Genomic DNA, 288,358 nt, shown 5'->3' with positions numbered 1-288,358 from the left:
AGTTGGACGACCTTCGCGACAAACTCGAGGATTTAGAAAACCGCAGCAGGCGTAATAATCTCCGCCTTGTGGGAATACCAGAAGGCAGCGACTCTGGAGACCTGACAGAGTTTGTTGGCAGGCTGTGACAATCGGTTCTCGGCTGGGAAAACACCGTGAGGCTACCGGAGATTGAACGGGCCCATCGAGCCCCCGCACTGCGGCCAAGCCCCGGGGAGAGACCGCGCACAATCCTGGTCCGGTTCCTGAGGTCGGGGGACAGGGAGCTGGTTCTGCGAGCGGCACGGAGTAAAGGAGAGCTGCGGTGGGAAGGCAAGCGGATCAGGATTCTTCCTGATTTTGCGAGAGCCACTCAGGCGAAACGGGAGCAATTTAGGGAGGCAAGAAGATCCTTCACACTCGAAATGTAAAGTTTGCGTTGCTGTTCCCCGTCACCCTGCGGATCGAGTGCAGCGGGGGCCACAAGAGCTTTAAAGAACCCAAACCAGGGGGGCCACAAGAGCTTTAAAGACCCCAAACCAGCGATGGGCTTCATTGACAAAAATTACTTGGTTAATAGCGCCGGCCGTTCCAGCCAGAGTTTCACATGATAATAATTGCTAAATTTGACTGGTTGTGGACGGTTCCAAAGTATAATGCTGGTGGAGGTGATGGGTGAGTCACTCAATCGACGGATCACGGTCCGACAGGTGTGCTGTGTTGTTCATATTAGGCACAGAGTTCAGGTTAATGTGTCTTGTTTTTGTAGTTGGGGGGAGTGGGGGGGGGGGGGTTAGAGGGGGAGACCAATGTTACAGTTTTGAAATAGGATAGGAAATATGGCTTTGTGTGTGTGTACCTGGTTCTTTTCTTTTGTAATCTGTCTATATGTCATCTAGAATAAATAACGTGCATTTCACCCCCTGGAATGTGAAGGGACTCGGGCATTTAAATAAGCGGAAGAAAATGATGTCGGTACTGAAGTCCAAACAGGCTGATATAGTATTTATGCAGGAAAAACATTTATCCGGGTCAGAGTCAGATAAATTATGCAGAGATTGGGTTGGTCATGTGTATAGTAGTGGGGGCTCGGGTCAGAGTAGGGGAGTTATAGTTCTAATTAATAAAAAAACTGCAGTTTAAATGTATTAAGGTATTTAAGGATACAGAAGGTAGGGTAATTATAATTTTGGCGGAAATACAGTCTCAACTGGTTACATTAGTTCATATTTATGCTCCAAATGGGGATGAGCCAGATTTCTTTGGAGAGCTGGAGGCTAAAATTCAACAAATGGGAAATTATCATATTGTAATTGGAGGAGATTTTAACTTAGTGATGCTTAGTGAGGTGTAGGAGCAAGAAAGCTGCACAGACAGTGCAAAGTATGTGTGAGAATTTGGGATTAATTGATGTGTGGAGAACTTTAAATCCAACCAACAGAGATTACACCTTCTTCTCTGCTCCTCATGAGACCTTCTCTCGTATAGATTTCTATCTGATTTCCAAATCTCGTTTGAAGTCGGTCATTACATGCTCAGTTGGGAGTATCTTGATATCGGATCATGCCCCAGTGGTGCTCGAGTTGCTTCCTGTTATTGAGAAGATTCGAAGGCCAAGATGGAGGTTCAATTCTTCTTTACTGCAAGAAGTTGAATTCAGGGAGGCGTTGAGGGGTCATATTAACTATTACATTGCTGTAAATGTTCCCACTGCGCCCCCTGCTGGAGGAGCTTGGGAGGCTCTCAAGGCCGTGGTAAGAGGGTTTGTCATACAATATGCGTCACACAAGAAAAAGAAAAATATTATAAAGCAGACGGAACTTGAGAGCAAAATTAAGAAATTGGAAACTGATTTGAAAAGGTGCTTCAATACTAATGGTCTCAGAGAATTAACTAAACTAAAATATGAATATAACTGTATCCTGTCTCAGAAAGTAGAGTTTTCTCTTTTTAGGATGAGACAAAAATACTTTGAATCTGGGGACAAAATGGGGAAATTGTTAGCTCACGGCTAAAAACAGAGGGAACTATCCTCACTGATCCCTGCAATCCAAGACCTAGGAGGAGACCTCCTCACTAAATCTATTGATCTCAATAATACGTTTAAAGATTTCTATAGGGAGCCGAATACGTCGGACTGTAGTAATGAGGATGAGAATATGAAAAATTCTTTTGAGAAATTAGACCTACCAAAATTATCAGAAGAACAAAAGAAAGATCTTGATTCAGCAGTAACCCAGGAGGAAATTGTGAGGGTTATTAAAGGCTTACCAAAGGATAAAGCTCCAGGCCCTGATGGGTATACGGCAGAATTTTTTAAATGTTATGTGACTGAGTTGACTCCTCTATTATATGATATGTACATGGAATCATTTGAGAGAGGGGAACTACCTCAAACGCTATCTCAAGCTCTGATTACACTTATTGTGAAAAAAGACAAAGACCCAAATGAGTGCAGAAATGATCGGCCGATTTCTCTGATATCTCTGGACGCCAAGATATTGTCAAAAATTTTAGCCAATCGATTAGACAAAGTTATCACCTCTCTAATACATAGAGACCAGGTGGGGTTCATTAATAAACGAAACTCATCAGACAACATAAGAAGGTTTATTGATGTGATGTGGGCAGTTTCAGACTTGGACTCTCCAATGGCTGCTATTTCGCTTGATGCTGAAAAAGCTTTTGATCGGGTCGAGTGGGGGTATTTGTTTACATTACTGGAAATTTTGGGATTTGGCAGGATATTTATCAGGTGGATACAATTATTATACTATCAACCAGAGGCCGCAGTTCAAACAAATGGATATATTTCTCCTTACTTTAGACTGAGCAGGGGAACCCACCAAGGCTCACCACTCAGCCCGGGTTTGTTTTGCTTAGTATTAGAACCACGAGCAGCAGCGATCCGACAGGAGGAGAACTTTTGCGGAATTGACATCGAGGGATCTATTCATAAATTGATGTTATACGCGGACGATATTTTGCTGTTTGTATCGGATCCTCGGGTATCTATTCCTTCAGTGCTTAATAGAATTAACTCATTCTCCAAATTTTCAGGGTATAAAGTTAACTGGGCAAAATCAGAGGCCCTGCCACTGACAAAGTTTTGTCCCACAGCATTGTTTCAGGAGGGTAATTTCTCCTGGCCTAGGCGGGGTTTACAATATCTTGGCATTCTGTTTCCTCCTCATCTGGATGATCTTATTAAAGTGAACTTTGACCCACTGATGCAAAAAATCTCTGTCGATGTGAAACGTTGGTCATCATTGTCCTTGTCTCTCTGGGGTAAGGTTAATGCACTTAAAATGAATTCAATTCCAAAACTCAACTATCTGCTACATTCTCTCCCCCTACAGATCCTCTAAGTTATTTAAAAAAATTTGATATTATTTGTAAAGATTTTCTCTGGAATGTTAAGCGCCCACGAATGCATCTTGGGAAACTTCAACAGCCTGTAGAAAGAGGGCGCCTGGGACTCCCAAGACTACTCTTTTATTACTATGCATACAGCTTGAGACACCTTGCACAATGGGCATTGCCTCCAGAAAGGGCCCCACCATGGCACTCCATAGAGCAATCTGCAGCAGCACCTAAGCACTAATAAACTGTCTGTCAAGCAAAATTAGGAAGGGTGACAAATTCCACCCTATTATATCACATCTTCAGGAGATGTGGAAAAAAATCCTAAAGATTGTAGATGTTGACCCTTATTTAAATTGCACATCGAGTATTTGGCTGAATCCAAACGTTTGTATTAATAAAGTTTCCTTCTTATGGACCGAATGGTTGGATAAAGGGATTGGCACTATGGGGGACCTGTACAGTGGGAATATAATTAAATCATTCGAGGATCTATCACAACAATATGGGCTGGGCAGGAACCACATGTGGAAGTACTTTCAGATTCGTCATGCTTTGAAAGGAGTGTTTAGTTCACAGTATCAGGCCCCACAGACTGCAGATCCAGTAAAGGCAATTTTTAAGATATTTGTTGGGGGGGGGGGCTTCAAAATATTACAAGTTGTTGTTCAGCCTCGGTGAGAATAAAAACACGGCCTCTCTGAAATGGGTATGGGAAAAAGATTTAGGGATTTCTTTTGATGACCAGGAGTGGGCAAGAATATGTGCCAATGGTGGTACTTTATCCAGAGACCTAAGAGTGAGACTAATGCAGTTTAAAATATTACACCGCTTTTATTGGACACCAAGTAGATCATTCAGAATGGGGTTGCTAGATTCAACATTATGTTGGGAATGTAAACACTGTGATGGTACTTTAATACATGTGCTGTGGTCTTGTCCACAAATTCAGCTGTTCTGGATGAGAATACATAATTTTATACAAAATGTATCAGGTGTACACTTGGATTTCTGTTCATCATTGTATGTTCTTGGACACTCAAAGGTTTTGCTGAACTTGCTTAATGCACTGAAGGACTGGACACAGACTGTGATCATGATTGGAAAACAAATTCTGCTCAGACACTGGAAATCCCCAGGAACTCCCCCATTTGATGAATGGACTGAGGGGGTTGAAGAGTTTTTTTACAAGCATTGATGTGTATATATAATTGTGTTTTGTTTGTGGAAAAATAATAAAAAAATTTTAATCAAAGAAAAAAAAAAAAGAAAACACCAAGATCTAATGTTCTCCGTGGAAACGAGGCTCTTAAAGCTGCAGAGCAGCAAATATGACGGGATGGAGGCGACATTGGTGAAAAATATAATACAAGGGAAGGAGATAGTAACTCGCTGTCTCCAGTTATTAATCTGGGGTTACTAGTTATTATCCAATTCCCACGTGTTATTATTATTTCTCTATGTCCACTCTGGGGCTCCATAGAGGAGGAACTCTTCATTCCAGTATCGACTGTATCAAAGTTCAGTCCTCCACCCTGTCCTTCCTTTGTTCAACTGGTATCATGAACGCCATGGTGAGAGTTAACCTCTGTTAATAAGTCAGTGGAGGTTAACTTTAACGTCAAGGTAACACCTAGTTAAAGTTAACCTTGTTTTGAACAACAAGATAACAGTGCTGTTAAAGTTACCGGTCGGTTAAATGTATTTAAACGATAACTGAGTTAGGACTGGTTGAGAGCTGCTATGAGCAGCCACACCTGAAGGGGGCAGTGAAGCCACACCTGAAGGGGGCAGTGAAGCCATGCCAGCCAATCAGAATCCTGGAGAAACACAACGTCACGAATTGTGACATAAATCTCTGCCTCCACCTCTTTAGAAGCAAATGGAGAAACAGAGTTTTTTTTTTAATCTCACTGTGGGCGGAGTTTCCAGGAAACATCGTTTGTGGAGCTCAAAGTAGTTTTATGTGTCAAAGTAAGAAACGCAGAGAAATATTACAGTTTTTTAAATACCCGCGTACCAGGGTGGAAACATGGCCTGAAGCAGTGCAGGAACCCCACCCCCTTGCTCCACCCTCTGCTCTTTATCCACTGCTCCACCCACTGCTCTACCCACTGCTCTCAATCCACTGCTCCACCCACTGCTCTTTATCCACTGCTCCACCCACTGCTCTACCCACTGCTCTCAATCCACTGCTCCACCTACTGCTCCACCTACTGCTCTTTATCCACTGCTGCACCCACTGCTCTCAATCCACTGCTCCACCTACTGCTCTACTCATTGCTCTCTATCCACTGCTCTACTCATTGCTCTCTATCCACTGCTCTACCCACTGCTCTCTATCTACTGCTCTACCCACTGCTCTCTATCCACTGCTGCACCCACTGCTCCACTTACTGTTCTATCCACTGCTCCACTCACTGCCCTACCCACTGCTCTACCCCTTGCTCTACCCACTGCTCCATCGCGCCGCCTGTTCCGGGTGTTTCCTCGGGTTCTAACGTGTCCAGGTGTTTGCAGATGAGCGACCGGGACAGCAGCAGCTCCTCCTCGCAGACGGAGGGTGAGCTGGACGAGGAGCTGGAAGGACAGTCGGGGGAGGAGGAGCAAGGGCGTAGCCACGGCGCTCCCCTCAGCCTGTCCAGCTTCTCCTCCTCGCTGCGTGCCGTCATCCGCATCAAGCAGAAGTACCAGGCCATGAAGAAGCGGCGCCAGGAGCTGGCCTTGGTTCTGGGGGGGGCGGGCTCCCTGGTGGGGGCGGGCTCCCTGGTGGGGGCCCCCATGCGCACCAGCCCCAAGATCTTCACCTTTGACAGGCTCGGCACCAACGACCCCCTGGCCCTGTCGTCCTTCGCACCCCAGAAGAAGAAGAAGAGGAGGAGGAAGAGGGTGCTGTTCCCCAACAGAGGGCGGTGCAGGAGGCCGCCGAGGCAGGAACGCAGCCGGGCGCAGTCCTGCCTCTACCTGCTGCTCGCCATCGTCTTCCTCCAGGTAAACCTTCATCCTGGTAAACCTTTGATTAACTAATGGAATGAGAATAAAAAAGCACCAATGAAAAGACAAAACAACTGTAGAAAGTGACCCCGATGAGATAAAAATGACAGCAAAGATATAAAAACATGAGTTATACAAAAATGTATGTCATTTATTTATTCTCCACAATTTCCCATATACAACAAATGATTTTGAGATGTGGAAGGAATTTGCAAAAGTCACTATTTTTAGTTATGTGCCTGGTCATGTGACGTATATTAAAAAGCGACTTATACATCAAAATATCTGGTCGAGTGGTCATCTGTGACCACTAGATGTCACTGTATGACAGCAGAAAGCTGCTGCAGTGCCACAGAAAAACCTTTACCTTCGCCAATGAAGTTGGCGGAGAAATTTATGAATTTGTCAAAGTGAATTTATTCATTATTGGTTTGTATGTATGCATTTTACAAAGGTTTTGCAAAAACTACTCACCCGAGTTGCTTGAAATCTTCAGGGATGATTTGTCATCATCCAAGGATCAATCCAGTAGATTTTGAGACGTTAACGGCAAACTGTTTCTGAATAAATCCCCCAAAACTGAAAACATGTCCCATTCAAAGTGGATGAGAGAGGCACCTCATGGAGATCAGCGTCTGTTGCCATGGAGACGCTCCCCGATCAGTGTTTCACAGTGATGTAGCTACCTGACAGGCTAGTTAGCATCAATATGAGCTAACGGCTATCATGCTAGCGATGCTAGCTTGGTTCTGCAAACAAATGTGGGGTTGGTGAAAGTCTGCGCTCTACCGAGTGTAGCTCTAGTTTCTGAATTTGACTGACTGAGCAAGTAAAATGTCCCCAAGAAGAAAAATCTACAAACAGAATTTAAAGTAAAATTGTTCAAATTTTCAGCAGGAATATGGTTCCAGAAGAAGTCAAGAGCTTGCAGTTCTAGTTCTAGTAGAGTTGAGGACTCAAAATTCTGCTTTTTTTTTTTTTTAAATCGTAAATTAAATAAAAACTCCTTGTTTCGATTATTGATCTATTTAACTGAGTTTTTATTTTCATCATCTTTCATTCATTCATTCATTTTCTTTCACTTATCCGTTTCCGGGCCGCGGGGGTGGCAGTCTGAGCACTGTCACCCAGATCCCAATGCACCATTATCTTTTTTAGTTTTTATTTGTATTATCTTTACTGAGAACCTGTCTGTGTTTTTCCCGCCAACAGGTGTACAACGCCATCGAGAACCTGGACGACCACGTTCTGCGATACGACCTGGAGGGGCTGGAGCGAACGCTGCGGCGGGAGGTGTTCGGCCAGCAGGGGGCGGTGGAGGGCCTGCTGTCCCAGTTGAGGGACTACCTGTCCACCTACATCCACAACAAGCCGCTGGTGGTGTCGCTGCACGGGCCCAGCGGCGTGGGGAAGAGCCACCTTGGCCGCCTCCTGGCCGGACACTTCCGCTCGGTGGTGGGCGACAAGCTGGTGCTGCAGTACTACGTCTTGCACCACTGCCCCCTGGAGGCCGACGCCCCACGTTGCGCCCAGGACCTCTCTGCCCTCGTCTCAGCGATGGCGGAGCGAGCCGAGGAGGAGGAGAAGATCCCGCTCTTCGTCTTCGACGAGGCCGAGCACATGCACGCCGAGATCCTGGACGCGCTGCAGCAGCTGGTCGTCTCCCGCCGCTCCAACGAGCACCTGAACGCCGTCTACCTGTTTCTCAGCAACCTGGGCCACGCCCACATCACCAAGCACATGCTGTACAACTCCTCCAGCATCTCCATGACAGTGTCCGGCCACCACGGCGGCCTGGTCAAGGAGTTGACGCCGCTGCTGCGCGGCACGCTGGAGGAGCTGCACCCGCTGTGGAGGGAGGCGGCCATCTTGCCCCTGGGCCTCCTGGAGAAAGGTCACGTGATGGAGTGCTTCCTGGACGAGATGACCCGGGAGGGCTTCTACCCGGACCACGCCAACATCGAGCGCCTGGCGGCGGAGATCGAGTACTACCCCGCGGTGGGGGGCCACCAGTACTCCCAGACGGGCTGCAAGCAGGTGGTGGCAAAGGTCAACCTGCTGTGAAACGTTTCCTCCAAGTCAGCGAGGAAACGACGAGCGCCTGGGAGTCAAGTGGAAACACTGAAGTTGGATGGGATGAAGCTGGCGTGGTGCGTTCACTGACACCCGCTGGTGAGGAAACCTTGAAACCTGTGAAGAGCCTGGAGTCATTAAAGGCTCAGTTCACTCAAATCGACCCCCGGCGTCATGAATGAAGATCTCCTGAGGCTCGACGACCCAGATTTTATTCGTCGAAGTTTAAATCTGCAACATCCCTCAGACTTTTCCAAAAGTTTCAGATTAAAACTAAGTATAATATAAAAGTACATTGTATAAACACAAAGTACAAAAAAGCCCAACACCAAAATCAACAAGGTCACGAAACAGATCGTCTTGTGGGAGAAATGAAGCTGGTGTCAATTTGGCGCAGGAGAAAGAGAACTGTTATTTAGAACAAACACAATATCATCTATGTAAGTGTTTCTATTCGTCACAAATTATATTGTTGCATGTTTACCTGACATGGTGCAGCCCGGCTAACATCTTTCGTACTGCTAATGCTAACATGCTAATGTAGCCTCACTAGCAATAACGCGGTTAGCTCCCAGAGCGACCAAGAGAAACGTGATTTCCGGGTGACGCCTTCTCCAGCAGAGTGAACGTTTCCTGCAGCGTCGTCGGCACACAGGGAGAACCGACTGAGTGGAGCGCCACCATGAGGAACTGACAGATTCACTTCCTGCTCTTCTCTGCATTACAAAACCACAGCATCAACTCGTGACCCTGGATTGGAAACTACAAGGTTTTCACCATTTCTCTAGATCTTCGCCATGTAAGCCGGGCGGTAAAGTGATCGTCCGTCGCCGGAGGAACCCGAGACGCTCCGATCTGAGTGAACTGGACCTGCGATCCCTCCGAGGTTCAAACTACGTCCGGCAGCTCGACCACACGTGAACGCTAACACGGAAAACAGCGTGAAGGACGCCAAGACTGGTCAGAACAGAAGAAGACATGACCAATAAAAGAAAAACAGACATGTAACAGTTACTAACACTCGCATAAGACGTCTCCTCTCCTTTGATGAGAGTATTTATTACAGGGAGTCACTTCCTGTTATGGAGATTTCATTGATTACAGAGTAAAATTGCTGAACCTGCTAACCTCCCGCGTTCAGATTTCCCTTCACGTATTCTTCATATGAACGTTAACGTGAAATAAAATCTGGAAATTAAAGGTTTAAAATGCGACGAGTCTTCTTGAAGTTAGAAATTCAAATATGAAGCTTCACTGTTCATATCAGCATTAAGTCTCATTAGAAATTATAGAGCATCTTCCTCCTCTAGCGCCCAGATTATAGAGCATATTCCTCCAACACCCACATTATAGAGCATCCTCCTCCAACAGCCACATTATAGAGCAGCATCTCCCTCTAAAATAAGAGCATAGAGCATCTTCCTCTAAAATCAGACCATAGAGCATCTCCCTCTAAAATCAGATCATAGAGCATCTTCCTCCTCTAACATCCAGATCATAGAGGATCTTCCTCCTCTAAAATCAGACCATAGGGCATCTTCCTCTAACATCAGAGTATAGAGCATCTTCCTCCTCTAACATCCGGATGATAGAGCATCGTCCTCCTCTAACATCCAGATTATAGAGCGTCTTCCTCCTCTAACATCCAGATTATAGAGCATCTTCCCCCTCTAACATCCAGATTATAGAGCGTCTTCCTCCAGTAAATTATGTAATTTAAGATTTCCAAACACCATATTCGATCACACAATTTTAAAAGAAAAAAAAAAAAGCACTTTTAAGACAATATCTAAATTTGCTTTGTGTGTGTTTTTTTTATTTTTTATAATAACTTAAATAGTTTACATTGGAAAAAAATGAGGTACTGTGTCTACATGAAGAAGAAAAATAAACAATCCAAAAAAAAAAACAGGCTTTGTAAGCTTGACAATACAGAAAGGAAAGTAAAAGTAACAGCGAAGCAGAAACGGGGGATTGGACCAGCAGCCGCGTCGTCACAGATTTACTAACAGATGTGAGGAGAGAGAGAACAGACGTCCTTGTTTCCACGGTGACGGGCGGGCAGATGAAAACCACGTCGTAGAAATGCAAACTAACTACGTGAGCGACCGGAGGATTCCACTACGTGGGTTTCACCTGTCGGGACGAGACGCGGTGGAGGACCTGGGAGCGTCTGCGCTCTGGAGGACCTGGGAGCGTCTGCGCTCTGGAGGACCTGGGAGCGTCTGCGCTCTGGAGGACCTGGGAGCGTCTGCGCTCTGGAGGACCTGGGAGCGTCTGCGCTCTGGAGGACCAGGGAAAAGTGAGCTTATTAATCCTTCATGTCTTCAGTTTGGATCTTTCAGTCCGCCGGCTGCAGCAACTCAAACACAAAGTCTTCAAACGAGACCAAAATAATAAAAAACAGACACGCCGCACCTTTTTTTGACCAAGCAAATGACTCCGGACAGCCAGAACATTATGACCGGGAGGTAAAGTTTTCACAGCACAAGGAATCTGTTCTGGTGAAAAACAAGAAAAACAGACCTGATTGTTTTCCTCTAAAGATTCTTGAAGCTTTTTCACTGTGGCTGATCTAGTGAGGAATCCCTTTAAAATTAAGGTCAGAAAATATTTAAAACCTACAGTTAGAGATTAGTTTTCAAAAAGACAGTTCCAAGCAGGAATGAACTAAAGCCAGTTTGATCTGAGAAGCGTCATAAATAGAGCAATACAAAGATCGGAAACATGTTTAAAAACCAGTTCAATTGTCCTACAGCAGTACGAACTCGTTCCAAACTGGTCTGAATTCCTCCAGAACAGCCGGAACAGATGTCGACAGACTGAAATGTGTCGATAAGACAGTTGGATTAGTTTCACAATTATTTCAGTTGAAAGTTTAAACGCCACTCTGAAATGATCTGCTGCTGAAAACGTATCGGCAATAACAAGGCCTCCCTGGTCATAATGTTCTGGCTGATCGGTGTCACCTCAAGCTCTGCATCCACGTCTTCATTCTCACATGCGTCTTGAGGGACAAACCGAGGCGAGCGACGCTCTACGGCCGCTCTACGGCCGCTACAGGGACGAGACCTACGAGGGAAATAAGTAAGTGCGACTCCGATTATTAAAAACGGGACAATTCACCACGACTTTGCACCGAAGCGCCGTCGGCTTAAAGGTTCGAGCCTCCTCGCGTTTTCACCGTCGGGAATGCTTGCATGATTGCAGGGGTGGGGCTTGTGAGGAAGGGGAGGGGCTACATGAGGGTGGTGGTGACGGGGGAGGGGACTCTTCCCGGGTTGGGTTCCTCTTCACGCCTCCAGCTCGAAGCCCATCCCCACTTTGTGTCCGCCGGCGTTGAAGTTCTTCCCATCGATGAGGGCGGACAGAGTGACCTTGATGCCTGTGGGGGACCAGCACCACGTCAACAAACAACAACAACAACAGACGACAACGACAAACCAGAGGCCTGTACTAGGAACCTGATCAACATACCAGGATCTCTCTGTTTCCTGGTTGACTGATCCTGATTAATTCATGGGACAATAGAAACGGACTCAATTTCACTTTATTCTAGCAGAAAGGTTCCAGGCTGAACTTCCTCGCTGAGTTTCCTCCGTGTGAGTGTGTTTCGTGTTGGAATATTAATTCATCAGGGCACGAGAAGTAATACGACGCTGGATTCTCACTTATCTAGGTAACTTCAGGATTAACTCTGGTTTTCTCTTATCTAGGTAACTTCAAGATTAACTCTGGTTTTGTCTTATCCAGGTAACTTCAGGTTTAACTCTGGTTTTGTCTTATCCAGGTAACTTCAGGAACAACTCTGGTTTTCTGTACTACGACTCTCGCTCCCTTCTCACCAGGATAAATCACCTGGTAACTGGTGCTGAAAGTCTAACGTGCTCCAGAGCAGGATATGTTCTGGATAAGAGGTCAGAGCTCCGCCTCCTGACCAATCAGATCTCTTGGAAAATTCCCCGCCCATTCTTAAATGATGGTGATTGGTGGACGGGTTCAGCACTGAGCAGCAGCGGAGAGGAGATGATAAATTAATTCAGAACAATCTTTTTGACATAATAAAATAAATCCTGGTCTCTGAGGCTCTGAAGGAGGTTCTTGTTCTTGACTTGTTCCAGGTCTGTTAATCTGGAATAATGAGGTGAATGATCACACCTGACAGAACTGCAGAACCATGAATTTATGGAACCAGAACTACTCCTGTCGTCATGGTGATGAATTAATATTCCAACACAAAACACAAGAGAAACCCAGCCTCAGAACAAGTGATGGAGAATCTAAAGTAAAAGAAGATCAGTGAGGAAGTTCAGCCTGGAACCTTTCTGCTGGAATAAAGAGAAACTGAGTGATCACACTGCTGTTCCTTTATATCACTGATGAATTAATCTGCTCTAATCTCACCAAGTCAGCATTAACAAGTCAGGAAGGTTCTGGCTTTGGCTGCAGCAGCAGTGTTGCTTTGAGCTGCTGGATGTGTTTGAATTCTTCATAATCTCAAGAGATTAACTGCTCCTTCAGTAATCTGTAAACTGCTCTGTAGAGTTTCTCCCTGTGTGATTGGTCAGACGCTGCTAACTCCGCCCCTTTCATGTGAACGTGCACACCTGGTCTGGGTTGAACTAGTGAGTTGATAACCTGCAGGATCATTTCACCAGGAAGCAGAGATGTTGATCAGGGGGTGTAGTACAGGCCTCTGGTTTGTTTTTGCGGGGGCTACAGGAAGTGTGTGTTTACCTGGCCGGAGACTCTGGGTGTAGCCGACTCCAATCAGACTGGCGTTGTTCACTTTGGCCTGAAGGACAGAAATAAGAAGTCAAGTGTCTGATGGGGGCGGGGCTCGGTGGAGGGTTGATGGGGCGGGGCTCGGTGGAGGGTTGATGGGGCGGGGCTCGGTGGAGGGTTGATGGGGCGGGGCTCGGTGGAGGCGGGGCTCGGTGGAGGGTTGATGGGGCGGGGCTCAGTGGAGGTTTGATGGGGTGGGGCTCAGTGGAGGGTGGATGGGGTGGCGCTCAGTGGAGGGTGGATGGGGTGGGGCTCAGTGGAGGGTGGATGGGGTGGGGCTCGGTGGAGGTTTGATGGGGCGGGGCTCGGTGGAGGTTTGATGGGGCGGGGCTCAGTGGAGGGTGGATGCGGTGGGGGCGGGACTCACAGACAGAGAGGCGTCCTTGTCCAGCTTGTACTTGGCGGCGATGCCGAAGCGAGTGTTGTTGCTGCCGGCGGTCCACGCCAGAGTGACCGCTGTCTCCAGCTCATCGTTCACCTTCTGGTAGATCGAGCCGCCGAACTCAGTGCCGTCGTTACTGAGAAAGATATGAAAACATTTAATTCAGTTATTGACCCCCCCCACACTAACAGAAGGTCCCGGACGCCATGTTGGGGTAGAAGTGACTCACACGTTGGTGTGCAGCTGGAAGTCGCCCGCCTTGTACCCCAGGGCGAAGTTGTTCTGGGTCAGCTTGGACTTCGCCGTGTCGAAGGCCATCTGGTAGCCGGCCAGCCAGCCCTCGTAGCCCAGCACGGCGGCGGCGTGGATGATCGGACCCTCAAAGTCCACGTCGCAGCCCAGGTTCACAAAGTCCCGCTTGTAGCCGGTCTTCAGCTTCCCGCTCTTCTTACTGAGGGAAATACAAACAGAACCGGGAGGCTGAAGATCCACTGGGACCTTTTCATTTCTTACGGCAACAAACAATTTAACACTTCAAAACTTTTTTATTAAAACAGTATAAAACATTTAACATTTCCTCTCGTTATAACTGTTTCTGAATAAATCCACAAAATGAACAAATGTCCCAAACAAAGAGGATGAGAGCGGTACCTCATGGAGGAGATCAGTGTCTGTTGCCATGGAGACGCTCCCCGCTCAGTGTTTCACAGTGACACTAGCCTGACAGGCTAGTTAGCATCCATATGAGCTAACAGCTACCCTATTAGCGGTGCTAACGCCGTTCTTCAAACAAATGTGGCGTCGGTGAAGGTCTGCGCTCTACCGAGTGTAGCTCTAGTTTTAAACTTGTTTGGCGGGTAAATTAAAGGAAGACGTCTCACCCCGTGTTCGGTACAAACGACGTATCCAAGGCGACCTTCAGCCCCTGAGTCAGCTGCAGGGGAAGTCAGAGTGTTAGTCCACAGAGACTGGTTACCAGGAGGAGCGTGGTGGTGGTGGTGGGCGGGGCAGACCTGGTCCTCCACGGTGACCTCGGTAGCCAGCGTGTTGTCCGTGTTCCACTTCTGGTTGACGCTCAGGCCCAGCTCCTTCATCTTGTACTTGGTCTCCAGGCTACCCGAGGCCTTGCCCGTGTCCGTGTTGCTGGATCCGGACGTGTTGAACTCCTGGAGACGCCGCGGGACAGAAAACCGGTGAGGACTGGAAGCAAACACAGCCATCCTCCAGAACATTATGACCACCACACAGTCCCAGCACTACTCGGCTCCACCCAGCTTCGCTTGTTCTCCAGGACAATATGGTGCCGCCTCGGCGTGGGCGGAGCCGTCAGAGCTTTTCCTGATGGTGTGTGATCAGGTTTTAAAAACGGCGGGTTTTCCTAAATTATATACCTGCAGAGCTGAGAAACCTGCTATTGAGCGGCAGGAATGGAATAGAGTAGAACTCAGAACCTCAGAACTATGTATAACGGCCTCTTGATGACTGGCTGCTCTCAACTCATGATGACAGATTGTGGACTGGAGATAAAATTAATTTTACTAAATCAAGTTTTATCAATCTATTTTTCGTTTTGTTGGGAGTCGTAGCTCAAAAGTATTGTTCTAGTAGTAATGTTTTCAAAGCTCAGTTGATAGTCGTCGTCTCCCAGTTGGAAGGTTGCAGGTTCGATTCCCATCTCCACATGCCGAAAGTGTCTTTGAGCAAGACAATGAACCCCAACAGAGAACCGTAAGAGCCAAAACCCCCGAGGCGAGTCGGGCCGAGGAGGAGCTGGTGGAAAAGCCCTGGAAAACTGTGCCGGAGCCACTTTTCATAAAGTCGCATTTACAGCGTTTCCAAGCCCCGTCGTCACGTATCAGAGCCCCGAGACGCAACGGACCTTTTAGGTCTTTACTTGAAAACGTCGTGTGAACAGGCGCCTCTCGGTTTGGTTCTTCTTCTTTTCTCCTCTTGAAAGCAAGAGTAAAATAAAGAGCAAAAAATTCAAAAAATGACTCCAAATATACAAGAAATGAGAAGAAACATTGAGGAAAAGGACAGTTGGGCGCCGCCCACAGGGCCAGACGGGGGATTTGAACCTGATTAGTCTGAAAATCGACCAAAACCAGCAAGAAGGATCAAATTCAACCAGTTACTTCAATAGAAGTAAAAAAAAAAAAAATCTAAGAAAAAGCATCCAGAAACATTGGATTACGTCCAAAACCATTTCAAAACTCGTCTATATTTAACCAAGAATTGTCCAAACAAGTCGTAAGTACATTAAAAACGAATATTAATTTAAATTAAAAAGGGTCTTTATCGAGTCCATGAAGCTCTGAATGTGGATAAAACCTGTCAAAGTGAAACATCTCCAACAAACATCCAGAAATAAGCGTAAAATATGTTGAAAAAAAAAATCCCAAAAAAGTCAAAAAAGCAAAGCAAATAAAAGACAACGCACGGTGTGTAATAACACCGACGTCACAGCAACAAGCAAAAGCTTCAAACATCGACTCGGCTGTCAGTGGTCCTAATGTTCTGGCTGATGGTGGCAGTTAGTAGCTCATGCAAAAACAATATTACATATATACACAGATATATAAAATAAGTGACGGGTAAACCAAGCGAGTGATCATGAAAAGACAAAAAGATGAAACGGTGATGAAGCAAAGAAAGATGAAAAGGCATCGAGCAGCGAAGGACGAACGACAGAAACGACGGGATGGAGAGACGACTGGCGGGCCGGCGCGACGCGGCGCCGTTCTTACCATCTACGTTAGAGAGCAAGTGAGCGTCCGAGGAGGTGGTAGCGTGGCGTTCGGAGGCGGGGTTAGGGCGGAAATGGAGAGAGAGAGAGAGAGAGAGAGAGAGAGAGAGAGGGGCTGAGAAACCGCTGATGAGGCAGAAAGTTGGGTTGAAGCCAAAACAACTTTCAAAAAGTCAGAGCAGGAAGTTCGGGAGGAAAACGCAAAGTGGGACGAGATGGACTAGAAAGAAAACAGCTACCGTATTTCACAGACTAGAAATCAGCTTTTTGTTTTTGGAAGAGGTTTTTCTGTGGTCGCACAGTGACCTCTACTGGTCCAACATGGTATTACCGGTTTATTTTTATATGCAATTTGTGTCTAAATACAAGCTACATAAGCAGCAAGAAATTTTTTTAAAAGGTGCAGCTTATAGTCCAGAAAATATGGTACAGCGGCAGCCCTTTCCAGTAACCTTGAATTGCTGTATTTTCTGGACTATAAGTCGCTCCACTTAAAAAAAATGGTCATACAGAAGACTAATTTATTTCTCCCTGCTACGTTAATAATCCAGGTCCATCAGCTGCGTTTCCAGAACCTTCTGTGAATTTGTTCCTCAGTTCTGGCCATCACGCTTTTAGCCCACGATTAGCCTTCATTTCCTTCATCTTGTATGCAATAAAACATCTTGACGTAAAATTCATCTCTTAATATAAGTTGCACGAGAAAATAAAACAAAAAAGAAAAAGAAAGGGGTACAACTTAGTCCATATAATATGGTAGTTGAGTAGTCCTATGCATTATTCAGCAACCTTGAACTACCATATTTTCCAGACTATAAGTCCAATCTGTTAAAATAAAAGGACACTTTTATTTGTCCATGCCGATCAGCGTTCTTCGTTTTCTCCACCATGAAAAGTTTCTCACAGTCTGAGCTCTTTTGTTTCCTGATTCATATTTTAGCATTTATACACATGATCAGTCAAATAACTACACAGACTGCAGCTTATAGCCCAGAAAATACGGTAGTTGAGTAACGTCTGGGCTATGAGTCACACATAAATTACACAAACATGAAAATATCAAAAACGATTGCTGTCCTACACAAAGTAAAGGATCTATTGGATAACAAAGCTCTGTCCATGTTGTCTCACTGTCTGTCTGGTCCTCATCGGACCTGCTGTGTTGAAGATTGGGGAAAAGCGTGTAGGACAAACATCCAGTCAGTCTTCATATCGCAGAAAAGAATAATAAGCAGAAAAGAATCCAGACATCCTCCAAACCCATTATTCTTCCAGGGACATTGTCGATCACAGCATTTTGTATATTATGTATAAAGCGCATCAAAAAATCTAACCTGTAAATCTCCAGGTCAGATTTGCAGAAAGAGTCAGTCAGTTTAACTTAAAAGAAAAAAATAACTTTATGGAACCAAAAGTTCAGGACAAAATGAAAGGAGCCGTGTCACATTGTGGAACGATCTGAGCATTTAAAATAACGTAAAGCAAATATAAGATTTAAACATCTAATTAAAACAAGTATATTATTAAAATACAGTGAACTTCTCTAAAGTACCACGATGTCTTGGGGTTTTGTTTTTGTGTTGTCGTTGACGTCGACCCTTCTGCTCGTCTGGTTTGTTCTTTAGTCTTGTTTAATTTTGTTTCTTATGAAAGATAAATCTGACGTGAATGAGTGGCGGCGCCTCCTCCTCAAGCGTCACAGACATTTTCTTGTTTGTTGTCGTTTTCTCATGATGTTGTGAAGCGATTATCGGTACAACGGGGCAGATTATATAAGATGATTCTTCCTTCTGCTCCTTTTCATTCAGGAGTTTGTAAACTTTGGTGTTAAAATTTAATGAATGGAATAAATAAAAATGTGTAACGAAGAGTAGAAAAACATAAAAAACACATTTATTCTCCATGTCCAGGTGTAACTGCCCCGCTGACAGTCGAGCAGCTGCTGTTCCAGAACCTTCTGTGAATCGGTTCCCTTTAGTCCAGAAAATACGGTAAATTAAAAGACATAAAACTTCTCCTCACCACTCCGCTCTGCGATTTGGTTTTCAGGTCCAGCTTCACCACGCCGAAGCCTGTCAGAGACGAGACAGTACAAACGTTGCATCATCAAAGTATTGGCGGCACGAAGCTCGTTAACCCGGAAGAATCCATAAACTAGCCGCGTCGTTTAAGCCACCGGGTTGAACGCGTGTGAAAAAAGTAGGGGCTTATATTCCAGACATTACGGTGATACAAATGTTGAAAATATAGATTGATGGTTCAATGTTGCTTCGAAATGTTAGATTAAAACATTTGATCACATTTTTTCACACGTACACAGTGAAACCCACACAGTGAGAATCGTTTGCCCCCCCAGGGGGTAAAAAAATAACTCACCGTATCCTTTACTGAATATATCCTTGGCGGACTTGCCGAGGTCGGTGTACGACGGAGGGACGGCCATCCTGCTGGGAAACAAAGATAATTACATCATTTATAATCTCAGTGATTAATCCAGACGACAGTCGCACCGAGTCAAAACAAATCATTTAAATTTTGAAGCTTTTTCTAGATGAAGTTTTTATGAAATATTCAAAGTTTCCCCACACGAAGACGCCTGACTCACACTCAAACAAGAAACTGTGGAAGAAAGACGAACACATAAAAAATTAAGTCGCATAGAAATAAATGACATAAAAAATAATTGATAGTAAAATAAGAAATATTTTCACACAAGAAAACTTTATTTATCCCAGACGGTCGATTGAAAAGCAGCAAAGTGCTGAAATGGTGAAAAATCAACTATAAATGTCAGTAAAAAAAAGACGTTTCTATCATTATTTAATAAAGTTTCTGGTTTTGTAAATTAGATCCTTTGTGGCCTGCAAACACACTTTGTCACCAATATGCAGGAATGGTGAGAAAATCTGCTTTAAATGTCAGAAAATAAGTCGTTTCTCTCATTATGGGGTCAATTTGTAGCTTTTAAACAACCTAATTATGTCTCTCTGGTGCATGTATACACACTTTATGACCACAAAATGGGCTGGAATGGGAAGAAATTAACTAGAAATCTCGTAATGTTTTTTACTTTTCTATGATTAAGTGATGAAATCTCTGGTTTTACTCAATGCAGGAGTAAATGAAGCCCCTCAGAGACTCGCCTCAACACTTTCTGGTTACAGGAGGAGAACAAACTGTTCCTGAGAGGCTGCAGGAGGCCAACAGCCACATGGGGCAGTTAACAAGGTAGGGCAATTAACAAGGTGGGGCAAAAAAAAAATACATGCAACTGTGAAATGCTGCAGAAACAGGCTTGTGTGCTGGATGGGAGCAGCTGGTGTGTCGACACAAAGGAGGGTGTGTGTGTGTGTGTGTGTGTGTGTTGGGGGTTGGGGGTTGAGCTGCACTAACTAGCTGCAGCAGGATAACGGAGACTAGTCCAGAGCTGGTTCACACACACACACACTCCCCCACATGCAGCTCATACTGTCCCCCCCCCCCCCTGTGTGCAGCTCTGGCCCGGTTCCTGCCCCCGGACCCTCCGCGGAGCCTCTCAGCGGGATTAGAGTGTACATCGCCCGGCAGGGCATCATTACATAACCCGTTAGCCGGACGGAGCTAACCTTGGAGCGGCTGCGGGGATGAGAACCGCGAGACTCTGCGGTGGGGTTTCACCGGTTTGTCCCGCAAGGGTGGAAGCTTCTTACCTACGCAGCGGAGGAGCTTGTGGCTGGAAGGGGAAGCGTGCGGAGCCCGGAGACTGAGGCGGAGGCGGAGAGTCCCTGAAGCGGCGCTGCGGAGGAGTGACAGGCGGCTAGCGTTAGCTTAGCAATCACTGTCTCTGACGGGGACACAATGAAGGAGACCGACCACGACGCATGCGCGGTGGCAGCCGGGCGGCGAACAAAGAGTCGTCCAGAGCAAGATGATGCCCCCCCCCCCAACTCCCAGCGAATAAAGAGTCACGGCACCCACCCACCCTGCCAACAAAGAGTCAGATCAAGATATCCCCCCACCCAACCACCACCCTGCCAGTGGGCTGCAGACCACCAGCATCACGTACCAGGAGAATACTTGACATAAATGTGAAATGACTGTATAATTTGCTCCGTTTCCAGTCAAAGCGATTTGAAAAGGTTTGTGTTTCTTGTGAATCAGAGCATCGGTGTCACGTAAACAGACCTGAAAAAGCTACGGAAGTTTTCCGGTGTCACTTGATATTGTAAACGAGTCTTTAGAGTTCAAGAAAAGTAGATATTTAATGTTTAGGTTCCCTGAGTTTAATTCCATTTAGACAAATGTAAGATGTTGCTGCTGCAGGACTCACTGATCACAAAATGTAGTTTGACTGAATCATTAAAACTTGATATATTTCAATAAATTGAGACGTTCAGACCCCAAACAATTTTATTTTTATGATAATGATGCAGTCTGACTTCTACTTAAATATGTTCAGAAATACAATCAGAGACATTCTATTATAAAACTACTGAAATGAGTATAGATCAGAGTTAAAACCAAGTTTGTTATGTCAAATACAAAACTAATCTACCGAATGCAAATGACTGTTTGGTGTATTTGGACCAAATGGAGAGAAAACAAACACATTTTACGTCAATAAAATCTTGGAACAGAAAAGCTACGAAGAGTTTTGTGAATTTTACTGAACGATGGGAAACTTTTTAAACGAGTGCAGAACTGCAAAATATTTTTAATTAAAAAAACCAAAACAAAACACTTTATTCAAAGAATTTCAAATTTTAACTCCAAACGTGGACTTTTTCTTTGGGCGTTTTATTGACATTTGACTTTTCTTTGCCCTCAAAATGAGACAAAAGAAAAACAAACAGAATGAGAAGAAAGTGAAATGAAGTATTGAACTGTAACGTGGCGACGCCGTGGCGTCTCGTCCAGCTCGACTCTGATTGGAGGAAAGTGACAAGGTGACGCAGAGCTTTGAAGAACGGCTCAGATTTACTGTTTCCTGTTGAAATAAATACAATCACAGAGCAGAAAGAGAGTCTGGGGGGGTGACGGGTGTGTGTGTGTGTGTGTGTGTGTGTGTGTGTGTGTGTGTGTGTGTGTGTGTGTGTGTGTGTGTGTGTGTGTGTGTGTGTGTGTGTGTGTGTGTGTGTGTGTGTGTGTGCAGGAGGAGTCTGTTCCTCAGTCTTTATCAACCCCCCCCTCCTCTCCTCTACTTCCTCTTCCTGCCGCGGCCCCGCCGGCCCCTGGCGGCGGAGGGGCTCGCCCCCCCCGGGGCCCCCTCGGGGGGTCCGGCTGGGATGTTGATGTGTCCCTCCTGGATCTCGCTGCGGGCCTCGGGGGGCAGGTGCTGGATCTGCTGCTGCGTCTCCAGGTAGAACATGACGTCCCGCAGCTGCTCCTGCAGCTCGCCGATCGCCGAGTCCTTGTGCTCCGCTGCAGGGAGACAACAAAGCCTTGTTCCACAAAGTTTGGAAAAAGCTAACTTTACAGTCGCTGTGATCACGGTTGTCATGGAAACCTAACCGTCAAAACAAAGTTTAATGTCTCACTTTATTTCCTGTGAAGGATCAATAAAGTTCTGCTCTATAAATATTATGTTTCTGGACTCCAGGACTTCATTTAGAAAACGTAGAAAAAGATTCCGTGAACAAAAGATTATTATTATTATCCTTTAATTTTTTGGTGAACTTGTGATTGTTCCTGAGAGTCTGAAGGTCGAGACAAAGAAGAAAGAAAGGAAAAGAAAGAGAACGAGGAGAGAAAAGAGGCAAAGAGAAAGAAAAAATATCAGAGGATGAAAGAAGATTTGATCTGCAGAAAATATACAAACAAAGTCATGAAATAACCCTAAATTTTAGAAAACCGAAGAAAAAGAAATAGAAAAAGAAGAACAGGAGGAGGAGGAGGAGGAAGAAGAGGAAGAGGAAGTGGAGGAATTATCTTATTAGATATTATATTAGACATTACAGTGGACATTTCTTTGTGGTCTTGATCTTTAAACAAATCTTCTGATCAGTGACGGCTTATTTGGAAAAGAATTATAATGTAGGATGATAAATATATAACAATTAGTGCTGTCAATCGATTAAAAAAATTAACTAATTAATTGCACAATTTTCCGTAATTAATCGCATCGCTTGTAATGGATACTTATTCAGGGAAAACCACCGAATCAACGTCGACTCAACACACACTATATTACACTATATTTTAATTCAAAGACTATTTTTATAAAAGGTTCTTTTAGCTTTGCATGAAACTGTTTCTCTCTAAGATCAGCAAAACAATAAAAACATAAATTAATCAATTAATTAATTAACATCTAACATCACTTTGGGTTTTGTTAGAGTGCAGGTCCACCACTATCAGAATATTAATATTTCTAGAAACAAAGTTGTAAAGTTATTACATGAACAAAGTGGCAATAATATACTGTAACACACACACACACACACACACACACACACACACACACACACACACACACACACACACACACACACACACACACACACACACACACACACACACACACACACACACACACACACACACACACACACACACACACACACACACAGTATACAGGAGAGCCAGAGAGAAAGAGGAGAAATTCATATTTTACCAGTCTTTCCTCCAGCTTTAACAGTTTGGAGGCTCCTGGTCAGCCAACATGGCAACCTGCTGTTTTGCTGCAGAATTACTTCTGTGGTCGTTAAATTCAGCTTTTCAAAGTAAAACTGATGACCTTCGCTTTCTCAATCAGCCTTCGGGGAACTTTTAAAGTGAAACTTTCTGCTTTAATATTATTCCACTCGGTATTGTTCTGCTCTGTAGTCACAGGGCTGCATCCAGAGACGCTGCTCATGCTGCTGCTCAAAAAATTAATAAAATAAAAACTGAAGTAAACAAAATTAGGTAATTTTTTTTTAACGGATTAAATATTTCAATTCAATGCGTTATTTTTGACAGCACTAATTAAAACATTTCCTTGTGATGCACGTGAATAACAAGATCTTCGGTGATGTTACAGGAGTGAAACCATGTGATGAGCTCAGAGTGGCTGCTCGCCACTGAAGGAGTCGCCGCCTCACCGCTCTCTTTGCGTTTGTGCTGCTCGTCGCTCAGCTGAGCCTGCAGCTGGCTCTGATTGGCTCGGAGGCAACGGTTCATCTCCTGCTCCTCCTTCAGCTCCTGACTGAGCTTCACCACCCGGGAGCTCAGCTGAGTGCACCTGGACACACACACACACACACACACACACACACACACACACACACACACACACACACACACACACACACACACACACACACACACACACACACACACACACACACACACACACACACACACACACACACACACACACACACACACACACAAAGTTCCTCAAAAAAACCCTAAGAAGAACAATCAACTCTGCAGACTGTCGCCACCTTAAACATTTCAGGTTCACGTCTTCACTGACCTCACTTCAAATCATTTCTCAGTTCTATTGCTATAGGTTTAGACGGCTGTCACCCTGAACCATTTCTTAGTTCAGCTCCTGCAGGTTTAGACTGTGGTTACAAACTAGTGTCTCAGTCCAAGGGCTCCAGGTTTAGTTTTGTATTTCTACTGCTATAGGTTTAGACAGCTGTCACTCCTTTCTATTTTTCTAGTTCTATTGCTATAGGTTTGGACAGCTGTCACTCCAATCTATTTTTCTAGTTCTACTGCTATAGGTTTGGACAGCTGTTACTCCAATCTATTTTTCTAGTTCTACTGCTATAGGTTTGGACAGCTGTCACTCCAATCTAGTTCTATTTTCACATTTCTACTGCTATAGGTTTAGACAGCAGTCACTCCAATCTATTCTTCTAGTTCTACTGCTATAGGTTTGGACAGCTGTCCTTCCAATCTATTTTTCTAGTTCTACTGCCATAGGTTTGGACAGCTGTCACTCCAATCCATATTTCTAGTTCCACTGCTATAGGTTTAGACAGCTGTCACTTCAATCTAGTTCTATTTTCACATTTCTACTGCTGTAGGTTGTTATCAACTGGTTTTGATATTTAGGATCTTTCTCGACGTGAAGCTGAATTCTGGGACGGACAGCAGAACCTTTTCTAAAGCTTGATTTCCAGGAAGCACCAGGTGAGGTCGACCTACTTCTTGTCCATGCTCTGCTTGTCTTTGCTGATTTCTCCCAGGCGCCGTTCCAGGTTGTCGCAGCGCTCCAGCGTCTCCTTGAACTTGGCCTTCATGTTGTTTATCTGAAGCATGAAGAGCGGAGAGTTTCAGACCGTCGGTGTGTACACACACACACACACACACACACACACACACACACACACACACACACACACACACACACACACACACACACACACACACACACACACACACACACACACACACACACACAACACAACACAACACAACACAACACAACACACACACACACACGGCTCGTCAGTACCTCCTCAGCCGTCTCCTTCTCCAGATGGACGATCTTGTTCTCCCAGTAGATCCTCTGAGACTCCAGCTGGCTGGTCAGCAGGTACGAGTACTGAACAAACAGAGACTCAGTGGTTATAACAACAACAACAACAACAACAGCGCAACACAACAGACCAACACTCACCTCCAGCTGCAGAGAGTCAATCTTCTCGGCGTGGCACGTGTCTCCTTCACACTCGTACTGCACCATCTTGCCGTCCGTCTTACTGGCCACCAGGCGGTGGACGTAGTTATCTACCAGAGCAGGACGAGCACAGGGGAGTCGGCGGAGAGGATGGGAACCAGGAACTTTTATAAAGTCTCAGATTGACGCAAACAGACTCTAGGAAACATACAAACTCTCCACAACTGGTGAGGCCCACATTGTCTAATCAAAACTCTCCATTTTCAGGTCTCCCTGGAACACTTCTTAGTTCTACCGCTTTAGGTTTAGATCTTCTTCGATGGCCTGAGCTTCTCTCGTACATTCACTGGTCATCATTAGACACCCCCCAAACATATAACATATAGATAAATGACCCAAAAACTGTGAACTCATATCTTTTGTCGAACATTAGGATTAGATGTTTGTTAGCTTTAGGCCCCGCCCACACGAGCCACAACCATCTTCCCTCTCCCCTGCGTTCTCCGAAAGAAACCCCCCCAAAAAACTCCTTCCATACGTCACTATGAACACGACTCAACACGACGCCTACAGGCATGTAGTACATATGCCTGGCCTGTGGGGGCGCTGTGACTCACCAAATACACAAAAAACGCAGAAGAAATGGAGCATTATGGGTAATTTGTTTTCCCGAGCCCATACAGCTCTGTGTCGATGCATGCCTGATAAAGTGGGCGGAGCCAGAACACATCCGGGTATTCCATGTGTACTCTGTGAGAAATGGCCTAAGAATTGGAACAGTACTGATGACGTTTCACGGGTACACGAGAGCACAAGTATGCACAAGTATGGGTATTGGAGAACGGCCATTATTCAACCCGCTAGTATCAGGAGCTCCTGCAGCGCCACCTGGAGCAGGTAGTCCGCCACTATTGTGGTTATTCGGGGACATTGCAGACCCCATTTTTAGGCTCCTAAAACTCCGGCCCGTGGATGATGGGCCAGAAATGATGCGTTTACGTGAAAACGGCGTTCTGGTGTGAACGGCCCTCAGTGTGAAAGACGACTTCCTCTACATCTGGAGCCCGTGACCCCGACAAGTCCAGTCCTGAATAATCCCGGGCCTCCTCACTCCTCCGTGAGCCGGCGGCGCGGCCGTACCTCCAGCGTAGTCCCAGACCCGGTGGTTGGTGAGCTGCATGGCGTACGTGTGCTGCGTCTCCTCGAAGTGCTTGTAGGCGTGGCGGCTGACGTAGCGGCCGCAGCCGATGTGCCCGCAGATCAGACAGATCCACAGGTTCTGCAGGAGGACCAGGAGCAAACAAACACCTTACGGGAGATTTCTAGAGAAACGAAGAAGAAGAAGAAGAAGAAGAAAGGGAGGCCGCGGCGGTTACCTCCTGCACGCCGCACTCGAAGCATTTGTTCTCTTCCACCGGCTCCGGGGTTTGACAGTAACGACACACGGGGCAGCTGGAAAAACACAATGAGGGCCTGTCACAAAGCATGTGCAGTGGGAGGAAAACAACAACAACAACAACAACAACAACACGAGAGCTGAAGCCTGCAGAAACAGCAGGACTCACAGCTACCCCAGCTTACCCGTTTAAAAAGTTCAAAACAACATTACAGGTGTGACAGGATGAACCGCAGGAGTAACGATGCCAACATGAACACAAACTGCAGCGGCGGGACGGGAGCAAAAAGGTTCAGAACACCGGCAGCTGGGAGGAAGTTAGAAGTGGATTTAAGTCGGAGTTAATTAACTTTAGTTCTGAAAATGTTAATTAAAAAACATTTTAGTTTCACCCTCATTTATGCTTTTTTTTTCAGAAATGTTGCTACAGAATTGCAATGCATGCTGGGTAAAGGCCCCTGCATCCTCCCTTTGTGAAGCCATAAGAACAAGAAGGAAATTCGGCAGCGACGTCAGCCAGCTGGACTGTTCATGCTCCGATAAGAAGCTGTCGAACGGGCAGGCAACACCCCATCACCACAAGCCACGCCCCCTCTCAACAGGCCACGCCCCCTCCAGCGCTTTCAGAAACACATTTCTCTGAACTGTTTCAGTAATAAAAGAGAGTTTTTGTCCGAGCCGTGACAGCTTTCTGTGATGCGTTTAGGTGCATCATGTAAACCTGCACTCCGACATTTTAACGAGCTGCGGGACTCGTACAGTAGCGATGTAACAAGCTAAATATGATTAAAATATAACTGGTAGTCATTAGCGAACTGGAACACACATGAGCAGCACACGGCAGAGCAGAAGTTTCAGCAGAGCAGCTCCTACATAGTTCGGCCAGGACGGTTGGTACAGCCCAAACTAATTTCTCCAGTCAGAGGGAGCTGGAAGGAGGAAATGACATCATTTTGTTCAGCAGGACCTGAACTGCCAAACTTTCTTCTTGTTCTTATGGAGGATGAATCGGCCTTAATGGCCCCCACCTCCTCCTCCAACAAGTCTGATTGTTTAAGAAACTCAAAAACAAGCATTTTACAACATTATTTAGATTTCATGTCTGAAGAATTGTGTAAAAACGACAGACTGAGCTTCTTCCCCTTTTCAAGAAAACGTCGACTTTCAATGTGACGTCTATAAGAGCCTCTAATCGATGTGTTTTTATGAATAGAAAGAAGAGTGAGCAGATCAATGACAGCTCAACAGACAAGAAAACCAAAAAGCAGCATTTATAGGATTTAAATTCTTTAAATCAGGTCAAGAGACAAATTTTGTCTGATAATGTTTGATAAATGTGGAAAATGTAAAAAAATTAAAAATAAAGTTTATTATTCTGTGAAATAAAGTGATCTTTCAGGCTCAGTTCAAAAGACGTTTTCAAGTTTAAAAAGAAAACTTAAGCAGAGTTTTGGGCGTCCGTTTCCATGACAACGCGGTCAGAGTGACACTGCATCTCCATGGAAACGGAAAAAACCCAACTATTCTGATCAATAAGCCAAAAAGATACCAATCAATACGATCAAAAGCTAAGAAACAAACAAAAATGACCAAATCAATTATATAATATAAACTAGAGCTACACTCGGTAGAGCGCAGGCCTTCACCAACGCCACATGTTTGTGGGACTGAGTTAGCGTCACTAGCATGTTAGTCGTTAGCTCATATGGATGCTAACTAGCCTGTCAGGTAGCTACATCACTGGGAAACACTGAGCGTCTCCATGGCAACAGACGCTGATCTCCTTTGATCTCCTCCATGAGGTTCCTCTCATCCTCTCGGTATGGGACGTTTTTAACAGTTCTTTAGGATTTATTCAGAAACTGTTTGTCGTTAACGTCCTAAAATCTGACGGATTGATCCTTGGGGATGATAAATCATCCCCAAAGATTTCATGGAATTCTGGTGAGACGTTTTGTGAGAAAAGTTGGTAAAATACATACAAACCAATAAATAAATACACACAGATAAAAACATAACCTTCCACCAACGAAGTTAATAAGTGTAAAAGAGTCAAACTGGCTAAAAGTATAATAAAATACATCAAAGTGTCTAAAAAGAGTGAAATTACTGAGAGGCGTCAAACAGCTCAGTTAAAATCTAGCAGAAGAAAACAAAAAAAAACTATGATAAAAATCTACTTTTTTCATATGTGAATTAAAACATAAATGCAACAGAACATCTGATTTTTGTCTTTATTCTAAAACTACATCTGCAGTTTAACCAACCTGAAAAACAAAACTGAAAAATGTGGTGGTGTTCAGTGTGCTGAGAAGAGTGTAATGGCTGCAGTGGCCCACAGGTGGCGTCCCTCTGAGTGGGAGAGTAAGACAGCAGAGCGACTCACGAGGCGTCCTCCCAGCGCTGCAGACACTGGCTGTGGAAGCTGTGGTTGCACAGCGTGGTGAGGATCCCGTTCACCGACTCGTCCATCCGCTCCAGACACACCGTGCACTTGGGAAGCTCCGTCAGCTCCATCACCGGCAGGCTGGCGCCCTGCGGGGGGACAGGAAGTGATGTCAGGACGGAGCAGGGAGCCCCCCCGGCGCCCCCGCCTCCTCCTCCGTTACCTCCTCGGACCTGATGACCTCGGCTCGCTCCACGTACACCAGCTGACAAACCGCCTCCTCGATGGAGTTGAACTGACGGCCGTTACACGTCGTGTAGAAACTGTCGGCGTCGGCCTGGAAACCAAACAACACTTCAGTCACACCAGAATGACTGGAACCAGAATGATTGGAACCAGAATGATTGGAACCAGAATGATTGGAACCAGAATGACTGGAACCAGAATGACTGGAACCAGAATGACTGGAACCAGAAACCAAACCAGTCCAACTCTGCAGATAATTCTTTTTTTTTTTTTTTTTTAAGTAAAAATTCTATTGTTTGTTTTCATAGTTCAGAATTCAGTTTGATTAAAATTAAGTTAAACAAAAAAATATTAAATATAAATAAACAAATAAGAACATATTTTAGAAAATAAAACGTGCCAAATCATGAAAACAAGTCAATTTTATAAAAAACATTTAATTAACTGAAGGTCAATAAAAATAGGATTTAAATAATAAAAGAAATATTAATAACAACATTAACAGTAAAATTCTTAACGGTAAAAAATATTGTTTGTATTATCAATAATAAACATTTACATTTTCCTGTTTCATAAAGTTTAGAATCTAGTAAATGTAATAGTATTTTAATTTCTCAAAACAAGACTAAAATATCTTTATAATTTATTACAAACAAAAAATAAAACTAATAAATAAATATATATTATGAAATATGATTAAAAGAAAAAATTCTAAATGTAGTAAACAGTGAGAATAAAATCTAAAATATTAAAAAAGAAAATAGAATAAATAAAATATAGCTTTTTAAAATGAGCTAACTGAATAAATATACATTAAGGAATGTTAAGATAACAATAACTAAATTATGAAGAAATTAAACAAAATTAAATTAAAATACAAGATAAAAAACAAGTCGTAATAAAAACATTTTTTAAAACAAAAATAAAATGGATTTGAGAATTAAAGTGCATCTTGATTAAAACGCTTGAATTTCAGATCAAACTAATTTTCAACCTTCTAACTACTAAAGAAAAGATGGACGCCAGACGGTGGAACGTCCTCCGGTTCTGCGGAGACCGACCTGCGAGCAGAACTTGATCAGAACCATGTACTGGTTGGGGGTGGAGTCTCTGATGATCTTCATGTGCTCCATCACGTCGTTGAACGGCGCCATGAGCTTCATCAGGTCGTGGCTGGTCATGGTGGACGGCACGGTGAGGATGCACACCATGGCGCTGCGACGCACGTCTTCCGTCAGGGACGTCATTTTGCTGCCGAGACACGAGGAGTCTCAGTCAGGACGCCGTCTCAGTCAGGACGCCGTCTCACGGCGGCTCAGGAGGAAAACGCTTCGGCTTCGGGAGCTTTTACGTTCACACGACGGAGGTTCAAAAACCGTGGTTGTTTCCGTGGAAACATCAGAAACACTGAAGACGATGTAATTAGCATGTTGGACCAGTAGAGACTTTTAAAATATGTAGAATATAAAGCGCAAAAAAAGATAAAGACAAGAATAACTGCCAATAACACCACCCACCCCCCCCCCCCCCCACCCCCCCACCCCACCCCCACCCACTTCGTCTTGTAGAGGTGCATGATGCCGTGGACGATCTCCACAGATGGATTCCCGCTGAAGAAGGAGATCTGATCAGGCAGTTGTTTGGACGGAGAGTCTGGTGCGGTGCCCGGAGCGCCTCCTTCGTCCTGAGTGGGAGCCGCCGCCTCCTGGGGAGGAGCCTCGGCTCCGGCGCCGGTCTGCTGGAGCTCCTCGCTCGGCTCCTCTCCTCCGCCTTTATCTGCAGGAGACAGTCGGCGGCTTGAAGCTGGAACTGTGACAGACGGACTGAACCACCGCGAATGAAACGTTCCATGAGGTGTGGACACCCGCTCCCCCGCGGAGCCCCTTACCCGGGCCGGGCTCGAACGTCTCGATCACCATGTCGCCCATGGTTCTGCTGCCGATGTGCTGGTGCAGCACGGCCGCCCGGTCCAGCTCAGACTTCCCGCTCAGTGCGTGTCGGGCCAAACCCAGAGCTCTGTCCTGCAGCTCCTCCTCCGACATGCCTTCAACTACACACACACACACACACACACACACACACACACACACACACACACACACACACACACACACACACACACACACACACACACACACACACACACACACACACACACACACACACACACACACACACACACACACACACACACACACACACACACACACACACACACACACACACAACTTACAATCTAAATAGAAGATTTTTACATTTTCTTAAAGGAACGTTTCTGTCTGAAATGGATTTTAACAAATGATGTGTTTGTATTTAGCATGTGGGTTATTATTATTAAATATATATACATATATTACTTAGAAGTAGTTATATCACCATATAATTATAATACACAAACCAACAAACATAAAATTCAAGCAAACCTTGACGCTGACGAAGTTAATAAGCTATTTTATTTACACACATGTTTACATGTTTGTTATTTCTTGTTTTTACTGGATATAAGGCACTTTAAAGTGTCTTGTGTACAAATTATGGCTTTTGAATGACATTAACCCTATTTTGTATAAAAGTTGACTTAGTGTAATTATTTGTTAATATCAGAATTCTTTCAGCAGAATAAATTTTCAATTAGTAAACTTCTGACTTTTTAATATAGTTCTCATTCAACATTCACGTTTTATTTCTCTCTCTCAGATTTTGGATGTTTCTAACAAAGAATTCTTAACATTCTGAATTTAAAGTATTTTAAAGAATTTTAACTCTCTTTCACAAAATTCTGAAAATGTTTGTAGAATTCTGACTCTACGTCTCTGTTGCACAGATTTCTGACTTCAAACATCTTTTAATCACGTCTTATTAACATTTCATAGCCTATATTTAATATTACTTTATTATTATTTGTTATAATAATCTTGTTTGGGTTGTTGCATCATTAATATTAATATTAATATCATGAAAATCTTTAGATATTAACGCATTTCTGTTGATTACACTTTTTAATCACAGTTCATACTCTTATTTTCACTGGTAATCTGTCGGATTGTAGATTATTATCAGATTAATTATCAAACAAAAGGAGTCTGTTTACTTGTTAGCATTTAGCCGCCTGGCTAACTTTTGACTTGTAATTATATATTAAAAAAAAAAGCTTACCGGCGGAGTATTGAAAACCCAGAGGAGAAGGAGACTGGTCGGCTAATTCCAGACGGATAACGACCAGCGACACACTCATGTGTTTTCTAAGAAAATTACACTTTTTAAAGAGAGAAAAAAACCAAAACAATCACCTGACAGCTAACTGAGCTAACGCGGCTAACAAGCACGCCGGGCTAAAAGAGCGACAGTCTGCAGCGGAACATCACAGACTTCTGTGTACAAATACGCGACAGAAATATCAACATATTAGCGTTTCTTTTTTGTTTTGCTGCTCGAAAAGCTGCTATCAGAGAGCGCAGAGCGGCTAGCATCAGGGGCCAGCCGTGTCGTCACAGCTCTGGGGTTCTTCGTCTGGCAATATGGAGGAGCGTCATTCCACCACGAGATGCTCTGCCGCCACCGTCAGGACAGAAGGGGAACTACAGGGACTACACGCTTTGGGTGAGTTCAAACCCACATGTCAAAGAAATATATAATATAGTAAAATATACCATAAAGAAAAAAGTGCACTTTGTTCAGCTGTAGAAGCAAATCCGAGGCAATTGTTCAGAATGAAAACAATATACCAAAACTGGAACTACACACTTAAATAACCTTCCTCAAAATTTGTGCTGTTATTATTAGTTGATTTTTTTTTTTTTAATTTATGGAGATTGCTTAGTTGTTCAGGGGTGTTTTTCCAAAATGCACAAATGAATAATTGAAAAAAAAAATTAAGTGTTTACTCTTTATTTAAAAAAAAAAAAGCTTTGATAATCCAGTGTTTCTGTTTTCCATTTTCTAACAAAAAGATTTAGCTCAGAATGCAGATTATCTTCTGTTAATCTGAAACAAGGAGGAAGAAGAGGAGCAACAGGAGGAGGAGGAAGAAGAGGAGACAGCTGTAGCCATCGGGAGGAGTAATGTCGGAGTGACTAAAACACAAACTTGATATTATTCTGCTGCTTTGAGAACACAAATCTCACAAAAAAAAAAATAAAAAATTATAATAATCTGCTGCCTCAGTTTTTATCTATAACCAGGTCCAAAGTCAGGAGTGACTGAGGGGCTTTGACACGTGACGGTAAAAACAGAATCTGATTCTAAGTTTTCACTTAAAATGAGCAACAACAAAAAAAGAAGCTACTTAATTCAACAGCTTAAAAAAAATCAGCTTTAAATTAAAAACAGCTGAAACATTTCTTAAATTCAAGAAAAAAAAACAAGCTTTAACAAAAAATTTTGTTTTACAAAAAAGCAGAGAAACAGTATTCAATTCTTCATTTAATACAGCTGTAGAATAAAAAAATAAAAAAAGGCTTCAGGACAAAAGAAATGCGGCGAAATAGAAATGTTTTAAATTGAGCTAAAAAAGAATCTATGAAACTAACTTTTAAAAAATAATTTTTTTTACTCCTTCCAAATTAAAAGAATCCTGGTTCGATCCCTGTGCTGTTTAGTGTGAATGAGTGTGTGGTGCTCATCTGTCCAGGTGGAAGACACACACACACACACACACACACACACACACACACACACACACACACACACACACACACACACACACACACACACACACACACACACACACACACACACACACACACACACACACACACACACACACACACACACACACACACACACACACACACACACACACACACACACACACACACACACACACGTCCTGTTCGCAGCTTGTGCTTTGTGTAAAAATACACGTCCGCCAAAATGTGCACAACTCTTCAAACTTGGAGTTCCTTTGCAAGATTGTGTTTGATATTTTTGCATGTCAAAGTGTCGTACGAGGACGCAAACGGTGCACCACGGTGCACAAAATGATTAATTCGTATCAATCTGCATGATTCTTTACACATTTTTACATTTCTCAGATTAACAGTGTTTCCAGAAAAAAACGCATCGTTTTTGTGTTTTCGTTTCAGAAAAGTCTTGCGTTTACACGGAAACGCTGAAAACAAGGTATTGATCATGCCAGGCCACAAACTGAGCATGTGCAGAAGAACCGTTTCTAACAGCCGAGGTGTCCATCTGTAGGAGCAGCGTTTCAGAGAGCTTGTCTTTTTGCCCGTTTCCACGGAGAAGTTTCTTCTTCTGTGATTCTGAGCACCGTTGTCGTGTGAACAGACCCTTAAAATGCGAAGAACAGGGTGTGAACAGGGTCTTGGTCCTGGAACAGTCAGCAGCACCATGGATTTTTCTCCTTCAGTAGTTTTGTGTCGTCACATTAGGCTCACACTCAGACCTGCTGAACATTTTTCCTTCTTTCACACCAGATTGCACTTTGTCTTTGTCACAATATGTTGTAAAAACCGAGTGAGCCACCAGATGGCGCCGAGTTCTCGTGGTGCGCGTCACTATTCCGATATACACCTCAGCTTTGAATCACTGCTGACACCTTGTGTAGAAATGATGCGTTACTTCACAACCGTTTACTAGTGAAAAAGGAAAACTTGTGTTGTTGTAGGTTTGTTTACACGCAAACGGTGCTCAGATACAGTCGTGGCCAAAAGTTGTGAGAATGACACCAATATTACATTTTCACACAGTCTGCCGCTTCGTCTGCTGATCAGCTCAACTGCAATTAACTGCAAAGTCCCTCTTTGATACCTCCGTTAACACCGTGTGGGTGTTGATCAATCCGTCATGACTTAGAATAACCGACTGGACACTTTGAAAGGAGGACGGTGTGTGACATCATTGTTCCTCTTCTGTTAACCGTGGTTACCTGTAAGAAAACCTGTGCAGTCATCACTGCACTGCACCAAAGGGCCTAACGGGGACGTTTATAGCCGCCAGTAAAATTGCACCTCAGTCAACCATCTATCAGATTATCAAGGACTTCAGGAGGTTCAGTTGCTGCCAAACAGGCTCCAGGGCGCCCAAGAAAGTCCAGCAAGCGCCAGGACCGTCTCCTAAAGTTGCTTCAGCTGCGGGATCGGGCCTCCACCAGTGCAGTTTGCTCAGGAATGGCAGCAGGGAGGTGTGAGGGCATCTGCAGGCAGAGTGAGGGTAAGACCTTTGGAGGAAGGCCTGGTGCCAAGAAGGGCAGCAAAGAAGCCACTTCTCTCCAGAAAACGATCAGGGACAGACTGATATTCTGCAAGAGGGACAGGGATTGGACAGCTGAGGACTGGGGTGAAGTCCTTCTCTCCGATGAATCCCCTTTCCGATTGTTTGGGGCGTCAGGAAAAAAGCTTGTTTGGAGCAGACGAGGTGAGCGCCACCATCACTCCGGTCTCACGTCAACAGTAATCGATCCTGAGACCTTTCATGTGTGGGGTTGCTTCTCAGTCGAGGGAGTGGGCTCTCTCACAATCTGGCCTAAAAACACAGCCATGACTCAGGAATGGTACCAGAACCTCCTCCCAGAGCAACTTCTCCCAACCCTCCAAGAGCAGTCTGGTGATGAACAATGTCTTCTCCAGCATGATGGAGGACCATGCCATAAAGCAACAGTGAGAACTAAACGTCTCGGGGAACAAAGCATGAAGAGTTTTGGGTCCATGGCCAGGAAATTAATCCCATTGAGAACGTGTGGTCAATCCTCAAGAGGCGGACAAACAAAAACCCACAAATTCTGACAAACTCCAACCAGTGATTATATAAGAACAGTCAGGAGTTGGTCCAGAAGGTGATTGACAGCCTGCCAGGGACAATTGCAGAGGTCTTGAAAAAGAAGGGTCAACTTACTGACTTTTTGCATGAACTCAATGTAATTGTCAATAAAAGCTTTGGATACTTGTGAAATGCTTGTAATTATATTTCAGTATACCTTAGAAACGTCTGACAAAAACACCTAAAACCCCTGAAGCAGCAGAACCTGTGAAAATGTAGTATTTGTGTCATTCTCAAAACTTTTGAACACGACTGGACACTCAGAACAGAACTTTATGAAAACGGTCCATCGCTGTGGGAACGAGGTGAAAAACACTTTACTGACATGCTACTGCGCCATGGCTGTAATATCAAGTTCTGCACATGCTCAGTAGAGACCATCAGAACCAGGGTCACCTCCGTGGTGTCATGACTCCCAGTCCATAGTCTCCTGGACGTGGTAGTTTTATTTTGACAGTCAGCTTAATAACAATCCAACTTGGTAGTCTTATTTTGACAGTCAGCATAATAACACTCCTACTTGGTGGTCTGTCCACTAGAATGTCCTCCCAGTGTTTGTGTTTAGAGCTCATTGTTCTCTGCTGTGTGTGTGTGCGTGTGTGTGTGTGTGTACGTGTGGTTTCAGGACAAAAACCAACAGCACCAACTAGTGGTCCGGCATGCTAACTACACAAGCCGATTCTGCTGAAGTTTCCTGAATGTTGACGCGTTGTTGTGAAACACAAAAATGAATTTTCTCTTGAAACATCGTCAGTTTTTTCCTGGTTTCCATGAAACGGAGACCGAGCATTTTCAAGAAGTCGTTTCCATTGAGAAGTGTTTTTTTTTTTTAAAGTTTCTCCCATTTCTACAGAGTTGGGAGTATTTTTGAAAAGTTCCACCTGAAGAGCCATTTTGAAAAACTTGCGTTCTCAGTGGCTCCGTTGTCGTGCGAACAAGACGCCCAAAACGCTGCAGAACTTTTACATTTTGACTGATTGCATCGTTCTCGTGTGGCTTCATTACAAACAACCACCAACTGCACCCACTAGTGGCCCAACATGACAACTACACTGTCAGCAATTCTGCCGTCTCCATGGAAACCGACATCGTTTTCAAAATGCTGCCTCGTCAACATGAAACTTTTCTGAAATGACAAACGATGCGTTTTCACTGGAAACGTGTGAACGTTAAACTCCACACTGGATCGTTAACTTGAACCTTTTCCATGTTTAGCGTGAATATAAACACTATATATATATATATATATATATATAGTGTTAATATAAATATATAAACAGGTTAAAACTTGAAAATAAGTGAATTATGTTGCGTCCATATTTATCCATTTATCTCGCGAGCTAACCGAGTAGGACTAGTGTAGTTCACTTTGAACCACCAGGTGGCGCTGTCCTCCGTGACCTTAGCTAATGTGAACAAGCAGCGACTGTCGCCGCTGCGAGGCGTAAGAGTTTCTTGTGAGGAAGAACTTTGCACGACGCTGCGGTGGTGTTGAGAGATTTTATGTGGCCTCATGTTACCTGCTGAGGTTCAATCATATTTTACACAACGTCACAATCAGGGTGGCGGCGGCGGCGGCGGCGGCAGCGGCCTCCAGTTCGTTGTTTCCTCCGGTTAAAACTCGCCAGCTCAGTTTGATACGAAATCGGTCCTTAAAAATTTTCAGCTTTTTTCCCCCCGACGCTCCGTTTGTTCCACTTCAACACACGACACACAAAACCAAAAAGGGAAAAAAACAAAGTGAACAGGAAGCAGTGACACGGTGGGAGTGGCGGGAAGCGTCGGCTCCTCCTTTAAAGTGAAAACGGCTGAAAAGCAGCAGCAGCAGCAGGTTCCCCTCCTCGGCCGTCGGACTTCCTCCAGAGAAACAACAGAAAAACAGCACGTAGTGGTCGAGCGCGGCGGGAATCTGCTCGTTGCTATTTACAATCGTTTATTAACATCAGCTCGTCTAAAACTGCTAATTCACCTCCCACTAGTTTGATCTGGATATATTGATAATTTCTTTTTGAAAGGGGGCGTGGTCTTCTTCCTGCCTGTGAGGAAATTGTGTAGAATGAGAGGAGGAGGAACTGCGGGGGGGAGGGGGGGTTGCTGATGGGTGTGGAGAGGGAGGGGGAGGGGTTATTAGTCATCTTAATGCAGGGTGGGGGTGGGGGTTCAGATTTTAAGGGTTTTTATAGTTTCGGCTCGTTTCTTCAGGAGGTCGGCGGCCTCCTGCAGTGAGCGCAGGTAGCTGCTCTGCACCTTGTCCATGGCGCTGCGCACGAACGACGCCTCCTCCTGGAACAACAAACAAACAAACAAACAAACAAACAAACAAACAAACAGGGCAGAGGTTAGAAGGATTAAAAAAACCTCTTTTAAACTCGTTTCCATGAACCGGGCCAAAGAAATAATCTGGAGTAGCTTCTTCTGATGGATGCAGAGGAAGAGGAGGAAGAGGAAGAGGAGCATCCACACCGACCTGTGTGTGTCCCTCCAGCGTCAGAGCAGCCAGCTTCAGCGCCGTCACCATCGTCTCCTGCAGCTTGATGAGCTCCAACGCCTCCGACAGCAGATCCTGCAAACCGGCCGTCAACTCCTGGAAGCCACAGACCACCACCGGCTGAGGAAGAGGAGGGGGGGAGGGGGAACGACGATCAGGAAAACGTTCTTTGTTTGGTTTTCTCGTCTGTCCCTCCAGAAACCTTCTGAATTCTGCATCATGGAAAATCTAAATCAAGTAAATTTTCAGTCGAAAGATTTACAGTTGTGCTCCTAAGTTTCCATACCCCGGGAGAATCTATGATTTCTTGGCCGTTCTTCAGAGAATATGAATGAAAACACAAAAGCCTTTCTTCCACTCATGGTTGATGGTTGGGTGAAGCTATTTATTGGCGAACAACTGTGTTTATTCTTTTTAAATCAAAATACCAAATGACCCTGATCAAAAGTTTACATACCCCAGTGACTTTGACCTGGTAACAAGCACAAAAGTGGACACAAACAGGTTAGAATGGGTAATCCAGGTTCCCATCCTGACCTGTGACCTGTTTGTTTGTAATTAGTGTGTGTGTATAAAAGGTCAGTGAGTTTCTGGGTTTCTGACAGAACATTCATCTTTCATCCAGTGCTGCACAGACGTTTCTGGATTCTGAGTCATGGGGAAAGCAAAATAATTGTCAAAGGATCTGCGAGAAAAAGGTAATGGAACTGCATAAAACAGGACAGGGGTATAAAAAGACATCCAAGGAATTGAGAATGCCAATCAGTGTGTTCAAACGCTGATGAAGAAGTAGAAAATGAGTTGAAACCAAACCATGGTCAGGTACACCAGCAAAGATTTCAGCCACGACTGCCAGGAAAGTTGTTCGAGATGCAAAGTAAAATCTACAAATAACTTCAGCTGAAATCCAGGACTCTCTGGAACATCGTGGTGTGGCTGTTTCAAGATACACAATAAGGAGGCAGTTAAAGAAAAATGGGCTGGATGGTCGACTCGCCAGAAGAAAGCCATTTCGGCAATGTCACAAAGTATCCCGCTTCCATTACGCCAAACAGCACAGAGACCAGCCTCAACACTTCTGGAACAAAGTCCTTTGGAGTGATGAGACCAAAACTGAACTTTTTGGCCACAACCATAAACATTACATTTGGAGAGGAGAGTCAACAAGGCCTATGATGGAAGGAACACCATTCCTACTGTGGAACACGGATGTGCATCACTGATGTTTTGGGATCTGTGAGCTACAGGGGCACATGGAACTAGGCCAAAATTTATGGCAAGATCATTGCAGCATGTAATCAGAAAATACTGGAGGAAACTTTGCACTCATCTGCCTGGAAGCTGCACATGGGACGTTTATGGACATTCCATAATGACAATGATCCAAAACACGAGGCCAAGACCTGTCATTGGCTACAGCAGAACCAAGGGAAGGTTCTGGAGTGGCCGTCTCAATCTCCTGACCTCAGCATCATTGAGCCACTCTGGGGAGATCTCAAACATGCAGTTCATGCAAGACAGTCCAAGAACTTACAAGAACTGGAGGCTTTTTGCCAAGAAGAATGGGCAGCTTTGCCATCAGAGAAACTAAAGAACCTTATCCACAACGACCACTAAAGACTTGAAGCTGTCATTGATGTTAAAGGGGGCAATACATGGTATTAACAACTGGGGTATGTAAACTTTTGATCCGGGTCATTTGGGTACTTTCTTTTGTCATTTTGATTTAAAAAGAGTAAACACAGTTGTTTGCCAATAAATAGCTTCACCCAACCAGCAACCATGAGTGGAAGAAAGGTTTTGTGTTTTCATTCATATTCTCTGAAGAACGGCCAAGAAATCATAGATTCTCTCCCAGGGTATATAAACTTATGAGCACAACTGTAAGTGTCAGATTTCCTGGAGCAGAAGATGAAAATCATCTGGGGATGAATTTATCACGCCGACCCAGCAGTGATCCTAAACTTCTATCTCTACACCTCAGAGCTTGAGGATCAGTTTAAAAGGAGTCGGACGGTACCAGAGCCGTGTTGGCGTCCTTTTTCTTCTTCTTCTTCTTCTGTAGACTCGTCTTCAGCGGCCGAAGGATCTTGGCACAGTAGCTAACCACGAACGACACTATGCAGACCGTCTGGGGGGGAACAACATGCCACACAGCGTCAGCCAATCGGAGCACAGCCCCAGCAGGAAACAGGAAGTGGAGCCGCTGCCGCCTCTCTCTTACCTCCACGAAGAAGACAAGGTTTTCTAATAACGACGGATGCGTTTTCAACTTGATTCCGGTCATTTCCAAGAAATCCCCTTTGCATTTATTCAGGATTTCTGGAAGGAAAAGTTCACAGGTGAAGGTTACAGGTAAAGCCTACAGGTAAGGTTACAGGTAAAGCCTACAGGTAAGGTTACAGGTAAAGCCTACAGGTGAAGGTTAAAGGTAAAGCCTACAGGTGAAGGTTAAAGGTAAAGCCTACAGGTAAGGTTACAGGTAAAGCCTACAGGTAAGGTTACAGGTAAAGCCTACAGGTAAGGTTACAGGTAGAGGTTCACCTGCCTGGTCTGGACCCACACTCACCTTGAAGCTGAACTACTAAAGACTTGAAGGTGTTGCAGATCTGGGTCTGCAGCTCCGACGACTCGTCTGGGGAGAGAAAACCACCAAGGTGAGTGACAGTTTGGACGGCGTGTGGGCGGAGCTGTGCACCGATTGGTCGGTTCCTCACCCAGTCCGGCCGCCTCCAGCTCCTGCAGGTGAACCGACAGGTGCAGCGCCGCTGCCTGGCACTGACAGCAGCCGCTGGCCAGAGCTGCAGACAGGCGGGTGGAGGGCGGGCCCAGCAGGGGGAACTGCCAGCAGAACAGGAGAACACAGGGTCAACGCCAATCGTCCCTCTGGCCCCTACCTGTACGCGTCCCTCTGCCCCCTACCTGTACGCGTCCCTCTGCCCCCTACCTGTACGCGTCCCTCTGCCCCTCACCTGTACGCGTCCCTCTGCCTCCTACCTGTACGCGTCCCTCTGCCTCCTACCTGTACGAGTCCCTCTACCCCCTACCTGTACGCGTCCCTCTGCCTCCTACCTGTACGAGTCCCTCTACCCCTTACCTGTACGCGTCCCTCTACCCCTTACCTGTATGCGTCCCTCTGCCTCCTACCTGTACGAGTCCCTCTACCCCCTACCTGTATGCGTCCCTCTGCCTCCTACCTGTACGCCTCCCTCTGCCTCCTACTTGTACGCCTCCCTCTGCCTCCTTCCTGTACGCCTCCCTCTGCCTCCTTCCTGTACGCGTCCCTCTGCCTCCTACCTGTACGCGTCTGCCTCCTACCTGTACGCGTCCCTCTGCCTCCTACCTGTACATGTTTGTCCGCTGTCTGCGCAGCCGTCTGCAGAGTCTGGCTGAGCTGCGTCAGCAGGCTGCAGAGCAGTGAGCTCTTCTCCAACACTCCGTTCTCGTTGCCGATCTCAGAGTTCTGCTGCGACTGCGAGTGCCCGAGTGCAGACAGGCAGGCCAGGAGGCGCAGAGTCAGCGAGCGGATCCTGAGCCACACCGACTCCTCCTCCAGGGACTGGCGCCGCTGCTCCTCCGTCAGCTGTCTGCACCAACAACACAAAGCTCAACCCAGGACCACACTCAAGCAACTTTGAACCTGGAGTTTATCACCGTTTTATCAACCCTCTCCTCACAAACTCCGCTGTCTGTTGGCCACTCACTTTATCAACAGGAATATCCAGCAGACTCAAAAACTCTTTTACATCAGCAGACATTTGTCTGCTCCATCATTTTAAATAGGTCAGTGTGTGTATGGCATGAACATTTTTCTTTCCAAATCCATGTGATACAAGCTGCCCATCAGAAACACCGTACTTTAAAGGTTATACGGGCGACCTGTCTAAATGATCATTTAAAAAAAATAAAGGTGCAACATATAGTCCATAAATTACGGTAGCTCTTTGTATTGGTGGCCCGGAATTACCCTATTTTTCAGACTATAAGTCACATAATATAACTTGCACTCTTCATGGAGATATTTTTCTTACACAATCAAATACAGTCATAATGGAGGGTTTTCTGTGGTAAAGTGGCGATTAAAAAAAAAGAAAAAAAAAAAAAAGGGGGGGCTCATATTGTGGATTAATGGCCAGTTAAGTTCACCTGGCCTGTTTACCTGTCTTTGGGGTCCCAGCTTGTGAACACCGTCAGGTCTCTGTTGTCCCTCATGTTGTCCCAAGGGATGTCGTCCTCCTCTGCAGACAGAGACATGGCCTTCACACTTTCCTCCAGACTCAAAACGCTGAAAAACACCAAAACACACATAACCAATCAAACACAAGGAGCTGGGGGTTACAGGAGGAGGCGAGGTCTGGGATCTTTTTCTCACATATCTGCCTCCAGAAACAGGTCCAGCAGCATCCTCTCCGTGCGGACTTGAGCGAAATGCAGCGACTGATTCAACCTGTTCCTCAGAGCAATGAACTCAGGGATTTTCTCAAAGGCGCCGTACTTGTAGGCCTGGATGATGTATTCTGAGGTCTGGAGGAGGAGGAGGAGGAGGTTAGAGGGGATTGTAGGAGCCGGCCTGGTTTCCTTCACAGTCAAAGCTAACTTACATCTTTCTGGTTGGAGTGGAAAAACCTGAGGGAGAAGTTACAGGACTGAGAGGCTGCAGCGAACTGACCCAGAGACTCAGCGTAGCGGGTCAGCAGGAACCTGAAAAACACAAAAGTTACTTTTCCAACGAGCATCTTCCTGCCCCTTTACTGGCATTTCAATTAGATCTAGGATGTATGTTTATAAATGTGTGAATTAGAGTTTTTTTTGTAAATCTATTTTCATAAAATTATAACTAATTACTTTTAATTACTATTATCAAAATGTTTATATGTAGATTTATATATGTATGTGGAGTGTATGTATTTGCACTAGTGCTGTCAAAAATAAGATTAATTGAATTGAAATGTTTAATTCGTTAAAAAAGGTTTTTATGTAATTAACATAGTTTTGTTTACTTCCGTTTTTTCCCCCCTTTCCCTCCCTTACCAGAGCAGCAGCATGAGCAGCGTCTCTGGATGCAGCCCTGTGACTACAGAGCAGAACAATACCGAGTGGAATAATATTAAAGCAGAAAGTTTCACTTTAAAAGTTCCCCGAAGGCTGATTGAGAAAGCGAAGGTCATTAGTTTTACTTTGAAAAGCTGAATTTAACGACCACAGAAGTAATTCTGCAGCAAAACAACAGGTTGCCATGTTGGCTGACCAGGAGCCTCCAAACTGTTAAAAGCTGGAGGAAAGACTGGTAAAATATGAATTTCTCCTCTTTCTCTCTGGCTCTCTGTGTGTGTGTGTGTGTGTGTGTGTGTGTGTGTGTGTGTGTGTGTGTGTGTGTGTGTGTGTGTGTGTGTGTGTGTGTGTGTGTGTGTGTGTGTGTGTGTGTGTGTGTTACAGTATATTATTGCCACTTTGTTCATGTAATAACTTTACAACTTTGTTTCTAGAAATATTAATATTCGGATAGTGGTGGACCTGCACTCTAACAAAACCCAAAGTGATGTTAGATGTTAATTAATTAATTGATTAATTGATGTTTTTATTGTTTTGCTGATCTTAGAGAGAAACAGTTTCATGCAAAGCTAAAAGAACCTTTTATAAAAATAGTCTTTGAATTAAAATGTAGTCTAATATAGTGTGTGTTGAGTCGACGTTGATTCGGTGGTTTTCTCTGAATAAGTATCCATTACAAGCGATGCGATTAATTACAGAAAATTGTACAATTAATTAATGACGGCGCTAATTTACGATAAGTTTGAAATATTACATTTGTGAAATTTATTAATAAACAAAACCTTGGAGGAGGAAATTACATTAAAGTCACCAAATACATTCATAACAGTGAAAAAAACCAAACATCTTCATTTCCCTTTGGCAGGACATAAATTGCAAAAATACAAAAAACATTTCAGTTTTTAAAAGTAATTATAACTTTTTCAGCAAAATAACTAACACTTTTTGGTGAAATTGAAAAATGTCCAATATTTATGAAGCTCCTTTGAAAGTGATGCAAATCATTAATTTAATTTTGTTCTCTAGTTGCAGATTCACCCGAAGGCAAAAAATCTTTTTAGGTTTCTGAGAGTAGATTTTAATAGTAATTAAAATATGAAAGAAATCAAACTTTAATTTGACAAACAGCGATGTTTGCTTCACATAAGATAGAAACACTGTTCGAATGAATAATATAATAGAAATAGACATTATTCCTCCCAAAAAAATGATTAAAAGAGAAGGTGAGTGTGACGATGATGAAGGTGTGTGTGTGTGAACCGACCCGATGGTGTCGTGCTGCACATGCTTGGCGTCCAGGCTGGAGTAGAGGTCGACCACCGGCTCGAAGGCTCCCAGCTGACAGTAGAGGAGCAGCAGCAGCAGCTTGAACTGGGCGTTGGAGGGACTGTGGGACAAACCCTCCAGCAGTAGGCCAAGACTCTGCCAGGCCATGTCCTCGTCCCCTAAACACACACATACACATTAACCCGACACTCTTCTGTGTGCAGTTCGACCCGTTTCTGGATTAAAACCAGAACGCAGATCTACAGTTGAGCTAAAATTTTTTCCCCTCAGGATGATGAAGCTGTGACCTGCCCTCCTCCACCTCCAACTCGCATGTACAAGTAGTACTACTAGTAGTAAACAACATTTTAATCAATTTAATAATAATAATAATAACAATTTTGTATCACGACCCTCCAGTTCAGAATTATTCTCAGTGGGGAAACGAAAATAGAAAAAAACAAAACAAATTAAAGCTGCAAGCATCGTTGGACGGGACCTCGCCCCCTGGCCCGTCGGGGTCGGCCCAATCGCGGCCTCTGGCCCCTTTAAATGTTCTTCACCTGAAAGTTACACAGGTTCCTCCCCAGGTGTCCCTGACCTGGAATCTGGTCTTATCTCACATGCTAATATGCTAAGCTAACTAGCATAGCATTAGCATTAAAAAGCATGCCATCTCCTGCTCCTGCTCCTCCTCCTCCTCTTCCTCCTGATCCCCCCCCTCATCCCGCTCCTCCCCTCCTCCTCCTCCCAGCCTTTCTGCTCGGTCCCTAAAAAACCCTGGGTTTTCACTTGAAACCCGATGAAGTAAATGGTGCCAGAATCTAAAATAGATTATCTAGAGATTAGAAACATTTAAATGTTCACAGGTTTTCTAGAGATATCTGGATCAGACTTTCCTGATGAGTTGCATAAAAACGGGAGAAAACAGTGAAACTCACCGGTTTCCTTCCACAGGTCGATATAGACGTGAGCTGCCATCAGACAGTACATATCTGAGAACTGCAGCTCCGTCTTCAGAGCGTTTGTACCTGAGAAACACACCACAAGTCAGAAACGACTAGAGAAGTTCGGAAAATAAAAACAATAATACCGTAATCTCTGGACTATCAGCAACATTCTGTGAACCCTGCAGCTTAAACGACGACGCAGCTAATTTATGGATTTTTAGGGGTTAACAGCTTCATGCTGCATTCAGGTGCATCACGTAACTCCGACCTTTCTTTTTATATTTGTTGGGTAGCTTATGTTCAGGTTCGCTCATGTTAGAATGATATATTTTATTTCTTTTCTTTAAAAAAATTCTCCAAGTGCTACAAGCAGCAACAAAAACACCTACAATTACAAATTTAATAATAAAGAGTCTGTAAAGAGAGTTAACTTTTCCAAAGGACAAGTATGAGTACTAACTTTGAGCTCCTTGATACCACAGAGTACCAATACGAGTACTTATTAAATGCCTAATTAATACTGCCTTGGCTGTGTGTTGTCGCCACACACCTCGACCTTTAACTTGTGATCTCTGACTTCTGACCCAACGCCACCGTTTCACCTGGAAACGGCGCCGCACTGCTGGACGTAAACAAACTCACCAAACTTGAGTCCGTGGCGGTAGTGCGCCTTGAGCTCCGCGATGAGCTGCAGCTTGCCGTCCGGGTGCAGCGCGTGATGCAGCCCGAGCGCCCGGCGCAGCTGACACACACACAGGTGTCTCTGCAGGGCATTGGTGTCATCGGGGAAATGCAGCCCGTCGTCCGCCGGCTCGCCCAGAGGAACGGCTTCGCTCAGGCGGTTGATGAACTGCAGGGAGAGGAGGCGCATCACGTCACGCGGCGCCGCCTCACGCCGCCGGGGGCGCACTGCAGACACTCACCTGGACGTGCTGGTCGGGAGGGAGTAGGTGGAGATACAGCTTCAGGTCGGTGATACAGCACGGCTTGTCCCCGAACTGGCCAAAGATCTGGACCATGAGCTCCAGAGGATCTCCTGGTGAGAGAACAACACAGTCACACACACACTACAGACACACACACACTACAGACACACACACACTACAGACACACACACACACACTACACACACTACACACACTACACACACAGGCAGGAGGAGGGAGTTTTACCCAGCTGGCTCTCTTCAGGGAGGCCTCGTTCTCTCAGGCGGTGCATCAGATCCAGACGAGCCAGGTACGGTCCTCTGAGCAAGCGAGACTCTTTACAGTCTTCTACTTTGATTCTGTCCTCCACAAACCTCACCACCTCGGCCACGGTGTGATGGACCAAGCCCTCCGGACAGCTGCACACACACACACAAGCTTTAACGTACTGCAGGTCACATAATGTCGAAAGAAAAGAACATCAACCCAAAAACCACAACAACGATTCAGCCCTTCATTAATGTTTGTTCTGAAAGCGTGATGATCACAGCGACCGTTAACTCCTATTGACAGTGTTCAGTAGAAAGTCATCATGAAAAACGAGGCTGCACGTCGCAAGGGGAATGCAACGCTGCAATTTGTCAAGGCAACGTGACGCTAGACAAAAATGTAACGTCACACTCGTCATGACGCTGTACACATGGTCACGGAAATGTGACGCCACCCTTCGCTGTCAGAAAGGTGGAGCCGCAGAACGGTGAGTCAGCACATTGTCACAGACACAGGACGACAAAATAATGGAAAGCTGAGCAGGTTGTGGCGGAAACAAAAAGTCGCGCATGTTGTGGCAAAATCTGGACGTCGTCACGGAAACGGGACGCTCCACACGTTGTCATTATCGGTAGTCATGGCAACACATCTACTCAATGTCCCATTTGAATCATAACTCGGCCTTTGAATTGATGGGAGCTGCTGGAAGCCGTAATCCAACAACAAATCACATTTTGTTCACTGTTTTCGTTCTGCGTAGAAAGTTCCCGTCCACTCACTGTTCACCGTCTTCCGGCGGACTCCACGACTGATCGATGAGGTGGAAGAGGGAGTCGAAGTAGGCGGGGTAGAACTGCCAATCATCAGGGCTGCAAACCAAAGAAGAGCAGGTAACAGGTATGTTATTAACAGAGTGGGTCGGTGTCCTGGCCAATCTGAACTCTTCACTCACTTCTTGAGCAGCAGCTTGTGAGCGAGGGCGTTGCACTCGGGCCAGCGCTGCAGCCGCCGGTAAAGCATCATGCACTTGTTTTCTCTGCTCTGCAGCTCGCTGGTCAGTTTCTCTGTGGAAACAACAAGATGCTTTAACGTCTCCGTTATTCTCAGAGTCTCGGAGATCCTGCTCTGGGTTTCGATCTCCTCAACAAATTCTCTTCTAATCAGAGTCAAACTGACAGAATCAGGACGAGTTATAATGCGTTTTAGTTTAAATACTGAACTGGTAATGATTTGTACACTCAAAGCTTCAAATCGAAGGTGGAAGAAAAGGTGAATATGCAGGTGTATTCTTCAGTTTAGTTGTTTTTGTAAAGCTATATGACTAACTTATATCCATGAGCAATGATGTGAAGAGGAGTAAAGAAAGAATAAAACTACTGAAATGTCACAGAAAAAAGTCTAAGAAACAAAAAAATGGCTAAAAAGAATGATAAAACTGGAAACATACCAGAAATAAAAGGTAAACATGACCCAACCCACTGAGCAACAGTGGCTCAGATGATGACGTCTTTAAGACAGAACCCCAGACACTTAATAAACCCTCAGGAACCCATTGGACTGATGACAGAACGTCCCATGAAAGAGAGAGGAGGGGCGTGAGGGTTGGCGAGAGGCGTGGGCGTGAGTGAGGGGCGCGGGCGGTTAGGGTGAGTGAGGGGCGCGGGCGGTTACGGTGAGTGAGGGGCGCGGGCGGTTAGGGTGAGTGAGGGGCACGGGTGGTTAGGGTGAGTGAGGGGCACGGGTGGTTAGGGTGAGTGAGGGGCGTGGGCGGTTAGGGTGAGTGAGGGGCACGGGTGGTTAGGATGAGTGAGGGGCGCGGGCGGTTAGGGTTCGTGAGCGTTGGGGTTCGTGAGGGGCGTGGGCGTTGGGGTTCGTGAGCGTTGGGGTTCGTGAGGGGCGTGGGGGTTAGGGTTCGTGAGCGTTGGGGTTCGTGAGGGGAGTGGGCGTTGGGGTTCGTGAGCGTTGGGGTTCGTGAGGGGCGTGGGCGTTGGGGTTCGTGAGGGGCGTGGGCGTTGGGGTTCGCGAGCGTTGGGGTTCGTGAGGGGAGTGGGCGGGGCGTGGGGGTTCATGAGGGGCGTAGTTACCTCCCAGAGGACCCCTGATGACGTCCAGAGCCTCCACACACTTTCCCAAACGCTCCAGGATCATAAAGTACAGCTGCACCTGCAGTCACACCAACAACACAAACAACAAACTCCTGTGAGTACGGACACAAACTGCCACCTCAGGTTTTCAGAAACGCTGCTCCTGGTTACTGCAGCTGTCGTAACCCGTAGTTCTGCACATGCTCAGTAGAGCCAATCAGAACAAAGTTTCCTCCATGGTGTCATGACTCCCAGTTCATATTCTCCTGGACTTGGTACTTTTATTTTGACAGTCGGCGTAATAACAATCCAACTTGGTAGTTTTAGTGTGACAGTGGTCTGTCCAATAGAATGTTCTCCCAGCGTTAATGTTTGCAGCTCATTGTTCTCTGCTGCGTGTGTGTGCGTGTGTGGTTTCATTAATAAAACTAACAACAGCACCAACTAGTGGGTCAATATGAAAATGACATCATATTGAGTGTCTCTGCCATTTCTATGTAAACGTGAAACGGAAACACAAATGATGCATTTTAATGGGAAACATTGTCGGAGCGCCTTAAAATATGTTTCCCCCGTTCCCATGGAGACGGACCGTTTTCCTGTTCCACAGTTTTCATAAAGTTGCTTCTCTGTTTCCATGGAGACCCAGTTGGAGAGTCTTCTATCATTTGTACTTTTCCTCCGTTTACACGGAGAGCGAGCCGGAGTGTTTTCAAAAAGTAGCACTTTCAGTGCCTCAGAGAACCATTCAACGGAAGGTTTCACTTCAAAATAAAAGGGATGTTTTATTTTCAGTTTGCTTCAACACAGACGATTTTTCATTTACGTTTTGTACGGAGACGCATGAAATGATCCAATTGAAATTTGAACGTTTCACAGCTGAAGATTAATCAAACTTTAATTTAATTTCACCCTCCAGGTCAGAATACATGATCATGATGACTGTTTTAAGGAGTGCAGTGACGTTTGGAAGAACTCAGGAAGTCCTCACCTCTGCCTCGGCCTCGATCTTCTCCTCCTTCACCATCTTCTCCACCATTCGCTCGGCCAGCGGCAGGAACATGGTCTGGGCCAGCTTCTCGTCCTGAGCAGAGATCGCCTGCAGCACAAACAAAACGTTATCCTGGCGGCTCGTCAGCGGAGCGGCGCTAACCGACGGGAGTGACGGGGCGTACCTGCATCACCAGGCTCATGACGGACCAGAAGTAGTAGGGGTTCTTGGGGACGATCTTGTACAGGGCCATGCCCGCCTGCGGAGGAGAGATCCTGGAGGTTACTGGAGAACAAAGCGGCGCCTGGTCGAGCTGAACGGCCGGCGTGACGCTGCCTCACCTGCTGCATCTTCTTGTACTCGCCCACGCGGGCGTACGCCATGAAGAGGTGCGAGTGGTACTCCTCACTCAGCGGGACCTTCTTCACCGCCGCCTCGTACAGCTTCGTCACCAGCTCCGCTGTGCAGGAAACCACACATTTAAAAATAAATGGCGCACACAAACAGGCTGGATTAAGGTCGGAGATCCACGTAGATATTTCCCCCCCCGAACTCAAACACTCGTTACTTTTCTTCTTGGTTTAGAGAAAACATCAACGGCTTTTCTCTGGATTCACCGAGTAATTTGGTTTTCATTTTCCTTGGATCAGCTCACTCTCCAGCTGTTCACCTCCTCCTCCAGCTGTTCACCTCCTCCTCCAGCTGTTCACCTCCTCCTCCTGGTCTGGTCGGTCCAGAAACCTTCAGTATTCTAAGTTTCTCGCTCCTCCTTGATTTTCCTCATTTGAACATTGGATCATAGGAGCTACATTCAGAATCTGCTGTGTCTGTGTGAGCTGGACTGGCTCCGCCCACACATGCCCATCTTGGGAAGAGGAGGAAGTACTTCCTCTCGTGGTGCCATGTGCCAGAGCAGAGCTGCTTAATTGTGGGAGGAGTCAAAGGGAGGGCCTACCTTGATTGGGATTGGCTGAACCCCCAATGACACTATATAGGGTTTGATTTCTGATTGGCTGGTTGGAGCAACACACTTTTTAAAACCTGAAACAAGCCAGGGAGAGAGAGGACAGACTGTCTTCACTTCTGGGACGTCAGTCCAAGTATGGGGACGATTAGTTCTGCTGGAGAACCTTTAGGAAGTGGATTTAGCAGGAAATGAGCTTTTATAACAACATTTGGATGAACCAAGTTCTGTCTAGTACAACCTCCAGCAGCACCTCCAGCATATTTTCCATTTCATGCATTTGTTATTTTAATTCCTTTTCTTGTCTTCATTTTTTCAATAACTCTGGGTATAATATATATTGTTTTATTATTCTGGATCCCTTCCCCACCTTCATGGGCTTTATGTTCATCTGATCTTTTTCTAGTCTCTGCAAGTCCAGGAGTGTGGTTTTAAAGTGTAAAGGGAGGGCAGTTCAGTTCATGGTGTGTTCCAATATATATGTGTATATATATAAAAAAAAAGGAAACGTCAGTGACTGTACATAATCCTTGTCCCATTTCTGTCAAAAAGAATATAAGAAGACATATTCAAGTGTGGACCACTGATATCTGGAGTAAAAAAAACCCAAAAAGATTAAAAGTTTTTATCTGCTTTTCTCCTCTTCATCCCTCCAGAAACACTAAAATCACCTTGTGGAAAAGTTACATATAAATTAGGGATGCACTGATACGTTTTTTCCAAAATGCGTAGTGTATGAGTATTTGCATTTGAGTACTCACCGATACCGAGTACTTAGGGCAATACACACATTTTTTTTCCCACAGATTTTATTTGAAAAACATTCCTACATTGTGATGTACTGACCTTCAAAATGAGTTATTTTAGGGTACTGCCACATTTACAGTAAGAAAACATTTCAAAAAAACTGTGTGTGTGTGTGTGTGTGTGTGTGTGTGTGTGTGTGTGTGTGTGTGTGTGTGTGTGTGTGTGTGTGTGTGTGTGTGTGTGTGTGTGTGTTGCACTCACGGCGGTGCATCTCTCTGTACAGGATGGTGAGCGCCTGCAGTGAGTTGTCGTCGGTGGGCTCCAGAGTGGCCACTTCCTGTGCCAGAGTGAAGGCCTCATCCTGCTTCCCGGTCCTCTGCAGGCCGATGGCCTTCAGCACCTGAACCAGGTGAGCCCCCCGCCCCCCCACCAGAACTACTCAGTTACACAGGAACCGATCCAACATCAGAAACCTCACGTCTTCTCACACGACCAGCTCCTCTGTCGTCAAGCTTTCACAATTTAAATATTCATTTTATTTATTTATTACGCTCTATTCTCCAGGATGAAAACGGATAAAACAGCCAGAAGAGCTAAAGCGGCTGAAAAAAAAAAAAAAGGATAAAGTAGCTAAAATAATATAATAATAATATAATAAAACAAAAATTATTAGAACTGCTCGTGTAGATTTTTCTGTCAGGAAATTTTTTTCAAAGAAAGGTGGAAAGAAAAATAAAGGAAAAAACTTTAAATAAGGAAAACTAAAAAGAATAAATAGTAAAAGAAAAAAGAAAAATGTGGGCGAATCATGAGGCTTTGCAATATGTCTCAAAATAAATGAAGAGATTTTTCTCCATTCATGCTCTGAATTCATGTTGAATATGAAGGAAGTGCGTCAGTGAGCGGAGAGCGACTCCTTGGGATGGTGAAACGAGAGAATCGCCCTGGAGACCTTCAGCTCCTCCTCCTCTTCCTCCTCTTCCTCCTCCTCACTCACCTTGGCACAGTGCAGGTCTTTGTGCTTCTTCAGCAGTTTGTCCGCCTGCTGGATGGCCATCTTGTTGTTGCCATTATCCAGATAATCTGAGAACAAAGACACAAATGGCAACTTTAATCCGAGATCCTCCGGCATCGGCGGTCCACACCGGTGGGAATCAAGTTTCACGGCAGCGACGCGCTGAGATCTTCAGCCGTCCCACGTGAAAAATGACGACCGTGGCAAAAAATCTTTGGTTTTAGTTGCACTGCGAGACCGGTTGTCACGGTGACCAAAGACAACCTGCTATGAAATGCTGCGGTGACCTGCGTCAGTCAACCAACTGATAGAACAGCAGGAATAGATGCTTTGAGGCTACGATGGAAATAAAAATACAAAACAAACAAAGGAATTTCTTCTGACCTGAAGCCTCAATAGTATAATATTATAATAGTATAGTAAAGGAAGCAAGTTGATTTTTTTTTATTGCCAATTTTGAGGAAAATTCTTTTCTACTTTGCATAAAATACAAGCAATATATGTAAGTTTTTTAATTTAATAGGAATCAAATCGGTTGTCATTATGAGATCTGTCTTATCGTTTCTATTGTATATTTATTATCGCGCTTTAAGCAAAACTATGTTTTATCCGATTACTCAATTAACTGATGGAATATTTCATAGAATACTGCATTACCAAAATATTTGATAGCTGCAGCTGTAGTGGGATGTAAACAAAAAGCTATAGGGGGTTTTTCTTCAAACTAGAGCTGCGACAACGAGTCACTAAACTCCATAAAATGTGATTATTAAAAGCGTTGGCGATGAATTTCATTATGGATTCACTGTGTCACGTGATTTAAGCGTCTCTGGCCATGTGGCGGAGCCGTTTACTCCACCTTCAGAGCTTCATCAGCGTTGGCCAACTGAAATAAAGTTTAAAAACAGAACCTCAGCCTGCAGAGCCAGTGGAACGGAGCGAGGCGGAGGCGGTACCGTAGAACCTGTGAGGACCTGGTAAGAGCGACCCCCTGTACCGGACACGTCTCTTTTGCCTGTTAACGCACCTTAATGAGGACAACCTGCCTGACGAGGACAACGGACAGGTTGTCCTCGTCAATTTCAAGCCGAGCGACACTGAAACGACCAAACTACTCGGGGCTGGACCGGATTATCGGAGTATTCAGATGTTGTGGTGTCAGGAGGTTAGTTTGAGATCTGAATCATCGTCGCTTCCTCGCAGCACAGAGCCGCTCTGTGGAGCCGCTCTACGTCAGTTTGACTTTCCCTTAACAGCAGAGGACATAAGGCCCGAGGGCCAAAACCCACTAAGAGGCTCCAGTCTGGTCCCACCAAGCAAGGAGGTTATAGAGGATTTATAAGTTTTATTTTGATATTTCATTGTATTTTGCACCAGAATGTTTCATGAAAATTTACTTTAAGATTGTCGTCATTTTCAGTACTAACCGTTTGATCTTGTAAAAATACAGATAATTTCATTACATCCACTGTGACAACAACAAAGAAAAGCTTGACGTGTAAATTTAAAGGTTATTATAGTAATATTTTACCAGTCTGGTCCACTCAGGATGAAACTGGACTGTATGTGCTCCCTCAAGTTTATTAATTCTGATTTAATAATTATTTTCTATACATCTCATATATGTGTGTGTGTATGTATATATTGTATACATCTTTGTATTGGCTCAGTTATGTGCTTTTAAATAACCAGAACACATTTGGTGTTTGGATCGTTCAATATTAACTGGTCTTACAATTTGAGATGTTTCTTTATTCTTTTTTTATCCGATTTATCGGGAAAATAAGTGACCGATTAATCGATTATCAAACTAATCGTTAGTTGCAGTAGGGTTATTCGGTATACCGGTACTGTATTGATATCGCGGTACTGACGCCTTTAAAACTTTTAAACTACACTGGGCCCAGCCGGTACCGGTACCGTTCAGCGTCACGGTTGTAATCTGCACCGAGGAGTCGTCGGTCTCTCTGTGGGGGGGCGTCGGCCGGCTGCTGCTCTTTCTGACTTTCCTTCACTCAGGATCTTGTAGACGTGGGAGCGTGGCGAATGACCGGGGATCCCTCCAGGAGAGCCATCGTGGAGGGTGGGCGCAAGATATTGACAGCTCTTTACGTGATCATGGGGGGTGGGGTTACAGGATGTTTTGGATAATCTAAACTGTGGAAAACAGCGCTCCGGTTTCCTTTTTTTATTTCTATTTTAATTTTTTTTGCGCTCCGGTTTTCGAGAGCTGTGAAAAAAAAAATGGCCGAGACGGGGTGGGGGCTCCCGCGCTCCGACCCGAGATCCGCAACTGAATAAGCTCTTCATACTCGACCTTATTTACCAACAAACATTCCTGGACACAACTTCAAAATAAAAGTCAAAACAACGCATTTTCAAAACAATCTTCTCCCAACCGAGCTTGTACTTTGAAAAGAATACCGGATGTGCCTGCGTCAATGACATGGCGTTTGCTTCCATGTGAGAGTGTGAGAGTGAGCATGGGTAACTGACTCAAACGACCTGTGGAAACTCTGTAAAAAGAAATAGAGTGCATCACTAACAGAGCAGCAAAGAGCAAGAGTCTGAAAGAGAGGAATAAAAGAGAGAGAGAGAGGGAAGGGAAACAATGGCTGCTGCTACATCCACATCTCTTTTTATTTGGAAAAGTATTGAAATACATGTTGGTGTCGGTATCGGTACCAAAATGTTGGTATCGTGACAACACTAGTTTGCAGCCCTACTCCAAACACAGGACTGCCACATCGAGGGCCCTGTTCACGCTACGCTAGTTTCTATTCCGTGGAATCTTACGTTTTACTCTGACATTTTATTGTTGCGCAATCACATCGACGAGCTGCGATTCATATAATCCATCAATGAAAACGTACAAAAACAGCTAGAGACAAAAACAACCAGATGCCCATCACACACACACACACACACACACACACACACACACACACACACACACACACACACACACACACACACACACACACACACACACACACACACACACACACACACACACACACACACACACACACACACACACACACACACACACACACACACACACACACACACACACACACACACACACACACACACACACACACACACACACACACACACACACACACACGAGCTTTTAATTATTCTGATTTAACTTCACATCAACAACTCTTCAGAAAAATAATCTAGAAACATTTCAGTTATTTAGTTAAAAGCGGATTTTACTCACAATTAGGGTTGAAAAATTCCGGGAATTATCAAAGTTGGAAACTTTCCATGGGAATAAACGGGAATTTATGGGAATAATACAGAAATTTATAAGATTGCAGGTTGGCCCTCAACAGGGAACCTAAATATAGTTGGTGAAAATATATTGTAGCATAATCATGTTTAAACAACCAGATTTAATGCAAGTACACTCCTCCATCACATGCACACAGCACTGCTTACTGCAGGGCTACTGAGGCCACGCCCCCTGCATGCACTAGTGAGGCCACGCCCCCTGCATGCACTATTGAGGCCACGCCCCCTGCATTCACTGTGCACTTCTCCATCCCATGCACAGATGATTGATTAAACCCTGGAGGCCACACTCTGAGCCTAAAGCACCAGACTATTGAAGCCACATAGTTGAGCCTGTGGATTATATGAAGTCAAGTAGGCTTTTTATTATATTATGGGGTAAATATATTTGCTCTATAATGGTATTACTGTTTAACTTGCAAAAATCTAATCAAAATGTATTCCTACAGTAGCTAGCGAGCTGGAAAGGTGGGCGCTAAATGTAAGTTATTTTTCACTTCATTGATCATTTAAGAGGCGAGCTTATTAGAGCGACCTCAACTGTGATGCTGCTTCTCCTTTCATTTAGAATTTAGAATGGGACTTTTTTTGGGGGGTGGGGGGAATTTTACTTTTTTATTGGGTGGGTGGGGGGGGGGGGGGGGGTTCATGTTCATGTTGTTCATTAAAATAATTGTTCATTGTTCAAGAATTAAAACTAAAGTTCTACTCAAATAAATCTGTTGAAATGTCATGTTTTTTTTTTTTTTTTTTTTTTTTAAATTGTATTATTTCACATGGACGTTTCCTTATGACAAAACACAAATATTTACATTTATGTTTGTATATGATAGTTTGTTTAAATTACCCCAAATTTCCAGGTAATTCCCATAAATTCCCTTAATTTTCATGGAAAGTTTCAAATTTGGAATATTTCCAGAATTCCCCAGCTTGACTTCCCATGGAAAGTTTCCAGAAATTTAGCATCCCTGTGGAACCCCACTCACAATACAGACAAAAGACCAGCAGTTTTAAGAAATACGAGCCGAAACATGCATCCACTGTGTTTTTCTTCCTGCATTGAGCCGAAAAGGAGTAAAAAGGAGTTCCTGAGACGTCGATCCCCGCTGGACCATCAGGACATATCAGAAGATTTAACGGCACAACGACCACGTGGTTCCCGAGAGCTTTTATATTCTCTCTATGTGGATTATTATTCATCATCCAGAGAGATTAAATCCAGTCTCTATGAGGCGTTCACTGACGGGAGCCCGCTCGGCTCAAAACAGACGTATTGAATGAAGCTCTGACGTTTCCGTCTAATCAAACGCTGCTAGTTCAGATATTTTATGGATAATCTGATATTTACCGCTCATTTTAGAAAATCTATTTTTAAAAAAGCGGCAAAATCTACTCAGAACCTACGACGACGTCTGGAATTAATGTATTTTAAAAAGGAAAAGAAAAATCTGTTTTTGCAGGTTAATTAATTAGATTAATAATTTTAATAAATAACTTATGAAGTAACAATATTAGATTGTTCGCTGATGTAGGAATGGAAATAATTACTGAAATTAAGCTGCAGAAGATTTTAAAACTCGTCAGGCTCCAATCAGGAAATATTAAAGTCTTGTGGATGTAACAGCAGGTAATCTGGTTAATTTCTTTTTAAATTAAATAAAAAATGCAGAGAAATTGCGAAACAAAACGTTTCTGTCCAGATTCAAGACCAAATCATTTATTGTTACATAACTTTTTAAAATACAAGTAGTAACCTTTGGTTACTTGACTATATGGACTACAGATAAGAGTAATAATAATAATAAACACTTTATTTGACGGCACCTTTCCCAGCACTCCAAACTACTGTAAAAACACCACAAGACAAGGAAATTTATACTTAAGTACTAAATTGAGTACTTAATAAATACCATAAAACCTTCGTAATATGTAAACGTGCAGTATCAGTGTATGTCTACCATCTTCAGTGTATAAGATCATCAAATCATGTGAGCATGAGACTGAGTACATGAAAGGGTCAAAGGTCAGACGGGTGTCGCCAGGCTTGACCCTTGATGGAGGACGATCTCCTTCAAACGGCCTCCGTCCTGCGGAGCGTCACCATGGACCCGAAGCAGATCGTCCAATCAGAAGCCCGTACGATTGAAGATAATCAATCTGACCAGTGACGGTGCACGTCCATCCATCCATCCCCTCCCTCTTATTCGTCCCTGGGTGGTGGGGGTGTCAGTCTGAGCACCGTCACCCAGATCACATTACACCCATTAAGAACCTTCCTGCAGGTGGAGAGCCCACGGGAAGGTGGTGCCCGGCGTGGGACATGAACCCTCTACCTTGAGATGGAGAGTCTGATGCTCTACCAGCTGAGCTGGCTGGAGGCCCACAGTGCACGTCGTCTTTTAGATTACAATCGGCGCAAGTCATCGGTTTGAGTTATAACTTCTAAAACACGGATCTTTTGTTGTTATTTTTGATAAACAGATGACGTTTTCAAAAAGTTCCCGTGCAAACGTGAACATTTTCTACAATGAAAACGATGCCATTTCATTTGAAACGTTGGCGTGGGAAAACGGGAAGTCACTTCCTGTGACAATCCACCTCTGTTGTTCCCCGCCCACACGCCGCCTCCATTTCGCATAACCATGGTTACCGTCTGATCTTCCACACGTGTGAAAAGGTTTTTCTTTTTAAACGTGCTCCAGAGCAGAGGAATTTGAAAACACCCGATGATGTCATGGCCCCGCCTCTCGACCTATAACCCCGCCTCCCTCTCCGTGACGTCATTAACACCACCAACATGGCGGACTACCTGCTCCAGGTGGAGCTGCTGATGCTCGTCGCTTTAATAAGCACACATGCTGGATTTGCCCTTTTCTATGTTTTTTCATGCTCCGTGTCTTCTTCTCTGTTTCTGCGGCAGCGTTACAGCGCCACCTATAGGCCTGGCAGAGGTACTACACCGTTGTGAATTGGACAGGAAACTTTTTAAGAACGACTGAGAGAGATGGTTTTGGCTCATGGCTCAGACAATTGGCAGACTGACTCGTGACACCACCATGTGGTACAAGCTGGTATTACAATCAAAATATTTAAGGCTAGGATGCTAATGTTAGCAGGTAACTGAGGAGAATAGTGATTTCTTACACACAGAATGGGATTTTATAATACCTGCAAAAAGAGACATTTTTACAAACATCCCCCACAGTCCTCGGAGGAGTGTGAGAGCTCCACACAGTGTTTCCTGGGCTTACAGCCCCACGCTGCTCGGCTCACGGCTAGCTGCTACCTTAGCTCCGCAGCATTGTCCTCTACCTGGCTGCAGCGAGCTCACAGAGTCCCCGGCAGCCGCCGCTCCAGGCTGGGCGTTCCTCTCCGCGGGGGAGAGGCTGCCAGTCCGCACAGACTCGCCGCTTTCCCCGTCAAACCGCCCGCTGCGGAGCCGCTTCCCCGCTAACGAGCTAAGCTAGCTGTCAAAAAGCGCCCGCTAGCTCGAAGCTTCGCCTTTCAGGGTAAAATAGCAACAATCACACGAAATTCACGGACTGAACTCCGCCGGGACCGCGTGCAGGGGGAACCCGCTAAACGCGCCTCCGCTCGCAGACGCCCTCCACCCGCCGCCCGGCACACCCGGGGAAGGTGCCCTGTCATCGGGGCGCTGCGGGCAGCGGAGTCCCTGGCTGGAGCCGGAGGGGCCGGGGACGCCGGGAGAACTGGGGGGCCGCGCCGCTGACCGCCGGCCTCCGGCACCCGGCTGCAGGGCACCGTGGCGGCCGCGGGAGGCTCCGCGGCACCCGGACACACCGCTTCTCATTGAGGGCTTACCGTAGATGGGTCTGAGTCTGCGGTCGTTGGGGTCCTGCACATGGCCTCGCGCCGCCATGGTGGAGTTTACCTGCTGGGGGAACGTCTGCGCATGCGCACTGCGGCCGCCTGCGGGGATTAAAAGCTTTCCAAGGAACGGAGACCGGCAGCGGCCATAAAACACATCATACGACTTTTTAATCCCTCACATTCAGAAAGGAAATGCCTCGTCAAAATAGATTAAGATTGAATGTATTAGAGTGTAGGGTAATTCAAAAATATAAGTCTAACCCTATTTGAATGTATAATAGAACTGGTTCAGGTTGGAAGCCTCATAAAAATTTAATTAAATAGCATCTTTTCATATTTGTGTATAAATAATATATGTATGTTTTATACTGTACTTTAAAAGAATGCGTCAAAATATCTAAGATTATATATATAATTGTATTACTATAAACACTTAAAAATAAATACAATTGAAATGTTAGTACTAATACAAATTAAAATGATTCATTCATAAACTTTAACTTTGAAACCTGGTTGATTTTTAATCATTAAGGTCATTTAACACTTTGTTTTACCTTTTCTATTGTTTTTGGATTTATATTCAGTTATTAACAATTTCTTCAGGTATTTCTGTGTCATGATCATTTTCAAACTTCTTGTAGAAGTTATGAGTCTTTGTGGTAAATGCTCACTTGTGCTTTTGCAGCTGTGATGATCTTTTCCCTCCTTGATGGCAGTTCTGACTCTTTTTGTGGTAATTACTTGTTAAATAACTCTTTCATATCATCTTCGTCTCTTCATATCTGTTTTCTTACTTGTTACCATAGTTTCAAGTTTCTTTTAGGCAATTTCCAACTTTCATTTAGTTGTTTTGAAGTCTGATCTATATTTGGTTATTTCACATCTTTTTGGATTATTTTAGTGTCTTTATCCTTTTCGTGACCATCGTCTTCTCTCCATCAGAACATTTTATTAATCTATTTTTTAATCAATTGTCCCACTTGCCATGGCAGTTTTTGGTCTATTTGGTAATTTCCCACTCTCATTTGGTTGTTCTAAATTTGGTGAAATCCATATTTATTTATTTAGCTAGTTTTTAGTCCTTTTAGTGTCTTTTTAAAGTCATGTTCTCGTTTGAGGTCATTGTAGTCCGGCGCTAAACATTTCACAACCTGTCTTTCTGGTTATTTCCCACTCTCTCCTGGTTATTTTGTCATTTCTTGTTTTTAGATGAGTATTTGGTCATCAACCATCTTTTTGAGATTCATTTGATTGGTTTGTGATTATTCTAAACACCTCTGTGTTCATTATTTGGTTGTTAATCCCCTATTTTTGAGCCTTTTCGTGGTTGTTCTCGAGGTATTTCGCCTATTCTTCCATCTCTTCCTGGCTATTGTTGCCCCTTTTATAATCTGTATCACATATTTGTGAATCTTTACGTGATCGCTATTTAATTGTAAAAGTTCTTAACGCAAATCTTTTTCACACTTCTTTCAGTTGTTTCATCTCAAAGTTTATTTATGGCCATTATTTGGTTATTTTCCATCTCTCAATGATAATTTCCCATCTTTTTGGTGATTTTTTTAAAAATCATTTGTGGCACATTTTTTGACCCTGATGATATTTTCCACCTGGTTGTGGTTGTTCCGGTGCACTTCATTGCCTTCTCACCTGTCAGAAACCCTCAACTTTTCGTAAAGTATTTAATCGACGTGACGACAACGAGTGGACAGAAGAAGAAACGAGTCCTTGGAACCACGATTGTCTTATTTGTTCAAATTTATTAGATATTCTGTTATGTTCCACTGTCTAGTTCTTCTGTCACAGCGTGAAAGCCGTGAAAAAGAAAAAGAAAAAAAAAAAAAAAAAAAAGGAACTAATCGTATTACATTCACTACTAATTCCCCTGAATTGATCAGAAAATTGAATACACTGTGAATCTTCCAAAAAAAAACAAAACAAAACAACAGAAACCATAGAAGAAAATCAAAGAAACAGTAGATTTCGCAGGAGCGTATGTATGATTACAATAAAGAAATAAAAACAGTATTGTGGACTCTTCTTCCACCGCCTCTCTTCTTGGGTCGGACCCCCGCTGCCGTCGGAAAATCTTAAAACTGGTAAAACTCTACGTCTCGCAGCCCTTTGTTCTTCTACAGTCTGCAGCGACCCGTCGACGTCAAGCCGCCCGGCGGGTTCGCCCCGCGGCCGAGGTCCGGGTTCGAGCCCCGCCGTTCAGTTTGACTTCGAGGAGAAGCATCGAGAAAAAGTCAAACTGAAAGAAGACGAGTTCCCTTCAGGTCCGACACTCGGACGTCTGGGTGGAGGGAAGTGGGAGGAGATCGGAGCATTCGCGTCTGGTAGTCGGTTTCACGCTTTGATGATGCGTTCAAGTAAGCTGGGAACTCTGAGTTTCCGGCTGAGAACTCTCAGTTCCCAATTTGTAGCAACATGACAACAACAACAACAAACAAAACAAGTTCTTCCCACAAAAAGCAAATCAATAGAAGATCCAGGTTTTGCTGGCGGGCGGGTTAGCGAAGTACGCCGTCTGTTCGTTACAGTAAATCTCAAGTCTTTTCTCTCGGAGGTTCAAACATTCTGGCTGAGTAACGCCACATTCACCATATAGGAAATCCAACAAAGTCTCATTTCCCTACTGGGAAGTTCCCAGCACAAAAGAAATGAACAAATGTGGAGACATGAGTCAGTGTTTTTGAGCTGAGCTTCAGAACGCGCTGAAACGCAAACGCTTGTCCAACTACGCCACATTAACTTTGTGGGAAATCCCAGAAACTCTCAATTTACTAATGGGAAGTTCCCAGTTGGCAGGTCCCAGTTCCCACTGACACACGGTTACAGACGACGTTCTGCTTCATGATTTTGTTTCAGTGATTTGATGATTTCGTAAACTTCTGTTTAGATATCTGAGCCACGACAACATTTCTAAGAAACAGAAATGATGAATTTGACCTCAAATATCTTGACGTCAGTCAAGCTTATCAATCGAGAACCAAGTTGGATTTATCCGGGACCGCAAAAAAAAACGATCATTGCATGATCAATGGATCAACTGTTTGGTCTGAAGACTGACAGGAAGTGGAGAAAGAGAGTGGAGGGTCGCTTCTCAAAGAGCCAAAACACCCAGAATAGACCAAAAAGCCATTTTTAATAGAGAAAATCTCAACACCGAGTCGGATTTACTGAACGGCGTCACGACCAGTTAACGACTCGTTTGGTCTGAAAACCGACAGGAAGTGGAACCAGAGTTTGACACGGTGAAGCGCAGTTAAAAGCACAAAACAAATAAAAAATAAAAACACAAACCCAAGTGACGAGTCGCTGGACAAACAGGAAGTGGTGACTGGCGTTTCATGAGCAGATACTCGGACACGGTTCTAAACAGAGCGTCGCACTTTATTCTGACGGGGGACTGGAGGAAGGACAGACTGATGCTGCAGGCGACTTTTAACAGGAAGAAAGAAGAAGCGGATTCTGCCGCAGCTCTGAAGTTATTTCACTGATTTCAAAGTGACTGAGCGCCGATTTCAGGAGGAAAACGGAACTGAAAACTCAAAACGTCTGGACTCTCGTCCTGATCCGGTGAGGAAGAGGAGGAGGAGGAAGAGGAGGTGTTTTTGAACCGACCCTCTGCACAACATCGTGTTTTCTTCCTTCATATTTAAACATAAATGACATTTTTTTCATGCAGAAACTCGTCTGATGTTTCCTAAAACGTTCCTGTGTCGTTTGTTCAATCTTACTAAATGAAACTCGATTCACATGTTTTCATATCTTCTGTTGCAGATGTGAAAAGTAAAGTGTATTTTATAATATGTATTATAACTCGTTGACGTTTAATCATCATTTGGCTGAAATCTTCAGGGTTTGTTTTGGACCCAACGTTCAGTCCAGAACTTTCCTCCTCACCAGTCGAGGAGAATTCCCATATTTGCAGACGTTCTCAGGCAGAAGTAACATTTCATGTGTTTCATCGGTGAAAACTGATAATTAACCTGCATCTTTTTGCAGAAAGTTTTATTTGGGGGCCAAATGGTGAATAGTTTATTTCCTCCTTTTTAATAAAGTATAATTCACAACTTTTCATGCCCGTTTCACCAGCTTTGTAAACCAGTGCAACTTATCAAGTCGACGCCTCTTCTTTTTCTGGACAAATATTCAATATTCGTCACTTCATACTTGCTGATTGCAACTTCTTCTTGTGGATGTGAAATGCAAATATTCTTAATATGTATTAAGGGTTTAAAATGATAATTATTCACCCTGTTTTTGCAGAAATGAGGATATTTTCTCACTTTTTTTTGGCCAAATGTTTAACCCAAATTGTGCTTTTGTTCTATTGAATGAAGTATAATTTATGTATTTTCATACGTACTCTTGCAGATTTAAACCCAGTGGTTTTCGATGTGTTTCAGTGGTGAGTAGTATCATCCTGTTTCTCAGTATCTTGGCCGAGTACTCAGTCCAAACGGAGTTTTCAGTCCTTTCAGTGAAGCAGAATTCACCTATTTTCCTCCGTCTGGAGACGTGACGGTTAAACGTGTTTTAATGTGTTTGAAGGTTTTTTCTGCAGAAACGTTGATAGTTTGAGTCCAGATTGTTGTTTCACACTTGTTTTTAAAGTAGAATTCACATATTGTCATGTTGCAGATATGAAAAGTAAAGAGCTCCGACACACCGAGCGTCCCTGCAGAGCAATTACCCATCATGCATCAGCGCGGCCTTACGAGGGGCAGGAGGAGGAGAGACGGTGGAGTCTGGGGGAGGAGGAGCAGAGACAGACGGCTATAATATACAGGGGGGGGGGGGGGGGTCATGGTCCGATACCTGCTGGGACTTTGTAGCTAAAAACAAACATTCTAGTGAAATGGAAAGGCGGGACTTTGTGAGTCGCGGTTCACACACCTGAAGAGAACGAAGCCCATCGTAAGAATCAACTAAATTACACGTCAGGCAATTTCTGTGCGGAGACCGTTTCTTGTTTTTCTTTTATACGAATGCAAAACCAGGTTTGTTTGTGGTTTTTTAAGCGTTTTTTTTGTTGTTGTGAACAGGAGGCGTGTGACTGGGGAAGGATCTGTACAGGACCAGGAGCCGATCGGTATCAAACCCCCCCCCCCCCCCCCCCACCATGAACCATGTGAGAGCGCAGGAGGGGCGGTGGCGGTCGGGGGGTGGGGGGGGGGTCGTGGTGTCCTGGATGACATCATCATGGGGGGCGGGGGGTTTGGTTGGTTTGCCTCATTGCTCATGAGCAGCACTGGTGCCTCGAATCGGACCTGTTTTACGCAGCTGCGGGACACAGAAAGAGACCAAAGGTTAAACATCAGCCAGAGTGTCACTGCGGTCGCTCCACAGAGCGTCTGAACGGGACGTCTGCAGGCTCGCCTCAACCGCCCGCTCCTTCTCAACCCTCCATGAGCCAATTCACTGCAGGTGTGTCCGGTTTATGACTGCAGAATGGTTAGAGGTTCTCAAGCAGAACGTAGAACTCTGAATCTCCCCTGAAGCGGGTTTGTGACCTGCAGAAGTCCAGTTCATGTTGGTTCACACCGCGAGAGAAGAGAGGAGAGGAGAGGAGAGGAGAGGAGAGGAGAGGAGAGGAGAGGAGAGGAGAGGAGAGGAGAGGAGAGAAGAGAGGAAACGTGCAGCAGCCGCAAGAAAAGCTGGAGACGTGAGTGAATGAGGAGAAATTAAAAACACAGAAATGGTGAGTCCTGGTCTGCACACGCACATGCACACGCACACACACTTCCATCTTTTCCTTCATTTCCCTCGTTTCTTGAATTAATCTGCATTCTGGCTCCAGTCAGTTATTGTTTAATCTGTGTGAATTCTGACTAAATCTTTTGTTCGTCTGAATACAAGTTGAATAAAAAAATTAAATAGCACAATGAATAAATATATAAAAATAATAATTGTACAATATATGAAAAACATCAAATGTAAAACACATAATAAAAATTTATATAGATATTGAAAGAAAATAAAAAAAATGTATAGAATAAACCTAACAAAAAGAAATGTATCAAATAAGTAATAGATTAATAAAATAATTATAGAATAAAATAATTAAATAATGAAAAATAGATGTATTAAATCCCTTCCCGGGGGCTCACCACCCACAGGAAAGGTTCTTAATCGGTGCAATGTGATGTGGGTATATCTGGGTAGCAGTATTAAATATAAATATAATACAAATGTATTCAGGTTATTATTGTTTTAATGATTTTATTTTGTAACTGAAGCCACTGGAGCTTAAGTTTGAACTGTGACGACTGAGCCATGTGGGAGGAGCAGAGACGTGAAGACAAACAAAAACAGGACTGGAGATGTGGAGACGGACGTCGGCTCGTGCAGGAAACAGAAAGTTATAGGATGTTAAAGAGGGTTAAAAGGTGAGAGGTGCAGCAGCTCTTCCTCCTCCTCCTCCTCCTCCTCCTCCTCCTCCTCCTCCTCCTCCTCCTCCTCCTCCTCCTCCTCCTCCTCCTCCTGAGGGGAAACTTACTCATCCTGCCTCTAGAATCTGAACTACAGCAACGGGCTTCTACTCATCTGTCGCCGAGGTTCCTCGAACGTCTCCTTTCTGACGCATCTGATGTGAAGAAACAAGGTTAGAGAGCCTGGACCCCCCCCGGACCCCCCCCCCGAACCCCCCCCATCCATGGACTCCCCGCCTCCCGGGTCATTTACCTCCTCCAGCTCCTTCTGAGTCTCCTCCTCCATTCGCCTGATGTCCTCCATGGTCAAACCCACCCATTTATCGATCCAGCAGAACAGCTGACGGTGGAAGTTGGTGAAAATTCGCTTTTCTTGCTGTAAAAAGACAAAACAAAGAAAATGTTTAGGTCAAGTTAAAAGACTAAGAACAGCTTCAGAGACCCACAACAGGCCGGACCGGCCGCGTTCAACATCACAGACTGGATGGAAAAGGAAAGGATATCTGTTATACGTATAATTCAAGATTTCTTAATCAATGAATGTACTTTTGATGTAATACAGCATTAAAAGATTTCACGTCTTTTTGCATTTCATATACTAAAACAATATTTCACGTTTAAAGGGGTCCAGGATTTTTCAAGAAACAAAAACGACATTTTTCTATTTGCAACAAGACAAAAAAAAAAAGCAATAAAAATAACACATTCCTTTGTCATTTTCTGTTTAAATGAAGAACAACCTTTGAGATAATCCATCTTCAACAAACAATTTACTGTTGCTGCTCTCGAGTTTTGTCGTCAAACAGCCGAGCAGGAAGTTAAAGTATTAAATCATTCAATCTGTTAATAATGATTTGACAGTTTAAGACCTGTGGACCTCCAGGATTAAACATCACAGCTTTATATGAAGCAACATAATGACGTGACGCCCCACTGGAATAACGGCTTTTAGGAAACTCTGCTTTTCACACCACCTCTTCTAAAAACTGCAGCATTTTTGATTCAACTACAAGAACTTGCCTCCCTCTGCTGGGCAAAACTGAAATTACACCCACAATGATATACGTTTCGGAGTTTCTGAAGTTTTTGAACACTTCCGAGAAAAACATTACGACATCAGTTGTAAAAACTAACTCATGAAAATGATTCAAAATCAGATTATCAGGCTCCAGACTGAGTTAAGACCCACATTCAACAGTTGAACCTCTGCGGGCCTCGCGGTGACGTCAACCCGTTACTCACCCGGTGGATGAAGTTCTCCACCTTGGTCTGCAGACCCCACCACCGGAACCGGACCGTGACCAGTTTATATGCACACATGTAGGGACAGTCTGTCTTCAGCTCGTTCTGTGGACGGTGACGGAACAGAGAGGAGACGTGAGGAGGAAGAGCGGGCAGGAAGAGGACGGAGCGGGACAGAGTCCAGTACCTTCCACTCGGGGCCCAGCGGGCCTCTGCCCGTCTTGGCAGACTGGAACAGAGCCGGGTCTTCTTCTGGCTTGTAGTCCTGGAAGACGTGCAGATTAACCAGCATGAGTTCATGAAACAATGAGATCCAGTCAACGTTCCTAAACACAAGCTCGACTTCTAAAGCATGGTTATTGTTGAAATACAAAGAAATGACGGAGGAAACTCAAAGTCGGTTTTCTGAATCGACAACTGGAAAAATAAAGTCATTTTGTTTGTTTTGGATATTTACCGCTTGCTTTAAATTTTCCATGGAAATGATTGATTGAGATAAAAGAGGCAGAGGAGATCAGTTAATCTTCTTCCTGCTGCTTTTCATTGAAGAATTTGAAAACTTTTGTTCTGTACTGAATAGTGAAGTTTATTTCATTGTTACAATGAATAAAATAAACTAAATAATACTTGTTGGTACATTTTGGTTGTTGGTGTCTGAGTTAATGATAATGCACCTTTTGGGCTCCAATTACAAATCAACTCTTTTGAACTCGTTTCACGTTTACATGAAAAGGCAGAAACATTGAAAACGACACAGTCAGAATGTTAGGCCACTAGTTGGTGCTGTTGTTTGTTTTAGTACTGAACACACACACACACACACACACACACACACACACACACACACACACACACACACACACACACACACACACACACACACACACACACACACACACACACACACACACACACACACACACACACACACACACACACACACACACACACACACACACACACACACACACACACACACACACACACACACACACACACACACACACACACACACACACACAAAGCAGAGAACAATGAGCTCTCAAGTTGGATTGTTATTATGGTGACTGTCAAAATAAAACCACTAAATTGGATTGTTATTATGGTGACTTTCAAAATGAAAGTACCAAATTGGATTGTTGTTACGGTGGCTGTCAAAATAAAACCCCAAAGTGGGATTGTTATTACGGTGACTGTCAAAAATAATACTGTGTCCCAGGAGAATATGGACTGGGAGTCATGACACCACAGAGGAAACTTTGTTCCGATTGTCTATACCCCCCCCCCCCCCTCCTCGCCGCCATATTATTAAATCAGCACATATAAGCGGGAGATCAGGGTTTTTAGATCCATGACTGAGTGGTGTGGCTTTCAATGTCATTCAGTTGTGTAATTCAGGATTATCTACTGTCAGGTGAATAATTGCAGCAAAATATCTCATCTGTCTCAAACACTCCCGTTATTGTTCACATACACCACTTTGCACACACTGGTAGTTTTATTGACTGGGTTTATTGAAACGTCGGCGCTCCGCAGCACCACAGTCTGACGAGGTTCAGACGCTCCTCTCAGTAACATAAGAGGAGACCCAGCAGGAGATGGACACTGCAGTCCAGATGGAGAAAGTTTTTCGCTGTGTCACACATAAAGGAAGCTCAGGGCTTCGCATGGCCACTGAGCAGCGGCTGCCGGGAGCTGACAGCTTCGGACGGCCGCGAAACTGCAGCTGCAGTGGGCTGTGACCGCAACTACTGTGCTCTTTGCGCCATTATTATTGCGTAATGACATTATATCCCTGCGTCGTTCACAAAACCGCCTACATTTTACCACACTCTCTGTAGTGGGACCGCACACAGTTGGTCTGGGCGCACTTTGCCTTACCGATGGCCCCGGCCCGCCCTGCTCAGGGATGTACTGCAGTGGGACCGAGGCTCAAGTAGCCGCAGCAGAGGGACCAAGGAGCCGCGGGTTGCCAACCCCTGGTCTATACGGAGCATGTGCAGAACTACTAGTTACTACGGACGTGGTGAACATGTGCAGCTTTTCCTCCGTCGACAAGGAGACGGGCCGCAAGCATTTCCACAAAGTGTTTTCCCCAAGTTTCCACAGTAATGGAGCCCAAACATTTACAAAAGGTTGTGTTTTCAGTGGCTTTGAGCAGAGTTGTTGTGGAAACGGAAACCCGAAACGCAACGAAAGTGTTGCTTTTTCACTTGAAATCGTTGCCATGGAAACAGGCCCTTACTGTTTGACGAAAGCGAGATCAGAGATTTAAGAATTCACAGCTTTCCTCAAGATACAAATTTTATATAAAAACAGAAAGCGTTAATTAACTATATGTAATATCAAAGCTAGTGAATGTTATCTTTCCAAAAACAGACTTCTTTTCTACACTTAAATAAAAGTCTTCCTCCTCACTGCCAGTGCAGATTTTCTCCTTGAACACTTGAAGAATCAGAAGTGGTCGGATAGTATTTCTACTACACGTCCACCAAAGTCCCAAATCCCGCCAAGCGCTGCCGTTTTAATCCAGCGCGGCGAACGCCTGCAGCAGATGGACACTCAGGTTAAGCCCGGGCCTCAACCCTGATCCACTTAAGTCATTATTGTGCAGCAGCGAGTGGAAGGAACTGTGGGATGACGGTGACCCACCTGCACGGGAATGGCTTAATGCCTCCTTTTAGTTTTTAAACCGTGGGTAACATGATGGATTAGGTATCGGTGAGACCACAGGCGACTAATCAGCTGTTCTCACATACGCGACCACTTCTATTCACAATTTAAAAGACACGTCAGAGTCTGAGGCAGTTCTCATTCTTCAGCAGTAAGCTGATGCAGTGGAGAGTCCAGGTCAGTGTGCGGCCCAGCAGAGGTCACTTTGGAGACTCCAGGTCAGCTCAGAGCACAAAGGTCATAAAGAGGCAAAGGAGCCTAGCTGGAGAGCCGAAAGGCTGCAGTGGAGATGCAACGTCTGCATCTTCCAGTGGAGAGGTTGTAGAGGAGATGGAGGGACTCGGTCCTTTACTGGGACAGTGAGATATTTATTGGGATCAATCTTTATGCAGAGCAGAAATGTTGCAAGGGAGACGTCAAGTCCGCACGCCACAGAGCAGAGAGGTTGCTGTGGAGATGCGAGTTCTGTGTATCACAAAGCAGAGACGTTGCAGTACGCTGGGATGAAGCGACGACACAGCGGGGCGGCATAGATCATTTGGTAGAGCGGTTGTCTCCCAATCGGAAGGCTGCAGGTTCGACTCCCATCTCGGCCTGCCTACATGCCGAAGTGTCCTTGGGCAAGACACTGAACCACAAAACTGCCCCCATTGGAGTGACAGAGCCTTGCACGGCTGCAGCCTCCAATGGTGTGTGAATGTGTGTGTGAGCGGGTGAATGTGATGAGCTATGTAAAGCACTTTGGGGCTGTGGTCAGCGAAAAGGTGCTATATGAGTGAGTCCATTTATATTTATCACGAACATGGATCAGTTTGAACATTCGGAGAGAGCAGAGATGTCGCAGTGGAAATGTCAGATGATAACGGAGAGGAGAGGTCACAGTGGAAACATCGTCGGATGTCAACGGATTGGAGAGGTCACAGTGGAAATAACGTCAGATGTCAACGGAGTGGAGAGGACACGGTGGAAACAACGTCGGACGACAGAGCAGAGAGGTCACAGTGGAAATAACATCAGATGACAACAGAGCGGAGAGGTCTCAGTGGAAATGATGTCGGATGACAACGGAGTGGATCAGTCGCAGTGGAGACACAACGACGTGATGTAAATAAACTGCTGGGACACCATGAGAGAGGAATGTTGTTAATAATCACCACAGAGCCGAGAGGCTGCAGTGGAGACGGAGAAGAGAACGCTGGTGCAGCAGAACGACACTGGCAGGGAGGAAATTCATCTTCAGGTCCTGAAGTGGAACTTTGGATGAGAAGAATAGAACTGATTTTTGTTCTTAGTAAAGATGGAGGTCGACTCTGAAAGACTGAAAGAAAAGACGGCTGACTGAAGTGTAAATCAACAGTTTCTGTCTCCACCTCGCCGCCACCGCACGCTGATCTACTCACTTAATGCCGACCTGGCCCACTTATGGGGCGACCCGGTTGCAGTGGAGATTCCGTTTCCTCTCTCCGAGGGAAAAACGGCTTCTGACAGATTTTGCATTCAGCATCGGCAGAATGTGGAACTGTAACTGTGGTTCTCTAAAGGAAGCGCTCTGAGGCACGACATGAATCAGCGACAGTGTTTCTTGAGAACATGGCCACCGAGTGAAAACAGCCGGTCGTTGTCATGCCAACGACCGGCGTCTGAACACAGCTGGGATGGAAACTCACTCCTTGGGCCACTTCGTCTCTGCTGGCGATGTCTATTGGAGCTACTTCCACCGTCCTCCATGTCTGCTCGTCCAGGTCGTGGACCTGCAACACGTAAATTAGTCTGTTTCAGGTCTGTGAGTTTTGTACGTTGGCTTCTTTTAATAAAATATATCTTCTTGACTTTGTGTCGGCTGTTGGTCAATCTGGTGTGTTTGTGTTGGTTCACTGGAGTTGGGCAATGTTTGTGTTACTTTTCTTTTTTGCCAAACTAAGTTTTTGTTTCCCTTCATATTTTCAAAGCGATTTCCTCGGATCTGTGGTCGTTTCATCACCCTGGTTGCTCCAAACTCGGTTATCTTTTAACCGGCCGTTAAATACATTTAACCGACCGTTAACTTTATCAGCACTGTTATCTTGTTGTTCCCTTTAACCAGTTGTTATCTTGACGCACCTCCAGACCGCCACTAACCTTTTAACTCTCACTATGGCCTTCACTGGCAGCGCTGCGTTCATGACACCAGTTCAACAAAGGAAGTACAGGTTGGACCCTGTACTTTTAAAGATTTTGTTCTGTGACAGTTTGTGGTCGTCTTGTGCCTCACACTGGTTTTCATCCGTTTGTGGTTTGTCACATTGTTTGGTGCGACTTTATGGGAGTTTTGAGCTTCATTGAATCATTTAAGCTCCTCTGCTGGTTCCATAGCAACAATTCGTGTTTTTTGTGAGGATACTCACAAAAAACACGAATTGTTGTGAGGATACTCACAAGCTGAGAGAATTTGACTTTAATCTTGGTTATTTACAATTTTATCCACTTGAAGATTTGACTAAGCAAAAACAAAAACAACAACAAAAAGTTGTCTTGTGTGGCTGTTTTGCATCTTAACCCCCCACCCCCCCTTCTTTTTGTGGATCCGTTGAATTTTGGGTAATTTTGCAGTTTAAACCCAGATGTTTCACATTTATATATATTTAAATCACGTTTTTAATCTCATTTTTGTTGCATTGCAATGGTTTTGTGTCATTTTGTGGTTTTCAGTCGTTTTTTAATCCCTCAATAGTTTAGTGTCTCAGGTTTGGGTGTTTCTCACCTGTTTCTTTACATGTTTCGACAGTTTGTTGGTTTATTCTCTCATATTGGCCGTTTTGCACATTATTCATAGCCTTCAATTAATTGTATTCTGTGTTTCAACTTATGCAATATGACATTTCCCCAATTTCAAATCACTTTGATGTTAAGCGAGTCTAATTATTGGTGATTTTGCAGCCGTTCTTCATCTCTTGGGAGTTATCCTGTCAGTTACTGCTGTTGCTTTGGATGGAAACAGAGTTATGCTGCGGAAACATGTTGCATGATGGGAAATGTAGTGTTCCAGGAAGTGCTCTTGTGTGGACTCACGTTTTCTACTGTTCCCATGTCAGGTTTGTGCCACGTCTCAATCTTTATTACAAAGTCGTCCTTCATGTACTCGTTCTGCAGAGAGAGAGAGACACACACACACACACACACACACACACACACACACACACACACACACACACACACACACACACACACACACACACACACACACACACACACACACACACACACACACACACACACACACACACACACACACACACACACACACACACACACACACACACACACACACACACACACACACACACACACACACACACACACACACAGAGTGAATGGGGCAAGTTGTGAGAGATATGCCCGAAGCCTGCGGCTAAATCCAATTAAGCAATCAGACGTTTAGGACGAAACATGGCTGGTGATGTTGCGGCGCTCGGCTCACGTCTATTTTTAACCCTGCAGACCTTCGCTGGCTGGCAGGTAACGAACGGAGACGGCGGTCAATAGAAAAGAAGGCTGTGTCGGCGATGCCTTCAGGCTCCAGGGGACAAACACACACTTCCACACCAAGGCCAAACCTGGTTAGTTTAACACATTTACAAGCTGCTGCATCACTTTGACTTTAACCGTCTGATGAGCTGCTCGGCTCTATTGGCAGATCTGAACTTTGCAGCTCGGGAACAGCAGCAGTTGACTTTGCAGGAATCCACGGGCCCTTTATCGCCCGTCTGCACAGATTCAGTGACTTTCAGGACTTTCAGTATATAAAGCAAAATAAATCCTATTTATAGAAGAAAAGTTACAATATTGTAAAACCATTGTCTGAGACAATTCTGGGAAGTAAATTCTGCTTGTGAACAATGAAAAGTCTGATGAAGTGATTTTCATGAAAAAGCAGTCAAACAAGAGAAGCATCTAAATGATAGAATTTTAAAAGTTGTTTGCTTTTTGGAGCTTTTGAGTGTTTAAGCAGAAAATGTTTACTCCAGCTTCATAAAAATGTGAAGATTATTTTATTATTTCAAAGCAATTTGTCCATTTTATTGGTGGGATTTTGTCATCTCCCGCATCATTATAGAGATTTCACTCTTCTTTGCCCAATGGAACCAACTTCAAGCTGAAATGTGATGTTGAGGATGATGATGATGATGATGAAGAGGCAAAGGCAAAAAGGATGAAGACGAAAAGGATGAAAAGAATGAGGATGTTGAGGAGAAAATGAGGCAAAAGATGAAGAAGAGGACAAGAAGAATGAAGATGAAGAGGAGGAGGAAAATGATGATGATGATCATAATACTGATGATAGTAATTTAGATGATGAGAATCAAAACCACCTGCTCATTTGATGATACTTGATACTTTACACCGTATTGTCTATTAAATACAAACTTTTAAACCTCAATTTTTCTTTTTCTTTTTTCTTTTTACACAATTCCACTGCAGGATTTCACCTAAAACGTCCACGGTCCCTAATTTTTCTATAAAATCACAATAACTTTTCCAATACTAACACGGTCAAACCTCACTGAAATCATTTAACATCACCTGACTGATGTAAACAAATTAAAACCATGAAAACAGTTTGATTAAAACCTTGAAATCAGTGTTCACAACTTACACAACTAAGAAATAATGTAAAGAAAGCGGTGAAAAACATCCAGTTTGTTGGTTTCTTCTCTCTGATGGCTGTTTAACATCTTTATTCAAGCTCAAATTAATTTCATTTTGATTTCAACTTGTCTAACGTCACATTTTACTAATTTTGAATCAATTTCAGGTCAGATTTGTCTCATTTTTGACTATTTTGCCCCTTGAAGTCTCTCATCTACCTGCCGCCAACAGTGCTGACTGATGATGTCACATAATACTCGCCGGGCTGTATCTGGGACCTTTTTTTTTTTTAAGAGTACAAGTACCCTGTGAAGCGTCGAAACCGATACTGGTATATCCCTAATAAATCATCCATTTTTACAGGACTCAAGACAACTTCGACATGCAAACACACAATGGTGAAACTAAATGACACAACAGTCACTTTACGGAGAGAAAGGTGCATAGAAAAACACAAACCTTTGTGTATAGGCTCCAAAGGGTTACTTAGTGTAATAACAATATACCACACAACGCTTATAATACCTTACAAAACGACGAATACCAAACTGCACCTGGACCAGGGCGGTGTGGCCGAGCGTGCTTTATAAATACAGTTGGTTTGGTTTGTTCACAGTGTGCAGGGTTTCCTCGAGCAGCTCAGGTTATAAAATACCCCACAGCTCTGAAGACCAAGGATTTAAAAAAAATGAAACTCACCGTCACAACTACAGCAGGACGCAGCGTCGGGGGGGGGGGGAACAGACGGAGAAATAAAGAGATAAAACTCAGCGTTAAGATGGAGAAGGTGTGAGGACGTGATGAGACGTGCAGCGGGGACTCACTGGTGCGACAGTACGGGTAGGCGTTCCAGGCCTTTTCGTGAAAAACTAATGCTCCTTCTGGTGCAATCATCTTCACAAACCCCGGGACTTTACTGCAGCGGGGTGGAGACGGGAGGAAAAACAGTCAGCCAGACAAACAGGAGCGGGAAAAGGTACACAGAGTTCACCTTTAGAGCACATTTTCACTGCTTCAGCATTCTCAAAGTGCTTCATCCTGCAGAGCAGGGGTGTCAAACATCAGGCTGGTGGGTCAAAACCAGGCCGCATGAGGCTCTGATCTGGATGGATAAACTACCAAGAATATCATAAACATTTCAAAGTAAACACTTATTCTTTTTTAACAAGTTTCCCCAGACTAGTGACATGACACCGACACCCGAGCTGAGATAGCCGCGATGCTGCCATGAAAGCTAACAAACTAGCATTACCCTCAAAGCCCCGCTGTCAAGATGAATTAGTAAAAACTCCCATAATGCAACAGCTGGAGGAGTTTGTTTTTTTGAGGGGACAATTCACTGGACTTTGTATCTTTAAAATTGGCTTTATGTCGAGATTGTCGTCATTTTCAATAGTAATTGTTTGGTTTTGTGAAAATCAATGTTTTCATCACCTAAACTATGTTCCAAAACATAGAAAAACTTTAAAGTGTAAATTTAATGGTCATTATGGCACTGTTTTACCGGTATTGCTCTTTCAAAATGAAATTGGTCCGTAATCTGAAGTAAAACGAGATTGATACTTGAGCTGTAAAGGCTCATTTCTGCTCTACGTTGAGTTTATTACGTCTGTATTTCTGTCCATCTTTGCTCGGTGGAAACTACCGTTTATATGATTTGGGGCTCTGGACGCTTCATATCCAGGTCAATTCACCCGCGTGTGAGTAAAGCACAAGAGGAGAGGGCTCCGTCTTATCGCTTCATAAACTACTGTTATTTTATGTTGCACTCCGCATGCTTCATTTAAAAACATACATTACAATATACCATTTAATGTGTTATATGGTGAAACCTTTCACCTCATAATGTAATAACTTATATAACGAGACACTTTTTTGAGGAAACGGTGTGGACCTAGAGTAATTTTTAATTATTAAATGATATCTGATGCAAAAAAAAACTCAGAAACACAGAAAAATTAATAAAAACATAAAACAACAACAAAACAAACAGTTAACCATCCCCTAGTGGAAAGTCCAGAAAGCTGCAGCTTCATGAGACTATTAGAGTAGCTGATGTGTTGCATTAGCAGCGTGGACACTGTCCTCCAGACGACTGGCTGCGCTCCAGACTTGCCTCTTCAGATGGTAGATTTTGTGTGTGTACTGGCCCTTCTCTCCATCCTTCTCGTACGGTTCGTTCTTCAGCACCTCGATGCCTTCGCCGCCTCCCGTCTCATTCTTGCTGGCCTCGGCCACGGAGTACAGCTGCCCTACTTGATACTGGGAGGAAACGGGAGCACAGACGGAGGGGGAGAGAGAGAGGGAGAGAGAGAGAGAGAGAGAGAGAGAGAGAGAGAGAGCGAGAGAGAGAGTCATCCTGCAAAGTCTGTGCAGGTGCTTCAAAAGATGCAATGCTGCAAACAAGCGCCGCATGCTGCACGAACAAATATGAAGCGTAAAACCTCTGCATTCACAACACTTCTGTAGTCATGATGCAGCTTTGGTGTGTTTGCTTTAACTGGTTGTTAAAAATGGAGGCATGTTTGTTTCATAAAGACTGAAAAACACTCGAGAGTTCAGTTTGTGTGAGTCGAGTCCAGCAGGCTGCAGGTTCATTTGGCTCGTCACACAGGGGTTGTTTTACCTATAGGGTCATTTTCTGAGGCATTTTAATGATTTATTTGATGAAAACATCAGAATCACATCTAATGCAGCGTAGTTTAGAAGTGTAAACTACAATTAATACCAAATCATTTCAAGCAAATATGAAAATATAATCACTGGGAAGGAAGACTATAGTAGAGCTGGTGTATTTAAGTTACACAAGTTGGATTGTCATTACGGTCGGTGACTGTCAAAATAAAACTACACTGTTGGATCGTTATTATGGTGACTGTCAAAATAAAACTACACAGTTGGATCGTTATTATGGTGACTGTCAAACTAAAAGTACCAAGTGCAGGAGAATATGGACTGGGACTCATGACGCCACGGAGGAAACTTTGTTCTGATCGGCTCTACTGAGCATGTGCAGAACTACTAGTTAGGGTTAAGCCGTTGTGCACATGTGCAGTAGCGGCATTTCCCCCCGTTTCCATGGCATTTCCATTCAATTTGGTTTTTGAAAAAGTTGCGTTTTAAGTGGCTCAGCACCATTGTGGTGCAAACAGACAGAAAAAACTTCAAAACTTTTTTGTTTTCTCTTGAAAACATTGTGTAAACTGAGCCATTAAGTAAATAAATATGCGTCTGGTGCCTTTTAGACTCCAAAACTACTAATTACTGGCATTATACACAATGCGAGTACTAAGGGAAACTATAATCCAGTTAACTGTGTTCACCTTTTATGTGTCTGTGTTGATAAATGTTGTTTTGTGTGTCTCTGCAGCTTGTTGTTTTTCTTTCCACCAGCAGAGTAAAGTGACCAGCACATTCTGGGACTGGTCATCACAAAGGGCCAAACTGTTTATTTCTCACGCAAAACAGGCATTTATTAGAAAGTGACGGCTGCAGTCGGAACACGCTGAAGAGGAGCAGACACAAAGAAATTCTAGAATATTAACGAGCGTGGATTGTAATGATACTCACCTCTTCCACAGAGACCGGCAAGACTACACGGCTGGGAGGAGGAGGAGGAGGAGGAGGAGGAGGAGGAGGGGTAGGAAGAGGAGCAGGAGGAGAAGGGGGAGGATGAGGAGAAGGGGTAGGAGGAGGAGCAGGAGGAAGAGGAGCATAAGGAGAAGCAGAGAAACAAACACATTAGTGACAACACAAAGCATTTGGGTCATGGTCATGTGACTCATCAAGAAGCAATATAGATCAAATACTAGCGATGTACCGATACCACTTCCATGATTTACAGTGTGTCTGACGCTGCTGATGCATGATGCCATGTTAAACTTGGCAGGTTCTATCAGGGATCTTTTACGAGTACGAGTACTCTGTGCAGTATCGGACCTGATCCGAGTATCAGAGCGTCCCTATCAAATACACATTGATGAACACATGGAAATGTGTTCATGTGTGAGAAAAGAGGCTGGGAGGGTTCGCTTTGACGATCAGGAAGAACCAAGCTGCAACCAAACATCTGCAAAAAATCGTAAGTGTTTGTAAAAGAGTAAAGTCAGTTCAGTTAATGTTACTGCACAGGGCGCATATTTCTCCTTCCCTCCGCCACTAATTTAAGGTAAATATATCCCCACAATGCTTAAAATGTAAGCCAGAAATCAGTACGCTCACTCACTGCTTCTGGTCTTGGAGGAAAATCCAGCAGTTTTGTCTCATCATAGAGCAAGAAATTAACTAAATCCTCCACATTAATACAAATGGTGGGCCATTGTCATTACTTCTTGGTATATCTTGGTATATCTAATACTTTTTATCATAAAGAGTTATAAGAGGGACTCCATAAGATGTTAACTTTTTGTGCCAAAAAGTGAATTATTTTAAACTGGATCACAGACAAGGCCCTTTCCAAGGTACAACGGCAGAGCGTCTTAATTGATCATATTCCACTCTACTACTTAACGTGTGAACTCCACTCCAAAGATGATGTCTTCCCCAGAACATGGGAACCCTTCCTGGCATATAATGGATTAAATGTTTCCACTATTCTTACAAGAGGCTTTGTGCTATAGACACAAATTGTTATTGTTCCTTTTTTCAAATTTAAAAAAAATCTATTTTCTTTTTTTCTATTACTATTTGTGTACTCACTCTTTTACTGATGCAGTTGTTTAGCACATGATGTATGTCCTGAGCTTAACATCTGTCTGACGTTGACTGTTTATCATAATATATATATGAGCCAAGTCTGTGTTTTTTGTTAAGTTGTTAAAAACCTAATAAATATATCTCTGGAAAAACCCCAAACATCTGGAACACCCCATGCAGTTCATAATTTGGGGTTAAATTAGCTCTAATCGAGAATGCAAGCTGAGGAAATGACCCTGTGCACTAATTACCATGAGGATCTGCTCTCTTTACTGATATTTCAAATGATAAAGGCAACAAAATAAGTCAGTCATTTGCAGCAATACATAAAGCATTAACAACTCGGTCCCTCAATATCACATTTCATAGAGGAAAAGTCTTTTTAAAAGGAAAACATTTCTATTAATAACGTGAATATTTTTGGATTGTGGGATTTTGTCAAGACAAAACAAAAAAAATGCTGGACTTTACTTTGATCTTGTCCATAGATTTGGAGGGAAAAAAAAGCTGGCTCTTTTTTCTAACGTGACCTCAGTTTTTAACATTTTCAATGTGTTTTTGACTGAGACGTTGATGTTAGACATGTGAATGTTGTCTGATTGGACAGTCGTAGTGCAGAAATCCTTAAAAATCCTAATAAATGGACACAAAGTTCTATTAATTCTATACCTCTGCTTTCCACGACCTTTTGAAGTCTCCTAATATCATGAATCGTCTAGAAGTTTTGATGAGAAAAAAACAGGCAAACTAAATCGTTTCAGGAACAAATGCAAACCAATTCATCCAGGAAAAAAACAACCTTGAAAATGATTTGATTCAATGATCATAAAAAGCAGATAAAGAGATGGTTTCACTGCCGAATGACTCTTTAAGAGCTGAAAGCCTAAAAGTGTGCATGGCATGCTCTCCGTCAATCATGAAGTGACTGGAAGTCACAGAGATAACGTTGCTCCCTGACGCCGTTACGTAAGAAGAGAACAGCACAGAACAGGTTAGTGGGTCAGGATGTGAGCTGGGAGGAGAACAAGTCCAGTCTGCTCCGTAGTAAACAAACCAACACAAGCCAACTGTCCGGCTCACTCTCAGCTCTGAGCTGCACAGGCTGCCGTAGTCCAGTGCATTGTGGGTAGTTCTGGGAGCCAAGTTATGATTCAACACCTCATTTATATTGCAAACAACGGATAGCAACTGATGGAACAGTGCTGAAGATGCCGTGGTCAGTAAACGCTTCATAGTGGAGCTTCAGTCGCTCGGAGCCGAAACGTGACGATCCAAACTTTATTCAAGAACAGAAAACAGCTGCACAAAGTACACGGAGAAACGCTCCACGTCGTCACGGAGACACAAAGCTCCCCACGTCGTCGTGGAAATACGGCGTTCCCCACGCCGTCGTGGAAATACGGAACTCACCGGGGCATTACAGAAACACGCCGCTCGGAAACGCGACACTCCCTGTCCTGCCAGTTTTTGATTTCACCCCACTACAACACACCTGATGGCGCCGCGGGGCTCCTTTTGAACTTTCTTGGATTGGGGTTCACCAATATAGCACTTTTTGAACTGCTGGATTAGTGCCAAAGCATCATACATGGTTTCTTAAGAGGCTTTGTGTGGATAATATCAATAGACTCAGGTGTGTTGAAGCAGAGACAAAAGAAACATGCAGGAACGGGACGAAACAAACACCTCTACCACTCTGCTGGAAAGAAACGTACAACCACATTCAACGCAAGCAATTAGAGCTCAACCTGCAAAGAACTACTTTTTGGGGCTTTTCCACAAAACTTCTGAAGCTTTAAACTGAAGTTTGCTGAAAGTTTGGTGGCAAATGAAAAAAAAAGAAAAAAGAAATGACTGCACTAAAAAACAAGTGGCTCAAAATGTGAGTGAAACAATTCAATTCCACTCTCTCCAGGGTGTGAAGAGGGGAAACAACTGAAGCAAATAATCAATTATCAAAGACACCTGCAGGTTAGCGTTCCATCAAGCAACAAATTGGAACATTAAGAAGTAGTAAAGAATTCAGATAAAATTATTTTTCAGTCTTGAATCTAACTTTTTTTTTGTTTTTTTTACATCTTTTCTAGAGACAACTGACACACACAGACACAGAGACACGTATATCAGGTATATTTGTATATTTGTTCATTTCAAATGTTTAATTTCAACATTATCATTAATTATGTCCCTAATGTTTCTTTGACAGCTGATTATTTTAATTGTAAAGAGAATGATTAAAGTAAATAAAGTAAATCATTATTGAGAGACACAATGCTTTCACGCGTCTCCTCTTGTTGCATGGCTCCTTTCTAGTTTCTGTTCATAAACCCTATTAAAAAACAACAACAACAAAGTTTTATTTTTCTGAATAATGTATTTCTCTGTGCTGGATTGATTTTGACTTCTGCCTCTTTAAAATACTGTTTTTACACCGAGTCATGTTAATAATGTAGAACAAAAGTCTATTATTTGTTTCTATTAGCAACAGAAATAAAATAATTCCTTTTAATTGTCTCTCTTTAAACATGTGCCGTCTGTCTTCTTTTGTGCATAAAATATATTGTTTATTCTCACTTTGTCCCCTTTCTCAACATTTTGTGTTTAATGTTTACATAATGACAATCCAGATTAAACAACAGGTATGACTGTCTGCACACAGAACAGCTTCACGGGGCATTCAGAACTATCTGATCAAAGCAGTGACGTTATAGCAAGGATTCACCCTCAGATGATTATTAACCAGGCAGTAGTTTAATTTAGATTAATTATGAGATTATAATCCGTACCATTACACAGCTAACTGCTACATGCTAGTAGCGTCCAAGTACTTCATGTTAGCCCACAGAGGATCAGCTCTCCTCTGCTCGGAGGCAGAAATAATATATAAAAACACCTCGAAACGGGTCGTTAACACCGATATAAGTCGCGTTTATGCCTCCGAGCTGAAACTCCGAGGTTTAAAGGTGAAGCGGGCTGCCAGCTCGCGGCGAGCCGGCTGCTGAAGCTAACTTAGCCACGTTAGCAATAACGGTAAATCCGCGGCGCTGAAGTCAGACTCGCATTGGCGGTTAAAGGAAAACTTGGAAAAACATTTAATCCTCAAAAAGTGTTTTAAGATCATGGAAACGCCTCAGTGCTGCCTGGAAACCACCGCACACAGAAGTAACACCGTGGAGGAGCTGGAACCGTATATTTTACTGCTTTATCCTCTAGTCAAACCACTTCACAGCAGATGAGGAAGATTAAAGAAACATTTTAGTCCACTTTTTAAATACTCTGTTCACTTCACAATGGGCTAAATTAAACAGTCAGACACTCAGAACGGTTGTTATAAAAAAGGGTTTTACTACAGAGGCTACAGACTCACTGAAACCGTTTATGATTAGTGAAAATGAAGAAAGCTGACATAATTAAACAGATCTACATGTCGCACTAAAGTAGATAAATATGAAGGAAATCAGTTCTTAGTTCCTGAAGATTCATTTTGTCTGTGAAAATGTCGGGGGGAAAAAAAGTCTCATTTTGCCATTTTTAACACAGAAATTAGTCTAAATTAACAAATAAATGATCTTCAAACTGTAAAGTTGAGGCTGTGTAACTTCAGAGAGACTTTAGATTGATTAATGAACACTTTAGGATTACTGGAATGTTTCTATTTTAAGTCAAAATTAGGGCTGAACCATTTTGGAAAATAATCTAATTGCAATTTTTTCACTCAATATTGCGATTTAATATGCAATTATTTTTTCAAGGTTCTCTTCTCATGTATTTTTCAACAAACACAAGCAATAAATCAATGTGTATTATAATAAACAATATCAGATTTATTCTACATAAATTGTTCTTTCTTATAGGCCAGGCTTATGTTAAGATAAAGTCAAATGAAGCATGTATTAATATGAAAGACAGTAAGTTTACTATGTAATTGAAGTAGAAGATAAATAAACTAAGTACTGTGACTTGCAGTCTTGTAAGCGTTCACCACAACAAGCCAAGCGCTTGTCCATTGTGCTGATCAAAGCCCTAAGCCCAGGCTGGGTCACTATACTAATGTAGGCTGGACATGAAGGATCAAAGCCCTAAACCAGGCTGGGTCACTATACTAATGTAGGCTGGACATGAAGGATCAAAGCCCTAAACCAGGCTGGGTCACTATACTAATGCAGGGCTGGACATGAAGGATCAAAGTATTTTTGTTCCATATGGACAATGAGGGGGTCTGCGTGATGTCATATCATAATAAACTAGTTCTATCTTTAAAAGCTCAGAATGACTTTATTAATCCCTTTATTATTAATTATTTAGCACGGCAGCACCAACAGCAGTGCTTCCAGCTCCAACAACACAAATGATTCGGACTATTTTCAGGGAGTTTAGTGCGGAGTAGGACGCAGTTTCACGGAGGTGTGAATCGACTGCTCCAGCGGAGGAGCGGCTGTTCATTGCCGCGGTCAGTGCCGTTCTCCTCGGCGAGCTGGAGTTTTAAAACGGTGACGCCTGTTGACAAAGCGACCGCCTCGCTGTACAACTGCTTTGCTAACATCCACGTTGCTGCGTTGCTTTGCTAACATCCACGTTGCTGTGTTGCTTTGTGGTGTTTTGAGTGTAAAATCCGTCCAAACAGCAAAATGTTGTCATGAAAAGTTGGATAGCACAGTGCTACTTCCCTAGCCTGCTCGCTGGCTGCAAACTGTGGAATGGATTTCCTGACTCATTCCTCCTGGTCTCATTGAGACCCGCCTCCCTTCAGGAAATCCAGTCCACAGTTTGCAGCCAGCGAGCAGAGCAGCAGCAGGGAAACACTGTGGAGTCATTTCAGCAACAGTGAAGCAGACCAGGATCATGGATCAGAAATCTCTGCAGGTTGGATCGGAAATTTCTGATCCGGGAATTACGTTGATATCAGAACCCGATCACGGATCAGATCAGATCCATCCCTAAAAACTACTAGCCCGTTCAGGCAAGGTGGGCAGATGACACGCGCAGGACGCACAAGTCGTCACGTGACCAGATCACGTGAGCAGTCAAATCGCAGCCCTTGCGATTACAAAATCCCGTTTTATCATATCGTGATATTATCGCAAATGCAATTAATCGTTCAGCCCGAGTTGAAAGGCAGAAAATTTACATTTTACTGTTTGTTTACACATGTGCAGAGCAGAGTGAATCCCTATACTTTAAAATCATTCGCAGATCACTGCGAAGAAGCTGAATATGAAGTAAATCAGTTTTTTTTATTCTGGTAGATTTGTTTAATCTGAGAAATTACTTTTCTTTTAATCTAAATTTTGCGATTTTAATGTAGAAATTAGTCTAAAATGACAGATAAAGGACCTTAGACGAGCAGAGTTTAGACAGGTTGAGTCCAGAGATTCATTAAAATGAGTCAAAATGAACGAAACTGGGTTTTCATTGTTTATATTCATACTTTAACGGATCTACACAAAGAAATGTTATATTTAGACCTCTCCCATTCATCGTACTTCACTCCAAGTAAGATAAATAAATCACAAATAAGCAAATCCCAGTTTTTTTGTCCCTGAAACCTCACTGAATACTTTCAATTGTTTGCCAGATCACTCTAAAGAAGATCAATATGAAGCACAGTTCTTGAAGATTCATTTTCTCTGTGAAAATGTGAAATAAAAGTCTCCATTTTACAGTTTTTAATGTAGAAATTGGTCTAAATTAACAGAGAAATGAACTTTAGACTGGTTGATTCATGAAAACAGTTTGTGATCAAGTCCATGGTACAGTAGGTTGATTAACTCACATTGATTCCAACATATTTAAACCTGTTCAGATCAGCCCACACGCATAAAATATACTAAAGCACAGATTTAAATCATTGAGGAGTTAGTTTCTTTGTGAAAAAGTCAACATTATGCAGGTTTGAGTTGCAGTCAACAAGATTTATATATATATATATATATATATATTTTTTTTTTTAAGCGTTTCTGTATATTTTTTCTGGACTTTCCAGACCAGAAGATATTTTGTTTGGGACCAGTTGAATGTGGACTGTGTCATTAAAGAGAATCAAATATTCTTTAAATGTCTTTTACATTTACTCACGAACCACAACAAATCCTGCCACCCCCAGTCTGCTCCAACTATTCAAGCTGAAGTCTTTTAAAAGAGTTGAGTTTTTAAATCAGATGTGGAACTTTTAAAAGAACTGCATCTCTAAAACAAACCTTTTCTTTTAACATTGACCTTGAAATTTCAATTCTGACGTCTATTTTCAGGGTTGTTGTTTTGTTTGTTTTTTTAAATCAGAAATATTCTATATTTCTTTGCATTTTGATGACCCCTCAACATTTAACAGGTTTAAATGTCACAATTTTTTGGATTATCTATATATTCTAACAAAAAAATAAGTATTCTATAATTTTGCATTTAATCAAGTGGTAGAATAATGTCGGAACTTGACAGAATTGTATAAAATTGCCCATGGATGTCCCGATCAGATCGTTAGATATCGGATCGGGGCCGATATTGGTGATTTGTGAGTGATCGGGAATCTGCAAATCCAGCCGATCAGCCCGCCGATCTAAAAAATACAAAACAAAACAAAAAAACCAACCTTTTTCCCATCAGCTGCCGTAAAGCGAGCCCCGTTTGCGACCTGCTGTAAACTGAGGTCAGCAGCCTGAAGCCATTGAGAGGATCAACCAGCAGTCTGGAGGGATTTTAAGGCCGATAACCAAACCAGTCCAGCGGCTAGTTGGACTATTTGCTTCACCACAGTCCCGAGAGGTGGAGCACCAGAGCTTCACCACAGTCCAGAGAGGTGGAGCACCAGAGCTTCACCACTGTCCTGAGAGGTGGAGCACCAGAGCTTCACCACAGTCCAGAGAGGTGGAGCACCAGAGCTTCACCACAGTCCCGAGAGGTGGAGCATCAGAACTTCGTTTAAAACAACTAATCTGATAAGACATCAAAAAAGTAAACATGCGGCGGAGTACGCTCAGGGGCCGTCCACACCAGGAGACCGGTTAACTAAACCAGCTGTTTCTGGACTATCATCCACATGAGGCGGTGTTTAGGAGCCCGGAGACGGGTTTTTTTTTTTAACACGGGTCCTAGAGTGGGTAAATTCTCAAACCCCTGCAAAGTCGGCAAAGACGATTATCCGTGGACAAAAGATGACGTAATCACCCCCCTCCTCCCCCCACAGCGGTCCACAACGTCCCCTAATAACCACAACAATCAGGGACTAGAAGCTCTGGTCGAGCTGCAGAAGCTAGAAGCAGGCGGAGCGGGGCCACAGACCTATAAAACTAGAGTTATATATAGTGGTTTATGCGTTTATGTGCAGAAGTTTACTTCTACATTTCTATGTGGTCTGTCTTCACAGCGCCCCTACAGGCCTGGCATGTGTACTACATGCCCTGAAGCCTCGTGTTGAGCCGTGTTCATAGTGAGGTGTGGACGGAAGTTTGTTGGGAGAAGGCCAGGGAGAACAAAGATTGTTTTTTCGTACTCTAGTTTGAAGGGAGACTGGGATATTCTGAATAAGTTTTTAAGAGAACTATGTTCAGAGTACTTTAGTCAAACAGGTTTTACCACTTTGAAGTGGAATGAAGTGTTTATACTTCACATTGAAATGTAAATGTTTTGTGACATTCAGGTCAAACCTCTCATACTGCTTTAAGGTAAACTGGAATTTAATACACAAAGAAGTTACATTGCCTAAGAGCTTTTATGTTTAAGTTTTTTTTTATTTATTTTTATTATTGTATTTGCACTTTTTTAGGGCTTATTTTCAACCCAACCAGCCAAAGACACTTTGAAGTGGAATTGGGTTCTTCTGATTGGTTTTACTGAATACTGTTTATGTTGTAGTTTTTTATAGTTTATATGTTAGTCAAACTGATTCACTGGGTTTCATTTAAATCTTTTTTTATTTGCCACAAAATCCAGGGGAAGTAGTTTAAGTTAACATAAATAAGAGAAACAAGACGGCAGAGTGTAATTGGGTTTTTGTTGTTCTGACTGAATAAAGTTTAAATAAGTTCTTAAGTCATTCTGAGAAGAATTGTGATTCAATAAGTGAGTTTTACAATAATTTCTAGGTAAACAAAGCTTCTGCTAATAGTGCTTTTAGCTTCAGACATCTTGGTTAATCCAAAAATACACTATTGAGTATCTTTGCAATAGCAATGCAAGTATCGGATCGTGGAAGTATCGGTATCGGCCGATACTCAATTCTGAAAAATCGGATCGGTATCGGGGACAAAAAGTGTGATTGGGACATCCCTAAAAATAGCTAATTAAAATATACAGTTATTTATTTCACGTAACTGTCAGCAAATTTATCGAATTCAAATACATTTAAACAAAAAATCCCACTCGATGTTACTATCAACTTCCAATTATTTTATTTAATTAGGACAAAAAGTCAAACATTTCCAGTTACATAAACCTTTTTTTCTTTTTAAAATGATATTTGATGTCATTTAATTCAAATGAAGTATTTTATAATCTGATGGGATTGAGAAACATAAAAAGACGACCTTTGTCCTGATATACAAACCTTCTAGTACTGCTTTAATTTGTTTTAAATGTGTAAAAAAAACTATATTTTGAAGACAGCCAGAATAATCTGTAATAACAAGTCAATAATCTGTAATAACCACTGAACTCAGACTGCAGCTGATTAAAGACTGCTGGTTTCTTATCCAATGAACAGGATTTTCTACAATTTTAAAAACAAAACGAGGAGTTTTGTCTCTGTGTGATATAAACTTTATCCGACTGGTTATTAATTCAAACCTGCTCTGGTGTTTGATAATCAAAGAAACTGTTTTTTCATAAAAAAAAGTGTTAAGTCATATCAAAAAGTGCCTTTATTAGATATTTGTGTAAATATAAAAAGGTTGAAAGACACCGGCTGCTGAATCTGATCTGGTTTATTGGCGATGGGTTAAAGAAAAACACCAATAATTTGTTTATTTATCCTCCAACAATAAGATTGAATGTGTAAAATAAAACATGACCACGGTGATTGTGTCATAATGAATCATTAACCTCAGTGGGATTAGCTGATTAGGAACAATAGTCTTTGATTAGGACTCAGATTAACACTATTTACATGTCTTTTTAAATAAACATGTGTTTTACACTGATCGTCTTCTCTGGGTTACTCAGAGTAGATCAGATCCATCAACAGTTGACTGGTTATTGATTTCAATCTGGTCTGATGCAACTTATGTGGAAACAAAACTAAATGTTCTTGTCGAGAGGAAAACCCTGGACTTTTGTTGAGAGGGATCTCATATCTGGAATGCCTGAGTGCAGAAATGACATATCTATATAGAAATACATTGGGTTTGTGCATAAAACACAACAAATTAGTTTATTTGCATCTTTTCCATGAAGATATACATGAATCCCACACATAAGTTCTTTATAATGGACTTGTAGCCTCTCCAGCGTAATTTACTGTCAACTAGACTGACGTAAACGTTCCATATGTAGTTAGACCTGTAAAGTTTAGGCTGTGTAGCTGCAGACTTTAGATTCATTAAAACACTTTATGATAAGTGAGACGATACCATTTCAAGTCAAAATGAAGAAAAAAGCTAATTTTACTGTTTGTTTTCACACATTGATGATGCCATAATGAATCCCTAGACAAGAACGTGCTTCCTAATCTTCCCCAGAGAACTCTGAAGATGATAAACGTGAAGTAATTCACAGTCTGTAGTTCTTGAAGATTCATTTAGTCTCTGAAAACTCAAAGAAGTAAGTCTCATTTTTGCAGTTTTTAACAGAAATTCTTGACATCACAATCACAATAAACCGGCTTTAAATTAAAGAAAGTGTATTGTTTCTACAGTTAAGCAGAAGAAAAGTGGTTTTAATGGACTTAAGCGAGTGTCGTGACCAGTTATAATGAACTAATAGCCTCTGTGACATAACCCACGGCACAATAGACATAAGACGGCGTAAACATTGCACATTGAGCATCTGCAGCTGGTTCGGTGTGAATTAAAACCTGTTGTAACAATCTTATTAGTGTCCGGAGAAAGAAAATGACCCATAAACATTATGTCAACAGTCTCAGTACAGACACCGAGTCCAGACTGTACATGAAGTATAGTCGTTTTGGGTCTGGACACAGACCATTTACATGTTTTCTGCAGTTCTAAAAATGAAAAAAAGCTTCTCCACCCATCTTTCTGTAAATCAGTGCGCATTGTGTAAGATACATTAAAGTGCTTATCAATTTGAACCAGCTATGCTCAGAATAACGTACTGAAAACCTGTTCAGATGCACTTTTTTTAAGAGTTTTTATGCTGATTTGACATGCATATATAGACAAACCGAGTAATTCATATATGTACCAATAAGAAAATAACACTCAGATGAAGAATAGTTATGTTTAATTAGTATTATATAAATATTTTAGCTTCATTAGCACAAGAAATTTCGTTGTACTTGTTGCAATGACAATAAAGTTGATTGATTGACAACCCAGTGCTGATTTCACGTGTCGATACACAAACTGTGATTCAGAACTGATTTAAAGTGGTGTGTGCCCATAAGAGGCTGTCTCTCAAATTAAACCTGCTGTGTGCAGAATACTACACTCAAAATGACTTTATATGGAGATTTGTCCAAGTAAAACGCATGAAAAAGTTTTTAAATCTGACTTTTTTTAAATGGTTCTCGTGCTGATTTAAAAGGTGTAGATAGAAATTCAGTGATTTGGACCAGTTATGTTCATAAAGACATCTGAGGTTCGTTCATTTATAATCCAATACCAAATCAATTCTCTAGCTTTATTTTAACTTCATCTGTTTAGTCCAGTGCAGATTAAACTGGTAGTAAACATTGCACATTATGTATTAATAACTGGTTTCAATGTGAAGTTAAGCATCAGATTTTCCCTTCTCTGCTTCTTTAAGTGAACTAGAGGTTTGTCTGGTTTCTGTCGGGTGTTTTAGCAGATGATCGCGGATGTTATAAAAGGGGGAAGAAGCTCAGTGTCACCAGGTGAAGTTTTCTGCTCACTCCCACCGCGAGTCTGACTTCAGCGCCGGGAAGGAAACCTTAATCTGCCACTCACGGGACCAAAGCTTAACATTAACGGCACTTTAAGGCTCTAACACGCCGCTAACTGGCTAAAAGCGTTGACCTCGGCGACATGTTAGACCACCGGAGCCACCCGACCAGCGCTTTGTTTTACCGGGAGTGTGTTTTTATGTCCCTCCATCGGGGAGCTAATCATCCGCTGCTCGCACTCATGCTAACAGCAGCGACGCCTAAAAAAGACCGGTGCCTCCCGTTATTCACGTCCCGACCCAGCCGCTCCGCTCCGGGACAAATACACCAGGAGACAGCCCCGCGACAATCCCGCGGGACTCCCCGACGCGAACGCGGCCTCGGACGGCTGGAAAGAACCCGCTGAATGCGCCGAAAGAGGTTTTTTTAGAGCAGTTTGAGACTCACTATTCCTTGATGAGCACCATCTTCGTCACCCGGACCGCGGCTGCGCAATGAGGCGCGGCTTCACGGGTATTTATCAACACGGTTGTCCCGCCCACCGCCGCGCCGCTGATTGGCCGAGAGCGCCTCACCATAGTCACGTGGTCTCTCCACTGTCTCTACTGTAATTGTTTTCATTAAACTTAGTATTCTATACATTTTACTGTATGTCCTATGGATTTCATTCACTTCATAAACAAAGCATGTATTTTTTCAGATATTTTCACTGCATGTGCATCTTATATTGATTTCACTGTCAATAAAATGTATAATATATGCATTATATTTAATGTATTAACATGTTACTTCCAAACTGCCTCCTCTGAAAGGGCTGTCTGTTTTTAATATTTGAATATTATGTATATATGCATGTTTTTATTCAAAATTCAGTTAACGATATTACGATATTAACTGTATGGATGTTTTTTGCTACTTCTGTATATAACATATCTACCTATCTATAACCATGTAACATATGTATTTCTAAAACATATTTGCCGGAATACCTGTCTTAAATATATAAGTGTTATTAAAGATGTAGTTTTAATCACATAATTTTTCTTAGTTTTATTCAAATATGCTGGTTTTCTTCATTGTATGACACAGTATTGTGTTTATTTTGATTCATCCCTGTAATTCAATTCAATTCAATTTCAATTCAACTTTATTTATAGAGCACCAAATACAACACAGTCATTTCTAGGTGCTTTTAACAGAGAAAAGAGAAAAACCCAACAAATCCACATGAGCAGCAGAGGGGGGTGTTGACACAGTCCCAACTGTAGCTTCAGTAAATAGAAAAGTCCTGAGCCTGGTCTTAGAGCCTGTTTCAGCCTCCCTAACTGAAACTGGGATCTGGTTCCACATCAGAGGAACCTGAAAGCTGAAAGCTCCGCCTCCATTCTACTTTTAGAAAACCTAGGAACCTCCAGTAAGCCAGCACTCTGAGAACCACGTGTTCTTCTGGGGAGATACTGTATAGGATGAGCAGTTCTTTGAGATATGATGGCGCCTGGTTGTTAAGAGCTTTAGAAGTTAGAAGGAGGATTTTAAATTCTCTTCTAGATTGAACAGGGAGCCAATGAAGAGAAGCTCATATTGGAGTGAGGGGATCCCTGATGCTGGTTCTTGTCAAGACTCAGGCTGCAGCATTTTGAATCAGTTGAAGACTTTTGAAGCAGTTATTGTTTCACCCTGATAATAGGGAGTTACAATAGTTACTCTGGAAGTAACTAATGATGGATTACTTTTTCAGCATCGCTCTGAGTCAGCATGTTTCTAATATTACGGAGGTGAAAAAAAGCAGTCCTGCAGATTTGTTGAATGTGGGGGTTGAAGGATAAATCCTGGTCTAAGAGAACTCCCAGGTTCCTCACAGTGGTACTGGAGGACAAAGTAATACCATGTAGTGGTACTAGATCTTGAGATCATTTCTCTCTCACATGTTTTGGGCCAAATATAATAATTTCAGTTTTATCCGAGTTCAGAAGCAGAAAATTACGGCTCATCCAACCTTTATGTCTTTAAGACAAGTTTCTAGTTTAGAACGTTGGTTATTATCCTCAGGTTTCATAGATAAATAGATTTGTGTGTCATCTGCATAACAGTGGAAGTTAATGGAGTGTTTTTTAACAATATTCCCTACAGGAAGCACGTATAAAGTAAAAAGTATAGCACCTAAGACAGAACCCTGTGGAACTCCATGTTTAACTTCAGTCTGGACTGAAGAGTTATGGTGAATATATTACAGCATAAACTTATTCATGTGTTTTCTGCTTCTTTTTTTTTTTTTAACAATATGGACTTTTTTTGGTATTAACTGTGTGTTTGTTGTATTATTCATCAGCCACTGACTTGTTTGGAAGTTTTCTGCACTATCAGGGAGAAAAATATATATTTCACAAAGCTCCAAAGTAACTTTACCCATTTAATCAATGTGTAGTTGAGTAAAAAGTATAAAATAGTCAATGTACAATACTGTTTCAGTTCGTTTTATACAAGGAAAAAGCACATGTCAGTCAGTTTTAGCTCCACTGAGGATAAAAGAAGAAGTTTTTTAATTGTCAAAAATGTGATATTTTTGAGTCTGGCAGCTTCAGTTTATAAAGTTATCAAAAGAGTCATGCTCACGATCACACAGGAAATCTGCAATCGCACATATCAAAATCCCCTTTGACTGGAAAACACTTCATGAAATAAACAACTATCCCAGGATAATGACAGGCGAGAATCACGATGGTTCGACTGACACAGACGTAACGGGCGTTGGGTTTCTTCTTCAGTGTGGAGCCAGACAGCGTCAGTCCCTGCAGCCCTGCAGAACAAGGCACGGTCGTCACATTCAAAACATTTACATCCCTCCTCAAACACACATGGAATTTCACCAGTCTCAGTATCAAACGGTATTTTTTCTCTGGACGTTCACCCCCGCTGTCAGCAGGAGTCGTGAAAAAACAGTTTCTGTCATCGTACAAACACACACACACAAAAAATACAAAGACCAGGTTCAGACCAGTTCAAATCAGCAGAGTGGAAAAACATCTGACACACACACACACACACACACACACACACACACACACACACACACACACACACACACACACACACACACACACACACACACACACACACACACACACACACACACACACACACACACACACACACACACACACACTAGAGGGCTCCTATTCTCCAGATCAGGGGTGTCATACACATTTGAGTTCTCCTGATTCAGCCAGACCAGTAAAATAGCGCCATAATAACCTGAAAAGTTTTTCTTTGTCGCGGTGCAGAGTCGACGTGACAAAAATATCTGGATTTACTCAACAAAACCAAACAATTCCAACAGAAAATGACCCCAACATAAAGTCAATTTTACTGAAACCTTATGGTTTAAAGATACTGTGAAATGTCCAATAAACATCTCCTATAACTTGCCTTCTGGGTGTTTTTACAAACTGCCCCTGACAGCGTGGCTTTGAGGCTAATGCTAGTTTGCTAGCCTTCATGGCAGCATCACCCAAATCTGGGCTCGGGTCTCAGGGTTGTGTTTTGTCCATAATTTGATTAAAAAAATCTCTTGTAGGCTGGTTTCAGCCAAGAAGCTTTGAGGTGCAATCAGCCCGATGAGCTATGAATATCATTTTCCCGTCATTCCTGACATTCCTTATGTGGCGTCATGCATCTGAATAAGGTTCTTAAATGAGCGTATCGGAGTGTGACATCCATGATATCCATGGAGCTTTTGGTTGCCAACAAATCTTTTAATATTAACAAGACTGATCTCGATAAGTGAAGTTCTCAACTGAGCGTGTGGATTAGTTGTGATGTATGTTGATGTGTCCTACAGCGTGACAGCATTCGCTCCCTGCAGCATCCTCTCTGATCAACTCCATGGAATTTCTCTGAATGCTGAGCGATCTGGAGTGTGTCAACTGTTCAGTAGCTGTTGGTAGAATAACTGGGGTGTGTCATATACTGTTTACCCAGTCGAATATATGCCCAGTCCTATTATATCAAGTCCTATATATACCCAGTCTTATATATACCAAGTCCTATATATACTCAATCCTATATATACCCTTTCCCATATACACCCAGTCGTTTCGTGTATATGTATATACCCAGTCGTGTATATGTATATACCCAGTCATATATATACCGTCGTATTTATGCCCAGTCGTATATATACCTAGTCACAGTGGTGGATTTTGCTCTGGGCGAAGTGGGCAGCTGCCCAGGTCCAAACGCAACAGGGGCACCATGTACCGGCTCAGATACGGTCTGTGACTCCGCCCCCTGTCTGCAGGCAGCTGTCAGCTCCTGCAGTGAAAACTAGACTAACATGGAGGCTCGGACACAAACTTTCTCTTCTAATACCGAAACATTTCAGACAAATATATTTCTGAAAACAAATAAGCTGTGCAGTGGAAAAGTTAAAACGCCACTTCATTGCTGACAGCTTTGAGTGGTGCGTTCAGGTGCATCACGTAACTCCGCCCTCCGACATGTTAACAAGCTGCAGGGCTCAAAGAGTAGCAACGTTAATGCTAAACATGATTAAAATATGACTGATACAGTCATTAGCGAGCTGGAACGTGCATGAGTATTGGGGGGGGGGGGGGGGGGTTGTCGCCTAGGGCGGAAAACCAGCCAAGGCCGCCACTGCCCAGTCCTATATACATACCCAGTCCAATATACATACCCAATCCTACATATACCCAGTCAATGACCTGACTTGTTTTACGCTCTGGGCGAACATTGGCGTCTCCATCTGAGGCGGTGATTCTCTCTTCCTCTCCCGCGCTCCTTCACAGATTGAGCCCTGGGCGGCTGCCCACATCGCTCATAGCAAAATCCACCACTGTATTTACCAAATTCTCCCGATTCGCCACATTTCCTGACAGATTGGTGAGTGACCCGCCACCGTTTCATGTTATTAATTGTAACGGATGATAACAGGTTGCGACTGTCTGTGAAGGCGTGACGGCTTGGCCCTGAATCATTCAGGTCAAAATCGGTCAGGAACGGAGATTCATGCCCTTCCTGACGAGGTCGTCGTTTGTAAACTCACCTTTATGTTTGACACCCCTGACTTAGAAGCTTGAATGTTTTTGTTGGATGTACTTTTATTATTCATATGAAATATAAATTCTAACTGTTTGGCAGGTGATATTTTGTAAAATTCTGCAGATTGGAGCTGGAAGGAGCCTTCAGTGGATCTGAGTTCAGCAGGACAAACATCCAAACGCTCAACATTTAGAAGAAGGGAAGAAGCGTCCGGGGGAGTGGAACTTGAAGCCGTTCCCGGAGGGAAGTCTGATGCCCCCTTTAGAGGTTTTGGGAAGACTAGCAGGGTGAGGCGGTTTGGCCTCCAGGTTGTTTTGGTCCCCGGGGTCTTCCAGGGTTCTCCTGGCGGACTCGTGTCTGGGCGAGAGGTCCAACAGACCCAGAACGTCCTTCTGGACCGTGCTCATCTTCTTGTTCCCGCCTTGCAGGAACCCGGCCGGGCAGGGCCCCTCCGGCTTCTGGCCCATGTTGGCCCAGAAGGTCTTCAGGCTGTGGACCGCCTGGACCCTGGTGTCCTGCTCGGCCCCATTGGACTGGACTGGGCTGGAGGAGGCTGACAACGACCCAGTGGAGGAGTAGGACAGGGCGGGGGATGGGGCGCTGCCAGCGGTGAAGATGGAGGTGGGGATGAGGGGGGTGTGGGGTGAGCCGGGGCGTTTCAGTTTGACCTGTGAGGGTTCCCCAGGGGACACGGGTGTCTGAGGGAAATCCCGGTCCTGGTTGATCTTCTGCAGAGACGAGGAGCGGGACGGTGGCTTGGGGCGAAACAGCAGCGGCGGTGAGGAGACGGAGGGTGAGAGGGGGGAGAGGTGAGTCGAGAGGGAGAGAGGGGAGGACCGGGCCTTCAGACTCGCCCTGCTGGGGGGTCTGCTGAAAGCGCTGGTCTCGGACGGCTGGAACCCTCGAGCTCCACCTGTGGGAGTCAGCGTCGGGGTGGTGGGGGTGGACAGGGACCCAGCAGGGACCTGGTGTCCCCCCCCGGGTCCCCTTGGCGTCTTTCCCCTGACGGTGGCGTTCTGCAGGCTCTCCACGGCCTGCATGTGGCTCTGGGTCTCCTTCAGGATCTTGTGGGCCAGCTCCTGGGGGTCCAGCTGGCCAGCTGGCCCCGCCCTCTCCTCCTGAGACTTCACTGTGCTGTCCGTCTCCGTGCTGGACTGGTCCGACTCGGAGCTGCTGGCCTTCGCCTTCCCGGGCTGGCGAGGAGACGAGCTGGAAGGACGAGACACGAGAAGAAGTTCCCCCTCAGGGGTTCAGTTCAGGTCACTTTTTATACAAAACACTTTCTTTATGTAACAAACGAAAAAAAAGGTCCATGTCCTGATCAGTAATGAGTTACTCTCATATGACCACTTTTTACAGTAATTAGTACTCTAATGAGTTACTATTTTATGTAATCACATAAAATTTACTTCTCCAAGTCATTGTGCGTTACTATTGTAGCGTTACTATCGTAGAGTTAGTATTACAGAGTTACTATTGTAGAGTTACTATTACAGCGTTACTATTGTAGCCTTACGATTGTAGGGTTATGATTACAGTGTTACTATTGTAACACATGCTCTGTATGCTCTACACGTCCTACACACTCTACATGCTCTGCACTCTACACGCTCTGTATGCTCTACCACTCTACACGCTCTCCATGCTCTACACGCTGTGCACGTTCTACACACTCTACACCACAATCTGCACGCTCTACACCATGCTCGGCACGCACTACACCACGCTCTGCATGCTCTACACGTTCTGCACACTACACCACACTACTCACGCTCTACACCACGCTCTGCACGCTCAACACCACGCTCTGCATGCTCTACACCATGCTCTACACGTTCTACACCACCCTCTGCATCACGCTCTCCATCACGCACTACACCATGCTCTACACATTCTACACCACACTCTGCATGCTCTACATGCTGTACACCACGCTCTGCATCCTCTACATGCTCTGCTATGTCTTTCTCCCTCAACATCTACAGCCTGTACGCTCTCAACTCTGCCTTTACGTTCATCCTTTATTTTATATGATTCAATAACACCAATATGTCGTAATCCAGTACAAACTGCAAGACTCCATTTGAGTTAGGTATCGTTTTTGACAGCTCTTTCCAGAAGCGACTGAAATAGCGACCTGATTGGATAGAATCGGCCAATCAGAACGATTGCAAGCCGAGCAAGTCTTTGATTGGCTACTTTTTATAGCTCTGTGCCTTTGGAGTGAGCGTGAATGCAGAGCTGAATGTATAGAGCGGTGATCTGCGGGAGAGCAGATAACAAAACCCAATAAAAAAACACTGTGATTGTGTATGTGGAAACTTTTCTGAAACGAAAGTGCAAAAACGAGACTTTTTCACTCGGAACGTTGTGTAAATGAGTCTCATGAGGACACATGGTTCAAGGTTACTTTATCAGTGCCGTGGTGGAGTAGGTCGATTTGAGACGGACGGACTTGAGGCAGTCTGGTGGTCAGATCTCTAAAAACATCCTGAAATTTAATTTGGAGCTGCAGACTGGAACAGCAAACGTCCGAACCAACGCCAACAAATACGCATTTAAAAAACAAGTCAAAAGGTTTTAATTGGAATTCATACAAACTATTTAATTATTCCCATTTACTTTTTAACCAAATTGTGATGCACAGTTTATTTTTCTCATTTACACAGATAATTTTGTTCTATTCTTTTCTATGATTAATCTGCCTTATTTTGTGATATATATATATATAAATATATATATATATATATATATGTACACACACAAACACATTTGTGATACCTAATTTTGTACAATAGATTTGTATAGGTAAAACTAAAATTTATATATTTATTCAAAATTTATACCATCATTTTTGTGCAATTTTGTATTTAATTGTTATATCATAACGTTACTATTTGACATTTTTTATGTTTTTTTTGAGGACCACAATGGAAATAAGTCTCTTTTAGGATTTTGTTTGTTTCATCATCCTCTGTGGTTTTTTTACACGTCATCATAAATATTTGTATGTTTTTATTTTATATGTACATGTGGAGAATCCAATTAAATCAACTTACGCTCCAGGCGGGACTTTGGAGCTGGTGGGGACTGAGAGAGGTGGCGGCATGGCTTTGATGGGGGACGTCGGGGTGCTGATGCTGCCTCTCTGCCCCCCCGCGGCGCCCCGCTGTCGGTGTCCGGCGGGCAGCGGCAGCGTGTCGCACTCCCTCCCTCCCCGTCCCAGCGACTCGCTGCTGATGATGGAGAAGCCCTGGTACTCCTCATCCTCCCCCTCCCCTCCCCCTCCTCCCCCTCCTCCCCCTCCTCCCCCTCCTCCCTGGGCCCTGGGGGTGTGGCGCTTCGAGGCATAGAGCCCCGCCCCCCCGCAGGTCCGGTCAGGCTCCCCCTGGTGGGAGCGCTGGCTCACCACGTCGCTCCCGGCGGGCTCGGGCCGGGACAGGAAGCTGAGGGAGGACGCCAGCGAGCTGAGGCTGTACACCGAGATGGCGTCGCATGACAGGTTGTCCGGGCAGACGGGGGGCAGGAAGGCGGGCTGGGGGGGGTGACAGCTGAAGGACAGGGGTAGGGACTGGGGCTGCGAGGCCGACTGGGACGAGGACAGCGACTCCAGGGACGAGGAGCTGTCCATGCTCAGACGCTTCGGGAGCTCGGTGGAGTCTGACAGCGACAAACAGGAAGAGGAAACATGGATCCTCGTACTCCAGTACAAGTTACAACAAGTAATCTACTTCATTACTGCTAATATCTTCAAAAGGGGAAGTAACTAATTACTCTAAGTAATCTTGATATGCTTGCGCCATATAACAATACTAATCAGGTTACTCATATGTTTATACGTGATTCGGTATCCTCGGACGAGTCTTATTGAAACTTTTCTGTATTCCAGAAAATACCCAGGTACATTAGCTACGGTAGCTAGCAAGGTAGCATTAATGTTGGTGGTTCTAATGTCAAAACTGCCCCCTCCTGATTCTCAGTGGTACTGCATCGTTTGGTCTGAACCTGTAAGCTCCAAGGACATGAACAGAAATATGGACAAAATAACTTCAAGTAGAAAAGATCCATAACTTTAAACTTGTTATTATTGTTATTAGCCGCTCTCATGAAATATTAGCTATTGTTATTAGCCATTATATATGTTTTCTTTGTTCACATTTAGAGTGGCAGATATGTGCAGTTCTTGTTAGCCCACTAGGTGGCGCTTGGTCACTGTAAGGAGGGAATAAAGCTCCAGGTTAATGAGGCCAGGTGTGTGACAGGAGAACATTTTGACCATGTCAGCGTGGCAGAGAGTCTGAATGCAAAGTTTATTTTGTTATATTGGCGTATTTGAATCAATCATTGTGTTGAATAAACAACGATAAAAGCATCAATTGTGGAAAACTGTAAAACAATAAATGGATCAGCAATGGACATTTATTGGTTTGCCTGGAACACGTTACCCGTCCGCTCCCGATCTGCCTGTAATTCGATTAAAATGACGCTACGGCTTTAATTTGCCAGGGGCTGATTTTCACAACTTGCCAATATCTGATTGGTAAAAATGTGATAATTGTGTTTATTCTCACCGAACAGAGCCAGCAGAGACTGCAGAGCGAAGTGCATGGTGCGTCTGCTGGCCTGTTTCCCAGTTTTCAGCACGACCTCCTCCTGACCCACTTCACACAGATCAAAACCTGCCAGAGAGACAGAGAGAGAGAGAGAGAGAGACAGAGAGAGAGAGAGAGAGAGAGAGAGAGAGAGAGAGAGAGAGAGAAAGAGGAGAATGTCTTCAAACATCAGGACTGGATCTCTACGACTGGAAGCGTCCATCAAACCAGAGGAGCTGGCTGAGTAGAAGCAGCGACCGGGGAGCCGGAGTTGGTTGCTGGCATGACTCACCGAGTGCGGCCAGGAACTCGTGGCAGCCCGGCAGCCTCCACAGCTGCACGCTGATCGACACCTGGATGGGAGCCAATGGGAAGTCCTGCTCCTTGTCGCCCGACTGCAACTGGACCAGCACTTGGTGGAGCTTTCAGAGAGACAGGAGGACAGAGTGAGGGACTCCTCACTCCATCACGTCAACACAAACATCAGCTCGGCCTGCAGGACACTTCGATAAAGATGCGTCCGGCAGTCCTTCAGCGGCGTCACTTACCGTCCCCACCATGCTTTTTACCGCCTTTGTGATGCGTATGAGAGAAGAGGAAACACAGCTTTAGTGGGGGACTCCTGGTGTCACGGTTCAATCAGTCACATGGTTCAGTGTTTTGGGGAGTTAAAATAGTAAAGTAAATGTTTTGTCTGCACATGCTCAGTAGAGATCATCAGAATAATGTTTTCTCTGTGGTGTCATGACTCCCGGTCCACATTCTCCAGGACTTGGTACTTTTATTTTGACAGTCACTGTAATAACAATCCAACTTAGTACTTTTATTAGAATGTCCGTGTTCTGCTGTTGTTGATGTTTCGAGCTCAATGTTCCTTGCTGTGTGTGTGTGTGTGTGTGTGTGTGTGTGTGTGTGTGTGTGTGTGTGTGTGTGTGTGTGTGTGTGTGCTTTCAGTACTAAAACTAACAACAGCGTCAACTAGTGGCCCAATGTGGCAACTACAACTACATCGTTTTCAAAAGCACCATGTAAACATGAAACTAAAACCCAAGAGCCATGCGTTTTCATTTGAGATGTTGCCATGACAACGGGGTCTAAATCTCAGACAAGAAGATAAAGATTTTCTCATCTGGGTCAAAGTTTTAGAAGTGGCCAGTTTAGGTTTGGATGAAATGAAAGTATTCCCTGTCACAGAGTGGAGACGTCCTCATGCTTCAGTGAGTTTGGTATCAAGGTGCTTTTGCAACATGCTCAGCTAATATGACGCTGAACAGTATGGCGGCTGTTTGTTGCGCGGGGGGGGTTACTATAGCAACAACACACCATCAGTAGAGTGAAAGTAACCAGCTCACGTTGCCTATTAGTGGGTCAACCATCTCAGGCTCGCTGCATTCTGCTTCACAATGAGCTGACGGTCGCTGGCTCCCCCTACTGGTGGTCCTGAACCTCAGGCTGCTTTGAAATGCAGTTCGTAGATACTAGAGATTGGTTTGGGTACTTTGACTATATTGAAGTATTTGATCAGTTCTCAACCAGCCATCGCAGTACCTTGTGGATGAGCTGCTCTCCGGCCTCAGAGGCGGTGACCAGTTTGCAGAGCGCCTGCAGAGCGGGAGGAGTCAGACCTGGAGACACAGGGGGGAGCCATTACTTCCTCCAGCCGAGGTTTATCATCGTCAGAGTGTAAACATGAGGCAGTGATCTGTGTCGCGCTTCAGCTGGCGTAACAGAGACACACTGAGCGTGATTCACAGAAAGACGCCATGCTGGGGTCGTATCGGTGTGATTGACGTGCAGGGATGTTGTGAATAATAGAAAAGCTGTGGCACCGAGCAGCGACTGCAGAGCGGTGCTGCACTGCTGCAGCCGATCCCTGGGGTCCGACGTGGGGAAGAAGACCGCTGCGGGGAGTCCACCGCCGCCACTGCCGCCGCCAGAGAGGTCCAACCGGAAACCCACCGCAGACAGGAGGGCCTGCCACCCCGGCACGCCGCCGACCTTTACCCGGCAGAGACAGGACACGTGAGCAGAGGAGGCCAGGAGGCCGACACTTGAAGATGGAGTGTGAGGAGCTGCTGACCTTGTTCTCCACGCTCTGCTGAGACGTGTACATGGGGTTACACTGGCCGCTCTGGATGCGCTGCAGAGACTTCTCGACCTGCAAAGAGGCAAAGTTCACCGACAGTCAGCAGTTACTATAAGTTACTATCAGTTACTATCAGTCACTATCAGTTACTATCAGTTACTATCAGTTACTATCAGTTATTATCAGTTACAATTCCTAAGAAGTTTAGCAAGTCGTGATGCCGTCAGGTCCAGGTCTGAGAGACAGACAGTGGCGGCTGGTCAATAGAGGGCGCCGGAGCGAGGAATGTTTTTGTTTTATTTAATTATAAGTAGGGATGTCCCGATCCGATCAGTAGATATCAGATCGGGGTCGATATTGGTGATTTGTGAGTGATCGGGAATCGGCAAATCCAGCCGATCACCCCGGCCATCTAAAAAAAAACGTCACCTAATAACCACAACAATCAGGGACTAGAAGCTCCGGTCGTCTGGTCGAGCTGCAGAAGCTAGAAGCAGGCGGAGCGGGGCCATAGACCTATAAAACTAAAGTTATATATAGTGGTTTATGTGTTTATGTGCAGAAGTCTACTTCTAAATTTCTATGTGGTCTGTCTTCTTCTGCTTTTTTGTTGTGTTTGGTGAGTCACAGCGCCCCTAAAGGCCTGGCATGTGTACTACATGCCCTGAAGCCTCGTGTTGAGCCGTGTTCATAGTGAGGTGTGGACGGAGGTTTTTTGGGAGAAGGCCAGGGAGGACAAAGATTGTTTTTTCGTCGTGTGGATGTTCCTCAGTTTACAACAACTAAAGAGAAAGAGAAGAATTTTGATTCAATAAGTGAGTTTTACAATAATTTCTAGGTAAACAAAGCTTCTGCCAATAGTGCTTTTAGCTTCAGACATCTTAGTCGCTCCAAAAATAGACTATTGAGTATATTTGCAATAGTAATGTGAGTATCGGATCGGGAAAGTATCGGAATCGGCCAATACTCAATTCTGAAAAATCGGATCGGTATCGGGGGCCAAAAAGTGTGATTGGGACGTCCCTAATTATAAGATCTATGAATAAACTGTAATACTATAGAAATGTATTTATGCCAACAAACTAACAACGAGCCCTGAACTGTCTTCGCTTCATTTTCTACAGATAATCTTCAATAGAAGAGGATTTCTTGATTTCTCTTTCTCTAATAGTGTGTGTGTGTGTGTGTGTGTGTGTGTGTGTGTGTGTGTGTGTGTGTGTGTGTGAGCAGCCAGGGGCGCTGAGGAAAGCCGCCCTGAGGAGGCGGGGCTTACTAGTGATCTCACCAGTTACTGATTAACAGCAGAGCGACTGACAGGAAATGAAACCAATCAGCTTCATTTGATGTTGGAGACTTGGAGCCTTTTTAAATGGCCCCCGGCCAGAGCTGCTCTGTGATTGGCTCAAAGTCTGTTCTGGTGTTTCTATGAGACGTTGAGACGAAGACGACAAGCGGTGAGAATATTAACTCTGTCATTTCTCTTCTAATTCAGCGCTTGAAAGACGAAATTTAGCTGAAAAGCTGCAGGACGGGTTCAACTTCCTCCAGTAAAGTTATTTTTAAATTCACACAAACAGAAATGTGTCCAGGCTTGTTAACATTTATAAATGTTTAGATATGATCATATTTATTAATGACTGAAAATGTGAGAGCTTAAAAAAAGAGCAGCTAATTTTCCACTTCTCTTTCTGAGGTTTCTTTCAAAGAACTCTAAAACTTTGAAAGATGAATTGATGTGTTGTTTGAAAATATACTGATATACCTTTTGTCTTCCCTAAACTCAGAGTAACTATCATTTCAAGTAAACCAGCAACAAACTAACCCTGTGATAATGAAAAGCCCCACCTAAGAAATGTTTCACCAGCCGCCACCGGAGACAGAACCAACCGACCAACCGACCAACCAACCAACCAACCGACCGACCAACCTATCCATAGTTTATCCATTCATCTACAATTGATCCATCATTCATCAATCAAATAATTTATTCATTTATCCTTACATGAAATACATCCAATCATCACATTGGTTTATCAGTTCACATATCTCCATCAATTCTTTCAGTCACTCATTCATCCAGGTTTGTTGATCTCGCCATTCATCCTCCATCCATCCATCCATCCATCCATCCATCCATCCATCCATCCATCCATCCATCCAACCATCCATCCATCCATCCATCCATCCATCCAACCATCCATCCATCCAACCATCCATCCATCCATCCATCCATCCATCCATCCATCTCTAGCTTGGACTCGACGGCTCTGAGCAGAATCTTCCTTTCGGTGCCGTTGTGTTCAGCACCGCTCTCTAATGGCGGTCTGATGATGATGATGATGATGATGATGATGATGCAGTTCTGTGTTTACTGCACCCGATTTGTATTGATCTCTGTGAGAGCTGAGAATAGTTCCTCTTCCATCCATCTCATCGCCATCAACTATTTAGATTGTCTTTCAGAGGACAGAGGGAGAGCGATGCATCCAGGGCGCCAGCGGGACGGGAAATGAGTTTCACCATCAAAAGTTCAAAACTGAAGATTGTTGTGGTTGAGGTGCTTTGAAGTCTATTTTGAATATGAATGACTCATGCACTGGGCTGATATTTAAGGTCCCGTTTACACAACGTTTCAAGTGGAATTTGCAATTTTGCATTTTCGTTTCAGAAAAGGTTTATGGTTATGGAGCAACATTCAGAAAAAGACATCCGTTTACACGGCAACGGCAAACACTGAAAATTATGTAGTTAGCATGCCAGGCCACTAGTGGGCATTGTTCTATTTTTACTACTGAAAGCACACACACACACACACACACACACACACACACACACACACACACACACACACACACACACACACACACACACACACACACACGCAGCAGAGAACAATGAGCTCTAAACATTGACACTGGGAGAACATTCTAGTGGACAGACCACCAAGTTGGATTGTCGTGACTGTCAAAATAAAACTACCAAGTTGGATTGTCGTGACTGTCAAAATAAAACTACCAAGTTGGATTGTTTTTACGGTGACTGTCAAAATAAAACTACCAAGTTGGATTGTTATTACGGTTACTGTCAAAATAAAACTACCAAGTTGGATTGTTATTACGGTGACTGTCAAAATAAAACCACCAAGTTAGATTGTTATTACGGTGACGGTCAAAATAAAACTACCAAGTTGGATTGTTATTATCGTGACTGTCAGAACAAAAGTACCAAGTCCAGGAGAATATGGAGTCATGACACCACGAAGGAAACATTGTTCTCATTGGCTCAACTGAGCATGTGCAGAACTACTAGTTACTACGGCCATGGTGACCAGGACGGGGAGCAGCGTTTCCATATTTCCACGGATAGAAAATTTCCTGTGCATTTCCCAAAAGTTGAACTTTGAGAACTGTTTTCAAAAAAGTATTTTCAGTGGCTGCGAGCACAGAAATCCAAAACGCTTCGAAGGTTTTGCAGGTACAGGAGCAGCATTTCATAAAAGTTGGATTTTCCCATTTCCAATGAGTCAGTGTTTTTCAAAAAGTTGCACCGTCGTCATGTAAACGGACACCCAAACAGCTCCAAAATGAAACTTTCCTGTTGGAGTGTTTCCACAAAGCGGCGCTTTCATTCTCTACAAAACGATGGAGTTGGAGTCGTCGTGTTTTCAGTGGCCCCGAGTACCGTCGTCATGTAAACGGGGCCTAAATGTACCTTTGAGTCAGTGATTGTTGGACAGACACAAGGTGAAGTTGTGAAGGAGGCGTCTCACCAGGTGCAGCAGGACCCGCAGGGCGTCCCGGGCTTTCTCCGGGCGCTGCAGGATCTCCGCCAGCGCCTGAGCCACCAGCGACATGGGGCTGTTCAGCTTCACGTCGCAGCCGACCAGCATGTAACCTGAGGGAGGACACACGCCATGGCGTCAGACAACAGCTCTGCCCCGCCGGCGTCAGAGGACGGCGGCGAAGCGCCTGAATGGCGCCGGTGCTCACCGGCCCAGTTGGAGGGGTGTGAGAAGTGCTTGCTGCTCTGCAGCGTCTTCATGGCCTCGCTCAGCGCCGCGCTGGCCGTGGTGGAGGCGGTGACCGGCACCGGCCACAGAGAGACGCACACACACTGGACCCCCGCCGCCAGGAAGGCCCGGGTCAGACCCACCACGCCGTCGGCCGTCACCCTGCTGCTGGACTCCGGGTACAACCTGCAACACGCCAAGTGTGTGTAAATTAAGTTTGAATTATCTTATTGATTCAAGGTTTTTATGTTGGTCGATGGGAGAGTCACGGTAAAGCTTCTTTTGATTGTGCAAAAGTGTTTATTTATTAGAGTTTCTGTCAAAGAACTATAGGAATTGATGGAGTCAAACAAAAGGGAGAAGGCAGTGAAAACATTAGTGAGCCCCCCCCCCCCCCCCCCCCCCCCCCCCCCCCCCCCCCCCCCCCCACCCCCCCCCCCCCCCCCCCCCCCCGGTCGTGTACAGCCGCCATGCAATGTCTAATAAAGGCAGCAACAGGAGGAGACTCCAGAACAGCAGAACTGTTCTGGCTCCAGAAGGTTCTCCATCACATCATATTGTTTGTCCAGGCTGCCCAACAGGACCAGGGGGGAAGAAAAAGAAAACTTTAGTGAGAAATGTCCTTTATTGACGTCGCAAATCAAAATAAAGCAACAGACTCCCGCTGACCAAGAAACATGTCATCGATTAGACGACTGGCTCAGTTGGGTAGCGCTGTCGTCTCCCAATTGTATGGTTGCAGGTTTGATTCCCATGTCCAACTGTCTACTAATGTTGAAGTGTCCATGAGCAAGACACTGAACCCCAAACTGCTCCCAGTGGATAGATTAGGTGCGTTCGTGTGAATGTGAACAGTTGAAAATCCATTTACCATTTAGACAAAACAAATGCCAGTAAAGACAGAAAAGTAGTTCAGTATAAATCTCGCCAGCGAGCTGTGAGATGTTCACGCCGCAACGATTTCAAATGACAAGACAAACCTTTCACTGCGTTTTGAGTGTCGTTTACAAGGCTTTCTGGAAATGCTCAGGCTCAGTCAGAAGTTGACGGCATAAACGCTGCGACTGCCAATGAGCGAGAAGAGGGCACGGCAGAAACACTGAAAATGATGGAGTCAGCATGCCAGGCCACTAGTCGGCGCTGTTGTTTTGTAATGAAGCCACACACACACACATGCAGCAGAGAACAAGGAGCTCTGAACATTAACACTGGGAGAACATTCTAGTGGACTGATGATGAATTGGACGTTTTTACGGTTAAATCTCAACTATAAAACTACCAATAAGGACTGGGAGTCCATGTTTGTTAATGTCCATCTACTGAGCATATCCAGAAGGACTATATACTCCGGCGGCAGTGCACATGTGAAGTAGCAGCATTTTCGTCACCAACAAGTTTGATTTCGCCTGTTTACATGGCCGCAGAGCCCGAGCGTTTTCAAAAAGTTCCACCTTGGGAGCCTAAATGTGCTGGAATCTGTAGAGAAATGGAGGAAGCTCAGTGAAAGAGTGTCTCACCTGAGCACCACCAGTTTGACAGTCAGACACAGGTCCAGGACGTCAGCGGCGGTCAGCAGGAAGTCGTGAAGCGCCGGACCGTCACACACACTCTCCACCTCACACACACTCTCCCCGTCCTCGCTCGTCTCGTCTCTCATTCCCTCCGGGTGGCTCAGACTCTTCCGGAACAAACCCTTGACCGTTCTTTCCTGTCTTGTGGCCTCGCCCGCGGTCCGACCGCTGCCGCCGTCTCCCCCTGCGGTGGCGTGCTCCGGGCCGGGGGCCAGCACCAGAGCGGCCAGCTTCCAGGATATGTGGGTGGCGAAGTGAACGCACTCCGCCTGGCTCAGGGCCGCCAGCACTCGCTCTTTGGTGGCGTCGGCCCCGGTGAGGGGGTGACAGCCCAGCTGCTCCCCCAGCCACAGAGCTTCGTCCTGGGCCGACGGCAGCGGCCCCCAGAGCCAGCGGTCCATGACGCTGGGGGGCAGGCGAGGGGCCCCGACCACCGCTGCCACCGAGCCGCCGTCGGGGCAAAGCAACGGGCCGCTGCGGCGAGGGTGAGGCTGCAGAAACATCAAGAATCACTGATTTAATCAAAAATGTGAGGATTTAAAGAACCATTTCTGCTCAGCACTAAATACAAACTGTTCTTCTGCCTCTTCTGTCTTCATTACTGAGTAATCCTGCGGGGGCAGTGTGGAGCAGTATAGCTCATGTTTGACCAGAGAAAGAGATGAAGAAGAAACAAGTCAGAATTCTTGGAGAAAAGACTGTGGGTATGTCCGAATTGTCCCTCCTGTCTCCTTCTCTGTCCACTTCTCATTCACCCAGAAGAGTTCTGTGTGGCGGCCATGATAAGGACGGTCTGAATTCTCAATAAGCAAAGGAAAGGAGGCTCGTTGCTTCCTTTAGAACATCCTTTAGCTTAGGAACCACTGATGCTTCCTTTAGAACCTCCTTTAGCTTAGGAACCACTGATGCATCCTTTAGAACCTCCTTAAGCCTAGGAACCACTGATGCTTCCTTTAGAACCTCCTTTAGCCTAGGAACCACTGATGCTTCCTTTAGAACCTCCTTTAGCCTAGGAACCACTGATGCATCCTTTAGAACCTCCTTAAGCCTAGGAACCACTGATGCATCCTTTAGAACCTCCTTTAGCCTAGGAACCACTGATGCTTCCTTTAGAACCTCCTTTAGCCTAGGAACCACTGATGCTTCCTTTAGAACCTCATTTAGCCTAGGAACCACTGATGCTTCCTTTAGAACCTCCTTTAGCCCAGGAACCACTGATGCATCCTTTAGAACCTCCTTTAGCCTAGGAAACACTGATGCTTCCTTTAGAACCTCCTTTAGCCCAGGAACCACTGATGCTTCCTTTAGAACCTCCTTTAACCTAGGAACCACTGATGCTTCCTTTAGAACCTCCTTTAACCTAGGAACCACTGATGCTTCCTTTAGAACCTCCTTTAACCTAGGAACCACTGATGCTTCCTTTAGAACCTCCTTTAACCTAGGAACCACTGATGCTTCCTTTACCAAAGGAGACCAGCTCATGTTCCCCCACAATTCCTTGCGGCGACAACATTTAAAGGAACCCGCTCATCGGAGCGTTCAGGGAAACTCAGGATGACTGAAAAAGGAGCAGATCATGTAAGTTACCAAAGCAATAATCTGCCTAGAACAACTTGAAATCATCTAGAACCCAGATGAACCTTTTGTAGTTCATTTTCAGAAACTTGTAGTTCTTTCCCCACCATGGCAGACGTCACTAACTAGAGCCGCCGTCGCTTTATTATGACGTCACTAAGTGAAAGTCTGACTGCCTCACCACCGTGATCTCCTTTACTAACTCCTTTAGGAAGCCTCCTAACACCTTTCTCTAACTCCTTTAGGAAGCTTCCTAACACCTTTACTAACTCCTTTAGGAAGCTTCCTAACACCTTTACTAACTCCTTTAGGAAGCCTCCTAACACCTTTCACTAACTCCTTTAGGAAGCTTCCTAACACCTTTACTAACTCCTTTAGGAAGCCTCCTAACACCTTTCCTTAACTCCGTGATGTCATCCAGGGGTTAAGGTAAAGTCCACAGATAAGGAATTAGGAGGGACATTTCGGACCGACCCTGTGTGAATGTGCCTTTATTTCCCTTTTTTTTTTTTTTTTTTAAATGATCAAACAATAATGTGAGTGAATGTGTGTGTGTGTGTGTGTGGGGGGGGGGGGGGGGGATACAAACGAATGTCCAGCTTGTCCTCCGCTGGACATTCAAAATGTTTTCACGAGCAAAGTTCAATATAAAAACAAATTAGCCCCAGAAAATATTTTTTTTTAAATAATACTAATGAATACTTATTTGAGCAGTTTTTAACACCCAATTTTCAATATCTCAGAAAATGCTAATTCTAAATATAAATGTCAACTGGTGAATGATAATCGGTAACCTATTAGAAAAACTGAAAAAGTTACTTATTGTTGTACTTTACCAGCAGAATATTCGATAAAGCAGCATGAGGTGATTTGAATGACAGGAAATTGGCATTTTCAACTCAGTTATGTTCGGAACGCCGTTCGGAAGCGCGGGGCGATGGCCTACGTCGCCCCCGGCCAACTACTTTTGTTTCCCCAATTGTAACTTATAAAAGATATTAAGAAACAAAACTACACTGTACATTTTTTGTAAATACTATTATACTAAATAATCTGTTTAAAGTTCTCCTGTCCTCCTCCTGTTCTCCTCCTCCTCCTGGTCTGGTCGGTCCAGAAACCTTCAGTATTCTAAGTTTCTAGCTCCTCCTTGATTTTCCTCATTTGAATATTGGATCATAGGAGCTACATTCAGAATCTGCTGTGTCTGTGTGAGCTGGACTGGCTCCGCCCACACACGCCCATCTTGGGAAGAGGAGGAAGTCCTTCCTCTCGTGGTGCCATGTGCCAGAGCAGAGCTGCCTCATTGTGGGAGGAGTCAAAGGGAGGGTCTACCTTGATTGGGATTGGCTAAACCCCTGATGACACTATATAGGGTTTGATTTCTGATTGGCTGGTTGGAGCAACACACTTTTTAAAACCTGAAACAAGCTAGGGAGAGAGAGGACAGACTGTCTTCACTTCTGGGGCGTCAGTCCAGGTATGGGGACGGTTAGTACTGCTGGAGAACCTTTAGGAAGTGGATTTAACATAATATGACCTCTTTAAAAGAAAACTTGTCCCAGACGAAACCAACCTCAACACTGCCCCCTACTGGATGTGCTGCTTAACAACCATGACCCAGTAAAGGAAGCATCAAACGAGGCTGAACACTTTGTAGACTGTGTGCTGTTCACCTTGGCTGAGGCTTCGAGGCCGGCGAGAGAAGGAACAGAGATCAGGCTGAACCGCTCGTACAGGTACTCGTTGGAGGAGCTGCCCTTGAGCAAGGCGAAGGGGATCAAGTACAATTCTCCCTCCAGCACCAACACAAGCTGCCTGTGGCGGCCCACCGGTCCGCTGCTGTGCATCAGACCCTGCAGACAGACGCAACCAGGTCAACAGGACTCAACCAGAGAGAGTGACAGACAACCCCCAGGGGGCGACGTACCCCCTCCATGGGCGCTATGAGCAGGTCGTACAGAGCTCTGAGCGGAGGTCTGCTGATGTGGCTGGGCCGGTGGAGAGGAGGAGACGAGGCGTCCTTCACCGGAGACAAGGTGGCGCTGTAGAGGCTCGCCATGCTCTGACAGCTTCTGTCGGAGGAACCGACAGACACACGTGTTTGATCAAACACCACGAAGTCATGACAAACCACTCAAACAGTCTCAGGATTCAAACCCGCAACACTTGCTCCTTTTTGTTTCAGAAAAGTTTCACGTTTTGACAAGAATGTCTGTTTCACCGGGAACGGCAAAAACACTGAAAACCATGTAGTTTTCATGTTGGGCCACTAGAAGGTGCTGTTGTTAGTTTTAGTACTGAAAGCACACACACACACACAGACACACAGCAGAGCTTTAAACACTGGGAGAACATTCTCGTGGACAGACCATCAAGTTGGATTGTTATTACAGTGACTGTCAAAATAAAACCACCAAGTTGGAGTGTTATTATGGTGACTGTCAAAATAAAACTACCAAGTTGGACTGTTATTACAGTGACTGTCAAAATAAAACCACCAAGTTGGATTGTTATTATGGTGACTATCAAAATAAAACCACCAAGTTGGATTGTTATTACCGTGACTGTCAAAATAAAAGTACCAAGCCCAGCAGAATATGGACTGGGAGTCATGACACCACGGATGAAACTTTGTTCTGATTGGCTCTACTGAGCATGTGCAGAAGTACTGGTCACTATGGCCGTGGCGATGAGGAGCAGGAGCAGCGAGTTGTCCAGCATTTCTACCGAGACAAAATCGTATAGTTTTTCAAAAAGTTCCACTTTGGGAAGCGTTTTTCAAAAGTTTCTTTTTCCCCCAGAGACAGAGTCGGAGCATTTTTGAAAAATTCCACTTGGTGAACTGTTTTCAAAAAGTTGTATTTTCAGTGACTCCGAGCACCATTGTGGTTTAAACAGACGCCCAAAACTCTCGGGAAGTTTTGCGTGTACAGGAGCGGCATTTCAGAAAAGTTGCATTTTCACGGAGATGGAAGGTTTTTAAAAGGTTCCACTCGGGAGTCATTTTCAAAAAGTCACCCAAAACGCCACAAAATGAAAATTTTCCCTCAGTCCTAGAAAATGTTGTGTAAACGGAGCGTCAATCATGTGACTTCAGCCATTTTTGGGTTGGTTCAGAGAAACCTGGGAGTGCGCCCACCTGTTGAAGAGGTTGTTTTTGGGCGCCACGCGGAGGAACCCGCTGGGGTCGGCGCCCGCCGTCAGTTTGTCGTTCAGCTCCTCGAACTGCTGCTCCAGCAGATCTCCAGCTTCGCTCTCCGTCTCACTGCCGGAACCAACCCTGCAGGACGACACCGTCAGTCTTAAACTGCTGCGTTCTAAAGTGATGGGACTTGGCGCTCGGGGTGGAGTTGGTGGAGTGGTCGTCTTTCAGTCGGAAGGTTGCAGGTTCAGTTCCCTTTCTCTCCCTGTCTACAAGTGGAAGTGTCCAGACACTGAACTCCAAACTCCTCCCAGTGGACGGAGGCAGCTTAAAAGAATGACCCTACTGGATGTGAAGGTGTAGTTCTTTCTAACCAGATCAGTTTCCTCTCTGGGGCCTGAACATGTTTAAAAACTCACCAAATTTGGCAGAATAATCAGGCTTGATGAAAACTTGTGTATTTCATTAGTTTCATAGATGGGCGGGGCAAAACGGCTCCACAGCGCCACCTACACACGTTTGCAAAATTCATGAAATATCAAGGGTTTGACCTAGAACAATTAAATTTGGGAGGCAAGCAGAACAAGTCCAGATGTCCAAACATTGACAGGAAGTCCAACATGAAACAGGAAGTGGCGTGTAACTCTGCACTGCTGCAATCTGTCCTGTCCTGATCACGTCCCTATGTAAACCACAATTCACAGTCAGAGCGCCACCGTGTGGTATCAGGAATGTGACATTCTTGACACTTTGTGAGGATTTGTTCTTCACTGCTTGCAGCTTTAGTTCGACTTACTGACGGACGTATCATCATCTTCAGCCACGGCAGAGTTACAGCTGGAAATGGAAAAACGTTTTCTCATACACAAGTTTTTGTTTTCTCTTTATAAGAGCTGTGACTTATAGTCCAGAAAACCGGTGGACGTATAGAATTGAAGTTGTCTTTGGAGCAGAAGCTCATGTGTCGCAGTTACAACTGGTGGAAATATATTAAAAAAGTATTTTCAGGATAATTCAAAGTGAATGCATCTTGTTAAGCCACACTGCAAATTAATACGATTTAAAATCGTATTTTCAGACATGATAGATAATTTGGCTTGTTTTTTATACTTTTAAGTCCTTAATTTTACAGATTAATCTTGAATTACATTTAAAAATATATATACCGGTAAGCAAAATATAGCTGCTGCATGGACAGATTATTTCACGAGTCATTTTCTTCTCAAATTTAGTGTCTATATCTTATATTTGCGTGACCCTTTCTTGCAGTGTATAAGCTCGATGCCATATAAGCCACAAAAAGAAGTTCATCCAACTTCAACTTTAGGAGAAAATGTTCACTTTCTGCCTGTTCAGTCCGTCTAATGAACACGATCCACGATGAGAGGTAATCAGCGACACTGACTCCACCGGTCAGTGGTCATAATGTTATGGCTGATGATGAAGACGAGTCCATGAAGGATGAAGGACGTTTTTATTCTTTTCACAAAAACAAGAAATATGAAACCAATTAATCACAGGAACGTCGTGTGCTGGACCGACGGCTCGCCAACAGAGGGCGCCATTACTTTTTATAACACACACACACACACACACACACACACACACACACACACACACACACACACACACACACACACACGCATGCAGTGTGTTGGAAAACGTTTTGAATGCTGCAGATAGTTTTATTGTTTTGGTCGTTTGGATGAAAACAAACAGAAACTTCAGACATGATGAGACACACGAGAGACGAGACAGAGATCAGAAAGAGACAGAGACGAGCCGAGACAGAGACGACACAGAGACGAGCTGAGACAGAGAAGAGACAAAGGAGACAGAGCCGAGACAGAGACGAGCTGAGACAGAGACGACACAGAGGAGACAGAGACGAGACAGAGGCGAGGCAGAGGAGACGGAGGCGAGACAGAGCCAAGCCGAGACAGACAAGACAGAGACGAGTTGAGACAGAGACGAGCTGAGACAGAGCCAAGATGAGCCGAGACAAAGACGAGCTGAGACAGAGCCGAGACGAGCTGAGACAGAGCCGAGCTGAGACAGAGCCGAGACAGAGACAAGACGAGCTGAGACAGAGCCAAGATGAGCCGAGACAGAGACGAGCTGAGACAGAGACGAGACAAGCTGAGACAGAGCCGAGCTGAGACAGAGACGAGACAGAGCCGAGATGAGCCGAGACAGAGACGAGCTGAGACAGAGCCGAGACGAGCTGAGACAGATCTGAGCTGAGACAGAGCCGAGACAGAGACGAGCCGAGACAGAGACGAGCTGAGACAGAGCCAAGATGAGCCGAGACGAGCTGAGACAGAGCCGAGACGAGCTGAGACAGAGACGAGACAGAGCCGAGAGAGAGCCGAGACAGAGACGAGCTGAGACAGAGCCTAGACGAGCTGAGACAGAGCCGAGACAGAGACGAGCTGAGACAGAGACGAGCTGAGACGAGATGAGACAGAGCCGAGACAGAGACGAGCTGAGACAGAGACGAGCTGAGACGAGACGAGACAGAGACGAGATGAGACAGAGACGAGACAGAGACGAGCTGAGACGAGATGAGACAGAGCCGAGACAGAGACGAGCTGAGACAGAGACGAGCTGAGACGAGATGAGACAGAGCCGAGACAGAGACGAGCTGAGACAGAGACGAGCTGAGACGAGACGAGATGAGACAGAGACGAGACAGAGACGAGCTGAGACGAGATGAGACAGAGCCGAGACAGAGACGAGCTGAGACAGAGACGAGCTGAGACGAGATGAGACAGAGACGAGATGAGACGAGACGAGACGAGGCAGAATGGCAGCTGGAGTTTTTTTTAACAGGAAGTTGAGATGCAGTTTGTGAGCGGGAACCTTTGCTGACGCCGACACGTGGACCTGATTCACGGAGTCGTCCAGTCGGGCCAGACGAGGCCCGAGAGTCGTGGACGGGAGAATTGAGGATGAGGAAAAGTGGCAGCGGAGAGCTGCTGTGGTTTAAAAGAGCGCAGGATTCTAAGATAATAAGCAGCTGCACCACTTCAAATACTCTCAGAACCTCACGGTCCACAAAGTTTAAGATTCACTGAAGCAATCTGAACTTTATCATCTAACTCCAGGATTCATCCTCTGGGGACCACGAACCGAAGTCTTAAAATGATGAGGGTCCATCCTCTGGAGACCATGATCTAAAACTCTGCATGTTTGATGACATCATATGAAGAAACTGACGGATGTGCAGAATGTAGCAGGAAAGATCAGAAATCAACAGATTCATCCTCTGGCGACCGTCAAATGTTTGAAAGATTGAAGTGAAACTCCAAACGTTAAGATTCTGCCACGTTTTACTTGTTTAACGAGACACATCTGAATATCTCTGCTGTCGTAAAGGGAACAAAGCATCAACCAGGAGGGTTCATCTCCTGTAGACAACGACACGCAAGACGGTCCACACAAATCGATTGTTACGCTTCACTTCACTTTGATTTCATTTTAAGTTAATGAGGGAAATGTCAGAGGGTCGCTCATGTCAGGAGGAGTCATCGCCTCTTTGGACCACGACAAGAGAAACAATATATAGTTCAATTCCCAAAAAGATGCAGACGCCATTTTTCATTCAAAATGTGAGCCCGTGAAAACGTCTGAGAATTACCTGAAGGGTTCATCCTCAAAGTCAAGAGCAATACACTGTGAGGAGGGTTCCTCTTCTCGGGAGCACACCACGCAAAAACATGTGAAAGTCTAAACCTACAGATTGAGATGAAAAGCTCTAAAGGAAGCACCACGTTCAGGAGGACATGTTCTCCTGGGACCATGACACGTGAAAGAAAACTGCTTTGTTTCACTCGACAAGGGAAACTAGTAACTGGTATTTGTGGTGAAAGAAACATGTGAGTCTCAGTCAGGAGGGCGTATCATCGTGGACCATGATGAAAATCATATTAACCCCTCGATGAAACTCAACATGTTCAAGTCAAACCCTGAAATGTTGGTGAAACCTTGAAGTCTGTTGGGTCGATCCTCTGGGAACAATTAATTATGTTGTTTTAAAAATAATAACAAGCATTAATACTGCAATCTATTTTTCTGAGCGGATGCACTGCTGGTACCAGCTCCACACAGAGATAGAGACATCCAGTGACGTCTGGTTCATCCTCTGAGGAACAGCAGAACTTTGGGGGAATGCATCAAACTGTTCAAAGAAGGAATTTCTAGGAAAAGTTCAGGATCAGCTGAGTTATCAGGATGGATCTTCTGAGGACCATGAAAACGTCCACTGTGAATGTCAGCATGATTACCTGCTATAATGGCTGTCCACTCCCAGAGCCTCTCTGGCATTGCTGATGTACTGCTCCAGCGACATGGGACATCCTCCTCCTCCTCCTCCTCCTCCTCCTCCTCCGCGTGGACTCCCGCTGTCCTCCTGAAACTCCTCCAATCCAGCCTCCCCCAGATAAACCTCGTTAAACTTCACGATTCCTGTTGCAACGTTTGAGGAGGAACAGCAGTGTGTTAGCAACATGCTAACGTGCTAACGGTCTGCAGGATCCTGGCTTCTAATCACCCTACGTATATAATCTGGATGTTAGGAGGAAGATGCTCTATAATCTGGATGTTAGGAGGAAGATACTCTATAATCTGGATGTTAGGAGGAAGATGCTCTATAATCTGGATGTTAGGAGGAAGGTGCTCTGTAATCAGATGTTAGATGAGGGAGATGCTCTATAATCTGATGTTAGAGAAGGAAGATGCCCTATGATCTGATGTTAGAGGAGGAAGATACTCTATAATCTGGATGTTAGGGGAGGACGATGCTCTATAATCTGGGTGTTGGAGGAGGAATATGCTCTGTAATATGATGTTAGATGAGGGAGATGCTCTATAATCTGGATGTTAGAGTAGGGAAATGTTCTATAATCTGATGTTAGAGGAGGAAGGTGCTCTATAATCTGATGTTCGGGGCGGAAGACGCTCTATAATCTGGATGTTAGGGGAGAGAGATGCTCTGTAATCTGATGTTAGATGAGGGAGATGCCCTATAGTCTGGATGTTAGAGGAGGAAGATGCTCTATAATCTGATGTTAGAGGATGTAGATGCTCTATAATCTGGATGTTAGGCGAGGGAAATGCTCTATAATCTGATGTTAGAGGAGGTAGATGCTCTATAATCTGGATGTTAGGGGAGGGAAATGCTGTATAATCTGGATGTTAGAGGAGGAAGATGCTGTATAATCTGATGTTAGATGAGGGAGATGCCCTATAGTCTGGATGTTAGAGGAGGAAGATGCTCTATAATCCGATGTTAGGAGGAAGATGAGTTTAAGAGGAGTTTAGCAAGATTGTCACTGCTAAAACAACAGTTTTGGCTAATGCTACAGCTAACAGTTGGCCTGGAGGAAAGACACAACAATAATCCTAAAATGTGACGCGTATGAGAGTTAGCGTTAGCGTTAGCCTGCACCTGAGCCCGGAGCAATGAGCCAGCTGTACAGGAAGCCCCCGGCCAGAGAGAAGTAGAGCACCACGGCCCTCTGGCCGTTCACCGTCTCCAGGATGTGCTCCACGGTGACGGGGATGTAGGGGTCGGAGGTCGCCGCCTGGTGGCTTCCCTTCTGCCGTTCCACCAGCAGGTCGGCGAACGCACGTGTCCGGCCTCGCTCGGCGATGGCCAGCGCCTCGTCGTGGCGGCCTGAGGGTGACAGACACCGCAGGAGGTGAGAAGCTGCAGGTACCGTCCTGTCTAAACAGGCATCTGTTGGAGACAGGTCTCAATAGGTGCCTCAACTAGTCCAAACCTGGCTAAACAAGTCCAAAATCTGAACAAACAGGTCACAAACCTGACTAAACAGGTCCAAAACCTGGATAAACATGTCCAAAACCTGGTTAAACAGGTGCCAAATCTGAACAAACAGGTCCCAAACCTGGCTAAACAAGTCCAAAACCTGGTTAAACAAGTCCAAAACCTGGATAAACAAGTCCAAAACCTGGTTAAACAGGTCCCAAATCTGAACAAACAGGTACGAAACCTGACGAAACAGGTCCCTCAACAGATCCCAAACCTGGCTAAACAGGTCCAAAACCTGGCTAAACAAGTCCAAAACCTGGTTAAACAGGTCCCAAATCTGAATAAATAGGTGAAAATACCTGACTAAACAGGTTCAAAACCTGGTTAAACAGGTCCCAAATCTGAACAAACAGGTACGAAACCTGACGAAACAGGTCCCTCAACAGATCCTAAAACCTGGCTAAACAGGTCCAAAACCTGGCTAAACAAGTCCAAAACCTGGTTAAACAGGTCCTAAATCTGAATAAATAGGTGAAAATACCTGACTAAACAGGTTCAAAACCTGGTTTAACAAGTCCCAGACCTGAATAAATAGGTGCAAAAACCTGACTAAACAGGTCCAAAACCTGGTTTAACAGGTCCCAAACATGAATAAACAGGTCCAAAAACCTGACTAAACAGGTCCAAAACCTGGTTTAACAGGTCCTAAACCTGGCAAAACAGATCTAAAACCAGTCTAAACAGGTTTAAACAGGCTGAGAACTAGTTTAAACAAGCCCAAAGCCAATATCAACAGGTGTCAACAGGTCCCAAACTCAGTTTAAAAGGTTAAAAACCAGTCTCAAAAGGTCTGAACAGGTCAAAAACCAGTATTGGGCGCCGTCGTTCACGCCACAGAACAAGAATACGGCGGCACGGCGGCGGCGGTACGGCGGCAGCGGCGGCTGCAGTCACCCAGGCTGACGAGGACTCTCTGCAGGGCCTGATAGGAGCTGGTCTGCAGGTCGAACAGGGACAGCTTGTAGTCCGAGTTGTGCTGCGTCTCGTGACGGATGGCCTCGAACAGCACGGTCGCTCTGTACAGCTGCAACACAAACAACACAGCAGACATCCAGAGATTCTGCTGCTCCCAGCACATAAACAGTTCAAACTGAAGACGTGGTCACACCAAGCTCTGGAACGATCACCCACACTCACTGTGGTTTTATTTCCCTTTGTTTCTGTATTGAAACTGATCTATTGTGTCACCCAGATACTATTTTAAGCCTGCGGGACCATGCAGTGACACTGTTATCCACTGGGGGGCACTGCAAACACACAGCAGAGCTGCAACCTTGCGTCTCTAAGCAGTCATTTAGAAACGCACTGATAATAAAAGTAACTAAGTAGATGCAGGCAGTGTCAGGATGTGGCTGTATTCAGTTCCTCCACAAGCTCCGGTTTTGTTTTAGACTTGAATCATTTAATCCACCAAATGAAAAGATTGTTTTTGTTGCCATAACCCACATACTCAGCTGTGATGCTCGTCCAACAAATGCATGTTTCTTACAACGTGTGTCAACATTGTGATTGAATTGATTAGCAGAGTTACTGCAGAAGAAGTATAATAATATCATATCATTATAATAGAAATCGTTTCCCAAATGCAACTTCTTGTGTGTAGATTTGGCAACAAGAACTTCCAAATGCAGTGTGAACCAGTTCTAAATGTAGACTGAAAGTCATCCTAAACTGGATTAAAAGCCTTGAAAGTCTTGAATTGTGTACCTGGTGCTGAGCCTCCTCCAGGTTTCCCCCGGCCCACAGAGACAGACCGAGGCGGTGTCGAACCTTCGCTTCATCCTCTCGCCGTCCTAACTGCTCGGCCAGACGCAGACCTGAGGAGGAGACAGAGGAGGAGGCAGAGAGGAGACAGAGGAGGAGGCAGAGGAGGAGACAGAGGAGGAGACAGAGGAGGAGGCAGAGGACGAGACAGAGGAGGAGATCAGAGAGGAGATCAGAGGAGGAGATCAGAGAGGAGATCAGAGGAGGTCAGAGGAGGAGATCAGAGGAGGAGACAGAGGAGGAGATAGAGGACGAGACAGAGGAGGAGACAGAGAGGAGACAGAGAGGAGACAGAGGAGGAGACAGAGGAGGAGGCAGAGGAGGAGATCAGAGGAGGAGACAGAGGAGGAGATCAGAGGAGGAGATCAGAGGAGGAGATCAGAGAGGAGATCAGAGGAGGAGACAGAGGAGGTCAGAGGAGGAGACAGAGAAGGAGATCAGAGGAGGAGACAGAGGAGGAGATCAGAGGAGGAGACAGAGGAGGAGATCAGAGGAGGAGATCAGAGGAGGAGATCAGAGGAGGAGATCAGAGAGGAGATCAGAGGAGGAGACAGAGGAGGTCAGAGGAGGAGACAGAGAAAGAGATCAGAGGAGGAGATCAGAGGAGGTCAGAGGAGGAGATCAGAGGAGGAGATCAGAGGAGGTCAGAGGAGGAGACAGAGAGGAGACAGAGAGGAGACAGAGGAGGAGACAGAGAGGAGACAGAGGAGGAGACAGAGGAGGAGACAGAGAGGAGACAGAGGAGGAGACAGAGAGGAGATCAGAGGAGGAGATCAGAGGAGGTCAGAGGAGGAGACAGAGAGGAGACAGAGAGGAGACAGAGGAGGAGACAGAGAGGAGACAGAGGAGGAGACAGAGGAGGAGACAGAGAGGAGACAGAGGAGGAGACAGAGGAGGAGACAGAGGAGGAGATCAGAGAGGAGATCAGAGGAGGAGACAGAGGAGGAGACAGAGGAGGTCAGAGGAGGAGATCAGAGGAGGTCAGAGGAGGAGACAGAGAGGAGACAGAGAGGAGACAGAGAGGAGACAGAGGAGGAGACAGAGAGGAGACAGAGAGGAGACAGAGGAGGAGACAGAGAGGAGATCAGAGGAGGAGATCAGAGGAGGTCAGAGGAGGAGACAGAGAGGAGACAGAGGAGGAGACAGAGAGGAGACAGAGGAGGAGACAGAGAGGAGACAGAGAGGAGACAGAGGAGGAGACAGAGAGGAGACAGAGGAGGAGACAGAGGAGGAGACAGAGAGGAGACAGAGGAGGAGACAGAGGAGGAGACAGAGGAGGAGATCAGAGAGGAGATCAGAGGAGGAGACAGAGGAGGAGACAGAGGAGGTCAGAGGAGGAGACAGAGAAAGAGATCAGAGGAGGAGATCAGAGGAGGTCAGAGGAGGAGATCAGAGGAGGAGATCAGAGGAGGTCAGAGGAGGAGACAGAGAGGAGACAGAGAGGAGACAGAGGAGGAGACAGAGAGGAGACAGAGGAGGAGACAGAGGAGGAGACAGAGGAGGAGACAGAGAGGAGATCAGAGGAGGAGATCAGAGGAGGTCAGAGGAGGAGACAGAGAGGAGACAGAGGAGGAGATCAGAGGAGGAGACAGAGGAGGAGATCAGAGAGGAGATCAGAGGAGGAGACAGAGGAGGAGACAGAGGAGGTCAGAGGAGGAGACAGAGAAAGAGATCAGAGGAGGAGATCAGAGGAGGTCAGAGGAGGAGATCAGAGGAGGAGATCAGAGGAGGTCAGAGGAGGAGACAGAGAGGAGACAGAGAGGAGACAGAGGAGGAGACAGAGAGGAGACAGAGGAGGAGACAGAGGAGGAGACAGAGAGGAGACAGAGGAGGAGACAGAGGAGGAGACAGAGAGGAGATCAGAGGAGGAGATCAGAGGAGGTCAGAGGAGGAGACAGAGAGGAGACAGAGAGGAGACAGAGGAGGAGACAGAGAGGAGACAGAGGAGGAGACAGAGGAGGAGACAGAGGAGGAGACAGAGAGGAGACAGAGGAGGAGACAGAGGAGGAGACAGAGAGGAGACAGAGGAGGAGACAGAGGAGGAGATCAGAGGAGGAGATCAGAGGAGGAGACAGAGGAGGAGACAGAGGAGGTCAGAGGAGGAGACAGAGAAAGAGATCAGAGGAGGAGATCAGAGGAGGTCAGAGGAGGAGACAGAGAAAGAGATCAGAGGAGGAGATCAGAGGAGGTCAGAGGAGGAGATCAGAGGAGGAGATCAGAGGAGGAGATCAGAGGAGGAGATCAGAGAGGAGATCAGAGGAGGAGATCAGAGGAGGTCAGAGGAGGAGATCAGAGGAGGAGATCAGAGGAGGAGATCAGAGAGGAGATCAGAGGAGGAGACAGAGGAGGAGACAGAGGAGGTCAGAGGAGGAGACAGAGAAAGAGATCAGAGGAGGAGATCAGAGGAGGTCAGAGGAGGAGATCAGAGGAGGTCAGAGGAGAAGACAGAGAGGAGACAGAGGAGGAGACAGAGGAGGTCAGAGGAGGAGACAGAGGAGGAGACAGAGAGGAGACAGAGGAGGAGACAGAGGAGGAGACAGAGAGGAGACAGAGGAGGAGACAGAGGAGCCGCTCCTCCAGGCTCGACTGTAAATCTCCTCCTTCAAAACTCCAAAGAGGCTGAAGCTCAACCAGCTGATGTTTCTTCATCTCACTACGGCTCCGATTGTCTTCAGCTGTTTCTACATGCAGCTGATCGAAAACGACTTTACGCTAACCTGAAACTAGTCCCAAACCAGTCCCAAACCAGTCCCAAACTGGTCCCAAACCAGTCCCAAACCAGTCCCAAACCAGTCCAATGAGTTTAAAACAGGTTCCAAACCAGTCCCAAACCAGTCCAAACAGTTTAAAACAGGTCCCAAACCAGTCTAAAACTGGCAACAGGACTCTGAGACTCTGAAACTCTGAGACGCTTCCTGAATACGAGCACTGGAAAAAACTCCTGGAATAAATTGCTGGAAAAAAACTCCTGGAAAAAACTCCTAGAAAAAACTCCTGGAATAAACTCCTGGGAAAAAATCCTGGAAAAAACTCCTTGAATAAAGTCCTGGAAAAAACCCCTGGAATAAACTCCTGGAATAAACTCCTGGAATAAACTGCTGGAAAAAACTCCTGGAAAAAAAAATCCTGGAATAAACTCCTGGAATAAAGTCCTGGAAAAAACTCCTGGAATAAACTGCTGGGAAAAAACTCCTGGAAAAAACTCCTAGAAAAAACTCCTGGAATAAACTCCTGGATAAGACTCCTGGAATAAACTCCTGGGAAAAACTCCTGGAAAGAACTCCTGGAATAAAGTCCTGGAAAAAACTCCTGGAAAAAAAAATCCTGGAATAAACTCCTGGAATAAAGTCCTGGAAAAAACTCCTGGAATAAACTCCTGGAAAAAACTCCTGGAATAAGCTCCCGGCCGCCCGTGGAGTTAATGATCAGTTGAGAAGCAGAGGACTCGGGGAGTCGAGTGTCTTCCAGGCTGACGAAGCCTGGAGCTCATGAATGAAGCCCAGCAGTCACTTTGGATATCCATTATAATCAGGCCCTGTTTGAATTGTTTGTGTGCTTTTTAAATACGAGGCAGAAACAAGGACACGCTTGAAACCAAAGGGAGCTTCAAAGAGTCGACGAGTCGGAGACGGAGTCAGATCAAACGGGATTATTGACAAGAGTCTGCCTGGAGGAAACCACAGTGCACAGCTGATCCTCCATTAGTCTGACTCAGGAATACTGCTGGAGGTTCTGCAGGCTCACACACAAACTCCTCACAGGACCGAGCCCGTCAAAGCCGGACTCCCGAAACCGAGAGAGGCCGTGGCCGGGTTTTCACTCCAGTTCGACGGCTGACGGCTTCTCCACAGACTGAAAACTGTCAGACGCTGCGAGTCGCCTCATGTGGGGGACTTCAGCCTGGTGTGACGGTGCAGTCAGACTAGTCAAAACTCATACAAAACCAGCCTGAAGCCAGTCCCAAACCCTTCTAAAACCAGTTGGAAACTGGTTTAAAACCTGACCTGAAGCTTGTTTAAACTGAACCCAAAACAATTTTAGAATCTGACCGGAAACCCTTGAAAATAACTAACGCAAGATCGTGTTACATGAACCCGAAAACCAGCCTGAAACCATCAGTACATGACGCTAAAACCCCCCAAACACACAACATTTTCATTTTCAGGCTTAAAATCTGTTTAAAATAAAACTCTGAAATTAGCCCCAAAAACAAAACTGATCTGAAATCAGCCCGAGTTCCAGGATAGAACAATTCTGAAATCAGAACAAACGCCTTTTAAAACAGGCTGAAGACCACCTGACATCAGGGGGCCATGATTTGACAGAAGACCCTGCTGCTGCCGCCGCCGCCGCCTCACCTTCCTGCAGGTACATCACAGCCTGGGCGTAGTTCTGCAGGGCGTGGTGTGTCCTTCCCAGGCTCCCGTACGCCAGCGTTTTACCGATCAGGTCGTTGGTCTGCGCCGCCACGCTCAGGTGCTGCTCCTGGAAGACCACGGCCCGCTCGTACTTCCGCAGGGCCTCGTAGGTCAGGCCCAGGTTCCCGTAGGAACGGCCCTGGCTCCTCATGCAGCCCGTCTGCTCGGAGATGTCCAGAGCTCTCTGGTGCCACTGCAGGGAGGACCCACCGTGAAACACTACGCCTCAAAACCGGGAAAGAGTCTGTCCTGATTGTTCTCATTAAAGGTGGACGAATGTCGGAATCTCAACCTGGAGGACTTACTGACATATATAATTGATTCAACAAGTCCAAAACAGGTCTCAAATGGGTCTAAACAAGTCAAAAAAACAGTTTAAATGGGTTCAAAACCAGTCTGAACAGGTACAGGGTCAGACTTAACAGGCCCAAAACCAGTCTGAACAGGTACAGGGTCAGGCCCAAAACCAGTCTGAACAGGTACAAGGTCAGACTTAACAGGCCCAAAACCAGTCTGAACAGGTACAGGGTCAAAACCAGTCTGAACAGGTACAGGGTCAGACTTAACAGGCCCAAAACCAGTCTGAACAGGTACGGGGTCAGACTTAACAGGCCCAAAACCAGTCTGAACAGGTACAGGGTCAGACTTAACAGGCCCAAAACCAGTCTGAACAGGTACAGGGTCAAAACCAGTCTGAACAGGTACAGGGTCAGACTTAACAGGCCCAAAACCAGTCTGAACAGGTACAGGGTCAGACTTAACAGGCCCAAAACCAGTCTGAACAGGTACAGGGTCAGACTTAACAGGCCCAAAAACCAGTCTGAACAGGTACAGGGTCAAAACCAGTCTGAACAGGTACAAGGTCAGACCTAACAGGCCCAAAACCAGTCTGAACAGGTACAGGGTCAGACTTAACAGGCCCAAAACCAGTCTGAACAGGTACAGGGTCAGACTTAACAGGCCCAAAAACCAGTCTGAACAGGTACAGGGTCAGACTTAACAGGCCCAAAACCAGTCTGAACAGGTACAGGGTCAGACTTAACAGGCCCAAAAACCAGTCTGAACAGGTACAGGGTCAGACTTAACAGGCCCAAAACCAGTCTGAACAGGTACAGGGTCAGACTTAACAGGCCCAAAAACCAGTCTGAACAGGTACAGGGTCAGACTTAACAGGCCCAAAAACCAGTCTGAACGGGTACAGGGTCAGACTTAACAGGCCCAAAACCAGTCTGAACCGGTACAGGGTCAGACTTAACAGGCCCAAAACCAGTCTGAACGGGTACAGGGTCAGACTTAACAGGCCCAAAACCAGTCTGAACGGGTACAGGGTCAGACTTAACAGGCCCAAAACCAGTCTGAACAGGTACAGGGTCAGACTTAACAGGCCCAAAACCAGTCTGAACAGGTACAGGGTCAGACTTAACAGGCCCAAAAACCAGTCTGAACAGGTACAGGGTCAGACTTAACAGGCCCAAAAACCAGTCTGAACGGGTACAGGGTCAGACTTAACAGGCCCAAAACCAGTCTGAACCGGTACAGGGTCAGACTTAACAGGCCCAAAACCAGTCTGAACGGGTACAGGGTCAGACTTAACAGGCCAAAAACCAGTCTGAACGGGTACAGGGTCAGACTTAACAGGCCCAAAACCAGTCTGAACAGGTACAGGGTCAGACTTAACAGGCCCAAAACCAGTCTGAACAGGTACAGGGTCAGACTTAACAGGCCCAAAACCAGTCTGAACAGGTACAGGGTCAGACTTAACAGGCCCAAAACCAGTCTAAACAGAACTAAAAGCGGACTAAACAGGTCTAATCGGGATACAAAGTAGGCTATAATCTAATATATAAGTAAATGACTTATTAAGGGTGAAAACACTTTGAATGTTTTCCATTGAGGCTCTTTAAAGGTCAACCAGCTGTTCGTCTTTCAGCGTTCTGACGTTTGTTCTCATTAAAACACCAAATGAAGGAATGAAAGAGCTGCAGTGTGACGCTGCTCTGACCTGCAGCGCCGTCTCGTTGTCGGCCATCAGCTGATAAACGCCTCCGAGAGCGTCGCTGGCCTCGGCTTCCAGTGATTTATCCTGCGGGGAAGCAGGTTTTAGAGTTCAGTCAAGAGAGACCGACATTCACACGTTGGACATTCCAGGATCAAGAGTTCCGACTCAACACGCTGTTTACAACGAATCCACTCTTGTTATGAACCTCTGTTACACAGACAACAAGCTGCAATGAGGGAAACATGTTTTTTCCCCCCAAAATGAGACGTAGCGCCTCTTGTAGAAATGACATTGTTTTCTATGGGCAGTCGGCAGCGGCGCTGACGCTAAGGGACCGTCAACAAATTTCCCCATTGAGAAGAATTTCTCTGTCAAAAATTGATTTCTTCAAAATAATAAAGTCTGATGTCAAGAAAACGACTTCACAATGGATGAAGCTCCATTTCTGGCTACACGACAACACTTGGATTCCAAAATGGGACTTTTATATAATTGTGTGGAATTTTGATTGTTGGATATTTTAATATAATTTCAATAACTTTTGATCTCTCGGTTGTGGTGTCACCAAAATCATATCACATATCAAGGACTACCGTATGTTTATACTGCATCAATTATTTTTGGAAAATTAACTGTAATTCAATTTTAAAAATGTCTTAGTACAAATTTTATGATTATATCGTCAATAACGTTTGATCTCTCGGTTGTGGTGTCACCAAAACCACATCACATATCGAGGACGACCATATGTTTATACTACACTAATTGGATTTGGAAAATTAACTGTAATTGAATTTTAGGACATTTTTATTACATATTTTATGATTATATCGTCAATAACTTTTGATCTATCTTTATACTACAGCAGGATTATTTGGAAAATTACCATTACCATTACAATAGTTGATCTTGAGTTACAATAAAAGCTGAATGTAGAAGGTTGTGGTGTCACTGTGCGTGTAAATGTGTCACTCTCAGACACCGGAGAGCAATGGTGAGCACAAATCAAATTGTATCTAAGCTTTTAAATCCAACTGCTGTAGTATAAACATGTGATAATCCTCGATATGTGATGTGGTTTTGGTGCCACTACACCAAGTAGATCAAAAGTCATTGACGATATAATCATAAAATTTGTAAAAAAAAAAAATTTTTAAATTTAAAATCCAGATGATAAAATTAAAATCCATTGTGAAGTCATTTGCTTGACATCAGACTTTCTTATTTTGAAGGAACAATTTTTTGACAAGAGAAATTCTTCTCAATGGGGAAATTTGTTGACGGTCCCTTAGCGTCAGCGCCGCTGCAGCTGCACATTCGATATAATTCAAAATAAAGGATTGACGTCTCATTGAGAAAGAAAAACAGGATTCAGTCGGTTGCAGCTTGTCGGTGGTTCAGAGGTTCAGAAAAGGCGTTGGTTTGTAGTAAACAGCGTGTCCAGTCGGAGCTCTTGATCCTGGAAGTTGGAATGTGTGAATGTCGTCTATCTTTACTGAACTGGTTTTAGAGCGTTGCCACGGAAACAGAAGAAGACCCCCCCCCTGAAGGTGCTTCTTACCCCGGCGGAGCGAGCGATGCTCAGCTGGTGCTCCAGACACGACAGCGCCTGCTCGTAGTTTCCCAGCTGGCTGTGTAAAGTTCCCAGCTCGCCGTACGCCTGCGCCTTCCCGCCGCCCTCGCCGCCCAGCTCATGGGCCACAACCAGGCGCTTCTCCAGGCACACCAGAGCCTGCTGGAGGCTGCCCAGGGACCTGGGGGGGAGGGGTCCATTAGACCGGGGGTGGGGGGGGGGCAAAGACCTCACACTGGGAATAATGGTGCTTTTCCACTGGAACCTACTCTCCTCGCCTCGACAACTACAACATAGCACCACCACGACGTGGGCGGAGTCACCGAGCTTTTCCCCGTCATGCAGCAGTAATCCCCCCGATATGATGCGGATCGAACATCCATTGGATATCAGCTCAAATAATCAGCTAAATAGTCTATGTTTTTATATATTTAGTAACAGTGGCGTGCAGCGAGGCCTAACCCAGCACTGCTGCCCTGTCAAAAATTATTTTAATTTTTTTCTTATAGTTAAAAAGTGATTCTGAAATCTGTGTCTGGAATCAACCAGGCTGCTTGTTCAATATGCAACTTTATCCAGAAAACGACTGGTTATAGTTTGTGGAGCTCAAATCTCCTACATCCTCTAAACGCATCACAGCAGTAACTGCATCGCTAACCTCTGATGGAAGCTGGACACTGCTGGTATAAATGTTGAGTGACAGGATCATCAGCCAATCAGATTGAGATGTTATTGACTGAACGCCCCAGGGCAAGCAGAGTTTCTAGTGCTGGTCTGGGTGACGTCATTGAAATGAGCTTCACTGATTGGCCCATGAGCAGGTGGTGATGACACACTGTTATTATCTGATGTTCTGGAGGTGATGGCGCCGAATTTAACATCCAGATCAGGTGATACGATGGTGGACCTGCTTCTGGAGCCTTTTTCAAGGAGCTCGTTTGAAGAAGAAATGGAAACTGTGAGTAGAAGAAGACTGAAGGCTTTGAGCAGCATTTTACTGTGGAAACTACCGACACTACGACTGGGTGGCAGCGAGCTGCAGCACAATAAGCTGTTCTGCTGGTCATATTGACCCTTCAGTACAGCTCCAGAAGCTGTTCTGCTGGTCATGGTGACTCTTCACTAAAGCTCCAGAAGCTGTTCTGCTGGTCATGTTGACTCTTCAGTACAGCTCCAGAAGCTGTTCTGCTGGTCATGGTGACTCTTCACTAAAGCTCCAGAAGCTGTTCTGCTGACCATGTTGACTCATCACTAAAGCTCCAGAAGCTGTTCTGCTGGTCATGGTGACTCTTCAGTACAGCACCAGAAGCTGTTCTGCTGGTCATATTAACTCTTCAGTACAGCACCAGAATCTGTTCTGCTTTTCATGTTGACTCTTCACTAAAGCTCCAGAATCTGTTCTGCTGGTCATGGTGACTCTTCACTAAAGCTCCAGAAGCTGTTCTGCTGGTCATATTGACTCTTCACTAAAGCTCCAGAATCTGTTCTGCTTTTCATGTTGACTCTTCACTAAAGCTCCAGAATCTGTTCTGCTGGTCATGGTGACTCTTCACTAAAGCTCCAGAATCTGTTCTGCTGGTCATGGTGACTCTTCACTAAAGCTCCAGAATCTGTTCTGCTTTTCATGTTGACTCTTCACTAAAGCTCCAGAATCTGTTCTGCTGGTCATGTTGACTCTTCACTAAAGCTCCAGAAGCTGTTCTGCTGGCCATATTGACTCTTCAGTCCAGCTCCAGAACATGGAATAGCAGTGGGTTTAGCAGCCTCATAGCCGTTCATCAAAAAGAATCACAGGATGGATTTCATCAAGCAGTGATGGTGCTAGTTTTTTTTTTTTTTGTGTGTGTTTTTTTTACTTCCTCTGGATTAGATTGGTGCTGCTGTTGGCATCTGGTGCTGTTTTTGATTGTAAAGTGTTGTTTCCCACACAATCATGGTGCCGTCACCATTAAATTACGTCAGGTTTTAGTTTGACCAACACAACATCCCTCCGTTCATTCATCTCTGCATAGCCTCTTTCTCTGTTATTGTCATTCACACAGAGAGACGAGCGCACATGTATGACAGTAGTGTCCAAGACTGGCACCGGCATTGCGCACCCCCCCCCCCGCGTCTCCGTGCAAACCTGTGGGAAACACTGGAAGATGATGTGATGGCGATGCTGCTCAGTGGAGTCTTGATCAGCTGTCATGTTGGTATTGATAAAGTACTGATGCATAATAGAGGCCTGACATTGGATTCGGATTGTGTTTTTACTGCAGGACATAATGTGCGGCTGCTGCATTGGCTGGGGGGACATTTTGTTACTGCTGGCCCTGACTGAAACACCACCGCACGCTACTGTTTATTAATAATATTACAAAATGTGAATCGTTACGATGGTGCTTCAGTGTCCGGTGTTTCAGTTTCACTGGTGCCCCTGTTAACTGGTGACTTCTGCCACCAGCTGTTAGCAGCAGCTGATGTTACATCAGGTATGGGGACGATTAGAACAGTTGGAAAACCTTTAGGAAGTTGTTTTAACAGATTTTGATTAAAATCAACCAGGAAGATTTTGAAATGTTCTCAAATTACATCCTAGGATGACAACGTTCAACATATATGGATGTAAACATCCTGTGATGGTTGATAATAAAAACAGTAAAGCCCCAGCAGACAGTAACTCCAGGATTGAACCTGTCCCAGCTCTTCTCCACTGACCTGTGTGCGCTGCCCAGTCCTCGGTAGGCCTTCTCCTGGTCCTGGACCTGGTTGAGGCTCTGAGCCACCGTCAAGTACTTCTCGTAGTACTGGATGGCCTCCTCATAGTCTCCCAGGGCGTTGTAGCAGTCGGCCAGGTTCCCGAAGGCGCGGCCGCGGTCCAGCACGCTGTCGTTGCTGCTCAGCTGCTGCAGCATGGCCAGCTGCTGCTCCAGGTAGCCGATGGCCTCCTCGAACACGCCCATGTTCATCTTGGTGATGCCCATGTTGCCGTGGACCTGGGCCTCCAGGCGGGCGTCCCGCAGCCCCTGTGCCAGGCCCAGCTGGGCCTCGTAGCACTGGAAGGTGGTGGCGTAGTCGCCCAGGGCCATGTGCACCGCCGCCAGGTGACCCAGCGCCCGGCACTCCCCCTGCTGGTCGCACGAGTCCTTACGCAGGGTCAACTCCTGGCTGTGGAACGTCAGGGCCGAGTCCAGCTGATGGAGGAGTCTGGAGGAGGAGGTGTAACATCAGATTATAGAGCATCTTCCTCCTCTAACATCAGATTATACAGCATCTTCCTCCCTTAACATCCAGATTATAGAGAATCTTCCCCCTCTAACATCAGATTATATAGACATCTTCCTCATTTAACGTTCAGATTATAGAGCATCTTCCCCTCTAACATCTGACTATTGAGAAGCTTCCTCCTCTAACATCAGATCACAGAGCATCTTCCTCATTTAACGTTCAGATTATAGAGCACCTTCCTCCCTTAACATCCAGATTATAGAGCATCTTCCCCTCTAACATCAGATTATAGAGCATCTTGCTCCTCTAACATCCACATGATAGAGTATCTTCCTCCTCTAATTTACAGATTATAGAACATCTTCCTTTTCTAACTTCCAGAATATAGAGCATCTTCCTCCTCTAAGTGACAGATTACAGAGCACCTTCCTCCGCTAATATCAGATTATAGAGCATCTTCCTCCTCTAATTGACAGATTATAGAGCACCTTCTTCCGCTAATATCAGATCATAGAGCATCTTCCCCCTCTAACATCAGATTATAGAGCATCTTCCTCCTCTAACATCCAGATTTTAGAACATCTTCCTCCTCTAATATCAGATTTTAGAGCATCTTCCTCCTCTAATATCAGATTATAGAGCATCTTCCTCTGCTAATATCAGATCATAGAGCATCTTCCTTCTCAAATTTACAGATTATAGAACATCTTCCTCCTCTAACATCCAGATTATTGGGTTTCTCACACTGGAAGAGTGTTTTCCCTTTTCTTCCCGTGTTAATCTGAGGAAACACGCCGAGTCGTGATGTTTCCTGAGATGTTGGATGGAGCGGCTTGTTACCTGTGAACTGTTCCCAGCGCTGACAAGGCGTCGGCCTCCATCTTCTGCTGGCCCACTTCCTGAGCCAGAGTTAACTGCTGCTGGTGGAAGTTGACGGCTGCTGGCAGATCGCCACGACACACACACACATCGCCGAGGTTCCCCAGAGCTCTGAAGACGGCCTGGTGGGGGACAACCCATCAGAGGAAGACGGATTAGAGACCAGTTATACACATTACCAGGTTGGCTGGTTGCTTCAGAGTCTTCATTTCATGTTAAATATAAATGACAGCCTTGAGATATCCTCCGCTACTAACTAGGAAGTAAAGGAACAGGTTTTCTTCATGTTTCTATCCAGGAATTATAATATCTCAGCTGAGAATAATAAAGAGTGTTGCACTAAGGCCCCGTTTACACAACAGTTCAAGTGAAAATGCATCTTTTTTCTGTTTTTGATTTAGAAAACTTTCGCCTTTGCACGACAATGTTTCAAGTAAAAATGCAGTGTTTTTTTTTTTGTTAGCTTATTAGAAAAGTTGCGTCTTCGTGTAAACGTGTCCTCGATGAACAGGCATTGACGGGCGATCGGCAGGCGACCTGTGTGTTCTCCAGAGCCTGGGCGATAGAAAGCAGGGATCTCTGACACTCCTGGGCTCTGCTGAACTCCCCCAGCGCCTTGTGGGCCAGACCCAGGTTACAGTAGGCCTTGGCCTGAGCTAACTTGTCCTGGAGGTCCTTGGCCAGAGCCAGATCCTGCTTGTAATACCTGGGTCACAGAATAAAGACATTCCTCTGTTATGACCAAGAGCATGAGAAGGTTTGAGGATTTCTGTCATAAGGTGTGAGCCTGAAGCCTCCAACCTGACGGCGTCCCTGTACTGCCCCAGGCAGTAGTGAGCGTAGCCCAGGTTATGGCAGACTTTTCCTTCCCCCTCCAGGTCCTGCAGCCCCGGAACAAGGACCAGGTACTGCTGGTAGTACGGCAGGGCCTGAGCGTATTCTCCCCTCCAGCTGTGGAAGTTTCCCAAGTTGGCTGCGAGACAAAAGAGGGTGAATCAACACTTCCTGGTTAAATGGAGGGAAGGGGAGCGCCGGCGGTCCGCTCCGGCTCACCCAGCGCTCTGGCTTCGCTCTGAGAGTCCCGGAGCTCCCGGGCGATGGTCAGGTGATGGAGGTAGTGTTGCAGAGCACGGTCGTGGGCGCCCAGCGCCTGGTAGGCCACAGCCAAGTTCCCGTGTGTGGAGGCCTGCGATGGACGGTCGTTCACCTGGAACACAGAGAGCATCAGACGCTGGTCCTCTCAATGGTTGTCGAAGGTTCCCGGTGGAGCTTCGGGGAGTCACCTCCAGAGAGATCTGCAGCTCCTGCCGGTGGTACCGGACCGCCTGGTCGTAGACGCCCAGAGCGTAGTAGGCATTGCCCATGTTGCCGTAGGCCCGACCCTGGGCAGCGTAATCACTGAGCTCCTGGGCGGAGGACAGGTGGGCTTTGTGGAGCTTCAACGCCGTCTCGTACTCGCCCTTCATCTGGTGGATGATTCCTGCAAGAGACCAGAGAGCAGAGCAACTTTATATGGAGACGATGTAGCTCACTGGCCAGAACATTAACGTTCTAACGAGACATTCTAGTTGGATTGTTATTACGGTGACTGTCAAAATAAAACTACCAAGTGGGGTTGTTATTATGGTGACTGTCAAATTAAAACCACCACGTTGATTGTTATTACGGTGACTGTCAAAATAAAACCACCAATTGGGATTGCTATTACGATGACTGTCAAAATAAAACTACCAAGTCCAGGAGAATCTGGACTGGGAGCCATGACATCACGGAAGAAACCTTGTTCTGATTGGCTCTACTGAGCATGTGCACAACTACTAGTTACTAGGACCATGGTGACCAGGGGCAGAGTTTCAGAAAAGTTGTGTTTTCCCTGTTTCCATGGAGACATCAACGTTTTCAAATTGTTCCGTTTTCACCCGTTTGCACAGACTGGGGCACCGTGGCGCATTTTCAAAAAGTTGCGTTTCTCCTGTTGCCACGAAGTTGAACCGTTTAAAAAAAGTTTTGTTTCCCCCCGTTTCCATGGAGACGGAGCGTTTTTGAAAAGTTCTACTGTGGGCGCTGTTTTCAAAAAGCTATGTTTGCAGTGGCTCCAAGCACCAGTAAATGAATCCCAAAACGCTGCAAACGTTTTCTGTTTTCAATTGAGAACGCTGTCGTGTAAACGGTCTGATTCCCGTCGTACAACTTCAAGAGTATTCGCTCAGTTTTTTCCCCAAAAATTGCCTTTCCCATTGAGACAGATTTAATTCAAAAAGTCGTATTCCCCCGTTTCCACAGAGACAGAGTCAGAGCATTTTCAAAAAGTTCCACCATGGGAGGCGTTTCCTGTGACTCTGAACGCCGTTGTCTGTAATCGGACCCCGAAAACTCAACTGAAGTTTTCTGCTTTCACTTGATATGGTAAGTCAGCTCAGTTTTATGTGTCGAAAAGTGATCCTGAAAACGACTAATTTACTATAACATATCTGCAGAAGAAGAAGAAAAGACTTTCTGCTGGCTCTATCAAACAGGAGCGTCTGTCCTCTTCCTGTTCCTTCCTACATTCCAACAGAAACTGGAGGGTGGAGGTTTGTCTTCCTCAGGAAACTTTCACTGGGTTTTCTCAGTCAAATCAGATCCATCAGAACCACAGGAAGACGAGTCACTTTCAGACAGACTCGTTTTCAGGCTGATTTCTGTCCACTGGGGGACAAATTGATTGAAATGTTTTTTTTTTTAAGGTTTCTTTGTGCCTAAACTGAACTGTTGGAGACGTCTGAGCTCGTTTGGCAGAATTATTCTGGTGTTGATCAGCAGACGCAGCGACTGGACTTTAGAACTGAAATGATCCTTAAGAGACGGAGAATCCATCTGTGGACAGACAACACTTTTCTTTAAGTGCTGGACGAGTCCGGCTGCTCTGAAATGAGTAAATGATGAATGAAATGTTGACTCGGTAATGGGGTGGGGTGGGGTGGTGGGGCAGATGGAAGAGGTTACATGTGGTTTCTGTGTCTGAATGTGGAGGGATGGAACCGTGTGTCCCCTTCGTCCTCAAACCTGCTTTTATTCTTCTTTAATTCTCAACAAATGTCCCCAAAACAAACCAACCAGTGGCGTCTGTGTCCAAATCCTCCAAGAAAACAGCATTAACAACACGGCTTCACTGAAAAACTACAACCTACGAAAACTGCCCTTTAGTTTTTGATGATATTCATACGCAGCTGAAAATAGTCCCCAAGTGTAAGTAATGTCTGTGTGTGTGTTCGTCAAGTCCGCTTCTCTTACTCAGTTTTCACTTCCTGTTTTGTTGTGTAGTCCTCCGTCCGTCTGCGTCTCTGTCACTGGCCCTTCCTTTGTCCTTTTCTGTGTCTGATTTGTCTCACCTGTGTCCCCCCTCGCCTCATGTAAACCTGCTCCTTCTTGTCTCGGCGATCGATCGTCATTGTTGCTCTGTCTTCATGACCCCAGCCCTCTCCCTGTGTTTGGATTTCTCCTCTGGACCGACCTCTGCCTGGACCTGGACTACCTGGACCTGGACTACCTGGACCTGGACTGCCTGGACCTGGACTACCTAGACCTGGACTACCTGGACCTGGACTGCCTGGACTTGGACTGCCTGGACCTGGACTGCCTGGACCTGGACTACCTGGACTTGGACTGCCTGGACCTGGACTACCTGGACCTGGACCAGGACTGCCTTCTTGAACGCCGCTCGTCAATCTGTTTGCCTCGTCTTTTCAACAAACCCTGTGAACTCTAGTCTTTGTGTGAGTCTGCTTCTGGGTTCTGCTCCGACCACCGAGGAAATAATCAATATTTGGTGTCAAGATATTTAAATGACATGAAAACGTCACTTCACAATAATTTGTTGATTGCAGGCAAATTAATCCATTGTTTTTCTTTATTCTTCTGCATTTTTGTAAATAGTAAAGTAAAGTGTGTCACGCAGCAGGCTCAAAGCTACATATTGTATTAAGATATCTATTTTGGAGGGTTTATTAATTTTTTTTCTTCCTCTCTGCAGTTCCCAGCTCATGAAAAGTGTCTCACTCAAGAAGATTCTTTAGTTACTATTTTACACTTTAATTTATTTATTTTTTAATAATATTTTTATTACATTTTCAGGCAAACAACAAACACGGCCGCAACACAATAACTGACATAAAGTCTCCTAACACCTTTCACTAACTCCTTTAGGAAGTCTCCTAACACCTTTCCTTAACTCCTTTAGGAAGTCTCCTAACACCTTTCCTTAACTCCTTTAGGAAGCCTCCTAACACTTTCACTAATTCCTTTAGGAAGCCTCCTAACCCCTTTGCTTAACTCCTTTAGGAAGCCTCCTAATACTTTTCACTAATTCCTTTAGGAAGCCTCCTAACACCTTTACTAACTCCTTTAGGAAGCCTCCTAACACCTTTTACTAACTCCTTTAGGAAGCCTCCTAACACCTTTACTAACTCCTTTAGGAAGCCTCCTAACACCTTTTTACTAACTCCTTTAGGAAGCCTCCTAACACCTTTCACTAACTCCTTTAGGAAGCCTCCTAACACCTTTTTACTAACTCCTTTAGGAAGCCTCCTAACACCTTTTTACTAACTCCTTTAGGAAGCCTCCTAACACCTTTCACTAACTCCTTAAGGAAGCCTCCTAACACCTTTCCTTAACTCCTTTAGGAAGCCTCCTAACACCTTTCCTTAACTCCTTTAGGAAGCCTCCTAACTCCTTTCCTTAACTCCTTTAGGAAGCCTCCTAACACCTTTCCTTAACCCCTTTAGGAAGCCTCCTAACACCTTTCCTTAACCCCGTGACATCATCCAGGGATTAAGGTAAAGTCCATACATAAGGAGTTAGGAGGGACGATTCAGACGTACCCCTAGAGTTGTATGATGTTAAGCTTTGCTCTGTAATGTTCGGACTGTTGAGCCCCTGAATACAAGCCACGCCCACCAAAGTTAAAAAGAAAGTTCGGAGTTACGTGATGCACATGAATGCATCACCATGTATCGTCATGACTCTCATTAACCCAAAAAAACACAGAAATGATCCGCGACAATGTTTAAGCTGCAGAGTTCAAAGCGTGAAAAAACATACGAACAAGTTTAATATGAAGGTTTGCAAAATCTCTTTAGATGCAACAAAAACAAAAAGTTCAAGCAGCAACAGTGGGGAAGGATGTAATACTTCTAAAAATCATCTTCATCACCGCCACCTGTGTTCCTCTGAATTCCAATTCAAAGAATTTTACACAAAACACCAAACTGAGCGTAAAACAAAACAACTGAAGACATTTTAAACTAAAAAACCTCCTCAGCAGCTTTATTTTGCACATGAATCTGTTGTTCTCACTGAAACGGCTCAACGACGTGTTTAGAGAAGAGGAAAGGAACGAGGGAAGGTCTTCTGGTGGTGGAGATGTGGAGAAAAGGAGGCGGCGTGAGGAAGAGGAGGAGAAGGTGGAGATGAAAGAAAAAGGGAGTGGGTGGAAGAGGTGTGGTGGTGAGAGGATTACAGAGTGGGCTGGAATCACACGCTCCTCCTCCTCTCCCTCCTCCTTCTCCTCCTCTTCCTCTCCCTCCTCCTCCTCCTCTCCCTCCTCCTTCTCCTCCTCTTCCTCTCCCTCTCCCTCCTCCTTCTCCTCCTTTCCCTCCTCCTCCTCCTCTCCCTCTTCCTCCTCCTCCTCTCCCTCCTCCTTCTCCTCCTCTTCCTCTCCCTCCTCCTCCTCCTCTCCCTCCTCCTTTTCCTCCTCTTCCTCTTCCTTCTCCTCCTCCTCTCCCTCCTCCTTGTCCTCCTTGTCCCCCCTCCTACTCTCCCTCCTGCGCCTGCCCCCATCTCCCTCCCTCCTCTCCTTCCTCCTCCTCCTCCTTCTCCTCTCCCTTCTCCTCGTCCTCTTCCTCCTCCTCCTCCTCCTTTTCCTCCTCTTCCTTCTCTCTCTCCTCCTCTTCGTTGTCCTCCTCCTCTCCCTCCTCCTTCTCCTCCTCCTATTCTAACTGATGCTCCTACCCCCATCTCCCTTCCCCCTTCCTCCTCCTCCTTCTCCTCTCCCTTCTCCTCCTCTTCCTTCTCTCCCTCCTTCTCCTCCTCCTATTCTAACTGATGCTCCTACCCCCATCTCCCTCCCCCCTTCCTCCTCCTCCTTCTCCTCTCCCTTCTCCTCCTCTTCCTTCTCTCCCTCCTTCTCCTCCTCCTATTCTAACTCATGCTCCTGCCCCCATCTCCCTCCCCCCCTCCTTCCTTCTCCTCCTTCTCCTCTCCCTTCTCCTCGTCCCCCTCCTCCTTGTCATCATCTTCTTTCTCCTCCTCCCTCTCCCCCCTGCTCCCATCTCCCCCTCCTCTCCTTCCTCCTCCTCCTCTCCTTCCTCCTCCTCCTCCTCCTCCTCCTCTTCCTCCTCCTCCTCTTCCTCCTGGTGTGCACGGCGACCGAAATGTGCAGCTCCTCTGCAGAAAGGAGGGATTTCCCGGAGTGGAGGAGCAGATTGAAGTGTGGAGAACGAAGAAGAGATCTGATGACAGGCGAGAAGAGGAAGAGAGATTACCGGAGGAGCACCGACGCTCGGGTTTCTCCTCCACTGTCAAAGCAGTTTCCTCTTGTTTCAGGGTTTCTCCCAGTTTGCTTCGTCACATCTTCTTTTGTTTCTCCTCCAAATCATCTCCACCTCGTCTTCCGGCCCAACATGCTCATGTCCTCATTTTTCCTTCTGCTCACTCTCAAAGGAAACCGTCACACCTTTGGTTCAGCCTCTTTCACGTTTTCAAGTGAAAAGGAAAACTTTTGCTTTTATTCTCATCAAAGTTTCATTCCCACCTTGAGTGTCCATGAAAACACCCCGAGAGCAGACATATTGTTGGTTTAGAAATGGAGGATCTGTCTTGATCTTCTTTCTCCCTGTTGTTCTTAAAAACCTTCCCATCGACACGACACCATGAAGACTCCTCAGAACGCTGTAGTACACCTGCCAGGCCTATAGGTGGTTCTGTAGCGCTGCCACAGCAATACAGCAGAAACAGAGAAGAAGACGACGAGCATGAAAAAATTTAGAAACCAACAAATCGACAAGCTTTTTGGAAACACTCCGACTCTGTTTCCATGGAAACGGAGCATGTTCAAAAAGTTGTGTTTTCACCTGTTTCCACGGAAACACAATCGGAGCGTTTCCAAAAAGCTCCATTTTCAGTGGCTCCGAGCACCGTTTTGGGTTTTCACGACGAGAAAGATCTGCCCGCGCTGACTGTTCTTGTGATTAAACCGACTCTGGAAAAACAAGAAACACCAACAAATGTGGATGGAAAGAAGCCTAACGACAGAGGAATAAAGAAAACAGCGATGGAGCTGGAGGAAAGAGGAAAAAGAGTCATTAAGACATTAAACGGTTCTGTCAGGAATCACTCAGGAGTTCCACTGGGCGGCCAGACAACTAAATGTGTCAAAGATATCCTGAGTTTGATACGGAGTGAGTGAGTGTGAGAGGAGAGGAGAACAGAGGAAGAAACACTCCTCTCACTGATTCACCCTGAAAACACTGATTAGTCACATCCAGACACACCGAGAGACGAGAGAGAGGGAGGAGGAGGAGGAGGAGGAGAACAGGACGGAGAGAGACAGAGGAGCAACCACAAGGTGAAGATGAGGTGAAGGGAAAAGAAAGAGCAAAGAGAACGACAGGACGAAAGACTGACGCATAAAAAAAGGAGAGGAAGTGAGGGAACAGAGGAGAAACTAAAAGAAGAAAAAAGGTTAAAACATGAGAGAGAATAAAGAAGATCAAAGTTATAGAAGGACAAAGATAGACGAGATGAAAGGAACAAGGAAGGAAAGAGAAAAGAGAAGAAAACAGAAGAGAGAAGCAAATGAGTGAAAGAGCTGAGGAAACAGTGAATAGGATGAAAAGATAGAACCAGTGAAAAGAGGATGATGAAGGTGAAGAAAGAACTAGAATGGGCACTCGGTAGAGCGCGGCTAGCGGAACTGAGTTAGTGTCGTTAGCACGCTAACTAGCCTGTCAGGTAGCCACATCGCTGTGAAACACTGAGCGGGGAGCGTCTCCATGGCAACAGACGCTGACCTCCTTTAATCCTCTCATCCCCGTCAGGGGAAATCCTTTCGGAGTTTTTCGGGTTTATTCAGAAACGGTTCGCCGCTAACGTCCCAACGTCTAATGATTGGTCCTCTAAGGACGACCAATCATTCCTGAAGATTCCACGGAAGACAGCGAGTAGTTTTTGTGAAAAGTTGGTAAAATACATACATATATACACCCAATACATAAATACACGCGGGTGAAAACAAAACTTTGGGTAACAGCAGCACCCACTAGTGGCCTACCATGTTAACTACAGCTGGGAAACCCTGTGAAATACTGAGCGATCACACGACTTCTACACTAAACATTAATGCACATTTCTTAGGTGGAGATCAGGATTTATATTCTAATCTTAACTTTCTATCTTTTCTATCCGAGCTCAGGGAGTTACCTCCATACCGCCTTAACTAGTATTTTTGTTCACAGATATAAAATGACAGTAGAAGTCTTGAGTCTTGAATCGATTTCAAGATGTTGCCGTGGAAACGTGAAACATTCCTGAAATGAAAAGGAAAAAAACTTCAAAAAGAAATGAAAAGAAGAAACAGTGTTGAAGTTTGAGAGGGAAAGAGGAATGGAGAGACTAAAAGGTGAAAGACAAGAAGAGAGAAGGAATAATGAGCAGGAAATGGAAGGAAAGAAATGAACAAAACACTGGTGGAGGAGGAGGAGGAGGAGGAGGAGGAGGAGGAGGAGGAGGAGACAGAAATGAAAGAAGAGGAGCTGTGGAAAGAAACGGTGAGAATGAAGTGAGAGCAAATGAAGAAAGGATAATAAAGGAGAGGAAACAGGGATATGAGGAGGGGAAATGAGGGGATGAAGTGAGGAAACTAAAAGAAATAAGAGAAGTTAAAACATGAGAGAAGAAGGAAATAAGATAGAAAGATTGAAATGAAAGAAGGGAAAGGCGAAAAGCAGGTGAAGGAAAAAAAAGAGAAAGGAGAAAGAGATGAAAAGAGGGAAGAAGGGAAAGGTGAAGAGCAGTTTATAAAGAAGAAAAAGAAGAGAGCAACTAAGGGGTGAAAATGAAGAGAAAGAATAGAGAGATGTGAAAGAGTGAGAGGAGGAGGTAAGGAAAGACAAGGTGAGAAAGAGTGTAATAAAGGAGAGGAAAATTAAGGAAGAGAAGAAGGAGAAGACAAGGGCGGAAAAGAGGAAAAAAGAGGATACAGAAGAAGAAGAGAAGAGAAGGAAGTAATGGAAGAAAAAGAGAAGAATATAAAGGGACACAGACAAGAGGGAGCGAAGGGAGGATAGAGGATAATAAAGGAGGGGAACGAGGGATCAAACAGAGAAAATACACCACAAACAAGAGGAGAGGAAAAGAGGTGAAGAGAGCAAACTAAAGACAAGGATGATTATAAGAAAAGGAGGAAACGACAGGAGAAGATGAGGAAGAGGAGAAGAGGAAAATGGTGGAAAGTGGAGGAGGAATAAAGGAAAAGAAACAGGAGGAAGAGGAGAGGATGAGGAGGAGTGTCGTACAGTCAGCAGAGGGAAGTCATCCACACATGATGAGAATCAATGAACTGAAGCAAAGAGTTCATCTTCATCACTTCACACTGATACAAGAGTATTAATACTGTCTGGATAAAACCTGGAGCACACACACACACACACACACACACACACACACACACACACACACACACACACACACACACACACACACACACACACACACACACACACACACACACACACACACACACACACACACACACACACACACACACACACACACACACAGAGCTGTCTACTCAGCGGTGGCTTCATTTCCACCGTCTCTCAGATTTCACTGCAGCCGCAGAAACTCGAACCTGTTCAATAAAACATGAGTGTTGTTTGTCCAGAGAGACGCTGCCGTGGTCACATGACCAGAACAACAACCAGAGAGCAGAACAACAACCCTCCTCCAGAACAACAACCAGAGAGCAGAACAACAACCCTCCTCCAGAACAACAACCAGAGAGCAGAACAACAACCCTCCTCCTGAACAACAACCCTCCTCCAGAACAACAACCAGAGAGCAGAACAACAACCCTCCTCCTGAACAACTATCGTCCAGAACAACAACCCTCCTCCTGAACAACTATCGTCCAGAACAACAACCCTCCTCCTGAACAACAACTATCGTCCAGAACAACAACCCTCCTCCTGAACAACTATCGTCCAGAACAACAACCCTCCTCCTGAACAACAACTATCGTCCAGAACAACAACCCTCCTCCAGAACAACAACCAGCGTGCAGAACAACAACCCTCCTCCAGAACAACAACCCTCCTCCTGAACAACAACCAGAGAGCAGAACAACAACCCTCCTCCAGAACAACAACCAGAAAGCAGAACAACAACCCTCCTCCTGAACAACAACCCTCCTCCAGAACAACAACCAGAGAGCAGAACAACAACCCTCCTCCTGAACAACAACTATCGTCCAGAACAACAACCCTCCTCCTGAACAACTATCGTCCAGAACAACAACCCTCCTCCTGAACAACAACTATCGTCCAGAACAACAACCCTCCTCCAGAACAACAACCCTCCTCCAGAACAACAACCAGAGAGCAGAACAACAACCCTCCTCCAGAACAACAACCAGAAAGCAGAACAACAACTATCGTCCAGAACAACAACCCTCCTCCTGAACAACAACCCTCCTCCAGAACAACAACCAGAGAGCAGAACAACAACCCTCCTCCTGAACAACAACTATCGTCCAGAACAACAACCCTCCTCCTGAACAACTATCGTCCAGAACAACAACCCTCCTCCTGAACAACAACTATCGTCCAGAACAACAACCCTCCTCCAGAACAACAACCAGAGAGCAGAACAACAACCCTCCTCCAGAACAACAACCAGAAAGCAGAACAACCACCCTCCTCCAGAACAACAACCAGAAAGCAGAACAACAACCCTCCTCCTGAACAACAACCCTCCTCCAGAACAACAACCAGAGAGCAGAACAACAACCCTCCTCCAGAACAACAACCAGAAAGCAGAACAACAACCCTCCTCCAGAACAACAACCAGAGAGCAGAACAACAACCCTCCTCCTGAACAACAACTATCGTCCAGAACAACAACCCTCCTCCTGAACAACTATCGTCCAGAACAACAACCCTCCTCCAGAACAACAACCCTCCTCCTGAACAACAACCAGAGAGCAGAACAACAACCCTCCTCCTGAACAACAACTATCGTCCAGAACAACAACCCTCCTCCTGAACAACTATCGTCCAGAACAACAACCCTCCTCCAGAACAACAACCCTCCTCCTGAACAACAACCAGAGAGCAGAACAACAACCCTCCTCCTGAACAACAACTATCGTCCAGAACAACAACCCTCCTCCAGAACAACAACCAGCGTGCAGAACAACAACCCTCCTCCAGAACAACAACCCTCCTCCTGAACAACAACCAGAGAGCAGAACAACAACCCTCCTCCAGAACAACAACCAGAAAGCAGAACAACAACCCTCCTCCTGAACAACAACCCTCCTCCAGAACAACAACCAGAGAGCAGAACAACAACCCTCCTCCTGAACAACAACTATCGTCCAGAACAACAACCCTCCTCCTGAACAACTATCGTCCAGAACAACAACCCTCCTCCTGAACAACAACTATCGTCCAGAACAACAACCCTCCTCCAGAACAACAACCCTCCTCCAGAACAACAACCAGAGAGCAGAACAACAACCCTCCTCCAGAACAACAACCAGAAAGCAGAACAACAACTATCGTCCAGAACAACAACCCTCCTCCTGAACAACAACCCTCCTCCAGAACAACAACCAGAGAGCAGAACAACAACCCTCCTCCTGAACAACAACTATCGTCCAGAACAACAACCCTCCTCCTGAACAACTATCGTCCAGAACAACAACCCTCCTCCTGAACAACAACTATCGTCCAGAACAACAACCCTCCTCCAGAACAACAACCAGAGAGCGGAACAACAACCCTCCTCCAGAACAACAACCAGAAAGCAGAACAACCACCCTCCTCCAGAACAACAACCAGAAAGCAGAACAACAACCCTCCTCCTGAACAACAACCCTCCTCCAGAACAACAACCAGAGAGCAGAACAACAACCCTCCTCCAGAACAACAACCAGAAAGCAGAACAACAACCCTCCTCCAGAACAACAACCAGAGAGCAGAACAACAACCCTCCTCCTGAACAACAACTATCGTCCAGAACAACAACCCTCCTCCTGAACAACTATCGTCCAGAACAACAACCCTCCTCCAGAACAACAACCCTCCTCCTGAACAACAACCAGAGAGCAGAACAACAACCCTCCTCCTGAACAACAACTATCGTCCAGAACAACAACCCTCCTCCTGAACAACTATCGTCCAGAACAACAACCCTCCTCCAGAACAACAACCCTCCTCCTGAACAACAACCAGAGAGCAGAACAACAACCCTCCTCCTGAACAACAACTATCGTCCAGAACAACAACCCTCCTTAGAACTCTGACACACTCTAGAACTCAGACAAAGGTGATGAAAGTAAAGCAGAATTATATGTGGAGTTGAATTGTATTAATTTTGTTGTTCTGAACACGGATATCATCGAATCCTTTTTAACATCAGGTAGATACAGGAAACATGTGACTTCCCTTCTTGCGTCTACCAGTGGTGAAAAAAAGAGTCTCTAATCTAGTAAATGTGGAGGAAACGTTTGTGGCCAGCCGGCTGATGAAGGGTTAAACATGTTGAAGCCCCACAGAGCCGCTCTCAGCTCTTCTAGACTCCGTCGACTCAGCGATTTGCCTTCAGGCTGCAGATCGAAGCAGACAGAGTCGTCCTGTCCAGAACCAAAACCCAGGAGGAGGAGGAGGAGGAGGAAGAAGAAGGAGGAGGAGGAAGAAGGAGGAGGAGGGAGGAGGGGGAAGAAAGGAGGAGAAAGGAGGAAGGAGGAATTCAGACCTCCTCATCCAGACAAACAAAACGCCACGGCGTTTATCTGAAATTGCACCGTAAACAAACCGACAGTGAACATTTGAAAACTTTCAGTGTTTTTAGGTTTGAAAAATGACTGGATTGACAAAAACACAACTTGTGTTAGGAAGTGACTGAAAAGTGACAAAAGCTGCACAAACATGAAGGAATGTCTCATTAAAGTTTGGAGAATCATGGAAATATAGAAACACTAAAAACCATGGATCTGGTCTGGCTCAGGGGTCTGGAACCTTTCAAAATAAAAGATGTTTAGAACGTCACGTTCAATCATAAAAGATCCTAAAGTTATTAATGCGGCTTTGCTAAACGAACAGTGGCGACGTTTCAAGACAACTGAGAAGTGATCTGGAACCTTTTTAGACGATTTTTTAGTTGATTTTAGTTGATTTTAGTTGATTCAGTCGGCTTGGCCGTTTTACTCATTTTGACTTTTGACCATTTGTGTCTCGTCGTGTTTGAACCTTTTAACTGTTTTTGCTCTATTTTCAAACATTTGAGCAAAATTTTCTTCATCCAGTAACTTTTTTCTGTTTTTTTAATTGCAATTTTATCAGTTTGCAGAACTTTTTAAATAACCTTTTAACAGTTCGTTGCCTTTTTTAATAGTAATTTTAGCAGTTTCTAGTATTTTATTTTTACAATAAATTCTTTTTCACTTAACGTCCCTTTATAATAAATTCTTTTTAGGAGTTTATAGCTTTTTTTAATCTCAATTTTTGCATTTGGCAGCCTTTTTATATAAGCAATTTTAGCCTTTTTAATCATTTTAGTACAGAGATCTTTAGTGAAAATAAGCCAGGTGTGCAAATCAAATAAAAAAGGTAATAATATAATGACGACAGAATTCTCAGAAATAATAAATGGACCAAATGCAACGAGAGCAGTTTGGGGTTCAGTGTCTTGCCCAAGGACACTTCGGCACATGGACAGGTGGAGATGGGAGTCGAACGTGCAACCGTCCGACGGGGAGACGACGGCTCTACCAACCAAGCCCAGAAAGCTTCAGAGAACAAATGCAGAGGAAGTAAAGAGTCGACACGGCGTTTGGAAAACAGTGAAGAAGCAGAATGTTTGTGGGTTTTTTTGAGGAAAGTTTCTCGTTTACGAGGCAAAGTTTTTTAAAAACGCGGTTTTAATCCTGTCCCTTGATTTAGTGTCTTTTTTTCTTGAAGTTGAATTGACGGAGTGCTTGTGTCCTGTGTGAGGCTTTGTGATTTCATCTCCTCCTCGTTATGTTAGAAACTTTCCCACAATGCCGCTCTGTCAGCTCCCATCTCAACTGAAGAGGATTTGAAAGGCGGCCTGCCGCAGACTCCCACAATCCCTTTCTTCTTTCATTGAAGGGACCTTCCACTCGTCTCTGTCCTCCACAGAGCAGAGTGGGACCTTCCACTCGTCTCTGTCCTCCACAGAGCAGAGTGGGACCTTCCACTCGTCTCTGTCCTCCACAGAGCAGAGTGGGACCTTCAACTCGCCTCTGTCCTCCACAGAGCAGAGTGGGACCTTCCACTCGTCTCTGTCCTCCACAGAGCAGAGTGGGACCTTCCACTCGTCTCTGTCCTCCACAGAGCAGAGTGGGACCTTCCACTCGCCTCTGTCCTCCACAGAGCAGAGTCCTTCCCCGGCTCCTCCCACTTGTTGGTGCAGCGTTTGGCTCCAGGGAGGAAGGACAGCCGGGTTTCGCCTCGTCTACCTTCGTCTTCTTCATCTCTGCTTTTTCTGCTTCGTCTTCTCAGTCGGCGTTGTTTAGTAGAGGAGAAGGGAAAGACGAGCGGCGCGTCACGCTGACTCTGCGTTAGATATTTATAGTCCTCCTCCTTTCTGAGCTTCAGCTTTCAGTTTATGTTCTGATCATTGCTTCACTCCAGGTTTGAAAAAAAGTGCTTTTATAAAAGAAAAAATACTTTATATATTCTGCAGGACTGATTGTGGTCACAATGGGCCACAGCTCTTCTTACCTGTGTTGTAGGGGAAAACACTGGAAACCTCCAGATTATAAAGCATCGTCCTCCTCTAACATCCAGATTATAGAGCATCGTCCTCCTCTAATATCGGATTATAGAGCATCTTCATCCAACATCAAGATTATAGAGCATCTTCCCCTCTAACATCCAGATTATAGGGTGTTGTCCTCCTCTAATACCAGATTACAGAGCACCTCCATCCAACATCCAGATTATAGTGCATCTTCCTCCCCTAACATCCAGATTATAGAGCATCTTCCTACTCTAATATCAGATTATAGAGTATCTTCACCCAACATCCAGATTATAGAGCATCTTCCTACTCTAACACCCAGATTATAGAGCACCCCATCCAACATCCAGATTATAGAGTATCTCCCCATCCAACATCCAGATTATAGAGCATCTTCATCCAACACCCAGATGATAGAGCACCGTACTCCTATAATATCAGATTATAAAGCATCTTCAGCCAACACCCAGATCATAGAGCATCTTCCTCCCCAACATCCAGATCATAGAGCACCCCATCCTCTAATATCAGATTATAGAGCATCTTCACCCAATATCCAGATTATAAAGCAGCTGCCCCCTCTAACATCCATATTATAGATCATCTTCCTCCTCTAATATCGGATTATAGAGCATCTGCCTCCCCTAACATCCAGATTATAGAGCATTGTCCTCCTCTAATATCAGATTATAGAGTATCTTCACCCAACATCCTGATTATAGAGCATCTTCCTCCTCTAACATCCAGATCATAGAGCATCATCACCCAACATCCAGATTATAGAGCATCTTCCTCCTCTAATATCGGATTATAGAGCATCTTCCTCCTCCAACATCCATATTATAGAGCATCTCCCCCTCTAACATCCATATTATAGAGCACATCCCACCTCTAAAATCGGATTATAGAGCATCTTCCTCCTCTAACATCCAGATTATAGAGCATCTTCCTCCTCTAATATCGGATTATAGAAAATCTTCATCCAACATCAAGATTATAGAGCACCCCCAACATCCAGATTGTAGAGCGCCTTCCTCCTCTAATACCAGATTATAGAGCATATTCACACAACATCCAGATTATAGAGCATCGTCCTCCGCTAACATCCAGATCATAGAGCATCATCACCCAACATCCAGATTATAGAGCATATTCATACAACACCCAGATTATAGAGCACCGCTCCTCTAATATCAGATCATAGAGCATCTCCCTCCTCTAACATCACATTATAGAGCATCTTCCTCCTCTAACATCCAGATTATTGGGTTTCTCACACTGGAAGAGTGTTTTCCTTTTTTTTCTTTTTCCACCTTGCCACTCCGGTACTTTCTCCAGAAGCCGAGGGTCGAACACAAAATAAGTCGGCTTCAACAAATGCCTGAAGTATGACAACGTGACTTCTGCTGTAAAGTAAATGAACGAGCCGAATCAGAACCAGGGACTTACAGCAGAGGAGATTCTGTGATTTTCCAAAGGAACAGAGTGAAACTAATTCTTGACCACTTTAAAGTTTGAGCCTTGTAAAGAAGAACTCAAGAAGTTGAGCTTATCTTTTATACCTGCTGTAAGTGGCAAAGGCTTTTATTTTGACATTAAACCAACAGGAACACGATGGCAGGACGACACGACACACAGAACCCTCTTCACCCCCGGTGGCCAACTTACAACTAATAAACTAAACTAGATGAACTAACTAACTCCTTTAACCAAGCAACAGAAACACACTACAAACCTAATATAACCTCCAATACTTACATCTAAAACACGATGAACAGAAACTCCCATAATGCATTGCAGCGATCCGCTCCGTGACGCTACATATTAGAACGGTGGATATATGCAGGAGATCGGGGTTTTAGAACCGTGAGTGTGAGTGCTGTGGCTTTCACTGTCTCTTAGTTGTTGTGTGATTCATGATTATTTAGCATTAATAGAGCATTTGCCGCTCTGTGGCTGTGAGCATCAGCATGAAGCATCGTTCCTCCACACGTAGTGACGATCAGCACTCTCATCCCGTATCGGTCATAAACGCCGCTTTGCACTCGCTGGTGGTTTTGTTGACCGGCTTTATTGAAATGTGTTGAAATCCGGAGCTCACAGCTTCGGACAGCCGCAGAGCTGAGGATCCGGCCGCAGAGCTGAGGATCCGGCCGCAGAGCTGAGGATCCGGCCGCAGAGCTGAGGATCCGGCCGCAGAGCTGAGGATCCGGCCGCAGAGCTGAGGATCCGGCCACAGAGCTGAGGATCCGGCCACAGAGCTGAGGATCCGGCCACAGAGCTGAGGATCCGGCCACAGAGCTGAGGATCCGGCCACAGTGAGCTGAGGATCCGGCCACAGAGCTGAGGATCCGGCCACAGAGCTGAGGATCCGGCCACAGAGCTGAGGATCCGTCCACAGAGCTGAGGATCCGGCCACAGAGCTGAGGATCCGGCCACAGTGAGCTGAGGATCCGGCCACAGAGCTGAGGATCCGGCCACAGAGCTGAGGATCCGGCCGCAGCTCACTGCGGCCGCAATTCCACGTTCTTCACGCCACTATTGTTGACGTTACATCCCCGCGTCGTTCACAACCCGGCCTACATTTTACCGTACTCTCTGTCGTGGGACCGCGCAACACAGTCGGTCTGGGTGCGCTTTGCCTTACCGGACCGGACCGTCCGGCCCACCGCGCTCAGGGATGTACTGCAGTGGGACCGAGGCTCAAGGAGCCGCAGCAGAGGAACCAGAGAGCCACGTGCGGGTTCCCGACCCCTGTTCTAGACATTCTGAGGGTCTCAACTGCTTCTTCTTCTCTCAAGACAAATGTGGCTCAGATATGTGAGAAGAAGAGCTGCCCAGTCTCTGGCAGCAAGGAGGAGGCAAGAGGAACCATGTTCAGAAGAACCGTTCATGATCTTCACTTAATGTTCCATTTATGTTCAGAAGAAATCATTAGAACCGTTAAAAATGACGTGTGAGGATTTTTTGTACAACTATTTTGGTGGGATCCCTGATGAGGCCCAGCCTCACCAGGACTCGGCCTCCAGCGGCCCCCCAGAGTTTCAGACCCCTGCTGGAGCTGAAGTGGTGACGTCCTTCATAAAGTCTGAATCTATTGACCCCCCCCCCCGCTGACCCCCCCATGACCCTACCTTCACCCCACCTTCACCCCGCTGTGACACCTACCCAGGTTGGAGGAGGCCCGGGCCTGCGCCGCTCGGTCCTGCAGCTCCTGGGCGATGTCCAGCTGGTTCTGGTGGTGCTGCCGGGCCCGGTCCAGGTCCTGATGTCACAAACAGCCCGTCAGCCTCACTGGTCCTCGGGCTGGCGCCTCCAGACGGTTTCTACTGACCTGCATGCAGCGGGCGGCGTGGCCCAGCCCGGCGTACGCCCGCATCTCGATGGCGCGGTCGGAAATCTTGCAGGCGAGTTCCAAAACCCGGCTGTGGTAAGATATGGCCTTATCGAAGTCTCTCTGCGAGTGATAGGCACTGCCCAGATTACTGTAGGCCCTCGCCTCCTCACGGCGGTTCTCCAACGTCTGGAAGCACAACAAACATCACGTCCTGGAGCTGCAGGGAGACGCTCTATAATCTGATGTTAGAGGAGGAAGATGAACTATAATCTGGATGTTCGGAGGGGGATGCTCTGTAATCTGATGTTAGTGGAGGACGACGCTCTATAATCTGATGTTAGAGGAGGAAGATGCGCTATAATCTGGATGTTCGGGGGGGATGCTCTATAATCTGATGTTAGAGGAGGAATACGCTCTATGATCTGGAGGTTCGGAGGAGGGTGCTCTGTAATCTGATGTTAGTGGAGAAAGATGCTCCATAATCTGGATGTTAGAGGAGGAAGATGCTCTATAATCTGGGTGAGGAAGATGCAAGGAAGTACCAAACTGTCTCAAACGTAAAACTGATTTACTAATTCTACAAAAGTAATCAGTTACTACCAGACACAGCTGCAGTAACACGTCAGTATATATTAAATAATCCCACACTCTATACAAGTATTACTGGATTATCTGCTCCACCGTGAGGCTGCAGCTTCTTCACATCACGTTTAACAGGAGAATTAATTTTATTCTATTCTTTGTGATTTTCTCTCCATCGCTGACCTTTTCAGTTTAGCCTTTTATGACACTTCCGTTCTTTTAAACCTGAAGTTCACTGAGAGACATGCAAACTGGTAAAGGTTTGGTTCTGCAGGTCTCTCCTCTGAGCCTGGTTCTGCAGGTTCTTCCTCCTCTGAGTCTGGTTCTGCAGATTTCTCCTCTTCTGAGTCCGGTTCCGCAGGATCCTCTTCCTTTGGTCTGGCTCTGCAGGTTCCTCCTCCTTGGGTCTGGTTCTGCAGGTTTCGACCTGTTCCTCCGTCTCCTCTGCTGTTCATGTAGGCGTTTTCAGTGTTTTCAGATGGTGAGTTTAAGTTTCTCTATAACGTTGAATTGAATTAAGCACCCTAATCTGGCAGAAACAGGCTCAGCGGATGAATCTGAAGTGGACATGAAGACCAGGACCGGCTTGCGGTCGTCAGAGGCTGTACCAGACACTTTATAGCCAGAGCCCTGGTTTGGACGAACTGGAGTGACAACAAACTGTTTCCTTCAGTTTCATCCAATGAAATTAACTCGGAAATAAAAAAGATGTGACGCCGCACCCTACCGAGTGACCGTCCTCTGGATCCGACAGGCAGATGGTAACATCTGCAGCCCGACGTGTCTGGACCACGTGGCTGGATTGGAATTCTACCTACGGATCTGATTCGCCACCAGCAGACGGCTGATGAGTGTATAAGCGTGTGAGCGTGTAAGCGGGGGGTGTCAGCGTGTAAGCATGTTAATGTGTTAGCGTGTGTTAGCATGTTAACGTGTTAGCGTGTGATAGCATGTTAACGTGTTAGCATGTTAATGTGTGAGCGTGTTAGTTTGTGAGCATGTTAGCGTTTTAGCGTGTTAGTGTGTGAGCGTGTTAATGTGTGTGTGTGTTAGCATGCTAGCATGTTCACGTGTGAGCATGTTAGCGTTTTAGCGTGTTAGTGTGTGAGCGTGTTAGTGCATGAGTGTGTTAGTGTGTGTGTGTTAGCGTGTGAGCGTTATAGCGGTAGTGTGTTAGCATATTAGCATGTTCACGTGCGAGCATGTTAGCGTTTTAGCATGTTAGTGTGTGAGCGTTAGTGTGTGAGCGTGTGAGAATGTTAGCATGTTAGCGTGTGAGTGTGTGAGAATGTGAGAATGTTAGCGTGTTAGCATGTTAGCGTGTGAGCGTGTTAGTGTGTGTGTTAGCATGCTAGCATGTTCACGTGTGAGCATGTTAGCGTGTTAGTGTGTGAGTGTGTTAATGTGTGTTAGCATGCTAGCATGTTCACGTGTGAGCATGTTAGTGTGTTAGTGTGTGAGCGTGTTAGTGCGTGAGTGTGTTAGTGTGTGTGTGTGTGTTAGCGTGTGAGCGTTATAGCGGTAGTGTGTTAGCATATTAGCATGTTCACGTGCGAGCATGTTAGCGTTTTAGCATGTTAGTGTGTGAGCGTTAACGTGTGAGCGTGATAATGTGTGTGTGTTAGCATGCTAGCATGTTCACGTGTGAGCATGTTAGCGTGTTAGTGTGTGAGCGTGTTAATGTGTGTGTGTGTGTTAGCATGCTAGCATGTTCACGTGTGAGCATGTTAGCGTTTTAGCGTGTTAGTGTGTGAGCGTGTTAGTGCATGAGTGTGTTAGTGTTTGTGTGTTAGCGTGTGAGCGTTATAGCGGTAGTGTGTTAGCATATTAGCATGTTCACGTGCGAGCATGTTAGCGTTTTAGCATGTTAGTGTGTGAGCGTGTGAGAATGTTAGCATGTTAGCGTGTGGCGTGTTAGTGTGTGAGAATGTTAGCGTGTTAGCATGTTAGCGTGTGAGCGTGTTAGTATGTGAGTGTGTTCGCGTGTGAGAATGTTAGCGTGTTAGCATGTTAGCGTGTGAGCGTGTTAGTGTGTGAGTGTGTTAGCGTGTGAGAATGTTAGCGTGTTAGCATGTTAGTGTGTTAGTGTGTGAGCGTGTCAGTGTGTTAGCGTGTGAGAATGTTAGCGTGTTAGCATGTTCGTGTGTTAGTGTGTGAGCGTGTCAGTGTGTTAGCGTGTGAGAATGTTAGCGTGCTAGCATGTTCGTGTGTTAGCGTGTGAGCGTGTCAGTGTGTTAGCGTGTGAGAATGTTAGCGTGTTAGCATGTTCGTGTGTTAGCGTGTGAGCGTGTCAGTGTGTGAGCGTGTGAGAATGTTAGCGTGTTAGCAGCTTCCTCTGCTTCACACCAAACCTCTACATCACGTAACTCTGGCAGGAGTCGCTCTGCAGGGCTGCTTCAAATATTTACGGCGCGCAGCAGCTTCCCAGGGCGCCGCCGTGTTTGTGGCGCCACATGGAACGTCTTCAGTGTCGCAGACTGACACTCAAAAACACCGGCAGGCTGGAGGAGAGCGGCGCTGCTGCTTTACTTTTTAATTTAAAGCCAATTTCAGGGCTGCAGAGGAAACTTTAGGTCCTCCGATCTGCTGCTCTACAGCTTCACTGTAATTACACAACGATAATAAAGGACTTCATCTCTTCTGAAAGAGAAATTAAAATTCTCTGTGTATCAGCGGCGATGATCAGTTTAATCTGTTGCTTCAATAATCATCCAAGAAGTTTTTATTCTGTTTGTGTTAAGCCAGATTTTTCCTTGTATTGCTCTACTTATTTTATTTATTCATTTCAAAGTTGATTTCTAATTGTGATCAATTAACATATTTTTATAGAAGAAGAAGAATTACTATAATTATTATTTCGATTATTATTATTATTGGATTCAAATAAAATGATTAATTGTTGAGAGCAACCAGGAGAACATTCTGGATAATAGATCCAGAAGAAAGTGTCGATACAGATTTATGGATCCGTCCGTCTGTCAACAAACCTGCTTTCCAAAGAAAACACTCATTTCCGGAGACACCTGGCCGCTGCAGATCTGAGTCAATAATACTCACAGGTGACCAAACAAGTGTGGATTTGTACGAGAATATTGAAGCCCCGGTTACACGAAAAAGTTTCCAAGCGAAAATGGAAAACTTTCAATGTGTTTTGAGTGTCCGTTTCCATGACGACAGTGCTCGGATTCACTGAAAAAACAACGCTTTGAAACCAATACCGATTCTGGAAACTGCAACAGTTACAACTCCATCTCCATGGAAACGGGGAAATACACAATTTTCTGAAATTGTACGACTCCGTATCTGTGGAAACGGGTAAAATACAACCTATTAAAAATGTTGAAACTCGGTCTCCATGGAAACGGAGGAAAATACAAGTTATCAAACAATTCCAGGATTCCGTCTCTGTGGAAAAATACAACTTATTAAATATGTTGTGACTTCGTCTCCATGGCAACACTGAAAAATACAACTTACTGAAAATGTTACGACTCCGTCTCCATGGAAACGGGGGAATGGGCACATTTTCTAAAACCCTGCTACTGGGCATCACAGCCGTAGGAACTAGTTGGTCTGCACATGCTCGATGGATGGACAATAAGAACAATAACTTCATTTCTGCCGTTTTCATAGAAATTAACATCATTTTTAAAACTTTGTAAATGCATATGGACTCACAGGAGTGCCAAAATTAAAAGGAAATAAATGTGGTAATATATGGAGAATCAACAATACAAAAAATATACAAAGGTAGGCATGTTCTTTTTCTATCTTGTCTTTGCTTATTCCATTTTGTCAATGCTTGTCCTGTTTTGTCTTTGTCTTTTCCATTTGCTTTTTGTCATTGCATTTACTGGACGAGTCAAGCCGTCTGGAAAAGACAAAAGCAATACAATGAAAATCAGCGAGGGTCTTTCTGTTCAGGGGGACTAGTCCATACCTGATGACACCATTCCTGCTTGCAGTGGCTATGTAGTAGCAGGAAGTAGACGCATATGCAGGTTTATTTGAAGTAAAAGAGGGAAAGTTAAATATGACGGACGAGGAGGAGTTGAGAAGAGGCTACTCCATAGCCACCGTACGCCGGCCTTAGTCACACAGCCAATAGATGTTTCCTCTCAAGTCCCAAATGTCGTCTCTCGTTCATCAGTGAACCCGGAAATATAAATACGACAACTCTTTATATTTCCACATTTGTTTCCTTTTAATTTTGGCACTCCTGTGATTCCATAATTGCAAAACTTTCCTGAAATGAAAATGAAAGAAAATGAAAGAAAATGATGAAACAGGATCTGTCCCTTTTATGCTCAATTCACTGCTTTTAGTTAAAACCCGAACTCTGCACAGACATGAACTAAAATTATTTCCACTCAGATGAAGTTTATTCACAAACCGCTTCAGTTTAGATGATTTCATCCGTTCACCTGCTGACACGTCGCTGCACTAAACAGTTTTTGTTCTCCAGGTTTCTCAGTTTCTACTTGAAAACTGATGAGCGGCTCTTCTTCTACCGAGGGAAACTGTTAGATTACAAAGTTTCATCACCATCGACGAGGTAAATAAGTGTAATGTTTCAGTGTTTTAAAACGCAGTCTGTGCTCCAGACATCTTTCCCTCTTTAGGATTCATCCAACCTTCTTCAGATCCATGTGTTTGTTCAGCAGCAGCATTCGTGGCAGCAGGACAATGTTTATTCAAAATGAACTTTATCCCACTTTATCCTCTCACTTTGAGCTCCCGGAAAAGAAAACATCTCCGACAAAAAACAAAAAAATCTGCTAAAAATATTTATTTTCCTCTCAGGAAAAAGCTGCGAGGATTTCAAACCTCCACAAACCTGCAAGCACGCAGTTTGAGTCCAGAAAGTTGGAATCAGACTGAAACTTAATGATGTCGCTGGTTAGAAAACGTGGGCGTGTTTCTACAAATGTCTGCGTTTTACTGCCCCCTGCTGGACGTTTACTGTTTGTGTATTTCAGTCAAGATAAAGTATTTCAAATTTGAGCTTTTTGAAGTTATGATATCGAAACATTTCCTGAATGCTGCTCCTTTCTTGCGTTCCTGTATTTTTCCAGCCATCGCCCTCTGCTGGTCTGTAGGAAGTACTGCACGAAACAGGCAAAATCCACCATCATGTAAAAACTAAAGAAAGTAAAAAACATTCTAAAGATTTAAGTTTAATCTTGACCTCTCTTGCACCTTAAGTCTTTGCAGTCATACTAATGATCAGATTCTGTTCATTCTCTCATTAAAAGTAATTCCATTTTAAATAGAAAGCGCAGTATTTTTAAATAACACAGAGTGACTGCAACTGTTATAAAATCCAACATAAACAAGAGGAAAGTGTGTTTGTTCAGCATTAATCTGCTGGATGTCTCAACAGTTTCTATATCTGTGGCAGCGGGATGGTGTTTGTTCTGTTTATCGTTTAAGTTTGATGCTCAGAAGAAAAAATAAAACGGTAAAATAAACAATTTGGAAATAAAAAGAAAGGTTCACGTCTTGTCATTTACAGAAAAATGCAGATTGGCTTATATGAGAGAAAAATGTTCCCATGAAAGTTCTGAGAATGAAAATATTTATTTCCACGAATGTCTGCAAAATGAGAACCAATGTGTTGAAGTAACTGATTGCAAGTACTCATCCAGATTACTGGAGTTTTTGGGATATTTGTATTTTTTAAGAAATACTTGAGTAAAGTAAATTTTACACAGTGTAATCTACTTCATTACCTTCGTCAACAAAAGTTGGGCAACAAACAAAGTTGGTCAAAGTTATGTTCTCGTCTGGGTGTATTTATTGTTTGTGTGTGTATGCATGTAACCAACTTTTCGGAATAACCCAAATTCCATGAAATCTTCAGGGATGATTTATCATCATTAAGGACCAATCCATTAGATTTTAGGACGTGAATGACAAAATGTTTCTGAATAAATCCTAAAGAACTGTTAAAAAGGTCCCATACAAAGTGGATGAGAGGAACCTCATAGAGGAGATCAAAGGAGATCAGCGTCTGTTGCCATGGAGACGCTCCCTGCTCAGTGTTTCAAAGTGATGTAGTGACCTGACAGGCTCGTTAGCATTGAGATGAGCTAACCGCTATCATGCTAGTGATGCTAACTCTGTTCTGCAAACAAATTAGTGAAAATCTGAGTTCTACCGAGTGTAGCTCTAGTTTGACACAGCTGACTTAAAATCACAGCACCCGCCAAACTATGAAAGAAAGCGTGACTTATAGTCTGCTGTTTTCAAAAAATGAATACAGTTTTTAAAACGTTGTGTAAACGTGAAAATTTTCGGGAAGGAAAACTTGAAACGTTGCCGTGTAAACGCAAAACTTTTCTAAAGTGAAAACGCACAAATGGTGCGTCCTCGTTACTTTAAGAAGACAAAACAAAACAGACATCCTTTTCAAAGACCTTCTCTGAAGCAAGAAGACAAAAGCAGTGGATGTCAGCGTGTACCTTGGCGATGTCCAGGTGCTGCTGGTGACACTGCACGGCATTGCTGAAGTCTCCCAGCGCCGTGTAGACGGCACCCATGCTGCCCAGCTGCCGGGCCTCGGCCAGGCGGCACTGCGTCTGCCGCGCCAGCAGCACACACTGCTTGTGGCTCGCCAGCGCGTTGGGGTAGTCGCCGATCGACGTGTAGACGTGGCCCAGGCTGCTCAGGGCGTCTGACGCAGCCTGGAAACACACAACAAACAGAAATACATGTACAAACACTCACATCGCAAAAAATACATAGAAACACACAAAGAACAAAAAAAAACCCACAAACATACATAGAAACATACAAACATACATCAAAACACATGGAAACACACACACACACACACACACACACACACACACACACACACACACACACACACACACACACACACACACACACACACACACACACACACACACACACACACACACACACACACACACACACGCGGAGTGTGAGGATTTGATTCAGTTTGTGTTTCATCTCCTCGACTCTGTGACTCGTATCAAATGCCGGCCGGAACCAAAAGGTGTGTTGCTTTTCTCTCATTATCGTCGATTTAAAATGTCAAGGAAAACATGTGACGTCATTCAGTGACAGGAAGTCAAGTCAGACTGACCATGAAACAAACTGAGGGAAGAACACGAGGTTGACCTTTGAGGACAAACATGAGCTGAGGGTGAAATGTTTGTGAGCCATGAATTATTAAAGAAGAGTTTCTTAGCATGTTTATGTCCAGCAGTGCGTCTCTGGCTGATGTTCTATTAATAGAATCTTCGATAAAAGTCGTTGAGTCAGTTGAGTCAGTGTTGAGCTGAACAGAGAAAGTCTCAGACACATTCATGTTTCCTTAAATCACAAGCTTAATGAGCAGGAAGACGTGTCAGTGACAACAGGCAAACTGACCTTTAGTGGAATTTACCGCCTCTAATTAATACACACACACACACACACACACACACACACACACACACACACACACACACACACACACACACACACACACACACACACACACACACACACACACACACACACACACACACACACACACACACACACACACACACACACACACAAAGAGATGTGTGTAAAAGACGAGAAGCGACGGCAGCAAACATTCATACATCCATCTCCTCCCTCTTATCCGTTCCCGGGTGGTGGGGGTGTCAGTCTGAGCACCGTCACCCAGATCACATTGCACCATTAAGAACCTTCCTGCGGGTGGTGAGCCCACGGGAAGGTGGTGCCCGGCGTGGGACATGAACCCGGGAGAAAACATCTGAAACGAATCCAGATTCCCAGCAGAGTGACGAGTGTGAACACATGAGAGCGTTTTAACACGTCGACGGCAGGAGGAATCCGATTTAATGAATGACCGGATTGTGTGTGTGTGTGTGTGTGTGTGTGTGTGTGTGTGTGTGTGTGTGTGTGTGTGTGTAGGCTGGTGTTTGATTTCCCTCAAGCACTCAGTGTTTCTCCCTCCACCCAGGAAATCCCATCATAGTGTGTGAGCTCCTCACTGCTGCCAAGCTTCAGATATTAGTGTGTGAGAAACATGTAAAGACACGGACGATTTGTGTCGTTTCACACAGAAAATAACCGAAGAAGAAGAAGAAGAAGAAGAAGAAGAAGAAGAAGAAGAAGAAGAAGAAGAAGAAGAAGAAGAAGAAGATCTCTGAATTCAGCAGCCTGTCGCTAAAAACCATACTTACTCATCAAGTCTGAGGGAAACAGCAGGAGTGTGTGTGTGTGTGTGTGTGTGTGTGCGTGCGTGTGTGTGTGTGTGTGTGCGTGCGTGCGTGTGGTCCTCTCATTACTTTTGGCCTGAACTCTTGCGATCGAAGACGAACACATTTATCTGATTTTCTGCACGGGGCCCTGAACGCATCGCGAGTGTTGTTTGTTGTTGACGGACGAGTATCGAGCATCTCTTCCGCAGGTGTGCAGCTTAGACTGGTCATCAGCGCTAATCCCCCCCCCCCCCCCCCCCGCGGGTGTGTGTGTGTGTGTGTGTGTGTGTGTGTTACCGGTAAAGCCTGTCTGTGTTTGGTGCACACACACACACACACACACACGCTTGTACATATGGGAGCAGTTAAACGAAGGTAAACACACACAAACAAGCTGACACCTTTACTTTGTGGTCGGAGCCGTAAAGAGACTGAAGCCTAATCCGGAACAGCAATTTAATTACCTCCAGTTTTCACAAACTGTCCAAAGTGTTTGAGGAGAATCACGGTGAGTTCAGCCGCTGCCCGAGCCAAAGAAGAAGAAAGACGCCAGCAGGACTAACGGGATCCATGACGCTTGAGAAAGTGATGTTTGTTTTAATCTGAAGACCAAACTATCTGTTTCATACAGAGACAACAAACACGTCATATCGTGTGTGTGTGTGTGTGTGTGTGTGTGTGTGTGTGTGTGTGTGTGTGTGTGTGTGTGTGTGTGTGTGTGTGTGTGTGTGTGTGTGTGTGTGTGTGTGTGTGTGTGTGTGTGTGTATATGTTTGAAATCATGACTAACATCATCTCTGTCACTGACAGAAAGCTGCTGGAGTTCCACCAATATGCTGATGACTCACCACTGTCTGAGCCAGTGGTTGATGAACCAAGTCCAGCACACTGAGCTAGAAACAGTGAAGAGTTCAGGGTTTTTAGTTAAAGGAATACTACAATATTCCTCTGTGTGCTTTTCAAATGATGTCAGAACGAAGCATATTTCTAAGGTTTGGATTCAGTATGTGGGTTTATGTTTACAGCTTTTCTAGAGATATCTGGAGCAGAAAAACATTTTGCCGAAATTTTTTGCTTCATTGGTAAAAACCTTTTGGTTTCGTGATAAAGCTTGACTGTCGAAGGTAAACTGGGTTCCTACTCTGATAGGCTCACTGGGGCAGACTGTGGTGTCTGCAGGAAGTCACTGGAATCAGCCACTGAGACTGGTTCTGCAGGTGTCTCCTCCTGAGTCTGGTTCTGCAGGTGTCTCCTCCTCTGAGTCTGTTTCTGTAGGTTTCTCTTCTGAGACTGGTTCTGCAGGCTTCTCCTCTTCTGTGCCTGGTTCTGCAGGTTTATCCTCTAAGTCTGGTTCTGCAGGTTTATCCTCCTCTGAGACTGGTTCTGCAGGTTTATCCTCTAAGTCTGGTTCTGCAGGTTTATCCTAATCTGAGTCTGGTTCTGCAGGTTTATCCTCCTCTGAGTCTGGTTCTGCAGGTTTCTCTTCTGAGACTGGTTTTGCAGGCTTCTCCTCTTCTGTGCCTGGTTCTGCAGGTTTATCCTCTAAGTCTGGTTCTGCAGGTTTATCCTCCTCTGAGACTGGTTCTGCAGGTTTATCCTCTAAGTCTGGTTCTGCAGGTTTATCCTAATCTGAGTCTGGTTCTGCAGGTTTATCCTCCTCTGAGTCTGGTTCTGCAGGTTTCTCCTCCTCTGAATCTGGTTCTGCTGGCTTCTCCTCTTCTGAGACTGGTTCTGAAGGTTCTTTCTCCGGCGGGGGCTGCAGTGACCAGTCGAGTCGGAGGGTGGAGGCGAAGGCTGAGTCCACGAGGGCAGAGACGGTCCATCGCAGGTGGGCGGAGACGGCCCAGACCCAGTGGGTGGCGGCAGCAGCAGCAGTGGAGGTGTGGAGAGGGAGAACAAGCTCGGTGTCCACAGCGCCCCCTGGGGGAGGGGGTGGAGCAAGAGGTGGGGCCGGCCCTGTAACCACCGTCCTGAGGGGTGCTGCCTCCCGGTGCCCCGCCCCATCCCCCAAGGGGGAGTTGGTTAGGCTGGGGGCCTAAATCTTGCGGTGGGGGTGTGTGGCAGACAGGTGAAGCAGACAGGTGAAGCAGACAGGTGAAGCAGCACTCCCATCAGGTGGGCTGGGGAGTTGTGTTTCAGTTTAATTAATAAATCAAAAATAGAATAACTATGAAGTGGAAATGTCCTCCAGTATTGAACCTCTTGCTATATTTGACCTGCAGGGCTCCAGGGAGAAAAGATTAGAACTGGTTGAAACTTCTCTTGTCTCTTCAAAATGTTCCTGGAAATGAAAGCTGCTGTTGCACTGAACTCACGTCTGTCCTCCTAATGTCCAAACTGAAAGACTGAATCCTCCTAATGTCCAAACTGAAAAGACTGAATCCTCCTAATGTCCAAACTGAAAGACTGAATCCCCCAAATGTCCAAACTGAAAGACTGAATCCTCCTAATGTCCAAACTGAAAGACTGATGACGGGCAGACGGCTTCATATGTGAACCGCAACAGATCTCGACAACACGCTCATGAATACACACACACACACGCACACACACACACACACACACACACACACACACACACAGATATATATATATATATAATTATAATATATTTGAAAAAAGAAACCCGAGACAAAAACAAGAAAAAAGAAAAAAAGGGAAAAAAAATTTGAACATTCACCACACACACACACACACACACACACACACACACACACACACACACACACACACACACACACACACACACACACACACACACACACACACACACACACACACACACACACCTCTCTGTCCTTGAGCTTCATGGCCAGCACCAGCTGGTTTCTGTGATTGGCCAACGCTTCTCGGAAGTTACTCTTGGAGAAGTAGGCGGAGCCGAGGTTCCCATGAGCCCGGCACTCCCCCGACTGGTCGCCTGCGGATGAAGCGCGTGACGGTGAGACACCGAGTAGCGTCACGCGGTGGCGTGCGGTGGCCAGCCCGTCGTACCTAGCGTCCTGGTGACGTCCAGGTCCTGCTGCATGTAGGACAGGCTCTTCTCGCCGTCGCCCAGCGACCAGTATGCCGAGCTCAGCGCCGAGAAGACGGAGCCGCGCAGCTTCAGGGAGCACGTGCCGATCTTAAGCCCCGCCTCCAGCACCACCGCCGCTGCGCCGTGGAAGCCGTGGGTCAGCAGCTCTTGGCCGATGACCGACACCACCACGAAGGGACTCCTGTCCAGATTCATCTTCTGCAGCTGCTGGTACGTCGACTCCAGAGAGGCTGAGGACACAAACAACAACAAGCTGGTTGTTTATGAGACAACAGCTCCAACAACGGGAAGCTCAGTCAGACGCCTGTACCATGACGCTGGATTCTCTTATCTAGGTAACTTCAGGATTAACTCTGGTTATCTCTTATCCAGATAACTTCAGGATTAACACTCGTTTTCTCTTATCTAGGTAACTTCAGGATTAACTCTCGTTTTCTCTTATCTAGGTAACTTCAGGATTAACACTCGTTTTCTCTTATCTAGGTAACTTCAGGATTAACACTCGTTTTCTCTTATCTAGGTAACTTCAGGATTAACTCTCGTTTTCTCTTATCCAGGTAACTTCAGGATTAAGTCTTGGTTTTCTCTTATCTAGGTAACTTCAGGATTAAGTCCTGGTTTTCTCTTATCTAGGTAACTTCAGGATTAATTCTGGTTATCTCTTATCTAGATAACTTCAGGATTAACTCGTTTTCTCTTATCCAGATAATTTAAGGATTAACTCTGGTTTTCTCTTATCCAGGTAACTTCAGGATTAAGTCTAGGTTTTCTCTTATCCAGATAACTTCAGGATTAACTCTGGTTATCTCTTATCCAGGTAACTTCAGGATTAACTCTGGTTTTCTCTTATCCAGATAATTTAAGGATTAACTCTGGTTTTCTCTTATCTAGGTAACTTCACACACACACACACACACACACACACACACACACACACACACACACACACACACACACACACACACACACACACACACACACACACACACACACACACACACACACACACACACACACACACACACAGTTTGATTTAATAGTTATTATTCTCATACGTGATATAAACTGGGTTTATTTGTGTTGTAATAGTAGAAAATGTTCTTCAGGAACTTTCAGGGATTGAAAATACTTAAGTCTTTTTGTTGAGGCTTTAAATTCGACCAACATGTCAGAACGTTTCTTCAAATCATGCGAAGCTTCTAGTTTTAGTTGAAAACAACAGTTGGAGCTGCAGCAGTGAGAAGAGGCTCTGCAGGAAACTGTCGTCCAATAAAACCCCAGCGTGGTGAAGCTGCAGCTCATCGTGCTGAACAAAAAAAACCCCGGAGGAGACCTCGGTCTGCCGCCATGTTGACGCAGCAGCGCCTCGCGGCGTCCGCCAGCCGTCCCTGCTAGCTCGAGCATCGCCGGCTTTGAAGTTTACTGGAGATGAGAGTTTGGAAGGTCGCCGCCCTCAGACGGAGGAACGACCTCTCGCCGCGCGTCGGATCTGCAGGGGGAGGTTTGGAAGAGGAAACCGCCGCCGCTCGCCAATCCGCCACGCTCTTCCTGCAACGCTGCCGATTAAACTCCCACCTGATGTCTTCAGGTTGCCGTTTCGTGAGGCTTCGCTGGCGGGACAGAGGAGCACGTTGGACCTGTCTCGTCTCGATCGCCACCCAAAAACCTCCAATACTCAACCAGGTCTTTCTCTCCGCTGGATGAACAGATGAAAAAGATTCTTGCCCTCCGTTGTCCGCACCTCCATCAGCCTCAAACTCAGCCAGAGATGAGCTTTAGGGCCGATCAATGAGCGACGCACCAGAACCCACCTCCTGAATATTTCATCACAAACTCCTCCAGAAGCTAATTCATGCAAAAATAAAATAAAAAATGTAATAAATAAAACCAGTAAGCCAGACTATTTTTTTAATAAGCATCTTTGCAAACTCTGGAAAGTTTGTGAACTGGGAGAAACGCATCAGTAAACAAGCTCATGCCTTCATTAAATCACTATTTCCAGCTGCAGCGACTCCCTCAGACTTTCCTACAAAGAATCAATCCCACACAAGACAAACTGAGGGGCGATATATCTGCCCTGATTCAACCGGATCTTTTTAACAGTACAGTTTTTCTTGATTGCTAAAACCCAAAACCTGGTTCCTGTCGCACAAAAACCCAAAACCTCTTCGTCATTCCCAGAAGCACACACACATTTCCCATAACCAAAAACACAATTCACCAGTTTCCACACGACAAGGCCCAGTTTAGACGACAATGGATTAGAGTGTATCCGCTAAACTTTCTTCAAGTTTGGGGGGTCCGTTTACACGACACCAGTGTTCTGATCCACTGTGTCCGTAAAGTTTTTAATCCGTCTCCCAAGGTGGAAAGATTCTTTCAGGGCCGCTATTCCCTCCTGCAGAGACTGATGGAGGCTACAGAGCCTGTTACTGCTCTTCTCTCTCCCCCTCCTGCTCATCCAGTTGTAAACAAACATGGCCGCCCCGTAGTGGTACGCCCCGTAGTGGTACGCCCCGTAGTGGTACGCCCCGTAGTGGTACGCCCCGTAGTGGTACGCCCCGTAGTGGTACGCCCCGTAGTGGTACGCCCCGTAGTGGTACGCCCCGTAGTGGTACGCCCCGTAGTGGTACGACCCGTAGTGGTACGACCCGTAGTGGTACGACCCGTAGTGGTACGACCCGTAGTGGTACGACCCGTAGTGGTACGACCCGTAGTGGTACGACCCGCGGTCCATATTCTAGTTTTATCCTCCAGATCAGTAGTTTAATAGTTGAGACTCTCCCTGATATCATCCGATGTGTCATCAGTCCATGCGGATGTCAGGTTCTCTACATTTTCTTGCCGTTTTCCAATTCTTAGAGCGCCAGTGTGACTCGCTTACGTCACGAGTAACTACTTGCAGCGTCCTCCGAAGTGCGGAAATGCAAATTTACGAGGACGCATCGGCGTTAAAGGAGAATTGGAACACGAGTACTTGATGACGCGGTGGCTGTCATGGCTGGATGATGGACCCTGAAGCTGAGGAGGAGGAGGAGGAGGAGGAAGAGGAGAAGGAGGCAAACGCTGGTCACAGGTGTGTCTCAGGGTGGCCACAGTAAAAGGCCACTCTGAAATGGGCAGTTTTGCACTGCATGTCCCGACATCCACTTAGAACTGTGGCGCTCAGAACCGGGCCAACGGAACCGCCCATTCGTTTTTACAGTAGGTGAGATCGCTTTGCTCCGAGACAGAGACCACACCCCTCTCTACATAACCTAAACTCAGTGACCACCCCCCTCTCTACATAACCTAAACTCAGAGACCACACCCCTCTATACATAACTTAAACTCAGTGACCACCCCCTCTCTACATAACCTAACCTCAGAGACCACACCCCTCTCTACATAACCTAAACTCAGAGACCACACCCCTCTCTACATAACCTAAACTCAGAGACCACACCCCTCTCTACATAACCTAAACTCAGAGACCACACCCCTCTCTACATAACCTAAACTCGGAGACCACACCCCTCTCTACATAACCTAAACTCAGAGAACTCAGAGACCACACCCCTCTCTACATAACCTAAACTCAGAGACCATACCCCTCTCTACATAACCTAAACTCGGAGACCACACCCCTCTCTACATAACCTAAACTCAGAGACCATACCCCTCTCTACATAACCTAAACTCAGAGACCACACCCCTCTCTACATAACCTAAACTCAGAGAACTCAGAGACCACACCCCTCTCTACATAACCTAAACTCGGAGACCACACCCCTCTCTACATACCTCCACATTACCTAATGTAACCCACATGAATACAGAGCAGGGTTACTAATCTGTCAAATTGAGGTGTAGTCTGACGCCGAAACAGAGGGTGGTGAACCTACCCCGGTTCTTAGTGTTAGAGCACATTGCATGATCTCTGATTACACCGCCAGAGAAGTGATCCTGGACGTTCACTCTGAACAAGCTGAAGACTCCCTCGTACAAAACACGGCTTAAAACTCTTAAATCCATGAATGACATCCTCATATTATCACTAATATGTTGTTTGTTTGTGAGGAATTGATCTTTACACGTGAAAGTGAACACGAGGAGCCGCATCTGCCTTGCTGACGTCTCGTGGTGAGCGCCGGTAAGCCAGGCCCAGCCATATGCCGAGGGCGGCATATCTCGGTTGGTCGAGCGGTCGTCTCCCAATCTGATAGGTTGCAGGTTTGATTTCCATCTCTGCCTGCCAACGTGCCGAAGTGTCCTTGGGCAAGACACTGAACCCCAAACTGCTACCATTGGACTGACAGTGCCTTGCGTGGCGGCAGCCTCCAATGGTGTGTGAATGTGATGAACCACCTCTCACAGCGGAAAAGCGCTTTATAAGTGAGTTCTTTTCTATATGTTGCTAATTGGCTAAACCGCCATGTTAGCTTATTGAAATAACTTGACTACATGATGTGTTCTTCAGATAACTTCACAGACCACCTTCAGATAACCATTCACAGATATATGCTGATGTTTAGCACCACTGTAGTACAGATTGTATCACTGTAAAAAGATTGTGAATAGCGCTAGCCGCTATACTAATGGCGCTCGCCGTGAAGCTAACGTTTATCATGTCGGTTTCATCCCAGATAGACGATTCCCATTTAGACAACTTATTATAATAAGTGAATTATTTGCAACATTTCAGTGAATCTACTCAAAGTAGTTCAACAACGGCCAGGGAATTTATTAATACTGTGAAATTAATACTTTTTCATTAATAAATTATTTTTGATCATTTATTAACTTTTAAGTAATTACTCAATTACTTTAGGAGTTGTTAATGAGTAAATGACCGTTTACTTCCATTAATAATAAAAAAAATTCATAAATTACTTCCACTGATTTGTTACTTTCAGTAATCTATTACTTACAGTAATTTAACGCTAATAACCAACATAAATCCCAACAACAGCATGAATATTGCACAGGTGTGTCTCAGGGTGGCCACAATAAAAGGCCACTCTGAAATGTGCAGTTTTGCTCTATTTGGGGGGGGGGGGGGGGGACCCCTCCCCCTTGGAGTGTGACCAGCATTGTCCTCCCGCAGTGCAACACATCTCCTTCACATAGAGTTGATCAGGTTGTTGATTGTGGCCTGTGGAATGTTGGTCCACTCCTCTTCAAAGGCCGTTCTAAGTTGCTGGATATTAGCAGGAAGTGGAACACGCTGTCGTCTAAGCCGATCCAGAGCGTTCCAAACATGCTCAATGGGTGACATGTCCGGTGAGGATGCTGGCCATGCAAGAACTGGGACGTTTTCAGCTTCCAGGAATTGTGTCCAGATCAACAAGAGGCCGTGCTTCATCATGCTGCAACGTGAGCTGATGGTTGCCGATGAACGGCACAACAATGGGCCTCAGGATCTCCTCACCGTATCTCTGCTTTCATAATGCCGTCAATAAAATCACCTGTGTTGGTTGTCCATAACGTACGCCAGCATGCCAATTGCACGCTCCCTCAAATCTTGCGGCCCATGGTGGCGGTCGGGTTATGGTATGGGTAGGCAACCAGGGCAACGAGGGAAACCAGAACAACCAGGGAAACCAGGGCAACTAGAGCAACCACATAAACCAGAGCAACCAGGGAAACCAGAGCAACCAGAGAAACCAGGGCAACTAGAGCAACCACATAAACCAGAGCAACCAGGGAAACCAGAACAACCAGGGAAACCAGGGCAACTAGAGCAGCCACATAAACCAGAGCAACCAGGGAAACCAGAACAACCAGGGAAACCAGGGCAACTAGAGCAACCACATAAACCAGAGCAACCAGGGAAACCAGGGCAACTAGAGCAACCACATAAACCAGAGCAACCAGGGAAACCAGAGAAACCAGAGCAACCTGGGAAATCAGAGCAAATTGGGCAACCAGAACAACCAGGGCAACAAGAGCAACCAGGGAAACCAGAGGGACCAGGGAAACCAGAGGGACCAGAGAAACCAGAGGGACCAGGGAAACCAGAGGGACCAGAGACACCAGAGGGGCCAAGGACACCAGAGGGACCAGGGAAACCAGAGAGACCAGAGAAACCAGAGGGACCAAGGAAACCAGAGGGACCAGGGAAACCAGAGAGACAAGAGAAACCAGAGGGACCAAGGAAACCAGAGCAGGCCAATAAGTTGCCACTCAGGATACGGTGAGCTTCTATGGGGCTGCTCTGGTTCACACCTGGTTCAATGAGCAGCCAGGTTCAGGTCCTTGTTCTGCCAGCATCTCCCCTGTTCTGAATCCAGTAGAGCAATGGTTCCCAGCATGGTGGCGGAGAGTAGAGAACCTCCACCCAGACACACATCCTCCTGGGGAGGGCCTGGAAGGAGCGTTCTCTGGAATCTATCCAGGGTTGGGATGTTTCCCACGCTGAAAGTCGATGGAATACTACGGCGTGACCTTGACCCGAGACAAGATGCTGCTGAAGATGAGCCTGTAAATGAGCTCAATATAGAAATAGTGTGAATCAACACGATTCTTTTCCTTTAGTGTTCCCTTAGGATTTTCTCTTATCAAGGTAAGTTCAGGATTGACTCCGTACTGCAAAGCAGATTCACATCTTACCGGGATAAATCCCCCTGGTACTCTGATGTTTAACTCCGGAGCAGAGAATGAAGGTACCGTCTACTGACCAATCAGATATCTTGGAAAATGACCTGCCTATTTTTACAATATCCTGATTGGTGCGCGGATTGTCCCGCCCACTTGGAATACTGAAGCGCAGCTCAGCTCAGCTCAGATGAAGAACAATCTTTTTGACTTAATAAAGTAAATCCTGGTCACTGAGGCTTTGAAGGATGTTTTCGTTCTTGTTCTTGACTTGTTCCAAGTCTGTTTGGCTCCACGAGTGTTGATCTGGAATAATGAGCTTAATAATAATGCTCACGCTGACAGAACTGCACAAACATGAATTTATGGGACCAGAACTACTCCTGTCGTCACGGTGATGGTCGGCTCCTCTCTAGCAGAATACACGACAGGATTTCTCGTCACAAATATTGAACATGTTCATTATCGCCGATCTCTCCTTCCAAGACCTTCTGAGCAGATCGGACCCGACAAAATCGCTCTTAATACTCCACAGGAAAATCAGACACGATTTTTTTTTTTGCAGACATCCGACAATCGGGCCTGTGCTCCCGACGATCGGGAGGAGAACGGGACAAAAATCGTCCCGATTATCCTGTAGTGCGTGCCGGTCTTAAGTGAGTCCGAATTCCCACAACTTTTTAATTGGCTCATGTGGAGCATTTTTTCACGAATATCAGCTCAGTCATGTGATTTTATGTGGCGTCTGCGGACTTTCAACACACACAAAAGTTTAAAGTATCAGTGTGGGTCCAGTATTGGCATCGGAAAGTTATTTGAACATACTGAACTAGTATCGGATCAGTATTGACAACGAAATATATCAGATTGGTATTTATTTCAGCTCAGTATTGTATTGGTTCAGTATCGACAATGGAATGGTATCGTATCAGTATCAGTATCGGTATCAGATTTGTATCGATATTGGATCAATATTGGCATTGAAATGGTATTGTATCAGTATCGGTATCAGATCAGATCAGTATCCATATTGGACGTGTATCGGTATCAGATCAGTATTGATATCACATCAGTACCGATATCACATCAGTATCGGTATCACATCAGTGTCAGTATCAGATCAGTATCCATATTGGATGCGTATCGGTATCAGCTCAGTATCGGTATCTGTTTTGCACATCACTACTGAACTTCACTGATTTATTGTTGGAGTTGAAGAAATATGTTGGATTCGGTTGTTCAGCTGATGAAAGCTTCCAGACTCGTACTGCTGTGGATCGGCCTTCCTGTCGGACAGAGGGTGCATTGTGGGTGCAGCGTCGCCACGGTAACACGTCTGCAGGGCTCCTCAGTGACGATGTGTCTCCACTCCGAGTGTCAGAGAGGATGAATGAGTCTGTCTGAGGCACCGAGTCGCCACACTTCTTCCTGACAGCCGGACTGAGTCCTGTCTCTTCAATGTCAGCGGCAGAATCCACAACACTGCAGCCATGATGATGATGATGATGATGATGATGATGATGATGAGTCTCTGTTCCAAAAAACTCCCTTATTTCCTTTGCTGTGTCTCTGTTCTCTCTTCTGACATCACAACACATGTCAGAAGAGAGCCGCTGCATAAAACAACAAAAAGAAAAATGGGGAACTTGACAGCTTCCTCTGCGCCTCCATGGAACACTGCTCCGCTGCAACTTTCAAAACTCGGAGTTTGTTGCTCCGTTTGATTGCTTGTGTCTGTATAAATATTGAGTGTGACGGCCCGCCCTGCTCCGGCTGGTTCCTTCAGGGTTTCTGGATGGATGTAAAGTATCGTCACAATAACGCTCGTGTTCCTCTGACAAAGCGTACTGCGAACGAGTGTGTTGTCGCATCGGGTTTACATCTACTGAACTTTAAAATACACATATATCTCTCCTCTGGAAGACAAAGCTTCCAGAGTCTGTAGAGCAGTGGTGTCACTCATTGTAGTTCAGGGGCCACAAGTAGAGCGATTTCATCCTGAGTGGGCCAGACTGGTAAAATAGTGCCTGATAACCTTTAAATTGAAAGTTTTTCTTTGCTGTGCTGCCGTGCAAAACAAAGAATAATTAGTGAAAATGACTTTAATCTGAACATAAAGACAATCTTAATGAAATTTCACTGAAATTCACTGAAAACACAGTGAAATGTCCAGAAAACTTCTCCTCCAGCTGTTGCATTCTGGGTGTTTTTACAAACTGACAGTGAGGCTGTGAGGGTAGTGCTAGTTTGCAGCATCACTGACATCTCAGCTCCTAATGAGGTCATCAGCTGCTATTCTTACACGTCCAGTCTTTTCAAGGAAAACGGACATAACAACAATAACAACAACACCCCGGCTCAGACATGCAACATGACATTAAAAGGTGAACATCTGTGACTTTAATGAGAAGATTAACTGGTTATACTGGTTATACTGGTTACTAGTCCTCCTGCAAATCCCATCAGGAGCCTTTCTGTGTGGAGTTCTCATGTTCTCTCTCTCTCTCTCCGTGTGCTGGTTCTCCTCCGGTACTCCGGGTTACTCTGATAGTCAAAACAACCTGCACCATGGCTCCCTGAGCTCCACCCCCGGCCTCCATCACCTCCTCCTGAGCTACATCCCCGGCCTCCATCACCTCCTCATGAGCTACACCCACCTCCTCCTGAGCTACACCCCCTGCCTCCATCACCTCCTCCTGAGTTCTATTACAGTATGTCTACTGTGTAGACATACACAATCTAGTGAGGTCTACTACTGTATGTCTATGTATTAGATCATTCTGTGTTGAATATCCCCTCAAAAAAGCACCAACACAATATGAAACGACACACTGCTGCGAGCAGAATTGTTAGAACACCCGACAACTGCCCACATAACTCCCATTTTACTCCTTCCTCAACAGTTACCGCCGTGTTGTAAATAAAAGTTGTCATAAAATATGGCGGACTCTAGCGAATCAAAAAGGATCATGGGAAATTTGTGACGTCAGTGGAAACGATCTATTTGAGTGAGTTGTTTTTGCGAAAAGTTTGTCAAATACATACATACAAACCAATAAATAAATAAATGGAGAAGAAGTTTTTTTCCACTCTCCTCCACTACAACTTTGGAAACCTGGACGTTCGTTCCGTGTATTTTTGCTGGAAGCTTCTCCTGGTTTCACTGCGGACATGCGACGGCCCGCCGTGGTCTGATTGGTTACTGAATGTAGGGTGAGGTTAAAGGTCTGACCTCTGAGGGGCGACTTCATGGCGGCGTCCACCATGCCGACCAGCAGCTGGAGGCTCTTGGGGTCCTGGGCCAGGCCGGAGGCGAAAGCTGCCAGAGCGTCGGCATGGCGACCCAGATACTGCAGCGCTACGCCCTGACGAAAGTACGCCTGTGGAGGAAGAAGAAGAAACACCGTCAGTATTCTGACGGTCTGAAGACACAGGAACTCATGAGGGAGGAAGGAGGAAGGGGGAGTCTTCCTCTTCATCTGACCACACTGTAACTTAATTGTCCCCCCAGTGTGTGTGTGTGTGTGTGTGTGTGTGTGTGCGTGCGTGCGTGCGTGCGTGTGTGTCTGTGATGTTTTTTTCTCTCTATTTAACCCCCATCAAGGGTGTAAACATGCCAGAGGCAGACAGAAAGTGACAGTCTGGCTGCTTCACCACCTCCAGCCTCCTGCACACGCACGCACGCACGCACGCACGCACGCACGCACGCACGCACGCACGCACGCACGCACGCACGCACGCGCACGCACACACACACACACACACACACACACACACACACACACACACACACACACACACACACTGCTGTCAGATGAGAGCCGGCTCCTACAGTCAGGTCTGGTGTTCTGGAAACGTTCCACCTTGTGAGCCGTTTTCAAAAAGTAGCTCGGTGCACCGTCGTCGTGGAAACGCCTAAAACCCAAAGCAACTTTACCATTTTCACTTGAAAATATTGTCAACTATTTATCACGTTTATAGACGTTTCTATAAAGCGCCGTTGTCACCCGTTCAGACGACCACGGAGTCGTGATGTTGTCGAAAGGTTCCACCTCGGGAGCCGTTTTCAAAAAGTTGTGTTTGTCGACGGCCAAGACACAACAGAGGTTCAGCGTTTTCACCTGAAAACATGGAGCGAACGGGCCTCGGCGTCGCGCTCGTCTTGTCTGCTGCACATTTGCGACAGTAAATCCATCAGGTCGTCAGGTGATGCAACATGATTTCACCTCCTCCTGCAGGAGTTTCAACAAACTGATGCAACGAGGGAAAAACAACAGACATCGTCCAAATGAGACGAGCGAGAAGGAGATAAAGAAAGTGGTTTAGAAAGACTCGTTCTTCATCAGAAACTATTTCAAAGTAGAAACGGAGACGGCAGGAGGCAGGAGGCAGGAGGTAGGAGGTAGGAGGCAGGAAGCAGGAGGCGGGAGGCAGGAGGCAGGAGGCAGGAGGTAGGAGGTAGGAGGTAGGAGGCAGGAGGCAGGAGGCAGGAGGTAGGAGGCAGGAGGCAGGAAGCAGACTCGATACCAAACATGTTGACTGTCTCATTGTGCCGGGATTGAAAGTGAAGCGGTAGCGAGAGAGAGTGGTCAGTCTGAGGGGGGGGGGGGGGGGGGGGCACCAAAGGTCACCGGGAAAAGAGCTGGTCAGATTTTTCTACTGGAAACAAATCAGAGATGTGAGTGAAAACTATGAATCTGACAGCAAAACGAGGGATGGAGAGAGAGAGATCGGAGAGGAGGAGGTGTGGCATGTTGGGGTGTCGGAGTGGAGGATGAACAGATGCTTCAATTACTGCTCGTAACTCACATTAATCGAGAACAGATGGCAACACCAGTGGCAGGAGAGAGAGAGAGAGAGAGAGAGAGAGAGAGAGAGAGAGAGAGAGAGAGAGAGAGAGAGAGAGAGAGAGGATCCCATAAAGCAGACATGATGGAGATTAATGACTTTGGAAATCAGAGATTGGGCCTCAAACACACAGAGTTCTGACTCGTGTTTAATCCAAAACACAAACTGGATTAAAAGCCATTTTTCTCTCCGGTTCGTCTTCGGCTGATCAGATTTAGGAGAATCCCACAGATCAGCCACAACATTATGACCACCTGCGTTTCTCCACTGGTCAGCAGCACCTCATTCACTGCACGACGGTTCAAGGCAAAGTGTTAATCTATCTGGTTGAACAGGCTCAGATTTGACATTGGCTGTGAGTTTTAACTGAAGCTCATTGATGAAAACACAGAAATCAACCCCGAGTTCAACTAACTTTCACTTTGACTTCCACACAAACAAAGCAAACAGGAGCTCTCGGCAAGGAGTCCTCATCTTTCTGAAGGACTGGGACTCCATTTGGCCGCCGCCACACGACGGCAGCTTCATTTTGCTAAGTCAATACCCACTTATCCCTCGGTGGGAGATTTAAGGACATGCAGCGTGAGCCGCGTGCTGCAGAGCTCAACCAGTCACATCATTATTTAAGAGCCGCAGAGCATCTGAGGGAGTCATTAAAACCAGCAATCTGTATTGTGAGGATGCCTCCGTGTAGGATTTAATGCATCTTATTAGCACCCGGAGGTGTGATCAAACCCGGTGAATTAAAAACCAGCCAGACCTCGGCGGCGGCGGCGGCGGCGGCGGCGGCGGCGGCGGTGGCGCCTCTCATCGGGCACGATGGCGAGACTAAAAGGAGCTCCTGGAGCAGGCGAGTCAGCACGTAAAACATCAAGACCAGAGAAGTAAAGCCGCTGAGCAAGCGCCTTCCACAGAAAACTGATAACACAGATAAAAGAACCAAAACAAAGCTGCTAAAAGCCGTTTGGAGGGAAAAAATAAGCAAAGAACCTCGATTGACCCTGAAACAGAGAAACAAAGTGTGGGAGGTGAAGCTGCCTGAACTCAGGCTTTCTTTACATTTTACACTGGGACAACTGATCATATGAAGTAGTTTATGATTTTCTTTTTTTCTGCATTAATATTCAATAAACTGGTTCAGGACATGAATCTGAACTTAAAGCATTTTAAATCTTTTATTTCCAACAAACTGCACTTGAAAAACTTTCAACTTGTGAACCACCAGGGTTTGATTTTTGAAAACGGCTCCCAAAGTGGAGCTCCAGGGACCTGGTAGTTTTATTGTGACATTCACTGTAATAACAACGTAATAACAATCCAACTTGGTAGTTTTATTTTGACAATCATCGTAATAACAATCCAACTTGGTGGTCTGTCCTCTAGAATGTTCTCCCAGTGTTTAATTCTAGAGCTCATTGTTCTCTGCTGTGTGTGTGTGTGTGTGTGTGTATGTGTATGTGTATGTGTATATGTGTGTGTGTGTGTGTGTGTGTGTGTGTGTGTGTGTGTGTGTGTGTGTGTGTGTGTGTGTGTGTGTGTGTGTGTGTGTGTGTGTGTGTGTGTGTGTGTGTGAGTTTTCAGTACTAAAACCAACAACAGTGCCCACTAGTGGTCCAACATGCTCACTACATTGTTTTCAGTGTATTTCAGTATTTTTATCATCCTGGATTTATCTAGATAATTAGAGAAGTTACTCCACAGTGCGAAGCGAAGTTACAGCAATGGATTCACATGGTAAATGTAGCATTGTCGCTAGCCAATATCAGCTAACGGACAAACAGTATAGTCTGGTTCTGCAGGTTTCTCCTCCTCTGAGTCTGTTTCTGCAGGTTCCTCTTCCTCCTCTGACTCTGGTTCTGCAGGTTCCTCCTCCTCTAAGTCTGGTTCTGCAGGTTTCTCCTCCTCTCTGCAGGTTCTTCCTCTTCTGACTCTGGTTCTGCAGGTTCCTCCTCCTCTCCCTCTGGTTCTGCAGGTTCCTCCTCCTCTGACTCTGGTTCTGCAGGTTTCTCCTCCTCTGAGTCTGGTTCTGCAGGTTCCTCCTCCTCTGACTCTGGTTCTGCAGGTTTCGCCTCCTCTGAGTCTGGCATGGCAGGTTCCTCCTCCTCTGACTCTGGTTCTGCAGGTTCCTCCTCCTCCTCCTCTGACTCTGGTTTGGCAGATTCCTCCTCCTCTCCCTCTGGTTATGCAGGTTCCTCCTCCTCTAAGTCTGGTTATGCAGGTTCCTCCTCCTCCTCTAAGTCTGGTTCTGCAGGTTTCTCCTCCTCTCTTCAGGTTCCTCCTATTCTGACTCTGGTTCTGCAGGTTTCTCCTCCTCTGAGTCTGGTTCTGCATGTTCCCCCTCCTCTGACTTTTGTTCTGCAGGTTTCACCTCCTCTGAGTCTGGTATGGCAGGTTCCTCCTCCTCTTACTCTGGTTCTGCAGGTTCCTCCTCCTCTTAGTCTGGTTCTGCAGGTTTCTTCCTGTTAAAGGGAGTTTCCTCTACTGGTTCATGTGGAGTTGTTTGGTTTTTCTCTTGAAATGACTGAGTTGTATTTAATTGAAATTAAAAAAAAAATTAATTAATAAATAAATAAATAAATAAATAAATAAATAAATAAATAAATAAATAAATAAATAAATAAATACTATCTTATTGAGCTGAACTGTTTGTTTGGTGATCAGGAGCTTTTAACCCTCTTGGATTGAGAAACATTTTCCAGCTGAAACCTTCGTCTGTCTTCGCGTCTCGTTCACCGCCTGTTTACCGTCTGATGAGCGGTGAGACGTGCTGCTGTTTGCTTCGTCTGCGGCTGGTCGTCCCGTTCCGCCTCGCCGCTGTGTGTAATCAGAGAACTGGACCAGTGAATGCTACTGAGGCGCTCCTGTGCCTCCGGACTGGAGGCCCGGCGGCGGGCGCCGATGATCAGACACGGTTAAGGACCAGGTTGATGCAGGCGGAGCTCGGCTTTGCTTTCGGGCTGGTCGGTATCGGACAGACGGCGAAGCCCGATCTGTTGTTCTCCAGAGAAACTCTGAGGCTCCACGATGCAGAACCAGAGACCAGTGACCCTGCAGGAGCTGCAAACACAACATCGACTATTAAAGGCGCCGATTGTTGAGCTCAATGGATCAATGGACGAAGCAACGAAGTCTTTGTTTGTTTTTTAATAGAAAGACGCAAGAACCGTGAACTTTATAGTTATAACTCCATAGTTGGTAATTATCTTCTGCCACGAATATATTTACCTTCACCACTGAGAGTTGCGAAAAGGTTGTTTTTGGCTGCATGTATTTATTTATTTATTTTACTTGTTTGTATGTATTTTACCAAATGGGACGATAACAGCGAACAGTTTCTGAATAAATCCTAAAAAACTGTAAAAAGAAAGATTTCCCATACAAAGAGGATGAGAGAGGCTCCTCATGGAGGAGCTCAAAGGAGGTCAGCGTCCGTTGCCATGGAGACGCTCCCTGCTCAGTGTTTCACAGTGATGTAGCGACCTGACAGGCTAGTTAGCGTTGATATGAGCTAACGGCTAACATGTTAGCAATGCTAGCTCAGTTCCGCAAACCAATGTTGGCGAAGGTCGGCGCTCTACCGAGTGTAGCTCTAGTTTTATAACAAGATTTATTTGTCAGTAAATCTCATATGCTAGAAACAGTATAATTGCAATAAACCGTTATCGTGACGTCAATATGCACATTGGTGAGCCGATCATTCTTATTTCTGTGCACTCAGCAGATTTCTGCCCATTTATATCAACAGAATTCTAAAAAAGAACAAACTGCGATAAATCCTAACATAGTCATGTCGCGGTAGAGTTCCTGTTTCCAGGAGCTCCACTTCTACCCTGAGTACTTTTTTTTTTGGGGGGGGGGGGGGGGGGGTTTCCAACCCTGTCGCACTCAGATTTGTGAAGCATTAAACTGGACGTGCAGGACTGTAATGGAGCCCACAGCTGGCCGTGTAACATCTTTATTGGTCCCACTGGAAACCGCGCTTATGGCCACTCCAACTCAATTAGAGCATCTTAGCTAGTGTCCCTGTGAAACAATGATGAATATTCATGCTGATTAGACGGGGGGGGGGGGGGGGGGGGGGGGGGGGGGTTGGGGGGGTTGGTCAGTGTGCCAGCGGGAGACGATACATGAATACGGCGTAGGATTTACAAACGTGGGTAAATTCTGTCTGATGGCCGCGACACGCTGAGATCTGAACAACTTACAGCTCATAGCGAGCGGCGCTGTACGACATCTGCTGTGTGCAGATCGTACAATGAAAACAATCTGAATCGCAGCTTCGACGTACGTGAGTCATTGTGATTGTGCAAGAATAAAAGCTGATGAGCGTGCGCTGTCCATGTATGATCTTTAAGTGTTTGGAGAGAAATCCCCAAAAGCTTTTTGTTTACATCCCACACACACACGGTTTTCCTCCAGCCGATCACTTCATCATTTCATCCTGTGTTTCTATTGGTTGGTTAGTTGACGTAGTCACAGCAGTGTCACCATCGCGACAAATATCTGATATTGTCCGAATGTTATGGCAGGTTTTCTTTGGTCACCATGACAACGACCAGAGTTTTGGCCACGATTGAGTCTTTATCTCTCGTCTGGGATGAAGCAGGAATCACAGCTACTCACTTCACTGTGTTTTCTTTGAGACAGAACGCTTTCGAAAAGTTGTACCTTGGGAGCCATTTTGAAAAAATTGCGTTTTCAGCGTCTCCGAGCACCGTTGCCATGGAAACCCAAAATGCTACTTGAATGGTTAAACGAGCTTTTTTTCACCCTCCAGCGTGACGGGACGCCTCAGAAGCTTTCCTCACCACAGCGGCTCAAACACCTGATCCTTCACCCTGGAGACCCGAGCGCCGCCTCGCCGGAGTCGGTTGTTACTGCGGCGAGCGTCCGGGTGAGCGACCCGGCGGCTGAGCGACCCGACGACTGAGCGACCCGACGGCTGAGCGACCCGACGGCTGAGCGACCCGACGACTGAGCGACCCGACGGCTGAGCGACCCGACGGCTGACCTTGCTGAATCCCTGCCAACGCGACAGCTTGAATTAAGGAAAACATTGTCGCTGTCACACGCAAGTGATCCTGGTTAACACACACACACACACACACACACACACACACACACACACACACACACACACACACACACACACACACACACACACACACACACACACACACACACACACACTCTTCGGTCCCCGGGTGACCAAAAGCAATTCCCACTCTTGTCTCTGGGCTCTACTTTATCTGCAGACCTCCAGACGCTCCTCAGCCCTTTCATGTGTGTGAACATAGTATCAGCCGCCATCTTTGGGAGTCTACCTCTCTCTGCTCTGCACACACACACACACACACACACACACACACACACACACACACACACACACACACACACACACACACACACACACAATCTTCACAGCACTTGAAAGAAGAAATATGCATAAGCGTGTGGGGGGGGGGGGGGGGGGGGGGGGGGGGTGCAAGTGGCCTTCTGATCCTTAGCGGCGGGGTTTGGTTTTGCTATACCGGGTAATTAGGTTGTCACTCAGCGGCCCGCTGCTGCGTTCACATGTGAGTGTTCACGCAGCAGTGGGCTGGGTCACTGTTTGATTGCCTCTGCGACCTTTGACCCACTAGGGAGCAAGTGTACCTGCTGGGAGAGGGTGGATTGGGGGGGGTGGGGGCAAAACGATGCATGCAGAATTGCATGCATCGTTTTGCTCTGCCGCTCTTATCAGGGACATCCAGTGCATCGCACCAAGAGAAAAACAGGAGGCGGGGTCAGGAGGTCATCACAGCACAAACACAGGAGTTGAGGCACTGAGCTCACAGTCCCACCGACACACCGAGCTCTGTGTCTCCATGTTTTCTTTCTGTTTTCACGTGAAAAACCTGAACTTTTGTCGTGATTCAGCTGCTCCGACGATCTCCCGGGGTAAGATCGTCTGCCCCCACCAGCACCCCCTGAGCAGTAATACATAAATAGTAAAACATTTACATGATAACATGATAACAGCTCCCAGGATGTTTTCAAAACCCTCTCTGTCTCCAAGTGGAACTATGAAAGCCCTATTCCACCACTTGAAAAAAGAAACCTTACACTTCCGTAAAAAACATTTTTTAAGCATAACTATAAAATAGTAAGTCATATTACAGTATAAGATACTTGATACAAGTCAAAAGTAGCAGGTCTTTCTTGGTCTTGGGTCGTAATAAGTGGTTGTTCTGCTCGTGTTTGAGGAGATGGACAATGGAGTCTTTGTTTCACAGCTCTTCTCCAGCAAAGTGAACATTTCCTTCCTTATACTACACCATCGTCTGCATACAGGGAGAACACTTGTTCATACAGATACTGAGTGAAACTGGGGTTAGGATTAGGAAGGACAAACTCTGCACAGTAAGACAATAAACAACAATATTACTCTTCTGAAACAAAGACCCTACCCACTACTCCAAACTTGAATTATTTTAGCATCTTCCTCCCCGAACATCAGATTATAGAGCATCTTCCTCCAATAACATCCAGATTATGGAGCCTCTTTCTCCTCTAACATCCAGATTATGGAGCATCTTCCTCCTCTAACATCCAGATTATAGAGCATCTTCCTTCTCTAACATCAGATTATAGAGCATCTTCCTCCTCTAACATCCAGATTATAGAGCATCTTCCTCCTCTAACATCCAGATTATAGAGCATCTCCCTCCTAACATCCAGATTATAGAGCCCAATTATGGATTTAAACAAAAACAGATGCCAGTCTGAAGCTGTATTGTGTGTTTTCAAGTTGTAATTTGAAATCCTGACACTGTGAATGAATAATAAAGAACCTAAAATGTTGTGTTCTTACATCCGTCTGTTCGGAGACGATCTAAACTGCAGTTTGAGCTCATTAGAAAAACCAGAGCGTTCTTGTTCCTCGCCTGTTTTCCTCTTCTTCCTTTACGTCTGCAGCTCTAACACCATGCAGGGTCAACACCCCCCCGCCCCCCCCCTTAATTAGCAAGGTGGAGGACGGGAGTAGAGAGGGTGCCAGAGGAGCAGTGGTTCCTCCGGGGAAGGCGTCGTGCTCACAGCTCTAGCTCGGCGAATCAGGACGAGTGGAGAACAAACTCCTAATGATTCCCTGCAAAGCTAATTAGGGCCGCTCTCACTTTCAGATCTCGGCCCGGCGCTCGCAGGTTGTGATGATTCACGGCGGAGCGGCAAGCTTGCAAAGAGCATTCATCCATTAACGCATCTCCTTCTCACCGAGGAGCTCGTTTCTCTTCCCGTTGCCGTTGCTCCTGAGGGAGCAACTGTTGCACATGTAGTTTTCTGCCATTTTATATTTTATCTGACATAGAAGACCGGCTGACACAGAAAGACCTCGTCCACATCCAGACCAAATCTAAAAGTTTTTCATACACTAAACACTAGAGAAGCACCAATACCACTTTCTTAAAGGAAGAGTACACGTACGAGTACTAACCTTTAGCTAGTTGTCGATATCGAGTACTGATAACTTTATAAATGCTTTAACGCCTCATTTTTCCTCCTTATGTAAGCGATATGCAAATGCTATCCGTTGAACCACGTGGACACTACGTCTACGATACGCAGAGCACAGAGCGTAGCGTCCATCTATGAACTTGGCACAACTCCAACAATATGGACAACACCGCGCAGGAAGCTAGTTTGTAGCTCTCCGCTAAAGGCTGCTGGATAAAATTCACAGTCACTGCCGAGCTTCAGCCTCGTTTCCACTGCAAAGAACGTGACGGTACGGTGTGGTACGGGACAGTACGGGACAGTATGGGACAGTACGGGACAGTACGGGATGGTGCAGTACAGGATGAGACGGGGCGGTACGGTACGGTACGGTACGGTATGGTACAATACAGTATAGTACGAGACAGTACAGCACAGTACTGGACAGTACGGGACAGTACAGGACAGGACAGGACGGTGCAGTACAGTATGGGACGGGGCGGGATGGTACGGTATGGTACGGTACAATACAGTATAGTACGGGACAGTATGGCACAGTACAGTACGGTACCATACCGTACATTAACGTACCGTGCAAAAAAGCACCATAACATACTGTACCATAACGTACCATACCATAATGTACATTAACGTACCGTACCATAAAGTACCACATACTGTGCAGTGGAAACAAGGCTTTGCTGTCCATTACTCATGAGGACCAGAAAATGAACATTACACGCAGAACTTCCAGTGCAGAGCGCTAACCACTCCACCACTCCACCACTGCAGTTTTTTTCTGGAGTAACTGTTTATTGAACGCTCCTGAACGTGGCCTCACTAATCCAATGAAAGGATTATCAGTTTTCACATGTTGAGAGAAGAAAAGGACATTAATGTTCACGTGTGACTGAAGAAAGAACGTGGAGAGTAAAGTCATGGTCACTAGATTCCTCCGGGTGGTTTCTCTAAATTCTAAAGCTGAAAGCTTCTGCTCTTGGTTCTAAGATCACCTCCAAGGTCTGTCAGTTCTTTAATACCACTGGATGTTCTTGACAGGACTGACAAACTTCTGAGATTTGCCGTTTGTCCTGCAGAAGTCCTGAGAGCAACGGGACGATGAGTACATAAACACAGAGCTGCTTTTCTCTGCTCTGTGTTCCAATCGTCTAGACGTCAGAAACACTTTCACAGATATGGCGATGATAACTATTGCATTCGAGATCAGAGTTAAGAGATTCACCAACACAAGAGAGAGAATAGATTAAATAGGGGGGAAAGAAGAAAGAAGAAAAAATAGAAAAAAGGAGAGAGAAATGAGAAAAGTAAAAAGCAGAAAAAAGGGGGAAAGGAAAAAGGTTGAACAAAGAAAAAATCAAGGAAAAATAGAAAAGGTTTAAAAAGAAAACGAGGAAAAAAAGTGGTAGAAAAACCCAAACCGGCTCAGGAAGAACTCAGAACTCAGAACCAAAGGTTTGTCTCATACAGGAAGTGGAGAATCGCCAGGCAACACATCGTGATCGTCTTTAAACGGAGCAAAGAAACAGCAGCAGCTCTTCTCTTTGTGAAGAACGGTTCCTGATAACCGTCTCCACCTCGGATCACAAACTGGTTCAACCTTTTTACACCGACAGTGAAGGATTTCCTCATTTCCATGTTAATTCATTAAACCTGGACAGACCCGTCCTCAGGGACTCTCCGGTCGCTGAGCCGGATCGTCTCACTCAATTAACCACAGCAATTAGCTGATAAAAGCACCTCCTGTCATCAAGACGCTTCTTTCAGCGTGCTTCACCGTCCAGGAGGAACATGGAGGTGAAGCCAGTCCTCCGCTGATGGAACCTGACGGAGCCGACAGACAGTCCCTGACGGACGGAGCCGACAGACCGTCCCTGACAGATGGAGCCGACAGACCGTCCCTGACGGACGGAGCCGACAGACCGTCCCTGACAGATGGAGCCGACAGACCGTCCCTGAGAGACTGTCCCTGATGGAACTGACAGACTGTCCCTGATGGAACCTGACGGAGCCGACAGACAGTCCCTGACAGACGGAGCCGACAGACCGTCCCTGACGGAACCGACAGACTGTCCCTGATGGAACCTGACGGAACCGACAGACCGTCCCTGAGAGACTGTCCCTGACGGAACCGACAGACTGTCCCTGATGGAACCTGACGGAACCGACAGACCGTCCCTGAGAGACTGTCCCTGACAGACTGTCCCTGATGGAACTGACAGACTGTCCCTGATGGAACCTGACGGAACCGACAGACTGTCCCTGACAGACTGTCCCTGATGGAACTGACAGACTGTCACTGACAGACCGTCCCTGACGGAACTGACAGACTGTCCCTGACAGACCATCCGTTGATGGAGCCGACAGACTGTCCCTCAAAGTCTGTGCCTGACGGAACCGACAGACCGTCCCTGACGGAACTGACAGACCTTCTCTGATGGAGCCTGATGGAGTCGACAGACCACCCTGGACAGACCGTGCCTGACGGAACCGACAGACTGTCCCTGACGGACTGTCCCTGACGGAACTGACAGACTGTCCCTGATGGAACCGACAAGCGTCTGCGGCGCTTTAATGACAAAGTTGTGTGGTGGCGAGGCTGAAGTGGACTCGTCCGCTCAGGGTTTTAATGGCATTTGAAAAGGTGACGGAGGCTTCAGAGGCGTCACTCCTCTCCTGTTTCTCTTTCCCATCATGTCCGTCTTTCTCTCACAAGAAGCTCCAAACTGCCGACTCTGACCTTTGGCTGGAGAATAAACTTGATTGTACGAGGCTGTGAAAACACATACGACCCATCACATTTCACCACATGGATCAGACTCCACCTTTTTTCATTCTTTGTAATCATTTCTGTGGAATATAAAAAGAAAGACGTCTCGCCGTCGGATGGATGGACGGAGTAGAAACATTCGGAACATTCCCAGAGAGCGAATCCAACCGGCATTGAACGTCTGGACGGTGACAGGATGATTCCCCCTGGATGACGTTAACATTTCTCCTCAGAGCAGAGCTGGGATTCTCTCACTGAGCCGCCGGGCCTCCACGGGTTCCGTTCAGGAAACAACAAATCTCAGTGATTCACACAGATTCATATCTGACTTTACAATCCAACGAAAACCAGTACAGATGGAACTAAGAGGACAGACACTCAGTGATCATATTGATTGATGACGGAAGAAAACTTGAAGAGTTTTCAAGAACTCAGCAGTGAAAGGAGGCTAAATGCTACATGCTACATACTAACAAGCTTCGGGGCTCACACAGTCGGGAGACTAAATGCTACATGCTACATACTAACAAGCTTCGGGGCTCACACAGTCGGGAGGCTAAATGCTACATGCTACATACTAACAAGCTTCGGGGTTCACACAGTAGGGAGGCTAAATGCTACATGCCACATACTAACAAGCTTCGGGGTTCACACAGTCGGGAGGCTAAATGCTACATGCTACATACTAGCAAGCTTCGGGGCTCACACAGTCGGGAGGCTAAATGCTACATGCTACATACTAGCAAGCTTCGGGGCTCACACAGTCGGGAGGCTAAATGCTACATGCTACATACTAACAAGCTTCGGGGCTCACACAGTCGGGAGGCTAAATGCTACATGCTACATACTAACAAGCTTCGGGGCTCACACAGTCGGGAGGCTAAATGCTACATGCTACATACTAACAAGCTTCGGGGCTCACACAGTAGGGAGGCTAAATGCTACATGCCACATACTAACAAGCTTCGGGGTTCACACAGTCGGGAGGCTAAATGCTACATGCTACATACTAGCAAGCTTCGGGGCTCACACAGTCGGGAGGCTAAATGCTACATGCTACATACTAGCAAGCTTCGGGGCTCACACAGTCGGGAGGCTAAATGCTACATGCTACATACTAACAAGCTTCGGGGCTCACACAGTCGGGAGGCTAAATGCTACATGCTACATACTAACAAGCTTCGGGGCTCACACAGTAGGGAGGCTAAATGCTACATGCTACATACTAACAAGCTTCGGGGCTCGCACAGTCAGGAGGCTACATGCTACATACTAACAGGCTTCGGGGCTCACACAGTAGGGAGGCTAAATGCTACATGCTACATACTAACAGGCTTCGGGGCTCACACAGTAGGGAGGCTACATGCTACATGCTACATACTAACAGGCTTCGGGGCTCACACAGTAGGGAGGCTACATGCTACATACTAACAAGCTTCGAGGCTCACACAGTTGCTCGGCTACATGCTAAACATGATTAAAACATGACTGACTGAAATTAGCAAGCTGGAACACATGTGCGTAAATACAAAACGCCCTGTCACTTGTGGCGGAATGCGGAAGTAAACAAGAAAAATGTGACCAATCACACAAGAGTTTGCAGTCCACATTGCAGAAGTTCCACAAGATACTGGGGCCCAGACGGTTGGCACTGCCGAACAACATTTCGTGGGTCAGAAAGAGCTGGACGAAGAAAATGATTTTGTTCAGCGAGACCGTGAAGCGAACCAGGTTCTGGTTTTTATGGAGGATAAAGGAGCTTTAAAGGCCCCGCTCACCTGAAGTTTCAACTTTAAATACATCATTTTGTTTTCAGAAAGGTTTAGCGTTTATACTAAAATATTTTGATAACGATGCAGTTAACATGTTGAGCCGCTATTTGGTGCTGTTGTTAGCTTTAGTACTGAAACACACACACACACACACACACACACACACACACACACACACACACACACACACACACACACACACACACACACACACACACACACACATACAGCAGAGAACAATGAGCTCTAAACATTAACACTGGTAGAACAAGGACATTCTAGTGGACAGACCACCAAGTTGGATTGTTATTATAGTGACTGTCAAAATAAAACCACCAAGTTGGATTGTTATTATAGTGACTGTCAAAATAAAACTACCAAGTTGGATTGTTATTACAGTGACTATCAAAATAAAACCACCAAGTTGGATTGTTATTATGGTGACTGTCAAAATAAAACAACCAAGTTGGATTGTTATTTTGGTGACTATCAAAATAAAACTACAAAGTTGTATTGTTATTTTGATGACTATCAAAATAAAACCACCAAGTTGGATTGTTATTACCGTGACTGTCAAAATAAAACTACCAAGTTGGCTTGTTTTTACGGTGACTATCAAAATAAAACTATCAAGTCCAGGAGAATCTGGACTGGGAGTCAAGAAAACAGACACAGAAACAGGCTGTTCTCAGTAGAGCTCACTGGAGGGACTTTTAGAGTGAAATTCAGGATCAAGGCTGATTTGGGGAAATAGACTTTGAATATAAAGTTCGACCTTGATGTGGAATTATTGAAAAACTGTATAATGTGGGCTCTTTAAGCTGCACTTGCACACATACCGACGGGATGACTCAAGCATCAGAATTGAAGGATTAAGAGGCGTCACCAGTGCTTTTGTCCACGTGGTTCATTCACAGTTCATATTCCCTCACTTGTTTGATGGAAAACACAATAGAGAAAGCAAGTTGCATTCAAAAACATATTCGTGGGAGTAAATGACTGTGAATGTAATTTCTAACAGTCAGTGTCGCTCCGACACAATTTACACTCAGGTAAACATTCTGCCACCGCCGCTGTCACATGCCATAATTAATAATGGCTCCGCTTCCAAAGGGTAATTAATTTTCTGAATCAGTGCACTGACCCCCCCCCCCCACACACACACACACACCTCCACTGCTTTCATTAACGCCGCGGGTTCGTCAGTAAGCGTGGGCCACTTTAGGCTCCATTTAGAGTCGCCGCTTCCACACCAGCCAGCCGGTGAATTCTGATGTCACGCCCATTGTCTGCCAATTACAATTCAATTTAGCAGAAGAAAAGCCCGGGAATGTGATTATGCGCCGCAGATGAAGTGAGAGTGCGACTGAAAAAAAGCAGTGAGTGGAGGAGATTTGTGCTGTTCTTCATTCCAGTTGTCACTCGGCGCCGTCACATTGAGCCGTTTGTCTTCGTCCTCCAGAGTGTCTCCTCACTCAGCTGCTCACACGCCGGGACATTTCACCCCCCACCCCCCCCCCCCCCGACTGCATCGCTGAGCCAGAGCAACACACACACACACACACACACACACACACACACACACACACACACACACACACACGACAAGAGGAGCAGGGGGAGATAAACATTGGAAAACTGCCTGCGTTTCATGTGTACGTGTCATATTTCCAATAGCATTTTATCTGAGTTGTTACTGCTTCTTCAAATGAAAGAGCTAATGGGTTGGGGGGGGGGGGGGGTAGTATTTGGGGCATTTAATTTTACCTCCAGTGTCCAACAGCCATTGGATTTTAGTTCTATGAGAGTTGTTCCAGGCTTTAGTTACAACGAACTCAGACTCAATTGACTTTGGCCAACAGAAGTTGGGCGACCAGCACAAGTTGGCCAAGAAGGTTACGTTGTCGTCCGAGAGTATTTATTGGGATGTGTGTATTTTACCAACTTTTCGCAAAAACTATTACCCCAAATTTCAGGAAATCTTCAGCGATGATTTATCTCCATCCAAGGACCAATACATTAGAGTTTGGGACGATAACTTCTTAACGTTTCTGAATAAATCCTAAAAAACTGTGAAAAAATGTCCCATGCAAAGTGGATGAGAGGCACCTCATGGAGGAGATCAAAGGAGATCAGCGTCTGTTGCCATGGAGACTCTCCCTGCTCAGATGTAGCGACCTGACAGGCTAGTTAGCATTGAGATGAGCTAATGGCTATCATGCTAGCAATGCTAACTAAAATTGTGGCGTTGGTGGAGTCTGTTGCATTTTTAAAGACTAACATCTCTGTCAGTAGTAGTAACTGGTTTGGATTAATAATCACTAAAGTCTGGCTAACTTATAACTGCAGATGAAAACATGAGCTTCTTGGCCCAACTTTTTTAGCAACTTTAGGTTTTAGATGTTAAAATCTCATGAAAACCTCCAGATTTCCCACAGGACCTGATAGACAACACTTGTGTGCGCCAATAAAAACATCCCAGCAGGACCAAAACCTTTAAAACCTCCGTGTATCGCAGTCACATGTGAAAACCTGTTAAAAGGCCAACAGTCAGTGAAACCGAGGCTCCAGGCTGATGGTTCAACTCCACTGAGACATGCAGCAGGTAGGAATCTGGAAATAGCCTCACACACGCATCAAATCACAACTCCTTCTGGAATTCTCATCATGGCACAGACCAGCGTTTTAGTCGACACCTTCAACCCGCCCTCCACTCTATCAGGTAACCGAGGCCTTGGCAGCAGCACTTCTCGGTCAGACGACGTGCAGGACTCAACATTCTGTACGTCTGCAGATGTTTTCACTCCGGTCTGCTCTGGTTTTCTTTGTTTATAAGAAAGACGGTCGTGGAGCGTATCGTTTCCTCTGTCAGGTGTGAAACACAGGAAGGGGAAGTGAAGGAGGCGAGAGGAAGTAGTGAGGTGGATGTGAAATATGAGTTGACGTTCCCAAACCACGTCTTGTTCCTGGTGGAACTGAAACACAGTTAAGTCAAACTGGACCACCGGGACTCAGGCAGCTGGAGCTCAGATCACACACCGTCACCATGGAGACGACACACATCCTACTGAACACCGGCACACCACAGGGACGGCGCCGTCCTTCATTTCCTCCGGTTGTTTGTCCGGCCACACCAGTGACACTATCGTCACATTCGCTGATGACATCACTATAGAGGGTCTGATGTCACCCGCCGGCCCAAAAGACCAGATACAGACTCTGACAAGGTGGACTAGACACCACAAAGAACAACTCCATGAAACCAGTTGAGCACCCCTGTCCAGATCTCCGCTGAGCTCGACCTCTTAAAGTCTTGATCTGACCTTGGCCTTGACTCGGTCTGGCCCCTTAAAGTTTTGGTCTTGAGATGTACTGGTCTAGTTCTTGAATCAGTCTCTGACCCATAAAGACTTGGTCTTGACTTGGTCATGGTCCCTTAAATTCTCGGTTTTGACTGGGTCTTGGTTCCCTAAAGTCGTGGTCTTGTCATGGTCTTGGGATGTTCTGGTCTTAGTCTTGACACAGTCAAGGTCTTGATTCAGTCTGGACCTTTAAAGTCTTGGTCTTGCCATGGTCTTGGGAAGTTCTGGTCTTAGTCTTTGGTGGTCTAGACTACAACACTAACTTGCGAGCAAGAAAAAGAGACCCGCAGAGTTTCTCATTGACCCACAGTAACCGCTCAGCAGTGGGTTTCGAACCATACATCTCTGAACACTAGGCCACTTCTCCAAGACACCAAGACTTATAACTTAATATTTAATCCCTGTACCAGTATCCGCTCCCCTTTAACCCTTGAACCTGGTACTGCTCCACTTGTTGGTTCCAACAGGAGATAAATTGTTTAAAGACGTTAGTTTTCACAGTGAAGAGCTTCAATCTGCAGAACTTAGAAACTTAAACCGTGAGAATAAAGACGACAACTTATCTTTCATTTGAATAAAGAAACCATTTATGGGAAGAGTGTGACTCTCTCCTCTCACTCTGGCTAATTCCCAGTTGTTTGCAGTGTGTGTGTGTGTGTGTGTGTGTGTGTGTGTGTGTGTGTGTGTGTGTGTGTGTGTGTGTGTGTGTGTGTGTGTGTGTGTGTGTGTGGACGGCTTTCGGGGACACGGAGGACTGCTGTGCCGCCGCAACGAGAAGCTCCAGTCGTGGTGCTTTAAAAGAAGATGACTAACGAATACATGACTAAGAAAAACATGAAATAATCCCCACTGGAGGCGTCTGAGCAGCAGAAAGACGACGACTATGAATAAATGTTTTCCTGCTCTGGTAGTGAGAGCTTGAGGAGGGTTCAGGGCAGGAAGGAGGAGAAAAGCCAACTTTTAGTGGGTGTAGAGTGTTGTGGAGAGGAGATGTGGCTCTGGGGGGGGGGGGGGGGTTATACATCAGATTATAGAGCATCTTCCTCCCGTAACATCAGATTATAGAGCATCTTCCTCCTCTAACATCAGATTATAGAGTATCTTCCTCCCCTAACATCAGATTATAGAGCATCTTCCTCATCTACCACAAGATTATAGAGCATTTTCTTCCTCTAACATCAGATTATAGAGCATCTACCTCGACTAACATCCAGATTATAGAGCATCTTCCTCTTCTAACATCAGATTAAAGAGCATCTTCTTCAATTAACATCAGATTATAGAGTATGTTCCTCTGAGAGAGAGAGAGAGAGAGAGAGAGAGAGAGAGAGGGAGAGACAGAGAGGGAGAGAGAGAGAAAGAGAGAGAGACAGAAAGAGAGAGACAGAGAGGGAGAGAGAGAGAGACCAAGAGAAAGAGAGTGAGAGACAGAGGGAGAGAGAGAGAGACCAAGAGAAAGAGAGTGAGAGAGAGAGACAGAGAGAGAGAGAGAGAGAGAGGGAGAGAGAGAGAGACAGAGAGAGAGAGTGAGAGAGACAGAGAGGGAGAGAGAGAAAGAGAGAGAGACAGAAAGAGAGAGACAGAGAGGGAGAGAGAGAGAGACCAAGAGAAAGAGAGTGAGAGACAGAGGGAGAGAGAGAGAGACCAAGAGAAAGAGAGTGAGAGAGAGAGACAGAGAGAGACAGAGAGAGAGAGAGAGAGAGAGAGAGAGAGAGAGAGGGAGAGAGAGAGAGAGAGAGAGGGAGAGAGACAGAGAGGGAGAGAGTGAGACAGAGAGAGAGAGAGAGAGAGAGACTCAGTACGAGACAGTATCTCCACCAACAGACATGATAAGCGTGAAATAAAGGGAGAGGTACATCAGGAGCAGAGGGATGATGGAGGGAGGAGAGGAAAACATTGCAGAGAGCAGCTCTATCAACATGACGAGCTCCTGGCGGAGCGTCGCTCGGCCCGGAAGAACTCCGACGTTCTGAGGAGGCAGAACCAGAGGAAGAGCAGCTTTGGTCGACACTGAGGGAATTTCTTCTTTGCTGGAAAACATCTGAAGACATGAAGAGGAGAAGCAGCAGCAGGAGAAAGAGAGAAACTTTTAATGCAGCTTTCATCCCAAACTGCATGTTTGTGGCTGCGTTCACTTTTTATTTTCAGCTGTTCAGACTGAACTCACTCTCACGAGGACTCTGAGCAGCTTCAGTCACCGCCGGGTGGAAGAAACAACAGCCGGCGCAACAACTAGCTCATGTACAAGTTTCGGCTACAAAGTGTCCAGTGCTCTGATGAGCGATGCATTGTGGGTAGTTAACAGGTCACGTGATCAAACATGGTGAAGATGAAGAGCAACAACTGAAACTTGGCCTGATCGGTAAAAATCAATGTATCAATATCACTAAATCGCTTAATGAAACTGGAAGCAACATGATGGAAGTGTTGTCGAGCTCTGTCGTCATGGAAACATGACTGCCTATGTCATCATGGAAACAAGACATTGTCTATGTCGTCATGGAAACACAACACTGTCTATGTCGTCATGGAAACACAACACTGTCTATGTCATCATGGAAACACAACACTGTCTATGTCGTCATGGAAACACGACACTGTCTATGTCGTCATGGAAACGCAACTCTGTCTATGTCGTCATGGAAACACAACTCTGTCTATGTCGTCATGGAAACATGACTCTCCACATGTCGTCATGGAAACGTATGCAGGATCTTGTAAGTTGGTAGATAAAAGGTGAGGAAGTTGAGGAGTTGTGTCTCCAGCAGAGTCTGAGACGTCAGATGTTTCTGTGGTTGATTTGTCAAACAGCAGGTAGCTTCTCCAGTTCAATGCAGCTCTGTGTCGAATATTCAGTGAAATCCAGTGAAATTCAGTGAAATATATGGAAAAGAAATGCGAAGACGTGACGATTCCAGAGATTTCTGCTCTGAGCTTTGAGATTTCAGTCATATCAGTCAGGACCAAAGAATAAATAGGATCAGACTGATGCCTCATAAATTGCAAAAAGCACCTTGAATTTGCCGGCTGAGGTCTTTTGTTTGGAGCGTTTCCCCGGGTTGTTTTGGCCAGTGAGCACAGCGGCGCTCCGACTGCCCTCCCCGGCCCGCGGGCCATCGCTCCTCCGGATTAGAAAAGAAAGCAGCCATTATTCGGTTCAGTCCAAACGGGGTTTTTAGACGGCGTCTTAAATCAGAGAGTGGCTTTAAGCCGCTTAGTCGCATTGTGAGTAAACAGACAAGACCGGGAAGAATAAAAGATGAGATGTTGGTTGAACTCCTGCCGGGTGAAAAGCAGGACCTGGGAGAGACGGAGAGAAAGAAACTGCTGGAAGCCAGAGAGGATGGCAGCGTCTCGGAGCACCGGCGGCTTGTCAACTCATGAAACTAATGATTAATCCACCTCGGCATGACGGGATGAGCTCACCCAATAAAGCTCTCACACTGTCGCTACGACAGGCTGAACACCGCCAGCACAAGTACGGGCTACAAGCTCCACGCAATCTTTCACAAACTCTCAGATTACTTCACTGCTAATTGTTTAGACGGAGTGGAGGAGCACAAAGACCTCGGAGGGGAAGAGGTTCACGTCCTGGCGTCATTAGAATAAAATGATTTCGGATGAATTATGGATCAAACGTCTGTTTTTAACGGCCGCGGCTGAAAAAAACCACGAGAGTCAAGAATCACCGAGATTCTGATCAAACCAAGGAAATGAGACGACACAAAACAAACATCAACAAAATGTTTGGTTGAAAGTGGAACAAGACAGAAGTGCAGCCCGTCTTCCATCCATCCATCCATCCATCCATCCACAGATGTGTTTAAGATTAATGTACACAGCAGCTAACAATTAGTTGCAGTCAGAATAAAAACCTTCAAAAGAAACTAAAATATTCCTAAAGTAATGAATGTTAATGCTGATGAAAGCCACTTTCCCTTCATTTTGTAACTTCTGTCATTTCGAATTTGCATGACTGCACAGAAACCTAATTTATGGTCGGTATGGTGAGAACAGCTGACCGTACGTCTCACTGCCCTGAATCCCAGCATCCAGAGCTACAGATAATAGAACCTTTTAATGCAACATACCATCGTTTTTACAGAAACACGCGGCTTCAAACGTCTTTTAGCAGAACCAGGATCTTAACTTGAACACTGGATGGAGGCCAAGTGGGTCAAGGAGGATAAATAGAGAGAGAGAGGGAGAGAGAGAGAGAGAGAGAGAGAGAGAGAGAGCGAGAGAGAGAGAGATGAAATGATGATCAGTCATTGTTCCTCCCCTTCAGGTTTCATTCAAACTGATTTACACACTTCACACTTTGTTTCCCTCCGTCTGTCTGACCTTCTTTCCCATCATCCCTCCTTCATTTTGCTCACTCCTCTTATTTTCCTTCCACCCAGATTTTATTTTAATTGAATTTTGTTCTTTAGAAAAGAAGACCCAGGAGCACAAGCAGCCACCAGCGACCGTGTGTGTGTGTGTGTGTGTGTGTGTGTGTGTGTGTGTGTGTGTGTGTGTGTGTGTGTGTGTGTGTGTGTGTGTGTGTGTGTGTGTGTGTGTGTGTGTGTGTGTGTGTGTGTGTAGCAGCTTATCTCTCCTTCAGCAACAAGTTGAGTTGCTGCAACAAGTTGCTGGCAGGAAGCATTATAATGCTGCTCCTCGCCACAGCAACACGCCAGGGTTTCACACAGCTTCGTCTCTGACACACACTCCTCCATCAGAGACACCAGGTTTCTCTCAGCATGGCCAAGTTACTTTCCTAGTTACTGGGAATCATACTAAATGAAAGGTTTTCACGTTTCCTGATGTCGTGCTGTTCCGGTTATAGTGCCTGTTTACACAACGTGTCAAGTGAATACACACCATTTTTGGGACCTCAGAACCGAGCCGGGGTTATAGAATTCCCCCACTCTGGGACCAGAGTTAAAAATAAGAAAACCTTTCTCCTCCTCCTAGAGCGCTGCCCCGTGTGGATGATCAGCCAAAAACGGTGCATTTAAGTGAAACGGCGTTCTGGTGTGGATGGGCCTTCAGACTCTTTCACAAGTCCTGCTCCCTAACCAGGTCTAACAATCACCCCCAGAACTTAATGTCAACCCGGTTCCAGCAGTCAGAATAGGAATAGGAAAGTTCCTGTGGTTGAAACACAGCTGAGAGCTGAAAACTCATCCGATGGAGAGTGTCAGGTTGGAATGGATTACTGTTAGTTTGTCTCATAGAGAACGATGTGTAATGTTCAGTCTGTGTTCCAGGGTGACCCGTGTCAGTACTGATGGAACCTCTGTGCTACTTCTGGTGTCCTTCAATGCAGATTCAAAACAATTCAGCCTTTAGGGGGCGCCGTCTGACTTCAGAGTGAGACAAACTCCTGGACAATCATGCAAAGGTTGGACTGTGACTTTGTCTCTTCTTGCAAGAATAATGTAATAAAATTGTTTTAAACTCCTTCAAGTCGCTGTCAGTCGCATTCCTGTGTTTTCTGTTTCTGAGATTTTTTACTAGGAAATTCTCCTGACAACTACCCAGGATGAATCTGCTCTCCTCACTTCCATTAGCGCTCCGAGGGGAGCTCCGCCCCCTGCTGGGAGCTCTCCGCTACAGCTTTACGGCTGGATCAACCACTTCAGCATCACGGTTCGCACTCCTTTTCCAGGGCAGCCGCCGCTCCTTGTCATCTTCTAGCCAGAAACAAATGTGGTGGGGCGTTCAATCCCCCCTGCCAGCTCACGCCACCCACTCAATTCTGAAACATCAAAAACTGCAGGCTCCAACACGCTTCACGCTACAAGACCAAGACTGCAACACGGAGAAACCCTGCTGGATTCACAAGGCGGGCCACTCTGATCTGATGACTGTTTGTACAGAACCACTAATTTCCATCGAGCCAAAACTATCTCCTTGTAGTCCTTAGAAAGTTTACCGTCCACACAGCACAATGAAAGTGAGGCATAGATGTAGTACACCTGCCAGGCCTATAGGTGGCGCTGTGACGCTGCCACAGAAACACAGCAGAAACAGAGAAGAAGACACGGAGCATGAAAAAAGGTAGAAAAGGACAAATCCAGCATGTGTCCTTATTAAAGCGACGAGCATCAGCAGCTCCTGCAGCTCCACCTGGAGCAGGTAGTCCGCCATGTTGGTGGTGTCAATGACGTCACGGAGAGGGAGGCGGGGTTATAGTTTGAGAGGCGGGGCCATGACATCATCGTTTTCAGATAAAGTGCGTCTTGTCCGTCCACACGTCAAAGACGAGACGGCGTTTTCTAATTCCTCCTCTCTGGAACACGTTTGTTTTTTTAAAAATGTTTTCAGGCTCCTAAACCGCTGCGTGTGGAGGATCAGACAGTAACCATGGTTACGGGAAATGGTGTAGTCATGTGGGCGGGGCCAGTGTCCCCATCCTAGGAGTGATTTCCACAGAGTTGTGTTCTCAGTGAAAACATAGTGTGAACAGAACTCAGCTCCTGCTTGAACCAACAACTTTACAACCAATTAATGTGGTGACCAACACCACCGATACCAACTGAAACCAGTGACGGAGCCGCCGCGTGTTCAGAACTGAGTTTACAGCTCTGCCTGGTTGTAGAGCAGCTGTGGTTGGTGATGCTCTTCTATTATTGATGGAAACATTGTGGAGTTCATTTACAGTTTCGGGCTGAAAAAGCAACGCAAACATGTAAGCAGGTGACTTAATGCCACTTCTGTGACCTTTATTACACATTTTTTTAATTGTCCCTAGTCTCACTGCGGGGACTTCTGAGTGTCCCTGCCTCTTGATGTGCAGCTTACAGGGACTTAATTCAGCTTTGTGGAATTATTTTTTTTTTTCATCTGTGGTATAATCCTCCAATAATCCCGCACAGGCATGTTGCTGCAGTGTCTTTCTGAAACGAGGGCTATTAACGGATTATCTTTAATAAAGTGTCCGTGACTGCGCTTTCTGTCTGAGTGTTTTAAATAGTCCTGTTGATCCGGCGCGGTGCCGCCGCGGCGCGCAGCCATGCGCAGCATTCCGCCGCAACTTTGGAGAAAGAGAGAGAGAGAGAGAGAGAGAGAGAGAGAGAGAGAGAGAGAGAGAGAGAGAGAGAGAGAGAGAGAGAGAGACTGCACTCACCTTCTTCCGGGGCTGCCATTTCATCATATTTGTAAAACTGAAACGAGGAGCATCAGAGTGTCACAGCGGCCGGTGCGGAGAAGCGGCGCGGACTCGGACGCGGCAGCGGCAGACGCATCTCAGACGCGCGGCGCTGCAACGCCAAGGAGAAGTAACAATAATCCAAATGTGTCGGATGCGGGTGAGGATGAGTTGTAATCCGTTCGTGACGGTGCGGGGAGAGGTGCCGGGTGGCGGTGACGCGCGGTGCGCACGGTCCGGTCCTGATGCCGTGCGCTCCGGCGGCTCCGAGGACGCGACTGAGCCGAGAGCAGAGAGAGCTGAGAGGGAAACCCAACACCCCCCCCCCCCCCCCCCCCGCCTCACACACTCTCTCTCTAAAACACACACACGCTGGGGCTTCCAGCTTTGTGAGGTCCCTCCTTTGGAATAAAGACGCGCCTCCTGTCCTTTGACCCAAACCTTCATCCTCAAAAAACCAGAGAGGGTCAGAAAACCAGCCAAAACATCTCCTCTCCTATTCTAGTCACTCCGCGCATCTTCCTATTTCTTGATATCATCACATTTCATTCTCAATAAAATCTCAACAAATAGAAGAAAAAAAAAATTCTCACTAAAGTTACACATGATCGATTCAGTTACCCTCCCGAAATGTAACGGTATCAAGAAGAATGCCTGTTAAAAAGCTACAAATATATTAATGTGCAGATAATGTGATTAAATACTTCAACCAATAACATAATAATGTAACTAACAGTTGGTTATATTGAAGGAGCTTTGAAATGTATTACCTGCAGCCAATATTACAATAGTAGTACAATAAAACTGGATGAGATTAGATTCTAATCCATCCATCCATCCATCCATCCTCTCCCTCTTATCCGTCCCCGGGTGGCGGGGGTGTCAGTCTGAGCACCGTCACCCAGATCACATTGTACCCATTGAGAACCTTCCTGCAGGTGGAGAGCCCACGGGAAGGTGGCGCCCGGCGTGGGACATGAACCCTCTACCTTGAGACTGAGAGTCTCATGCTCTACCTACTGAGCCGGGCTAATTATTACAATAATTAGCCCCCGGCCGGCTCAGTTGGTAGAGCATGAGCCGGCCGGGGGCTAATTATTACAATAAAACATAAATAAAACTATATTCCTCCAAAATATTATGCAGTTTGTTCATTCAAGATGTGTATAGTGGATGATCTAGTGGCCATAATCATTCACTGAAAATGCAGAAATCTCTAAATCGTGAAAAAGACTTGGTTCATTATGTTTCATTTCTAAGTTACATTATTAGATCTACCACAATAAAAAATTAATTCAAAATGTATTACATTATCAGAAATTATACAGGTTGCCATGGATACATCAATAAACACGTCACACTTTAGCTTAATTTGTTATGTTTAGGCTATAACACTATTCAATAAAGTTTAGGAAAAAACTTCCTCAGGTCCAATTTGTGGTTGCCATTGTTGGGATTTATGTTGGTGATTAGGGTTAAATTACTGTAAGTAATAGATTACTGAAAGTAATAAATCACTGGAAGTAATTTATGAAAAATGTTAATTATTAATGGAAGTAAACGGTCATTTACTCATGAACATTCTACTTGACAGACCACCAAGTTGGATTGTTATTATGGTGACTGACAAAATAAAAGACCCAAGTTGGATTGTTATTATGGTGACTGACAAAATAAAAGACCCAAGTTGGATTGTTATTATGGTGACTGACAAAATAAAAGACCCAAGTTGGATTGTTATTACGGTGACTGACAAAATAAAAGACCCAAGTTGGATTGTTATTACGGTGACTGTCAAAATAAAACCACCAAGTTGGATTGTTATTACAATGACTGTCAAAATAAAACTACCAAGGTGGATTGTTGTTACGGTGACTGTCAAAATAAAAGTACCAAGTCCAGGAGAATATGGACTGGGAGTCCTGACACCACGGAGGAAACTTTATTCTGATTGGCTCTACTGAGCATGTGCAGAACTACTCGTAATAAGGCTGTGGTGCACATGTGCAGCAAAAGTTTAAGAAAAGTTGTGTTTTTTGACGAGACAGAGTGAGAGAATTTCTAAAAAGTTGCACTTCCCCCATTTTCATGGGGACAGAGTCGAAGCGTTTTTTTCAGTTTACACAGAAATGGAAAAGGAGCATTTCCCAAAAGTTTAAATTTTTCCCCCGTTCCCACAGAAACAGAGTGAGAGAATTTTTTTAAAAAAGTTGTGTTTTCATTGTTCCAAGGGAGATGGATTTGGAGTGCTTTTAAAAAGCACCATTTTCCCCGTTTCCATGGAGACGGAGTCAGACCATTTTCAGAAAAAGTTGCATTTACTTCGTTTTCACGGAAACAAATTTGGAGTGTTTTTGAAAAGTTGTGTTTTCCCCGTGTCGCTGGAGACAAAGCTGAAGTTCCACCTTGGAAGCCGTTTCAACAAAGACGTGCTTTCAGTGTCCTGTAAACAAAACTCATTAACACTACAAAGAGTTTCCATTTTAACTTGAAAATGTTTTTGTAAACGGGGCCTTATAAGCACATACATATAACTAGTTGACATCATTGACATTGATAATCCAGGTCCAGCGGCTGCTGTTCCAGAACCACATTTTAACACATGACCAGCCAAATAACTAAACCGACTGCAGCTTATAGTCCAGAAGATACGGTAGTTGAGCATCCCTTTGTAATACTAATCAAGAATTACCGTATTTTCTGGACCATAAGTAACATCTTCATTTTTATTTTTTTTAATGTGTCATGAAGAATAAACAATCAGATAAAAGACACATTTATTTCTCCATGTCCAGGTGGAACTGCTTCGTTGATAATCCAGGTCTAGCAGCTGCTGTTCCAGAACCTCCTGTGTATTTGTTCTTCAGCTTTCAGCTCACGATTAGCCTTCTTTGTTTTCTCCAGTCACTCAAACGTTATGTTTCTCACACTCTGAACTCAGGCTGCTGCTCTCTTTCTGTTTCTTGATACACATTTTATCATCTGTCATTATTCTTTTTTCTTTTTGGAGGCATTTTTCTTGCCTCGTCATTTAATACAGTAGATTCTGTGGCACTGTAGCAGCTTTCTGTTGTCCTACAGTGACATCTAGTGGTCGAAGATGGTATATACTGGTGTATTTTGATACAAAACTTACTTTCTAATATCAGTCACATGAAAAGCCAAACAACTAAGAACACGTGTGACGTCCAGTACAGAAAATATGGCAATGACCTTGAAGTAAATGTCTCTAGTCTTTATTTCGACTGGTGCAAAATGAATATTCTACCCAAGTATCGCAATAAATACAAACTATTTTTGCCCACTCATTTGATGAAAAATTACAGAATACCTGCATACCTGCCAACCTGATCAAAATATTTTGAGTACAACTTGTGCTGTGCGGCTTTTTTTCTCAAACTTCTGCAACTCCATTGCTTTGCACGCAGTAACCTCCCCATTCACTGGCTGGAAATTAGTTATAAAAAAAATAATGAAACCTAGATTTTTGATTACAATACTTTTAATAAAGAAAATATAGACATTTTGCACTCATCAACAGAAAACCAAAAAATGCTATGTCCTCATCATGACAGCCTTTCAATGGAACACAGAAACACTTTCAAAACATGAACATGTTGTTAACAAACCAAGGTAACTATATTATTTAATTTTCTTTCATTTTGTTGACCACGGCAGTGGTTGCAAAACTTGCTGCAAAAGATTTGTTGTTTGTTTGTATGTTTAAACTGTATAAATAATCACATTCCTCCTTATATACAGGCCGACTCTATCTGCAATGGCTATATATAAAGGCTAAAACACACGCACGCACGCACGCACGCACGCACGCACGCACGCACGCACGCACGCACACACACACACACACACACACACCTGGAGGAGAAGTGACTCCTGCTGCGAGGATTCCCACTTCAAACACCAACCGGCTGACTGCTGCAGCATCCTGAGACACTTCACCACAACACAACTGCTTCCTACAGTCTGAAAGTCACGCTGCACCTCGGCTGCTGCACACACTCCTGACACACACTCCTGAACCGCTGCACACACTTCTAACACTCTGTACATACCAAGTGTGACCACAAGGTGTCACCATAAGACCACAGAAAGCTGCTATAGTACAACTACAAAAACCTCCACGACCACAGGATTTGACCGACAGGTGCCAGAAAAATGTCTCCAGAAATGATCAAATGTGCATCGGAAAACAAAAAGGAAGCAGCAGAAAGAGTTGAGAGTGTGAGACAAAGGTGTGACTGACTGGAGAAAAGAAACTGTTACTGTGAAAACAAGAAAGGCTAATCATGGCATGACTTATTGTTTAACCTAAGGGAATTATAGTTCATATAATATGGTAATTCCCAGTTAGTAATACAAACCAAAGGGATGACCAACTACCGTATGTTCTGGACTATCAGTTGCAGTGTGTTTTGTTATATAACAAATGCAGTAAAACACAAGAGAATGATGAGCATCTCCTTATACCTACATCATATACTGTCCACCTCTTCATGAAGCTTTTTTTCTTTAAAGATTTGACTTATGGTCCAGAGAATACGGTAGACCAGCAGTTTCTCCTCACACGCCTCCAGGTTGATGATAATAAAAACAGAAATAAATGTGCTAATGCAGCATGACCTGGACCACAGAGATATAATGAAAGCACAGGAATGGAGCAGCTCGCGGTCCGAGCTGCACCTGAACGCATCATGTCCACTGCATCATTGCCACGCCGTGTGTCCAGCCACCGTGTTGGCTGAAGGAGGCGCTCCATCAAACTGCCACTGCTGACGCGTGTAGTGTGTAGAGTGGCGAGGACTGATGAGGCGTGATGAGGAGTGGCAAGGAGTGGCGAGGAGTGATGAGGAGTGGTGAGGAGTGATGAAGAGTGGTGAGGAGTGATGAGGAGTGGTGAGGAGTGATGAAGAGTGGTGAGGAGTGATGAGGCGTGGCGAGGAATGATGAGGAGTGGTGACGAGTGATGAGGAGTGATGAGGCGTGGCGAGGAGTGGTGAGGAGTGGCGAGGAGTGATGAGGAGTGGCAAGGTGTGATGAGGAGTGATGAGGAGTAGCAAGGAGTGGCGAAGAGCGATGAGGAGTGGCGAGGAGTGATGAGGAGTGGTGAGGAGTGATGAGGCGTGGCGAGGAATGATGAGGAGTGGTGAGGAGTGATGAGGAATGATGAGGCGTGGCGAGGAGTGGTGAGGAGTGATGAGGAGTGGCGAGGAGTGATGAGGAGTGGCAAGGAGTGATGAGGAGTGATGAGGCGTGGCGAGGAGTGATGAGAAGTGGTGAGGAGTGATGAGGAGTGATGAGGAGTGATGAGGCGTGGAGTGATGAGGAGTGGCATGGAGTGATGAGGAGTGGTGAGGAGTGATGATAAGTGATGAGGGGCGATGAGGCATGGCAAGGAGTGGTGAGGAGTGATGAGGAGTGGTGAAGAGTGATGAGGAGTGATGAGGGGTGGCGAGGAGTGCTGAGGAGTGATGAAGGGTGATGAGGAATGGTGAGGAGTGATGAGGAGTGATGAGGGGTGATGAGGCGTGATGAGGAGTGGCAAAGAGTGATGATGAGTGATGAGGCGTGGTGAAGGGTGATGAGGGGTGATGAGGAGTGGCAAGGAGTGGTGAGGAGTGATGAGGGGTGATGAGGCATGATGAGGAGTGGCAAGGAGTGATGATGAGTGATGAGGCGTGGTGAAGGGTGATGAGGGGTGATAAGGAGTGGCGAGGAGTGGCAAAGAGTGATGAGGCATGGTGAGGGGTGATGAGGCGGGATGAGGAGTATTGAGGAGGGATGAGGAGAAAACCTTTGAGCGGTTGGTGCTGGATTATATCAGAGATTAAATCCGTGTCTGTGGACCTGCTCCAATTTGCATAAAGATAAAACGGAAGTGTTTCCTGTTGCTTTGAATTCTACTCTCTATTCATAGACAGTTCAGCTTTTAACTCATTGGTCCTAACAAATCTCATTCACAAACTCAGACTGGACTTGATGATGCCATTTGTAAATGGATTAAAATTTTTACTACAAAGGGTGAAAATCAATGGTTGTATTTGTGATGAGCTGTAGGCTGCCACTGCTTCCCTACAGGGAGGTATTGTTGTTGTTTACGCCGTATGCTCACGACCTTGTAGCGTCTCATGAAAGTAATGTGATTATCAAATATGCAGATGATACAACCATCATCGGGATTATCAGCTCTATAAATGAGTCACATTATCGTGAGGAGGTAGAAGATGTAGTTCAATGGAAGGTAAACAACTTGCTTCAGAACACATCAGAAACACCTGAACTTGTTCTCCACGTTTGTCACAACAGGAATCAGAAGATTGTTACTATCAGTGATTCTGAGGTGCAGGTTGTTGAGAAATGTAAATTCTTGGGCGTGACTCTTTGTCATGACTTGGAGCTCTAATCCCAGTAACACTGCTAAGGAAGCAAGGCGGCGCCTCTGCTGACACATTTTATTCAAAATGCTAAGATTCTTTTAAACTTTCCCTGTTGTGTAATCGAGAGTGTTTTAACCAACCGTATCACTGTGTGTCTGAAAGAAAACAACTCCCTGAACAAAGTGGTTGTCTCAGCCAGCAGGACCATTGGCTGTCCTCTGCCGCTCCTGGAGGACACACATAAAGCTCCACTCTTGAATCGAGCTTTACAAATTGTGAACGCCGCCTCGGGCCACCCTGCCGGGGCCTTTTTGAAACGCTTCCTTCAGGGAAGAGATATCGCTCAATTCAGATGTTCCGCTGCTCGCCAGTTGAATAGTTTCTTTCCACAAGCTGTGATGACTTTAAGCAAGGCACTTTAATTCTGTACGGACTTTTAGAATTTGATGTGGCAGTGAGTGATTGATTGTTTTTTTTATCATGAAATGTCTTAATAAATGTTGACAGCGCACTCTGAACTCTGAGCTCTGAGCTCCTTCCACATTTTCTTCCAATGTGGCTTTCAAACTACAAATGGCAAATAAACTGAACCTCAACCTGTGTGTGTGTGTGTGTGTGTGTGTGTGTGTGTGTGTGTGTGTGTGTGTGTGTGTGTGTGTGTGTGTGTGTGTGTGTGTGTGTGTGTGTGTGTGTGTGTGTGTGTGTGTGTGTGTGTGTGTGTGTGTGTGTGTGTTATTTTGTCGACGATGCACAATTTTCCCTGACTAATGTGTTATCAGGCTCATTCTTCTTTCTGCTCTCAACGAAGGCGGACGCTCTGTCTTTAAATTATGGAATTGATCAGCTGGTCTCTCAACGCAATCAACCAATTTTTTACGTTGGACTCCTGGAGGAGCTGGAGGATCGTGTGTCTGTTAATTCTTTCCATCAAGGAGTGCCAAAATAAAAAGGAAATACATGTGGAAATATAAAGAATCAATAATTCAAAAAATATACAAAGGTAGTCATGTTCTTATTCCATCTTGTCTTTGCTTGTCCTGTTTTGTCTTTGTCTTTTCCATTTGCTTTTTGTCTTCCATTTACTGGACGAGTCAAGTCGTCTGGAAAAGACAAAAGCAATACAATGAAAATCAGCGAGGGCTGTGGGGGGTCTCTCTGTTCAGGGGGACTAGTCCATACCTGATCCTGTGTTGGATTCTAGAACATGTCAGATTTCTAGAATATTTTTTATTTAGCCTTTATTCAGCCAGGAGAACCACATTGAGATTAATAATCTCTTATAGTGAGCCCTGGGGGGATCGAGGGTCTTGCTCAGGTACCACCAGTGCATGTTTTTGGGACTGTGGGGGAAACCGGAGTACCCAGAGGAAACCCACACACACAGGGAGAACATGTAAACTCCACACAGAAAAGCCCTGTATTTGAACCCACAACCTTCTTGCTGTGAGGTGAGAGAGCTAACAACTGCGTCACTGTGCGGCAGTGCCAGCATTCTAGAACATGTCGGCTTTCTAGAACGTGTCAGAATTCCGGAATGTGTCAGAGTTCTAGAACATGTCTGAGTTTGGCAATTTGTTGGAGTTCTAGAACATGTCAGAGTTCAATAAGGAGTTTGAGTTCTAGAACATGATCGAGTTCTCTAAGGAGTTTGAGTTCTAGAACATGTCAGAGTTCTCTAAGGAGTCTGAGTTCTAGAACATGTCAAAGTTCTCTAAGGAAATTGAGGTCTAGAACATGATCGAGTTCTCTAAGGAGTTTGAGTTCTAGAACATGTCAGAGTTCTTTAAGGAGTTTGAGTTCTAGAACATGATAGAGTTCTCCAAGGAGTCTGAGTTCTAGAACATGTCAGAGTTCTCTAAGCAAATTGAGTTCTAGAACATGTTAGAGTTCTATAAGGAGTTTGAGTTCTAGAACATGTCAGAGTTCTTTAAGGAGTTTGAGTTCTAGAACATGATAGAGTTCTCTAAGGAGTTTGAGTTCTAGAACATGATCGAGTTCTTTAAGGAGTTTGAGTTCTAGAACATGATAGAGTTCTCTAAGGAGTTTGAGTTCTAGAACATGTCAGAGTTTGGCAATTTGTTGGAGTTCTAGAACATGTCAGAGTTCAATAAGGAGTTTGAGTTCTAGAACATGATCGAGTTCTCTAAGGAGTTTGAGTTCTAGAACATGTCAGAGTTCTCTAAGGAGTCTGAGTTCTAGAACATGTCAAAGTTCTCTAAGGAAATTGAGGTCTAGAACATGATCGAGTTCTCTAAGGAGTTTGAGTTCTAGAACATGTCAGAGTTCTTTAAGGAGTTTGAGTTCTAGAACATGATAGAGTTCTCCAAGGAGTCTGAGTTCTAGAACATGTCAGAGTTCTCTAAGCAAATTGAGTTCTAGAACATGTTAGAGTTCTATAAGGAGTTTGAGTTCTAGAACATGTCAGAGTTCTTTAAGGAGTTTGAGTTCTAGAACATGATAGAGTTCTCTAAGGAGTTTGAGTTCTAGAACATGATCGAGTTCTTTAAGGAGTTTGAGTTCTAGAACATGATAGAGTTCTCTAAGGAGTTTGAGTTCTAGAACATGTCAGAGTTCTAGAACATGTTGGACTTCTTGAATGTGTAGGAGTTCTATAACATGTTGGAGTTGTAGAAGTGTGTTAGATCAAAGTTCATGAGCGTGTCAGAGTCCCAGAATTACATGGAGTTTGCCTAAAGCGCAAAGAGTCTATAGACTTTATGAGAATTTATGATTTTGTCAAAAGTTCCAGAATGGCAGAGAGTTCTAAAGTTACATGTAGAATTTGTGAGGGTTCTACAAATGATTTCACATTCCTAAAAAGCTTCTACACTTCTGGAGAGTTCTAGATTATTTTGATTGTGTGAATGTCCATCCATCCATCCATCTCCTCCCTCTTATCTGTTTCCGGGTGGTGGAGGTGTCGGTCTGAGCACCGTCACCCAGATCACATTGCACCCATTGAGAACCTTCCTGCAGGTGGAGAGCCCACAGGAAGGTGGTGCCCGGCGTGGGACATGAACCCTCTACCTTGAGATGGAGAGTCTCATGCTCTACCTACTGAGCCGGCCGGGGGTTATCCTCCTGAATGTGTCAAACCTAAAAAATGAGTCTTAGAATTTGTGATCATGTCTAGAACTTGTTAACCGTCTTGCATCAGTGAATGCTCTAGAACTACTTGGAGAAGTTGTCATTCTCAAAAGTGTCAGGGTTATATAGCTAGAATTGATCAAAATCTCTGGAATATGTGAGGATTCTGGAAATTATTCCAAAATTTGTCAAAACCTCCACTTTTGGGGAGTTCTAGAACGTTTCGCTGGACTTGTCGAAGCTCCACCCACGGGGGAAAGTTGTGGATTTTGCTAAAGGTTGTAAAATTTGCGAGAGCTTGAGAATGTGGTAGTCCGAGAATAGTTTGGAGAATTTGTGAGATCAACTATTCTAGATTAGAGCAACAGGAAGTAAAATATGTGAGCGCTCTACAGTAAATTGTAAAATTACTCGAAAGTTGAAGATTGTGTGAAACCTGCTGAATGTGTCTTAAATTAGTTCCAGTATCTCAACATTTCTAGAAAGAATTGTAGAATTTTTAAAAGCGTCTAGAATTTGCCCGATTTGTAGAATTAGTTGTAGGATTTGTCAAAGACTCTAGAATGAGTTAGAAGTCTGGAATGAGTTAGAAGTCTGGAATGACTTCTACAGTTGTTGTTTTGTTATGAACAATCTGGTATATCTTGAATTATCCTCCAACACTCTGGAGGGAAATGATCTTTGTCAATATGATCCTGTAAAGCCTTGAGGAGAAGTACAGAGACGTCAGTAAAAGCCGGTAACGGAGCTTCGTGTGACCTCCAGGTCATCAGAGGTCATCAGAGGTCATCAGAGGTCACGGGGTCACCGCAGGTGTTTCCATAACAAAGAGGAGTTTCTGCTTCAGACCTCTGAGCGGTGACCAGCAGGATTCTCAGCATGCCGGTGCTGCCCTCTGGCGGCCGCTGCTGGATAAACAACCTGGAAATAATTCACTGAGAAAGAAATGTTTATTCTTCATTTGCAGAAGTTTAAATCTCTTCGTTTAATTTGAAGGTTTGTATCTGAAGAGAACAGTACGGACACGCGTTACAATGTCCTCAGCTCAGTTCCTTTATTAGTTCTTTGCATCTCGTCAGAGTTCCACATTATTTATACGGAATGTTGCTTCGATCTGTTGTTTTCTTTTTGTGGATGGTAATAATTTACTACGATTTAGTTTTTATTTGAATTTCATTTCTTCTTTTCAGATGATTTTAAGCGGATATTGTTTCTTCTTAATTTTCTTTAAATATTTATGATTGCTTGATGTGCTTATTAATTTACTAAGTATTTCTGTCTTTTTATATTTTTTGAATGAGAGGTATTTTCAGATTTTTCGTCTGTCTTTTATCTTAACATTACTTTATTTATTTATTTACAGAAATGCATATAAGTATTGATGTTTTTAAGGGTTTTTTCCCCCCGACTGTCTCAAAATGTTCAGTCTTAAATTATACGTGCTTTTGTTTGAAGCAAATACTGTTTAAGAGGTATATTAAAACAATTATTCATTTGTTCCTTTGTAAAACTTTTTATATTTGAAATTTACTAAACAAAAACAAAAAACATGTTATGAAAGCAGTAAAGTTAGAAACCTTTTTTTTTTTTTTTTTTTTTTCTGAAATATAAAAATCTAAAATTGAAGTATATAAGACTGTCCAAAACGGGAGCATTAATGACATTTAATCACCATAGCAGAGAGAGAAATATGCTACTACGCTTTTCTTAAAAGAATCCTCGCAGGTAGATTCAACCTTTAGATCCATTTTCATCAGCTTCTGGTCTCAAACTCAACCTGGCCAGATGTGAAGGACTCCCAGCGAAACCTCGTAGTGCCTGACAAACATCTGGAATCCCCGTGAAACAACCAGTGGAATACCTGGGCGTTACTAGTATGAAAGATGAAAACCAAAAGACAAAAGGAAAACCTTCATCCTGTCCTGGAAAGAATAAAAGCTTTAATGTGTGGATTCAAAGAGACGATGGATCTCAGGTAGAATCCTACTTCCTGGAGCTGAAGGCCTTTCTAGTCCCGTCTGTGTTCGCTCTGCTCTAGATGCTTCTAATAGAATAAAAACACGAGTTGATAACTTTCTGTTTGATTTCATCTGAAAGAAAAAAGTACATCTTATTAGAAAAAATGTAATGATTAATAAATCAGGTGCTGGCGGGTCCAATGTAATAGATTTTCATACCTGACACTCTTCTTCTAAGATCAAATGGATAAAAAGCCGAATTCACTCTGGAATTCCATCTCAACACGTGTACGTATTTGAAGCATTAGGAGGAATAAACTTTGTTCTGAAATGGAATTATAGCATCGGAAGGCGTCCGGTGAAGCTATTCTCATGTTGGTCATTAGTTCACAAACACAATTTCTCACCTCACAAGTATCATATATGGAAGAATAAGGATATTCGTTTCAAACGCAAAACTATTATCTTTAAAAAAAAAAATGGGTTGACTTTGGTATTTTTCACCAACATCAACCTTTTAACAAAAAGGCATCAACTTATTTTATCGTGAATTTCTTCATCCTGACAACTTTCCAGTTTTGACCAAAGAATTTGCTGTTGTAATGGACGCTGTCCCCTCCAGTGTGGACATGTGGACGTCCTCCTATGTGCACACGAGGAATGATGACCTGTCACTGGAGGTGTTTATTGGAAACTCTGAGCAATAAAACCAATAATAAATGTATAAGAGAGCTTCTCCTGAGGGAGTCCATCAGTAGAGCAGCTTCTGGTTTTGGATGGATCAGTGCTTTCATGGACACAGACTGGAACTGTGGTGGTTCTTCTGCCCAGGAAATACTTTGGAACCAATAAGGTTCCAGAGTGTATGGCTGAAGAGTTTACATCCATGTTACCCTGTAAACTGTGTTTTTTCACAGTATTGCTCCTCTGTGCTCGTTCTGTTATAACACTGAAGACTCAATCAGCCATGTGTGGGACTGCTCTTACACTGAAATATTCTGGAACAACATGTTGGTCTGTGACTGGAAAGCTTAATATGAACATACAATCTGAAACAAAATATGTTATTTTTGGTATTTATGGAAAAAAAATATCCCTCCAAAAAAATCCTTTGTGATAAACCTGATCTTATTATTAGCAAAATATCATATATCGTATACACTGCTCTACATTTTTCAACCAGAAACCTAAATTCATAGTATTCAAATCACTGCTGTCATCACACATAATCACTTTAAAGCACTGCACCAACTCCAAAGCTGTGAAGACCAAAGAACTCTGTATGGAATTTGATCTGTAAATTGTATTATAGAATTACTTTCTCTCTCTTTCTGTATTTCTTTTCTTCTTTTTTTTTTTGTATACTTCAAATGACTGATGTGAAAAGCCAACTTTTGGAGGCATATATAACTCAAGCTTCTTGCTATGTTAATGTCACCTTCTGTACGTTGTATTTATAAAATTTAAAAAAAAAAAAAAAGCTTGCCCTGGGGCGTTCTGTCAATAACATCCCAATCTGATTGGCTGATGATCCTGTCACTCAACATTTATACCCAACAGCAGTGTCCAGCTTCCATCAGAGGTTAGCGATGCAGTTACTGCTGTGATGCGTTTAGAGGACGTAGGAGATTTGAGCTCCACAAAATATAACCAGTCGTTTTCTGGATAAAGTTGCATATTGAACAAGCAGCCTGGTTGATTCCAGACACAGATTTCAGAATCACTTTTTAATTATAAACAAAAGAAAAATCATTTTTGACAGTGCAGCAGTACTGGGTTAGGCCTCGCTGCCCCCGACTGCTCACCACTGCTCACCACTGCTCACCACTGTGTTGAGTTTGGACGGCAGGACGAACTAAGGTCCTGTTTACGACTATTTACTACGACCGCAGTGCTCATTACCTGCAGCAGCATTTCAGAAAAGTTGCGATTTCAGTGGCACTGAGCACCAGTGTCGTGTCAACAGCACACCAGAAAAACACAACGAAATGTTTGTGTTTTCACGTGCCGCGTAAAACGTTCCTTAAAGTGTGCGTGCAGACTGAAATCATTTCTACACGTTCAGACAGAAAACTGCACAAAGAGCTGCAGAGAAACTCCTCACATGGTCGGTCAAGTCCTGGATTACCCTACTGACCCAGACTGAGAGCGCCACCGCCCCGTGCCCCCCCCCACACACACACACACACACACACACACACACACACACACACACACACACACACACACACACACACACACACACACACACACACACACACACACACACACACACACACACACACACACACACACACACACACACACACACACACACACACACACACACACACACCCTGTCATGTGGCGAGGCGTCCATGACGGCCGGCGACCAGACGAATAGCTTCTGCAGCCTTGCGGTTGCAGAGCCGTTAGCTAATGACAGGGGAGGTCTGGGACGGCTGCCAACATTTCTACGTCAACGGGTGGAGTTGGTAACATCTGGTCGCATCTCAGGGCACAGTGAAGATTGACATGGTCATCAAATCGTCATGGAACTGCCCCAGCAGGAGGGCAGGAGGGTAGGAGGAGGGAGGAAGATGCTCTATAATCTGGATGTTAGTGGAAGGAAGGAAGGAAGGAAGGAAGGAAGGAAGGAAGGAAGGATGTAGGTCGGTAGTGTAGACAGCTAGGTAGATTGGAAGGAAGGAAGGAAGGAAGGAAGGAAGGAAGGAAGGAAGGAAGGAAGGAAGGAAGGAAGGAAGGAAGGAAGGAAGGAAGGAAGGAAGGAAGGAAGGAAGGAAGGAAGGAAGGAAGGTATTATAGACAGCTACAAAGGTAGGTAGGAAGGAAGGAAGGAAGGATGTAGGTCGGTAGTATAGACAGCTAGGTAGATTGGAAGGAAGGAAGGAAGGAAGGTATTATAGACAGCTACAAAGGAAGGTAGGAAGGAAGGAAAAATGAAGGTGGGTAGGTAAGTAGTATAAACAGTTAGGTAGGTAGGTCAATAGGTAGTATCGACAGCTCGGTAGGAAGGAAGGAAGGAAGGAAGGTCAGCAGGTTGGTAGTATAGACAGCTTGGTAGGTAGGAAGGTGGGATGGTAGTTATCTCTTTCATCTCTTCATCTCTTTCATCTCTTTCATCTCTTCGTCTATTCATTTCTTCCTCTCTTCATCTCTTCCTCTCTTCATCTATTCCTCTTTCTCTCTTCATCAATTCATTTCTTCCTCTCTTCATCTCTTCCTCTCTTCATCTCTTCCTCCCTTCCTCTCTGCTGCCACGAAAAGCTCGACTTGCCCTAAAAAGAGCTGCAGCTTTCCACTTCCCTTCGACACGAGAGGCACAAACAAGACGTCTCTATTCAAAATACTACAAAAGTACAACGGCAGCACAAGTTTTCCCCACTGCGATGAGCGCAGCGACGGAGAGAATACACTCCTCCTCTCAAAGCTGCTTTGAGGGAAACCTTAACGGCTTCATGAGCGGATGACAGCAAACATTCAGCCGCTCTGTGAGGAGAGTCAAAGGGAAGCTTGGCTCCGGCGGCGGCTTCACGTCTGTGACGGAGCCTCATCTGAATCACAAAGAGACAAAAAGCTTTTCTCTCAAGTCGACTTGCTGGATGGAAGAAAAAGAAGTGGATAAAGCTGCGTGAAGCCGCAAGAAAACAACTTCAAAATGCAAAAGAGGAGCAGCCGCTTTCCCCCAGTGTGTGTGTGTGTGTGTGTGTGTGTGTGTGTGTGTGTGTGTGTGTGTGTGTGTGTGTGTGTGTGTGTGTGTGTGTGTGTGTGTGTGTGAGCCTGTTATGCCAACAGAAAAGTCGGCGCAGGGGCAAACTGTGGGAGGCAAACAGAAAAGCAAAGAAAAGAGAGCGAGAAGGAAGGGGGGGTAGAAAGAGGGAACTCAAGTAGAAGTACCCCCCCCACACACACACACACACACACACTCGCGCCCCCCCACCCCCCTCCCTTCAGGAGGACTCTCTCCTCTCATTGGTAGTTCATTAGTCTTGACCTTGCCTTTGACCTGCAGCTGAAGGAGCAGCCATGATACCGCCGCCATGCCAGGAATGCTGCCTGTTATTGTCTTTAAGTGCCCAGCTCTCTCTCTCTCTCGCTCTCTCTCTCCCTCTCCCCCTCTCTCTCTTGCTCTCTTTCTCTCCCTCACTCCCCCCCTCTTTCTCTCTCTTGCTCTCTCTCTCTCCCTCTCTCCCCCACCTCTCTCTCTCTCCCACCCCTCTCGCTCTCTCTCTCCCTCTCTCTCCCTCCCCCACCTCTCTCTCTCTCACTCTCTCTCTCTCCCTCCCCTCTCGCTCTCTCTCCCTCTCTCCCTCCCCCACCTCTCTTGCTCTCTCTCCTCTCTCTCTCTCTCAGCAGACACACACCCAAACACCACTTCCGTCCATTCTCTCACAGAGAGAGGAAGCGTCGTGAGGCTGGCCGGGCCTCAGCCTGTTAGAACCTCTGGCTCCGGCCCGCCGCCCGTCTCCAGTGGCGTGGAGAGTCTCTGACCGCCTCTCACGTCAAAACACCACTTCAAGTGTGGAAACGCTCTCAAACCCGCTTCCAAACCAATTCTGCTCATCACATCATTGTGTTCCAAACACGCCCAAAAATACTTTTTAATGATGTGCGTCTGTGATGAAACTTCCCCATCAGAAGTTCCACAACAATGTGCTGCAAAACCAACTGAGAGAAAATAAATTAATGTTTGTTCAACTTTGTTTGTATTTTTATTTTTTATGTGTGTACAATTGTACTAGAGTGTGTGTGTGTGTGTGTGTGTGTGTGTGTGTGTGTGTGTGTGTGTGTGTGTGTGTGTGTGTGTGTGTGTGTGTGTGTGTGTGTGTGTGTGTGTGTGTGTGTGTGTGTGTGTGTGTGTGTGTGTGTGTGTGTGTGTGTGTGTGTGTGTGCGTGAAGTTTTGATGTAAACAAAAACCTAAAACTAGTAAAATGTGATTAAACTCTCCAAGCTGCTTCTCGTTTCTCTGGTAAAATATGAAAGTGAAGCTGGAGCAGCTGGAGCAGCTGGAGCAGCTGGAGCAGCTGGAGCAGCTGGAGCAGCTGGAGCAGCTGGAGCAGCTGGAGATGGAGGCTGATCCGAGGAGACCACGTTCTTGTCTTGTTCACGATGCATGTAATGTAACAGAACTCACACCAAGCATGTTGGGCTGCATGATATTTACCCTCTGGGAGCTCGACAACAGCTTTAACAATCAGAAGCAGGAAGATGCTCTATAATCTGGATGTTAGAGAAGGATGGTGCTCTATAATCTGATGTTAGTCGAGGCAGATGCTCTATAATCTGATGTTAGATAAGGGAGGTGCTCTATAATGTGATGTTAGAGGAGGACGATGCTCTATAATCTGATGTTAGAGGGGAAGGTGCTCTATAATTTGATGTTAGTGGGGGAAGATGCTCTATAATCTGGTGTTAGTTGAGGAAGATGCTCTATAATCTGATGTTAGAGGTTTCAGAACATCAACAGAACATCTCTTTATGCTGACTCATCAAACCCCACAACACCATACGACCGCTCTATGGAATCAGAACACGCCGACCCGGAGTGCTGGTAAACATTAAAACTGCTGAAAAAAGAGAAGGACTGAGAGGAAGAAGGAGAAATGAAGATCTGCTTGTTTCCGAACAGCCAAATAAGGTCCGACAGACACAACTGGCCCAAAAAGACGATATTCCATCCAACAACTCGTGACCCACGTTACTTCAGATGTACATTAATGACTCATCAGAGGAAGAAGCCAGTGGACGGGTCCACTTGTCTTGATACACAGAGTCCCTCTTCCTCAGCAGCCTCTTCCTCACCCACCCATCTGAAGTGACGGCGGCGGGGCGGCGGGTTTGGAAACTCTCACCTTGGGCCACTTGGGGTTGATGAGTCGTGCCTTGATGGCGTCGTCCAGGGCGGCGCTGTACCGGCCCAGCCTCAGGTAGGCGGCGGAGCGGTTGCTGTACAGGATGCAGTTCTGGGGGTCGGCGGTCAGAGCCTCGCTGTAGAGCCGCACAGCCAGCGCAAACTCCCCCTGCTGGCAGGCCTGGTTACTGCGGCGCACACGCTCCAGGAACTCGGCTTTACTCAGCGGAGGAGGAGGAGGAGGAGGAGGAAGGCTGGAGCTGGACAGTCGATCCGGTTTCCTCAGCAAGGCATTGACTGGAGAGGAAGAGGATGAGGATGAAGATGGAGCGTTGGTGGTTTTGCTGGCGGAGCGAGAACCGAACAGAGAGAACTGAGGAGGAGAAGAAAAGAGAAGGAACAGATTTAATAGGTGCTAAAAAAAGATCCATCAACAACTTTAGTCATGACACTAAACATCAAAAAGGTGTAGTGGTTAGCACTCTAGTCTCACAGTGACAGGATCCCTGGTTCGAGTCCACGTTAAGCCCTGTTAGAGCTGATATGTTCCAAAATATAATGTAATAAAACCCAAAATGTAATAACTGGTCAATAATGTAACTGAGTCCAAAACTTCAAAACTTTATAATATTACGTTATGGAGCAGGAAAAATATTTCCCCCGTATACTGTAATAATTTTATTACATCATGAAGTGAGTGAAGGATTCATGGTTGGACTTGAACTTGAACTGCTTCAATATAAATAACTGATAGAATGAGTTCTAAAAGTTTGGACTATTTGTTTATGCGTATATCTTTACACAGTTTATGGTATTTATGTACGTCATTTATAGTTTTCTGTTCTCTATAATCTGTAATCTATTTCTCCAATAATCAGTACAAAATAATGTATAACATTAAACATACGGAGATCACATTTAGATTCTTGTTAGATTTTGTTACATCATCAACCAGTTATTACAGTTTGGGTTTTATTACATTATATGTTATAACAGTTCAGGTCGTTGTTCCACATCAGGCTCTAACAGGCCCTCCTGTGTCGTTTGCATGTTCTCCATGAATGTTTAGGACCCACAGTCCAAAGGCATGTGCTTGACACATTTCCCCCCAAACACCGGTTCGTCCTACGACCCTGAGCTGTGTTCTGAACTCCAGAGCGGTCAGTGCTCAGGAACTCAGACTGAATCTCAACCAACATATTTGTTTGAGATCATTTAGATCTGAGGAAACTTCAGACATGACCAGAGCAGACTAGACGAGACCCCGTTTCCACCACAACATTTCTCGTGACAAAAAAGTGTTGTTTCCAAGGCAGCAGCAGGCACACTGGCATCTTGTAGTTAGTCTGCCGGGCCACGGGAGGGCGCTGTTGCTTCTTTTTGTAATGAAACCACAGATGTGTGCAGAGAACAAAACGCTATAAACGTGAAGAAAATGGAGAGAAGCGACATTCTCATGGACTGATGAGGACTCCGATGCTATCAGGGAGAGTCTCAACTATTAAACTACCAGTACGGACGATAAAACTAGAATACGACCGCCAGTCAAACCACTACGGGTCGGCCATGTTGGTTTACTGGAGCATTGGCAGAAGAACTATTTACCACCGGGGTTGGAGGTGCAGTAACAGGCTCCGTCGCCTCCAGCAGTCTCTGCAGGAGAGCATCGCAACCGTGAAGAAACTTTCCACCTTGAGAGCCGAAATAAAAACTTTGCGATGCAGTGGATCAGAACACCGATCCACAGTCGTGGAAACTGACACTGAAAAGTGAAGAAAGTTTGGAGGATACAATTACTGTTGTGGAAATGGGACCTTAGGCAGAGCCAGACCAGACCACACAAGACCAGACCACACAAGACCAGACCAGATGAGACAAATCACACAAAACCAAGAGTATTCCAGACCAAACCAAGACCAGGCAAGTCAAGAACAGCTCAGACCAGATAAGACCAGACCAAACAAGGCCAGACAGAAAAGCAGGCCGCAAAAGACAAGGCTGCACAAAAAAACACCACATGGGGCAAGACCAGAGCAGGCAAGGCGAATCCATACCAGACCACAACAAGACCAAACCAGACAAGACCAAATAGCAAATACGACCCAAAAAGACAGGACTGTGCAAGAAAATACCAGACAAGGCAAGACCAATCGATACCAGACCAATCGATACCAGACTAATCAATTCCAGACCAATCAATTCCAGATCAATCGATACCAGATCAATCAATACCAGATCAATCAATACCAGAACAGACTAGAGAAGACAAGATTTTTTGTATGTTATATTTGCAACATCAGCATAGTCACACACACACACACACACACACACACACACACACACACACACACACACACACACACACACACACACACACACACACACACACACACACACATAACTTTCCTCTGAGCTTCGTTACCTGGTTCAGAGGTAAGAAGCTCCAGATCCTCGCCTCCATTCGGAGCCGATGATATGAGGCCTCCTGTGTTTATTCCAACAAACATCGCCCCGGTAACGTTTCAAACAAACTCTGCTTTCCATCACATCCTTCATGTCGCAGCTGCAGCTCCAGGAACGACACAGCACACGATTAAAACGGTGACACGCCGCGGAGAGTTCAGAGATACACACTGTGGTGGAAATGAAGCACAACTGTGTCAGAGCACTGCTCAGGGCCGAGGACGCCCGGGTCGGGTCGGGTCGGGTCGGCTCCGGAGCCGTCCAAGGTTTTTCAACACCTCAGGGGACATGGAAGTCATGCACATTACGCTGAGGACTAAATAAAATGCAGCAGTCAGTGTCTGATTCACTGCTTTAGGTTCTAATGATGTAAAATAGCAAAAAACTGGTTTCGCCATTCCAACACCTCGACCAGCAAGAACTGAAGATGAGTGTTTTCCAGTCGGGGATTAGTCAAAGAAAGTTAAGCTGTTCACTGTTTGTAAGGACTTTACATAATCAGTGATAACAATCGGATTAAGATCTTCCTTTTAACACCCTGATTACAGTTTACATCAGATCTCTGAGTGCTGGTACCGCCGCTACTGTTGTTGCCTCTCTGTTTCACTCCCCGACTCCTTCTGACGGCGCTGCGTTCCAGAGCAGGGCCGAGGAAACACTAGGAGACATGAATAGAACTAGAGCTACACACGGTAGAGCACAGATTATCGCCAATGGCACATTTGTTTGATGAACCGAGTTAGCATCGCCAGCATGTTAGCCGTTAGCTCATATGGACGCTAACTAGCCTGTCAGGTCGCTACGTCACTGTGAAACACCGAGCAGGGAGCGTCTCCATGGCAACAGACGCTGATCTCCTTTGATCTCCTCCATGAGGTACCTTTATCAACTTTGTATAGAAAGTTTTGCAGTTTATTGGGATTTACTCTGAAACGGTTCGTAGTTGACGTCCCAAAATCTAATGGAATGGTCCTTAAATGATGACAAATCATCCCTGAAGATTTCATTAAAATTCGGGTTAATAATTTTTGTGAAAAAGTGGTTACATACATACATACATACATACATACATGCCAATAAATAAATAAATACATGCAGACGAAAACAGAACCTTGTCACCCAACTTTCGTAGTTGAATATAATAATAACAAATAACGTAAATAAAAACCTCAACAAAAAGACGTATGAGTAAAATTTATTGCTGAAGAAGTTTTCAGTGACTTTTTATAGTCGCGCTTCATTATCTGATCCCTTTAATAGAGTATTTGCCCCAGTATAAGCTCCTTTTATAAAACATTTTTAGAGAAAACACAAAACTTTTGTCCCATTTTTTTGGTGTCCGTTTACACAAAAATGGTGGTCAGAGCCACTGAAAACACTTATTTTTGAAAACGCTCAGGCTCCATCTTTGTGCAGGTGGTTAAAACTCTGCTCCTGGTCACCATAGTAATTAGTAGTTCTGCACAAGCTCAGTACAGCCAATCAGAACAAAGTTTCCTCCGTGGTGTAGTAGTCCTCCTGGACTTGGTAATTTGATTTTGACAGTCACTGTAATAACAATCCAACTTAATACTTTAATTTTGACAGTCACCATAATAACAATCCAACTTGGCGGTCTGTCCACTAGAATGTGTGTGTGTGTGTGTGTGTGTGTGTGTGTGTGTGTGTGTGTGTGTGTGTGTGTGTGTGTGTGTGTGTGTGTGTGTGTGTGTGTGTGTAACGGTATTTGATCTGCAGTCTCGACATGGAGGGTCTCCTGCTGCTGCCCAAAGACTTCGACCACTGGGAGAAGCTGCAGTCACATGGACCAGAAGTAATCCGATTAAACGCTCATTAAAATCACAACACGTGAAAACTTTTCACCACATTTACATGGCAACAACGTCGCGCTTCACCAACACAGTGAACACTTCACCATCATCTGCATGGAGACGCTTTTTAAAGACATTTATCTCAAGTTATATGACCCAGTCTCCTTTAATCACTACGAGGCGGAGATATAGTTCATCCCACCCCGAAGTAACAACAACGATCCCAATATTTCGCATCTCGTCCCTCCTGCCAGTCACACCCTGCAGACACAGCAGAGGGAATAATCCCAGAGCTTAATCTGACCTGATTAATCTCACAGTACCCTCGACAGCGTGTGTTAATTTCCAGTGGAACTTCAACAAAAATGTGTTTCTTCATACATACAATATTCCCTTCAGTGTGTGTGTGTGTGTGTGTGTGTGTGTGTGTGTGTGTGTGTGTGTGTGTGTGTGTGTGTGTGTGTGGCAGGAGATAATGAAGGCCTTGGTGTGGGCTCTGGTGAGAGGACAGATTTAGAAACACCAGATCAGAGCAGCAGCAGCAGCAGCAGCAGCAGCAGCGTCGTCCTCTCACCATTAACCCTTCCAGATCAGACTGTTCAGACTCTGTCTTCACCAGATCGTCCATGTTGCTTTTAAACTTTACGCTACAAATATCCCAAGTGAAAATGCAAACTTTCGTAGTGTTTTCATAGTCCGTTGTCATGACAACGGTGCTCAAAGCCACTGAAAACACTTCTTTCTCCCGTCGTTCTTAAAACGTTCCCGTCCACACGGGAAATATCTGCATTCATGACACCATGAAAGCTCCTCAACCCGATGTAGTACCCCTGCCAGGCCTATAGGTGGTGCTGTAACGCTGCCACAGAAATACAGCAGAAACAGAGAGGAACACACGTTGGTCCATGTTGGTGGTGTTAATGACGTCACGGAGAGGGAGGCGGGGCTATAGGTCGAGAGGCGGGGCCATGACATCATCATTTTCAGCCGATGTGTGTCTTGTCCGTCCACACGTCAAAGCCGAGGCGGCGTTTTCTAACTCCTCCACTCTGGAACACGTTTTTAAAAAAAAAAAACGTTTCCAGCTTCCTAAAATGTCGTGTGGATGATCGGACAGTAACCATGGTGACAGGAAACAGCATCGTCTGGTGGGCGGGGCCTCTGTCTCCGTGTAGACCGCTGAAAACGTAACTAGCTGGAAACACTTGGGCTCCGTTTCCTTGTCGAAGGCAGAATCTCTGCTCCTGGTCACCATGTTGGGAGTAACTAGGAGTAACTAGTAGTTCTGCACAGAACAAAGTATCCTCCGTGGTGTCATGACTCCCAGTCCGTATACACCAGGTCCCGTATTCACAAAGCATCCTTAAGACTAAAAGTCTCTCTGAGTGACGTCACTCTTAAGAAAAATCTTAGAATTCCTCAAAATGTAAGATTTTTCTTAGAGTTTTTCCCTGAATAAGATAAAAGTCATTCACAAAACATCTTAAGCCCTCAGAGAGCTGCTAAGGTGGGAAACCACTAAAAGTAGTGAGGAGGATTTTAAAGAAGCCTAAAAGTTTCTTAACCAGACAAGATGGTGGAAAGACAAAGAGAAAGGAGAGACGCTCTCCATTTGTTTAACAACAATGATTTAATGATGGTCGACCTCATCAGGGAGGAGCTTCTTTCTCCTGCAGCGAAGTAATAACACACTGGGATACCTGTACACACTGTGTACACTGTGATACCTGTACACACTGGGATACCTGTACACACTGTGATACCTGTATACACTGTGATACCTGTGTACACTGTGTACACTGTGATACCTGTACACACTGGGATACCTGTACACACTGGGATACCTGTACACACTGTGTACACTGTGATACCTGTACACACTGGGATACCTGTACACACTGTGATACCTGTCTACACTGTGATACCTGTATACACTGTGATACCTGTACACACTGTGATACCTGTATACACCGTGATACCTGTACACACTGTGATACCTGTATACACTGTGATACCTGTACACACTGTGATACCTGTATACACCGTGATACCTGTACACACTGTGATACCTGTGTACACTGTGATACCTGTACACACTGTGATACCTGTATACACTGTGATACACTGTGATACCTGTATACACTGTGATACACTGTGATACACTGTGATACCTGTACACACTGTGATACCTGTGTACACTGTGATACCTGTACACACTGTGATACCTGTACACACTGTGATACCTGTATACACTGTGATACCTGTACACACTGTGATACCTGTGTACACTGTGATACCTGTACACACTGTGATACCTGTATACACTGTGATACACTGATACCTGTATACACTGTGATACACTGTGATACCTGTACACACTGTGATACCTGTGTACACTGTGATACCTGTGTACACTGTGATACCTGTACACACTGTGATATCTGTGTACACTGGGATACCTGTGTACACTGTGATATCTGTGTACACTGTGATACCTGTGATACCTGTACACACTGTGATACCTGTACACACTGTGATACTTGTGTACACTGTGATACCTGTACACACTGTGATACCTGTGTACACTGTGATACCTGTATACACTGTGATACCTGTATACACTGTGACACCTGTACACACTGTAATACCTGTGTACACTGTGATACCTGTGTACACTGTGATACCTGTACACACTGTGATACCTGTGATACCTGTATACACTGTGACACCTGTATACACTGTGATACCTGTCTACACTGTGATACCTGTGTACACTGTGATACCTGTGTACACTGTGTTACCTGTGTACACTGTGATACCTGTATACACTGTGATACCTGTCTACACTGCGATACCTGTATACACTGTGATACCTGTGTACACTGTGATACCTGTGTACACTGTGATACCTGTGTACACTGTGTTACCTGTGTACACTGTGATACCTGTATACACTGTGATACCTGTCTACACTGCGATACCTGTATACACTGTGATACCTGTATACACTGTGATACCTGTGTACACTGTGTTACCTGTGTACACTGTGATACCTGTATACACTGTGATACCTGTCTACACTGCGATACCTGTATACACTGTGATACCTGTGTACACTGTGATACCTGTGTACACTGTGATACCTGTGTACACTGTGTTACCTGTGTACACTGTGATACCTGTATACACTGTGATACCTGTCTACACTGCGATACCTGTATACACTGTGATACCTGTATACACTGTGATACCTGTGTACACTGTGATACCTGTGTACAGGTGTACTGCAGCAGCCCCACATTGGTGGTAAATCACAGGAACTTCACCATTAATATCATTCTAATACATTAAGACGTCAAAATGAGCAGCGAGGACAGAAAAGAGAACAATAATCAAATCAATATAATAACCAGCATGTGAACCAGGCGAGTTCAATCATTTTAAACTGTGTATAAATTAATTAAAGTTTTCTGAGTTTCATAAAGTACACATAAAATAATGTTCATGGTTTCACATGTTTAATATTTGAAGGGTTAATTTTACTCTCCATTCATTCCGAGGAGCACAGAGGCTTTGTTCTTTCTTCCTTTCTCTAACAACCAATCAGCTTTCAGCAGCCTGCCTCATGGAGCACCGGGTCGACCCCTCCTCCTCACTGAGGTCAACGTTGCTGTCGACTCCTGGATCAGAGCTGCTCGGAGAAACTTCCTCAGTCACTTTGAAGCTGAGATTCCTGGCTGGGAGTTGGTAGGCTGAGTTCGGAGCTCTGAGACTCTGAGACTCTGAGACTCTGAGACTCTGAGACTCTGAGACTCTGAGACTATGAGACTATGAGACTCTTCCTGAATACGAGCACTGAAATAAACTCCTGGAATAAACTCCTGGAAAAAACTCCTGGAATAAACTCCTGGAATAAACTCCAAAGTATTTTTCCTGCCGTCCGATGTTGGATTGGAGTAATCCTGACCTGAAAGTATTCCACCAGTGAAGCTGCGGAGGAGAAAGTCGATTTTCTGGTTTAGGGGAGAAACTCAACATGCTGCTCAAGGACACTTCGGCAGACAGACGGGTCCAGATGGGGGTCAAACCACCAACCTGGTCCACCAACTGACCCACAATGGGGTCACTTGTCATCAAGTAATCACATTTCTGACCTTTACGGTGTTTTTACTGCTGCTGAATGTCAAAACAGGTCAATGTCACCGTAATCTGACATCAAATAGACTGAAGCTGCGCGATCGGCCCTCCAGTCGACGCTCTGGATTACTTTTATTGCATCAACGTCTCACTGGGATTAAAATTGTTTCACCAGCAAACAAATCTCATACACAGCAAGGAATTCAGCTAACATCATATATATATATATATATATATATATATATATATATATATATATATATATATATATATATATATATATATATATATATATATATATGTTATATATACTCTATATAACATCTATACAGCATCTTCCTCCTCTAACATCCACAGTATAGAGCACCTTCCTCTTCTAACATCCAGATTATAGAGCATCTCCCTCCTCTAACATCACATTATAGAGCACCTTCCTCCTCTAACATCAGATGATAGAGCACCTTCCTCCTCTAACATCACATTATATAACATCTTCCTCCTCTAACATCAGATGATAGAGCACCTTCCTCTTCTAACATCCACATTATAGTGCATCTTCCTTCTCTAACATCCAGATTATACAGCCTCTTCCTCCTCTAACATCACATTATAGGGCATCTTGCTCCTCTAACGTCACATTATAGAGCATCTCCCTCCTCTAACATCAGATGATAGAGCACCTTCCTCCTCTAACATCACATTATATAACATCTTCCTCCTCTAACATCAGATGATAGAGCACCTTCCTCTTCTAACATCCACATTATAGTGCATCTTCCTTCTCTAACATCCAGATTATACAGCCTCTTCCTCCTCTAACATCACATTATAGGGCATCTTGCTCCTCTAACGTCACATTATAGAGCATCTTCCTCCTCTAACATCACATTATAGGGCATCTTGCTCCTCTAACATCCACATTATAGAGCATCTTCCTCCTCTAACATCACATTATAGGGCATCTTGCTCCTCTAACATCACATTATAGAGCATCTCCCTCCTCTAACATCACATTATAGAGCACCTTCCTCCTCTAACATCACATTATAGGGCATCTTGCTCCTCTAACATCCACATTATAGTGCATCTTCCTTCTCTAACATCCAGATTATACAGCCTCTTCCTCCTCTAACATCACATTATAGAGCATCTCCCTCCTCTAACATCACATTATAGAGCATCTTCCTCCTCTAACATCCACAGTATAGAGCATCTTCCTCCTCTAACATCCACATTATAGAGCATCTTCCTCCTCTAACATACACAGTATAGAGCATCTTCCTCCTCTAACATCCACATTATAGAGCATCTTCCTCCTCTAACATCCAGATTATACAGTATCTTCCTCCTCTAACATCCAGATTATAGAGCATCTTCCTCCACTAAATGATGTAACTTCAGAGTTTCTGGACCTCAAGAGATTTGCAGATTTTTGTGTGTGAAGCTTTGTCATGTCCCAGTTTGTGAATGTCTGAATTAGAAGGGAAAAACTGTGAAAACAAACTAAAAGGAGAAGAAAATGTAAGAACTAAAACAAGGTTCCTGTTGACTGTGGGTTCCTTGTTGCTATGCAGTACCTAGTAAAGTACCTCCTCCACCCTCTGCTGACCTACAAGGCCTGTGCAGGTGGTGACGAGAGACATTCGCACTAGAAGGTTCCACTGTCTGTTCACTGGGAAACGTGCAGGAAAATGAAAAGCCAACAGGAAGACAACATGAATACCCTGCCGGGTCCTTCCAGGATTACACACAAACACACACACTTCCTCCAGGATTACACACAAACACACACACTTCCTCCAGGATTACACACAAACACACACACTTCCTCCAGGATTACACACAAACACACACACTTCCTCCAGGATTACACACAAACACACACAGTCGAGAACATTCCTCCAGAAGAACGAGGACTGGGAGTCGCCGTGTGACCACATGAAGGTCACCGCTGTCACGGCCTCACGGATTCTAGATCTCTGGTTCAAGACCCGTGCAGGACGACGTCAGAGAGCACAAAGCCCCTCCTGCCTTGGCGTTGGTGAAATACAATAAGAAAATATAAATAAAAGATGGAGGATGTTTTCTTGAATGTAGATCAGAGCTGAGAAGCTGTTGTTGGATCACAGCCTGTCCAGGTTTTATTACATTCAGTAGATTATCACACAATATAATCTCCACTGAAACAAGTAAAGTTACATCCTCATTTAGGTACTGGTTACACAACATTTTCAAGTGAAAAGTGAAAACTTCAGGAGTGTTTTGGGTGGAAGTCCTCAGAGCCCCTGAAAACACAACCTTTTGAAAACTATCCGACTTGGTCGCCGTGGAAACGAGGAAAAACACTACTCCTGTTGAACCTCCCATACAGCTTCATATTAAAGCTCCTTTGCTTCCTCCAGTCCTCCTGGATTGTTGACATCCAGTCTCCTGTACATCCTCCTCTGCAGCCCCCGGAATTAACTCTTCTCCAGCATATTTTACAGTCTTCCATTTAACCTCTCACACAGCCTCAAGTATTAACTCTGTCCAGTCTCTCCTCATATTAACTCTGTCCAGTCTCTCCTCATATCAACTCTGTCCAGGCTCTCATATTTACTCTGTCCAGTCTCTCCTCATATTAACTCTGTCCAGTCTCTCATATTAACTCTGTCCAGTCTCTCATATTAACTCTTTCCAGGCTCTCATATTAACTCTGTCTACTCTCTCATATTAACTCTGTCCAGTCTCTCCTCATATTAACTCTGTCCAGTCTCTCCTCATATTAACTCTGTCCAGTCTCTTCTCATATTAACTGTGTCCAGTCTCCCCTCATATTAACTATGTCCAGGCTCTCATATTAACTCTGTCCAGTCTCTCATATTAACTCTGTCCAGTCTCTCATATTAACTCTTTCCAGGCTCTCATATTAACTCTGTCTACTCTCTCATATTAACTCTGTCCAGTCTATCCTCATATTAACTATGTCTAGTCTCTCCTCATATTAACTCTGTCTAGTCTCTTCTCATATTAACTCTGTCCAGGCTCTCATATTAACTCTGTCCAGTCTCTCATATTAACTATGTCCAGGCTCTCATATTAACTCTGTCCACGCTCTCATATTAACTCTGTCCAGGCTCTCCCCATATTAACTCTGTCCAGTCTCTCCCCATATTAACTCTGTCCAGTCTCTCCTCATATTAACTCTGTCCAGTCTCTCATATTAACTCTGTCCAGTCTCTCATATTAACTCTGTCCAGTCTCTCCTCATATTAACTCTGTCCAGTCTCTCCTCATATTAACTCTGTCCAGTCTCTTCTCATATTAACTCTGTCCAGTCTCTCATATTAACTCTGTCCAGTCTCTCCTCATTAACTTCCTTTGCAGCCTCTTTGCAGTCTGTCATGAATCATATGATCTGCAGCAGAACTTCCACCAGAAAGGACCAAATAAAGTTTTCAGGATGTTGATGTGTCTGCTGAGGTGAATTCAGCTCTTTACCGACGGATCAGCTCCTTCTCTTTCTCTCTATTTTCTCTTTACCGTCAATAAAACACGAGTTTCCGCTCCTTACCTTCTCCTTCCTCACTCGGTGCTTTTCCATCTTTCTTCAAAGTGTCGACAAACTTTCCTCCAGGAGGAGAAACGGAGAGGAGCAGGAGGAGGAGGAGGAGGAGGAGGAGGAGGAGGAGGAGGTGCTGTGGACTTCAGAGGAGCAGGTCAGCGGCTCTCCGGAGCTTCTCCTCCCGGGAACCGTGCGCCATGTTCCCGCAGCAGCTCTCCCGACTCCCCGGCGGAGCAGCGTCCGGACAGAGAGGCGGAGCTCCGGTCACGGCTCTCGGTTACTGGCCGTGACATCACGGAGGAGTTAAGTTACCGGACGCGTTACACGAGGACGTTCGCTCATTAATAATAGAATCGTTATCGGGTCCAGGGAAAATATGGCAAAACAAAGTTTGCTGTAACTTCTGGGAGTTTTCAGAGCAGCGCTTGTCAACATGCGGAGCGCGGCCCGCCGACGGACCGCCTGGGGCAGGAGGAGGGTCCAGAGGTCGGACTGATCCGGAACCGCTTACACAATGAAAAGCATTTGTTTTGGTGTTTTCCTTTCAGTTCCACATTTACATCATGATGCAGAAACACTGAAAACAATAGTAGATAACAGTTGGTGCTGTTGTTAGTTTTAGTACTGACAGCACACACACACACACACACACACACACACACACACACACACACACACACACACACACACACACACACACACACACACACACACACACACACACAGAGCAGAGAACACTGGGAGAAGTTATCGGCCAAGCGTTCATAGCAACGTCGCTTTTTGATCCTTCCATGTCGGCTCTTCCTCTCATTGTGAAGCAGAATTCACCAGCGTTGGATTGTTCACCACTAATAGTGAACGTGAGCTGGATTAGACCGTGGTGAGACAGGTTAGTTTTACCTACTGATGATGTGTTGTTGCTATAGTAATTCTTTAGACCAGATCTTAGGACCAGCCTCTGTCACTAGACAGCCTGTTGACACCTTCCTGCTTTTTCCACCTGCGTAACCTCGCTAAACTTAAAGGAAAGGTGTCCGAGGTGGAGCTGGAGATGAGTTTACATGTTTTTATCTCTTCACCTTTAGACTACTGTAACGCCCTTTTTACCTGTTTAAATCAGTTCTTCTTTAAACCGCCTTCAAACCGTCCAAAATGCAGCTGCTCGTCTTTTAACAGGAACAACCCGGAGAGCCCACACCACCCCTGTCCTCTCCTCCCTTCACATCCCTCCATCCTCTCCTCCCTTCACATCCCTCCATCCTCTCCTCCCTTCACTGGCTCCCGATCACGTTCCGTGTTCATTTTAAAGTACTAGTGCTAACTTTTAAAGCACTACATGGCCAAACTCCGTCTTATATCTCCACCCTCCTTCACCCATCTGCCCCAAATAGAGCGCTGAGGTCTGGCCAACAAATGCTTCTTACGGTTCCACACACCGAGCTCAGAACCCGTGGTGACTGTGGATTTGAAGCTCTGGAACCAAAGCTGTGGAACGCTCTTCCCCTTCAGCTGAGATGTGTTGACTCCTCTGGTGTTTTTATGAAGCAGTTAAAACATTTTTATTCAGGCAGGCTTTTTGACCTGGAGCTGCTCAATGTTGCTCAATTTTACTTTTCTGTATAACCATGTATGTTTTTCTCTTTTCTTGCTTCTACACTTTTAATGATCATTTAATTAAAATTTTATATATATATATATATATATATATATATATAAATTCTATTCACTTGAAACGCTGTCATGGAAACAATCTCTGAGTGCCACTACACCCAGTAGATCAAAAGTTATTGATGATATAATCATAAAATTTGTAATAAATTTTTTTTTAAATTCAATTACAGTTAATTTTCCAAAAATAACTGACGCAGTATAAACATACGGTAGTCCTTGATATGTGATATGATTTTGGTGACACCACAACCGAGAGATCAAAAGTTATTGAAATTATATTAAAATATCCAACAATCAAAATTCCACACAATTATATAAAAGTCCCATTTTGGAATCCAAGTGTTGTCGTATAGCCAGAAATGGAGCTTCATCCATTGTGAAGTCGTTTGCTTGACATCAGACTTTATTATTTTGAAGAAGCATTTTTTTGACAAGAGAAATTCTTCTCAATGGGGAAATTTGTTGACGGTCCCTTAGCGTCAGCGCCGCTGCAGCAGCACATTCGATATGATTCAAAAGAAAGGATTGACGTCTCTTTGAGAAAGAAAAACATGATTCTATGGAGGTATTATTGGTGAAAAAGGTTTGTGTACTTCCATCCATACATCCATTTTCTTCTGCTTATCCGCTAACGGGTGGTGGAGGTGTCAGTCTGAGCACCGTCACCCAGATCACAATGCACCGATTAAGAACCTTCCTGCAGGTGGAGAGCCCACGGGGTTGGTGTACTTGTAAAACTGAATTTGTAGTTGTGTACCGTGAGTTGTGTACCTGTAGAATTGTTTTTGTTTTGTGTACCTGTAGAATGTTTTATGTTCCTGTAGAATTGTTTTTGTTTTGTGTTCCTGTAGAATTGTTTTTGGAGTGCAGGCTTACGTGATGCACCTGAACGCATCACGAACAGCTGTCAGCTCCTGCAGTTAAAACCAGACCAACATGGCGCTCTGACAAAAACTCTCTTTTATTACTGATACAGTTCAGAGAAATGTGTTTCTCAAAGCACTGGAGGCCAGAAATAAAATGCAGTTGGAAAGTTAAAACGCCGCTTCACAGACGCGCGGCTGCTGCGAGGGGGCGTGGCCTGTGAGTTCGACAGCTTCTTATCGGAGTATGAAACGTCATTTTGTTCGGCAGGACCCCACACTGCCGAACTTTCGTCTTGTTCTTATGGACGATGAATTGGTCTTTAATACATTAACTTCGAAGCGAAGCTGGAAAAATTTCACGTCCCGTCACTTATTTCCTCCGTTTCGGCATCAAAAGAGAAAAGCTCCTCTCTTCTGATTGGCTGTGGGACAAAATCCTCTCTCCTGATTGGCTGTGAAATCCATCACTCTCAGATCAGCACCAACTTTTTCTCCATTGACCGAACACACAGGTCTTTTCCTCCAGAGATCTCAGCTGAGAGCCGCCATGTGTGATTAGTAGTAGAAGAAAACAATCTGACTTGTGAGGAAGAACTTCACCTCGATACAGGAGCACAAACATGTTTTCACCAGATGTACTGCAACAATTAGAGGACAAATATCAGCATGACGGCTTTTTTAATCTGTGACTTGTAAAACAGGATTTGTGCTCCTGTGATTAAGAAGTTGTGACTTGTAAGTGTGGAGAGGAAATAATTCTACAGGAACACAAAAGTATTCTACAGGTATACAACTCACGGTACACAACTACAAATTCACTTTTACAAGTACACAAACCTTTTTAACCAATAATACCTCCACAGGATTCAGTCGGTTGCAGCTTGTTGTCTGTGTTCCAGAGGTTCAGAAAAGGTGTCGGTTTGTAGTAAACAGCATGTCCAGTCGGAGCTGTTGATCCTGGAAGCTGGAATGTGTGAATGTCGTCTATCTTGACTGAACCCCGAGGACCACCGGGACCGTGGCTCCGGGGGGACAGTGTGTGATGGTCTTTAGAAGAGGATGTTTCTAGTGATGGAATCTCCTTTTATTAATGTTGTTGGAGAGAAGAGAGGACGAGGAGACGGCCGGGCAGCTGGTTCTGTGGTGAGGCTGTGACGGAGCGGGGCGGACTGCCAGAGTGTCTCATCACGGCTTCCTGCAGGAGTGTCTCATCACGGCTTCCTGCAGGAGTGTCTCATCATGGTTTCCTGCAGGAGTGTCTCATCACCGCTTCCTGCAGGAGTGTCTCATCACGTCTTCCTGCAGGACTGTCTCATCATGGCCTCCTGCCGGACTGTCTCATCATGGCTTCCTGCAGGACTGTCTCATCATGGCTTCCTGCAGGAGTGTCTCATTACGTCTTCTTTGCCTCAACACGTCTTCCTGCAGGAGTGTCTCATCACGTCTTCCTGCAGGAGTCTGTGGCGAGAAGCGGAGGTCTTCTGATGGGAAGCGGATCGCTGGTCTGGCTGTCCAGAGGAGAGGGAGGTCACTCCATCGCTGTTACCCTCCGGCGATGAAGAAGATGCGGCTGTTGGGGGCGCAGGAGGGGGGAGGTCCAGGTGAGGAGCTACAGGAGGGGGGAGGTCCAGGTGAGGAGCTACAGGAGGAGGGAGGTCCAGGTGGGGAGCTACAGGAGGGGGGAGGTCCAGGTGGGGAGCTACAGGAGGAGGGAGGTCCAGGTGGGGAGCTACAGGAGGAGGGAGGTCCAGGTGGGGAGCCACAGGAGGGGGGAGGTCCAGGTGGGGAGCCACAGGAGGGGGGAGGTCCAGGTGGGGAGCTACAGGAGGAGGGAGGTCCAGGTGGGGAGCCACAGGAGGGGGGAGGTCCAGGTGGGGAGCTACAGGAGGGGGGAGGTCCAGGTGGGGAGCTACAGGAGGAGGGAGGTCCAGGTGAGGAGCTACAGGAGGGGGGAGGTCCAGGTGAGGAGCTACCGGGGCTGCAGCAGCAGGAGCAGGACCATCAGCTGGGTGGACGGGGACGCCATCAGCCAGTGGAGCACCATAGTTGTTCAGACTGAGTCCAGGAGGTGAGGTCGCTGCACCCCAGCGTCCCTTACGACCACGGATTACCACCTCCTTCTCCACCCTCTGGAGGTGCTTTGGCTCATTGTCCTGTTGGAGGACGAAACTGGCTCCAATCAAGCGCTGTCCTCAGGGGACGGCATGGCGCTGCAAAATGGAGTGAAAGCCTTCCTTATTCAAAATCCCTTTTCCCCTGAACAAACCTCCCACCTTACCAGCACCACAGCAACCCCACACCATCACCTTACCCCACCTTGCTTGACAGGTGGAGTCAGACACTCTTCCAGCATCTTTTCAGTTGTTCTGCGTCTCACTAATGTTCTTCTGTGTGATCCAAACACCTCAAACTCCTATTCGTCCGTCCATAACACTCTTTCCAATCCTCCTCTGTCCAATGTCTCTGTTCTTTGTCCATATCAATCTTTTCTTTTATTATCCAGTCTCAGATTTGGCTCTTTCTTTGCCGCTCTGCCCTGAAGGCCGGCATCCCGGAGTCGCCTCTTCACTGTAGAGGTTGACTCTGGCGTTTAGCTGGTACTATTTAATGAAGCTGCCAGTTGAGGACCTGTGAGGCGTCTATTTCTCTAACTAGAGACTCTAATGTACTTCTCTTCCTGCTCCCACTTCTCTTCCTGCTCTGGTTAGAGCCTGTTTGTGCTGTTCTCTGGAGGGAGTAGGACACACCGCTGGAGGAAATCTTCACCTTCTTGGCAATTTCTCGCATGGAATCGCCTTCATTTCTAAGCACAAGGATAGACTCTGGAGTTTCACATGAAAGTTCTTTTTCTGGCCATTTGGAGCCTGAATCCACCCACACATGTGATGCTCCAGATCCTCCAGCTGCTCAAAGGAAGCTCAGTTTTATAGCTCCATCTATAGTCCATCAGCCTTCTGACACAACGAGCAACACATTGGACCATTAGAACACTGGAGGGAGAGTTGCTGGAAATGGGCCTCTATACACCTCTGTAGGTATTGAACCAACAACCAGACATTTGCAGCTAGAATAGTCATTTACCACATTAACAATGTGTAGAGTGTATTTCCCAAACTTTTGAACGGTAGTATAAATATATATATATCTGCCATCTCTCCACTCATCACCAGGATCATTAACCGCCCCCCCCCCCCTGTTATAAAATGACATCATCAGACCACTTCTGAAAAAACCCACCCTGGACCTGAACATCCCATCAAACTACAGACCCATCTCCAATCTCCCATTCCTGTCCAAGGTTCTGGAAAAATCAATGGCAGCTCAACTTCAGGACCACCTCAAACAGAACTACCTGTTTGAGAAGTTGCAGTCTGGCTTCCGCCCCGGCCAAAACACAGAAACTGCCTTGCTCAGGGTCGCCAATGCCCTCCTGATGTCTGCAGACAGCGGCTCTCCATCTGTGCTCATCCTCCTGGACCTACCAGCTGCCTTTGACACGGTCGACCACACCACCCTCCTCCACCACCTGAAATACACCATCGGACTCTCAGAGTCAGTACTCAACTGGTTTATCTCATTTCTATCTAATAGAACTGAGTATGTTGCCCTGGGTGGAGCAAAGTCCCACACCCACGACGTCACCTGCCCTCTTTTCCCTCTACCTACTCCCCCTGGGAAATGTCATCGCTAGACATGGAATACCATTCCATTGCTACGCCGATGATACTCAGCTCTACCTCCAAACACTCCCTACACCCTCCGCTTCCAGGCCAACATCCACCCTGACCAGCTGCCTGGAGGAGATGGAGGCTCGGATGAAGCTCAACTTCCTACAGCTGAACTCCTCCAAATCTGAAGCCATCCTCATTGGCACACCACATCAGGTCCGCTCCGCCACCATCACCAGCATCGCATTCTCTGGCCAAAACATCGCCCTCTCCACTACGTCACCAACCTGGGATTTAATATGGACTCACAGTTCACCTTTGACACCCACATCAAACACATCTGCAAGGCCTGATTCTACCACCTCCGGAACATCGCCAAACTCCACCCAACACTCAGTCTGGCTGATGCAGAGAAGCTCGTCTACGCCTTTGTCTCCTCAAGGCTGGACTCCTGCAACACTCCTCATGGGGATCTCTGGCAAGAACCCCCAAAGACTGCAGGACATCCAGAACAGCAGCCAGGATCCTGATGAGGGTCCAAAAACACGACCACAGCACCCCCATCCTGAAATCCCTTCACTGGCTCCCTGTCCAACTCAGAATTGAGTACAAGGTCTCCCTCCTCACCCCCAAAGCATCTACGGCCAGCCCCCCCCCCCCCCCCCCCCCCCCCACCTCCAAGAACTTCTCATCCCCCAGAACTCTGATGGTACCCTCCGCTCTTCAGCCCAAAACTCCCTCCAAGTGCCAAGAACCAACCTCTGCACGATGGGTGATCGGACCTTCTCCTCAGTTGCCCCAAAAGTCTGGAACGCCCTCCCTGACCACTAGAGGGCTCCACAAACCACTGAATCTTTTAAACAAAAACTAAAAACCTATCTTTATAAAAAAGCCTTTTTTTTTAATGTTTTATGTGTCCCTTTTAAACTTTAACAGACTTTTCTCGCCCTGACCTACTTTTTCTTTTAACAATTTTTATTTTTATTTTTTAATTTTTAATTTCATATTTTTCTGTAGCACTTTGAGAATGTAAGGTGCATTACAAATACAATGTATTATTATTATCATTATTATTATTATATATTAGTGCTGTCAATCGATTAAAAAAATAACATTAATTGCACAATTTTCCGTAATTAATTGCGATTAGTCGCATTGTTTTTCTACTGAAGACTGAAGCTTGTAATGGATTCAGGGAAAACCACAGAATCAATGTCGACTCAACACACACTATATTACACTATATTTAAACTCAAAGACTATTTTTATAACGTTCTTTTAGTTTAGCATGAAACTGTTTCTCTCTAAGATTAGAAACATAAATTTTGTAATAATAAACATCTAACATCAGTCTGGGTTTTGTTAGAGTGCAGGTCCACCACGATGAGAATATTCATATTTCTAGAAACAACGTGCCAATAATATACTGTAATACACACACACACACACACACACAGTACACATGCGAGCCAGAGAAAGAGAGAAAGAGAAGCGCACTATCATGGACTCAATGAAAGAGTTTCAGGAACTAAAGAAACCAAAGCAGGTTTAACTTTCTGGAGACGAGAGTGGCAGATTTAGAACGATACACACCAATAACTGATGCCGTCATGTGCCCGTGCTTTGAGGGGAGTTCATAGAGAAGAGGGCAGCAATGAGCCAGACGCCTCCACTGAGACACAAGTCACTCTTTTTCTTGAGAGGAAAGACATGATGACAGAAATAGAATTGAGGCTTGTCATACTCTCCTGTCGTCTGACAAGCCTCTAATACAACATTTTATTTGCCTTTACCAAGAACTAATGCGCTTAAAAATACTTTTATATATCGAGCCGTCTCATACTGGAACATGCTGCCTGTTGAAATGAGCCCAATGAGCTCATGTTGTTTTCCAAACGAACCTAAAGAAATCTGTGATCAATGGAGAAATAATGTTGAATCAGTGGAGCTCTGCTTGTTGGTTAATTGTCTAGTTTTGTTTTGTCGGAGTTGACTGTATGTGCTTGGTTGATTTATTGTTGAAAGTTTTATTTTAATCGTGTAAATGTTTTTCTTTTTTTCTCTTTCTCTTCTTTCTGTGAATGGACCCCGGGAAGAATAGTGTCTGCATTGGCAGAGGCTAATGGGGATCCTTAAAATAAATATATATATATTAATATTTTACCAGTATTTCTCCCAGTTTTAGCAGTTTGGATGCTCCTGGTCAGCCAACATGGCAACCTGCTGTTTTGCTGCAGAATTACTTCTGTGGTCATTAAATTCAGCTTTTCAAAGTAAAACTAATGACTTTCGCTTTCTCAATCAGCCTTCGGGGAACTTTTAAAGTGAAACTTTCTGCTTTAATATTATTCCACTCAGTATTGTTCTGCTCTGTAGTCACAGGCTGCAGTCCAGAGATGCTGCTCATGCTGCTGCTCTGGTAAGGGAGTTAAAAAAAATTAAAAAAAAACAACAAATGGAAGTAAACAAAACAGCATTAATTACATTAAAAAATGTTTATGAATTAAACGTTTTAAATCAATTAACTAAATGAACACGTTATTTTTGACAGCACTAATATATTTACACAGACACAAAATAAAGTCAAAAATTATAAATACATGAAAATATTTTGTGTAAAAACTTGCACAGAGCTTCAGCATTAACAAGAGGTTTGTTCTGAAGAGGGGGGAAAACATGCAAACTGCACAGAAATCAAAACAACGTGGAATCAATTGAAGGAGATTCTTCTTTTCTGTCACTTGTCAATAAATTAATGTACCCCGGTATCACATTTAAGATAGTTGCTCAGAGGCCCTCGGTTCTTCCACGCGCACAACAATTTCAAGTGAAAATGTGGAAACAATTGTAGAGTTTTGGGGGTTTGTTAACATGACAATCTGGAGCTGGGGGGGGGGGGGGGGGGGGGGGGGGGCTTTTAAATAAACACTCCGTCTCCATGAAAACAAGGGGAAATACAATTTTTGTGTGAAACACCTTCAACTTTGTCTCCATTGAACTGACATCATTTTCAAAGTGTTTGCCGTGGAAACGTGAAACTTTTCACAGAAACAAAATCAGAAAAAGCACGTGTTTTCACTTGAGACGTTGTCGTGTGAACAAGGCCCTCAGTTTAGTTACTTTTGTCATCAGGTGAAGAGTTGCAGAGCTGCCGGTCTCTCTTTTAGCTTTAGCATTAGCAGATTCTGTAGGGAAAGTCGCCCAGCAGGGCGAGAGAGTGCAAACCCGCGCCTGCCCACCGTGCCGTCCAGGTAATCGAAACCTAAATCCCAGGTCGTCTTCAGACGACTCCTCCTCTCCTCTTCAGAAGTCTCACACACAGCCTCTGGAGCGTGGCTGCTTCCTGTTTCCTCCTCGTCCTCCTCCAGTTCCGCCTCCTGACCTTCGCCTCCCCCGCCAACAGGGGGCGCCACTCCTCCAACCTGGAGCTGGACGCTCTGCTCCCACCCAGAGATGGAAGCTCCACTTCCAACAGCACCGCCACACAGCTGTGGCATAGCAGGACAACACACACACACACACACACACACACACACACACACCCACACACACACACACACACACACACACACACACACACACACACACACACTCTTGCTTAAAAAATATATTTTACAATAAACATTTTGTAGGGAATATTTCAAAATGTTAACTTTTTGAGATCAAAGTGGTAATTAAAAAAAAGTTTATGGTTCTAACTTTTATTTGCATTTATACATTTGATCCTTTTTACTCAGTAAACTTATTTTTATCAGACGCCTCCTCACTTTGGTGGTGTTGTTAATAAAACCTCCACTAGAGGGCGACACAAATCTCCAAAAAGTTCAATTTGTCCTCATGACTCCAATCTGTGAAACCCACGTGTTTTACATTTATTACACACAAACTGAAAAATTTCAAGACTTTTTTGATCAAATCTTCATCATTTTAAAGTAATTTCCATTTGAGGTATCTGTAAATATTGAACTTTCTCTATATTTTCAACCAAAGCTTATAAATATGAGTTGAAATTCTTCAGACCACCTAACCTAGAAATAATGTGGTGTGTGTGTGTGTGTGTGTGTGTGTGTGTGTGTGTGTGTGTGTGTGTGTGTGTGTGTGTGTGTGTGTGTGTGTGTGTGTGTGTGTGTGTGTGTGTGTGTGTGTGTGTGTGTGTGTGTGTGTGCTGACCCGCTGCAGTCCTGAGGCAGGAAGCAGGACGGGGCCACATGTTTCATCAGAACCGTCCTCACTGGACTCAGGTCTCGCTGTCGGGCAACAGTCTGGAACAATCTGGAAACCAGAAAGAATGAAACAGTTGAACAAAGCATCACCTAAACAGGCCACTGCACCTTATATAAGAGAGAGAGAGAGTGTTTGTGTGTGTGTGTGTGTGTGTGTGTGTGCCCCAGATCCTGGTTATGAAACAGTGTCTGACTCATCTGACTCACACCCAGAGGTGAGCCCCACACACACACACACACACACACACACACACACACACGCACTCTAAATATTAGCTCCCCAGGTTAAGTCAACTGGTGCGACACGTCGCCCCCTCCGGTTTCCACCTGCTGGTGCAGTTGCAGTGGTACAGGCTCCGGGGGTCTGGGTTGTCCAGACCGAACTTCCTCTGCCGGGGCAGAATCACGTCTTTACACTCGTCCAGGTGCTTCAACGCGCCACACGAGCCCTGAATGGCTGCAAAGACAAACTGAACGTCAGCAACTATTATCATCATCACATCTATTGATTCATTATTGAAAGTAAAGCTACACTTTTCACTGTTACTCCTGGATAAGCACGGTAGCAAGAGTTAATGATTTTTATTTGTTCAGTTTGATTTCTTTACTGACAAATAACTTATCTGCAAATTAGCACTACCCTGTGTCCATGGTACCTGTGGTTAGCATTAGCCTGTATCCATGGTACCTGTGGTTAGCACTACCCTGTGTCCATGGTTCCTGTGGTTAGCATTAGCCTGTATCCATAGTACCCCTGGTTAGCACTACCCTGTGTCCATGGTAACTGTGGTTAGCATTAGCCTGTATCCATAGTACCCCTGGTTAGCACTACCCTGTGTCCATGGTTCCTGTGGTTAGCACTACCCTGTGTCCATGGTACCTGCGGTTAGCATTAGCCTGTATCCATAGTACTCGTGGTTAGCATTAGCCTGTATCCATAGTACTCGTGGTTAGCATTAGCCTGTATCCATGGTAAGTGGTTAGCAATAGGCTATATCAGTTTTACCAGTGTAGAAATTACCTTGAAAATCAGAATCCTGCTCAGTCATAGTCTGGTTTCGGGTCTGGACCAAGTTCTCCAGATCATATCTCCCCTCAGCTGGAAGTCCTGGAGGTCTTGTTGGTTCTGAAGGTTCTGAAGGTCCTGGGGGTCCTGGAGGTCCCTCTGAGGATGTGCCATAGTGAGCAGTGTTGGTCCTGGTTGGACTGGGGGGTCCAGGTGGACTCCGTGTGATAGCGAGGAGCTGCAGATCCGAGGAGCTGCTCTCTGTGACGTTTGCCGCTGTGGTGGAGTTGATGGAGAAGTCGGTGGTGTTGGCGTCGCCCCCTGCTGGGTCGGGGTTCTCGTAAAGGGTGGTCGGGTAAACCTGGGCGTACAGGGCCATCTTAGTCTCTTTACAGCTGTAAGTCCAAGCAGACCAGGGTCAGAGGTCAAATCAATGTCCTCAAGTCACTTTCATGGATTTTATCCTGAACACATAAAAAATCTCCATCAGATGGGCTCAGCGAGAGTCCAACTTTCTATACGACACGTTTCATGAAGGTTCGAGATCGACATCGTGAAGACGGGTGACAAGATGGAAAAATACAAGACCAGGCAAGATATGGCGGCATAAGAGAAGGAAAGACAAGGAGAGGCAAAACAAGATGAGACAAGGAGGGACAAGACAAGGAAAGAAGAAGTAGGAAGTGGGCATGCTGAAGAGAGAAACTGGTTGGAAGTAAAGAAAGATCGATTTCCACCATGAAGTGGAAAAAGTAAACCACAAGAAGACACAAGATCATAAACGAAGACGGACATTGATGACATATTCTGAAAACTCCATCTCTCCGTGGTGACGGCGAGCAAACGACCAGGACTTCCAGCAGGTCGTTCAGGTGTGAAATGTCTCAAGCAGAAAAACCCTCGTTTGAAAACTCCTGGTTATGAAATGATTCCAAGTCCTTCCAGCTCCACTTCCTGTCATCATGGCTGGATTGTTGCTACCTGCTCAGGTAACGCTCTGTTCACCCGGCGGGGGCGTCGACGCTATGATCAAACCCAGCGACAGATTCTTCTGATACCAGAAGGTTCCACTCAGTACCAGAACAACGTCTTCCACCTGTCTGACCCGGAACATTTGTACGACTCAGCAGACAGTTTCACTGAGGTCCAGAGGTTCACGCCTCCAGCCACATCAGAGTCGATCAACGTTCAGCCCCACATAGAACATGCAAACAAACATGCTTTCAGCCTCGTTCCCACTGCAGGGAGCCGAGAACCAATCCTGACCTTCTGCTCAGTGACTCAGATCTTCTGTTTAGGTTCAGGGTTGAAGCTCCATTCTGATGTTTCCCCTCCAGAACCAGACCTCCATCATGAGGAACCAGTTCTGATATTTTTCTACTTCGTCAATAACGTGTGACTGACGTCTCTGATAAGAGGAAGCGGCTCCGCCAGAATAAAAGCTGTGCTCTCTTTTTCCCTCATCCTCCTTCTCTCCTCCTCATGTTGTCTAGATTCTGTCGCTCGTATTTAACAACCTCTAGAAAATGGATCTACATGCTGACCTGTGTTGCCAGATATGGAGGGTATCCCCCGACTGGGGAGCCAAAGTCTCTTTCCTTTTCACTTTGATACCTTCGCTAACGAATGTTGGCCGAGAAGGTTTTGTTTTCGTCTGCATGTAATTATTTATTCAGTTATTAGTTTGTATGTATTTCACCAACTTTTCATAAAAACTATTAAATCTTCAGGGATGATTTGTCATCATCCAACGACCAATCCATTAGATTTTGGGACGTTAGCGGCTAATTGTTTCTGAATAAATCCTAAAACAATGTGAAAAACTTTCCCATACAAAGTGGATCAGAGGCTCCTCCTGGAGGAGATCAAAGGAGATCAGTGTCTGTTGCCATGGAGACGCTCCCGGCTCAGTGTTTCACACAGTGATGTTGCTACCTGACAGGCTAGTTAGCATCGATATGAGCTAACGGCTGACAAGCTAGTAATGCTAACTCTGTTCTGCAAACAAATGTGGCGTTGGTGAAATTGTGCGCTCTACCGAGTGTAGCTCTAGTTTTGTTCATGTATTTGTGTGTTTATGACGTGTTCATTGTTACACATCTAATAGTTTTAGGGTTTTAACATGATTCCTACACAAGCTGAGATTTGGGCTTGTTTTTATCGAGGTGTGTGGGTTTTTCTGAAAGCAGTGAGTCACATCTGGCAACCCTGCTGCTGACCGGCGTGGCGTCCAGATTTACAGTCTTCAGCGCCGACGATAACGTTCACACGGCAGTCTGATCGAGGTCTCGTATAAAGTGTAACATGAATGATCACACAAAAAGCAGATCCCTGCAAAATAAATCAGAATGGAGCTTTGAGACCTGCGGTGTGAGCGGAGCCTGAGAGAAGAGAAGCTGAGGCGTTTGGGGGGGCGGAGCCAAAGCAACTCACAGTCCGAACCAGTTCCTCTGAGAACACTGCAGCCTGTGGGAGAACTGGAAGCACTGCATCTTCAGCAGGTTGAAGAACGTGTAGCCCACCACGTCCGCTATGCTGTCGTTAGCCTCCTTCAGACAGCTGCGGAACCTGAGACACACACACACACACACACACACACACACACACACACACACACACACACACACACACACACACACACGACTGTTATCACACGAAAGTTGTAGCAACTCAGCTGATGGAGTTCCTACAAGACAGTCAACTTGTCCATCCTCCCCATTTTGGCTTTAGACCAGGCGACTCAACTGAGATAGCAAATTGCTGTCTTGTGGAAACTATCAACCAATCCTTGGATAAGAGTAATGTGGTGGGAGCTGTATGTCTTTACCTTTAAAAGGCTTTCCACACTGTCAACCACCACTTACTTTTATCAAAAATGGTATCTTTTAATTTTTCTCCTGACAGAGAACAGTGTGTAAAAGTTGATCAAAACATATCATCCTTTGTAAACAATCTTATGGGCATAGTACCACAAGGGTCCATTCTTGGTCCTTTACTTTTCAGCCTCTTTATTAATGAGCTGCCATTCCAATGCCCAGCAGCAACATGTCAGCTTTATGCAGATGATGTTGTTCTATATACAGAGGCCAAGACTCCAGCACAGGCTGCACACCTCCTGGCTTCATATATGGTGGACATCCAAGAGGGGCTCATCCAGAACCATCTACTTCTGAACCTCCAGAAAACACTGTCCATGTGCTTCTCAATTAGAAAATGTAACCTGCAACAATTCAAAGTTAGTATCCATAACCAAGACATTAGCTTAGTGACAGAATTTAAATATCTTGGAGTGGTATTAGACCCTGAACTCAAATTTAACCACCACATAAAGAAGATATCAGAAACAGTAAAAACAAATCTGAATTGTTTTAAAGTAATCAGACATTACATACCACACCAAGCAGCCATACTGTACATGCACTCAGTGATATTCTCTCACATATCGTATTGTCTCCTCCCAGAACACAACACATTGGTTCTTTATACAATCAAACTGTTAAAGTCCTGGATAAAAGAACAATTAGGTGGCATCACTGTAAAGTCATCAAAAAGTATAATTTCCTGAGTTTCGGAAGTTTCATCGACCTCTGTTTTCTGAAATTAACCTTCAAATGCTTCCATAAGTCAGCACCAGAGCCACTCTCTGGTTCTGTCCAAAAACAGGACAGCAGCAGAGTCACCAGGAGCTGGGTCACTAACAACTGTAAAATACCCCAAAGAAAAACCACATCCGGACAAACGGAATTCTCAATAAAAGGTAGTCACACCTGGAACGCAATGCCAACGAATTAAAAATGATAACAGATCCCAAACTATTCACCTCAAAGGTTAAAAACTGGCTGAAAACCCACTTATGAAATACTACTATGTCTACAGGGTCTGTGTTTTACTGTAGTGAAGGAGGGAGGGCGGGAATGTGTTTTATTGTAGTGAAGGAGTGAATGAGGGAAGGAAGGAGAGAGGGAGGGAGGGAATGTGTTTTATGATAACATGTAATTGTAAATCAGATATTTACTCTGTGTAGTCTGTGTATATCTGCTTGTCTGATGTATCTTGGTGTTGTACAGTATGTACTGTTGTTTCCTCTTTTACCCTCTGAAAAGCTCTTCCAGGGACCAGAGTGTCAAATTAGTGTCGAGCTATAGACTCTAAGTGCAACACATCAGATTTGTTCGATGTATAATTGCACTGTCCCTGATAAATAAATAAATTGAAATTGAAATCCTAAACCCTCCTCCTCAGCTCTGCAGCGCCCCCTGCTGGTCGAGCTGACCCGTCCTCACTTGTTGTCACAGTCGCAGTGCGACATGGTGAAGATGTTGCTGTTGAAGACGCCGAACTGCGAGTGGAAGGAGAGGATGGTGTCTTTACAGTGGTCGTGTTCTCGGCAGCAGCGGTCGGTGGCAGAAAAAACTCCTGCCGAGGTAAAAACACAAGAAACTCTACATTATTCCCACAATCTGACGAGATACGGAGAACAAGTAGTTCTGATCTGAGAGTCAGAGCAAACAATGACATCAAGAGTCTGTGTGGACAGTTGAAGCAACTTTCTCTTCTTTATTTATCACTCAGATAATGTCGGAGAGAACATGTACTGGATTTTAAGGTGTTTATTAAACCCTTGATTCACACAAATTAAAGATGGATTAGGTCACTACTTTTTAAAATACTTTTTTTTTTTCATTTTATAGTTTACTGATTCTGTCTGATGAAGGCTTTTATTTTTTTAGAATTTGATTAGATTTCTTACTCTTACACTTTCTGAACTATTTTGTAACTCTATAAATTGAGCCCCATAAACAATATACATTTTTTCCATTCATAAAAACACAAGAGCATTTATTCTATTGTAGAATTTATTCCCTAAATCAGTATTTTACAAACAGTTGAATCTTGTTCATATAATTTTTTGTGAGTGTGTCCCTTTCCATAATTTTTTTTTATTCTTATGTATTTTCAGAGCTTATGACTGTATTATTTCCTCTGTGGTTTAAATGTAACATTTTTCTTTAACATTTCAGATTATTTAATCTGAGATTTGATTAAAATAAACAAAGAAAGAAATGTGTGCATATATTAATTTAAAATTCAAACTCCAAATAAAGTTCAATTGAATTTGTTTTAATTGAAATGTAACAATGAAAAAAACATAAATTTAACTCAATTTCAACATCATGTCACTTTACGAAAATCTATTATTATTTTCTATTCAATTCAGAGGTAGGGGTGGAATTATATCAATAAATCAACAATGAAAATGTAGGGGAAAAAATCTTTTAACATATTTTCTTTTAAGCCAGTAAAGAAAAAAAAAATCATTTAACATACATTTTTTTAAACCTGTAAAAGTATAAATTTCTAGTAAGTATTATTCTTAAATGTAAAAAAAAAAATTTCCTAAGGTTATAGGATGAAAGTAAATATTATAAAATAAAATAAAAAAACAAGGAAAAAAGCAAAATATGTTGAAAAAATCTATAAAAACAATGAAGTGATGTCCCATATGTTCATAAGATAGAAACTATTAGAATAAATTGATCAATTCAAGTAGAAGACTATTACATTTTAAAAAGTAAAGTCTATATTTGTTAGCTTGGCTTCATTAAGCAATAGAATAGAATAGAAAGAACTTTATTAATCCCAGGACATTCTTTCTCACCCAGGTCCTCGTAAGACGGGGCCTTGTTCCCAGAGCCGCACCACAGGGTCCCGGGCACGATGAAGCCCCGCTTCACGCGCTGGTGCCCCCTGACCTCTGACCTCTGGCCGTGACCATCGCCTGGCGCGCTCCCCCTCGTGCGCTCCTGTGCGTCCAGCGGCGCGCACCGCTCCTCCGCCTCCAGCAGGGCCTCCACGCGGGGCTCCGCGTGATGGGAGAAGTTGTGCGTGCCCTCCGCGCACAGCGACGCGTAGCTGCTGACAACCGCCGCGTCGTCGCTCCACGCGCAGCCCAGCAGCGCGCGCTCCCGGGACCAGACGGCGTGATAGAGGCGCGGGGGCGCGCTCCGGAGGAAGCTGCTGTGCAATTCCCCGCCGGGCGAAACTTGAGTCCAGGAGCAGAGGATGAGGATGGAGGCTCCGGAGGAGCAGCCGCTCAGCAGGAGCAGCGCGAGCAGGAGCGGAGCCGCGCGCGTCATAGCGACGCGTCCGCACAGAACGACGTGCTGCATGACTTCAAAACAAACTGCTGCAGCTCCTGCTGGACTCCAGGACTGACTGGCACAGTCCAGCAGTGAGGAGGAGGAGGAGGAGGAGGAGGAGGAGGAGAAGAGCGCGCGTGTCTCACTCGATCTAATGTAAACTCACAACAAAAATCAGCCATGTGACCTGTCAGTGCAGCCAAACATCCCCGCCCCCAGCCCGTGTCCCACAACAGCGACAATGACCACACACACACACACACACACACACACACACACACACACACACACACACACACACACACACACACACACACACACACACACACACACACACACACACACACACAGCTCCTCTGTCATAACAGGTGGAAGTCATTATTATCACGTTTGGGCTTTTCTAGAATTTAAATATCTGGTGTGTTTCCTTTATTTTTCGGGCTTATTTATATTTTATATATATATATATATATATATATATATATATATATATATATATATTATTTAAGTGGAACCACAAAGCGAGCTCCTTTACAGACCAAAGTCTTCCCAGCAAAGACTCCAAGGCCTCCTCTCAAGTCAACACGCTTCATGTTTACTCCACAACAATCTGAAAACCAGGTTTGTTTTCATGGAAAAGGCAGAAAAATTGAAAGCAACGTGAGTCCAGAGACTTCCTGTGTGAAGGTCAGAGGTTGAGTCCCTGCAGGACGTCACATTTAACAATCACTCTGTGATGGTGTCTCTCTTCAACCGTAAAGATTGAATTCCCGGCTCGGTGTGACTCTATCGACTGTGCCCGATACAACCCGCAGGGACATGGATTGGTTGTTCAGACTCTCCACGCTGCTCTGTGGAGGGTGCACAAACCTCCAGAGCGCCCCAGACAGCTGGAATCCTCCTGTTGGTTCAGCCTGGAGTGAAGCCAGGCACCTCTGTTATCTGCACTTTGATTGCTGATCAGACTTGGGAATGTTTTATCTGTTGTTGGAATAACATGTCCTGATCTTTGTGAACGTCACACTTTGAGATGTGCAGGTCTCTCCTGATTTCTTCTGACTCATACGAACAAACAGACCGAATCCATGGGTGTTCCTGCGGCGTGAGACTTTCCCCCCGTGAGACATTAAAGTTCTGCTGAGCTGGAACTTTCCTCAGGAACCATCACAGGAACTCCGTGTTTCAACCAGGATTCCAACTTCCTTCCAGGGATTTTTAACTCTAATGACGTTTTTCCACGACAGTCCCCGTCCCCGCCCCTGTCCCCGTCCCCACGAGACAAAACCACCAGTCTTCTTAAACAGTTCCCCGTGCACACAGGAAACATCTGCATCTACAACATGAAAACTCCTCAAAATGATGTAGTTTGCCTGCCGGGCCTATAGGTGGCGCTGTAACGCTGCCGCAGAAACAGAGAAGAAGACACGGAGCATGAAAAAACATAGAAAAGGACAAATCCAGCATGTGTCCTTATTAAAGCGACGAGCATCAGCAGCTCCTGCAGCTCCACCTGGAGCAGGTAGTCCGCCATGTTGGTGGTGTTAATGACGTCACGGAGAGGGAGGCGGGGTTATAGGTCGAGAGGCGGGGCCATGACATCATCGTTTTCAGCTGATGTGCATCTTGTCCGTCCACACGTCAAAGCCGAGGCGGCGTTTTCTAACTCCTCCTCTCTGGAACAGGTTTTAAAAAACCAAACAGTTTCCAGGATCCTCAAGGACTGAACTGATTTCCTTTTTTTTTAAACCACCATATTAATAACAAAGAGATAAACAGACATTAAAGGCTGTAGAGAGACACTAAATGACAGCAAAATAAATAAAAATTACAACATCATGAGTGGAAATGGACCAAAAAGATAAAAAGGTCCAAACTAAAATAAATGATAAATGGACTTCACATATAAAACCCTTTTCCACCATGTGAGCAGCCCCAACGCTTCACATGGGTCATCACATTCACACGCTCACACACGCTCACACACGCTCACACACGCTCACACACGCTCACACACATTCACACACCCGGTGGCCACTGGTCAATAGAGGGCGCCGGGCGCCTAACTGACTTTTATTCACTGAGACAAGACAGGAAGTGAGACGAGTCCGACCGTCCCTCAACACAAAATATTCACTCCCACGAAAAGCAGTGGAGCTCCTTGGACGTTCAGGAGTTCAGAGAAGGTCACATGAAGGTCACCTGGAAAGGTCAGAGGTCAGAGGTCAGAGGTCATCTGAGAATCGGCCTGAAGTTTCACCCCAAAACCCCAAATCCTGACGGTTTTGTGAGGAATGGATTTTATTTCTGATGTCCTCGTTCTGTATTAATTGACTGTTATTGTCTTCCAGTTTTTGTGCCATTTGGTTTCCCTTTGGATTCCCCGTTGCTAAATTTAGCATCTTTTTGTGGTTGTCTTCATTTCTTCATCGATCGAGTCTCTTTTTAACTCAATAATCTTCATCGTAATACTATCTTCATATTCATTTTTGGTCACTATTGTACAAATGTCTTACTAATCATATATATATATTCAATATAGGCAAGTCTGCCTTTGTTTGAAGCCATTTGTTATCCCTCTGTCTTGTTACTGTGATTTTATAACTGTGAGTTTTTTACTCTTGATTTGTTCCTATTTTGTGAAACTGTCTTATTTTTCTGTTATTTGCATGTTTTGCTTGTTGTTGTCCCTCAGTCTGTTCATAAAGCTTTTTTATTTGTACACAGTCGTTATTAATTAAAACAAATCTTTCTGTGTGCTCATTTTTGCATCATTTTGTCATTTGTTGTCCCTTTGCGTCTTAACGTTGTGCTTTTGAGAGTCAGGTTTTTTTTTCACATTTCTTAGTTTTCATTTTGTGTCTCTTTTTGAAAATGATGAGCACTTTTTGAGATCAGTTGTCAGTAAGTCGAGCTTTTTGAGCCATTTTGCATAATCTTGTTGTTTTATTGAGCTTCTTTTTTTCACTTTTTAAATCCATCCTACATCTTTTGGTATCGTTGCTCCTCAGCTTCATTTTCTGTCCTTCTATGTCTCTTCTGTCCATTTCTGTCCTGTTTCTGCAGGTTTTTAATCCAGCCAGTGAACAACTTGCATCATTTTCCAGAGTAACTTTGTCAGTGAAGTATTGATCGCCACTCTAGTTCACACGGTCAGACTCGCAGCTCCGTCCTTTATGTCCACTGTTTGTTTTTCTCGGCGCTGCAGCTGATCAGACGAATTGACCCCAGCTTTTATTGTGAAATGTAAATGTTTGAGATCCAGTTTCTTTCGACTCATCTTGAACTCTCGGGTTCAGTGGGAAAGTCTCCGCCGGGATTCAAGGTCGGACTCTTCAGAGTGTAACGAGTGCGTCACCTTTCACCCAGTCGACGGTAAAACGCACGTTGAAAGGAAGTCAAAGTCCGCTGGACGTCCAGCGAGCCGATTGGCTGGAAGCTCAGCTCACTGAGACAAAGTTCCTGTGGCGTCACAGAACGAACGTGCAGCGAGTCGAGGGAGAGGAGAGGCTTCGCTTCTGACTTTATCAGCAATGTGGCGCTAAAACGCCTGGTCAGACATGAACAAGAGTTAAGACAAAACTACACTGATCAGCCATATCATTAAGACCTCATGCTGTGACCCTGGGACGGACCCCATTAGAGCCCTGAAGGTGTGTGGTGGTTTCTGGAGACGTTGAGGCTCCGATTACCTGACAATTTCATATGAAAACCTTTTGTGCGTCCATTTACATGCACTGAAAACGCAACTTTTATTGAAACGCTCCAACTACGTCTCCATGGAAACCGGAGTAAAACTTCAATATTTCGGAAAACGTTCAGGTTCCGTTACCGCGGAGGCAGCAGAAACTCTGGTCCAGGTCCTGGTCACCACGTTGGTAGTAACCATTGCTGACAGTCACCACAATAACAATCCAACTTGGTGGTTTTATTTTGACAGTCACCATAATAGCAATCCAACTTGGTGGTTTTATTTTGACAATCTCCGTGATAACAATCCAACTTGGTACTTATATTTTGACAGTCACCATAATAACAATCCAACTTGGTGGTTTTATTTTGACAGTCACCAGAATAACAATCCAACTTGGTACTTTTATTTTGACAGTAACCGTAATAACAATCCAACTTGGTGGTTTTATTTTGACAGTCACTATAATAACAATTCAACTTGGTTGTTTTATCTTGACAGTCACCGCAATAACAATCCAACTTGGTGGTTTTATTTTGACAGTCACCAGAATAACAATCCAACTTGGTACTTTTATTTTGACAGTCACTGTAATAACAATCCAATTTGGTGATTTTATTTTGACAGTCACCGTAATAACAATCCAACTTGGTGGTTTTATTTTGACAGTCACCAGAATAACAATCCAATTTGGTGATTTTATTTTGACAGTCACCGTAATAACAATCCAACTTGGTGGTTTTATTTTGGCAGTCAATGTAATAGCAATCCAACTTGGTTGTTTTATTTTGACAGTCACGGTAATAACAATCCAATTTGGTGATTTTATTTTGACATTCACCATAATAACAATCCACCTGAGCTTACAGTGGCCCTGGTCCCTCAGGTCAGACCACCTTCTTGGTGTAGTTGGTGCCCCCTGGTGGTGGATTCTGACACAATCATCTCCCAGCACAAACAGGAATAAGTGACAGATCAAACAGACATTTATTTAAATTCAACACATATTTCTTGAAGTACAAATTTACATCAGAAACGTAACAGATATGACAGTTTCAAGCTGTACGAACTGAACTCACCTTTCCAGGTAAAGTCCTGTAACTCGCTCACATCATGTCTTTACTTCTGATCCTTTCACCTCACCTCACTTTAACTCCTGGATCATTAAGGATCGCAGTAACACCCCGAAACTAGCAGGAAGCAGCGAAATCAGCCTTTTAATGAAAGTATCAGTCGTTCCTCTAACAAGTCTGGAGCCATGAATGGAATCATGACGTAGGTGTGATGTGTCCCGGCACCACCAGTGGTTTTAATTAGGGATGCACCGATACCAGATACCGATACCAGTTTTGGTATCTGGTCTGATGCTTTGTAGAGTACTCAGTGGATTCAGGAGGGTTTTACTCTGAGCCATGCTACATGCTACATGCTAAAGAGTTTTGTGGCTCACACAGCAGCAATCCTACATGCTACATGCTTAAGAGTTTCGTGCCTCACACACTTGCGATGCTACATAGTACGTGCTAAAAAGTTTCGTGGCTCACACACCAGCGATGCTACATGCTACATGCTAAAGAGTTTTGGGGCTCACACACCGGCAATGCTACATGCTAAACATGATTAAAGTGCCTGATCCTCTCATTTTCAGCAGCTCGGTCTTTAGGCTATTGTAGCATAGCGCAGAGCGGTGAAAGATGCTATGCTATGCCATGCCATGCTATGCTACTGTAGTCTGGAAGGCTGGTTGAGGAGGTTTACGGCAACGCATAGCCTTCGCGTATCATGGAAGTCAGGAGTATGAATTAGGCTCGTATTTTAATTAATTAAATTAAGTACTGGTATCGGTACTCGGTATCAGCCACTAGCTATAGGTTAGTACATGTACTTGTACTGGTCCTTTAAGAAAGTGGTATCAGTGCATCCCTGGTTTTAATGTTATGGCTGACCAGTGAACATGAGAGGGAAAAGCTCTTTCTGCAGAAAACCTTTGATGTCACATGATCATGGCGGCAGAACGTCATGCAGAAGCAGATTCCTGGAGCAAGGTGGAGTCTCTGTGAGTCCCTCTTCCTCCTCCTACACCTCCTTCTCTTCCTCCTCCTCTTCCTCTTCCTACTCCTTCTCGTCTTCCTCCTCCTACTCCTACTCCTCCTCCTCTTCCTCCTACTGCTCTTCCTCCTCCTCTTCCTCCTCCTACTCCTTCTCATCATCCTCCTCCTCCTACTACTCCTCCTCCTCTTCCTTCTCCTACTCCTCCTCCTCTTCCTCTTCCTCTTCCTTCTCCTACTCCTCCTCCTTCTCCTCTTCCTCCTCCTCTTCCTCCTCCTACTCCTTCTCCTCCTCCTTCTCCTCTTCCTTCTCCTCCTATTCCTCCTCCTCCTCCTTCTCCTCTTCCTCTTCCTCCATCTCACCTCCACCTCCTCCTCCTCCTCTTCCTCCTCCTCCACCTCACCTCTTCTTCCTCCTCCACCTCACCTCTTCCTCCTCCTCTTTCTCCTCCTCCTCCACCTCACCTTTTCCCCCTCCTCCTCTTCCTCCTCCTCCTCCACCTCACCTTTTCCCCCTCCTCCTCTTCCTCCTCCTACTCCTTCTCATCTTCCTCCTCCTCCTCCTCCTACTACTCCTCCTCCTCTTCCTTCTCCTACTCCTCCTCCTCTTCCTCTTCCTTCTCCTACTCCTTCTCCTCTTCCTCCTCCTCTTCCTCCTCCTTCTCCTTCTCCTCTTCCTTCTCCTCCTCCTTCTCCTCCTTTTCCTCCTCCTCCTCCTTCTCCTCCTCCTCTTCCTCCACATCACCTCTTCCTCCTCCTCCACCTCACCTTTTCCCCCTCCTCCTCTTCCTCCTCCTCCTCCTCCTCCACCTCACTTCTCCCTCCTCCTCCACCTCCTCCTCCTCCTCCTCTTCCTCCTCCTCCACCTCACTTCTCCCTCCTCCTCCTCCTCCTCCTCCTCCTCCTCCTCCTCCTCCACCTCTTTCTCCTCCTCCTCCACCTCACCTTTTCCCCTCCTCCTCTTCCTCCTCCTCCTCCTCCTCCTCCTCCTCCTCCTCCTCTTCCTCCTCCTCCTCCTCCACCTCCTCCTCCCCCTCCTCCTCCTCCTCCACCTCTCCGTCGGTTCGGCAGGTCGTTATGACGAACCCACTCCACGATAACGAGGACTCTTATCTGCTTCATAAAACCTGGTAATCACTGCAGGTTACTCATTACTGTGTCAGGTGAGGTTCAGTCGTTACACGCTGGCACACTGACGGGGGGAATGACATCACACAGACAAGCAAAGGTAACACCTGTAACCACTGCAGGACAACAGGAAGAGAGACGGACAGAACAGGGAGGAAGAGGAGGAGGAGGCTTTCTCTTCTCAGTCCTCGAACTGGACGGTGTTGTCGTTGAGCAGAACGTGCCAGCGCTCGATCTTCTTGTCCTTGTTCTTCAGGCACTCGTACCAGTGCTTCAGACTCTCTCCTTTGGCCTGGATGCCGAGCTGGCAGCCCCCTGGAGGCGGAGGGCAGAGTCAGCCGCGTTTCACTGGATCTGCTCAGGCACAGCTCACACCATCTCACACCATCTCACACCATCTCACACCATCTCACACCCTCTCACACCATCTCACACCATCTCACACCATCTCACACCATCTCACACCATCTCACACCATCTCACACCATCTGACCTCATTCCCTCGTAAACAACCACCCCCCCGGACACACTGTTGTTTTTAAATCTTTCACTACGTCGTCCTGCTCCGGTTCGTCTCTGGAGGCTTGGAGGACATGACATCATCCACGACCCACAACTGCTCAAAAGGAACGACAAGGTTCCTGCTTTCCTTCACTTTGTTCCATCACTTTCCTACAGATTGAAGCGTGTGACACGCCTCCACCTCTCACTGGGAGCTCTTATCAATAACGTGTATGACCTCCACCCTGTTTCAACAACGTCACCATGTTGTTGCTGTAGGCCAGTGGAAATCACCTGCATGTGATATCAGTAGGGATGGGAATCGATACCATTTTTCCGATTCCGATTCCATTTTTGATTCGATTTTCTATCGACTCTCTTATCGTTTTTTTTTTATTATTATTTTTATTTAAAAGGAGAATTAACAGGGAGATGACAAGGAGTGGAAAAAATTAGTTTTACAGTTTTCTGCCCCAAAAGGAACAAATAAATCTTTTCCAAACATGAAACTTGACTTAAATATTTTCCCTTAAAGGGGACATATCATGCTAAATCCACTTTTTTAGCCCTTAAATGCATTTTGTTGTATATTTAGAGTGTTTAGAAGTACAGAAAAGTTCAAAGTAGTCTCTTCAGGTGCTCCGTTGATATCTTTATATTCTGTTTTGGTCATATTTTGCGATCGGTTTCGATTTTTCTATTCTCTATTACGTTTTTTGAACAATGACGTCACAGTATTCTCAGCGGAACTGCCAAATTAGGACATCGACATTTCGAGCAATCCGCCATTTTTGTTTCTCGCTGCGATTTTGTAGTCCAACCGAAGTTACGAGAGGATAAGTCGAAATGTTCGGTTGTTGGATGTAGTAACCCACAAGCTTCGTTACACCGTCTCCCAGCATCAGAACCTTTTCCAAGTGCCTGGTTGAGTTTTATTTTTCACAGAAATGTACCCACATCTGTGGGTAAGGTCATTTTTGTGTGCGCGAATCACTTTAAGGACAACTGCTTCAACAACCTCCGCCAGTATAAAGAAGGATTTGCCGAAAGACTTGGTCTGATTGAGCGGTCAGTTCCTTCTATCTATGGAGACGACGAACAGAGCACTTCGGTAAGCTGTATATAACGCTAAAAAGTGTGATGAACAGACGTCCCTGTCATTGTTTTGTTAGCATTAGCAGTTGCACCGTCTTCATATGTTAGCGCTGTGCGCTCGTTTTAGATTATAATGTAACTTCTGTGTTAAATAGTCGTTGTAATACAGGCAGTATTGTAGTAGTGGGCATGGATGGAGAAGTTAGTGTAAATATAGAAACACACCATTGCGTTACATCCATATGAAGACGTTGTTCTGTAGGTGCATCATCGTCATTTTCATCTCGCTCCGCCGGGTCCGACTCTGGCTCCAACATGTATGGCTGGATGGACAAATCTTCCCTTGTTGACATTTTGTAAATAATGTGTGAATATAAAGTTTCTGCGCCGCTAGATAATTGTATCTGTTCTATCAAACTACAAAGATGGCCGAACAGGGTGGAGTTGAACCGAGTGTCACCTCTGCAACCTGGAGAGGAGGAGGGGTATGAAGTGTCTCATTTGCATTTGAAGAGACCGCCCCAAAACGAGTTGCTCTCAGAAGCACATCAGAAAAGGGGTTGAAAAGGGGCCTGTGGAGCTCTAATAATGAGGAATTCAGACCCAAGCATTGCAGTTCCGCGTTGTATAGACCACAACTGTATGATTTATATGTAAAAAGGAAGGATTTAAAAGCATGATATGTCTCCTTTAAAAAAGAACAGACAAATGTGTATTTTCCTTCATTGGATGCCCCCTGGCATTTATACTTTTTCAAATTTTGCGCTGTTGACCAGTTAACCCTCTCTGGGAGGTCGGAGACTGGAGAGGAATGAGGAAGTGACGTAGCAGGAGGAACGAGTTCTCTCGGTCTGCAGGGAATGCTGTTTTCATATTGTGTTGGTGCTTTTTTTGAGGGGATATTCAACACAGAATGATCTAATACATAGACATACAGTAGTAGACCTCTACTAGATTGTGTATGTCTAAACAGTAGACATACTCTAGTAGATCGTTTCCCACTGTATATGGTGTGAAAACTAGAGGTTCACACATATAGTGAAGCTCTACTAGCATATGTCTACGCTGTCGGCTTGTTGGAGCAGACATTCACTACATGGAACAGATTAACGGAGTTCATTGATTAAAAGTCCCTCATTAGTCCTCAGACAGGACATTTCTTCACCAAATGGACGTCTTCAGCAGCCACACAGCGCAGCGCTCTGGGGAGGTGATGGAGGCCGGGGGGTGTAGCTCAGGAGGAGGTGATGGAGGCCGGGGGTGTAGCTCAGGGAGCCATGGTGCAGGTTGTTTTGACTATCAGAGTAACCCGGAGTACCGGAGGAGAACCAGCACACGGAGAGAGAGAGAGAGAACATGAGAACTCCACACAGAAGGGCTCCTGATGGGATTTGAACCGAGACTTTTTTTTATTTTGTTTTTTTTTAACTGGCCCTTGTGGCTGTGAGGCGAGAGGCTGTGGACTCTGTGGATTCAGGACGTGGTGAGACGAACATATATTATCGTGTCCTGTTATTTAGTCGTTTATCATCTCCCACTTTAGACCTTCTTCCTCCATGTTTTCTCCTGGTTGAAGGAGGTTCTGCGTCGCAGAGTGTGACGCCATGCAACGTACCGCAACGCGACTTGACGTGGTGCTGTTAAATGAATCGTTAAGAAGAATCGAACACATATAAGGTGTACGATTCCCATGGAATTGATCAATCGGAACCGGTTCTCAGTCAGAACCGGTTTTCTTTTCCCATCCCTCGATATCAGACCATCTTTTTTTGTTTTTCAAGTAAAGAGCAGATGAATAAAAGAAACGTTTTGTTTATGCAGCTCCTTTCCAGTCATGAAGGAGTTGATTTGAAAAAGTAAAGTCCTTTAATTAACAAATTCTGCCTCCACGTTCATGAACAAAACTAAATAAATGATAAATAAAGTGAAAACGCAAAACCTTGGTAGCGTTTTGAGGGCCTGTTTTCACCACATCGGTGGTTGGAGCCTCTGAAAACGCAACATTTTGAAAGCGCTTCGTCTCTGTCTCCATGAAAACGGAGTAAACGCTGCTGCTGCGCATGAGCACCACCCTAGTACCGTAGTAACTAGTACTTCATATTCACATGCTCAGTTGCTGGACAATAACAACGTTTCCTCCAGAGTGTCGTGGCTCCCAGTCCATATTTTAACCTTCCGGGACCTGCCGTCCTCATGGTTGGACATCATTCTGGGTCGTCCAGGAGGCCGAGGCCATTTACACCACATCAGTGTGTGTTTCTGTTTGAGAAAAGTTTAGCATTTACTCAGCAACACTTTGACTACGTTGCCCGTTTCCATGGAAACAGCAGAAACACTGAAAACGATGTACTTTTCAGGTTGGGCCACGAGAAGGCGCTGTTGTTAGTTTATGAAAGAACACACACACACACACACACACACACACACACACACACACACACACACACACACACACACACACACACACACACACACACACTGTCAAAATAAAACCACCAAGTTGGATTGTTATTATGGTGACTGTCAAAATAAAGCTACCAAGTCCAGGAGGGTACAGACTGGGAGACATGGCACCACGGAGGAAACTTTGTTCTGATTGGCTCTACTGAGCATGTGCAGAGAAACTGCTTGCTACAGCCGTAGTGTGCATGCGTAGTGAAAGTGTTTTAGAAAACTTGCATTTCCCTCGTTTACATGGAGACAAAGCGTTTTTGAAAAATCCCACCTTAGGAGCAGTTTTCAAAAATCTGCATTTTTAAGTTTATCCGAGCATCGTTGTCGTAAATGGACACCCACGTGACAAAAGTTTTCCATTTTCACAAACATGGTCGTGTAATGGGGCCGGAGTCCACTGTCCATTATTATTTCACTAAATCCATGTTTACTGGCTGGTCTCCACATTAGCGGTTGTTCTGATTATCAGTCATCAATAAATGTTAGTTTGCCTTTCGAAAGGTTTTCTGCTTAATCTAATTACATTATTAACAAACATTGAATGTAATACATCTATATTAAATAACTATATTTAACTATTGGCTACAAACTCAGTAGTTACTCACATTTTCAGAAATTCTGAGTAATAATTATGATTACTGTCCAATAATCGTGAGTATTTGTGTTTAGTTACCGATGAAGTCGTTGGACTTGCCCATGTCGTAGTCCCACACTGAGATGTCCAGGGTTTTTTTGGCGAGCTCGCCGTGTTTTATCTCGTAGCTGAACTCCTGAAACACAGAAAGACGTGAATCCATCATGGAATCATGGAGTGATGCAAATAAACAACAACAACAACAGATAAGAAATAAAATAAAAGAAGCTCTGACCTCGTTAAACTCTGGGTTCAGCGTCTTCTTCTTAATCTGGGTCTTGTTCTTGGCTTTCTTTCCCATATCAGGCTTCAGACATCTACAACACCAGGGAGGAGAAACAAGCCCACCTTAGATGTTCTTGAATGTTCCTGAATGTTCCTGAATGTTCCTCAATCTTCCTCAATGTTCCTCAATCTTCCTGAATCTTCCTGAATCTTCCTGATTATTCCTGAACGTTCCTCAATGTTCCTGCATCTTTCTCAATGTTCCTGAATATTCCTCAATGTTCCCAAATGTTCCTGAATCTTCCTCAGTGTTTCTCAATGATCCTGAAGGTTCTTCAATGTTCCTTAACATTCCTGAAAGTTCCCAAATATTCCTGAAAGTTCCTCAATGTTTCTCAATGTTTCCTCAATATTTCTGAAAGTTCCACAATGTTTCTGAATGTTCCTCAATGTGCCTGCATATTCCTGAATGTTCCCGATTGTTCCTGAATGTTCTTGAAAGTTCCTAATTGTTTTCGACAGACTTCATTTAGATAAGTTGTGTAATACAAACAATGTTTAAAATATTGTCATTGTGTATTTAGATTTTCAACTGCACAGGATTTTAAATGCTGCTGAAGTATGAAGCACTTCACTTCATATGAGATCGTTCTCAGACGGTTTACAGATCGTTTTCAGATTGTTCTCAGACGGTTTTCAGATCCTTTTCAGATCGTTCTCAGGCGGTTTTCAGACGGTTTTCAGATCGTTCTCAGACAGTTTTCAGATCGTTCTCAGATCATTTTCAGATCGTTCTCAGACAGTTTTCAGATCGTTCTCAGATCATTTTGACATCGTTCTCAGAGTGCAGCATCTCTTGGGAGCATTCTGAGGGTTAGTATGCACGACAACAGTGCTCGGAGTCACTGAAATGCAACTTTTTACAAATGGCTCCCAAGGTGGAAACGGGGAAAATTTTTACATTTCGAGAACAATCTAAATCTGGTTTTGTGGAAACCAGGGAAAATGCAACTTTTTAAAAACACTCAGAATTCGTCTCTGTGGAAATGGGGAAAATGCAACCTTTGGAAAAAGGCTCAGAGTCGGTCTCCATGGAAACAGGGAAAATAAATCTTTTTGAAAGCGATTCTACGCCGTCTCTGTGGAAACCCGGAAAACGGGACTTTTTTAAAACTCTCAGACTCTGTAGAAAGACAAAAGATGTTTTCACTTGAATCGTTGTGTAAACGGGTCTAAATCATGAGTCACATAAACTGAAGTCAATGTCTGCATGTGACTGAGGAAGAGGAGCTGGTGGGTGGAGCCTCTACACTTTGACGAAGGGGTCTGAGTAGCCGTTGGAGTCCATGGCGGCGAGGTGGGCGCAGCGGACGACGCCCACGATCAGACGACCCTGCTGGCTGCTGTAGGTCAGCGACACCAGGATACGACCTCGCTCCTCCGAGTCCTCGCCTTCGTTCAGCTGCACACACACACACACACACACACACACACACACACACACACACACACACACACACACACACACACACACACACACACACACACACACACACACACACACACACACACACACAGGACTCCATTAATCCTAATGGTTCTTCTTATGTGGGAGGATTATAGTAATATGTCCTAATGGAGGTAGTGAGGTAGTACTGCAGTTTCCTACGTTGTGACGCTATAGCCTCGTGTCCACCACACAAACGGTGCAGGGATGGTACGGCGCAGTATGGTAAAGCTCCCCAGAGCCAGATCTGGTGCACGTTTCCTCGCAGTAAGTAGGTTAAAATGTAGGCGGGGCTTAGAGCGCCACAGATATGTGATGTCACAACGGTAATCTCAGCCGGGCCGACAGATCTGGACACTGTTACCAACGTGGCGACCTTCTGGCTAAATCTGTCGACTTGTCAGGTCCTGTTGGCGACTTCTTTTGTGAAAAGCGACTAGCGACAAATCTAGTGACTTTCTCTGGTGTTATTGGCGACTTTCTAGTGTGTTTGGCGACTCTGAGGTGAAAGCAGGTATAGTCCTGCAGTCACTGTGGTCAATGAGCAGCGGGTCCTGCTGTGAGCCCCTCCCCCCTCCTGAAGCATTGACAGGCCTACGGTCAGTGTGACTGTCCCTCCCTCCCTCCTGAAGCATTGACAGGCCTACGGTCAGTGTGACTGTCCCTCCCTCCCTCCTGCAGTCAGACCAGAGGACACCCTCACCACATTGCGTCCACACTGAGCAAGGCCGCCGCTGCTTCACTGAGCGGCAAGTCAATATATCTCTTTTTTCAATCCCACTGAAACAGATCCAATAAATCACTGCCTTTGAGGCACAGTCTCAGTCCCTGTGTGTCTCTCTGTGACATCAGCCAGCTCATCGTGTCTCAGTCCAACTACTCTCAAACATACAGAAAGGAGTGGGACTCAAACACAGAATTTAAAGGCTGCTTGAAGCCGTTTATTGGCGGCGATATACGGGCATTCTGCCTTTATTGATAAAAAAACACACGACAACTCAGAAACATACCCAAAAGACAAAGCGTCCTATCAGTTCCACCCAAAGCAAGCAAACTGACTGTCCAACGGGCTGAAGCCACTATTGCACTCACTATTGCCGAGCACTGCTCCATGCTGGCAGGTGGTCACACTGGGGAAGCATGTAAAGCTGCGTCCTCACACTCCACTGCTGCTGCTCACTTCAACATGCGCAGGACGTGTGCCGAAATGATTAAAGGTGTTCTGGCGCCATACTTTCTGAAGAAGTTGGTTGCAGATGATGGTAGCCAGAGATTCCGCCTCGTCCTCGATGAGTCCACAGACTGAGTGCTTCTGAATACCTGGGGTTGTGATCAGGTATTTCAGCGACGCCAAACACACAATCGTCTCAACATTCCTGGGGCTTGTTGAGTTGGAGGGAGGAGATGCCAGGACTGTCGCCCGTGCTGTCGTGGCTTTTATGGACAAGTGAAATCTTAAATAAGAGCGACTCCTGGGGGTAGGGACTGGCAAGGCCGCCGTTATGACGGGGATTAAAAATGGGGTCCAGAAGGTGCTGAAGGAGGAGTATGGCCTCAAAGATCTCCTTCCTATTCAGTGTGTGTGTCACTCTCTGCAGCTCGCCGTTAGTCATGCTTCTCATGACACCACCCCCCGTAGTGTGGAGTACCTGGTGCAGCAGACTTACAACTGGGTTTCAGTGTCTCCTGGCCGACTGACCAATCAGCAAACGGCCCCTCAAAATCAGACCGCTCTGTGGTCCTGAGTACCCCGACGGAGGGGCCACGGAAAAGACTCCACCTTTGGAGCGGTTATTCCCGCACAATCCCAAATTCTGGCGATGGAAACCCGAACCGTACCGGACCGGACCATACCACTCCATTGCAGCAGTTCCTCACATGGACTGGTTCTCTCCACGATACCGACGGGAGCGGGTTCCACCAGGAAGTGGCAGCAGCTGCAGAACCACACAGGATGTTTGTTTATTTTTCCATAAAGCTCCACCTTCTCCTCCTCCTGCTCTTCTTCTATCACTGATATTGTTTTCTTATCCACTTTCTCTTTCTTACCCTTTTCCTATTCTTGTTTTATGACTTTACTCTTCTTCTTCTCTTCTTCTATTATTTCACAAGTCTTCTTTCTCTCGTCTTTCTACATGTTTGTCTTCTACTACGAGTCTTCCTGTTGTCTTCTTTCAGTCTCCATTTTGTCTTTTCCTTCTAGATTTGATATTTATTTATTTTTTGTATTCAACGCTAGTCTTTGTCTTGTCTTTGTCTTGTCTTGTCTTGTCTTGTCTTGTCTTGTCTTGTCTTGTCTTGTCTTGTAGTCCTTTTTCTGGTCTTTTTGTCTTCATGTCTTTTGTATCCCTTGTTCTTCTTGTCCTCTTTCAGTCACTTTCTGGTGGTTGTAGTCTTCTTCTTTAACTCTTGTTCTTCTTCTCGTGCTCTTCTTTTATTCTTTGTCTTGTCCTCCAATTGTCTTCTCCCAACTCTCTTTTAGGCCCCGCCCACATGCTGACGCTATTTCACGTATCCATGGTTTCAGTCCGATCCTTAAAACGACGCAGCGTTTTAGGATCCTGGAAACTGTTTGTTTTTTTTAAACGTGTTCCAGAGTGGAGGAATTAGAAAACGCCGTCTCGTCTTTGACGTGTGCACGGACAAGACGCACATCAGCTGAAAATGATGATGTAATGGCCCCGCCTCTCGACCTATAACCCCGCCTCACTCTCCGTGACATCATTAACACCACCAACATGGCGGACTACCTGCTCCAGGTGGAGCTGCAGGAGCTGCTGATGTCCTTTTCTACCTTTTTTCATGCTCCGTGTCTTCTTCTCTGTTTCTGCTGTATTTCTGTGGCAGCATCACAGCACCACCTATAGGCCTGGCAGGTGTACTACATTGTTCTGAGGGGTTTTCATAGCGTCATGTGGACGGGAAATAACAACAGGGAGAAAGAAGATGGTTTTGTCTCCTGTGGGTGGAGCCTCAGTGTTTTTCAACTTCTTCTCATTCTTGTCTTCCCTTCATCTTCTATTTGTTGAGTCTTCCTCCTCGTCTTCTGCTGGTCGTCATATTCACTGGCATCTTTCACTGTTAGAAAGTACTTCCTCCTTCTGGCTGCTGGAGTCGAATATTTCGTGGTCGATCACCGTCGGCTCATCAGTCAAGTTGAACTAAATCCTCTTCATTCGTTCCGTCTTACGTTCTGGACGGTTCCTCGGCGTGACCCTGTTTTCCTCTCGGAACGTTACACGTCTGGAGATTTCCCTTCACTGAGAAGTGTCTGGTTCAGATTAACGCGGCTGAGTCTTAATCTCCTTACTTGCACTTTATTTTGACGGCTCCATTATTCTCCCCAGACCTTCTTCCACCCCGTTCTGCCTCTTATGTAAGTGTGTTCCCCTTTCCTCCACATCGCGGTGCAGTTAGCCCGCAGAGCTGTAGGGCGGCGCTCTGACAACCTGTCTGTCTAATCACTGAAGAGAAGCAGGTGGGGGTGGGACCTGAAGGAAAACCTACAACAAATAAAACCGAGGACGACATCATGAAAACCAAGAGCCCAGATGGCGTCCGGAAACCTCGGGACGATTCTCATGACTTTCTTTAATGCAACCTCCTCAGTGAGCTGACAATGAGGTTTAATGTGCATTTGCATAATGCAGATACAGTGGGAGTGGTAGTTCTTGAAAAACAATGCTCCAGCAGAAACAAATACTGCATTGGGGAAGTACTTTTATGGCCAGATTAATACACATTTGTTAACGACGGATGTTCCTTCGGTGTAAACTCTGTAGGGTCATTTTAACTACATGAGACTGGAGATTGTTGGTGTAACGCGAGATGAGATTTGTACCAGGGACGATGAATGAATGAATGAATACGATCGATCAGAGGAATCTGATACTGTTCGATTACATCTGGATGATTTCCTCTTCAAAAGGTCGGCTACCAGTTAGATTTATAGCAGCGGTGGGCAAATATCAGGCAGCAGGCTAAATCCAGCTCTGCAGGAAAGAAGATCTTCCAGCTCCAAACCACAAACATGGAGAATTCACTGCAAGGCTGAAACGAAGGGACCTTGAAACATCTTGATAGTTACTCACTGAAAAGTTACTCACTGAAAAGTTACTCACTGAAAAGTTACTCACTGAAAAGTTACTCACTGAAAAGTTACTGACTTCCACGTGTCAATAAACTGAAAAGTAACAAAGTATCAATACGATCCTACAGTTTTGATGTTTCTCAAAAGTATCGAGTCAAAAAAATACATATTGTTACTTTGTGTCCTTTTTCCCCCAGAAGACTGTTGCATGAACCACAACCCAGCTTCCAGCAGTCGCTCTTTCTCTAAACTCCTGTTCACTGGGGGAGGAGCCTCGTTAATCCACATTATAGAGCATCTTCCTCCTCTAATACCCAGATTATGGAGCATCTTCCTCCTCTAATACCCAGATTATAGAGTATCTTCCTCCTCTAACATCAGATTATGGAGCATCTTCCTCCTCTAACACCCAGATTATAGCGCATCTTCCTCCGCTACCATCCAGATTATAGAGCATCTTCCTCCTCTAACATCAGATTATAGAGCATCGTCCTCCTCTAACACCCAGATTATAGAGCATCTTCCCCTTCTAATTTAAAGATTATAGAGCATCTTCCCACGCTAACATCCAGATTATAGCGCATCTTCCTATTCTAACATCCAGATTATAGAGCACATTCCTCCTCTAACATCACATTATAGAGCATCTCCATCCACCAACATCCAGATTATAGAGCATGTTCCTCTTCTAACATCCAGATTATAGAGCATCACCTTCCACTAATATCAAATTATAGAGCATACACCTCCTCTAACATCAGATTATAGAGCACCTTCTTCCACTAACATCAGATTATAGAGCATCATCCGCCTCTAATATCAGATTATAGAGCACCCCCTCCTCTAACATCAGATTATAGAGCATCTTCCTCCTCTAACTTCAGATAACATGTGATTGGGTCTTACATCGTCCTCGTAGAGCGCCATTCCCCGGGCCGATCCTCCCACAGCCTTTTTCACCTGTAAGAGTGAAGCGACTTTTATTAATCTGTGGTTTCCATCTTTGTGTGATGTCACTCTTTAGGTGTGATGTTCTGAGTGTTTGTGACGTGGTGAGCTCGTCCTTCACCGGGATCACTCTCTCCAAGCAGACATTGAAGTTCTTCTTCTGGTCGAACTTGAGCTTCTTCAGGGCGACTCGCGTCTCTCCGATGAACTCGTTGTGTCCAAACTTGTCCTCGTCGCTCACCGCCAGCCTACGGAGGAGACGAGCGGCGACGTCAGCGTCCACACGGCGAGCGACCAGAGGGGGCGCCGCCAGCCGGAGTCTTACCGGAGAGTCTTCCGTGACATCTCGTCGTCGGTGATGCCGTGGTAGTCCAGCGTCTCGTTCCACGCCGGGTTCAGGGTGTTCTTCAGCGTCTTGGTGCGCAGCTTGTTGGACTGAAAGGACAAAGCGAGGAGAAACACTCGACACAGAGCCGACGTCTCGTGTGGTTAAACGGCGTGCAGATGGCGCACGCTCGTAGAGTCGACGCCAGAAGCGTTAGCAGATGGGTTATTGCTGCATTAGATAATCTGAGTGAATCTCAAATCGAATGAATCTGCATCAGCACCTTCAGATTCACGGACCGCAGCGAGAATCAGAGGAGGTCTGATGGAAAGTCTGGAGCAGCTACAACCCCAAAGTCTCAACGTCGACTCTGCTTCTCCTCCAGCGAGCCCATCTCTACATGGAGCGTTAACGTTTATTCAATAGTGAGCCTGACACCGGAGCTCTTCAGCGCCCCCTGCAGAGGCTCCATGAAGCATTCAGAAAATAAACATTTTGGTTCCATTTTTATCTAATTTGCACGTCATAATCTCTGGGCTGAAAACAGCTGAAGAAAGTAAAACAGCTAAAATATCTTGAATTTCCCAAAATATAATTTTGAAAATTTATAAAATAGATAAAAATACTCAATAGATAATGTGTATAAAATATAGTGGAAATTGTTCAAATTCGTACAATGGGATTTTTCAGCAAATGTAAATGGAAAAGAAAAGAAAGGGGGTAAATAAAAAAGAAGAAATGGAAAAAAGGAAAAATGTCTCTTTTGGTCAGGCGCTAATGAGACAGAGTACAAAAGTAACTGAGTACCTTACTGGCTCCAGGTAACAGGTGCAGCTTCACGTACGGGTCTGCGAGTCCGTTAGAGTCCATCGGCTTCAAACCCTGAAGAACGATCAGAACAGAGGGTTCGGTTCCATCCAGCAGAGACGTTCTGGTCTCATTTGGTCTCGTCTGTCTTTTCATGTTCCGACAGGATTATTGATTGTTTCTACTCCTCTGGTTTCATTTCCTCACATCTTTCTTCTGTTTTTTCTTCTTGTGTTTAGGTTTTTTTTTGGTCTATGTTTGTCTTTCTATAACTGATCTTTCCTTCTATACATGTTGCCCGTCATCATCGGACCAATCCATTAGATTTTGGGACATTTCAGAATAAATCCCAAAAAACAGTAAAAATAAAAGTCCCATACAAAGCGGATGAGAGAGGAACCTCATGGAGTCATTCAGTCAGGTCATTGCGGTTTGTGGCTGGGGGGTCAAAGGTCGGGGTGGGGGGGTCACACTGAAATAGTAAAATGTGTGAGCATCAGTGTTAAACATGAAGAAAGTCAAACGACCAGGACAGACGATGGAAGCAGCGGTGGATCAATAACCTTGTAATATTTGGTTTCCATGGTGACAAGTGTGGCGTTGGGGATGTTTGCGCTCTACCGAGTGTAGCTCTAGATTGTGCTGCTTTGTCATTGTGTGTTAATCTGTCTTGTCTCCTCGTCTTACTTCATCCTCTCATCGTTTTTTTTTTTCTCTCGTTGTTCCGTTTTCTTGTTGTTTTTGTTTCTTGTCTCACGTCCCCGCTTGTTTGGTTTTACCGTGTTTCTCGTTGTGACCGTCCTCCTCATGTCGTCTCTGGTGGAAACTAGTCTTTCATAGTCTCGTTCAATTGTTTTTTCTTCTGTGTGTCTTTCACTAACTTATTTAGATCTTGTCTTATCTTGTGTCGTATCTGGTTAACTTCACCTTGTTTCAACATGTGGTCCAGTTTTCTTGTCGGTCAGTTGGACAGTTTGGAGTGGAGCCATGTCTCTCTTCTTCTCACTAGTCTGCTGCCATGGTTCCTCCAGTCTTCTTACTGTTTTCTTGTCTGGTCTTACTACAGTCTGTCTTAACTCATTCATTCATTCATTCATTGTCAGGTTTTTTTCCTGTCCTCTGATGTCATTCTGTCTGGTCCAGTCCCCGTCACTGTGTTTACCTTGGCTTTAACGATGCAGCAGTGCAGAGTGTGAGTCTCCTGCTCGTAGAGCAAACTGAACTCCAGAGATCCCAGAGTGGCTGCAGAGGACAAGAACACAAACATGATGAGATGAAAGAGACGGACCGAAGGTCACCTGACCGGAGAGTAAGATCTAATATCTGGACACGTGAGGTTTATTATCTAAATCCATGAAAACTAGTTCAAGTTAAAGACTCTGGATTGGTTCAGATGACGGATCTACAGATACCGATACCAGTATCAGGTACGGGCTCCGATACCTGATACCGGAGTGCTCATACTCGGAAAAAGATCCCTGATGCAACTCGGCGAGTTTTAAATGATGTCATCGTCAGCAGCAGGTAGACGAGAGAGAACGAGCGACGTCTGTGGTTTGGAGATTCTTCAATATTAAAGAGTAAAAAAGACTGGAAATGATGTTCTGACAAAATATCAAGAGGAGGAGAAAGATAGTTCACACAACGCCAGAAACTTCATCACCAGCAACTTCATCACCTGCAACTTCATCACCAGCAACTTCATCACCTGCAACTTTATCACCAGCAACTTCATCACCAGACATTTGGACCAGCAGAGTTAGCCTGATGTCGCTCAGTAGTTTAACTGCTAACGTGAGCATTGCTACATGCTAAAGAGCATCAGGGCTCACACCCCAGTGATGCTACATGCTACATGCTAAAGAGTTTCAGGGCTCACACACCAACGATGCTGTATGCTACATGCTAAACATGATTAAAGTGGCTGATACTGTCATTACCAGCAGCTCGGTCTACAATGGCATAGCGCCGAGCGGAAAAAGACGCAGGATGTGGTTCGTAGCTTTGGCGTATCATTTGCATATGAAGTATAAATTAGGCTAAACACTGGTATTTGTACTTGGTATCAGCAAGTAGCTAATGGTTAGTACTCCAAGTCATGCTCAAAGTAGTAGCAGTGCGTCCCTAGTGGCGATATGTTGTCAGGTTTCAGAGCAGCAGCGAGTCTCACTGGCGTCGTCCGAGTCGTAGTCGTTGTTGTCGTCGTCCTGCGATTTGGGGGGGGCGGGGTTAATGGCAGGTGGGTTCGCAGGCAGAGTGAATCTGGTGGCGGACACGTGAGAAGAAACGGAGGCGGCGGCCGCAGCTGGTGGTCTTCTTTCCTCTGACGGTTTGTCCTCCATGTTCAGACCAGGAGCTGCAGAATGTCACAATCCAGCAGGCGTCAGTCTTTTTTTAACAACGCTGTGTGTGTGTGTGTGTGTGTGTGTGTGTGTTTTGAACGGCCTTTTCTTAGATGAAGGACTTCACCTGAGGTCGGTGCCGCCTGCTGCGTGTTTGCCCGTGGCGGTTTGGAGGCTAGCGGCGGTTTGGAGGCTACCGCCTTGGTTCCAGCTGCTAGACGGGACTGATCCTCATTACAAATGTCAGCTGTTGTTCTCGCTGTCTGCTCCCATTGGTCACATCCAGTGGACGGCTGCTGCCGCCGCCCGGCGCCCACATCTGAGGAGACAAGATGAGATTATCACGGTTACCGCCATCATGGTGTCGAGGAAAGGTCAGGAGGGGGAGAGAGTTTGGCCAACAAAGACAAGAAAATGAAGAGAATTGTCATGTTTCATAGAAGCATCAGTTCAAAAAGATTCAAAATGACCAGAAGGTCTGTTAGTTTGATCAGAATGACACAAAGATTTACCAAATATATACAAAATGTGATCGGAAATGTACACAAAGTTACATAAATAAACAAAAATGATGTATTTGTTGTAACTTGTGCTTATTTAATATTCTTGGATTCAAGATGATTGTTGTCAACATTAACTACAGGAGGACACGGACATTCTAGTGGACAGGCCAAATTGGATTGTTATTATGGTGACTGTCAAAATAAAACTACCAAGTTGGATTGTTATTATGGTGACTGTCAAAATAAACCACCAAGTTGGATTGTTATTATGGTGACTGTCAAAATAAAACCACCTAGTTGGATTGTTATTAAGGTGACTGTCAAAATAAAACCACCAAGTTGGATTGTTATTACTGTGACTGTCAAAATAAAACTACCAAGTTGGATTGTTATTCTGGTGACTGTCAAAATAAAACCACCAAGTTGGATGGTTATTATGGTGACTGTCAAAATAAAACCACCAAGTTGGATGGTTATTATGGTGACTGTCAAAATAAAACTATCAAGTTGGATTGTTATTGTGGTGACTGTCAAAATAAAACCACCAAGTTGGATTGTTATTATCGTGACTGTCAAAATAAAACTACCAAGGTGAATTGCTATTACAGTGACTGTCAAAATAAAACTACCAAGTTGGATTGTTATTATGGTGACTGTCAAAATAAAAGTATCAAGTCCAGCAGAGTATGGACTGGGAGTCATGACACCGTGGACAAAACATGGTTCTGATTGGCTCTACTGAGCATGTGCAGAACTCCTAGTTACTACGGCGCTGAGCAGGAGCAAAAGCAAAAATGATCTTCTTTCTCCCGTCGTTCTTAAAAAGTTCCCGTCCACAGAGGAAACATCAGCGTCCACAACACCATGAAAACTACTCAAAACGATGTAGTACATCTGCCAGGTATTTAGGTGGCGCTGCATCGTCTCATCTTGTCCGTCCACACATCAAAGTCAAAGGCGTTTTCTAAATCCTCCACTCTGGAACCCGTTTTATAAGAAAAACATCTTCAGGCTCCTGGAGTCTCCTGGCGAACGTTACCGTGTGTCTGACGATGTGTCGGCGTCGCCTGTGGCGCGCTGTCTCCTGCAGGAGCCGGGTGGCCGGTGGCGCCGGACGGCGGCGGCCCGGAGAGGGTCAGCGGGGCGGGGAGGGTCCGCTGCTCTCGGCCCTTAAAGAACCAGGCGCCCGAACGCTTCTGCATCTGCAGGGAAAAGCAGCAATAAAAGAGTTTAATCTGTCAAACACCACAGGAGTTACGCAACCCTACAATCTCCCATAATCCTCGGGGAGCATCGTGACGCTGGGCTTTAAACTCGCTCCGTCAAAAAGAGGATGAACTTGATTTTGTCTTTTGAAGCTTTTGTTTGTTCAGTGAGCTGATTTAGTTAGCATCAAGCTAGCTCCCGCCGGGGAGGCTAACGGAGATTTTTATGTTTTTTCTGCGTCGGTGCAGAAATTACACTACTTTACACTAAACGTTATATTTTATTACTTAATGAAGGTAGGCGAGGACTACACTGAAGAACTTTACTTCATGAGAACTACACTGAAGAACCTTACTTCATGAGAACTACACTGAAGAACCTTACTTCACGAGGACTGCACTGTATGCGCTTTGAGTCCGCTCGAAAAAAGCGCTATATAAATCCAAGCCATTATTATTATTATTATTATTATTAGAACTTTACTTCATGAGGACTACACTGAAGAATGTTACTTCATGAGAACTACACTGAAGAACGTTACTTCACGGGAACCACAATGAAGAACATTACTTCTTCAGAACGACACTGAAGAACATTACTTCACAATACTTACACTTTACAAACGCCAACTTTTTTTTTTTTTTTTTTAAAGATGTTTTTGTTCAATTCAGAGAATTTACATGTTTTGTAAAATATCAAAAACAACTCTTTTAGTCATAACGAGTCCTGAGCGGCCGGCCCAACATCACTTTTTCCGCCGTTGCTGTGTTTACATTGTTTTCACAATTTTGCTGCATAAACGTAAAACTCTTCTGAAAGGAATAAGAAAAATGATGTGTTTTCGTTGAGGCGTGTGGGCGGGGCCTGTGTAATCCTCCATAAGAACAAGAAGAAAGTTTGGCAGTTCAGGTCCTGCTGAACAAAATGATGTCATTTCCTCCTTCCAGCTCCCTCTGACTGGAGAAATTAGTTTGGGCTGTACCAACTGTCCTGGCCGAACTATGTAGGAGCTGCTCTGCTGAAATTCTGCTCTGCCGTGTGCTGCTCATGTGTGTTCCAGCTTGCTAATGACTACCAGTTATATTTTAATCATATTTAGCTTGTTACATCGCTACTGTACGAGTCCCGCAGCTCGTTAAAATGTCGGAGTGCAGGTTTACATGATGCACCTGAACGCATCACGAAAAGCTGTCATGGCTCGGACAAAAACTCTCTTTTATTACTGAAACAGTTCAGAGAAATGTGTTTCTGAAAACACTGGAGGCCAGAAATAAACTGCAGATGAAAAGTAAAAACGCCGCCTCACAGCCTGTGGCGAGGGGGCGTGGCCTGTTGTGAGGGGCGTGGCCGGTTGTGAGGGGGCGTGGCCTGCGAGTCCGACAGCTTCTTATCAGAACATGAACAGTCCAGCTGGCTGACGTCACTGCTGAATTTTCTTTTTGTTCTTATGGGTTCAAAAAGGGAGGATGCAGAGGCCTTTACCCAGCGACTGGCTGGAGCGAACATTTCTTTAAAGAGGCAGAGACCTCAGTTAACCTGGTTGGTGGGAGAAAAACGCTCATTTTTCATAATTTCTCTTAAACCACAGCCTCTGACTCATTTTTAAACATCAAATAAGCCATGAAATATTGAGCCAGTATCAATGGGAGCTAATTTTCCAGGTCACTGAATGGTGAAATGCAATCCGGAGCTGAGAAGCGAGTCTGAAAGCTCCGAATCGGATCGTATGGAGAGACGGAGGGCGAGAGGCTGAGCTCTTCATCACTCCTCTTCCTCACCTCTTGCTGCTCGCTGCAGATCCGACAAAACCACACGGGACTCGTCCTGCTGTTGCTCCAAATCCCACATTTACTGCACATGTGCTGCCGACACACACACACACACACACACACACACACACACACACACACACACACACACACACACACACACACACACACACACACACACACACACACACACACACACACACACACACACACACACAGGTTTAGTCTTTGATGACAGATGCACATATATCTTTACAGTTCATGAAGCATTAAACTGCACTCAGTTCCTGATAGCAACGGGAGGCAGAAATACATAGTGTCAGAAGGTGTCATCGCCCGCCTCATTGCCCGCCTCGTCGCCCGCTTGCCGCCAAAACAGGCCACCATAGAATCTTAACACACGTCAGGTCCTGAACTCCGGGGAAACATTCACCCTTTCATCACACTGTGAGTCTGTAGGAGAAAGCAGGGAGTCGTCTTCATAGAGTGACAGCGAGCCACCGGTGTTACGGAGGATTCTGCATCACAAGAAGAATGAGCGAGCGTTGTAGTGTGTGTGTGTGTGTGTGTGTGTGTGTGTGTGTGTGTGTGTGTGTGTGTGTGTGTCCTCCTGTTATCTATTAAACACTATAAAGTTGGATTATTTTTTTTCTTTGTTCAGACACTGATGATGATGATGATGATGATGATGATGATTATGATGATGATGGTGATGGTGATGGTGATGATAATGATGGTGATGATGACGATGACGATGACGATGATGATGATGATGATGATGATGATGATAAAACGTACTTTGTTGCACTGCACACAGAGGACGGCTGTGACACCCTGAGGTCCGAACGCCGTCCCACAAAGCAGACAGTGCGACTGTCCGTCGCCGCACGCCGTCTTCTTGATGTTATCCAGACGACTGGACAGATGCCTGAGAGCACACACACACACACACACACACACGTACGCACGCACGCACGCACGCACGTGCATACACACACACACACACGCACACACACACACACACACACACACACACACACACACGCACACATACACACACACACACACGCACACACGCACACACACACACACACACACACACACGCACACACGCACACACACACACACACATGCACACACACACAGAGGTTTCACAGAAGGCATTTCAGGCTGTGGAGCATGCGCACACGCCCGGCAGGGGTTCTCACCCGATCCTCTCTTGCTCCATGGCCTCCATCGTGGCGGCACGAGCCAGCACGCCGTTGATGATCTCCTTCTCCTCATCCGTGAGCTCTGCCCCCAGGGATCCGCCAGTCGTGCTCATCATTGTTCACCTGACCCAGTCCTGCTGGAGCCACACACACACACAGATACACACACACACACACACACACACACACGCTTTTGATGAGAATTGTGATGAGTGTCCATCTGACTGCAAGCTGTCTGTTAACTTGTGTTAAATAAAAATTCAGAGTATGTCAGGGCTGCCTGACAGATGTCTGCCAACGTGTGTGTTACTGGGAAAACCAGCTATGAGGACCCCACACAGAACTTAGGCTTCGTTTCCACGACAACATTTCAAGTGAAACATCCTTTTTTCTGTTTTCGTTTCAGAAAGGTTCCTCTTTACCACAACAACGTTTGGAAAACGATGTCAGTTTACACGGAAACGACAGAAAACACTGAAAACACTGCAGACTGTCCCCCCCCCCCCCCCCCCCCCCCCCCCCCCGTTTCCATGGAGATGGAATCAGAGCATCTTCAAAGTTGTGTTGTTTTTTTAATGCCTCCAAAGTTTTGCGTTTTCATGTGAAAACGTTGCATAAACGAGGCCTTAGTGGGTTTATTTCTCTCACACCTCACTTTGGACATTTTATGTCACCGTTGCTCATTTTACATCACATTTCAGTCATTTTTAGTCTTTCCTTCATCATTTTCTGTCTGTTTTTGATCCTTTGGGTTTCCTTTAGCCGCTGTTCCACCGCGCAGTACGTTGCAGAGCGGGACAGAGCGGGTCGGAGCGGGGCAGAGCGGGAGGTTACAGTACGGCAAAGCGCAGCCAGGACCAACTCTGTCTCGCGGTCCCACCACAGAAAGGACGGTGAAAATGTAGGCAGGGTTGAGAACGACTCGGAGACGCGTCCAGCGAAGAACGTGGAAGCGACGGCGGCCGTCCAAGTTGTTCTCTGTTACTCAGGTTAAACTTTCTCATTGCAGCGTCCAGCTGCTGCTGATCCTCCTCCTCCTGTTCCTGAGAGGAGGAGCTGCTGCTGATCCTCCTCCTGTTCCTGAGAGGAGGAGCTGCTGCTGATCCTCCTCCTGTTCCTGAGAGGAGGAGCTGCTGCTGATCCTCCTCCTCCTGTTCCTGAGAGGAGGAGCTGCTGCTGATCCTCCTCCTGTTCCTGAGAGGAGGAGCTGCTGCTGATCCTCCTCCTGTTCCTGAGAGGAGCGTCTGTGTCTCGTTAAAAGACGCCATGTTGTGTCGCACACCGACGTTTCAATAAACCAGTTAACAAATCAACCAGTGAGCAAAGCAGCGTATGTAAAGAACAACAGGAGGGTTACGGTGATGAAATATTTAGATATTGCGGACAAGTCCAGAGTGACGGTCGTCACGACCAATCAGCAGACGGCTGCGTTGTAGCTCCTCCTCACAGACCCGTTCCTCGGTGCTAGGCACCTCAACGGGGGGGGTAGCGGAAAATCGTACCCGGTAGTTGTGGGTTCTTTGTGTACCATCCACAACTTTTCAGTCGGACCGCGCAAAAACCCGTGATTTACACGGAGATGGAGAGTTTTCACAAAGAGCTCCTTTGGGAGCCGTTCTCAAACAATTGTGTTTCCAGTGGCTCAGCGCTGCCGTCGTGTGAACCGACACCCAAAACACAACGTTGTGTAAACGAGGCCGAAACGCTCCATGACTGTTAGTTGTTGCTGTGGAGAAGCTTTGCTTTTATTATAAATGAATACTTTTTTAATATAAAGCTCTTTTCATGACGTTGGTTGGATCTCCAGAGTGTCTTTATTTGATCTGAAGACGAACGTGTGACGTTCTGCAGAAGAGGGCAGACTCCACAGTGGAACCGACTGGAGCATTGGGAGTCACAGGTCAGCCGCTCTGCCAGAGCCGATCATAAGGCAGACTGTCGGTTAATCTGTGGCGAGGTCAGAGTCTGGAGACGAGCCGGGCGGCTCCACCATTAGATCTCCGTCATCGGATCGGACAGTCGTCACTGTTTCTGCACCGAGACGTCTGAACCCAGGGACCTGTCAGCTTTTGATGGATGCTTGATGGTTATAAACTTGACCAAACTAATCACTCGTGTTTTAAAAACTGGTTTCTGCCAGTTGAGGTTGTTGGTCAAAGTAAAGTTCTGTTTGTCTCACATGGTGAGGGAGTTATTCATGCCTTCATCACACCCAGACTGGACGACTGTCACTCCCTCTACCTCGACATCGACCAGATCGTCTCTCCGTCTCCGACTAGAAACCGCTGCCCGACTTTAACAGGGACAAAGAAACCGGAGCACATCACCCCAGCTTCAGCTTCACTCCACTGGCTTCCCCTGTCTCTTTTACAGTTGTCTTTAAGACTTTATTCTTGGTCTTTAAGGTATTAATGAGTTGGCACCGAACCCGGCTAGCTCAGTAGGTAGAGCATGAGACTCTCCATCTCTAGGTAGAGGGTTCGTGTCCCACGCCGTGGGCTCACCACCTGCAGGAAGGTTCTTAATGGGTCCAATGTGATCTGGGTGACGGTGCTCAGACTGACACCACCCCGACCCGGAAATGGATAAGAGGTAGAAAATGGATTGATGAGTCGGCACCTTCTTATTGATCTGATCTGTTCATACTCCTGTTTTATCATTGAGGTCAGCAAGTCAGATGTTTCCTTGATGTTCCAAGATCCAGACTGAGAAACAGGTGACTGTGTCTTTTCTGTGTCTGCAGCTCGTCTGTGGAACCGTTTGCTTCTTTCCATTAGAACCGCTCGTCTCTTCAGTCCTTCAAGTGTCAACTTAAGACTCAGACAGTATGAACTCGCTGGCTTTAACACCAACTGAGCTCTGTGGCCTGTTTCTTTTATTGTTATTCTGACCTGTGATTCCCTTTGGCCAGCCTTGGCTGTGGTGTTAAATCTGCTTTATGAAGAAAGTTGGAATGGAGGTAAAGAAATGCAGAAGCATCATTGTAATGAATAAATAAATAAAAAATATGAATCAGGTTCAGTAAAATCTTCAGTTTTACAGTTATTTTGTTCTGTTTAGCTTCGTAATATCGTCACAAAGGACATTCAGAACCTTCGCTCCAAAAAGTTTGACTTTATGTTGCATTGTTTCTCTCTCTCGCTCTCATATATATACATATACTGTATATATACTATATATATAACTCCATCTATTCTTCTATATGTCCATATATCAGCCCATGCATCCATTGGTCCATCCGCCTGCTAATCAAACCTCACTTCTATCTTCCTCCACATCCATTCATCCAATTCATTCCTCCATCCATCATCCACACTATTATGAGTGTATACAAGGTGTATTTTCCAGACCCTTCAGTCTATCAAAACACAGTAATATTACTGTTAATACATTTTTCATGTATTTTCTTCATAGCTTTGTATGTGTAGTAATTTCACTGGGATTCCAGGACAAAACTAACAAGAACACAATCTGCAGGATTACATGAAGTTGATTTATTTAACCTGTTTTATTCCCTCCTCTTGTCAAACCTCATTCGTCTTGGAGTCCGCCAGGCGCTAAAGGAGCCGGTTTACCGGCAGCATTTATAAATTATGTGACATTTGATCAAGGTAGCCATTGTTAAGCTGCATGCGTGATAGCGAGCGGCGGCGGTGAATAGCTGCTCCACTTCCTCCAGACACGTCAGATGATTCAGTCCTCACGCTCACGTCACCACGCTGCACTAACGTCCACAGCCACGGCGCTCCCACCGACTTTCTTTTCACCAGCAGAGGAAGGCTGGAGATGATGACAGTGGAGCAGCGGCGAGCGCTCTGGCCCCTCAGCCAGGAGGTCGAGGGTTCAAATACCAGCGCTGTGTGGCTGCTGCCCACTGGGCAACTCGCAGAAGACGTTTACCCCGGGGGCATTTAGTCAATAGATAAAAGTCCAGCCAACAACTACTATTTGGTTGTTTTCCATCAAAAACATTCATCAGTTCATCCATCATAAAGCCATTGGTTCATCAATCTACCAACTAAACAACCATCTATCCGTCCATCCATCCCTCCATCTATCCGTCCATCCATCCAATCTATTATTTATCTGTTCATTCATCTGTTCATCCATCAATCATTCATGTATCCATCATCTAACCCTACATTTCTTCAACTATCCATCTATCTACCATCTATTCATCCATCCATCCATCCTTTGATATCCTTCCGTCATTCCTCCATCCATCAGCCATCCATCAGCTATCCATCTGCCATCCATCCATCCATCCATCCATCCATCCATCCATCCATTGATATCCTTCCGTCATTCCTCCATCCATCAGCCATCCATCAGCTATCCATCTGCCATCCATCCATCCATCCATCCATCCATCCATCCATCCATCCATCCATCCTTTGATATCCTTCCGTCATTCCTCCATCCATCAGCCATCCATCCATCCATCCAGCCATCCATCCATCCATCCATCCATCCATCCATCCATCCATCCATCCATCCATCCATCCATCGAGTTCCACAGTGTGAAATAAGTGATTGATGAATTAACACCATATTTATCGGAGGCCTGATGACATCATGAATCATGTGACGATCTTTTCATGTGAACCTCCTCCAGAGCTTCATCCTAATGAAAAAGCTTCTTCGGTTCTTGAACATGCAAATCAAGTCAGATACTTTATGCAAAGTTCTTCAGTTGGAGGAGCACATCACACAACATTTAAATAATTATTTAAAAAAACAAAACAAGAAATGTTTTTAAAATGAGCCTTGTGACTTCCTGTGAAGCGAATCAGAGCCGATAACAGAGTCAGTGAGTCCCACTAAAGCAGCACAAACAGCTTCATGCATTATTCTGGACGAGGCTGCAGGGATTCACCGTCCGTCCCACCGTCGCCTCGTCGCCTGGTCGCCTCGTCTCCACGCTCTCACTGGATGAGGCCTGATTGATTCCAGCTCCACCACACCTTCCGCTGCACCACAGCTCCCGGCAGTACAAACCCCCAACATCTGCTGCTTGTGGCCGCCGCCTGCTTCTGGACCGGCCGCTAATTGAAGCCGACTGCTGACGGAGGGAAAGCGAAGCGTTGGCAGTGATGTCATTAAAGCCTGAAGACTCTCCACTGCAGAGCGGTGCTCATTATCTACTGACGGAGCTTTGGGGTGGAGGGGAGGTGTGACCTGGGCCTCTGGACCACCAGCAGGAACACACAAACACACACACACACACACACACACACACACACACACACACACACACACACACACACACACACACACACACACACACACACACACACACACACACACACTGATCCTGCACACTGCGCTCACCAGCTGCTCCAGCCTCAGCACTTCATCCAGAAGATCCTGGAAAGACCCGGAGCAGCCGACCTGCTTGTAACGGTACTTTGCTCTGAACCGTCTGAATTAAGAGTTCAGTTTACAGAAAAATGGAAGAGATCATTGGAAAACGATCAATTCGAATAAAGTGGAAGACTGCAGTTAAGCGACTTCAATCCTCAAATTGAGAAAAGTCAAACATAACATCAATACATGAACTAAATCCACTGAGTCCCTTAAATCTGTGGTGAAATCACAAAATATCAAATCTTAAAAATGATAAATCTGAACAATTGAAATGAATTTGACAGAAGCATGTTTCAAAAAAAGGTCAGAAATCTCTTTACAAATGGACTACCATGATTTCTGGGCGATTGAGCGCACATCAATATAAGCCACGCCCACCAAATTAAAAAAGAAACAAAGAAGAAAAAGAAGTTCGGAGATACGTGATGCACCTGAAGGCATCACCCGTATGAAGGACATGAAGCTCGTTATCAATTCATCAATTTGCCACAACATTGTTTAATTGCAGGGTTCAGTGTGTGAAATAGATAGCGGGTTATAATCCAGAGATTACGGTACGTAGGACACTGTGTGCACAACAATGTTCTCAAGTGAAAACACAAAACTTTCTTAGTGTTTTGTGTGTCCGTTTCCATGGCAATGGTCCTTGAAGTCACTGAAAACACAACTTTTTCGGAAACTGTTCCCGAGGTGCAACTTCTGGACAACGTTCTGAGTCCATCTCCGTGGAAACGAGGGAAAACACAACTTGGTGAAAAAGTTTTATTTTAGTTTTATAGTTACAGTAATAACAATCCAACTTGGTACTTTTATTTTGACAGTCACCGTAATAACAATCCAACTTGGTGGTTTTATTTTGACAGTCACTGTAATAACAATCCAAGAATGGTGGTCTGTCCACTAGAATGTTCTCCCAATGTTCTCTGCTGTGTGTGTGTGTGTGTGTGTGTGTGTGTGTGTGTGTGTGTGTGTGTGTGTGTGTGTGTGTGTGTGTGTGTGTGTGTGTGTGTGTGTGTGTGTGTGTGTGTGTGTGTGTTTTGTTGGGTGACTCACAGGCTGAAAGTGTCTGCCATTTCCAAACATTTCCTTTCTTACTGACCCCCACCATTCACCCCTTGAGCCCTTCTCTCTCTCTCTCTCTCTCTCTCTCTCTCTCTCTCTCTCTCTCTCTCTCTCTCTCTCTCTCTCTCTCTCTCTCTCTCTCACACACACACACACACACACACACACACACACACACACACACACACACACACACACACACACACACACACACACACACACACACACACACACACACTGTCACCATGAGTCAAGTCAGCGCCATGTGAAAATGATAAATCTGCAGCAGCCTGAATCCACGTCCGTCAAACTGATGACAAACATTCAAGTTGAACGACAGTTTCATCCTCTCACTCAGATTACAGATTAATAATCTGAACAACATACTGTCAGATGTTTAATCATGTTCAACGAGGCCACAGAAACGTTTTCGGTTTCTTACCTGTCACATTTCAACTCTTCATCCCTGGAAGTGTTTGAAGATTTCTCCTTTCAAAACTTATCAAGTACACTGTAAAAACTACATGTAGCCAGAGATTTGTTTTTACTCCTCGAAAATCAGATTATAGAGCATCTTCCCCCTCTAATATCAGTATATAGAGCATCTTCCTCCTCTGATTCAGTTAATCTTAACAGGTGAATCAGTCATTAGACTCATGTAAAGTTGAACAACACACAAATACAGACTAAAGGAACATGCTCTATAATCTGGATGTTAGAGGAGGAAGATGCTCTAGAATCTGGATGTTAGAGGAGGAAGATGCTCTAGAATCTGGATGTTAAAGGGGAAGATGCTCTATAATCTGATGTTAGAGGAGGAAGGTGCTCTATAATCTGGATGTTAGATGAGGAAGATGCTCTATCATCTGGATGTTAGAGGAGGAAGATGCTCTAGAATCTGGATGTTAGAGGAGGAAGATGCTCTAGAATCTGGATGTTAAAGGGGAAGATGCTCTATAATCTGATGTTAGAGGAGGAAGGTGCTCTATAATCTGGATGTTAGATGAGGAAGATGCTCTATCATCTGGATGTTGGCCGTCACCGTAATAACAATCCTACTTGGTGGTTTTATTTTGACAATCACCGTAATAACAATCCAACTTAGTAGTTTTATTTTGACAGTCACCATAATAACAATCCAACTTGGTAGATTTATTTTGACAATCACTGTAATAACAATCCAACTTGGTGGTTTTATTTTGACAGTCACCACAATAACAATCCAACTTGATAGTTTTATTTTGACAGTCACCATAATAACCATCCAACTTGGTGGTTTTATTTTGACAGTCACCATAATAACCATCCAACTTGGTGGTTTTATTTTGACAGTCACCAGAATAACAATCCAGCTTGGTAGTTTTATTTTGACAGTCACCATAATAACAATCCAACTTGGTGGTTTTATTTTGACAGTCACCATAATAACAATCCAACTTGGTAGTTTTATTTTGACAGTCACCATAATAACCATCCAACTTGGTGGTTTTATTTTGACAGTCACCAGAATACCAATCCAACTTGGTAGTTTTATTTTGACAGTCACCATAATAACAATCCAACTTGGTGGTTTTATTTTGACAGTCACCATAATAACAATCCAACTTGGTAGTTTTATTTTGACAGTCACCATAATAACAATCCAACTTGGTGGTTTTATTTTGACAGTCACCATAATAACAATCCAACTTGATGGTTTTATTTTGACAGTCACCACAATAACAATCCAACTTGATGGTTTTATTTTGACAGTCACCATAATAACCATCCAACTTGGTGGTTTTATTTTGACAGTCACCATAATAACCATCCAACTTGGTGGTTTTATTTTGACAGTCACCATAATAACAATCCAACTTGGTAGTTTTATTTTGACAGTCACCATAATAACAATCCAACTTGGTGGTTTTATTTTGACAGTCACCATAATAACAATCCAACTTGGTGGTTTTATTTTGACAGTCACCATAATAACAATCCAACTTGGTACTTTTATTTTGACAGTCACCATAATAACAATCCAACTTGGTGGTTTTATTTTGACAGTCACCATAATAACAATCCAACTAGGTGGTCTGTACTCTAGAATGTCTTCGTTTTCCCAAAATGCACCAAAAGTTTCCTATTTTCCCTTGAAAACATTGTCGTGTAAATGGGCCGTCAGCAAATCGATGAAAATAGAAGGAAATGGTGGAACGTATTAATGTGTTGAGGTTTCCTGCAGGAAGCTCCTCCTCCTCCTCCTCCTCCTGCTCCACCTCCCTCCCCACTCCCCCCTCCTCCTCCCCCTCCCCCTCCTTCTCCCCCTCCCCCCCCCCCCCCCCCCTCTCCCCCTCCTCCTCCTCCTACCAAGGTCACCCATCACCACATGAATCCCAGAGTGATTTACACCTGTTTTACAGCCGAGGCTGACTGTGGAGCAGAACGACCTCCCAGTGTGTGAGAGACATGATGGCTCAGAGCTGGAGGGGAGCCGCGTGTTAACGACTCTACGATGATGTAAAGCAGCAGCCAGAGCAGGTTCCTCTCTATAAATAAAAATCATCTCTGTTCTCTGGAAATCAATGTGGAAATCAATCAGCTGTGAACCGTAACACACACACGCACACACACACACGCACACACACGCACACACACGCACGCACGCACGCACGCACGCAAGCACGCACGCACGTCCATCAGGACATCAGCTGGTATCCATGTGGCCATCAGGTTCTCCTGAGGATGAATCCTACTGGATTCCTCTCATATTGATGTTCTGAGCCTCGTCTTCTGGAACACGGCCAACGATCCCAGAGGTCACCAGAGGTCACCAGAGGTCACCAGAGGTCACCAACATAAATCCTTACTGCTGATTCCACCCAGGTCTGCTTTTCAATCTACTCATCCTGATTGTTGAAATTTACATTCTGCTTCATATTTTGTAGTATTTTTAGTTTCAACAGAATGACACAGTATTTGCTTTTTTACCTCCAATTTCCTGATTGTTGGTCTGTCCTGGTGGAGTAATGTTCTTCAGTGAAGTAACTTTCTTCTGTGTAACCGTTTCAGCACTTCTGTTTTTGATAACATCATTTTTAGAACATTTCCGTGAAACTTTTTAGAAAAAACAAACACCAACACAGACTTTCATTAACTTTTACCAGACGCGGTGTTTCAGTAACACGTGGTGTTAATTGTCCATCTTGTTAAAACCGACTTCACAGAGCTGCGAGCGAGGCTGCTCACGACGGCCAACGTGAAATGAATTTCCTCCTTTTCAGGTCAGATTTGGTTGATTTAAAGAGCAAAGAGCTGCTCGGTGGTCTTCGTCCCACTCCTCCTCTTCCTCTGATCAAGGCCTCCACCTTAACGCTCATCGACGGGCAAACAAACACACGTGCATGCAGATGCTGCGTGTGTGTGTGTGTGTGTGTGTGTGTGTGTGTGTGTGTGTGTGTGTGGGGGTGTGTGTGTGTGTGTGTGTGTGGAGCAAGGACCTGTCACACTCGCTCAGCGGGCAGAAGCAGCAAATCAACGTGAAGTCAAAGGAAACGGAGGCATTTTGTGGGCTGCAGGGCTGAACACACACACACACACACACACACACACACACACACACACACACACACACACACACACACACACACAGCATTACGTAACTCTGCCGACTGGTCACGTGACGCAACACGTGGACAAACATGTCGGAGGCGGAGCCATGATTTGAGCCAATCAGCTGCTGTTTTAGACGATTAACGATAAAGAAAACCTGGTGAAAGAAAAGGTTTCATATAAACATGAATTCGATGCCACACAGGTTCCATCGAGGCCTCGTCTTCGCCACCTTTCACATTAAAACGCACCCTTTTTGCTTTTGCTTTCAGGAGTTTCACGTTTCCTTGGCAAACTTTAGAAAATGATTTGGGTTTCCAAGGCAACAGCAGAAACATTGAAAATGATGTCAAAATAAAAGTATTAAGTTGGATTGTTATTATGGTGACTGTCAAAATAAAACCGCTAAGTTGGATTGTTATTACAGTGACTGTCAAAATAAAAGTACCAAGTTGGATTGTTATTACGGTGACTGTCAAAATAAAAGTACTAAGTTGGATTGTTATTACAGTGAATGTCAAAATAAAAGTACCAAGTGGTGACTGTCAAAATAAAAATACCAAGTCCAGGAGAATATGAACTGGGAGTCATGACGCCACGGACGAAACTTTGATCTGATTGGCTCTACTGAGCATGTGCAGAACTACGAGTTACTACCAACATGGCAACCGGAGCAACGTAGTTGTCTTTTTTAGTGCCTTTGAGCACCGTTGTCGTGACAACAGACACAAAAAGTGAACAAACGTTTTGCGTTTCCACTTCAATCTGTTGCTGTTAAACGATGTGACCGTTTCATCTCCAGGGAATTGATCCGATTGTGACGGCAGAGCCACTAATGTGGGTCGGCTCAGATTGTGAGCTGGTAAATGATGTTGGCGTGTCAGATGAGTCGCGGCAGGACAGCCAGCTCAGGCTACCTCATCTCCTCGCACAGAGAGAACCCGGTTATTCACGGAACATGGAACATTCCCCGAGGAGGCAAACTCCCATCTGAATTCCACTGGAACACTCCGGCCTCCTACCCAGCATGCCCTCTGTCCTCACATCGCCCCCGCAGCTGTCACTCCTCGCCACGTCACCGCGCTCGTCAATCCACCGACTTCACCAATCTCAACCCGGCTTCATCTCATCATCCTCTCAGCCATTCACAGTCACCCAGCCGTCCCTTCACCCCAGCTCGCCTCTGCTTTCGCCCCACGCAGCCGAGGAAGCAGCTTAGCAGAGCTTAGTTCCACAAAGACGCATCATCCCCCCCCCGTTGGATGATTCTCCAGGATCCGTCACCCCTTCATCTGGACGCACGAGCCCCGGGCGCCACGGCTGCGGGGTGAAAGCAGGACGGAAGAGGAGCAACCTGCTCCTGAGTCCCAACGTGACGCCTTGACGTCAGAGGAAGTGGCAGGACATCAGAACATGTGAGCGTTGACGAGCTGAAACTCTTCAGGACCCCAGAGCGACCAGGCCGAGGCAGGAAACCAGGAGGGAGGGACGGAGGAGACGACCGGGGTCTCCTGAGAATGAATCCCACAGGAAGTGACACGCGGGACTGAAGCTCTCAGACTCCGTGTCACTCTGAAGGAGGTTGGGTCCACAGGAGACTGTGTTTGACGGTTCTACTCCCGTTGGTCTGCTGGAGCTGCTCCCTGTCACTTTCTAATCCACCGCAGGTTCAACCTCCCGTCTCCCCACATCCAGAGGTCAACAGGTGATCCGGTCACGTGACGAGTCCTGAAGACGAGCCTGAACAAGCGCCGAGCTTCGCGAGGCGTTCAGGGACACATCAGACATCTGACGGAGAGGCTTTGTCACGTTAACAGCGTCGCCAAAGTGTCCCGGGACGGTGGCGTCGCAGGAAAATGCTTCATACGTCAACGGCATCAGTGTGTGCCACGTTTCTTTGAAGCAAATGCCTCGGTCTCAGTCCATGTCCACACAACAACGCCGTTTCACGTAACCATGGTTACTGTCCGATCGTCCTCACGACGTTTTAGGAGCCTGAAAACTTTTTTGAAAACGTGTTCCAGAGTGGAGGAATTAGAAAACTCCGCCTCCTTGGACGGACAAGATGCACATCAGCTGAAAACGATGATGTCATGGCCCCGCCTCTCGACCTATAACCCCGCCTCCCTCTCCGTGACGTCATTAACACCACCAACATGGCGGACTACCTGCTCCAGGTGGAGCTGCAGGAGCTGCTGATGCTCGTCGCTTTAATAAGGACACATGCTGGATTTGTCCTTTTCTACCTTTTTTCATGCTCCGTGTCTTCTTCTCTGTTTCTGCTGCATTTCTGTGGCAGCGTCACAGCGCCACCTATAGGCCTGGCAGGTGTTTTGGGTCATTGATATGGTGCAGTGTGGCTGAGAAGAAAAAAAAGAACGACAGATGGTTTTGGCTCGAGTCGACGGCCTGAGATAGGAAGTCTTTCAATCTTTTAAAAGAAATTTGTTCATGTTTAGAGCTCATTGTTCTCTGCTGCGTGTGTGTGTGTGTGTGTGTGTGTGTGTGTGTGTGTGTGTGTGTGTGTGTGTGTGTGTGTGTGTGTGTGTGTGTGTGTGTGTGTGTGTGTGTGTGTGTGCTTTCAGTACTAAAACTAACAACAGCACCAACTAGTGACCTTTGTGAAGCTCTGCAGGAACCAGACCAGGAACCAGACCAGGAACCAGACCAGGAACCAGACCAGGCTGCAGACCGACAGCTTTGCCGACTCGACATGTTTTTAACTAAAAAGACGCGGGATGAGATTTGCATTCTGGGTTTTCTCTGGCAGCTAAACAACACGAGATCAAACACGGTGAAGGAAAACAACCAGAACCTGGTACCGAACGCACGTCCAGCCATCCAACACCCCCCCCCCCCCTGGTGTTCATCCAGATCGCTTCATGAACAAACTAGCGGCAGCTCGTAGGAACTGTAAATACTGAGGTCAGTGAACGCCTCACAGAGAGGAACCACACTGTGGAACAACAGTGCTGCAAAAACTTTGTTCCAAGAAAGCTGTTGACTTTAAAATTGCATTTTCAGAGACTCCTAAGGCTCTCGCTGGGTAAACCAACAGGAATGAATGTTTTGACCTGAGATCATTGATGTTTTTAGATTTGTGGGAGGAAACTGCAGCACCCCCATAGAGGAACATATAAAGTCCACAGCTGAAGACCATCGAGCCTGGACTCAAACCAGGGACCTTCTGAGGTGAGCGTGCTCGCGTGCACTGTTCCACCGCCACACAGCCAAACTAATGCTTCAGGAAACAGAGACGTCCTGTGGGTCGACAAACCACACAAGGCTGCACGAAGGCTCCCATTTCCCTGCTGCCACTGAACGCACCGTCACCATCAGAGTGCTGCCTCTTTAAATCTGCAAAAAGTGCTGATGAAACATTTTGTGTCACTAAAAAGAAATGAGAGAATCTCCAAGTCAGTCTGCATGAGTCATAGTAGAAGGGGGTTCAGAGTTTTAGATATATGAAGCCAATTGCAGAGTTCAAGCCTGTTTAAAACGGATCCTGCTCCTTTAAGCTGCAGCGTTCAGAGTGCTGATCAGCTGCTTCACAATCACGGGCAATTAAGTCACGAAGCTCGATGTTAAAGAAGCTCAGGCGGAGGAGAAAAGGCAGGAAGAAGCTCCGAGTTCAGCAGGCGGGAGGCACTTCTGCTGCGGTGCATTAACACACACACACACACACACACACACACACACACACACACACACACACACACACACACACACACACCGCCCACAGACCTTCGTCAATAATGCTGATCGGGGGTCAGAAGGGGCGTTTACAGGGGCATGGGAACGAGGAGGCAGCTCAAGATCAGAGAACTAAAAATGAAAGAGCAACCTGAGTGTTACAGTTAATCAGTTCACACACACTCACACACACACACACACACACACACACACACACACACACACACACACACACACACACACACACACACACACACACACACACACGCGCGCGCGTGATTATAGAGCATCTAGCTCCTCTAACATCAGATTACAGAGCATCTTGCTTCTCCAACATCAGATTATAGAGCATCTTCCTACTCTAACATCCAGATTATAGGGCAACTTGCTCCTCTAACACCAGATTATAGAGCATATTGCTCCTCTAACATCAGATTATAGAGCATCTTGCTTCTTAAACATCAGATTATAGAGCATCATCCTCATCTAACATCAGATAATAGAGCATCTTCCTCATCTAACATCCCGACAATAGAGCACCTTCCTCCTCTAACATTCAGATTATAGAGCATCTTCATATTCTAATATCTAGATTATAGAGCATCATCATCTAACATCCAGATTATAGAGCACCTTGCTCCTCTAACAGCAGATTATAGAGCATCTTCCACCTCTAAAATACGATTATAGAGCATCTTGCTCCTCTAGCATCAGATTATAGCGCATCTTCATCCTCTAATATCCAGATTATAGGGCATCTTGCTTCTCTAACATCAGATTATAGAGCACCTTCTTCATCTAACATCCCGACTATAGAGCATCTTCCTCCACTAATTGATGTAACTTCAGTTGAATGTAATAAGTGAATCAGTCACTAAACCCAAAGTGGTCAACTCATGCTAATGCTAATGCTAATGCTAACTAGATTAAAACATTGCCTATCACAACCAATCTATCAGAAATAATTTGAAATGTATGGAGTTCATTTAACATGCAAAGAAACGCTCCAAATAAACACACCGTGTCGCTATTAAGTAAAAATTAATTCAACAAAAAAAATTAACTATAAATACATTTTATACACATTTTTTCTCTTATGAAATGGTAAATATTGAATTTTACATTTAAGTTGAATATATCTAAAAAATATATATATATATCAAAATTACAAACAAGAACAACAAACAAGACAGTTTAAACAATGAAATGATTATTATAGATTATTCAACCTGATAATCTGAGGAATCCTGATATTTTAACGCTTGAATGTTTTATCGTTTATCATCAGACCCACGTGATGAAATTCTCAAGCAGAGAAGTTGAGAGTGAAGCTCGGCTGAAGCTCGGCTGAAGCTTATAATGCAGCAGGAGACGAGGAGGAAGAGGAGGAAGAGGAGGAAGAGGAGGAGGTTGTTTTCCTACCTGACAGATGTGCGGCTCTTCGTTCTCCCTCCGTCCAGATGAAGCAGCTTCGCTGGGACTGGAAGAGGAAGAGGAGCAACAGCAGCTTCCAGCATCCTCTCCGCTCTGCTCCTCCTCCTCACTGAAGAGAGAGGTGCCGGAGCCTCCTCCCCCCCACCCCCCCACCCCCCTCGCACACACACACACACACACACACACACACACACACACACACACACACACACACACACTTTAACTGAATCCGTCCTCTCTCATCTCATCAGCACAAAATGCCAGGATCACAAAGTGAATTACAATCAGACGCCACGTTCCCTCCGATACGTTCCGATCACGACTCTCTAACCCTTTTGACCAAAACAGACGTCTGGGATTTTATTTTCTAACAAATCAAATTTGTCCGGAGCCACAAAACATGTGAATTCATTGAAACGAAGAAAAAAACATCTTTGGAAAACTCAAATCTAGGAGGCATTCCCTAAATTTTACTCGGTAGAATTGAGATATGTTTTATTACATTTTTAGCTCTTGGAGACATTTTTAGAGATTCATTTTACATTTTTTCATGGATTTCCCCGCTTTAGCTGTTTTAGCCATTTTAGCTTTTTAACCGCTGTGCGTTTTAGCGATGCTAGCAACTTAGAAAAAAAGAAACAAACCCTCTTTACAAACAATTGAAACCATTTTAGTTTAGCCATTTTAAGCTGTTCAATCATATATATGATTTTATTTTATTTTATTTTTGGGATATTTAAGATGTTTTAGCCGTTTCACTTTATTCCGCTGTTTTCTTCTTGGAGATTAAATCATTTTTGAAAATCTGAAAATCAAAATGCTGATCTGCAAATAACTTTGTGAAAATGTCTGGGAGCCACTTCAGGAGGGCTGAAGAGCCACAGTGTTCCATCCATCCATCCATCCATCCATCTCCTCCCTCTTATCCGTCCCCGGGTGGTGGAGGTGTCAGTCTGAGCACCGTCACCCAGATCGCATTGCACCATTAAGAACCTTCCTGCGGGTGGAGAGCCCACAGCAAGGTGGAGAGCCACAGGAAGGTGGAGAGCCCACAGGAAGGTGGAGAGCCACAGGAAGGTGGAGAGCCCACAGGAAGGTGGAGAGCCACAGGAAGGTGGAGAGCCCACAGGAAGGTGGTGCCCGGCGTGGGACATGAACCCTCTACCTTGAGACGGAGAGTTTCATGCTCTACCTACTGAGCTCGCGGGGGTGTGAGCCACAGTGTTTTACATGTTAAAGGTGCAGTGTGTGAATTTCCGAGTAATACCACTGTCGTCCTGAGGGCGGCAGCAGTGATCCGATGCAATAATTTAGCGGTCACATGACCTCATCTGTGCCGTGAGCTTTAGCGTGAGGTTGAGATGTTGATTTGACAGTTAAATCATTGCAACTTTAACAATCGATGCACCTGGGACTCCAACGTGGATAAAAAAAATCTTAATTTAGGTTAAAGATACTAATGACAACGAGACGCAGGCCGGGGACTCGTTTACACCACATTTCAAGTCACGACGCTTCGTTGTTGAGTTTTGAGTTTACACGGCTACATTTTGAAAGTGGTAGAAACAAGGAAAACGATGTAGTTGATGCGAGGCCACGGGTTGGTGCTGTTGTTTGTTTTTGTAACGCGCACACACACACACACACACACACACACACACACACACACACACACACACACACACACACACACACACACACACACACACACACACACACACACACACATGCAGCAGGGAACAATATGCTCTAAACAGTAACAATGGGAGAAGATTCGGACATTTTTGAAAATGCTCCGTCGCCATGGAAGCGAGGAAAACACAACTTTGTTCTCTGCTGCGTGTGTGTGTGTTTTCATTACAAAAACAAACAGCGCCATCTTGTGGCCTCGCATGCTAACTATGCTATTTTCAGTGTTTCTGCTGTTTCCGTGGAAACAGATTGTTTTCAAAATGTTGCCATAGAAACGCTAAACTTCTCTGAAACGAAAAACGCAGCGTTTCCACTTGAACCATGGTGGTGTAAACGGGGCAACAACACCGGAGGAGGGCAAATTCCTCCGTCATGAACCAACAGCTTGCAAACCTCCGCCAGGCGAAACGCTTCTCAGCAACAGTAAACAGTTAAAAACACAAACACAAGTCTGAAATAATCAAGCGTCTCTTCCTGTGACCGTTTGATGGATGTTAATCTGCACATGCTGCAGAAAGCTTAAGTCTACGCACCATATGGGAATATGTTCCAATACGTCTATTTTTGGTGTATTACTCTGCCCCGGGGTCAAACAGCTGCACTTATTATGTGCGATAGAATACCGATCCAATAGGCCTCCTGCACTTTGCAATTAGAGGCCATCGCCGTTACATAATTCTATTATCCAGCCAACGTAGCCAGGAGCTAACCTAGAGCCATTTCCACCAGCGGTCACTGGAGCAACCGGGCGCCATGCCGCCGCGGCAGGTGTAGCGTTATGCAGAATCAGGAATCGTACCATGTCACGCTGAAGTTTCCTTTAATAAGCAGCATAACACATGCTAATCACAGCGCCTCGTGTGCTCAAACAAAACAGTTGAAAACAAAGAGCCGGAAAACCAGAGCGTACCACACTTCCGGTGCATATCTGTGTGTTTAACCTTTCACAATAAAATAGAGCCTCACATCACAGCAGGCGGGAGGCAACATGTGACACAGGGCGCGCTGATGGGCTGCGGTGTTCGGCTTTCTGTGGAGGCGTGAGGGGAAAGCCCGGCTTGGCACGGTGGGGCAGTGGTTAGCACTGTTTGTGTACACACTCTACAGGGACAGGAATAATAATTGTACAACCAGGTGGTCAAGCCACAAAACAAAGAAGAGTCTCCAGCTACGAGCTAGAGAATGCTAATTAGGCTAAAGACGAGGAAGCTCGTCACTCAGCTCGTTTTCGTCTTGATTGCACGGGGGATCTCAGGACGACAACGTTTCACGTGACAACACCTAATCTGCTAAAAAAAAAGGAGTGTTTCCAGTGCAGCAGCGGACACAGAGACAACGATGTAGTTAGTCTGCCGGGCCACTGGAGGGCGCTGTTGCTTGATTTTGTAATGAAACCACACAGACGTGTGCAGAGAACAAAACACTATAAACGTGAAGAAAATGGAGAGAACCTGACATCCGCATGGACTGATGACACATCGGATGATATCAGGGAGAGTCTCAACTATTAAACTACTGATCTGGACCATAAAACTAGAATATGGACCGCGGTCAAATCACTACGGGTCGGCCATGTTTGTTTACAACTGGATGAGCAGGAGGGAGGGGGAGATGAGCAGTAACAGGCTCTGGAGCCTCCATCAGTCTCTGCAGGAGGGATTAGCACTGTGAAAGAATCTTTCCACCTTGGGAGCCGGATTAAAAACTTTGTGGATACATTGGATCAGAACACTGGTGTCGTGTAAACGGACCCCCCAAAAGTGAAGAAAGTTTTGCGGATACACTCGAATTCGTTGTCGTCTAAACGGGGCCTCAGAAATGCTGATAAAGAGACGAGTGACACCGGAGGCTGTGCGAGGAATGCTAATAATGACGCTCTGGAGGCTCGTGAAGACAAAAACTGTCTCCAGGAGGTCGTGACAATCTGCTAAATGCTAATTAGGCTAAATACACTGACGCTAGTAACGATAAAAGTACTACTGGATAGCCTGGTAATGCTATCACACTCTTTAGGTGCTAAAGCAAGTCGCCCAACTTCATTAAA

The 288,358-nt window shown here is 45.1% G+C and overlaps 8 protein-coding genes across 11 annotated transcripts in view; 1 reads left to right on the top strand and 7 right to left on the bottom strand.

Moving 5' to 3' along the window:
- Positions 1–9,622, top strand: part of tor4aa (torsin family 4, member Aa) — a 15,145-nt gene extending 5,523 nt beyond the window's left edge. The window contains exons 3-4 of one of the 2 annotated variants that reach the window (XM_080476490.1): positions 5,863–6,333; positions 7,549–9,622. In XM_080476490.1, coding sequence (XP_080332616.1) covers positions 5,863–6,333; positions 7,549–8,400 — 1,323 coding nt within the window. In that variant the 3' untranslated portion in view covers positions 8,401–9,622. The remainder of the gene's footprint in view (positions 1–5,862; positions 6,334–7,548) is intronic. The other variant, XM_080476489.1, reaches the window with a different exon arrangement.
- Positions 9,437–20,161, bottom strand: LOC308117552 (non-selective voltage-gated ion channel VDAC2). 3 transcript variants are annotated; one of them, XM_080476495.1, is made up of 9 exons: positions 20,012–20,161; positions 18,699–18,769; positions 18,345–18,394; positions 14,590–14,742; positions 14,458–14,510; positions 13,806–14,027; positions 13,562–13,712; positions 13,147–13,204; positions 9,437–11,794 (listed from the first exon to the last, which is right to left on the bottom strand). In XM_080476495.1, the coding sequence occupies exons 2-9, from the start codon at positions 18,763–18,765 to the stop codon at positions 11,703–11,705; spliced, it is 846 nt and encodes a 281-aa protein (XP_080332621.1). In that variant the 5' UTR covers positions 18,766–18,769; positions 20,012–20,161; the 3' UTR covers positions 9,437–11,702. The 3 variants fall into 3 exon arrangements, with proteins under 3 accessions (XP_080332621.1, XP_080332622.1, XP_080332623.1); XM_080476496.1 differs by having other exon boundaries at positions 10,234–11,794; positions 18,699–18,766; XM_080476497.1 differs by having other exon boundaries at positions 10,234–11,794; positions 18,699–18,766; positions 20,016–20,142.
- A 536-nt stretch (positions 20,162–20,697) lies between these two features.
- brap (BRCA1 associated protein) lies at positions 20,698–32,458 on the bottom strand. The gene is made up of 13 exons (XM_080476486.1): positions 32,103–32,458; positions 30,835–30,996; positions 30,503–30,722; positions 30,008–30,197; positions 28,924–29,037; positions 28,701–28,849; positions 26,295–26,370; positions 26,059–26,197; positions 24,919–25,028; positions 24,754–24,843; positions 24,444–24,547; positions 23,384–23,523; positions 20,698–21,722 (listed from the first exon to the last, which is right to left on the bottom strand). The coding sequence occupies exons 1-13, from the start codon at positions 32,179–32,181 to the stop codon at positions 21,499–21,501; spliced, it is 1,797 nt and encodes a 598-aa protein (XP_080332612.1). The 5' UTR covers positions 32,182–32,458; the 3' UTR covers positions 20,698–21,498.
- Positions 32,459–37,209: 4,751 nt separating this feature from the next.
- On the bottom strand, positions 37,210–59,677 carry naa25 (N-alpha-acetyltransferase 25, NatB auxiliary subunit). Its single transcript, XM_080476374.1, has 24 exons — positions 59,602–59,677; positions 52,459–52,544; positions 51,723–51,861; positions 50,092–50,210; positions 49,935–50,009; positions 49,751–49,858; positions 48,760–48,838; positions 47,628–47,739; positions 47,455–47,544; positions 46,652–46,824; positions 46,403–46,515; positions 46,122–46,329; positions 45,471–45,560; positions 44,528–44,708; positions 42,813–42,912; positions 42,584–42,735; positions 42,371–42,496; positions 41,555–41,798; positions 40,929–41,052; positions 40,781–40,846; positions 40,436–40,533; positions 40,232–40,342; positions 38,191–38,331; positions 37,210–38,006 (listed from the first exon to the last, which is right to left on the bottom strand). Exons 1-24 carry the CDS (start codon positions 59,657–59,659, stop codon positions 37,884–37,886), a joined length of 2,916 nt encoding a protein of 971 aa, XP_080332500.1. The 5' UTR covers positions 59,660–59,677; the 3' UTR covers positions 37,210–37,883.
- Positions 59,678–61,370: 1,693 nt separating this feature from the next.
- On the bottom strand, positions 61,371–90,787 carry pitpnb (phosphatidylinositol transfer protein, beta). The gene is made up of 11 exons (XM_080477730.1): positions 90,748–90,787; positions 78,162–78,192; positions 76,708–76,853; positions 75,416–75,507; positions 75,291–75,298; positions 73,014–73,088; positions 71,633–71,716; positions 67,480–67,557; positions 67,293–67,397; positions 66,304–66,426; positions 61,371–64,902 (listed from the first exon to the last, which is right to left on the bottom strand). The coding sequence occupies exons 1-11, from the start codon at positions 90,765–90,767 to the stop codon at positions 64,852–64,854; spliced, it is 813 nt and encodes a 270-aa protein (XP_080333856.1). The 5' UTR covers positions 90,768–90,787; the 3' UTR covers positions 61,371–64,851.
- A 4,753-nt stretch (positions 90,788–95,540) lies between these two features.
- On the bottom strand, positions 95,541–225,459 carry ttc28 (tetratricopeptide repeat domain 28; the record flags this gene model as incomplete). Its single annotated transcript, XM_080477729.1, has 35 exons — positions 95,541–96,567; positions 98,418–99,018; positions 99,930–100,037; positions 100,243–100,372; positions 100,499–100,522; positions 101,499–101,575; positions 101,780–101,948; positions 102,031–102,108; positions 105,806–105,930; positions 106,026–106,231; positions 107,563–108,107; positions 110,865–111,044; positions 111,119–111,263; positions 112,331–112,471; positions 116,620–116,800; positions 117,783–118,010; positions 119,061–119,190; positions 119,874–119,983; positions 124,289–124,541; positions 126,351–126,431; positions 127,909–128,101; positions 130,621–131,109; positions 131,971–132,131; positions 132,547–132,715; positions 132,811–132,982; positions 133,063–133,216; positions 133,293–133,489; positions 150,202–150,298; positions 150,368–150,556; positions 157,417–157,638; positions 161,969–162,099; positions 162,174–162,446; positions 172,025–172,172; positions 213,467–213,838; positions 225,430–225,459. 35 exons carry the CDS (start codon positions 225,457–225,459, stop codon positions 95,541–95,543), a joined length of 7,536 nt encoding a protein of 2,511 aa, XP_080333855.1.
- Positions 225,460–233,233: 7,774 nt separating this feature from the next.
- On the bottom strand, positions 233,234–242,991 carry pla2g3 (phospholipase A2 group III; the record flags this gene model as incomplete). The annotated part of the gene is made up of 8 exons (XM_080477017.1): positions 233,234–233,297; positions 234,851–235,090; positions 235,796–235,897; positions 236,176–236,305; positions 236,870–237,249; positions 239,288–239,422; positions 241,138–241,270; positions 242,514–242,991. The coding sequence occupies 8 exons, from the start codon at positions 242,989–242,991 to the stop codon at positions 233,234–233,236; spliced, it is 1,662 nt and encodes a 553-aa protein (XP_080333143.1).
- Positions 242,992–250,039: 7,048 nt separating this feature from the next.
- Positions 250,040–269,591, bottom strand: rph3aa (rabphilin 3A homolog (mouse), a; the record flags this gene model as incomplete). Its single annotated transcript, XM_080477016.1, has 15 exons — positions 250,040–250,173; positions 254,582–254,678; positions 254,778–254,859; positions 256,078–256,229; positions 261,271–261,324; positions 261,434–261,560; positions 261,638–261,747; positions 262,445–262,519; positions 263,607–263,686; positions 264,615–264,800; positions 264,914–265,105; positions 266,329–266,491; positions 268,274–268,357; positions 269,063–269,192; positions 269,473–269,591. The coding sequence occupies 15 exons, from the start codon at positions 269,589–269,591 to the stop codon at positions 250,040–250,042; spliced, it is 1,785 nt and encodes a 594-aa protein (XP_080333142.1).
- Between the last annotated feature and the right edge of the window lie 18,767 nt (positions 269,592–288,358).

This window comes from Lipophrys pholis (genome assembly GCF_963383615.2).
Source record: "Lipophrys pholis genome assembly, chromosome: 12".
Classification (NCBI taxonomy): domain Eukaryota; kingdom Metazoa; phylum Chordata; class Actinopteri; order Blenniiformes; family Blenniidae; genus Lipophrys; species Lipophrys pholis.
This window is presented reverse-complemented; position numbering and strand designations above follow the sequence as displayed.

Excerpts from the sequence above, each read along its gene's own strand:
- brap (XM_080476486.1), bottom strand. The coding sequence starts at position 32,181 with ATGAGTGTGTCGCTGGTCGTTATCCGTCTGGAATTAGCCGACCAGTCT. Across the intron at positions 30,198-30,502 it reads ATGCACCTCTACAAGACGAA|CAAAATGACGTCCCTGACGG; the intron begins GTGGGTGGGGGT and ends GTGTCTCGGCAG. Across the intron at positions 29,038-30,007 it reads TGATCAAGTTCTGCTCGCAG|GCCGACGCCGACAGTTTCTA; the intron begins GTCGGTCTCCGC and ends TTTGGTTTCCAG.
- pitpnb (XM_080477730.1), bottom strand. The coding sequence starts at position 90,767 with ATGGTGCTCATCAAGGAATA. Across the intron at positions 76,854-78,161 it reads TGCCGGTCTCTGTGGAAGAG|TATCAAGTAGGGCAGCTGTA; the intron begins GTGAGTATCATT and ends GTTTCCTCCCAG. Across the intron at positions 64,903-66,303 it reads CTCAGAAGGAGCTGGAGGAG|CTGCGTAAAACAGGTCCGAT; the intron begins GTAAATGACCCG and ends TGTGTCCCGCAG.
- naa25 (XM_080476374.1), bottom strand. The coding sequence starts at position 59,659 with ATGGCGGCGCGAGGCCATGTGCAGGACCCCAACGACCGCAGACTCAGA. Across the intron at positions 50,010-50,091 it reads AGTACAAGAAGATGCAGCAG|GCGGGCATGGCCCTGTACAA; the intron begins GTGAGGCAGCGT and ends TCTCCTCCGCAG. Across the intron at positions 40,847-40,928 it reads GCTGGAGGCGGCCGGACTGG|ACGAGTCGTCGGAGCTGCAG; the intron begins GTGAGGAACCGA and ends TTCTCTCCCCAG.
- LOC308117552 (XM_080476495.1), bottom strand. The coding sequence starts at position 18,765 with ATGGCCGTCCCTCCGTCGTACACCGACCTCGGCAAGTCCGCCAAGGAT. Across the intron at positions 18,395-18,698 it reads TATATTCAGTAAAGGATACG|GCTTCGGCGTGGTGAAGCTG; the intron begins GTGAGTTATTTT and ends CGTCTCTGACAG. Across the intron at positions 14,511-14,589 it reads AGGTCACCGTGGAGGACCAG|CTGACTCAGGGGCTGAAGGT; the intron begins GTCTGCCCCGCC and ends CTTCCCCTGCAG.